The sequence below is a fragment of the Puma concolor genome, chromosome D1 (assembly GCF_028749965.1).
Source record: "Puma concolor isolate L17-30 chromosome D1, mPumCon1.1.hap2, whole genome shotgun sequence".
Lineage (NCBI taxonomy): Eukaryota > Metazoa > Chordata > Mammalia > Carnivora > Felidae > Puma > Puma concolor.
This window is the reverse complement of record NC_141676.1, coordinates 36881342-37169699: the sequence shown is the minus strand read 5'-3', so window position 1 is coordinate 37169699 and position 288358 is coordinate 36881342. Positions and strand designations below refer to the sequence as shown.

The 288358-nt window shown below is 36.1% G+C and overlaps 2 pseudogenes; one reads left to right on the top strand and one right to left on the bottom strand.

Annotated features, from left to right (window-relative positions):
• Positions 1 to 241704: 241704 nt before the first annotated feature.
• Positions 241705 to 242398, bottom strand: LOC112866129 (vimentin pseudogene; annotated as a pseudogene).
• Positions 242399 to 265087: 22689 nt separating this feature from the next.
• Positions 265088 to 268758, top strand: LOC112865615 (uncharacterized; annotated as a pseudogene).
• Positions 268759 to 288358: the final 19600 nt, after the last annotated feature.

Genomic DNA, 288358 nt, shown 5'->3' with positions numbered 1-288358 from the left:
AATTATTTTTAAGTCATAAGATAGAGTTGTTGTTACCCCACTTGATGGCATTTAATTTTCCCAGACTGGCTCCCCATTACTCCCTATTCACAGACTGTAATATGCAATTTACTTGTTTCACTAGCTCGATGGGAAGTTTTATGGTTGTTATCAGGACATAAAATATTAGAGTTCTAAAACAAATTAAAGAATGTTACTACCATAATTATGTATGATTTTTATTTTATTGCTTAAAATATATCTATAAAAATAACATTTTCCCCATCTTAACCTGTAATTTTTAATCCAATAAAATGTATTAATCCTTCCAGAGGCGTTGTAAAAAAGACCAAGATCTCTGGCCGTTGGGTGGCCATATAACTAATTGTGTAAGAGTCCACATCTCTGACGGTTTCAGTCCCAGAATCAGAGTCGATGCTAATCTCTATCTCAAATTCTTTCTAATAATAACCACAATTGTGCAATACAGAGGCGCTATCACTGAGGTTCCTTTCCTCATCTGAGTTTATGGGCCTCTATTAATGAGAAAATAAGTAAAGGGAAGAGTAATTCTGTGTCAGAAGCGGCAAAGTAATTTAAAAGGCAGTGTGACTTTCAAAGGAATGATGCTGTTTGGCAACTTAATCAACTCTTTGTTTATAGGAGTAATGGGACATACATTTACTCTTTTACAAAATATGAGCCAGTGAGGTTTGTGGAGAGTCTGATGACTTTTCTGGGCTCTGACCATACATATAGGCCCAAATTGGTGTTTCTAATTAGATAACAAGTGTTTTTTTTTTTTTTTTTTTTTTTAATGTTTATTTATTTTTGAGAGAGAGAGGCAGAGCACGAGCAGGGGAGGAACAGAGAGAGAGGGAGACACAGAATCTGAAGCAGCCTCCAGGCTCCAAGATGTCAGCAAAGAGCCCGACGCAGGGCTTGAACTCACGAACCATGAGATCATGACCCGAGCTGAAGTTGGACGCTTAACTGACTGAGCCACCCAGGCATCCCTACATAATAAGTATTAAGAAATACTTCAAACAAATATCTTTTGTTGCCTTGGACATTATAGAATCACATTACCAAAAGGACCATGAAGGGTATTTAATATTTTAAGCTCTTATTTTCAATAAGTATCCCCAAAATACTAGATAATATTATCTGTGCTAATAGAGTAAATCAGTCCCACAATAAATACCCAGATATATTAATTCCAGAACATATCCAAAGCAATTCTTCAGTGTGTTTTAAAATTTTTCATTGATAAAATAAATTCCTTGTTGTATAACTATTTCCAATAAATTCTTGATGGCTCCTTAGTACATAGTATGACATCTAAACCTAGACTTTGCCCAGTCCATTCCATACAGCCCTCAGCCTCCTCCTATATACAAGTGCACGCCCTGAAATTCAGTTATTACTTATTCAACAAAATAGACCATACATTTTTTTTGAGGGTGACTTGGTGTGACCCTTCAAATTCTGATAATTTATCATATGGATTTTTCTTTTCAATCTTTTCTTCTACTCCCACAGGACATGCTGTGAACTTCTAGAATGAGAAACAAAATCCATTCCTATCCTCATTGTTTTGAAACTATCCTCATTGTTTTGAAAAAGAGTGTTTTTTTTTTTTTTTTTGCTCTCCCTTGTACCCTTTAGATGGGGTTTTCCTTTTTCATTTATGAAATTCAAGCACTAACTTAAATGTCAATTACTTATGGTTTCTTCATTTATCTCAACCATCTGAATCATTATTCCTTCTGTTGGGCTTCTTTAGTAACTTGTTCGTTCAATATTATAATACAGAAAAAAAATAGAGATAATAGATGACATTATCAGAGTATTGTCCATGTTCCAGGTACAGTTTTAAGCAACTTTAAACTCTCAGCGGTTTCATGAAGCGGGTGGTAGTCAGACAGCAAGATGGCAGCCAAGTGCCAAGTTGTAATCCACTGGAAGGATAGGCCTGTTTGTTGAGGGACAACTATATGCATGAGTCATCTTTCAAGTTGATCTTCTGGGTCCAGATGAGCCTTTTGATGTCACAGCCCTGTTCAACCTCTTGACAGCAACTTCATGAGAGACCCTGAACCAGAATCAGCCAGCAAATCTACTTGAGGATTCCTAAAGGATTTTCTTTTTCTTAAACTTTTACAATACTCTTCTAACTCAACTCTTTGCCCTCAGTCTGTCTTCTCTCATTTTCACCTGCAAGTCCTAAGTCCTTTCTAAGAAGAAAGCTTGACTCCATTATACTCTCATTAAAAACTCCTCCCTGGTCTCTCATCAATCTTTTATTTAGTCCCTCTGTATGTCTCTCCCACAAGCATCCACTGCAGTTCTTTCCACCACATTCTCCATTCAATAGATAAAATAGGCCTTCAAACTTGTCTGTGCCCTACAGGTCTAGGACCTGTAAATATGTTATGTTACCAGACAAATGAGACTTTAGAGATATAAGTAAGGACCTTAAAATATGGAAAGCATTGTTGATTATCTAGATAGGTGAAATCTAATCACACGAGCTCTTAAAAACACAGAACTTTCTTTGGCTGGCGGCAGAGATACAAAAAAAAAAAAAAAAAAAAAAAGAAAAATCGAACAGATTCAAAGTGTGGGACAGACTTGATCTATTATTGCTAGGAGGTGAGGTGGGGAGGGAAAAGGAGGGCAAGTGGAAAGCATGAGAAAGAATGTGAGCATCCTCTGGAAGCAAAGGCTGGTCTTCTGGCTGACAGTCAACAAGGAAACAAGGATCTTAGTCCTATGATAGGCAGAAATTCAATTTGATCAACAACCTGGCTGAGCTCCATGCAGATTTCTCCCCACAATCTCCATGAAGGAAGGTAGCTGACACCTTGATTTCAGAATTCTAATCTGTAGTTCCAAGCAATGGGCCCTGTTGAACCATGCTACATCCAGATTTTGACCTACAGAACTGTGAGACTATAAATTGGTGTTGTTTTGAGTCACAAATTTGTTATAGCAGCAACAGGAAACTAATACATTGTATGCATCAGAAACCTCATTGAGACTTCTAAACTATATCTTCCTATTTTTAGCTTCCTTGCTTTTCTCAGTTCTCTTTCCTCTTCCTGTAAATTTCCCCTGTCTTTTATTTATATGAGAGATTCCTCTTTTTATTTTTTTCTGGATAGATATTCTATAATTTCCCTAATAACAAGATTAGGTGGGTTTTACATTTCCTATTGCCCCAACATGCTTGTGACATCTCTATTACTGTAGAGCAGTGGAGTGGCTAATACTGGAGTGCTAAAGTTAAATGGAATAGAAGATATTCCCCAGGTCTACCACCTACTAGTTGTGTAGCCAAGTGTTAATTATCACAATGGTGCTTCCCCAGTTACACTGAAATTATCTATTACTGAAATCATGTCTAGACTGTAAGCTTCTGATGCAGAGACCATGATTTATTCTTACGTGTATTTCCAGGTTTAGACATAGTGCCTGGTACACAGTAGCCACTTACTTTCTCTTTACCAGACCAAATTTGTATGTCAACCTGTTGTATCACTCATAAAGATATTTATCAGTGATATCGTAAGGCTCACTATGAACTCATCTAAGTTTATATTAGGTATCTACATGTCTTTACTTTACATATAAGGAAGCCAAGGCATAAAGGGGTTTAGTGTCCAAATTAATAGATGAGAGAGCTGTTTTCACACTGAAAGTTCTTACTCCAAAGTCTATACCCACTCTATCACAGCACATTCTCAGCATGGAAATTCTCCCTTGGCTGACAGATTTCCTCATTATCTATAAACATCAGACCTAGATCTGAGACTTGTCATCATTTACATCGTGGGATATAAGTTATGCTCTGAATAGTTCCTTATGCATAATTTGATTGGACATGTAAGAGGCCCAGTGAATGGCCCTTCCTTGATGCTTGAGCAAACCTTACACCCTGAAAACTGTAGTGGACAACTTGAATGGATTAATTACTGTACTGTCTTAAGTCTTCCTTTATAAAATGACTGTCCAGGGAATAAGAAGATTATTCACGAAGAAAAAGAGCTCAGTGAGTTTAAACTGTCCTATCAAGTATCTAGGGAGCTGTTCACAAGTGAACCAGAATGAAGAGAAGTAATTAAAGCAGCTACTGATAAGTATTCAGTCATTTTATTTTATGGAATTTGAATATGTTAGATGAGCAGCGAGGATAGAATTTTTGCCTCTGCCTTGAGTCACATCAGGCAAGTTACAATTGGAATATTCAATTCCAAATGTTTTTGTGGTGAACAGCGCATATTTTTTTTGCCACCATAAAGACTTTTCCTTCTTGCCTGCTGGGTATCTGGAGCTTGTCTGTCCTTCAGAAACCAGTACAGGTCTTTTCTCTCGCCTACAACTCTCCCAGACTATAATGTGATATATTAATTTGAATAAATAAAAGCACAAAACCATATTTTTTAATTTAAAAAATGACAAATTCTGTTTCGACCTAATATACTTGCTCTGATGTCATCATTTATTATCTTTACTGTTTTGCAGTTGAGGTGCTCTGAAAGTGCTCTGGAAAGCTATTTAATAACCATACAAAAGATCCGAATTATAATACATACAGAAAGTTACCTATACATGTGCATGTTTGTACCTTTGTATACACATGCATCTATATGTGCAGTCTACACAATCCAGAAAAAACTATATTTTTTAAAAAAAATAAAAAGAATGTTAACTTTCATTGAATACTTATTGAGTGTCCCCTTAAGGAGTTTAAGCACATCCTTTAATTTCAGTTGTAATTAGTGCCCCAATTTTAGAGACAAAATATATTAAGAAAGTTTAAATCCACTAAATGTAATCCATACATGTTATGAGGAAATAGAGCTAATTTTCACACCCAATCCATCTGTCTACAAAAGCCTCCCATGGATGATCTTCTAAGCTCTTTTCCATTTTCCTCTTAAAATTTTTTTTAATGTTTTATTATTTATTTTTGAGAGAGACAGAGAGAGAGAGAGAACAAGTGGGGGAAAGACAGAAAAAGACACAAAATCTGTAGCAAGCGCCAGCCTCTGAGCTGTCAGCACAGACCCCAACATGGGTCTCAAACTCACGAACCTTGAGATCATGACCCCAGCCAAAGTTGGACGCTTAAACGACTGAGCCACCCAGGCACCCCTTCCCTTTTCCCTTGTTAATGAACATGGCAACTTGGAAGATGAAAAACCTTCATGAGGGAATAAACCTGGGTCTCTAAAATATTCACAATTTCAACTCTGTGCATAAAAAAATAAAATTCTCTTGTATTAAGCTATGATGATTCAGAGGTTTATCTGTTCCAGAGCTAGTGTTATGGTAAATAAAACAAGGGCTTTGTATTGTGCTCTAATTGCATTAAATTTGTCACCTGATCCAGCATGCAGCATTTTGGAAATGAACCCCTATTTTAACATGCTCTGCTTCTTTAAATTGTCTTCTCTAGAGGTGGAAAACCTGCTCAATCTACCCAAAGCATATTATTTAATAGCAATTCCTCAGAGTACTTACTGGGTTAAGAAAGATTCTGGGGCTGCATCTTCACTACAGACAGACTGTTTCTGGCTTAAGGTACTTATTACCTAAATTGAGTGCATAGGACACACTTACACAGAAATCAATCCCCTTGGCTTCCTGGAGCGACTGACAGGGTAGGGTCTTTGGTATTGGTTCTGTTGGATCCCACAGACCTTTGGTACCGCTCATGCTGGTAGCCATCAAGGCTGGCCCCTGACATGAGTCCGGTGGTATAAATGATACCCGGCGTGTGGGCTCCAAGGGTATAAATAGTGGCAGAGAAGATGTTAAAACCAAATAGGAAATTTTATTTCCTCTGTGACATGTAAGAAGCTTGGACATCATCGCTCCCATCCTCACAATGAGAAAAAAAGCAGAACTGCAAAACAGGTTTTCTATATCCATCAAAAGAAGTTAAATAACTTTCCAAGCCTTATCTAGTAGTGAATGGAGGACCTGTAATGTATAACCTGTAGTTTCTGATCCAGGGTTTTTCCTTAAAAGGCAATGTTGTGCATACAGGCTAAGACAAAACACAAGGTGCGATGTGATCCCTGTGTTATTGGCATAGATAAGATGTCTGCAAAGGAGAAAAGAAAGCAGTTCCTTTTTTTTTTTTCTAACGTTTATTTATTTTTGAGACAGAGAGAGACAGAGCATGAACAGGGGAGGAGCAGAGAGAGAGGGAGACACAGAATCTGAAACAGGCTCCAGGCTCTGAGCTGTCAGCACAGAGCCCGACGTGGGGCTCGAACTCACGGACCGTGAGATCATGACCTGAACCGAAGTCGGACGCTTAACCGACCAAGCCACCCAGGCGCCCCAGGAAAGCAGTTACTTTTATTTTTTATTTATTTTTTTTTTTTCAACGTTTATTTATTTTTGGGACAGAGAGAGACAGAGCATGAACGGGGGAGGGGCAGAGAGAGAGGGAGACACAGAATCGGAAACAGGCTCCAGGCTCTGAGCCATCAGCCCAGAGCCCGACGCGGGGCTCGAACTCACGGACCGCGAGATCGTGACCTGGCTGAAGTCGGAGGCTCAACCGACTGCGCCACCCAGGCGCCCCGAAAGCAGTTACTTTTAACAGTTAACATTTTTCAGTATGATCCACCATACTAAATGTATGTTAGAGCTTTAGAGACTCGTTTTTCATGCTGCACTTCCTTTCTCTTCCAGGGAAATTTTGATTACATCTTTAAAAATATTTTTAATGTTTATTTTTCAGAGAGAGAATGAAAGAGAGAGAGAGAGAGTGAGCATGAGCAGGGAAGGGGCAGAGAGAGAGGGAGACACAGAATCTGAAGCAGGCTCCAGGCTCTGAGCTGTCAGCACAGAGCCCAGCGCGGGGCTCTAACTCATGAGCCATGAGATCATGACCTGAGCCAAAGTCGGACACTTAAATGACTGATCCACCCAGGCTCCCCAAATCTTGATTACATCTTGCTGCACATGTCACAAAGTTACTGCTATGTGATGTTGTGGAATTTAAAAATGATGCCTTTGTAACTTTTCCTTTAATTCTGAGGAATTAAGAGCAGACAAATGTAATCAGTTATGGAAGATGTTAATCAAATGATTTATTTTGGTATTTATTTTATTAACTAATTTATGTACATTTACATTAAAACATTTTTTTAAATGTTTATTTATTTTTGAAAGTGAAAAAGAGACAGAGTGCGAGTGGGGGAGGGATGGAGAGAGAGGGAGACACAGAATCTGAAGCAGGCTCCAGGCTCTGAGCCGTCAGCACAGAGCCTGATGTGGGACTTGAACCCATAAACCATGAGATCATGACCTGAGCCAAAGTCGGACACTTATCCCACTGAGCCACCCAGGGGCCTCAATGATGTACATTTTTAATGCACTGGTTTCAACTTTTTTAACTTTGCATTTTCCATTTACGAAAATTTCTCAGAACTCTGCTATCCATTCTCCAATTTGTATTATTTGAACAATGGCTATCACTCTGTTTCCCAGGTGACCAGCTGTATCATTTTAACAATGGAATCCTACTTGTGTCTCCTAGATATAATGGTAATCTAATATTAAACATCTTCACTCAAAACTAATGCTACCCTACTTTCCCTTACTGTTCCCTTGAGAATCTCTGATGTCACTACCCCATGTTCGTCCTTTCATCAGCTGTGTGCTCCCCTCCTGCCCTACTAGCTTCTCAGCCTCCCTTCAGCTCTGCACTTGCTCCCTAGGGGCTGAGTCTTTTTTAGAATCCAGCAATATTTCACTATCTTGCTGATATAAAAAGAGCATATGCCACCACAATTTTATTTGTCTTCTGATAGACTGCCTTCAAAACTATTATTTGATTTTTTTTTAATATTTATTTTTGAGAGAGAGAGAGAGAGAGCACAAGCAGGGGAGGGCAGAGAGAAAGGGGGACACAGAATCCTAAGCAGGCTCCAGGCTCTGAACTGTCAGTACATAGCCTGACATGGGGCTGAAACCCAGAACTGAGAGATCATGACCTGAACCGAAGTCGGTGCTTACACAACTGATCCACCCAGGCACCCTAAAGATTTATTTTAAAGTAAACTATTATGATCATCAAAGAAAACAACTTTGTGTATGCAAGTTTATAAATTAGTTAGCCATATATACTCTAAACTAAAGTGCTTTCTTTTATCATTGAAGATAGAAGTATAGCAAATTGAATGATAATAATTAGGAAGTGAGGAGTTTTTAGTAGTACATTTATTACCTTTGATTTAAAAAAAAAATTTGAGCGAGAGAGCTGGAACACAAGCAGGGGAGGGGAAAAGAGAGAGGGAGACACAAAATCCAAAGAAGTCTCCAGGCTCTGAGCTGTCAGCACAGAGCGTGATGTGGGGCTTGAACCCACTGACTGTGGGATCATGACCTGAGCTGAAGTGGGATGCTTAACTGACTGAGCCACCCAGGCGCCACCAAAACTTATTTGATTTAGAGGGTAGAGAAAAAAAAAATACAAGCAGAACAAGAGAGCACAGGAATTCAAACACCATTCCCTCTATTATTCTTTCTCTAAACGAAATAGCAATAGTCTTGTTTACATCTGGTCATCCTAAAGAGACACAAATGGGGCCGCCTAGGTGGCTCAGTCAGTTGAGTACTCCAACACTAGATTTCGGCTCAAGTCATGATCTCACAGTTTGTGAGTCCAAGCCCCACGTCGGGCTCCACACTGACAGTGGAGAGCCTGTTTAGGATTCTCTTTCCCTCTTTCTCTGCCCCTCCCCCACTCACTTTCTTTCTTGGCGTCACTCAAAATAAATAACTAACTTTAAGAAAAGAAAAATAGATACAAATGAACCTCAATATCCACTTGTTTTCAAGAGGCAGCACAGAAAAAAAAAATAGCAAAGGAAACTCAACCTCCTCATTTCCCTTGCTGGACAAACCTCAGGTTTGCATTCACCATCTTATGCAAATAAGCCCAGGAAATGCTGGTTCATGGGAGCCAAGGAGAATAACCTTTGTAAAACATGCCAAGAGTGTCCTCTTAACCAGTTTCATGGCTACATAGAGATCAAGAACAGAGAAGAAACTATATGCCCGTGCTAGAAGAAACTATATAGTATATATACTATATAGGGTGACAAAGGGTAACTTGTGAAAGGCTGGTGGCATGGTGGGAACTTCTGCCATGGGTGAAAGAGTGAATGAGTCGGTTGGAGGAAAGGCTTCAGCAGAGGTCAGGGCAGAGTGAGAACCCATCTATGGGGGAAATGTCTCTTGAAGAAGGGGTGGAGGGAATGCTGTCAGAGGAAAAAACAAAAACAAAACACAAAGCACAAACAACCTTGCCAGGAAAATGCAGCTACAAGAATTATCGTGGCCATGGCTGATAGAACAGTAATCATAGAACTTGGGTGTCAGAACCTGAGAAAACAGAATAAACACACAAATTCCCAGCTATTCATCACACGGCACCTTACAGATTTGCACCTGGTAAGACATTAACTACATGTACTAATAGGTATTTACTTACTGGTTTATTTATTTAGCATAGATGTGCCGAGCACAGCTCTAAAGACAACTAGGTTGTACTGACACTGATGCAGTCAAGAATCAGAATATTTCCATGACTATAATTCTTTCTCACGTTGATCTTCTAAGCTGTTCTGACTTCCTTCCTGCCTCCACTTCCTACTTAGCCCATGGTCACCGCTAATCCATTCCTCATTTCTGTAATGCATCATTTTAACAAATGTTGTATGGATGGAACCATACAGTATGTAACTTTTGGGATTGGCTTTTTGTTTTGTTTTGTTTTCACTCAGCATAATTCTGTGTAGATTTATTCAGACCGTCACTTGTGTCAATAGTTCGTCCCTTTTTATTTCAGAGGAGTATTGCATGCCCCACATTTTGTTCCCTGTTTAGTCATTGAAAGACATTCAGGTCGTTTATAGTTTTAGGCTGTTGTTAATACAGCAACTATGTGTACATTCATTTAATAGGTTTTTGTGTTAACATGAGTTTTTATTTCTCTGTGATAAATGCCCAGCAGTGCAATTATTGGGTTGGATGGTAGGTGCGTGTTGAGTTTTTAAAGAAAGTGTCAGACTGTTTCTAGAGTGACTGTACAATTTTACGTTCTCACTAGCAATCCAGTTACTACTCGCCCTCATCAGGATTAAATGTCACTATTTTTATTTTCAGTATTCTGATACATGTGTAGAGATATCGCATTTTGTGCTTTTCATTTGCATTTACCTAATGTCTAGTGATTTTGAGCATCTTTTTCATGTGCTTATTTGCAACTGTTGATATATCACATCATTACTTTTGTCCATTTTCTTTTCTTTCTTAAATCTATTTAGATTTGAGTTTTTAAATATTCTAGTTTCATTGTTTCAGATGTATGGGTTGCAAATATTTTCCCCAGTCTAGAGTTGTCTTTTCATCTTCTTAACAATACTCTTCATAGTTAGCATTTTTTAATGTGATGAATTTCAATTTATGAATTTTTCCTTTTATGTAGGATGCTTTTGGTGCCAAGTCTAAGAAATTTCTTCTCAACCCTGAAGCTGTTTTCTTAGGTTTTTACTTCCGACGAGTGATAAAAAATGTGTTAATTATTGTATAAGGTTTAAGGCTTAGGTTAAGGTGTTTTCTTTATTTTTCTTTAGTTTGTTTGCCTGTGAATGGCCAAATGCTCTAGAACCCTTCCATTTACTAGAAAGACTGTCTTTCTTCTATTGCATCCTTTTGAATCTCTGGAATAGATCTCACTTGGTTATCATGTATAATCTCTTTATATGTCACTGAATTCTATTTGCTAATATTTTTAAGTAGTTTTGTGTCTATAGCCATGGGTGACATTGGTGTGTAATTTCTTTCTTTGTACTATTTTCATCTGGTTTTGTTATTGGGGTAATACCAGCTTCATAAAGTGCACTAGTGATTATTGCCATCTCTTCTAATTTCTGGAAGAGATGGTGTAGAATGTATGCTAATTTTTCTTTAAATGTTTGGAAGAATTCTCCAATGGAACCATCTGTGTTTAGAGATTTGTCTTTGGGGAGAGATTTTACTTACAAATTCAGTTTCCTTATTAGTTACAGGGCTATTAAATGGTCTGTTTCATACTGTGTGAGGGTGGTGCCTTGTATTTCTCAAGGAATGGTTCATTTTATCTAAGTTATTAAATGTAGCATGTAGAACTGTTTGTTGTAAACATTATTCTTTGATGTCTGCAGGCTCTCCAGTGATGTCTTCTTTTCATTCCTTACTGGTTACTTGTGTCTTCTCGCTCTCTCTCTCTCTCTCTCTCTCTCTTTTTTTTTTTTTTTTTTGGTCAGTATTGGCAGACGTCTGTCAATTTCATTAATCATTTACCTCTTTGTTTCACTAATTTTCTCTACTGATTTTCAATTTTCAATTTGATGGATTTCTACTCCTACCTTATTATTTCCTTCCCATGTTTGCTTTTGGTTTGTCTTGCTCTTCTTAACATAAGTTCTTGAAGTGGAATTACAGAGTATTGACTAGAGACTTTTCCTCTTTTTTACACTATGCATTTAGTGCTATAAACTTCCCTCTCAAAAGAACTTTAGCTATGTCCCAAAATTTTGCTGTTGTTTTTTCTAATTCTCTTTAATTTGGTGTATTTGTTGATTTCTCTTGAGAATACCTCCTTGCCCTATGGTTTATTTAGAAGTATTTGGAAATTTTCCTGTTGTCTTTCTAATATTGATATCCAGTCTGAATTCATTCAGCTTGGAGAACACACCATATATGATTTCAATTTTCAAAAGAAATTTTAAAAAATACTGACATTTGTTTTATGGCCCAGGACATCATCTATCTATCCTGACATATGATCTGCGTACACTAGAGAAGAATGTGCATTCTGCCATTGTCAGGTGTAGGTTCTATAAGTGTCAATTATACCCTGCTGGTTGACAATGTTTTCAGTCCTTTATATCTTTAATGGTTTTCTGTCTAGTTGTTCTATTGAATATTTTTGAAGTCTCCAACTATAAGTGTATATTTATACATTTCTCCTTTCATTTCAATCAGTTTTTATTTCACATATTTTGTAGCTCTATAGTTGATGTTTACACATTTAATATTGTTATACCTTACTGGTAGATTAAACCTTTCATCATTCTATGTCTCTCTTTTCCTTTGGTACTTTTTCTGGATTCTAGTTTATCTGCAATTGATATAGCCTTGTTGTCTTATTTTGATTAACGGTTGCATGATATAGTTTTTCATCTTTTTACTTTCAACCTGCATATATCATTATATTTCAAATGAATTTTTTATAGAAATAAATAGTTGGTTTGTGTTTTCAATCAATTCTGCCTATCTCTTTCTTTTTATTAGTATATTTAGGCCATTTACATTTATGTGGTTATTGATATGATAGGGCTTAGGTCTTTAATTATTTTACTGTTTTGCTTTCTATTTATTCCAGTTTACCATTGCGGCTAAATTTAACAGCTTAAAACAACATATATATATATATATATATATATATATATATATATACATAATATTATAATTATGCAGCTCAGAATTCCAGTGATAGCTCAGCTGGTTACTTTGCTTTGGTTCTGACCAGGACAAATCTAGCTGTTGCCTTGCCTGGGCTATTAACTGGAGGCTCTGAGAAAGAACCCAGTTCCAAGCTCATTCATATTGTTAACAACACTCATTTCCTTGAACTGTAGGCCTAAGTGAAGTTGCTGTTTTCTTGCTGCCTATCTTCCAGAAGACTTTCCCAGCTCTGCAAGCTGCTTGTATCCTTGTCATGTTGTCCTCTCTGTGTTAAGATTAGTAAGGGCATGACCAATGAGTTCTTCTCACACTTCTAATCTCTCTGATTTGTCTTCTCTTATGTCTCTTCATTCTCAGTAGGAAACAATTCTGTTTTTAAAGGCTCATGGGATTCCATGAACCTCATCAGGATAATCCAAGATAATCTCTCTATTTTGAGGTGCATAAACTTAACCGTATCTGCAAAGTTCCTGTTTGCCATATAATATTATGTGCTCACAGTTTCCAGAGCTTAAAGCATAGATGTCTTTGGGCAGCCATTCTGTTTACTGTAGGGATGTTAAAAATTTTTCTCTAAGGGAGATGCTTGACATTTAAAATGCCATTTACTGTGGAAAGATCATGGACTAACAACAGCTTGAAAAGAAGTTGGATGCCTGGCTCATGTCCAGGCTCTGAACAGTTTTATAACTTGGAAACAAATACAGTGTTTGGTAGAGTATCATATACAGCTGCATCAGCCCAGACCCATCAGTAGTGTAGAGTAAAAAGCTGGAAGCCGCAATTGATTCCTAGCATCTCATTAGTTTTAGAAATTTACAGCCTCTGTTACTCTTCTTTGCTGAATGCAACCTTCTAATGAGTGTGCAACCTCCTCTTGGATTAGAAAACTAAAGTTCTCTAACTCAAAATCCAGACATTAAGTTTAAATAGTTTGTTGTAGTGTGTGTGTGTGTGTGTGTGTCTGTCTGTCTAGTTTATATTGTATAGTATATTTCTTTCCCTTTCTAGAAGATTTTCTTTAACATACCTGAGATTTCTCTGTATTTATTCTATGCTTTTGAGGGAGGAAATCATGATACATCAGTCTTACCCATAACCTTCTTTGGGAAACACTAATAATAATGGTAATAATAGTAATAATAATAGTAACTAATATAAACCAAAAAAATAACATTGGCTACAAAATATGCAAATCCGTATTCTTCATTTGCCCCTACCTATTTCACCCTTCCTCTATTAGCTTTTCCTTCTTATCCCCTAGCTTAAATAATGCCACTGCTATATATCCACTTGTCCTCACTAAATCCCTAAATAACTCATTTTCCTTCACCCTTACTCATACCTCTTATAACCTTCTCTGTCTTGAATTCATAGCCTCGTTACTCATTTATTTATTTTTTTAATAATTTTTTTAACATTTATTTATTTTCAAGAGACAGAGAGAGACAGAGTGCGAGTGGGGGAAGGCCAGACTCAGAGAAGGAAACACAGGATGTGAAGCAGGCTCCAGGCTCTGAGCTGTCAGCACAGAGCTGGACGAAGCTCGAACCCATGAACTGTGAGATCATGACTTGAGCTGAAGTCGGATGCTTAACAGACTGAGCCATCCAGGAGCCCCTTTTTTTAAAAAATATTTTTTTTGATTGCTCATTTAATAAATTTTGAGTACCACCTACATTCTAGGACCTGAGTTGGGAGCTGGGAATCCAAGAGAGAAAAATACAACAGGTAAGGCCTCCATCCTCCAGTCCTAGGGACACTACCTCAGTTTGGGCCCTCATCATCTTCCCTGGTACTAAAATGCTTATCTGATGTCTGTTTCTCCACTCTCTTTTATAGCACTCTATCCTCTGGTGTCAGAGTGATAGTGATCTATGTACAAATATATGTAAAAAATATGTAAATATGTGACTTAATTTTAATTTTTTTATTTGCATGGAAAAGAGGTTCAATTCAAACTACAAATTTTGGATTTATTTCTGGATTTAGGTGTGGCTGAATTCAGTCATTACTCAGTTTCTCTCTTTTAGACTCTGTTCAATGATCCCTATAGCAAATTCTCACTGAACAAACTTGAGTCACTTTTACTCATCCTTAATCAATCTCTGTTACCATGAGGGTGGAAACTTCTGACTGACAGGCATAGTTCACATGCCCACTCCTAGAGCAAAAACCCAGAGATATCTCTACCTGACTCATGTTGACTCTAAATGGAGAAGGGCTCGATCTCTAAAGGACAAGTGTAGTACAATTATTAGAAGAATAAAAGGGCAGAATGGGAGGGAATGGACAAAGTCTAAGAAACAAATCAACACATGTCTACTAAATCTACTTAAAAATTAGTATGAGTCATCATTACTCAGATCTTTGGGTTGGTATACAAGCTTTTTTCCAACATGGCCCCAGTCTACTTTATCATCTCTTTACCTGTCATGTTCCTGTTGAGCAACTTTTTACTCGGTACCAAATTACCATCATTCTCTAAATATTCTATCAATCTTCCCCCCTCTACATCTCTGTTATGGTTATTCTCTGAAATGCCCCCTCACCTTTCCTTCCTAGAGCACTCCACGGAAAATGTTTCCCTCATTCTACAAGAATTCTAATTCATATTTCAACACACTTTCTTGTCTCTCCCTCTCAAGCAGAATTAATTTGTCACTTTTATTTTTTTTCTGATTGTGTTTCACCTTGTATTGCATTTTGGCCTGAATTATTTCTGGTGAATTCCCGTCTACATTCCATTCTGCTTCTTCAACTATCAGTTGCCAACTATCCATATAAATTTAACTCTGCCATATTCATCCCTACATTTCTAACCCTTGCATAATGTGAACATATTCGATTTTAGTAAATTTGTGTTGAATTACAGAGTAAAATAAGATCTATAAGTTTGACTTTAATTTAAAAAGCCAAAATAATAAGTCTTATCTTTAGATACTTTCTTTTTTAAAAAAAAAAAATATATATATATAATATTTATTTATTTTTATGAGAGAGAGAGAGAGAGAGAGACAAAGTGGGAGCAGGGGAGGAGCAGAGAGAGAGGGGGACACAGGATCCGAAGCAGGCTCCAGGCTCTGAACTGTCAGCACAGAGCCTGACGCAAGGCTCGAACTCATGAACTGCAACCTTGTGACCTGAGCCAAAGTTGGACGCTTAACCAATTAAGCCACCCAGGTAACCCTCGTTAGATATTTTCTGAATGTAAGACTTGACTGAGTATTTTGTGGGGAAAAAGTGCCCAAGATACGGCTTGTTACAGACTCTTGCTAACAATAAATTTCATTTATGGTTCCCTAGGTTTGTATCTATTATTTCCTAGTGATTAAATACAATATATTTTACTGTTACCGTGACAAGGTTGTCAAGGGTGATGACAAGGGCCTTTATTTAAATGGCTTCACAACAAATGGAAATAGATTCCCCTAAAGGCCTTTAAGACTGGAGTGAAAACATAGAGTACTATTTGGCCAGGTAGGCAGTTATGATTCATCTGCTCACTGATCCAAAAACAACTTTTAAAAAAGGGGCGCAGGAAAACAAGTATTCCAAGTTTCCTTCTATAAACTCTGTTTATGTAGTAGGAGCATCAGTGCTAAATTTGTCCCTGCTAGAGATGAGGAGTGGAAGATTTATGAAGTCATACAAGTTGGGAGTGTTAGCATGGACAGTGGACAGCGAGAAGAAGAGCTTCTAAATAGCAACAAACTGACCGATGGTTGTCATGTATCTTTGTATATCATTTACAGTCAGTGTTTGATGTTCAGTGTTCTGTGTTCTGTGCTCTGTTGCTAATCCTGAGTTGAGGAACTCAGAGACATAGAGCAGTCACCAAATACCACACCGTAAGAGCGAAGCTGTCATATGGAGCCTCTGACTCCCAGGCAGGCATGCACACTAACCCATAATTTATACCCCGTCTACTTCCTAAAAGGATTCGGAGCTGCTTTCAATAAAATGCACTTAAACAACATGATTCAAATATCATGATGTGGGAAAGGATTTTGCCTATCCACTGTTGGTTGGCCTAATTTATCCTAACATGCTTTTCTTTGAGGTCTTTCAGGCTGCTGCTGAAAGGTACAGAACTCATCCTTCAATGAGCAGGACCTATACTTACTCTTGGGAAATGTATGCTTTCTTCTGTCTCTTCCTGCTTCAGCTTTTATTCACAGTAGTCTAAAAGAAAAATAAATGAGAACGGTCTATAATTTTATGTCAGTGTGTTCCATTTGTTACTATTTTTAGGGTAATCTCCTCCCATGATCTGTGACTACTATGAACATTTATTAGAGCTCCTTTCATCAGTGCCCTAGGCTTTCCCATCAGTCCCATGTCTTCCCTCCTTAGTGAATTTCATCCCTCCTTACAATTTCTACTCAAATTCTGTGTTTGTTTCTCTCTACATATTACCTGAAAGTGAAATGCTTTCTTTATCTCAGCCTGTTATTTAGAGGTCCATAAGTTTTAGAGTAAATAGACATGTCTTTGTATTGAATGAGTCTTCCCCAATATTAATATTTGGGGCCTTCCCAAGCAAGAAGATGCCCTTTTAAAAAAATGGTCAAAGGGAGTGGATCTAGTGATAAGCCATTTTGTTAGTAGCCTAAGAAAGAATATATTTAGCATATACTTGAAGACACAATGGATTTGCCTGATTTAATATTGGTAAATTTCATTTATGGCAGGAAGCATGATCATGGGCTCAGGTACCAGAGTTCTCAATAAAATTCCCAGCTTCATTATTTACTCATTATAACTTGAGCAAACTATTTGGTATTTTTCAGCTTTATTGTTCTTCAGTGTAAAAAGTAGATAAGAATCCATCTCCCAGATTTTTAAAGACATCAAGAAATGTAATTTCACATCTTCAAAAACATGAAAGTGACCAAGAAAGGGAAATTATTGTCTTTCAGTCACTTTCCCCCTTTTTTTGCAGCCCTCAGTTTTTGGTATTGTTCTTCTCCACAGAGTTCATAGATCCACCGTAAATGCATATTTCTAATGTTAACATTCGTCCTTGCCTCAAGCTAAGATTCGCTTTGCATATGCTCCATCATTGGGGTGAAATGGAGAGGCCTCATAAGAATGTATCTCTAGGCAAACCAGTATTTGCTGCATGAAGAAACATTTAAGCACAGGCATGATTTTAGAAGTGGCGTAAATAAGTACATTACAGATAGCCAGGCACTTTTGAATTAACATTAGGATAGGTGCAGTCCATTCATTTGTTCACGAGTCTCTGGTGGACTGAATCTAATACCAAGTAGCTATAGGTGCTGGGCATACAGTTCTGGCGAGGGTCAAGACTGCCCTCATAGAGCTTTTGTTGAAGCTCTAGCCTGGATTTAGAATCCAGGAGCTGGTCAGAATAGGTCTAGAGGATGTCTATCCAAGTCTATAATGGGTGTAAAGCTTTAATGCCTGTTAAAATCTAAAAGGCACTGTGCTCACACTAGAGGAGATGAAGCATAAGCTTCAAAACACCATCCTTGGGAAGCATACTTATCATGTGTTCACAGGGTATCATATTTTTGAAAATTTGCAAAGAAAAATCAGCAAAATCCATTCATATCACTGCCTCTCACCACTCCAACTTCTCTTATAATCCCCTCCTGTCAAGTGGCCTCGGAACAGCAATGGCAGTTTTGGAATCCAGCTGAGGAACAATCGCATGAATGATATTTAGTTTCCATTTCGTAAAGTATGATTCTGGGGCTGCAGTCATATCTGTTCATGTATGTGTTTTATGAGTCATCTTTTCGTGCAGAAATGGCTTCTGGGATTTTCCCCACCCTTTGCCTGGGACTTAACCTGGCAAATTGATGTGAAGGTGTGGGGCCCAAGGTCGTGCTGTAGAGCGAACGTATTCCATGGTGCTTAGTCCTGGGAATAAGGGAATAATATGTCAAGGATGAGGTTTGAAACACAGATAGCCAAGACTTATTTTCTGGAAATCTTATAGCTCCTATACAAACTGAGCTTGAGAGAAACATTTCTCTCAAATTTTTCTATAAATTTGAAAATGCTCCTGAAGGTATACTTGATATTACCAAATTCAAGTTGTGAAGCAGCAAAAGCGTTTATCAAATCAGTCATATTTCAAATAACTGTGTGACAGAAAAGATGGCCACTTGTCAAGAGGGTTGGAGGTGGAAACGGGTAGGAAGGGGTTAAGGAGTGAAGCGGGTGTGAGCAATAAAAGCAGCACATTAGGAAGAGGTGCTCCCACATTCTACAGGGGGTGGGGGACTGTCATTTGAAGTGAAAGGTTTCCATGACCACTGCTGTGCTAATTGGCATTAGCATTGTATATTGCTGGCATTTTAAGTTAAATTTACTGCCCTCGTTCACACTCCTACTGGTGTTATTAAAAGGCTCTCCTACCTCATGATTTGGAGCTGTTAGGTCCAAGAAATAGGTTTAGATGTTTTGGTAGGTCATTTTTTACCTTTTCCTCTTCTTTTTCTTAAAATCTCTATCACTTCTGCCTCTTATATGAGTTTTTCAGAGTCTTTTTGAGAAAGAATACCCCAACATGGGGGAGAGCGTTCATTTTCCAAAGGGTTTATAATGTTCAATTGAATATAAGTCACCTTGTCATTATATGGCTGTCATGGGGACTCCTACATGGTAGGAGAAATTTTATTGTCTACCTATTACCTCCAGACTCAAATAATTTATATAATTAAATTATATTTCCATGTTTATGTATTAATGCATTGCCCCAGAAATGGTTGTTTGGATGTCTAACCAAATTATTAGATACATTTGAGATGGTACATGGTACAACATAAAATATGCTATGTGGATATATACTATTTGTAGAGTACAAGTACTACTATAAAATACATTAAAATATATGTGCATGTGTGTGTATGAGTGTGTGCTTAGAGAACAGTGTGGCACATCATTTTAAAAAAGTGAATAAGTTGAATTGAGAAAGAGACAGTCAACTTCCCCCCCCTCCCCAACAGAAGGATGACAAGTAACTATTAATTTTCTAGTTGATTGCTTTTTTCCCCTGTGAGTGTAAACGAGAGTAAACATCTGACAAAATTTCATCACAAATACAAAAAATCTTAGATTCCTATCAGCAAAAATATTTTTAAGAAGACACATTTAGAAAGAATCTGAAATTGGAGTGGAAACATGCAGTGTCAAGGACAAAAGAGGTAGAATAAATTTTGGCTTCCTAGAGGGAGAGGCTGTCATTGTCCTTCGGACAGAAAACTGAGGCCAAACAAGTGACTGAGGGATTGAGGACTGGAGTGTGTTTTCTAGCGTGAGCAGGTGAAACACAGCCCAGAAAGATCAATGTCTGGTGATAATAGGAAGAGATTTTTCAGTAGTAGTTTGCCAGATGCAAGAACAGAAGATGGTTTTGAATGTGATTTAAATCCCTGTTATGCTAAGAAATCAGTTAATCAGGTTTACTGTAGGTAATGTGCCATTGATTTAAAAGTCTGACCTAGAAAGATGAGTGGAAGTTGTAAGCTGAACCAATGGGGGCTCATGTTTGAATCAATTATTGTGCTCCTTGGTGAATAGTTTTGTTGTCTTTAAATATATGAAATATATAAATATAAATATAATCAATTTGTCTTAATATAATATATAATCTTTGAAATATCACTGATTTCCTTAAACACTAATTCCTTCAAAGGAGGAATTTATTCTAAATTTCTTTCTCCTTTCTCCCTCCCTTCCCCTTTCTCTGTCTCTCTCTGTTTATGAAAAAATCACCACCACAAGATGAAGAATAACTGCCTTTTCTACCACCATCTGATGGGAGAACAAGGCCATTTATCTTCAGCACTGCCCACCAGAAACTCTTTGGCATGAAGAAAACAGTTCAGGTAAACCTAATCTCCATGCTAAAGGAACGGTGGACCCACTTTGTAATTATGCCATTGCACTCAATAGAAAACTATGTTTTTATCTCTGTGAAAAGTATAATGGCATATGCTCTTCGATTCCACTAGAAAGTGGAAAAAAAAAAACAGAATCAGTCTCTCAGATGTCTCACTTATTAACCCATATGTTTTTCTATAACCCAAATATTCAGAAAGACATTTTCCAGTTTTAACTTGGAATCTTCAGCAACCTAAGGGTGAAATCTTTTATGTGGGAATCCCTATATCTCAAAGATTTTCATTGGTGCCCTGTGTCTGCTAGATCAAATGCAAAGCACTCATGAAAGAGTCCAGATGTGAAAACTGCTCACAAGTTCAGAATTCCAAAAATACAGAATGCTTAAGATCAGGACAGAGAGAAACTAATTTAAGGGGATTGTATCCTGAGTGTTCATTGAGAGTTATTTACCTGGATATCTCCAATTCCTCCACCACAGAAAGACTTGGCTCACCTAATTTTTTTTAATACTATTATCTTCAAGGCATTTCCCTTTATATAATGGAGAACTGAACAAGGTTTCTCATATATCTGGAAATTTGGGAGGGATGTGTTTTTCCTCCCATTTCTTAACTTCTGATAGAATTGTTTTGACACTTGCTTTGTGTTTGGATTCTTAAACATCTGTCTCTTTTTCATTCCAAGTTCGCGAGCTAGGCAGAAGCTTCTATCAAAAGTTTTTGAGTCAACAGAAGAGATATGTATTATATATCAGAGCCAAAATATATTTCGTTTTAGCAGTTCTTATTTTTTAAGAGTCTCTTAGCCCTTTTTTTTTTTGCCCCTATCAAGACACTACATTCAGTCCTGTAACTTGACTCCAGGCCTGCTTTCCTTGACTGTTGACCCTTTTCTAACTTAAATCCACACCTACTTCTACCTAAGCATGTGAACTATTTCTCTTTGCTACTTAAGTTTGTCTCAAGGTCGTTGTTTTGAAATATCATCTAAGAAAACTTTCATTAGCTACCTGCTTCTAACTGAATCCCTGAAAGTTAGGATCGTGCCAGAAATTTAAAATTCAGTCGAATACACTATCCACATATTTTAAAATACGTTTTAATCAATTGGAAAGAAGCATAGCTTTCTTACAAATGCTATTTAATTATAAAAAGAGATGTTTGACATTCCACACAAATCCTAAATCTATCTCCTGACATCCCTCTACAAATCTGTGATTGCATAGAAGGCATCCAACTTAATATTAACATCTGAGAACTTGCCGTTAAGTGAGATCCATAGTTATCATAAAGAAGAAAAAAAGTATGAAAATCTTAGAGAGACAGAAGAAGGTAGTAGAAAATTTTTACTATTTTTACTTATCTTCATTAAAGGCAAATTAATTACAGTGGTAATTAAATGGATTGTAATGATGGCAGGTGCTGTGCAATTAAACCATAAAGTCAAACAATTTGGAAGTAACGTATGGCATAGCTAAGCAGAGAAGCATAAAATAAAGCCTCCAAAATTTCTGCTCTAGTACAATCCTGAGTTAACAAGCTTTCTTATAAGGTAAATGAATCTGGGACACACCATAGGGAGTTTATCTATATGATTTATCATGTTCTGGCTGATCATAAAAATGTCAGTCTCCTTTTAGGGTAATGCCATTGAAATATTTTCCCCATTTCTGTGTGTGTGTGTGTGTGCATATATATATGCATATATATGCATATATATATGCATATATATATATACATATATATATATTTTTTAACGTTTACTCATTTTTTGAGAGACAGAAAGACACAGACCATGAGTGGGGCGGGGGGAGGGGTGCACAGAGAGAGGGAGACACAGAATCTGAAGCAGGTCCAGCCTCTAAGCTGTCAGCACAGAGCCTGACATGGGACTTGAACTCACGACCTGTGAGATCATGACCTCAGCTGAAGTTGGCCACTTAACCAACTGAGCCACCCAGGCACCCCTTCTTCATTTCTGTGTATATTTTTTAATGGTATTTCTATTATTAAGTTTTATTGAACTTTCTCTGGTGTATATTTTTTAATGGTATTCCTATTATTAAGTTTTATTGAACTTTCTCTGGTTGAGGTTTCTTACCAACACTATTTGCAAGAATAAAAGCAACGAACATGTACAAACAACACTAGCTTTGGAGGTGCCAAGAGAGAAGGCACAAAGACAAAGAGATTAAACTCACTTCCTTAAGCAAGTCAAGATTTGAATTTGCTTTAGTATCAAGAAAATAGAGATCCTGCCATGCTGCCCACAGTGCACTTTATATAATAAGTGCTCATTGAGGGGCGCCTGGGTGGCGCAGTCGGTTAAGCGTCCGACTTCAGCCAGGTCACGCTCTCGCGGTCCGGGAGTTCGAGCCCCGCGTCGGGCTCTGGGCTGATGGCTCGGAGCCTGGAGCCTGTTTCCGATTCTGTGTCTCCCTCTCTCTCTGCCCCTCCCCTGTTCATGCTCTGTCTCTCTCTGTCCCAAAAATAAATAAACGTTCAAAAAAAAAATTAAAAAAAAAAAAAAAAAAAAAAAAAATAAGTGCTCATTGAGTACCAAATCTGTGTCAGGTATGATTCTAGGTTCTGGGGATATAACGGCAAAAATGACAGAGAAAAATATTCTCTCTCACGGAAAACCCATTTTAGTGGGATAAAACCCAAGGACATAAAATAAACAAAGGAAGACATAATAATGGGAAGCACTATGAAGAAAAATAAAGCAGAGCAAATGGATGGATAAAGGAATTCTCTCTGAGAAAGTAACATGTGACTAGAGTCTTCTATGAAGAGAGAGGGAAATATACTTAGAGGCAGAGAAGAGCTTTGGAAATTGTTAATACACAAATATATGTATGTGCATATATGTGAATACATACATAATACATAGAGTATACAATATATGCACATATATGTGTGTGTTTACAAATACTACCTTCTTACTATTTAGCTTGAAAAAAAGTGATAAGTGTCAGTTTTGATATACTGACAGTTCTTGTTATAATAGCTCAAAATATAGTCCCAAAGGTCAGATTGGGGGATTTGTTAGAGTAGTTTCATTTTCTGGCTTCCAGAACATTTCAGAGACTCTATAAAAACTTAGAACTACTATCTCTGAAAAAAAAATTTTAGTTTTTTAAAAATGGTTTTTATTGATTTTGAGAGAGGGAGAGTGAGAGCATGAGTGGTGGAGGGGCAGAGAGAGGGAGAGAGAGAATCCCAAGCAGGTTCCTTGCTATCAGCACAGAGCCTGATGGCATTCAATCTCACAAACCGTGAGATCATGACCTGAGCTGAAATCACGAGTTGGAGGCTCATCTGACAGAACCACCCAGGTGCTCCCCACCCCCCACACCTTTTTTTTCAAGTTTTTAAAAATGTTTTATCTCTCAACGTTCTGTTTCAATCATGCCACAATAAACCAATTACTCTGAAAGGCTGGAAATTGTCTTTTTCCCTCACACCGGTTTGGCAGGATAGCTAATATGGGACAGGCTGAGGCAGTGCATCCGGAAAGGGGCAAGTGTTTGTTTATACTAGAGATTTCTGCCCTGGGTGTAAGTATGAGTGCATGCTTCCCAGTCATTTATTCATCATCCATATTCTATGAAATCCGCTTAATACCTATGCTGCTTCTCACGAAATTAAAAACAAACAAACAATGGACTATTCTTCTGATAGATCCCAAAATATATCCTCAGTAAATATTTGATGAATGAGCAACCAAAGGTCAGTTTTCATAGTAGTTATCCTGTTGAGTATGTATGGGAGTTTAAAAATTATGAGAATCTTGGGGAGACAGAAGCTTGTAAAAAATTAGAAGAGATACCTATTTTTGACTTATCTTCATTAAAGGCAAATTAATTGCCATGGCAATTAAATGGACTGTAGTGATGGCAGGTGCTGTGCAATTAAACCATAAAGTCAAATGATTTGGAAGGAGGGCGTGGCATGTGTTAAGCAGAGAGGCATAATTCAAAGCCTCCAAAATGTCTGCTTTAGTACAATCCTGAGTTAATAAGCTTCTGTATTTTTAAAGTTTATGTTTTATTTTGAGATAGAGGGTGCGAGCTGGGGAGGGGCAATGGGAGAGGGAGGCAGAGAATCCCAAGCATGTTCCGCACTGGCAGCGCAGAATCTGATGCAGGGTTCGAACTCATGAACCATGAGATCGTGACCTAAGGTGAAAGCAAGAGCCAGATGTTTAAGGACTGACCACCCAGGTGCCCCTATAAGCTTACTTATAAGATGAATGAATCAGGGACACATCCATAGGTACTTTATGTATATCACTCATATTCTGACTGGCCATAAATATATTAATCTCCTTTCTAAGGTAACAACTTTGGAATCTTTTTTCCATTTCTGTGTATACTTAAAATTTTTTTCAGTGTTTATTTTTGAGAGAGAGAGAGGCAGAGAACGAGCAGGGGAAGGGGCAGAGAGAGAGGGAGACACAGAATCCGAAGCAGGGTCTAGGCTCTCAGCTGTCAGCACAGAGCCTGACGCGGGGCCTGAACTCACAGACTGCGAGATCATGACCTGAGCTTGAAGTCGGCCACCTAACCAACTGAGCCACCCAGGCGCCCCATCCCTGTGTATATTTTGAACAGTATTTCTAAATATTAAGTTCTATTGAACTGTTTCCGGTTGAAGTTTCTTACCAAAACAATTTGCGAGAGTAAAAGCAACGAACAAGTACAAACAAGTTATTTTCAAAAACTTCATGGCAGCGTTAGATAGAAGAATCCACGCCTTTGATTTGTCAGACAGCTCCAAGCAAGGAAACCACTCAAGTGTAGCCTCTGCAGACACACACTCCGGATGTGACAGCTCATTGCCTTCACCGCTCTGTTCATCTGAGTCAAGCATCCATCCAGTGGTTAGCACACTTCCGTCCCCCTTCCGGAACAAGCGCGGGGCACTTCAGATCTTTGAGTCACAAACCCACGGCAGCGGTGGAACACGCAAGCTGGCTCAGATGCAAAGTGCAACGTCAGCCCTTATTCACTGAAAATCCTTTTCAGATTCTGTGGCATTTGATACATGCTTTTTTTTTTTTTTTCCATTTCTCTTCTCACAAAAGAGGAAATTAATATAAAGATGATGTTTTCAACTCTCTTGTTTGTGCTTCAGTTGCTGAACTTATTTTTATTTTGGCATTTGGATTATCATTTTAAAATGAACCTGGGTGGGGGGGCGCCTGGGTGGCTCAGTTGGTTAAGCATCTGACTCTTGGTTTCGGCTCAGGTCATGATCTCAAGGTTGGTGAGTTTGAACCCCACGTCAGGCTCTGTGCTGACAGCTCAGAGTCTGGAGCCTGCTTTGGTTTCTGTGTCTCCTTCTCTCTCTGCCCCTCCCCCACTCATGCTCTGTCTCTCTCTGTCTCTCAAAAATGAATAAATGTTAAAAAAAATTTAAAAAGTAAAAAAATAATAAAATGAACCATTGGGAGATGAATCATCCCTTTAATAAATTTAATATATGGAGAGGTTTATGTTAACATAGCAAATAAAGCCATTCTGCTTTTTTATCCTGCTTTACTGTAGGGAGTCTTCCTTTGCTGTTTACTTATTTGTTCCTATAATACATATTAAGTATGCATTAGATTAATAGGAAGATGCTCTCATCTGTCACCAACTTGTCCTGGATATAGGGGCTTCAGCTCCAAATGACCACTGCCCAATCTGTCCATGGGTTTCTATTCTCCTCTCTACTGCTTTGTCCCAAGTATGGTTACAGACCTTTGTTTTAATTACCCTCAATAACAGCTGAGACCAAATGGTAAATTGTGATGAGAATGTACCACAAATTTAGGAATGATCCAAGAGAGGGACAACCCAAGAGTAATAGGAGTGACATAATTTCACCCAAACCCAGTCCTATTACAACAGGATTCCTGTTGAATTCCCAACTGTTTCATCATGGAAATTGCCAGCTTATCCCTGCCCTTTCATGGCATTTTTTGAACGTTTATTTTTATTTATTTTGAGAGAGAGATACAGAGCAAGCTGGGGAGGGGCAGAAAGAGAAGGAGACAGAATCCCAAGCAGGCTCTGCACTGTCAGCGCAGAGCCCAACGTGGGGCTTGAACTCACAAACCCCGAGCCAAAACCAAGAGTCAACACTTAACCCACTGAACCACCCAGGTGCCCTATGGCATTTTTTACTAGGTGCTATCAATCTTTCAACTGTGGAAAATATGAAAGATAAATAGTATATTAATATGGTTTAACTTACATTTTAAAATGTTTAGATTAAGAATTTCAGTATGCTACGAATGTTTATTTTATGTGGCATATTTCTTCTTAATCTTTGTTTCATTTATACTCTTTTTAACTCTTTTGTGAATTACTGCTAAATTTTATTTTTAATTTATATTCTACCAAAATTCCATAACCCGTTTTTAAATCCAGTAACAGGATACTTATCACAAACTTGAGTTTCCTACATGTTTCTCTACCGTGCCAACATTCAGACTCCTTCTACCCAGTTACCACATAGTTTGTCGCACAAACTATTATATGTCTGAATTAATTCTTCCTCTTAAAGTAATAAAGCTTAAACTAGGCACTCAAATACCCAGCTAGGAAACATTATTTCCAACCTGGCTAGAATAATCATGTGACTAATTTATTTATTTATTTTTTTAGGTATAAAAACATTAAATAAAAAGATGCAATTGTAAGCATATAATTCAGTCCATTTCCACAAATGCATAGATTTGTATAATTTTAACCACTAATAAAATGGAATATTTTCATCACTCCAAAGAGTTACCCTATGCCCTTTGCAAGGTAATGCATCCCCATATCAGAGCAAACTAAATTCTATCACCATATGTGAATTTCCTTTTTCTAAATTCATATAAATATGCATTCTATATTGTGTCTGCTTTTTTCCATACAGCTTTAGGTTTTTGAGATTGCTACGTATTTCAGTAGTTTGTTCTTTTTTTTTTTCTTTTTTTTTTTTTTTTAATTTTTTTTTTTCAACGTTTATTTATTTTTGGGACAGAGAGAGACAGAGCATGAATGGGGGAGGGGCAGAGAGAGAGGGAGACACAGAATCGGAAACAGGCTCCAGGCTCCGAGCCACCAGCCCAGAGCCCGACGCGGGGCTCGAACTCACGGACCGCGAGATCGTGACCTGGCTGAAGTCGGACGCTCAACCGACTGCGCCACCCAGGCGCCCCAATAGTTTGTTCTTTTATACTGCTGAGAAGTATTCTAGTGTATGACTATTCCCATGTTTTTCCAATCTTGTTGATGGATACCTGGATTATTTGTAGCTTGGCGCCAAAATGAATAATATTTAATGATAATTTTTGCACAGTGTTTAATGTGGATCTATGTTTTCCTCTTGAATAAATGTTGGGTGGTGCATTGCTGAGTTGTAAGGTAGATGCAGCTTTTTAAGAAATTATAAAATAGTTTTCCAAATTGTTTGTAGCATTTTACCTACCAAACAGCAATAAGATTATCAGGGTTCTGATAATATTTTGTCACAGGTCAGCAATGTCTTTCTATAAAGGGCTAGCAAGTAAATGTCCTTGCTTTGTGGGCCATATAGTCTCTGTTGCAATTACTCAGTTCTGCTATTGTAGCATGAAAGCATCCACAGAAAATACATAAATAACTGGGCTTGGTTGTGTTCTGATAGAAATTTATTTAAAAAGGCAGCAGATTTGGCCCATGGGTTATATTTTTCCACTCTTGTTCTGCATCATCCCTGACATTTGATGTCACTAATATTTTTCATTTTAGATATGCAGGCAGATGTGATTTTTAAAACTTTACACTTCTTTGATGGCTACTGATGTTGAGCATGAAATCTTATGCTTACTGGACATTGATACATCTTCCTTTCTGAAATGTCAACTTCAAATTTGTTTCTCATTTTTATTCTGTTTTTTTTTTAAATCTTTTTATTATTAGGGAGAAGACAAGTCCTTTCTTAGATGTATGTTTGTGAATATTTTCTCCGACTATGGCTTGATTGTTTATTTTCTTAATGGTAGGTCTCTCTGGGCAGATGTTTTCCTTTTCAAAAGTTTAAATTACAATTTATGTTAAAAAATTCTTAGTGTTTTTCTTTTTCTCTTGACAAAATCTCAGCTTACTTATGATTGTGACGTTATTCTCAGATGATTTCTTTTCTAGAACTTGTATAGCTTTAGATTTAGCATGCAGGTCTGTAATCCAATAAAAGAAGTGCTGAAAGAAGGCATCTCTTACAGAGAAAGGGGAAATCTCTTGCGCTGTTGCTAGGAATGCAAACTGGTACAGTCACTCTGGAAAACAGTATGAAAATCCCTCAAAAAGTTAAAAATAGAACTACCTTACCATCCAGCCATTGCACTACTAGGTAGTTACCCAAAAGACACAAAGATACAGATTTGAAGGGGTACATGTACCCTGTTTTTACAGCAACAATGTCAACTATATATATATAATGGAATATTACTTAGTCATTAGAAAGAATAAATCTCACCATCTGTAATGAAGTGGATGGAGCTAAAGTGTTTTATGCTAAGCAAAATAAGTCAGAGAAAGACTAATACTATATGATTTTACTCATTGGAAACAAAACAAATGAACATATGGGAGGGGGGAAAAGAGAGAGGGAAACCAACCACAAGAGACACTTAGAGAAAAAACTGTGGGTTGATATAGGAAGGTGGGTGAGGAATGGGCTAGATGGGTGATGAGTATTAAGGGAGGCACTTGTTATCATGAGCACCGGGAGTTGTGTGTACATGATGAATCACTGAATTCTACTCCTGAAACCGATACTGCACTGTAATTTTAACTAACTAGAATTTAAATAAAAATTTGAAAAAAAACATTTAAAAAATTTAAAAAAGAACACATCCTTGCCCTTTCTCTGAACTTAGAGGGAAACACTGTCCCTCATTATCATGTATGATATTAGCTATTTTTTTAAAGGATGCCATTTACCAGAGGAAATTCCATACTGTTTCTATTGTTGATAGTTTTAGAAACAATGTGGAATTTTGTCAAATGTTTTTTCTGAATCCACGTAATCACAGCTAGTAAATGAAAATGCCAGAATAGAACTGAGGCATTCTGGAGGCAGGGCCCATGACCTTAATGACTGTGAGATATAGATATAGATATAGATATAGATATAGATATAGATATAGATATAGATGATATAGATATAGATATAGATATACATTTGAAAAAACAATAGTTGAGGGTTTATAATATAGAGTTATATGTTTCTCAGCTTGAAAGTGCCAAAATAGGACACAAGCAAGACTCTTGACCTAGTATATTTAATAATTTTATTCAAACCAGAATATTTGAACACAGAAGGAACTGAGAATTTGGCCTCCATCCCTGAAGTCATCCAAACAGAAGCTGAGAAAGCATAACAACAAAATGCCAGAACTTCTCAAGGAACTAGAAAAATAGAAGATATGATAATATCTTCCCTTTTCTGAGTTTAAATGAATAAATATAGTAGACATATAAAAGTACCATCTATGTATGATTTACTAGAATAGAATTGCTAGTCTGATCCAGTTCTTCAATCTGTCCATGCAGCTGTGAGTGATCCAAGAATTTTCCTGTAACTTTTTTCTTTAGCGTCTTCACATCATGTCAGGAGACTCAGTCAATAAGTAGCAGAGACTGACTTCAATGAGTAACATTCAATCTGGCAATGAGATGAACGGGACCAGTTAGCTAAGTTGACTTTGAAATGAACAATGACACTTATGCTAATATCATGATGTCCTGCTTCTCATGAAAGACAGAACTATTCTCTGTAGTTCTTAAAGGAGATGACAGGAAATATACATCATCTGTTTCATAGAAAGGAATACACATTATGAATTTCAGATAATTGTACCTGTGGACACCCTGAGTATATAAGTTAACTATACCTGACATTTTCATGTATGTCCTAAGCTGACATTGCCTCCATTCTAAATTGTGGGGCAACATTCATTATAAGTAGCATTCAAATGGTTAACATTCTCATCATCAGAAAATAGACTAAGGTATATAAGAGGATCTCGTCACTACAACATCACCCTTGATATTCTAGTCATTTATGAATGACAAAGAGTATGCTAGAGGCAGTTAACATCTTTGAAGAAAAATCAATTTCAGACACATGAATTCTTTTCTTTTCTTTTTTTCTCCAGACACATGTATTATTTTCTGATGGGAAAGACTCACTTTATCATTGGTAATACTCTTAAATATCCAGGTTAAGTATAATAAACAAAACACAGTGGGTGGTATGATGGATCCAGAGAAAATATGATTGCAACATTAAGTTTTTAAAAAAGCAATGTACATTTAAGTCTAAACTTTCATGTCAAAATGATAGCTTTTATCTACTGATAGATCCATTTTAGAATAAGTATTTATTAGGTTTTGAAAAACAAAATCCTGGATCTGTTGCATTTAGGTACCATGCAATAGGCATTTTGATCAGTAGCACACAGAACAATAATCAATTTAGTAATAATTAAGATAATTTGAAAAGGCTACGTTATAGTTCCCTTAATATGCAAAAATTAGCCAAATTATATGAATATATATGAATATTTGAATAAATTATTCTATTCAAAACAGAGTTATAAGTAATCATAAGTAAGGGTTAAACAATTAGGAATTTAAAATTTCAAAAAGAGGGTCACCTGGGTGGCTCAGTCCATTAAGCATACCCCTCTTGATTTCAGCTCAGGTCATGATCTCATGGTTCATGAGTTCAAGCCCCACGTGGGGCTCTGTTCTGACAGTGTGGAGCCTGCTTGGGATTCTATCTCCCTCGCTCTCCCCTGCTCCTCATGCTTGCTCTCTCACTCTCTCTCAAAGTAAATAAAGAAACAAAATAAAATGAAATAAAATTTCAAAGAGAAAAATGTGATCTCCAAATAATAAGCCAGGCTCCAAACTGGATTTTAAGACTTTATCTTATAAGAAGATAAAGATCCTATAACATTTGTAAGCAAATGTTAACAGTATGCATTAAGAATTGAGGTTTAGGGGAATCTGGGTGGCTCAATCGTTTAAGCACCCAACTTTTGATTTTGGCCCAGGTCATGATCTCAGGGTTGTGAGATCAAGCCCTGTGTTGGGCTCCTTGCTGAATGTGTAACCTGCTTAAGATTCTCTCTCCCTCTCTCTGCTTGCTTGCATGTATGCTATGCATGTATGCCCCATGGGTGGCTCAGTTGGTTAAGCATCCGACTTCGGCTCAGGTCATGATCTCGCAGTCCGTGAGTTCGAGCCCCGTGTCAGGCTCTGGGCCGATGGCTCAGAGCCTGGAGCCGGCTTCCGCTTCTGTGTCTCCCTCTCTCTCTGCCCCTCCCCCGTTCATGTTCTGTCTCTCTCTGTCCCAAAAATAAAATAAAACGTTAAAAAAATTAAAAAAAATAAAATAAATAAAGAAGGAGAGAGAAAGATTTAAAATATTGTCCTTATTTTTAAAAAATCAAGAAATATTTTGTCTGCAAAATAATTATGACCATATTGCCTAGAGTGATAATTTTATGTAACATCATCTATAAATAGTTTTTGGTGACAGTAAATAAAATAAATCGTAAAAAGAATAAAATAAGAGTAAATGATGAACACCTTTAAATGTTTGATCAGTCTCATCTCATCCTCGCTGGATATTATGGAAATAATAATCTGATATTGTTTTCAATATATGAGTACCTATGCTCAGGTTCTAATATGATCTTAGGGTCATTAGAGCATAATATCAAAAGTGTATTCATTTTAACTGCTGTAATGCTTCATATGTTATCATAATACAGTCCTAAGTTATACATGACACCAAACAATAGTCCAAAATATGATAAATCCATTTTCTTATTAACAACTTAATGACATTATGTACTCCTTTGGCCCATATTTGCAAATCACCGTCTCTGAAGAGACATCTCACTTGTAATCTAACACTTCCTCATTGATTTATCCAACAGATACCTGCTTTTTTTAGTGCTATCTACTCTTAGGGATTTTAAAATTGTAGTACAACCTACTCAGTACCTGTGGAGTAACTCACCGAACATGATAGCGTAATTATTGCCATGCCAATCTTTCCTACATGTGGATTAAGAGTAGGGTAATTGATGGGGCGCCTGGGTGGCGCAGTCGGTTAAGCATCCGACTTCAGCCAGGTCACGATCTCGCGGTCCGTGAGTTCGAGCCCCGCATCGGGCTCTGGGCTGATGGCTCAGAGCCTGGAGCCTGTTTCCGATTCTGTGTCTCCCTCTCTCTCTGCCCCTCCCCCGCTCATGCTCTGTCTCTCTCTGTCCCAAAAATAAATAAACGTTGAAAAAAAAAAAAAAAATTTAAAAAAATAAAAAAAAAAAAAAAAAAAAAAGAGTAGGGTAATTGAACATCAATGTTTCTGAATACAACATTTGGAGACTTCATAAGAGCAACGTTGCTGTTTTGTGTCAAATTGCCAACTGACACTTGTCCCGTGCCAGCATTGTGCTGTGCGTGAAAAATAAACAGATCTCAAAGAACATTCAGTCTCCTGGGGAAAAATAAACATCATTAATATTTGCATAAAGCAATGCGCTAAGAATTATAGCATCAATGTTAAAACTTTTTGCTCAAACACCAAAAAGGCATAAGGACCACTGAAAAGATGTCATTTAGGCCACCTTTTTGGAATCCATAGTGTTTCTCTAGAGAAAGGAGAGTTTGAAGGTAACTTGGTTTCACTGAATAGAGTCTCTCCAAGTGGAAGTGTAGCAGATATAAAGGTACAGACGTGAGAGTGCATTTTTGCCTGGTTTGTTCATATGCATACAATGTTTACCACACAAGGAAAACCAGAATGCTGCAATCAGCAGTCACTTTTACCCATAGTGTAGATAGATAGAAGTCTATCGGATTTGTCATTTGCTTTCACACATTCAAAACTACACTATTTACTTAGCAGATGCTCTGCACAGTTGCCTTGACAACTACTCTTTTATAACCATTGAGCCATGAAGGCAAAAGTTCCTAAGCGAAGTGAAAAATTGCTATTCTTTTCAAATTGTTGCTCTGTTCAACTAATTAATCATAGTAAGTGTGACATTGCTGTGCAGTTTTAGCCAGTTTCAGACCAATAATTAACATGCATTTTATTTGTATAATTGGCACCAACTATCTTAACAAAGGTCAAGAGCATCACTGAGGCTTCTAATATTAGAGATATATGATGAACAACATTTCCAGTATTATGTCAGCTTCCTGTATTGCCTGCCCTAAAAAAAAAAAAAAGACACTATCTTGACCTTTCTGAACATTGATCTTTACGTTGATCATGAACAAAATGTAACACGGCTGGAAAAACAATATAAAAACACTTTAACCAAAATGGATAGGTGTTTAAATCAGGCAATTCCAAATTTCTAATGAAGTAAAGATGACAACTAATGCTGAACAAGCAAGACAAAACAAAACAAAACACCAAAACAAAAAACAACAAGCACTAAACTTCATCCAACTGTAAAAATGTCTTTTCTGTTCAGACAGGGGAACAGGTGATTAGTTCACACTTTTCCACTTCATCTTCATATTTCTTACTAATGTAGTAGTCAAACGTTCTCTTCCTTTAAGTGAGTTATTTACATGAGTGAATTTACATGAGTGAATGTAGAAACACAGAACTCTGAGATTGCCACCAGCAAGAGAGCTGAGTGACGGCAAAAGTGGCAAAAGCCTTGCCAGCCACCATCTGTGGAATGGGCTACAAATGCTTGGAATCCCAGTACTAATGCTACCCTTGTCTTCAGTTCAGAATATTAAATGCATTCGATGGTTTGCAACAATCCCGTATTTCAGATTTTCATTGGAAGATGTGTGTTCTAATCTTTGCTTTACAATTTAGCAATGATAGGGGCGCCTGGCATGATCTCATTGTTCTTGAGTTTGAGCCCCACGTCGGGCTCTGTGCTGACAACTCAGAGCATGGAGCCTGCTTCGGATTCTGTGTCTCCTTCTCTCTCTTTGTCTGCCCCTCCCCTGCTCATGCTCTGTCTGTCTTTCTCTCTCAAAAATAAACATTAATTTTTTTTTAATTTAGCAATGATACAAATTTTATCCCAAGTTTCCAATGTCTCATTTCCCCCTGTTAAAATTGCATTAGTAACAACTGGTTCCCTACTGAAACTGGTTTATTATGGAAATTCAGGAATACAATAGGCCTTAAAATTGTTTGGTTATATTTCACATGAAAAAAATATACATCACAGTTTTTATTTTATGTATGAGAGTTTTATTTTTTTTCTAGAAAGAGTTCTTCTGGTGTTCTGAGGGATTCCAGCTGAAAAACATGCAGGCAAGTGGAGAGAAATTGAAATATTTGTTACTAAAGTTGGACTTGATTACAACATGTGCATTCTGCACCATCTCTACCGAATGAATTGCAATCACTCTGCTACTGACATACAGCGCTCCCAAGGGAACCGCAGCTTTCCTGGGAGTGACAGACATCATAGAGTGACCTCATCTCATTGACAAGTGGAGAGTGGGTTCAGCCTAAAGAAAGGACAGATCTCAATGGGAGACTCAAAGGAAAGGTAGAGCACATGTATGACAATAATGTTCTAAATGTTGCCCATCAAGAAGAGTAAATAAGCAGAGACTAGTTTCTGCCCCACTATTTACAAGATGGTAGAAATCTCTATTTCATGAATCAAGGCAGAAATGCAAGGAGACAGGAGGAATTTTACCTCCTATATACCTTACATTGTGTCACTTCTAATATTTTTAGTTTTGAGCCCCACGCTTACGGTTATCTAGGGCTATTGCTGGCCCCACAGGGAAAGACAAGCAGGGTCCTAAGGGAGTCCTGCTCTGGTATTTAGGAAACAGTCTGCGAATATTAACTGCTTGTATAGCTCCTTTTGCAAACTTCTGAGAAGTACACATCCAAAAGGTTCTGAACTTTTTTTCTGAACTTAATTAGAATAGTGAAACAACCCCAAAGCCAAGTTGCATTTTTCATTCCCATAAACCACGAAAGTATATTTTAACCTTGCTTTACGCCACATCCAGGACTAAAAAGGAAAACAAAAGTGAAGCTGACATTTAAATTTCTTCACTTACCCAATTGTATATTAAATATTGTACTGTTGAATACATAATATGGAAATCTATTATATATCAGGAACTCTTATTGGTGCTGTGTATATATCAGTAAGTAAAACAGATACAAAATGTTTTTCCTTGTGTAGTTGTATTTTAATGAGAATGGGCAGGCGATGATGTAATACATAAGATAGTATATTATATGGTTATGACTAGTGTGGGTGGCAAGAAGAGTAAAAGAAAAAAAAGAAAGAAAAGAAAAGAAAAAGGTGAGGGATTCTAGAATACCAGGGGGTAGTTACCTTTTTAAGTTTAGTGATTACAATAGAATTGTTGAAAACGTGACATTGGAAAAAATTGACAGGAGATGAAGAAATAGCCAGCATTCCAGGTTAAAGAAAAAAAAGAGTTTTTAATATGATTTGATCTTCTATTGTTGAGAAATATATTTAGAAGCTTGTAAAAAATTAAGTGAGAAGGTATGTATTCAAAGGCAAACAGGTGTGGGGTACCTGGGTGGTACCAGAGCGTCCGATTTTGGCTAAGGTCATGATCTGCGGTCTGTGAGTTCCAGCCCCGGGTTGGGCTCTGTGCTGACAGCTCAGAGCCTGGAGCCTGCTTTGGATTCTGTGTCTCCTCCTCTCTCTGCCTCTCCCCTGCTCGTGCTCTCTCGCTCTCTCTCTCTCTCTCTGTCAAAAATAAATAACAAAAAAAATTTTTTTCAAAGGCAAACAGGTGAAATGTCTAAAATCAGAATGTTTTTAAAAATCAACATTCTGATGAATAATGTTATTTTAGTGACCATAGTTTATAAACTGATTTTGGCAATAGAATCCTCTCTTTATGTGAATTTCATATGGTGTGGTGCCCTAGGATATAAAGCAGCTAAAAGCAGGACTTCTCCATTAAAGCCAGATGAGAAGGCCTATCATAGGTCACAGGTCACACAAAGAACATGGTCTGATTTCTCAAAGAAAGAACCACATAAAATACATAAAGTGGATTTATATATGCAATTCTGAAAATGTTTTTTTAATAGCAAAGTGAAAAAATTAACCAGAACAATTTGTAGTGTGAGACTTTCTTTCTTTCTTTCTTTCTTTCTTTCTTTCTTTCTTTCTTTCTTTCTTTCTTTCTTTTTCTTTCTTTCTTTCTTTCTTTTTAATGTTTTATTTATTTCTGAGACAGAGAGAGACAGAGCATGAACGGGGCAAGGTCAGAGAGAGAGACACAGAATCCAAAACAGGCTCCAGGCTCTGAGCTGTCAGCACAGAGCCCGACGCGGGGCTCTAACTCACGGACCATGAGATCGTGACCTGAGCCGGAGTCGGACACTTAACCGACTGAGCCACCCAGGCACCCCGAGACCTTCTTCAAAAATGTGTGGTGTGTTATGTGTGTGTGCATAGGAGAAAAAACAACAGGAAGAATAACCATTAATAGTGGTTACTTCCTGGAAATGAGCTACAGAATTCAAATAAAATATCTATATTGTTTCAGTGGCTTACATTGACTTTGCATTAAATATAAATTCTTTAAAAAATGGAACCACTGTTCAATATTGTCACATGTAAGTAAAAAATATATGTTTATCAAATTCGTCTCAATTTAAGTCAAACTCAAAGAGTAAAAACAACATGATCAGTAGGTACCACTGTGGAATTCTATGCAAATCCCAGGCATTATTTTTATCTACTAAAGTACCCCTGTCTACACAGTACTATCCATCACTCAAACTCAGTATTGAGACTGTTGGAGCAGATGGTAGTTCCTGAGAGCAATCAGAATCCATGACTCACGGGAGGAAGTACCTCTCCAAGGATTAGAGGGACAGTTTCAATTTGTATCACATATGCCATCCAACATCTGTCAGATCACAATACTCTTTGCCAATTTAGGACAAAGTTACTAACCACAACCTTGTCCCTGAGTAAAACAGTTGTATTAAATAAATATAAGGCAGGGCTGACTTATTGGAAACATTTTTCAACTGTATTTTGAATGACAATTTCACCTTAACATTACCAATTCATACATTGTTCATGAAATAGGAGTTAAAGACACAAATATTCTCCCTCTCCAAATGGAAGTACACAAGTATGGAAAAAAGACTTTTCATTTCACATCTTTATACAATAGAATATTAGAAAAAAACAGAAAAGGCAAGAGAACTAATATATGGGACTTTCGATGGCATAATATTTTAATAACACTGTGGGCACTGTGATAGTTAATTTTACATGTCAACCTGACAGGGCCATAGGATATGCAGATATTTGGTTAGACATTGTTCCAAGTGTGTCTTTGAGAGTATTTCCAGATGAGGTTAACATTTGATTTGGTAGACTGAGTCAAGCAGATTACCTTCCTCAGTATGGGTTGGTGTCATCCAATTTGAGGCAGGCTTGAATAGAACAAAAGTCTGAACAAATTAGGGAGAATTTTCTGTGCCTTACCATATTACAGCTGGCACATCAGTCTTCTGCCTTCAGACTTCTACCCAGACTGGAACCACACCATCAGCTTTCCTGGGGCTCCAACTTGTTGACTGCAGATCCTGGGACTTAGCCTCTATATTAAGTTTAAGTTTAGAATTTGCATGAGAAAACTCTTCATTTTATCCATCTACATAGATTGACAGATGATAGGTAGATAGGTAGCTAGCTAGCTAGATTAGATTGATTGATAGAGATAGATGCCCTGTTGATTGGGCTCTTCTGAATAACCCTGACTAATACAGACACTTTTTAAAATTAAAAAACAAAAAAGGTTTAAAATGTTCTCCTCATTCTCCACTTGGTAGGCCACTGATCTACACTGGTTGAGCTCTCTCTCTCCTGCCTCCTTACTGAGTGTTCCATAGTTCTGGGCTCTGCCTAAGAACCACTTTAGCACTTTAATTAGGACAAGAAATGGATCCTTCTTTACAATTTGAAATTCCCTTGTAGACTTTGCAGGAAAAAAGAAATATATGTCAGGATATACCACAAATCCCAGCATCCATAGAAGAGCCACATTTATTAAGGTAAATTCTCTTAGCATTGTTCTATTTGTTGTGGTTCTTGTTCCCCATCTTCTCTTCTATGTCTCATGATGATCTGCTCTTGATTCAGTTTTGTTTTTAATTCCTTTAGGATGTCAACAACAACTCTTGATTAAATTTAGATGTAAGAAGATTAAAAATATAAGCTAAAGGAAAAAATACTGAGTTTGGAACATCCAAGTAGATGATACGCAAGATAAGAGAGCCTCTAGAAAATGAGTTATCATAAAAATAATTTTTCATCTCTTCCTGTATGTGAAGCTGGTCCTGAAAAATAAAACTAATAATTCAATAAGACTTTTATGTAACTATGAAAATCTCTAATCATGCTGTTTCATATACAAACAAAATAAGTAAAAGATAGATGAGATACTATGGGTCATTTGGAACAGTGTTTCTCAACCTTTTATTTATTATAATCTCTTCTAAGTTATTTTATACATATTATTTTGAAACTGTCCACCAATGAAATTTTAACACCACAGACACATAGTATATCTGTTTATATAGTATAGGTACATCTGTGCTGTATACACAAAATGAGCAAAGGGGCACCTAGGTGGCTCAGTCAGTTAAGCATTGGACTGTGTCTCAGGTTCATGATATCCCTGCTCATGAGTTCAAGTCCCATGTGGGAGCTCTGTGCTGACAGCTTGGGCCTGGAGCCTGCTTCCGATTCTGTGTCTCCCTCTCTCTCTGCTCCTCCCTGGCTCATTTTCTCTCTCTCTCTCTCTCTCTCTTTCTCAAGAATAAATGAACATAAAAAAATACATTTAAAAAAGAGCAAGATTTTTGGCTCCCCCAAAATAATATTCACTCTCTTGGGGACAACATTACCCTGATTGAGAATGCATAATCTAGAACAAAGATGGAAACTGAGGCTCTACATGGCAAAATAACGTTTGTCTTTGCTAATCTAGTTATATGCTATGTCACCAAATCTGAAAATACATAATTCTGTGAACAATGGAACATAATTTTGGCTGAACAAACAGAGATACATGGAAGTGAAATAAAAATTAGTGCTAATGCGAGTTCATACTTTAAAATTGCATTTGAAAATATAACTGTGCTTCATTGTAATTATTGATATGCTAATGTAAAAAGTGTCATTTGCTATTCTTGTTATCATCACTGTAATTGTATGTGGCTCATAAAAGGGGCCTCCTTTATAAAGAGTATAAATTATAATAGACTTTATATTTATTAGACATTTTAGGAGAACAGATTAAACTTAACTTTCATTAGAAACTCAAAATTGGATTTTAAAATATTATAGCTCTATGTGTTGTGGCTAAATTAACGGATAGGTTAAAAATATTTTACCCAAAATGAAATGTCCTAACTACATTGTCACCCAAATAGGTGTGTTTTCAGTAAGAATTAAATACATAAATTTATGGAGAGTAAGAGGAAAATTGCCCCTCAACAAAATTAAGAACATTTGTCTTTAACATTTCATTTTCGTCTTTAATATTTACTACTTATTTTCATGATTAATAAGTATGTACATGCCCCATGGAATCACTTGGAAAACATAAAAATACAAATTACAAAATCTGTTTTTTTCTCAGTGTTTCCTCTCTTTTTGGTGGCAACAACCAAAAATCTGAGAGTCATCTCTAACCCCTCCCTCACCCTTATTCCCATTATATAATGTTCTGCTGAAGGAACCTGGAGCCATTCATTCACTGGTTCAATCTCTCCTTTCACACCCTACATTAAGCCAATCAAAGTTCTGCATTAGACTGGCCATCCTGATCCCAGTCATGCCCTTTTCCAACTATTCACCTCACAACAATTATTGAGCCAAATTCAGTGTTTTTAAAGACAAAAAAGAAAGCTGAGTCATGTCACTATATATATAAAATTGAGTCGATAAAATGATACACTGTTTTCATTCATATCACTTTTTAATATTAAGGGTAATGGTTATAAATTTGTGTGTATTGGGAGGTTACTCAAAGTTTCTGTTTCATATCCTTTCATATTTGTGTAGCTTGGTTTTAATGTACTTCAAGTGATTTGCCTAAACTGTGGAAATTTATAATTTTACTTTATGTAATATTTACTTACTATAAATATTATGTAATATTTATTTACTATAAGCATTTTCTAATGCTATCTTGATCTTAACTATCTTTGACTCTTGGTTTGCACAAATTCTTAATATTTATGTAGGAAACATATCTCTTTCATAGTGCTTTTAGCTTTATACCTTAATGCTTTATACTTTAACTTTAAATGTACATCAATATTTTTATGGTTTATTTTTTATGTTTTTTTCCAAATTGCAGTATGCTTTGTGTCGGTTATATTTACAGTAAAGTGTTAGGTCTATTCAAAAGTGGCTTACTTATTTCTAATTTTAACTAATGTTCTTCTTTAAAAAAAATTTTTTTTCAACGTTTATTTATTTTTGGGACAGAGAGAGACAGAGCATGAACGGGGGAGGGGCAGAGAGAGGGAGACACAGAATCAGAAACAGGCTCCAGGCTCTGAGCCATCAGCCCAGAGCCCGACGCGGGTCTCGAACTCACGGACCGCGAGATCGTGACCTGGTTGAAGTCGGACACTCAACCGACTGCGCCACCCAGGCGCCCCACTAATGTTCTTCTTTAAATTAGATTATTTTATGATTGATATGCATGAAAACCCATGAGATCATCATGTTGTTTAACTTATTAGTTACATTTAATGTTATAATTTTATCAAGACTGCAATATACATTAGGAAATAATTTCCCTTATTAAGTAGACAATGATGGATTACAATATCATGAAGTACTTAAGTACAAGTGTATATAAAGTTGAACAGGAAGCACAGGAGATACAGCTCTTCTGCTGCTTTGTTCGGTTGGCCTTAGGCTTGCAGATCATAATGGCAACAAAGGTAGAAAGTTGACAGGATGTTTAAAGTAGAAAGAATGGTTATCTGGAGATGGAGAAGAATAGGAAAAGTTTTTAACATTGAGTGAAATGTTAAGATATCAAATGCATATTTGCTGAGTGATATTTCAACTTATTACTCATTTAAGGCTTTTATAAAGAAATACAAATTATTGCAAATATAATAATTTTGTTATTCCTATTCAGATTTTTTGCCCACATAGAAATAATTGTTTTTATAATTCAATATTTCTTAAAGTGAGGCATCTTAAAACATAATTGCACTATTATTACAGCTGCAATCATGATATTGGCACATCCACATTGCCAATGTGCATTGCCTTGGTGACTTAATGCACATTTGTTATATTATCTTACAAGACAGGCTGTGGTCTCTGCGGTCTTTTCTAAAACATGGACCCATTGGCACATACACCCTTGAGGTATAAGATGGAGGCTTCTGTTATATTCATCAGGTATTCCCTGACCATGGGCTCTACATCTCCCTAGCTGAGGGTGCTTCTAAGAGCCAAGGGAAATCCTTCAAGGAAATAGAGTACTTTAGAATCTTTATTAGCTCAAACTTATCAAGGGCAATAAATTGCTGTGCTGTGCTGTGCTAGTAAAGGGGAATGGAATGAGGCACCTTATCATATACCATACCCTCATTAAGTATATAAAATCAATGCTGATGACCAAAGCCCTCAAATATAGAGTTAGTAGGAGATCTTCAGTTACATTTGTATAGTGAAAAGCAAACCCAACAAGAGAAACAATATGAAAAGTAAAATTATTTCCATCTTATCTCTTCTATTGACCTTTTATCTATAATGCTGTGTGTGTGTGTGTGTGTGTGTGTGTGTGTATCTGCTTCTGGATTTATACTATGTGTTCTAAACTTTCTAGAATCACTTTGAACATATATTATGCCAGTTTACATTAAAATGTAAGAAATGGACAACAGCACAATGTATTTACAAACTGACCTTACACATTGTATTTAGCACTGGCCCTTTGTGTTCGTTATTGTTAGTTATTGTGGTCATATATTGTAATTCCACATATATTTTTTAACCCCATAATACATTACTACTTTTGAAACTACAGTTAATTACTTGTAAGGAATGTAGGAAAATAAAGAAAGTGACCTTTTCCAATTACCAATATATTTAGCATTCCTGTTGCTCTTTATTTCTTCCTGTAGGTCTAAGCTTACATCTGGTACTATTTTCCTTGGACTTAAAAAGCTTCTCTTATCCGTTCTTGTAGTACACGTTTGCTGGATGTCAAAGTTTGCCTAGCTGAAAATATCTTTATTTTACAAGCACAGGATTATAGATTAAAAAAAAAAAACCAATATGGGGCGCCTGGGTGGCGCAGTCGGTTAAGCGTCCGACTTCAGCCAGGTCACGATCTCGCGGTCCGCGAGTTCGAGCCCCGCATCGGGCTCTGGGCTGATGGCTCAGAGCCTGGAGCCTGTTTCCGATTCTGTGTCTCCCTCTCTCTCTGCCCCTCCCCCGTTCATGTTCTGTCTCTCTCTGTCCCAAAAATAAATTAAAAAAAAAAAAAACAAACAAACCAATAGAATAGATGGGCTGGGTTAATATAAATACACTAAATTAATTCAAAAGATGTCAAGAAAAGAAGAAAAATGGATCAAAGAGCACACTGAATAAATAGAAAATAAGTAGCAGATGGAAGATACACACACACAATTTTATCAGTAGTTTTTAAAATATAAATTAAAAGAGACTGTATGAATTATTTAAAAAATAAGGGCCAAATAGTATCTGCATACAAAAATTGAATAAACGGACAGTTTAATCACTTCTACTTCTTTTATTTAAGAGAAATGAATGTGTGTGTGTGTGTGTAACCATAAAAAAGACATTTATTGGAATGTTCATAGCAACTTTATTTATAATAGTCCCAAACTGAAAAGAACCCAAATATCCAGCAATAGTTAAATGAATAATCAGTTGGTATATATTTATTTGATGCAATAATCCTCAAAAATAAAAATGAATAAAGTGCACAACAGCAGGTTTCATCTTAAAAATATTATGGTGACTCAAAGAAGCCAGGTATAAAATAATACATATTTACATGAAGTTTCTAGAACAGGAAAAACTAATCTATGGTGATAGAAACCAAAAGGGTACTTGTCTATTTTAAGGTGAGAATTAAATGGAAAGGGGTATGAGGGAAATTTTTAGGATAATGGGAATGTTTTGCTGTTGTTTTTATTTCATGGTGATTACAGTTCTGTGAGTTACAAACTCAGTTAAAATCGATGCATTTTAGCGTATGTCAGTATACTGTAATAAAAATGAAAAGCAAATATCCATAGAAAATAGGGCAAATCATTTCTGAAAAGGGGTGATAATAAATTGGTAATAAATATAAAATAGAGAAAGTATCAGTTTTAATTAAAAAGCCCAAAAAGTATGTTTGATACATACATGGTAAACCCTATGATTGGACCTGATCACAAAAAGAAATAATCTCATAAAGACAATGATCAATGTTACCATGTTATAAATGGACCTCTCTTTTCATGGAAAAATTAAATATTTGGCTGCAACCTAATTTATCATTATATTACCATGATTTTAGGCTCAATCTAAATCGGAACCATTCCATATAGTGGAAATAGGAAGTAGGAGGGGCTTTAGAGCCAGAGACTTCACTTCAAAAACTAGTCATATCACTAAATAACAGGTGGTCCTTGAAATAATACTACTGACACAGTATGGCAATATTGTAAAGAAATAAAGTTATTATATGTAAAGTGTCTGGCACATGGCAGGGTCATATTCACTGTTTTCCCTAATCTTGATTTAATAATGGGCAAGGTATTACATTAACATGAGCCCATCATTGAAAAGATAAGCTTTCATTGATTAAGTATACTTGCCCCTCCCTGGAAAAAATAAGTTAATGAATATAAGTTCTGGTTTATAAAACACTAGGTAATATAAAACTTTATTTTTAAATGTATATTTAGCAAAAGATCTTGGGTATAACCTAATGTGAATTTTGAGTGACTTTTTTTCTGTTCTCAGGTATTATGCAGTATTGATTGCTTTTACTAGACAGTGTGTATCTATTGAAGTGAAAACATTAAAATGACACAAACTTTTCAGCAACTGCTTTCTGAGTGATTATTGAAAGCGTTTGGCATATAAAATGTAGTTAAAAATATAGGATTCAGAGATTATGGTATTAGTAATTGTTTAAATAACTTGTTCCTTTGAATTCTTTAAAAGGACAAAATACTTTTTTCCTGTTCGTTTGGAATACATTTTTTTCTTTTTTTCTTTTCTTCTTTCTTTCTTTCTTTCTTTCTTTTTTTTTTTTTTTTTCCCTTGGATTTGGGCAAGTCACTTAGTAGTTTCAGCCTCCTGAATAATTAAATCAAAATTACCTGAAATCAGACTAACTGGATTAAAATTCTGATTGATATTTAACTTTTTACTTAACCAATTTGCATCTCATTTTTATCATCTTCAGAATGGGTATAATTATAGAATCTACCTCATAGTTATATGAAGTTTAAAGGCAACACTATAGTTACTATGCTTAGAATAATGCCTGTCATAGAATAACAATCAATAGTTGTTAGACATCAGTTCCTCATCTACCAAAGTCTCTGAAATAGATCTCTAACATTCTTCCAACTAAAACTTCTTACCTTTGTAATTCTGCTTATTTTCCACCTACAATAGTTCTTGTATACTGTGTTTTAAGATAGTTTTCCTATGAGCCAGTATATTGTTTAAATATGTATGTTTGCCTTTTATTGCATATTTCAGTGTGAAACTTGATTTACTAACATAGACTGCATTGATTTTCGTTCTTTCTTTGCATAATCTACAGCCACAACATTTTTTTTAAGATGGTAAAGTATTCATTTGTTTTTGGAACATTGTGAGTCAAGGTGGGTTCTATTTTAATTTCAAACTTTGAATCAAGATTTCCTAGTTTGTCCTTTCATAGAGAAAATTTTACTTCAAAATCAGTTAAGAGGGAAAGAAAGAGGAAAAAAACTAGAGATGTGCTTTTTCTTTTTCCCTTCCTTCCTTCCTTCCTTCCTCCCTCCCTCTCTCTCTCTCTCTCTTTCTTTCTTTCTTTCTTCTTTCTTTCTTTAATTTGTATTATAGTCTTTCTCTTTCACCTTTATTTATGCTAAGAGAATAAAGGGGGGAATGTCAGAGAGCATAAGCCCTCGCTGAAGGCTTGCTCAGCACTATGTAATCATGGAACTCCCTGACCATCATGCCTGAACAAAACTGACCAAGCAAATTCAATCAGATTTGGCAGGTTGCAAGTAGACGAATAAATGATAGAATTATCCTCACATGACTATTTTTCTATTTTCAGTTATATGTAAATGTAATATGATGAAGTACTTGTCTATTTGATGTCAGTTGTTGGAGCCTCTGCCCATAGTTTTTCCCTCCCTATCTTGCTTATCAATCTTCATTCTCTGTGTACCCTTCATGACTAAAATGTACTTATTGAACACTATTAATATATTTTATGAAAGTATGTTATTCCCTATCTAAAGGATCCTCTCTAAAGGATACCATTTTATCCAATGTACTTTAATGGCATTATCTTAAGCAGTTTAAAAATAATATAGAATGTGCATGGTTAAATTTGACCAGTAAAATAATTTTTATCATATAATTTTATGTGTGATGATTTTTATGTCTAAGTGATATTTCCACTACTGTAGAAACAGAGATAGAATCATTATTAAATGAGGTGACTAGAAAGGTGGAAAAGGTTTTTTGTTTTTGTTTTCTGTTTTTAACAAAGTAAATATTGTCAACCAAAGGTCTTTTTATCATATATGGGTACATAATGGAAGTCTTTTTGTTCCCTTTCATGATGCACACAGGCTCAAGTAAATAAGGTTCTTATATAAGCAACCTAAACTTTAGAAGTCTTAATGTGTTTATTTCTTTTACATATGTTCTCACTAATATCCTGACATTTAGAAATGAATCAATCTTGGTTTACAGAAAAAAGCAAACATAAAAAGTCATTTTATATCATATTGTGCATTTGATAATTTTTCGCCACAAGTTATATTGCACTTAAACTAAGGTTTCTTGTTAGAATTAAGCAAAGAAAATTTAGTTAATTCCTCATACTTATTTTGGAAAACAACCATCACCAAAATGTTGAAGTAGCTTTTTTCTGAATTCATTATATAGCTGAACTTATAAAACTTGTTGACCCAAATTAAAAATATTCTTTAAGCTTTAATTATTAAGTATTTTAAAAAATATTTTATATTTAACTAATCTCCACACCCACCATGAGGCTCAAACTTATTACCCTAAGATCAAGAGACACATGCTCTACAGGCTGAGAGAGCCAGGCACCCCCAATTTTTTTTATGTTGATTTTGGCTATTGTATCATCCTTGCTTTTTGGTGTGTGCATGTGTGTGTGTGTGTGCGTGTGTGTGTGTGTGTGTGTGTGTGTGTGTTGTATTAAGAGTAGGAACAATCAGATTCAAAGTCTTTTTTTTTTTTTAATTTAAGTTAAAAAAGTTTTCTTTACATTTATTTGTTTTTGAGACACGGAGAGAGACAGAGCACAAGCAGGGGAGGGGCAGAGAGAGGGAGACAGAATCTGAAGCAGGCTCCATGCTCTGAGCTGTCAACACAGATCCCTATGTGGGGCTCCAACTCACTGTGAGATCATGACCTGAGCTGAAGTCGGGTGCTCAACCGACCGAGCCAGCCAGGGTCTCCCCCCCTCTTTTTTTTGATGGAGAGATAGAGAGCAAGTGGGGGAGGCACAGAGAGAGAGGGAGATAGAAACCCGGGCAGGAGCTGGAGCTCACGAACCTTGAGATCATGACCTAAGCCAAAATCAAGGGTTGGACGCTTAAACAACTGAACCACCCAGGTGCTCTTAGACTCAAGTTTTTATCATAGATTCCCCATTGACTGGTATAGGAGTAAAGTCAAAGTTGTTCCACAATTTAAAGAATTACATCAATTCCTTATCTGTTAAACACAATATTTCAAATGATAACCAATATTCTCCTTATCCTTTTCTTCTGGAGACATTTTTTTTTTTTTCATTTGTAGTATGTGTCCTCTATGATACTGAGTATGGAGGAAAAGTCCAGAATTTATAATATTTTGCTGAAAGTCCAAAGTTGCTGAGGACATACAGGAAAATAAATAGGGACCTGAAAAGATAAACATATGCTCTTATAGATTACAGCGTCAGGGTGACCCCTCTATAAAAGTGTATGGATATTAGAGTCTTGGAGTAGGTTGAAATTAAAGGCTTCCCAGATTCTTTGGCTCAGGCCACTTTCCTCCATCTTTAAAGTTCTCAATGTTGGAACCCTCTGGCCATTATTCCATAGTCACATCTTTCTCTGAATGTCTGCTGCCAAGAAATCTCTGCTTTCAAGGTTTCAGAGGATTCGATTTTTTTATTTAAATTTTTGTTAGTTAACACATAGTGCAATATGGGTTTCAGAAGTAGAGTTCAGTGATTCATCATTTACATACAACACCCAGTGCTCATCACAGCAAGTGCCCCCCTTAATGCCCATCCCCCATCTAGCCCATCGCCCACCCACTTCTCTTCGTCAACCCTCAGTTCGTTCTCTTGTGGTTTGTTTCCTTCTCTCCTCTTCCCACCCCCTCCCATATATGCTCATCTGTTTTGTTTCTTAAATTCCACATATGAGTGAAATTATATTGATCCTACTTGGATAATCTACAATATCTCCATTTTAAAGGTGTTCTTAACCCTAATCACGTCTCCAAACTGTCTTTTTTCCATGTAGGGTAATATATCCACAGGTTTGGGGGACTAGGGGATAGCAATCACTAGAGAATTATTATTCTGCCTACCCCAATTTTAAGTACTTTCACTAAAACAAAACAGAACAACAACAAAACAGTGCACAAAATAAAGAAATACCACTAGCACTTGCTATGGACTGAATTGTGCCCCCCCCCCAATTCTGATTCAAACACAGATTCTCAGTGTGACTGTATTTGGAGATAGGGTCTGTAGGAAGTAAATAAAGTTAAATGAGGTCATGAAGTTGGCACCCTAATCCAATAGGGCTGGTGCCCTGCTAGAAGTGCAAGAGACATCAGAGGTCTTTCTCTGCCATGTGAGGACACAGAGGGAAGGCAGTCATTTACAAGCGAGGAAAAGAGCTCTCACTAGAAAGGAAATTGTCTAGTACCTGTATCTTGGACTTCCCAGCCTCCAGGACTGTAAGAAATACATTTTTCTTGTTCCACTAAGCAGTCTGTGGTATTTTGTCACAGCAGCTCAAGCAGACTGATACAGTGTTCTATTCATTTCAAATTAGTAATAATATCTATAAAGTATCCCCATCATGCTGTAATCATAATTTCAGCAACATCTTTATACATGTGTTGTGTTTAGTTTTCAACATTATAAGCGACACTATGTTTGATTTTTAACATTTACACTGGTCATATTCTATATCTAAACACACGCTATTTAACACTGCTGGTAATGAGTTCAAAGTGAACTGATACCACTCCATATTTTCTCTACCAAAAGAAGCTTCTAGTTTACCATTCTTCCCCTGACATTTTAAGAAAGGAGGATCAAATTTCTATCACCTTCCGTGCAATTGGCAAGTCTTCACAATATGTTAATTAAAAAATAAAGAAAGTAACCAAGAGGAAAATGTATTTGAACACAAAGAAATAGCTCTAAGTTTAATAAAAGCAGAGGTCATGTAACTTTTAATTTGCCAACAAATTCCCAACAATAGTACTCTAACTGAACACCTGTTGAATGACTGAGTAGAAATAGATTCTATCCACAAAAACACATCACAAACCCAAGTTAAAAGCCTGCAGTATTGTTGAATCTCTATATTGTACATCTGAAACTAAGATAACACTGCATGTTAACTATACTGGAATTAAAAAAAAAACACCAAAACTATGGCAAATGACAATAACTATCACTGGGAAAAACCAAAGATGCACCAAGATAGAGCTAATAATTTCGTGTGGATTTAGCAATTTAATTTTTATCTTTAAATAGGGGGTATTATAATTGACTCCACCAAATAAATAAGAATCTAAAGCTCAAAAATTTTAACTATTTTGTTCAATGTCAAGTACAGCAAGTAAGGTAAAGGTCCAGAACACAATACTGGCAGATGTCTATGTTTACATACATTATACTATTGTGTCCCCATAATAAATAGCTTAACAGATAACAGTCTTTGAACATAGAACAAGTTTGTCCTAGAGAAGCATTCTGAAATAGAATTTCATTTTCTTCTATGTATGTTGAATGTAACATGAATAGATTTTATGCATTTCACCGTTAAGTAATTTTGGTTAGGTCTGTCTTCTTCCACTTGCCCCTGGGACTCCAGGTTGCAGATGCTGCCTGGACATCAAGAGTCGTGTTTGAAATGTACTGCTTTTGTTCTTTCATCTCTGCTATTGATAGATTGTGTTTGCACTCATAATTCAGTCTCTTCCGGGGCCACGAGAAAATGAAGCACCAGATTAAAAAAAAAACAAAAAAGGTTAAGTATGATGATGCAGAACAGAGAATTTTCAGATCATGGAATCCTAAGAGAGCCGATTCACAGGCCCTGCCATTTACCGTGAACATTTCCAGATTTCTTAAGGCCCTGACTTTAGTAGTGTTCACATAAATATTCTAATGCAACACGCACATTACACCACCAAACAAGGGGTTTTGGACAACTAAATTTGAGACATGTTAGTTTACAGGAAGTTCAGTTTTTATTTCTGGACTTGGGAAAGCTTGTAACATGGAAACGTTTAATCTACAATGTCAAAGGATATAGCCTGATGCCTTTTCACAAATCTATTTAATCCCTGATCTTTTAATACCTGATCAGTATTCTATGTAACACACTTTGGGAAACACTGGCTGACTAATTTCAGAACTCCTTAAGACACTTTCACAACTACATTGAGGATTAGATAATGGACTCTTAATAGACCTAAAAGTAGAGTCAAAACTAAGCTAGCTTTACATAATTTCAAGGCAATTTAAGATTCTGATGCCATTTAAAAAAAATGAATTACTTGGGTCTCCTGCGTGACTCAGTTGGTTAAGCATCCAACTTCCGCTCAGGTCATGATCTCACAGTTCGTGTGTTCAAGCCCCACGTGGGGCTCTGCGCTGACAAGTCAGAGCCTGAAGCCTGCTTCTGATTCTCTGCCTCCCTCTCTCTCTGCCCTTGCCCTGCTTGCGCTCTGTCTCTGTCTCTGTCTCAAAAACAAATAAAACATTAAAAAAAATTAAAACGTTACTTTCAGAAAATGCTGCAATTCCAATGATTTTGATGGCAGAAAGTATGACATTGGGTGAATAGGTAAGGACATCAACCTCCATGAACACAAGGATATTCAGAAAAATTAGACTCTATATGCTAACAGGTTTTAGAAATAATTAACTGATTTATAGTGTTTATATATTCCAGTTTTTGGTTTTCGGTTGTGTTTTTGTTTTTGGCAAATCTAAGGGTGGTATTGACAAGACTCCAGGCTAAAAGAATACTTTCTACCTGCATATAAAATGATACAGTTAGTGAAAAGAAAATATTATGATATAATATAAACACACTGTTTTCTATTTCTTAAACAAACAAACAGACAAACATAATGGAATGCCTTAAAGTCAAACAAACAAAAATAATGGAATACCTTAAAGTCAACACTGTCTTAGATTGAAAACTACAGTAATTTAATTTTTAGATGAAGGAACTGGGGCTTAGTAAAGGCTAACCTCCTTGTCTGGAAACTTGGATTCTAAAAAAGACCTAGAGTCGTTAAATAACTACAAAGATCCATAAAAATGTGTTTCTTGCCTCATACTTTGTTATACTGAAACTACCTTGGAATGAGGATTTAAATATATATCAAAACAAGTAATTTAAGAAGACTAAAGCAGGCTCCTGGGAATGTGTCCTACAACGCAGTTACTGTGCAGCAAGGAGGACAAAGGAGAGTGCTGACTCAGCAGCGGCCATCTTCTCTGACATTTGGCATTCAACCCAGTTGAGGAGAAGTTTGTGGAGCCAGTTGTAAATCTTCTATTCCTCTTGTGAATTCCTTAGATCCACCTTCTTACAGGAAGTACATGATCAATGGACTTATACTGACCGTGTTTCAAATATAATTTTTTATATTTAAAAGTATTGGGTATGGGGTGGCTCAGTCGCCTGAGCATCAGACTTCAGCTTGGGTCATGATCTTGTAGTTCATGAGTTTTAGCCCCGCATGGGGCTCTGTGTTGACAGTGCAGTGCCTGGAGCCCACTTGGAGTTCTGTCTTCTTCTCTCTCTGCTCCTCCCCTGCTCACACACTCTCTCTCAAAACTAAACTTTAAATTTTTTAAGTATTTAGGGGTGCCTGGGTTGCTTAATGGGTTAAGCATCTGATTTCAGCTGAGGTCATGATCTCATGGTTTGTAAGTTCAAGCCCTGCATCAGGCTCTGCAACAGACAGCGTGGAGCTTGCCTGGGATTTTTTTTCTCTCTCTCTCTCTCTGCCCCTCCCCACTTGCTTTCTCTCTCTCTCTCAAAATAAATAAATAAACTTTAAAAAAAGTATTTAAAACAAACGATTAAATGATTATGTTATAAATATGTCATTATGGTTCACTCACCCATGCCTTCACATAGGTTGGACCCTGGGCCAGGAATCTTTCCCTGCTATACTCACCATTGTTGTCCAAGTCTCAGTTCCAATGAATATTTCCTCTTCTACAAAGTTTTCTCGTCCCAAGTTAGTTTCTCCCTCCACCCAGCAAACTGTGTCCTATATTACAATGCCTCTCTCATGTCATTATATTTGTATCTGCCTCTTTTACTAACTTGTAAGCTCTTTTATGAAATCCTGGGCATAGCATTGTATTTAACACATAGCAGCTATAAAGTAAATCATTCTTTCATATTATCTGAGGTGATTTAATCTGGAGTTTTACTCTGAAATGTTCATCCTTGGTCAGGAACCCTGCGGCAAAACATTTTATAAAATATTAAGTGTATTTTTAAAAAGAAATTATTTTTGGAGTAATAAAGAAGAGAAATAAATGTTTCGCGCTTCACGCGATTTAAACATGCAGAGACTTAAGCAGGAAGACAAGCACTTGGTTTATTCTCTTGAAAAAACTGCCATTGAAATTGAAGAGGTTTTTATGTTTTTATAAATATTCACACTGGTAATGCAATCTAGTCACCTTGACTTACTTATTGTAGTAGAGGTTCCTGACGGTCTATGTTATTTTTATTTTTACTGTAAATTTATTTTAAATGTATTAGAGAAGAGAAAATAATAAAAATGTACTCAACTTTTTTCCCTCTAATACAAATATCTATTGGAGAGATTGATAGGAATTCCCTCAAGGCAAAAATAATGAAGTCATTATTTGACTTAATCTCATTTGTACTAAGATGTCTGTGGGATTGGGCTTGATGTTCTATTTTGCTCTTTGGAGGAAAAAGAACACTTCTAGTGGAACTTGGAAATAAGATTCTGAATATAAGGGGAATAAAACTGATCTGTGAGAGTTTAATCAACATACAGTGAGATAGGGAAAAAGTTTACTAAACCCAGTAAAATTGCTATCTGAGTTAAAAAGAAATGAAATATCAGTAGAAGGAAGTAGGCAATTTAGAAATCAAGGTTTATAATATCTACCCATTCCTGACCTTCCTCTAATTTTTTGCTACTAGGGAATACTCTCATTACTATTTTGAATGTTCACATGCCCAGGTACAAAGAAATTGTGTGTGTGTGTGTGTGCTCGCGTGTGTGTAGGGTACTGGGGTTGAGGGAACCCTAGCCAGGAATATACCCTAAACTATCATAAATTCACTAAGAAAAAAATACTTGTCACTTGGCTTTCTTTTGCTAAAAAACATTCTCTCCATTTCAGGTCCCAAATCATGGATTTTCCCACTTTGAATATACCTTTGGTTTTTATTCTGTCTGCCACTATATCACTATATATGTTGTTCTTTCTCTTTGAACATGTAAGTCAGAACGTTAATAGCCACAGAGATGATATTCATTTCACCTTTCTAGAATCCAAGACACAGAGTTGACTTTATGTTTGGCTGGAATTCAGCTATTAATCATCTCCTCAAAATGTGAACACTATGACTTAGCTCTGAAATGAAAACTTTTGGTGAGTACCTCAAATGTTACCAAATGTCACTTCATAAAACAATTTTATTTTGACAATGTCATGCCAGCAAAGGTTAGTAGTGGGTCATAAAGATTCTTAGAACCAGCTATTGTCTGAAGCTTTCACCAAATAAAATGTCTTGCCTCAATGGTTGTAAAGTGATGGCTTGGCTACCTATACAATCCAATCCCACACTGTCCTCGGAAGCCCTTTCTTTTGGTGAGCAGAAGACTTCAGATTGAACTTGCATATTTTTAATATGTCATTCATTAAATGGTTTTGACTGTACTCCCAAACTGGCTTTGCTCCTTTGAAAAAATTAAATTTTTCTGTTTTGATCTTAAAAAATTGTGGTTTGAAATGGTTGTGATATCCCAATGACATTCTGATTTCTAGCCCAGTGCATAGCAGTCTTTAATCCTGAGTACTACCCATACATCTTGTAAGGGCATCTATTTCTTCCTTCCTATCTTAGCATCAGATCAAATGAGATGACGGTCTTCTTCTGGAATAGAAGTTTAAAGTCCTCATGAATGAAAGATTTTGCTGATCAGGCTTGGAATCTATATCACCATTTCTCCTTTTACTGTAATTTTTAACTTGAATTTTTACTCATTAATTCTTCCTCTTTGAATAGATCCTATGTACTTCATGGCAACACCAGCTTACTTCAGGAATTTTACATTGCAAAAATCAGCTTATTGAGAAATGTTATTGGCTTCGTGATCCAGTTAACCGAGCAATTCATAATTGAAGGAGGAAAAATAAAGAAATGATATATAATATGTGGATATATATATGTGTGTGTGTGTGTGTGTGTGTGTGTGTGTATACAGACACACACACACACACACACACACATATATACATCTTTAAAAATAGGGCTATTTTTAATTTCATTTATAAATCCAGCAAAAAATTTGTAAGCTTTTCTATTTGTATTTCAATGAGCATATCTCAAAGATTAGCAGTTGTCAAAGTGTGGTTCCTATGCTAGCTGCGTTGCAATGACCTCATCCCAAAACTTACTAGAAAAAAAATATTTTTTATTAGAAAAACACGCCAGACCTACAAAATCAGAAGTCTGGGATTTGGTCCAAGCAATCTGTGTTCTTAATCAGCACTCTAGGTGACTCTGATATGCACTATAATTTGAGAAGCACGAAGTTGATATGATTTCTCATTTTGAAGACCTTTCTCATCTTTATCTGGTAAGTGCAACACCGTATTATACACAGCCTTCCCTGCATAAAATGTCATTTCTTTAAAGATTTTTTTTTTTCAACGTTTATTTATTTTTGGGACAGAGAGAGACAGAGCATGAACGGGGGAGGGGCAGAGAGAGAGGGAGACACAGAATCGGAAACAGGCTCCAGGCTCTGAGCCATCAGCCCAGAGCCTGACGCGGGGCTCGAACTCACGGACCGCGAGATCGTGACCTGGCTGAAGCCGGACGCTTAACTGACTGCGCCACCGAGGCGCCCCGAAAATGTCATTTCTTTAAAAACACTCTGCCAATAAAGGTCTTTCTATCCAACAAACACAATAGAATCATCTATATTTTCTTTCTTAGAGATATTCACTTATTTATAAATGTTTGCTTAGAGCTCTTCAAGTTGTATATTTATAGAGTTAGTTGAACTATGTAAAATAAAATACTAATAAGACAGAGAGGGATTATTAAGCTTTACAAGTATTTTGAAAACTTGATTTACTGGCAATAAGTACTTACCAATTACTGTTTTATTCTGTTATTGCCACAATAATGTTTGATAAGAAATTTTCCCAAAAATCCACATTTAAAACAGTATTAATTTATTTTTGTTGGTGAATCTGTGGTCATCTGGGGGTGGACTTAGCTGGGTTCTTTGGGTCTTGTCTACAAGTTGCATGTAAATGCGCTTCATGCATGTTTCATCCTTTCTAAACTAGCAAAATACTAAGAGTGTGTTCTCACAGCAATGGTAAAAGTGCATGTGAGATTCAGGGGCAGAAACACAGGATGCCTTAGTCAGAATTATATTTGGCACACTGCCACTTCCATCTACATTTCACTGGCAAAACCCAGTCATATGGACACACTCCGTATCAGCGGGGAAGGAAACTATATTCTACTTCTAGATGGAGAAACTGCAAAATCATCTGGCAAAGGCTACACACACACACAGAGTGGAGTGAAGTATGGAGAACAATAATGTAACTTACTTAAGTACCCACTGCATCCTAGTCACTTTTCCTAGCACTGAGAAGGCAGAATGAGATAAAATAAATTCATCTCTTCTTTTAAAGCTTATATTCTAGTGGAGGATATAGATATTAAATAAGTAGGTAATACAGCAGAGAGAAAGAAATACTTGGAAAAAAATAAAGCAGATAAGGAAATAGAAAGTAATGGGAAGGAGGGGGATTGTTTCTTTAAATAGGATGATAAGGGCAGGTGTCTGAGGAAGGGACTTTTGTGTGGAAATCTAAATAAAAAGGAAGGGGTAAGACATTAGAATGGACAGAGCCTTCCCAACAGAGAAATGTATGAGGACCCTGGAATGTATGGTGCTTGACATGTTTGAGGAACAGTAAGGAGGCCACTGTGGAGCCTTGATGGAATGTAGGGAAAAAATGGGAACAAAGAAGTAGACAGAGGGACACCTGGGTGACTCAGTTGGTTAAGCGTCCAACTTCTGCTCAGGTCATGATCTCACAGTTCGTGGGTTCGAACCCCGTGTCAGGCTCTGTGCTGACACCTCAGAGCCTGTTACCTGCTTCAGATTCTGTGTCTCCCTCTCTCTCTGTCCCATCCCTGCTCATGCTCTGTCTCTCCCTGTCTCAAAAATAAACAAAACATTAAAAAAAAAGTAGACAGAATCTGATCACACTGACTTTGTAAGCTGTGGTATAGAAATTGAATTTTAATCCACAGATGATGACAAGCCTCTGGAAGATTCAGAGCAGAGATGTCATGATATTTAAACTTTAAGAGAATGATTTTGGATGCTTTGTGGAGAATAGATGGGGAAAGACACATAAAAATATTTGGAATTTTGTTCTTACATTTTCAAGGTTTACAAGAGACATTACATTTTTAATATGCATCATTTGAAGATATATCTTCTCTTGGAATCACAGAAATTCTATTTGAGTAGACATTATTCATTGTGATCCCGGAAATAACTAAGAATCAACAGATTAGTTAGGCTGCCCAAACTTGGAACAGTTTAATTGTTGCTATGACAATAATTTCATTGTGGAATAAGCTTATAGATTTGTCTTATAGAGTTTCTTCTAGGTACTAAATTATGTTGTCACAAAATTCATATGTTGAATCCCTAACCCATAATGTGATGTTACTTGGAGATGGGACCTTAGGAGATAATTAGGTTTAGAGGAAGTCATGAAGATGAGGCCCTTATGCTGGCCCTTATAAGAAGAGAAAATGACATTAGAGTTCTCTCTTCAATGTGTGAGGCCACAGTAGAAGGATGCTGTCTGCAATTCAGGAAGCAAGCCCTCACCGGGAATGGAGTTGGCCAACATCTCGAAACTTAATGAAAGATTTATGGAGAACCATATATGTCAGATATTCAGTGATAATGAATGGGAAATTTTGCAGAGATCAGAGTCGAAAGAGACTTACAAGACGTGATTAATTAAAGGAGCAGCGATAAATCTTCAACAGGCTTTATGCAAACACTTCAGAAGGAGCACTCAACTCAAAATGATCAAGTACTACTTAGAGAGTTGAAAAGCCTCAGGAACATAACCAGCAAAAGCAGAGTGTGAAGCAAAGGCTTTGGCTGTAAGAATGGACTGAGAACAGTATCTGCTGGAGACTGATAATTCCCTTGAACAAAGATCTGTTCTATCAGAAGATAGAGCCATGAAAGAACTTAGAGTTAATTAGTTACTGTCCTTCTCTGAAAGTAGGAAACTCTTTCAATGTATTTGAGGAATAGCCATTGCAATTTTGCTTGAGCACTTTCCAACATGAGAAGGTCACTTCTCCATTGAGGAGTCATTTCTACTTTTGGAAAAACTTCATGATCGAAGAGTTCTTCCTTATATTTACAATGCTGCTGTATGTCTTCTCGGATGTTCCTTTTTTTTTTTTTTCTATTCTCTCGATACTCAGCTTGAGGTAGAAGGGTTTAGATCATCAAAGTCATTCTCCTTCATGTGGTTATGGTTACTACTCCTTCATGTGGTCAGGGACTTGTCACTCCTCCACCTATTCCATCGGTTAGTCATATAACCCTACCTAACTGAAAAAGAGTGTGTGAAAGGTGGTCTACCTGTGTACCACGGTGCAGGGAAGAATGAATTTATTTTGTTAAGGTTCATATATACATCTCAATTAGAATATGGAGCCATTGAAGCTTATCGCCAAGCTAGGGAGTGACAGAGCAAAGTAAAGTTAGACATGGCATACATGCTCTGTGTAATGAAGAAAAGAAACTGTAATGATGCACTGAGAGGACTTTTGGTCTATATTTAACTCAATGCAGGAAAATGAGTCCATTGCCAATAAAGCTCTTGCTTTTTCATCTAGAACCAAGAGCACATGCTGACCATCATATCACTTACATAAAAGACAAAACTACATATATTTTATTAAATCACTTCAAGCACCCAAGTTTGAAGCCCTGTATTAATATAAGAGCAGGCTTTGTTTTATGTTCCTAGTCTCACTTTGGAATGAACCATGAAATAATTAGATTTCCCACCTTTCCAATAAAATGTTATCAAATTTCAGTTAGATTACTATTCATTAAGTAATTATTGGGTCCCTAATATGTCTAGGCATTGTGGTAGAAATTCGGTTGATGGTGTCAGCATTCCTCATAAAAATGTGCAAAGTGAAGGACAAAAAAAATATATAGTTGACTCTCAAAGTATGTGTAAGATACCGGTTTTAAAAGTCTGTCACAAAGTTCTCTGTTCTTTCACTCAGCTGAGAAACCTGCGCAAAACAGCCTTGACATAGACAGATTAATTTGGAGAGCAGCTGGGCAGAACAGAACTCCTTCTGGGAAGCACAAGGCTCCAGGCTGATTTTGAGCTAGGCGGTAATGTTGTAAGTGGTGACAGATATTTCATATCATGAAAATGTCACCAAAGAGGAAAATTCCCATGCATGTCTGTGAGCAGAACGGGCAGTTGGCCTGATAGTACCCTGTTTTATTTGATCTGCGAAGGAACATTAATGAATGCTCTTAACACTAAAAGACTACAGCCAAAATCAGTCATGATGTGCAATCCAAAACGATGTAAAGGCATGAAGAAGATACTAACATTGGTTTCGAGAAGTTAAAGTGGATTTGAATATACGGTAAGAGTTGGATAATCAGTTAAGTAATGAGTTAAAATGATAAAATATGGTGGAAATAGATTGTGGCTATATGTGGGGCTGAAGCCAAATGATGTAAACAAGGAAGTAGCAAACAAGTACCAAAAGGTTGATCAGTTGAGACACTATATTTCTTATAGCCAGCTACTTTTTATATTGACCTTCTTTTTGTATATCTATGTTCCATTTTCATAAACCCATCATTGTCTATCTAAAAGTAAAGTTCTCTGGGCCCAGTATCTGCATTGCTTTTATCATCAACCCTTTAGAAAAATGCTGTTAAGGGGTGTCTGGGTGGCTCAGTTGGTTAAGCATCTGACTTCGGCTCAGGTCATGATCTCATGGTTTGTGGATTTGAGCCCCACATTGGGCTATGTGCTGACAGCTGGGAGCCTGGAGCCTGCTTCAGATTCTGTGTCTCCTTCTCTCTGCCCACCCCCCACTCATGTGCATGTTCTCTCTCTCTCTCTCTCTCTCTCTCTCTCTCTCAAAAATAAATAAATATTAAAAAAAGAAAAATGCTTTCGATTTTGAAAATTTATAACTTTCTACTCTTAACTATTTTGCATATAACTTACCAATGAAAAATGAAAAATCTAATTGTAAATTCTGAAGAAAAAGTCCAAGTTATTAGACAGAAAATTGTGTTACCCGCCCCTTTTTTTGAGTATAATAAAATGCTTCAATTTTATACGGATATTTTTCAACAATAATATTCTTTTACTTTTAAAACATGAAGATAATGTCCCTGTCTAAAAATGAATTGCCTATAATTCAGACCACTGGAAAACTTTATTGACATGGCAGGTCACATCAATGTGACTGTACAATAATTTTTTAAGACCTCAGAAATGTCTACAGTAGTGCCGTAGACAAAAACCTTCTTAAAGAGATTTAGAGTGTGCTTCATAGTTTCTGTCCATCAAACACCAGAACTTCTCATAAAGTCACAGGAGTCTGTCACTCAACCTTCTCAGCAGAAGCCAAAAGAGAAGAAGAGCCCATCTTGAAAAGATGTATGGATTTGGCTTTTTCCATATGGAGTGGACCTTGATACTATCTATAGACAATCCACAAACTTTAAAAGAATGATATATTCAGAAACACTGACAGCTTGGACTGAAAAGGAAAAGAAACAGTAAAAATAGAAAAGAGGCCTTTAGACTCCCAAACTGCTTCTGGCAGGAATCAAACTGAGACATCTACTCAGATACAAGAATGTATTAGCTTTCATAAAAATGGAAGGATGATTTAGAGTGGACTTAAGGACCCAGAAGGCAGTGCCAAGAGCCATCAAGCATATTTCCTGGTACTTGAGACCTTAATCAAGAAACGTCCAACATTTGCCAAAGCTGATTTCAGAATTGCTATGGACCAATAATTCCTTGATGTCTCCTATTGTCTCTCCCTTTTAACAGTAATGTCTATAGTAATTATTTTATGCCTGTCCTATGACTGTGCATTAAGTGTGTCTGTGGAAGATAACTTATTTTAGCTTCACAGGTTGAAGGGATATATACTCAAGTAGTCACACTTAATGAACTATATCCAAGGAGTCTCATCTGCACCTTGTTTTAAGTCTCACTTAATGACAAGTTTTGGGACATTGCAAGGGAGTGTGTATTGAATGTGAAAGAACCATGTATCATTGTGGACCAGAGGACAGATTGTGCTAACCATGCTCCAAGATGGTTCCAAATGATATCTGCCTTTGGTATTCACATCCTTGTGTAGTCCCCTCCCATACTGTACTAAAGTCCTGTGTAGCCAATAGCATATGGCAGAAGTGATGGTATATAACTTCTAATATTAAGTTATAAAAGGGACTGAAACTTCTCTCCTGGTCTCTTTCCCTTTCTCTCTCTCTCTCTCTCTCTCTCTCTCTCTCTCTCTCATCACTGCCTCTGGGAAAAGAAAGCTGGCATGTTTGGAACAGTTCTATGATGATGTTTGTTCACAAGGCAGTTTACTAAACATCTCACCAATAGCTATTAAGAACCTGAGTCCTGCCAAGAACCACATAAGTAAGCTTGGAAGAAGCCCAGGTCAATATGAATGTAGCCCTGGCCTACAGACACTGAACTAAAACTGTACAATTAAGCTGCTCCTGGACGCCTGACCTTCAGAAACTGGGTGATATAATAAATGTTTGATGTATCGATTTGCTAGTCTTTGAGGTATTTTTTTCTCTCTCTTTTTTAAAGTTTATTTTGAGACAAAGAGAGCAAGGGAGGGGCAGAAAGAGAAGGAGAGAGAAAACCCTAAGCAGGCTTCATGCTGTCAGCACAGAGCTCAAACTGGGGCTCGATATCATGAACTGTGAGATCCTGACCTGAGCTGAAATCAAGAGGAGGATGCTTAACTGACTGACCCAGCCAGGAGATATTTTGAGGTAATTTTTTATGGAAATTTTTAAAATAATACCTTTATCAAAATGAAAACTTCCAGTATCCAAAATCTATAAACAACTTATTGTTCTACACCCAAAAAAACAAATAATCCAGTGAAGAAATGGGCAGAAGACACGAATAGACACTTTTCCAAAGAAGACATCCAGATGGCTAACAGACACATGAAAAGATGTTCAACTTGACTCATCATCAGGGAAATACAAATCAAAACCACAATGAAATACCACCTCACACCTGTCAGAATGGCTAAAATTGACAGTTCAGGAAACAGATGTTGGCAAGGATGCAGAAAGGGGAACCCTCTTGCACTGTTGGTAAGAATGCAAACTGGTGCAGCCACTCTGGAAAACAGGATGGAGGTTCCTCAAAAAGTTAAAAGTAGAACTATCCTACAACCCAGCAATTACAGTATTGGCTATTTATCAAAAGGATACAAAAATGCTGATAATGCTGATAGCAGCATTATCAATAGCCAAACTATGGAAAGAGCCCAATGTCCATCAACTGATGAATAGATAAAGAAGACGTGGTATATAGATACAATGGAATATTACTTAGCAATCAAAATGAATGAAATCCTGCCATTTACAACAACATGGATGGAACTAGAGTGTATTATGCTAAGTGAAATATGTCAGAGAAAAACAAATATCATATGAGTTCACTCATAAGTGGAATTAAAGAAACTAAACAGATTAGCATAGGGAAATGGAAGGAAAAATAAAATAAGGTACAAACAGAATGGAAGGCAAGCCATGAGGGCTCAAATATAGGGGACAAACTGAGAATTGCTGGAGGGGAGGTGGGTGGGAGGATGGGCTAAACGGGTGATGGGCATTAAGGAGGGCACTTGTTGGGATGAGCACTGGATGTAAGTGATGAATCACTAAATTCTACTTCTGAGACAAATATTACACTATATGTTAACAAACTTGAATTTAATTTAAAAAAAAAGAAAATCCTCCCCCAAAATTAAAAAAATAAAATGAAAATGCCCCTTCTTTTAGAAGGTGACTCTTCCATTGCAATTATCACATTAAATTATGATAATTTATTTACACATCACTAGAATGTGAGGAAAACTACATTTAAGTATGTTTCTCCAGTAGCCAGACTAGCAACATATAAATACTAAATATTTTCAGAAAAGAGGGAGGGAAGTAAGAGCTTCTATTTTTCTTACATTTTCATTAATTTTCCAGACATAAATTATACTCAAAAGGCACACACACACACACACACACACACACACACACACAAATTAAAACTAATTAAGACCCAAGTACCCCAAATCAAAATACTTATTTTTTTTCTGTTATACATATATCTTTGAAAATGGAAATCTAATGGAGTAATGAGGAAGTGGTTAGGCAGGTCTGTGTTGAAAAGTTAAAGACCATATGGGCTATGCAACAGAGTGCTAAGTAAAACAATATTCTCAATCCCAAATCACTTTCCTGCCTGTTTTTATTTTCTTAGTTTTTTTACAACACCATGAAAGAAAAGTATTATCTCATGCAATTGCTAAATATCTTCACTGGATATAAATTGTTCTTTCTTTTTGGTAGGGTTTTTCTTCTCCCATTTCAAAAAGGATTAAAAAGATAGCATAAGCAGGGAATAAATAACACTTTCATTATATGGAACAGTTATATAATTTCAAAGTGATATCTGAGGTAGATGCAAACACATAGGAACCCTCTTAATGGGCCAATGGGAAAGACTCCAACTAAGTCCCTGACAGAGTAGCTCAGTTCAGCAAGCTGGGCTATCCAAAGTCAACCCCCTTTTTGGGTTAACACCCAAAATATATAAAGAACTCCTACAATTCAAGATCAAAAAACTAACAATCTGATTCAAAAATGGGCAGAGGATATGAATAGACATTTTTTTCAAAGAAGACATACAGATGATCAACAGGCACATGAAAAGATGCTCAACATCACTAATCATCAGGGAAATGCAAATCAAAACCACAATGAGATACCACATCATGCCAGTCAGAATGGTATCAAAAAGATAGGAAATAACAAGTATTGGCAAGGCTACAGAGAAAAGGGAACACTCTAAACTGTTGGTGGGAATGCAAATTGGTGGAACTGCTATGGAAAACAATATGGAGTTTTCTCAAAAAAAATTAAAAATAGAAATACCATATGATCCATCCATTCCACTTCTAGGTCTACCTGAAGAAAATGAAAACACTTATTTGGAAAACATATGCACCCCTATGTTTATGGCAGCATTCTTTACAATAGCCAAGATATGGAAGCAGCTTGAGTCCATAGAAAATGAATGGATAAAGATTTATATACATACATGTTTATATATACAAGAATATTACTCAGCCATAAAAAGGAACAAAAACCTTGCTACTTACAACAACATAGCTGGACCTAGAAGGATCATGCTAAGTGAAGTAAGTCAGAGAAAGACAAATACTGTATGATTCCACTTATAGGTGGAATCCTAACCTTCCCCGCCCCGCCCACACACACACACACACACACACACACACATACACACACACAATGAACAAAACAAACAGATACAGAGAACAAATTGATGGTTGTCAAGGGGGATGAGATATGGGTAAAATAGGTGAAGGGAATCAAGAGTTACACTCTTTCAGTTATAAAATAAATAAGACATGGGCATGTAATATACAACATAGGAAGTGTAGTCAATAATATTGCAATAAATTTCTATGATGATGGGTAACTGGAAATATGGTGGTGACCATTTTGTAATGTACATGCATATTGAATAACTGTGTTATACCATGAAATTAATACAATATTGTATGTCAATTATGCTTGAATAAAATAACAAAACCATAAAAAAACCCAGACAAATAAAAAAAAAATAAAATCAATCCCCTTTTCAATTAAGAGTGTTTTGACCATTTTTCTACATGCACTGGGAAGGAGCTCATCTGGTAATGGTGGGAGAGGAGTTATGGGGCTTAATATTACCAGCTAATTAGGAGTGCCTGAATGGCTCAGTCAGTTAAGCCTCTGACTTCCACTCAGGTCATGATCTCAGGGTTTGTGGGTTCAAGCCCCGTGTCAGGCCCTGTGTTGACTGCTGACATCTCAGAGCCTGGATCCTGCCTCAGATTCTGTGTCTCCCTCTCTCTCTGTCCCTCCCCTGCTCATGATGTGTCTCTCTCTGTCTGTCAAAAATAAATAAATGTTAAAAAAAAATTGAAAAAAAATTATACCAGGTAATTAGTAACCCTTTTATGGTCTCACCCATACAAAATGTTCCCAGCCAAATTAGACCATTCATGTTCATGAAACAAGCCCCGTATTTTAATAGTTCTCTTATTTTTCTCCCTACTTGGAATCTTTCTCCTTGGTTATAACTGACACTTTTCTGATTTTTATTGGAATTTAAATAATATATTAAAATGTCACTAAAATTTGCTTGAAGTATTTTTGAGAACTTTGCAAACAATAGAAATTCATTAAGCAGCAAAGTCATTTGATATAGCAAAGCAATAGACTAAGATATCTGTATGATCATTTTTATTAAAACTCTAAATTCTATGGAAAAACAACCTTCAAAGACTGTTGTCATTAATACAGGAAACTTTAGAATCCCTAAGGCAAGTTACAATTCAGAACTCAGGAAGAATCAAAAAGCTCTAAATTAGTTCACATCTGTTTTTATAAAATGAATTGAGTGTTTCTTTATTAGTTGATGTGCTACACATTTTGGGTACATAGGATATGGTCTTTATTTTAGAGATAATTATAGTTAAGAGGAAGCGAGGAGAACACAGAAATGAAGTTTCCTCTATACTATAGACACAGGATGGCTGGGGATCTGATGGGCATGCACATGGGACATGAGGAGCACCTCCTTGGGGCACCTGAGTGGCTCAGTTGGTTAAACATCTGAATTTGGCTCAGGTCAATCATCTCATGGTCTGTGGGTTCCAGCCCTGCGTGGGGCTAGGCTCTGTGCTGACAGCTCAGAGCCTGGGACTTGCTTCCGATTCTGTGTCTCTCTCTCTCTCTGCCCTTCCCCCACTCATTCTCTCTCTCTCTCTCTCTCTCTCTCTCTCCTCTCTCTCTCTCTCTCAAAAATAAATAAACATTAAAAAAAAGGAAGGGGATTTAAAAATATGTGTGTGTGTGTGTGTGTGTGTGTGTGTGTATATATATATATATATATATATATATATATATATATTAGATAGATAGAGCACGCACTTCCTCTAACTAGGATTCCACAGAAGATCAGTGGTAGCAGGCAAGGGTAGGGTGGATTTTTAAAAACAGACAACAACATGTAGAAATGTGCTATATGAAAGTGTAAGTCACCACAGTCAGTTTGGTATTACTATAGCATCATTTAAGGTAGGACCAGACATAAAATTGTGGGGCCCAGTGCTAAACAAAACTGTGAGACTGTTCTTCAAAAATGATCAATAATGACAAGCTTGCTTCAACAGAACATTAAACCAAGTTCTGGGCCCTTTTGAGCAAAAAGCCTGTGCAATTGCTCAGGTCATATGCCCATGAAACTGGGCCTGCCCAAGGGCCATACATGGTGGTTAAAAAGTTGGTCTCCAGAGTAAAGCAGACCTGGATTCGCATCCCAGCTCTGTTCTTTGTATTGAAAACTAAAATCACAAAAGTGCTGTTAAAGAAGTGGCAACTGGGGGGCATCGGGGTGGCTCCGTCAGTTATGCATCGTACTCTTGATCTCAGCTCAGGTCTTGATCTTAGGGTCATGAGTTCAAGCCCGGTGTTGGGCTCCATTTAAAAAAAAAAAAAGAAAGAAAGAAAGTGGCAGTTGGGAGCTTCACATTTAGATTCTGTTTTTTTTATGAGATCTGAAAGAATTAAAACCTCCAGTGGAGATCCCTGAAGTGAGGCTCTTTCCTCAATAGGAATCCTGATATGAAGTTGTGTCCTAAGGAAAGAGTCAAGAGTCTTAGCACAGACCAAAAAAAAAAAAAAAAAAAAAGGAGAGTGTTTATCATATAAGAGACTCAGGTAAAGGTAGTTGTTTACCAGAAACCAGAAGGGTCAGCTGAAAGTTCTAGGAGGAACAGCATTTGAAAGGCGAAAGAGGATAGAGAGATAGAAGATGATAGATGATAAACAGATACTAGAGATAGATAGATAAGATAGACAGATAGATGATAGATGATAGATAGATAGATAGACCATAGATAGATAGAGAGATGTTAGATAGATAGATGATAGATATCAAGAAAAAATTGTAGCAGATAAATGAAAATTAGTAATAACATTGAAATATCGGACTATAACCCTCTACATGTACATTTACTTTGATCGTACAATGATAAATATATTTGAAATATTCTGTAAGCATCACTTTGCAACTCCATTTTGCTGTGTGCCTACAGATCTGTTATAGGACAAACACAAAATTGGTCTTATTATGTTATATGACTATTTTTTAATCTAATGTATATGATATGGATTATTTGCCACCATAATTAAACCAGATTAATGTCCTCACAGTTATTTGACATGGACATACAACTTTGTCTTTTAAAAATATCACATTCCCCTTGAATCTATAGATTGAGAAAAAGGAGTGGGAGACAAACTGAATTGGAACAGTTAGATTGAAAGAAGGAAATAGGTAAATGTGGTGTCTGAGGGTATAAATAATATTTCAAAGCATAGTTATGGTAAGCAACAATTACTGTTTGTTGATTATTCTCTCTTTAAAACTAGTTAGGATAAGAAAGTAAAATATCATTACCCTGTATAATCTTTCAAAGCCTGGTCATAGCAAAATTATTTACTTATTAATTTTTGCTTATCTTTGCCAATATAAATAAAATAGCTGTAATAGGTTATTTTAAAGCCTATTGCTCAATGATATCCAGGAAAATGTCTGGAGAAAGACAGAAAGACAGACAGGAAGACAGAAAGAAAAGAAAGAGGAAAGGAAGGAAGGAAGGAAGGAAGAAAAAGAAAAGAAAGAAAAGGAAAGAAAGAGGAATAAAGCAAGAGAGAGGGAGAAAGCAAGCAGGGAAGAAAGGAAGGGAGGGAAGGAAGGAGAGAGACAGACAGAGAGGCACAATTAATTTACTGTAGTGAGGGAAAACAATACATTTCAGAGGAATTGTAGGAGTAGCTGGGTTTTACTGGTGTGAATTGGGGCTTGATAATTCTCAAGAGGGACTAGGGCAGCAGAGGCCAGCTATGGATTGAATAGTCTCAAGAAGCAGGTCTGGTTCAGTAATTATTGGTCAGGAAGAAGAAAGAATGTTAGGAAACAGTGGTCACTCTGAAAGAGTTGTCATTTTGGTTCTATCCTCCTAGAGGCATTGTTTTCCTATGACCCTGGACCTATTCATATGAAAACGTTGTTGATATCCTCTTAGAAACATCACAGTCTGATTACCAGCATAGCTGATTCTCACTCTCATTTATACCATCAGGGGGAAAAAAAAAAAAGAAACCAGATTGAGGCACAGAAAGAATGAAGAATTTCAAATGGTCACTTAACTCATTCAAACCTCTTTAACACCAGTAATCAGGTTTCATAACTCCCAAGATATCAATCTTTCTAATACCAACATAAGAAGAGTTTTGAAAGATCAGTCTATTTTTTGTGTTGGTGTTGGCTGTGATTAACAAATGGATGAATTTCCGGGAGGGGGTTTTTGATTTCATTTTATGGGATTATTTTTGTATATCATCCTTCTTGTTAAATCCTAATGAAACATATTCTTCACAATTGGATTTGTGCATATGTTAACAGTAGTAGGTTCATTCTGCATCAAAATAAACAATTTGCAGATCCCCCCTTAATGACACGTACAAAATGATTATATTAAGTAATTACCTAGAGTGTGAGAGATCTCTTGTGTTCCACTGCATGCCAAAGCCACCCAGCTGAGTATTTCAGCTGGGAAAGCTCCAGCTCATTGGAAGACTGCTCAACCTGAAACTCAAAGAACTTCATGGTAATGCACTTATTTTTCATTGTTAACACATTTCTTTTTCTCTGAAAAGCCAAGTACAGAGGCAGAGGGTCTATGCATACAAATCCTCAAACGAAAATGAAGGTTAGAATACTACACTAGCCAGAACCATTCATTTTGGTTTAGAGATTAGATACCACCTTCTGAGGTTAAGCAAACTGCTTTGAGTCATGATCCTATTACTTGATGTTAATCGGTGCTTAATCTCAAAACTTGCTTGTGTGAAAGTCTCATATCTTGCCCCCTGGCATGCATCTGTTTTCTTTAACCTTCTTTTTGTTATGTTCATCCCCTCAGTTTTCTCCTAGACATACATATGGTTTCTTTTTTAAAAATATTTTCTTCTTATACAGCTTCATTGACATATAACTGATCAAGAAAAACTGTATTTATTTAAGGTATGAAACTTGAAGTTTTGATATACATATACATTGTGAAATAATCAGCACAATCAAGCTCATTAACCTACCCAACATTTAACTTAGTTAGCATAACTAGAATCTTTTCCACCAGTCTTTTCTCCAGAATGCTCTAACTTTCTTAATCCTGCTGCCAGTATCAGTTTCAAACAGTGGGCTACACAGTATTTTATTCTTATTAAATACAGTAATGAAAAAGTTGAATTGTAACATCAAAATATCAGTTCTACCATGCACCTTGGGTTATTTATTGTCTAAGCTTGTTTCCTTATTGTCTTAATGTACTTAGTACGGTAACTGGGATCTTATGAGTTAATTATATTAACTATTACAATTATTAGTGTTAATGAACAAATATCTGAGCAATGAAGCAAACAGGTGATTGAGGGTGTTTTGAAAGTGAAGTACTCTCATGAAAAAAATCTCCCTGGGAACCTAACTTTTCGTACCAGAAAAGTGAATAAATTTACCCCCTTCTAAGGCATTTTATAATGACTAATGGAGAAATGTCTTGCTTAATTTTCAATCATACCCTCTTACCTTCTGTCCAGATGCCTTCAATGCATCCCATCCTTTCTGCTGCAATAGCCACATCCCATTTGACCACCATAAATTCTTTTCACTTTTCTAAATTCAAAATAAATGCCAAGTCTCCCATGCAGCTGTCAGAGGTCTCTACTGAATTGCTCAAGGTGAACCCCAAGCATCATATGTGAGCGTCCCTCCGTTTAACTCTCTCCATGAGTCCATCAGCAAGTCCTATAGATCCTTCACCACCAAAATATATCATCAACCATCTCAGATCCACCCAACCCTCTCCATCTCCAGTATCACTGAGGTCCAAGTCCCAACTGTCTTTCTCCTCTTTGACATTAACAGCCTTTATCTGGGGACTGCTTTCTGACACATACCTCTAGTCCATTCTTTATACAACAACCAGTCTGATTTTTTAAATATCAAACCATCTCAGGTTTTTCTCTACCGTACCATCCTTCCATTTCATAGATTGACATCCCAACTTAGAATGGCTGGGAAGGTCTTGAAAAAATGGCTTTGCATGCCATCTCTCTGCCCTCAGCTATATTTGCTACAGTCGAATTATGCTCAGTCTCTTTCTGTTCTGTAACAGGTAGATAAGGGTTTTTGAACTTCTTTTCCCTCCGTCTAGAATTCTCTTCCCCCAGGTGTGCACATCATTAAGCTTTGCTATGATACACCTCCAGAGAGATATCTTCACCAACTACTCTTTTGATTTTATTTTTTTAAGATTTAGTTTTCATTTCAGTTTGTTAACATACAGTGTTGTATTAGCTTCCAGTATTCAATATAGAGATTCAACACATCCATACATCACCCAGTGCTCATCACAAGTGCACTCCTTAATCCCCCTCACCTATTTCACCCATCCCCTCACCAACCTGCCCCCTGTAAACCATCACTTTGTTTTCTACAGTTGAGTCTTTTTCTTGTCTAACTATCCCCTTTTTATAACTTTATTTACTTATTCTGAGAGAGAGAGAAAGTGCGTGTGTGAGTGGGGGAAGGGGAAGAGAAAGAGGAGACAGAATTTCAAGCAAGCTCTGCGTGGTGTCAGTGCAAAGCCTGATGTGGGGCTCAAACTCACAAACTGTGAGATGATGACCTGAGCCGAAATTAAGAGTCGGATGCTTAACAAATTGAGCACCCAGGTGTCCCATCTAACCATCCTTTTTAAAGGACGCTGGGGCCCCTGGGTGACTCAGTCAGTTAAGCACCCGACTCTTGATTTTGGCTCAGGTCATCATCTCACAGCTTATGGGTTTGAGCCCCACATCAGCCTCCCTGATGATGGTGTGGAGCCTGCTTGGGATTCTGTCTCTCTCTCACTCTCTATCTCTCTCTCCCAAAATAAAAAAATAAAAACAACCATTAAAAAAAATTTTTTTTAAGTAAGCTGCTGACTCCCTGCCATTTTACACAGTCACTTTCTATCACACCCCTTTGTTCCCTATCTCTATAAGAATTATTATAACTTGAAATTATGTTTGTTAATAAATTTATGTACAGAAGAATGCAGCTTCATATGAGTATTTTGGCCTGTTGATGTATTTCTAAAATGTAAAACACTTCCCTGGTACATAGAAGGCAATTGAACAATAGTATTTGAATAAATAACTCCTCTCCAACCAAACATTATATTTTTTTATTATAATTTGTTACAGCATTTTATTTTCATCTATTTTATGAAGCAGGTTACATTTGTGGTAAGTGTAATAGTTTGTGCATATGGCCTGTTGGCTTAACTAAAATCAAAGTCTCTTGAGACATTGAATGTCTTCTGAATTTTTGTCTCTTCTTTGGGCAGCAGAAGGTAGAGTGAAAAAAAAAAGAGCATTACTTCAAACTTAATCTCAGTTCACATTATCCCTCTCATACTTAGTTGCAATTTGGAGAACTTTCTCTGAAAATTTGTGCAGCTATAATAGTCCTTGCAAGTATAAAAATTAGATTCATATTATATCAAGTATCTGGCAAACTGATATGCAAATGATATATGTATGCCTTATTAGTTTTCTATAATGTTTAATATTGTTTCTGGGACACAGAAATTACTAAAAAATTAATTTGTCAATAATGAAACAACAGCTCTGAAAGGAAAATATTACCCTCATTTTATAAATCAGAAAACTGACAATTTAAGTTATGAAACAATTTCCCCAGGGGACTTAGCTACTGGTTAGAAGATCAAAGATTAGAACCCAGATTGGGTTGTGCTTCTACTAGAGAATTTGGACTTCCATTTGTGTTTATTTATTCACTTATTTAGAAAAATTGTGAGCATTTTTAGATTGTGATTAATATTAAGAAAGGTAATTACAAATTCTAAAAGATTAAGTTATATAATTAATTTTCTTTCATATGTGTCTTTAGGCTCAATATAAAGAGAATTGACATAAGTATCAAATATACATTTAAAAAATTATCTTCAGATTTTTTCTTACCTTTTATCATATTCTCAATTATGTAAATATTTTAATTACAAACTGTAGAAAATGGTAATTAAGTGAATTCACCAGTGTTCAGTATATTAGCTCTTGATATCAGTTAGTGTCTTGGGATAACATGATTTGATCTTATTATTTTTGTTTTTTATTTAGGTGTTTTGTTGTTGCTGTTGTTTGTTTGTTTTTCATTTTCTGTTGTTTAAAGGAAAGGGATTAGAAGTCATTACAATACAGGTTCCTAGAATAAGATACTTCCTTTCCTGGAATGCAACCTGCATTATGTATCTTCTAAGGGGAAGAACTATTGAATTTACTTCCAAATGAAATAACTTCCAATATCTCAGTCAAACAACTATGTAAATGTCTCTCTTTTTCTATAAATCACTAATTAATCTTAGAGGACTATGGAATTGGTGTGTAATCTAACAAACTGACTCTGTGAATGATGTCTGTATTCAATGAATAAATTCCACTTTGCTGCATTCTTGATCCATTTATTGGCCCATAAATTCACTGAGTGCTATGTCCAGGGACTAACTGTGTTTATTTAGCAGGGATATTTTTCTTTATGGTCAATATTCTGTACATTTTACTTATCCAGATGACCTCAGCATCTGGGAACTCCTGCATAATTCAGTGTATAAATACGATGGGGGAAAATCATAAATAGTTTAACACTATGGACTGTGTGTATTTTCAATAGCAACATTGCTCAGCTTTTGACCATGTGGATAGTATTTGATTGTCAATGAATTTTTGCACAGGTAGTTTTTTTTTTTTTAATTTGTTAAATTGATTTTGTTTGTTAACACGGTTTGCTAGAAAGTACAAAGATGAGGTAGGAAGCTCTCTCTGGAGCTAGCTATTCATTTTCACACTTACTACTCACCCTATAGAGTAGCTCTAAACTCATTTGCAATCTGTTTTTGTTTTTTTGTTTTTTTTTACCCTTTGACTAATGATGGTGATAGTTAGTGTACCATGCCAGGTGACCACATAATTTATCTTCCCAACCAAGCCAGTTTAGATCAGAGGCAATGCTAGTAATAATAATGCTAAAACAACAAGTGCTATCCAGAATCATTGTCATCTGCAATGGGGGTTGTATGACACTATAAGCATAAAAAAAGGACATGGATTTCAGATTCAGATCTGCATTTGAATGTTACTTCTGACCCTTGTTGGCTGTGTGAATTCATATGAGTTACTTTAATTCTTGAGTCTTAGTTTCCTTGCCCAAAAAAATAAAATAATAATTCAATTGATTTTATAATTTGTGATAATTACATTCAACCTGTATCAAGAAAAGAAGGGATTCAATAAATAGTTAATTTGTTGTTATTCTCAGGGTTTACATAGCATATGACATATGAATGATGATCAACCAAGGTTGTTGAATGAGTGAATTAGTAAATGAACAAATTAATCAAATTAATAAATGCAATAACAAATGGATAAACAGATTAAGTGTATAATGAAATCACAGATGAGATTTAATCGTGATCCCCTAGGTGGGTCAGTAAACTGACAACCTGTATGTCTTTGGGGAATGTCTCTCAGGCACAGAAAAATAATGAAATAAGGAAAACAATCCGAAATTTAATACTATTAAGCAGAACAATAATTTAAATACTTTCTTGCATACATTTAAATCCCCAGGATGATTGTAATCATAATTTCTATGCATTTGTGTCAATCATATAAAAGAGATTAAGACATTTTCTACTTTTGTTACCAAGTATTTTTTGGTTTTTACCTTGGTCTGTTTTAATGAGTGTTGCATTTAATTATGATAGACTGTTATGCCATATTAAATAAGCATAAAACACAAAATGCAACAAGGATTTATTTTCTGTGTGTGTGATGGCCTTTATAGCTCCAGATGACTGTATAGGGCAACTGTCCTCATTAAAGCAGCTAAGCAGCCAAGGGTCTTAGAACTTTTGGCTTCATCATCGCCATGCAAGGGTTCCTCTCTGATGTCTGTTCAGTGAACCATTGTTTTCTGTTGCCTCCTTTTTTCCTGCTATTTCTTCCTATTATTTTTCATAATAGACTGGAGCAACTCTGGATACAGATACTTCTCTCCTCTGGGCTTGGTTTTCTTATTGTTTTCTTGATCATTTGTTTTCTGACTTTGCTGGACTATTTTAGTGAAGTCTGTTCCTGACATACTGTGCAGTCTTCAAGGTTGCTCCTCAGAGGGTGTGGCCTTGTGTGTGCACACAGTCATCCTGGGACAGTGGTGTTAGTAGGGCTCCCTTTGATTCCCTTTCCCTGATCTTCCCTGATCTCTTGGTTAAGCTGTCTACCTCTGTTAGATTTCTACTCAGCTGTTAGCCTCCACTTACTGCCAACTAATTGCTCTATTGTTTTCGGCCGTGCCCTCCAGGCACAAATTCTTCTACATTCTGATTCCATTAAATCTGGGCTGCTTTGCTGGCATGGTTTTTGAGAATTATTTTTTAGATAATCTTTTTGTTTGTTATTGTTTCTTCAAACTCTAGGTGGGTTCTTAGCTGTCTATTTCCTTGGTACTGCTGATCAATTACTTAGTTGGGTTTAACTTCTCAAGAAACTACCAACTTCCTCTTAATTGCTTACTGCCAACATTGCCATTGTTTCTGAGAATAGCATTAGACTTCACTTTCCCATATTCTGTTGCAAATAAAAACCATTCCCTGGGGACAGCTTTGCCACTCTGTCCTTAAGATAGGCCTCTTTTCCCTGGCAAAATCTCTACCACTGCTTGGAGCTGGGGGCAGAGACAGTGGCCATCTTCTTGTGGATTCACACTGTTGCTTTACAAAAGAGGGAGCTGGACAGGAAAAGCAGTGTCTGGTTTTCTCTGCCTACTTCTTATGATGGGGAGCCTGCACCCTATAAGCAAGCTGGAGAAAGGGCAAATGGGGCCCAAATATTCTCAGTGGACTAAGGTAGAGCCTCCACTCTACCAGTGGGAGCAGAATGGAGGGAAGGGCCCCCAAACTCTTGTTCTTACTTGCCTGGAATTTAGTCTCTAAAACAAGGGGAAGGGGAGGAAGAGCAATGATGGCAGTATGTCCTTCCCAGGAAGATACTGTAGCTCTTGACCAATAGCTGGGAGGAGAAGGGGTTCCATCTTCTTGTCAACTTCTGCTCACAGTGGAACTTATACAGTGAGCCAGGGAAGAGGGAACATGTTGGGGCTCAAATAGCATAACAGCTTCTTGTTAACTAGATTCAGTATTTTTCTTGACAAATGTGTCTTTATTCACTGTATGCCCTTAGGGCAATTTTCAGAGACTTAAATGTTGCATTTTTGTTGTCATTGTTGTTTTAATTTTCACCATTTATGGGTGTTTTGCTGAGATGAGGGTTGATGAAGCTCCTTGAATTGCCCATTCCTACTTATACATATCTCTACTAGAGATTCTTTTTTTCCCCTTTAGAATAAGTTGTATTTTATTTTAATTTTTGTAATTTTATTTTTTATTTTTTAAAATTTACATCCAAATTAGTTAGTATATAGTGCAACAATGATTTCAGGAGTAGATTCGTTAATGCCCCTTACCCATTTAGCCCATCCCCCCTCCCACAACCCCTCCAGTAACCCTCAGTTTGTTCTCCATATTTATGAGTCTCTTCTGTTTTTTCCCCCTCCCTGTTTGTATATTATTTTTGTTTCCCTTCCCTTATGTTCATCTGTTTTGTCTCTTAAAATCCTCATATGAGTGAAGTCATGTGATTTTTGTCTTTCTGTGACTAATTTCACTTAGCATAATACCCTCCAGTTCCATCCACATAGCTGAAATGGCAAGATTTCATTCTTTTTGATTGCCAAGTAATACTCCACTGTATATATATATACCACTTCTTCTTTATCCATTCATCCATCGATGGACATTTGGGATCTTTCCATACTTTGGCTATTGTCGATAGTGCTGCTATAAACATGGGGTGCATGTGTCCCTTTGAAACAGCACACCTGTATCCCATGGATAAATGCCTAGTAGTGCAATTGCTGGGTCATAGGGTAGTTCTATTTTTAGTTTTTTGAGGAGCCTCCACACTGTTTTCCAGAGTGGCTGCACCAGCTTGCATTCCCACTAACAATGCAAAAGTGATCCTCTTTCTCTGCATCCTTGCCAACATCTGTCATTGCCTGAGTTGTTCATGTTAGCCATTCTGACAGGTGTGAGGTGGTATCTCATTGTGGTTTTGATTTGTATTTCCCTGATGTTGAGTGATGTTGAGCATTTCTCATGTGTTGGTTGGCCATCTGGATGCCTTTTTTTGAGAAGTGTCTATTCATGTCTTTTGCCCATTTCTTCACTGGGTTATTTGTTTTTTGGGTGTTGAGTTTGATAAGTTCCTTATAGATTTTGGATTCTAACCCTTTATCTGATATGTCATTTGCAAATGTCTTCTCCCATTCTGTCGGTTGCCTTTTAGTTTTGCTGATTGTTTCCTTCATTGTGCAGAAGCTTTTTATTTTGATATGGTCCCTGTAGTTCATTTTTGCTCTTGTTTCCCTTGCCTTCAGAGACGTGTTGAGTAAGAAGTTGCTGTGGCCAAGATCAAAGAGGTTTTTGCCTGTTTTCTCCTCGAGGATTTTGATGGCTTCCTGTCTTGCATTGAGGTTTTTCATCCATTTTGAGTTTATTTTTGTGTATGGTGTAAGAAAGTGGTCCAGGTTCATTCTTCTGCATGTCGCTGTCCAATTTTCCCAGCACCACTTGCTAAAGAGACTGTCTTTATTCCATTGGATATTCTTTCCTGCTTTGTCAAAGATTAGTTGGTCATACGTTTGTGGGTCCATTTCTGGGTTCTCTATTCTGTTCCACTGATCTGAGTGTCTGTTCTTGTGTGATCTCACTCACAGTTGCACAAAAAACCATAAAATACCTAGGAATAAATCTAACCAAAGAGGTGAAAAATCTATACAATGAAAACTATAGAAAGCTTATGAAAGAAATTGAAGAAGACACAAAAAAATGGAAAAAAATTCCATGCTCCTGGATAGGAAGAACAAATATTGTTAAAATGTCAATACTACCCAAAGCATTCTACATATTCAATGCAATCCCTATCAAAATAACACCAGCATTCTTCACAGAGCTAGAACAAATAATCCTAAAATTTGTATGGAACCACAAAAGACCCCAAATAGTCTCTACTAGAGATTCTCAATTCTCAGTACACATCTCAAAGGTGAGCTTTGTAAGAATATCAATGCTTGTCCCAAATCTGCAGAAATTCTGATTTAATTTAACTGAATGGCATTAACAGGAAGCAAATACACTCATAACTGCATTTATTTATAGTATATCTTAAAATCAGTGTCTCAAATAGTAATTAGCACTCTTTAATATTTTCTTTGTTTGCCCGTGACTGGAAATACAGGATACTATTTTTTCTTTCCTCTTTAAAGTTGGATACATTCATGTGACCAGATACTGTAAACGACAAGTAGTGACATGTATCATTTTAGGGGAACAAATGCTTAAGCAGTGATGTTCAATTTTCTATTCTCATTTTATGCAGTTATTTTTTTTCCTGCTCTGACAAGCCTTGAAACCACATCTCGAGTTTCAGGTGACACAAGATCAATGCAGCCGGTAATCCTGAATCCCTGGCAGAGGTCAGTTGTCTTGAAGAGCTATCAGAGCCTGCAGCAGAGAAATAAAACCGTGGTGTTGATATCCTTATTTCTTAGGCAACACCTAGCTTAATCTGACTGAATCAATCATTATTATCAATGGTCCCCCAAATAATTTATAGACTGACTGCTATCTCGGTAAAGATGTCAACAGCATTTTGGGGGAACTTGACACATTGCTATTAACATTTAAATGGATGAGAAAAGAATTTTTTAAATAAGATGAAAAAGTGCTACTGAAAATTATTGATGTCTTTGACTACATGAAAGTTAAGAACATTTTTTTTCAAAATACATCTTAAAGCAACTACAAATCCCAGCTATAAACAAGAAGCATTTGCTACATCCATCATTTACAAAGAATTATTGCTACAAATATATGAAGTAAAAACTTTATATGGAAAGTACAAATATATGAGGTAAACTTTATACAGAAAGTACAGGGGCACCTGGGTGGCGCAGTCGGTTAAGCGTCCGACTTCAGTCAGGTCATGATCTTGCGGTCTGTGAGTTCGAGCCCCGCGTCAGGCTCTGGGCTGATGGCTCAGAGCCTGGAGCCTGTTTCTGATTCTGTGTCTCCCTCTCTCTCTGCCCCTCCCCCGTTCATGCTCTGTCTCTCTCTGTCCCAAAAATAAATAAACGTTGAAAAAAAAATTTAAAAAAAATAAAAAAAAGAAAGTACAAAAAGTAAGCAGATACAAAATTAGCATTCTTTAAAGAAACACAAAATGAGATATTTAATCTCACTCTAAGGGAAATACAAATTGCGATCATAGTAAGATTCAACTTTTAAATTGCTCATGAAATTAATTAAACAATATAAAAAATGAGCATTGGATACTCTGTAATTCAACTCTTTTTTTTTTTAATTTTTTTTAACGTTTATTTATTTTTGAGACAGAGAGAGACAGAGCATGAACGGGGGAGGGTCAGAGAGAGGGAGACACAGAACCTGAAACAGGCTCCAGGCTCTGAGCTGTCAGCACAGAGCCTGACTCAGGGCTCCAACTCTCGGACGGCGAGATCATGACCTGAGCCGAAGTCAGATGCTTAACCGACTGAGCCACCCAGGCGCCCCATGTAATTCAACTCTTTAACACATTTTTGCTGGTAGTTTAAGTTCAGCAAATAATTTGGCATTATCTTTTAAAGTTGAATGTGCATATATTCTAAGATGTACCCATTCAACTCCTAAGAAATGTGTACACAGACATTTTCAAGAATATACATAGCAGCGCTAATTTATTTATTTTTATTTTTGAGATAGAGTGTGCCTGCACACAAGTTGGGGACTGACAGAGGGAGAGGATCTCAAGTAGGCTCCATGCTCAGTGCAGAGACCAACCTGGGAAGCCTGACACCGGGAGCCCAATACAGGATTTGATCCAAGGACCATGAGGTCATGAAATCAAGAGTGGTAAGCTTCACTGAATGAGTCACCCAGGTGCCCCTAGCAGCACTAATTTAATAGTAAAAACTTCCTGGACACAATCTGCATGTTAGCAAGAGAAGAAACAAACGAACTGTGTTATATTTACATAATGATTATTATATCGCAATACAAATGAATGAGCTACTGCCACACATAACAACATGGTGAGACTTTAGAGCATAATACTGAATAAAGAAAGCCAAGAACCTAGACATGATATTTGATATGATTACCTAGTTAAGTTCAAAATAAGCAAAATAAAATAATTAATGCTTAGGGTTGTGTGTGTATATTTGTGTGTGTTTGTGTGTGTGTATGAAACAAAAATAAACCCAGCAGAATGATACTCACAAAATCCAAAATGATTGTTCTCTCTGAGGATTGGAGGAATTGGGATAAAGGAGGCATTACACATATAGCTATAGATGATAAATAGTGTTCTAGTCCTTAGGTTGAGTGGTGAGTTCAGGAATAAAATAATAAAAATAAGCCAAGATTGGAAAGATGATATTATCATGTCTTGAACCAAGGGTTACTTTTAATTTATTCCTCTGCACCTAAGATCCAATTAAAAATTCTCCTGGCAATTTGAGTGGATAGCCAAGGTTGAGAATCACTGAACTAAATCAATCCTTGTTATTCATCATATGATCTGACAATTAGTAGAATGAGAACCTCCTGGGGGCTGGTTAGAAATACTGAATCCCAAGCACATGTCAGACCTACTGAATTAGAATCTGCATTACCAATATCCTTAGGTAATCCTTATGCATGGGAAATTATAGGAAGTACTACACTGTGTTATCTCTAATGTGGCTATCAATATCCATTTTTTAAATATACTCCAAAATAATTCCAAGCAAAAAGTGAAAAGGTAAAGACATTGTAAAAGTTTGAGTTATTCTCTGAAAGCATGAACTTTTGAAACAAATTAAAATTCATGTTATTTTAAACTTATTCATATACAATAACTACTTGCAATAAAAATTCAAAAATTAAAAGATCAAATTTGATTTTCTCATACCAACTCAAATAATAAATAAAGGAATTATTGAGCAGTGATGTCTCTGAGTAGAAAGACTATGTACCCTGAAACACAGAAATTGTGTCATGAAGTCATTTATATGCTTAATGGAGAATATGTAAAAACTATTGTGTAGATACTTTATATCAGTGAAACTCAAGGGTATGATGGATTTTAGCCTTACTTGTAGTTTAGGGTCTTTGCTTTAAATCCTATATCTCTTTTATTGTTTTTATGAACAAAGTGCAAGAACCTGTTGGTTTTCCATCCCCATGTGTATGTTATAAAGAAAACACAATGGAAAGCCATTGTCTAGTAGGAATTTAAGGAATAAACAACTTCAATTAACTTCCTTAACTCACTTCCACTTTTCAAGAACTTCAGGCAATTGCTTTGTAGACACTAAAGTCAGGTAAAAAGATTATTTTTAAAATATAGTCAGGAAGTTTCTATTTTCTCTTTAGTTGGACTGGGGTGAATACTCTAGGGAAGGTCTGCGTAAGGATGTTTTCATCATAACCACTACACTAAAAATAATACTATTGAGAAAGATAACCTTTTATTTTTTTTTTACTATTTTCTTAAGTTAATTTTACTTATATTGAGATAAAGAGAGCATGGGAGGCGCAGAAAGAGGGAGAGAGAGAGGATCCCAAGCTGGCTCTGCACTGTCAGCTCAGAGTCTGATGTGGAGCTTGAACTCACCAACCATGAGATCATGACTTGAGCTGAAACCAAGAGTCAGATGTTGAACCAGCTGAGCCATCCAGGCTCCCTGAGAAAGATAAACTTAAAAAAAATTTTTTTAATGTTTTATTTATTTTCAAGAGAGAACGAGAGAGAGAGAGAGAGAGAGAAAGAGAGAATGAGTGGGGAAGGGACAGAGAGAGGGAGACACAGAATCTGATGCAGGCTCTAGGCTCTAAGCTGTCAGCACAGAGCCCGACTTGGGCTGGACTCCTGAACCACTGAGATCATGACCTGAGCTGAAGTCAGATGCTTAACTGAGTGACAACCTGGCGCCCGAGAAAGATAAACTTTTAAAGGGCACATTGGGGGCATATGATATTTTTATATGATGGAGAAAACATAAATCACTTATAAACATTTCCAGAGAATTCAGATAAGATTGGGAAGACGGTGGTTTGAAATGCCATCTCTGACTCCTTCCCTCCCCTTCTCAGTCCCACTCAGGAAAGCCACCATCTGGAAGACAAGGTGGTGAAATAAACTGTGTACTCGAGACTGAGTGTTCTCATGGTCAACGTGAGGGGCCAAAGTCAAGCCAAGGGGCAGCAGTATAGGGGACTGATCCTGCTTCTCCTTGTCTCAGATAAAAACTGCAAATCCTTGAGGAGACCTCAGAAGGCAGTCTTTTAGAGTACAATTTTACCTGCTTACCCCCAGAGTGTCTCCAGGGTGATTGGGCTTACTTCTAACCCCTTGCCCATCCCACTGAGGGGTCAAAGAGCTGCTGTCAGAGGTTACTGCTGACTGTACGCTTGGAAACCTACAAAGAAGCTCTTTTCCAGTCCTAAGCAGAAGGATGATGGGTGTAACTTTCTGATCCCTTTCTGATAATTCATTCATAAGTCACAAAAGTAGAAACTGTTGTGTCATCCAGTGCCTGCTGCTTTACCATAGCACAAGAAACCTTAACGGCCTGATCTGTTCTGAGCTTGAGGGAATACTAAATCGCTTAAAATCAGGGATTGGCAAAAACCAGAGAAAACGATGAACAACAGCAAACAATTCCTGTAAAAGACTCCACCCCTGATGATGAAAGACTGGTATGTACATGGAGATGACGGAGCCTCCTTAACAGAGGACTGATTAAATAGTTGAAAGAGAACGTTGGCGAGAAAGGAAATCTCCTATTGAGATGGTACTCGAACACACACACGCAGGTATACATACACAAAGTTCCTGGGACAGTAAAATAAATGCAATTTTTAATTGTAAAAATTCACAAACCAGATTCTATTTCCAGCCACAATGTTATAACAAACCACATTAAACTAGAAAAGCAGCTATTCTCCATATTTCTTAAACCTTCTTTGATACTCTGCACTTGTTTTCCTCTTTAGGGCATTCTGGTATAAATCCTTAGGACGTTCTAGATCTCTCATTTGCTCTTCATCTCATCCACTCTAATCAGCATATATATGCAGAGTGTTTTCACTCTTTGAATTTCAAAATTAAAATTTTCCTTTTGGGAATTTTTACTTTTTGTCTCATTGCTCGTGATTCCATGGATGTGGTGTATTGCTTACTTCTCTGAGATGATTAAATAATACATATAAATTAATACCTATAAAGGGCTTGCAAGGATCTAACACAGAAAAAAAAAGACTCTAAATGTTAGCCACCACTACCATTTCGACTACTGCTGCTATTACTGTCATGGTAGTAAATTCCAACACTGCTTGTGCCATTAAATTTTTCTTTAGGTACCGGTTTTACCTTTTGCAGAGACTTTTTTCTTACTTATTCACGTGTTGAGATTCCTCAGTTGTTTGAACTCTTGGTTGTGTGCTCTGAGGGAGAGAACCAAATGTCAGGAATTCTGGCTCATTTTCAGACTAAGAAAGGGGAAGTGCACATTAGCTAGTGGTTCTCTTCAGTGCTATCTTTGAGGTGTGGAATCTTCCCGTTCCTCCTAAATGAGCAAAATATGACACAGCACTACCTCTCTAGAAGGGGACCCCTCATTCTCTGTTCCTGCCTAGAAAGAGACTCTGGAAATTCGCGTTCTTGCTTAATTCTTTCCTAGTTCCTCTGATTCTATTCAGTGCTTCCATTCTTGGAACTTATATAACTCTCTCAACCATCCTGTTTTCCGTTTTAATCATAATCATTGGTATTTGGAAAAGGGGTCTTTGGGAGGTAACTAGTGTTAGATAAGGTCATGAGGTAGTGCTCTCATGTTGCCATTAGTGACCTTATAAGAAGTGGAAGAAAGACCTCTCTCTCTCCATTAAGCAAGAACATAGTAGAAGTCCACCATCTACAAGCCTTGGGGAACTTCTTACCTGAACCCAACCCTGCTGCCCCCTTGGTCTCACACTTCCAGCTTCCAGAACTGTGAGAAAATAAAACTCTGTTGTTTAAGCCACCACTTTATGATATGCTGTTTTGGATGCCTGAACTGACCAAGACTCTTGTCATTGCTATATTCTATTTATTGTTTTCAAAATATTTCTATTTTTTTCTATTATATTTTAGGAATTTGGAAAAAGATGGGAATCGAGCAGCCTCTTTTAAGGAAGTTGGTTCTGATAGATCTACAGTGGAGTTTCCTATAAATTTTAAAGTGAAATAGTTAATTGGGCCAAGGAAGAATAGAGAAGCATTCCAACACATTTCATACCCCAAGGCTAATTTAGCTTAGTATCAACATAATTTATTTAATCAATAAACTGAATAAAATATATAATTATATGAACATAAACAGAAAAAAATTGATGAAATCTGCCAGTTATTCTTCATGAAAATTTAAATAAAGTGGAAATGGGGGAACCTGAGTGGCTCAGTTGGTTAAGCATCCAACTCTTGATTTTGGCTCAAGTCATGATCTCATGGTTTGTGAATTTGAGCCCCATTTCAGACTTTGCTCTGGCAATGTGGAACCTGCTAGGGATTCTCTATCACTCTCTCTGCTCCTCTCCACTCGTGTTGTCTCTTTCTCTTTCAAAATAAATGGATAAAAACTTAAAAAATTAAATAAAAGGGAAATAGTAGCTTTGGCAGTCAACTTTCATAATATATATATTGTAGATATATATTTCTCCTTCTTTGTTTTTTTATCACTACTCTGCTCAAAAGTCTTCAATGACTTCTGATTAATTTTTTTTGCTTATATTTGATACACAATATTACATTAGTTTCAAGTATATATAATAGTGATTCTACTTCTTGATTTATTTTTTCAACTTTGCTTTATGTATCTTCTGCATTTAATCATTCAGGAGGAGGAAGCAGCCCTAATCATGAATGCACTGTTCTTATGTTGGAGGGAAAAATGAATCTTGGCAAAATCTTGCAATGGCCTGATGTTCTACTTGGACATCCTAGATAATGGTTTCTGCTTATGGTCTATTTACCAGAGCAAGCCACATGATCAAGACTGCTGTCCATGGAGCAGAGATATAAATCCTTCCACAAGGAGGCACCGCAATTCAAACTACAATAGACAAGAAAGTACAGTCCTTTCAAGTAAGGGCAGTCTCTTATCTGGGAGCAGTAATTTTTTTTTAAAATTTTTTCTAATGTTTATTTATTCTTGAGACAGAGACAGAGCGCGAACAGGGGAGGGGCAGAGACAGAGAGAGATACACAGAATCTAAAACAGGCTCCAGGCTCTGAGCTGTCAGCACAGAGCCCGACGCGGGGCTCAAACCCAGGAACTGTGAGATCATGACCTGAGCCGAAGTCGGAGGCTCAACCGACTGAGCCACCCAGGCGCCCCTGGGAGCAGTAATTCAGTCAATCACAGAGGCGACCACTTTAAACATGAATAAGTTTCATAAGCTAACCTTCTCAGTATACTTCATATTTAATGGTAAAATGCTAATGTTATTTTTATTAATAGCATGAATAAAACAAGAATACCTGTAATCAGCATCATCTTTGTTTCAGTCAACTAACATTTTAAGAGGAGAATATAAAATAGCTGCTTTAGAGAGCCAAAAAGAAGACAGTGCTTTGTTGTTACTTGGTAATAATATTATTCAATATTTAGAAAACCTGAGAATCTCTATTATTCAAAAGATGAGAGGGAGGGAGAGAGAGAGAGAGAGAGAAAATGTACAAGCAAGGAATTATTTTTAAAAAATCCAGGGGCACCTGAGGTAGCTCTGTCAGTTAAGCGTCTGACTCTTGACTTCAGCTCAAGTCATAATCTCACGGTTTGTGAATTCAAACCCCACATTGGGCTCCATGCTGATGGTGCAGAGCCTGCTTGGGATTCTCTCTCTGCCTCTCTCTCTCAAAGTAAATAAATAAACTTAAAACAAAAATCCAGATTAGTTTGTAATGGAAAACAGAAAAATCTCCCTTATACAATAGGGAGAAAATCTATACAATAACTAAGAATAAAAATAACAAGTCCATTAAAAATATTTCAAATTTCAAATAACTTAATGAAACAACTGAAGATAGGATAAAGTGCAAAACTCATAGATGAAAGGATCTACTGCCAAAAACAAAACAAAACAAAACAAAATAAAACAAAACATTAATACTTCCAAAAATAAAATACAAATTTAATGGCACTCAAATCAGTATCCCCATTGTTTTATTCTAGAGAAATATACTTTAAATTTTATATAGCTGTGGTGGCACACACTACTGTTCCTTTTATCTCATTTGTTACTCTTTTTCTCTTCATAGGTTTCTACTAATTATTCGAATCCTAATGTTTCTTGGAAATGTACTGTGGGACCTCTTTGTTATTCTTGTTATACTCTTTCCCTGAGTGATATCATTCATTCTTACCATGTTAATTACCACTTAATGCCAATAATTCTCAAATTTTGTTTGTAATATGATCCTGTTCTTTTAGTTTTAGACAAGCATATCTAGTCAATTGACTGACATGACCACTCATAGATTTCACAAAACTTTAAACTTCACCTAGTTAAAACTTCACTTCTAATTGCTTTACATAACTTGCCCATTCCATTGCTTTCTCAGAGCACTTTTACTTGTAATAGTCCCCAAACTGGAAACAACCCAGTCTAGCAACAGGTGAATGAATAAACAAAGTATGGTATACTCATACATTAAAGGACTATTCAACAATAAAGAAAGAATAAACCATTGATTTGCATGATAACAAGAATGAATCTCAAAATAATTGTATTGAATAAAAGAAGCCAGACAGAAAATTTAGGTATGTAGTATATGACTTCATTTAGATAGAATTGGTCATAATGCAAACCAATTTCTCATGACAGGTGCACATAAATGACTGCCTGGGGATATAGGTGGAAGAGAGAAATTACAAAGGTGCATGAGAAAACTTTGGGAGGTGATAGATATGGTTGCAAGATTTTTCATATGGTAACATTTACCAAATTATTTAAGTGTGTGCAGTTTGGCTCATATCAAGTTTACCATAGTAAGAAGTAAGATGTTACTAAAAATCTGTACCTCCTACTACCTAAGGTCTTTCATTTTGAATTTCTATCATAGACCATATGTTTTGTATACCTTTTATCAGTACTGTTCCAACTGCCTTGAACCCTCTTTTCTTTGCTTTTTATATGGCTGGCTGCTTCTCAGTTTTCAAGTACTGTTCCTTTGTGACAATCCTACTCAAAGTAAGGCCCTCTTTCCTTATGATCCCTTCCCTTTATATTCGCATATAATTTTCTCTTGTGTTTGTCTATACTACATTGCTAATATTGCTTGCTTCCAGAAGAAATTCAGCCCTGTTAATATCTTGGGTTTAGCTCAGTGAGACCCATTCAAACCTCTGACCTAGAGAACTAAATAATAAATTTGTATTGTTTAGGCTCCTAAGTTTATAGTAAGTAATGTAATATAATCAGTCTCTGAAGTTTGGCTCTAAAATCAATTAGAACAAGAACCAGGTCAGTCTTGTTAATCACCAAAGCCCCATCATCCTGTAAGACTTATGTACATGGTAAGAGCCCAAGAAATATTTGTTGATTGAATAAACTACACAAATATCAACAATCTAGAAGTTTGTTATATCAGATTACTGTACTAAGCACTTTACTTCTATCTGTAGGTTGTTAGTGCTATTACTATGCATGTGCATAATGCAGTGTCATAGATTATATGCAGATGAATGAGCTTTGTCCAAGGCAGAAAATTTATTTTAAAAAAAGAAAAGATGCTAAACATCCTACTTGATGAGCATGACCGATAGACATACAATAAAATATTACACAAAGCAAGATTCACTAAGAAATCGAGACCAGAAACTGCTGTGTGAAAGAAAGTAAAAATAAGAAGTGATTCTGATTTGAGATGTCAGAAAAACTTTTATGGGCTTTGATATAAGCATCAAAGTATTAGAAAGATATCAACAATAAAAAATGTTGGAAAAGTTCTACACAAAGAAAATCAATATTGCTATCAATCTTTGTCAAGCTGAAAAGTTTAGAAGGTAATCATGATAGGTATAATGTATCATATTTATTCTAAATGTAAGAAAAAATTACCGTTGGATTATTTGTTCAGCAACTTCACTTTATTAACTGGATGTTCATTTGGTGACTGTATTTAACTTTAGAAATCTGAAATAAGAAAAAATCTTTTAGGGGCGCCTGCGTGGCTCAGTTGTTTAAGCGTCTGACTCTTGGTTTCAGCTCAGGTCATGATCTCACGGTTCGTGAGTTCGAGCCCGTGTCAGGCTCTGTGCTGACAGCATGGGGCTTGCTTGGGATTCTCTTTCTCCTGATTCTGCACTTCCCGTGATCACTCTGTCTCTTTCTCTCTCTCAAAATAAATAAATAAACTTAAAGAAATTATTTTAGATTTTATTTCTTGAAACATATTCCCTATAATCTTCTCTTCGATATTCTACCACTCTCTTGCTATCTCTACTGTGCTCTCCTTTACCTTTTCAATTTTAAAAACAGTATCACTTTCAAGATAAAAAACAAAAATCAGCGAACTCTCTCACAACCTCACATTATGCAGCAGAAGTAGAATACAATATTGAAAGACTGAAGCAGGCTCAGACAAAAAGGGTGGTGAGTTAAAGACATGTTCTAAAGTATGAAGATAGAATTGGTATCTGGTAAACAAAATTGTTTAAATTATTGATTTCAGGGCACATGTATTAAAAATTCCTCCTGGGCTCTACAATTTACAGAACTTAATGATATGCAGAAAAAGGATGTGTTGTAGAAACACGAATCTCCACTTCCAAAGAGAGTAAACAAACCTTCAGGTCAGTCTTTCCATCCAACACTGACAAAGGTACATGGAGGCCATTTTATTTTGTACAGAATATAGTATAGATTTCTGAAGGCACCTCATTCTTTGAAACAGAGTGTAGCTAAAAGAGAAAATGTAAAATCTATGTGGATTACAATACCTGGCAAATTTCAATCTGTAAAGTTCACCTGTAGAAAGAAAACAGTAACATGCTGGTGAATGTTTAACAACCAGCTCTTTTTTTAAAAATATTTAATGTTTATTTATTTTTGAGAGACAAGAAAGGGGAGGAAAGCAGAGAGGGAGACACAGAATCTGAAGCAGGTTTCAGGTTCTGAGCTGTCAGCACAAAGCCCGATGTGGGGCTTGAACCCATGAACCGTGAGATCATGACCTGAGCCAAAGTCAGCCATTTAACGAACTGAGCCACCCGGGTGCTCCAACAGCCAGCTCTTTATATGTAGTTCTGACATGGTTGATGTATGTGTTTAAGTAACAAGTCAGATGGAAGCAAAACAACTCAGAAATAATTAAGATGTATGTCAGAAGTTCACCCATTTGTCAATGACACGAGTGACTTCTTTGCTGAATTGGATAAACAGTGTTCAAATTTTGAAAAAATATTTTCTCAATTTTTGTGCTACTCACAATGTGATGCTAACAGATGCAGCATAATTTTTAGTTTAATCTGTTATTAACATTTCATTTCTTAAGTTGAGACAATGAGAAAAATAATCAACCAAGACCTGCTTTGTAGTTTCTTCTGATTTCCGTGACATAAATACTCCTTCTCTGGACAATTTCAAGTGAGCAATCTGACATCACTGAATACAGACTCGGTAAGAGGTATAGAGAAGCACATTATAGACGTCTACTGTGTAGACTCACCAGATGTACATCACTTCAAAGAGCATTAAAATATAGTAAAATACTTAGAAGGAAACACATTTTGAGTAGTTATTACCTTCTTTTAATACAATTTAATAAAATTTAAGTCTTTTTTTTTAATGTTTATTCTTGAGAGACACAGAGAGAACGCGAGTAGGGGAAGGGCAGAGAGAAGGAGACCCATAATCCCAAGCAGGCTCCAGACTCTGAGCTGTCAGTACAGAGCCCGATGCAGGGCTTGAACTTGTGTACCCTGAGATCACGACCTAAGCCGAAGTCAGAAGCTCAGCCGACTGAGCTACTCAGGTGCCCCATAAAATTTAAGTCTTAATGATGATTGCATTTAAGTACTAATGCACAAAACTCCTAAAAATGTTAACAATAAGCTCTCACTACCTGATATGAACCAACTCAGCACTGAAAAACTATTCAAACTCTTCTTTCTAAATTACCCTTCCATGGAAAGTGTATTTGGACTCATTCTGGTACAGCATACAAGGGTGAAACTAGTCCTTGCTTCCCCTCTATCTCTTCTCAAGGAATTGTACCATCAAACACCTAGATGATTACATCAAAGAATTTTACCTATAGATAACAAAAACCTCATTGCAGTGAATTGGACAAATGGAGGTTTAGTTGGTCTCACATAATTGCAAATCAGAAAGTAGGTAGCCAGCATTGATGCAATGGCTCAACACTAATATTAAGAACCCAGGATCTTTAGGACTTACCATCCTAAGTGTATGGGCTGTATCATCATTGTCCCAACTTACTTGTTACACCACCAGAGAAGTCTTCATTCCCACAGATGCATGCAGGTAAGAAACATGGAGTTTCCAACTCTTTGTAAATCTCTGCCTTTCTTTAAAAAACCAAAGATTTTCCCAAATCCCACCTAGACAACTACTCTTCTGTTTGATCTGACCTCCCTCATTTGGCGACACTTTTTTTTCCCCATACATGGTGCCACTAAATGCAGGCAACTGATTAATCCCTGGATTAGTGTGGTAACCTCTCACTGCCTCCAGGACTGTCCTCATCAAACCATTCTCCTTACTCTATGAAAAGTGGATTTCCCAAAATGCAATGTTGATTATGTAACTCTGTTGCTTGTAACCCTTAACTATTGTTCTGTGTTATAAAGTCTGTGTTCTTTAACATAACAAATAAGACCCTTTATATTCTTAATGTTCTGGACACTGATTCCCCTTCCAGATTTACAACTCATTGATCCTCCATCAAAGGATTTGGGTTGGGGGAGGGAGTGGAGGGAAGGATAGATTGAGGATATCCTCTTTGTCACCATCTAGACTTGAAACAAACAAACAAACAAACAAAACCAAGTGGGATTTGAGCTGACAGTACAAGAATTTCCAGAAAGCAGTTTAAAACTCCTGGCCAGACTACTCTTGGGGAGTCTGATCTAGTGCAAGCCTTCTCAAGGCAAGTCCATCCTGCCCCAGAGTCTCCTCTCATCTAAATACCCAGTCAGGAATGTTGCAATCTGGGATCACGTCTGGAAAGTTTTGGTCCTTTAGCTAACAAAAAAATCAAGTCAAAATCAGTTAAATTTTTGTTAGCATCCTATAGGCAAAACATCCAGATGATTGTCTGAATTGATTAAATGGTTTGTAATTTTGTAATTGCAGTAACTGTCCAGAATGGGCAATAAGATCAAAGTAGCTATTAACATGGCAGCAAAAAAGGGATGTAGAAAAAAAATTGTAAGCAGTTCAGTTTCAAAATCATACTATATATTTGATGGGAAAGAGGCTAGTATTCACTGAGAACATCTTACATATTCAGTACCTTGATATGTTATGTATGAACCCTATCTTCTTCCTATAAATACCCTTTGAGGTAAGAATTATTATCTTCATCTTTACGAATGAGGAGATAGAAATTATAGGAAAATAGGAAACTTGACATAATCACACAAGTATTAAAAAGCTGATCTGGACTTATAGTTCAGGTATTTTATTCTCTATAAGCTCATCTTTTTCCACTACAAGTTTCCCAAAAGGGGGAAGTAATTTTCATATTATCTAGAAGTAATAATATTCAAAGAAAAAGAACCAAACATAATTTGAATTCAGTACCTCATGTAAGGTCTCACATTGAAAATATAATCAATAAATAGATATACCGATGTCATGTATCTGAACACTGATATTTTAGATGAAAAATTATGGTTTTTCTTTACAAAAAATAAAACTGCCCTACTGACATATGTGATTAGGTATATAATTCAGAGTTACACAAGCTTTTAAAGTTTTGTAATCCCTCATTATTATGGAGAGATTTTAAAGAATACTGATAGATAATCATTTCATTGATTTGCAGATGGAAGTTTACTTATTATGAAATGTTATTATTCTTTGGGGACAAACAAATATGCAGTGTTGATTTCTGTCTGAGCATCATTCTTAGAACACGGACATTTCAAAAGTATGAGATCAAGAAAAATTAAAGACTTGCAGATTTAACTAAAACTCATACAAAGCTATGAAAGGACTATTTACTATATGAAGAGGAAGATTTTTTCCTAAGTTCCAATTAAAGTTGATCTGCCAAGGTCAATAAACACCATGTGTTAAGTATTATGGAAGATTCAGAAAATTTACCATCTTCAAAACTATTTTAGTTTCTGAAACTGTGCTATCTCCATTTTGAAAGACTAAGCTCTTGCTATTGCAACAAACAGAAAACTATTAATTAGAAACCCTTTCAAATTCTCAAATGCATTTGTTGAGCACAGATGCTGCATTTGTGTACTGAGCTAGGAGCTGTTTACGTGCCCACTGCCTCAGACAATAATGTATTCTTATTAGGCAGATTGTTTTACTTGCGTTGAGAAGGAATTGCTAAATAAAAACATACTTACATTTTATAATTTCAACTCATAATTACTTATTGTTTCTAACACTGCAGGTAAAACAGCTTAAAGTTATTATGTCTTGCATTTGCTATGCCCATCTCCCCCGCCCCACTTTCTGAATGGACTGAAAACTGTAGACTGATCACACAGAAACTAGTAAATTATCACAAAGAAAATTAACAGCATAAATTGAATACAGATTAATGGCTTTGCTAATTCATTTGTCTTACGCAGTCATTAGCTGCTATTTTCTTTAACCCTCTGTCCATAGTCACTATTTTTATTAAAAACTTTGGGAGGCGATAGGCATATTTACTCCTAACTTGTTTTATTTGCAACATTTAAGTTTATGTATCGAAACACTATGAGATTTCAACATAAAAAGTAATAACAACTACAGTATTTACTTCCACTTTATAAGCTTATATTTCCAAGACTCTCCTTAACACTACAAAAATTTAGAACATTTTAATGCTATTCACTCTTTTTCCCTATAGAGAATGAAGTTAATTAAATGCAAAATAAGCTACGATGTTTTTGTGCTGATGCCTTCAAAAATAAGAAAATATTAACATGGATTAAGACAGGGATTGAGTCAAAGAATTTGGGAAATGTTAAGTTAGACAAAGATAAATGGGGATTTCCCCCAAAGGATTTCTCATACCCATAATGTGACGTTGTGCAATGTTCAACTCTAAGATATTTACCAGGTAATGCTTCACAGAATTATTGAATTGTAGAATTTTATTAACTTCTTCAAGACTAGTTATTTCAAGAGAAGCAGTATATAAAAAGCAATTTATGAAGCTTTTTTAGAGCAGGCAGGTGGGAGAGAGAGAAAGAGTTCAGAGGTCAAGCAAAGTATAAGGTGTATATATTATATATATTTTTACAATTATTTTAAATAAACTCCAAGCCCAACATGGGGCTCAGACTCACAACCCCAAGATCAAGAGTTACATGCTCTATTGATTAAGCCAGCCAGGTGCCCCTAAGGTGATAACATTTTTGATATGTATACATAGAAGGCAAATTACTCTTATTATTGCTATTGTGATTGTATGCACCTAGTATATTCTAATCATTCATTCAGCCCGAATGGAGGCATATAGACCAGGAGTGGAACAAGGACCACTCCAGTGTTGTTATCCATGTTTATACCAAATGTTATTTTCTCCCTGTTCCATTCATTTTATTCTCTTCATAACCTATATTTACTGAAATTATCTTGTCCGTACTTACTTGCTTATATTCTTACTCTCTCCATTAAAAGAACAGAAGATCTGACTTCTCCACAGTGCATCATTTGTTACACACTTTTGGGTAAGTAATACAGTAATCAACTTTGTTATTGGATAGCTGGAGTCTTTCTTCCTGATTGTGTATTTTGTGCATTTGTTCATTCAATTATTTATCTAGTGATGTATTTATTTATGGTGTGAAAGTAGTCAGCAAATTCTCTTCTCCATCTCCCCTTTGGTTTTGCTGTACAAGGATACTATTTAGTATTATAGAAACAAGTTCCAGTGGGAACTGCAGGCTAGAAATACTGGGCCAGAATTTGCTAATTTCCGTTGCATTCATTACAAATGATGTGATGTCATTTGATTTTAAATTTAGATACTTGCACTCCTTTTATTAAAATCAAAATGAAAACATAAGGATTATCTTTTCTCTATATGTGCATATTTCCAAGTCTCTTTCATCCAGTTTTCACAGACAAGCTGAAGGAGGAATGAACCACTGAAGTGTCTATAGAGGGAACAAAGGGGTGCAGGGGGATATGCTTGAGATACGAGTACCACTTGGCCAGGATAATGGGTTATTTCTGCAATAACCTTTAGGAATGTGAGCACTAGGTCCTTGAGAGCCTAGACTGCAAGAATTATGAGTTTGAATTTTACCCAGTTATTAGTGACTCTGAGGGCGAATGTTGTTTGCTCTCCAAACAGTAGAGAAATAATTAAATGACACGTCTAGCCTCCACTGAACATCCTTTTTGTTTTTTCCTCTCTCTCACTTCTGAAAGTTGCGCTTTTCTGAGCAACATGATTTGAAAAATACTCTGAGGACAAATTGAAGCATCAGGTGTATAGAGGAGGATTAAAATAATAACCTAACAGTTAACCCTCAGGTTTGAGTTCAAATCCTATCAGAAGGCATTTACTGCTGATCAGAAGCAAATCAGGTCATTCCCCACCCCCACCCCCCACCCCCAAGTAAGATGACAAATTCCTAGGCTTTTCCAGAGGACCAAGTGATGTAATTTATAGAAATTAACACAGAAACTGATATGTGATATGCACCCAGCGAACATTAGCTGCCAAATTTTTTAATAAATTATTTGATAGTTCATCTCTCCTAAAGCCCATAGGGATTTATTACCAGGCAGGAAACATTCTCATGAAACTGTAGTCTTCTGGCTTCATAATACTACGAAATGTGTCTTGACTGTAATGTCTCACACCACAATGATACTAGTAGCCTCTGGCTCTGCACGCGAGACGCTACACACGTAGGCACTCGTGCACCAGCAAGTGAGGTTGATTTTATTTAGAAATCCCATTTTTGACCACAGTGGTTTAAAGAAATACAAGTTCTTTGCTATCGATTTTCTTAAATATCTTGCGTATTTTCATGTCTTCTTAAGTCTGGAAATAAAGTCTGCTTTAGAAAAGTAGATTCAATAACCACCGCTTGAATGCAAGAGGTGATATTCCTGAATGGACAGTAAATATTTGGAGCTTAATATTGAGTAATTATATATGAATTTAATGCAATTGGAGATGCAAGTAATGGGGGAGTTGCTTTTAATGTCAACATTTTTTTAACGTTTATTTATTTTTGAGAGACAGACAGAGCACGAGTTGGGGAGAAGCAGAGAGAGACAGAGGGAGACACAGAACTCAAAGAAGGTGCCAGGCTCTGAGCTGTCAGCACAGAGCCCAATGCAGGACTCAACCCCACAAACCATGAGATTATGACCTGAACCAAAGTCAGAACCTTAACTGACTGAACCACCCAGGCACCCCAATGTGGAAATATTTTTAAGCATTCAAGAAGGCCACATAGTTCTAATAAAGAAACTTCCTGTTATCATACTATCATTATTTGGCACAATATCTCAAAAGATATTAGAACTTAGGTTTGAGTTTGTCAATAGGCTCTTTAAGTTATTTATTTTCTTTTTTAATGTAAGTACTATATGCTACCCACTTTGCTTCTTATTCAGTTACTAATAAAATACAAATTTCCTGGGGCCAATAAAAAGAAACTACTTACATGTGTTTCAAATGTAAATGCTTTGGATGTACAGACATGTTATATAAAGTGAGTCAAAATATTTTTTGACATTTTGCTCAAAATTTTAATCAACTTATTATTTCATGCATAAAATATAGCTCTATAATAATCTTTTGAACCTACATTGCTTGTGTTTTTATTTTTTAAAAGTTTATTTATTTATTTTGAGAGAGAGAGCTTGAGCAGGAGGAGGGAGAGAGAGAGAGAGAGAGAGAGGTGACAGAGAGTCCCTATCCCATGCTGGCTACACGCTGATAGGGACGTGGGGCTCAATCTCACAAACCATGAGCTCATGACCTGAGCCGAAATCAAGAGTCAGACACTTAACCAACTGAGCCACCCAGGTGCCCCTGTTTTTGTTTTTTAATCATTTTTGTTCTTGTCTGAAACAGATTATACCCGTATAGTAATATTAGTAGCATTAGTAACACATGCACAGATCAATGTTAATTTTATCATTGCTTCAAGAATTTTACATTTAAGTTATTTATGAATTCATTGTGATTTGTAGGACGATAATTACAAGAACAGACTGTTTATTAGTTGGCTGTCCATCTGTCCTACCTATAATTCCAATCTGGAAAAAGATATAATGAGTTCAAGGAATTGCAGCTGTCATATGACATATACCTTTGTTTTTATTTAATACATTTGTCATTAATATGATTAGTAGTAGTGATTTTGCCCAAGGGATAGATTTACTGGTCAGGAAGCAGGGAGACCTTGCACATGCTTTCTTGTGCAGATGCCCCAAATCTTGAGACCTAACACCTTTTTGCAAAATGCAAGGAGTGCTCACAAAGAGGGAGATAGAGCTTAAAAACAAAGACACATTTAAAAACCAAACCGGCTTCCAAAATAGAAAGCATTTAAAATGACAGGATGAATCCTTTACGATACTTTTAAAAATATCCAACTTCTATTTGGAAAGTGGCTAATAAAGCCTCTTTCAAAATTACAGAAGTTTAGTAACTTTTTTTTTTCCAGTTTAAGTCAGAATGTGGCTCTTACAGTTATGCAACTGTCAGACTTTGTGGAATAATAACAAATTGACATTACTGTCACTGACTTAAGCCACTGATAAATACAGACTGGGTAGAGAGTCATTAAATAGTGGCGTCCCAGAGAACAAACCGATGCACACAACAGGTCACTTCAGTTTCCATGAATGCAGAATAGGAAGCTAAAAGCAATGAAACCTACTGCATCTGGCCTTCCATGACTCACTGCATGTCCTTGTGTCGCCAGCTAGACCTCAAGACCCGAACTTTACTGCTCACCTGCTTGTACTCACTGACCTCTGACTTACATTTAGTTAGGCAAATGAAACCCCAAACCACCCCTTAGGTGTTGGCGACTGCCTCAACAAGACCTCCTGTTAGCTCAGACCACCAGGACCTTTTGAGCTAAACCCTCCCGCTCAACTTGTGTCTGCATCTATGGAGTCACCCCTGGGATGACTGGCAACTACCTTTACCTCATTTGAATACTCAAATCTCCACCCTAGGAGGAGTCTTGGCCTTATGTGGGGAATATAGGATGTGTACAGGCATGTTTCCTTAAGGCGCGTGCGTGACTTTATTTCCGCCTCTACATATGAAGACAAGGCTTCCCTAACTAAATACTCATCCTAACCCTAAACAAAAGGTTCCCACTCACTCTCTCTTGAGGATTCACAGCTTTGAATGCTGTGACCCCCCCCGCCCCCTTTTTTAACTGCAAATAAAATTTACTTTGTGCAACAACTCCTCCTGGTGCCTCTGTGATTCACCAAGGAGTCAACTCACATTGCTTCCGTCACAGTTGGACAAACTATTTAAGTTTCAGTGTGTCAACTTTCTTTTCTACAAAATGAGATTAGCTCCAAAATGCCTGCCAGTAGCCAACTTCTTTGATTCTGCAGTACTATTCAAAGATATTGTCTCTTTTTCCCTCTTTCATTTCTCCTCTTCTCTCCCTCCCTTTCTTTCTCTTTTTTCCCCATGAGGTTCTCTTTTTCCCTTCTTCGTCTCTCTCTCTCTCTCTGTGTATATGGAAAGAACTAAATATACATATTTCATTATAATATATATGTGTAATTTTAAACAGATTGTTCAATTATGGAAAAGTTTCAAGCTATCATAAATTTAAAAGTGTTTTTTACTATTAAATGCAAAAGATAAATGGGCAAGAAATAGACTTTCCTTTGGTTTTATGAATTATCTTATTTCATTAAGTTAATAGAACAGGTGATTAATGATCCAAAATAAAAAGAGCCTGGAATTCTTTCACTCTTAGCTAAGTAATTCAGTTGGATACAAAAATAGAATTGATTAGGATAGATACACATATGCACCTTCTAAGATATAAATGCATTTGCAGTTGGTTTTATAAATGGCCTATTTAAAATCAGAGGTCACTAAAAATGCTGAAAGTACATTCTTTTTCTTCTTTCATTTGTTCCTTTGGTCCTTCCTTCCTTTCTTTTAATTTGATTTAACCTGACTGATGGAATTTGCTTGATCCCATTTAATATGACAAAAGAGGATGGCCAGGAGAAGCACTATTAGGATTTGCTCTTCAGTAGAAATAAATCCTAGAGATCTGCTGCCATCTATTATTCTCAGTCTTTATGCAAGGATATTTGCATTACAATTAGCTTCTTATTTATTGTGCTCATATCTGCAACAGCTGATTATGGCCTTTAATTTATTTACCACAGTTAGTAGCTAGAGAAATGATTATGACTTCAGTTAGATTAGTCACAACAAGAAAGGAGAGCTAGAAATATACACGTATAATATACATATGCTTGTGTCTGCCTATCTGTGTGTGTTTAATACACACACGTACATTCATTTAAATGCCTAATCTTACGTTGCCTAAAGTATGTCTACCCCAGCTTACTTTTAACTTGAGAGTCTAAGTCACTTGGTCACTGTTAAATGGACTGAATCCTATGTCCCCTCTTAACCACCCTGCAAGAACTTGTATTGAAATTGCATCTTTTGTCCTCACTTGAGAGCACTAAATATGACTTTTCACATTTACCGGGTCATAGATCTTCAATAATTGTTTGCTGGATGAATAATAAGAAAGGAACATTTACAATGTGATATAATAAAACTAAATTCTTAAAGGATTTTGAATAAGGTAGCTATTAAACTTTGAAAATTATTATAGCATTTGGATTATTCTTTTTTATTTTACAATGTTTGAAAAACTTTGATAAATTATGTAAGAAAATAGCAAACAACAAACTTCAAAATCTTTTTTTTCCAGGGAACATTTGGAAAAACTGTTTAATAAGGACCAAATCAAGAGTAATTCCTCCCTTTCCTCAATCAGATTTTGAACAGACCAAAATTCCAAAAACTAGCTGTATTTTGATTGATTCACTTGCCAATACTCACAATATTTTGCCCCTCTTCTCCAGACAGATACAGACATTTGAATTCTCACTGTTGATATATTTGGGAAATAAGAAGGAATTACTCTTGGTTTGGTAGCTGTTGACTGGACAATTTGTGTTCATTCAAAGGAGTGTGGATGGAGGACAGAGGCTACAATAAAATGCATGAAGGATGAGGAGAAAGAATTATGATGGCCAAAGTCATGTCAGAGTCACAATGAAAAACTTTTAGTATTTTGGAATTTCATACAGTTCCCCCTTTGGTCCATAGAGAGACTGAGTTCCATGGTTTAACCACATTTTGGTTTGCTTAGTTCTCAAGATCCATACCACTTAGGTCATTCAAAAAAAATTTTTTAATGATTATTTATTTTTGAGAGAGAGACACACACAGAGTATGAGTGAGGGGGAGGGGCAGAGAGAGAGGAGATATACAATCTGAAGCAGGCTCCAGGCTCTGAGCTGTCAGCACAGAGCCCAGTGCAGGGCTGGAACCCACGAACCATGAAATCATGATCTGAGCTGAAGTCAGATGGTCAACTGACTGAGCCATCTAGGCACCCCATCACTTAGGTCATTCAAATCTTAGATCTGTTGTTGCTCACTGTATGCTGGGCACTCAACTCATTAAACACAAATAAATGTAGGTCTCTCTAATGAACTTGTAAATAATAGATTATGGTAATATTAATTACAAGAGTATTTTAAGTATTAACATTTATTGGGGGTATTCTCTAAGCATAATATAGATAATTTACATACTGTACTAGTACATTATATATATATGTATATATACATATATATAATTAAGAGATTTATTATAAGACATTGGCTCACATAATTATGGAGGCTGAAAGTTCCAGGATCTGTCCTCTGCCAGTTGAAGATCCCAGGAAAGCTAATGAGCCTGTAGAGTAGTTTGGCAGTTTAAGAGCCAGAAGGCCACTGGTATGGATTCTAGTTTGGGTCTGAAAGTTTGAGAATCAGGAACACTGAGGACAAGAGAAGACCATTGTCCCAGCTGAAGCCAGGCAGTTAATTCAACTTTCCTCCTCCTTTTTGTTGTTCAGGCCCATTTAGATTGGATGAGCCATATACCTTACTCAACTGACCAGTTCAAATGTTAATCTGTCCTGGAAACACCCCCATAGGCACATTTAACCCCCAGAAATAACATTTTACCAGCTATCTAGACGACCCATGGCTCAATCAAGTTGACACATAAAATTAACCATCACACATTCATGACCCCAAATTTAAAGATAACCCAAGAGATGGATATTATTATATTCCATTTATATACTAAGAAACAGATCTCAAAGAAGACAAGTAATTTATATGCAACTGTGAAGTTAGCTTATGCCAGAGGCAAATTTGAAACCAGACAAAGCCGGCACTCATTCTTCTCTAATTTCTTAAGGGAAGGAAGTAAAACTGAGGTCTTTTGGTTACTGAACAACCCCTTATCCAGCTCCTTGATTAGCTGTCACAAATGTCTAGGATAGCTGTCTCTTTCTGGTTCTCACATACGCTCATTTATGCTCACTGTTTTTAAGTTAAAACAAAATTTCACATGATTAATAAAGCATTAATACTTGTAAGGGCCCAGGGCAGGGTGCCCCAACATGGGCCACTTTGGCAAAGAGATTATTTTGAGTTAAAAGTAATAAAAACCCAGCCAATGCAGGAAAATCTTTCTGTCTCCTGTTCAATTGCCTAAATTTACATTGGAAAGGAGAGTCTGTACCAGGAAGAGAGCTATTAACAGAGACTCCCCTTTTCCCAAGAAACTTATCTGCATAACAGGGCAATCTTGTTTTTCCAAACATTTTTCACCTTTTTCTAGTGGTCGTTCTCCTTTCTGGGTCTGCAGGCCCCGCCTCTCTCCTTAGCTCATATAAGCTTCATGTTCCCTCATTGTCTTTGGAATCCCATGTCTGTGTATTTGTCTATGTATATGTGTATATGCCTATTAAATTTGATTTTCTCCTGTTAATCTGTCTCATGCCAATTTGATTCTAAGCCCAGCTAGAAGGACCGTAGGGCAGAAGAATGTCTTCCTGATACCCTATCCCTCCTTTTGATCTTCCACTAATAGTACCATTAAGCATGCTTTCCCAGGTAACCATTTTTTTTTTTTAATTTTTTTTTTCAACGTTTATTTATTTTTGGGACAGAGAGAGACAGAGCATGAACAGGGGAGGGGCAGAGAGAGAGGGAGACACAGAATCGGAAACAGGCTCCAGACTCTGAGCCATCAGCCCAGAGCCCGACGCGGGGCTCGAACTCACGGACCGCGAGATCGTGACCTGGCTGAAGTCGGACGCTTAACCGACTGCGCCACCCAGGCGCCCCCCCAGGTAACCATTTTTAACTCTTCTGTTTCTTTTAGTAGTTAACTGAGTATCTCTAAATAACATGTTTATACAATGATTTTTCAAGTTATTGTTTTTAAGCATTGTTTATTTTCTTCTTATTTAATGTTAAAACTTTTCTTGTATTATTTCATGAATTATTTCATTACTTTTATTGCCTCTGCTTTCACTTTCTGGAACTTATCTGTTCACTATTAGACTTCCGTGTTCCATACATATTTTTGTATTTATCATCTCTTCCCCATATTTTCTGACCCTTTAAAGATTTAAAAATATTTATTTTCTAAGGTGCGTGTGTGTGTGTGTGAGAGAGAGAGAGAGAGAGAGAGAGAGAGAGACCTGTACCCCTTTGTTCACTGCACCATTATTTACAACTGCCAAGTCATGGAAACAATGTACATGTCCACCAGCAGTTGAATGGGTAAACGAATATTTCAGAATATTACTCAGCCATAAAAAAGGAGATTCTGACATTTGCAACAACATGGATAAACTGTAACAGCATTATGCTAAGTGAAGTAATTCAGATTGAGAAAGACAAATATTGTATGCTATCACTTATATTTGAAATCTAAAAATGTGAACTCAGTAACAGAGAGCACATTGGTGGTTGCCAGGAATGGGATAATGAGGGTGCCTGGGGTTGCATAAATGTGGTTAGTGGGCACAAAGTCCAGTTTTAATGGGAATATGTTCTGGGGATGAAATATATAGTATGGGGACTATAGTTAAGAATACCTTATTGTACATTCGATTGGTAAGAGAGTAGATTTTATACGTTCTCATTACAAAATAAATTATATGAGAGTATGGATGTGCTGCTAACCTTATTGTAGTAATTATTTCACAAAATATGCATATATCAAATCATTACATTGTACGTATTAAAATTGGGCAAGGTTACATATCAATCATATGTCAATAAAGCTGGAAAAAAATAGAAAAATAGCATTGGAAATCTGGACCTAACTGAGACTAAGTCCTTGAGTTATCCCTGTGTCTATAATAGCATCTGGAATATGGACAAGGGCCATTTTTATTGGGTAGCCAAGAAAATATTAGTCTATTTCTAACAGATTAATTTTGTGATAACCTTAGTGTAACCTATAATGTAACTGCTATTTAATGGAATTTTGGATTAAATACTATTATTAATTTGATTGGTTTTAACAAAACCTATAAAAATACTACTGTTAATCAAGGATTTTAGGACATTGAATTAAAACTTCCAAAAGATTATTATCTGCTATTCCACCAAGATGCTCTAAAGTATTCTGTCTTTATAAATATTTTTAAAGAAATGCATAACACAATTCATATAAAAATACACAATAATCAGAAATACAAACTCATTCAATTATATCTGAAGTGTGTCATCTGAAGGCAGCTTGAGTCCCTCAGGATGACATTCTTACTTTTATCACACACAATCATTTAGTTTTCTATTTATGTTTAGTGAAGAATAACACATAAATGTAACAATCTGACTTTGTTAAGACGTTCTTTGCTTCAGACTCCTGGATTTTCGAAGCAAAGGCTTTTTTTCTTACTTTATTCATGAAGTGACACACTCTTAAATATAACCTATTTTTCCAAGGGGTAAACTCCCACAAATATATCTGTGCTAGTAAAATTTAAAAAGTGTTAAATTGGTGGCAGCAACAATTTTCTGAGAGTCTGATTTTCTCTCAGAAAAGTTAAATCCAGGGGTTTCTGGGTGGCTCAGTCGGTTGAGCATCCGACTTAGGCTCAGGTCATGATCTCGTGGTTTGTGAGTTTGAGCCCCATGTCAGGCTCTGTGCTGACAGCTCAGAGCCTGGAGCCTGCTTCCGATTCTGTGATTCTGCATCTTCCTCTCTCTCTACCCCTCCCTTACTCACTCTCTCTCTCTTTCTCAAAAATAAACATTAGAAAGAAAGAAAAGCTAAGTCCAGAGAAATGTATGTGCGTTTGTTCCTGCTTGTATTAGAAGGTAAATAGGTTTTCATGGTGGTCCAGTTTAACAGAAAACTGAAGCTACTTCATTTTACATTTTTCCTTACTTTTCCTTGAATTATAAAGGAAAACGACATAAACGATAGGAGCAGGATGTGACCCCATGAAATACACAGCTGTTCAAAGACAGCAAATCTGGTATCTAAAGTTAATGCTTTTCTCATTAAAATTTTAATTTGGGGAGATGAGTTTAAAACCATTTAATATACCATGGTAGTGCTAGAAAACATTTAATACAACTGAATGATCTTAAATATAAGGACCTAGTAATGAAGTAATTTTACTCATCATTCAGTACTTTGGCACCTCACCGTGTTCACCATTCGCCTTGCCTTGTTAACTGTTTTTGGATATTCATGAGCTATCGCAATACAGCTTATCATGTTCCTGAAACCTATTTTTCAAATTACCAAGGTTAATCAGAGTTGTGTAATTTTCACAGTATCTTTGAAACCTTGTAATATCACCCTTCATGAGAATAAAGTATTTATTAACTGCCTTTCCTTTTAATGAGAACCAACCAAAGGGATCTAAAGGAACCTGAACATCATGTACCATGATATCCAGTTTACAGATATTGGCAATAGTGCAAAAAGTAATAAATCTTTCTCCAGGTGGGAAGTTATAGTGACAAGTTAACTGTAAAGGGACTCAAAGGGTTAAGATAATCCCAACTGTACCATGAGGTTTTCTGGTATCTCTATGGACGTGACTCTAAGTTGCCATGAGCATGTGCAAAAGGAAATGAATGGATCAGTTACATGAATTAAAAAAAATACATCCTTCTCTAAATTCTTATGTATGATCCCAGAAATAGGGCACTGGGGTGTCTCTAAATTCCCAATCTTACAAGCCTTAGTCATGTCTTTACAATGAGTGCAATTTCACTACTTCCTTTTCCATTTTGCATATTTGAGACCAAATTCTTTGCAGTGCTCATGTGTACAATTTTAATGGTCTAGAAAAGAGGATGATGTCTGAGCTATCAATTTTTCCTTCCATTAAATTTAGGCTCACTGAAATAACGTTAAATTAGAGAAAATGGTTTTAATATGGCAGGTTATCAAATCATCTGTTACAAACGTGGCCTGATTTTACAGGGACTTATTTGCATGATAAATCTCTGATTCATTGTTAATATAACAATGCACTAGCAATTATGTATTGGGTTGGCTGGCCTAGTTAAATATTGTTCAATTCACTCATTTCTCACGTCTGTCACATCTGAAATTTTAGTTAGTTCATTTTTAACAGAATTCGAACTACTACAATTCGTGTTCTAAATATACTTTTAGTGGGCACTAAAATTGGGTACTTTAGAGGGCACTTTAGTGCTCTCAGGAGAAACTGAGGCATGTGATGTCAACTTGTTTGTCTCCTTGGAGTTCAGTTATTTTAAAATTAAGTAGCTAAAGAAAATTTCAATGGAATCTGGGTAACCTGCCAATTTGTTGGTATCTCCCCTGTGTGCATTAAACTTAATCAGTTAATCCTGTGAAAAAATTTAGTTCACAGTTTGGATGATTTTGCACTGTGTTAATTATTTTCCTTCAATAAAGGCCACAAAACTTCTCAACTTTAGTGACATTCAGTGTATGATACAAATAAGATAAATTACCTATTTGCCTGAGATAAAACTTTCCTTTACTAGGATTTATTTGAATTCTCACAAAATGAAGACAATGGCTTAATCATGTTAATGACCAAACCAGTTCAGTTCCTTGACAAAAGCATGGGTTTGATATCCTGGAATAATTTTATCCACTCACAGAATATTTAAGAGTCTCATTTTGCATAGTTTTAATTATACACAATGTCATTCAGAATGAAAGATATCTGAAGTGTAGCCACATGAGAATGTATACAAAGGGAGTCTCACACAAACATTTTGGAAAGAATAAAAACCTTTGAAATCATTTTCCTTCAGTGATTTAGAACTCTCAGTAGGTTCTAATGGACCAATAAGCCAACACAGGTGCTTTTTTTAATGTATATATATTAATTTTGAGAGAGAGAGAGAGAGAGAGAGAGAGAACACTCTAGTAGGGGAGGGGCAGAGAGAGAGAGAGAGAGAGAGAGAGAGAGAGAGAGAGAGAGAGAATATCCCAAGCAGGCTCCACACTCAGCAAGAAGTCCAGTTCAGGGAGGGCTTCATCTTGTGAACTGCAAGATCATGACCTGAGCTGAAATCAAGAGTTGGACACTTAGCCAACTGAGCCACTCAGGTGCCCCACTTTTTTTCAACGTTTTTCTTTTTTTTTATTTATTTCTGGGACAGAGAGAGACAGAGCATGAACGGGGGAGGGGCAGAGAGAGAGGGAGACACAGAATCGGAAACAGGCTCCAGGCTCCGAGCCATCAGCCCAGAGCCTGACGCGGGGCTCGAACTCCCGGACCGCGAGATCGTGACCTGGCTGAAGTCGGACGCTTAACCGACTGCGCCACCCAGGCGCCCCGTTGTGCCCCACTTTTTAAAAAAATGTTTATTTATTTACTTTGAGGTAGGCTTTTCATACATATTTGTAGCTAATGTGGCCACCGTAGCATCTCAATTTCCCTTAGTATTTTTGTTTTTCTTGATTCTCAAATGTGCATGCAACAGATTCTGGGCTCAGAGCAAAAAGACTACATTAAGTCTGATGCTTTGTTACTATTGGGAGGACAATCTTTGTTGCTACCAATCCTTTTCCCTTCCTCTAGCACACTTTTATGTCCTGCTGCCGTCTCAGGACCTAATATGATGCTGAAAACAGAAATCTGTAAAGTAATTTGGGAAGCAGCAAAAGCTATCTTGCATCTTTGCAGTTTATTTTTGTAGTATTTTATGTTTAAAATGTCTTTCATTTACATTTTAATTTCTTCATTTCAATTAAGTAAGTCTTCTGAGTAGGCACAAAGAATCCTTTCTGCCTTTATTTGTACACTTAAAATTTTATAGACCCTTCATTTTATTATCACTGAAATGAGGTAATTTTCATCATCGTTTAACAAAACCACTTTCTTGCCTTTGTAGAGCCCAAACATGTGAAAATAATCTAATTTTGAAAAGTCTATAAATACACTTAAATGATTTTAATTGTATAAATATGTAGAATAAGCACTAAATATATTTCCTTAAGGCTGACCAAGTTTTATTCAAAACTTTACCAAAGCAGCCCATTTTTTAAAAGGTGCTTCATTCAACTTTTTTTTTTTTAGTTTATTTACTTATTTTTAGAGACAGAGAGGCAGAGAGAGGAGAGACACAGAGAGAGAGAATCCCAAGCAGTCTCTGCCCTGTCAGTACAGAGACCAATGAGGGGCTCAATCTCATGAACCATGAAATCATGACCTGAGCCGAAATCAAGAGTCAGATGTGTAACCAACTGAGCGACTGAGCCACCCCCTTTCCAACATTTCTTAACTTTTTCTGTACCCACAGCCTTCTTAAGAGTTCCCCTAAAAAAGGCACATGATCTCTTCAAAGGCTAATATATCAAACACGGCACTATTTTAAACCTGTACAGCTCATGATCCTGTAAGACAAAAAGACTTAGAGCATTGGGTATATTTTCTGTCTCTGACACTATTTTCTAAAACATTGCCTATTAGATTCTCCCTATTAATTTGGTCTGCTGCAAAGCATGAAATTGAAGAGATTTAGGGAGAGAAGTCACCATTTCAGAATTCCCTTGTTAGGGGATTAGGCTTCTGGTTCCCTATTGAGGCTAAGTTTTTCCTCCTTTTTGAATTAGCTTATCTAGTAATTCCTCCATCCAAGAAGGAAAATGGATATGCCAAAAAGGATCCTGGGTGATGTCAGGGGCTTCCTGAAGACAGGCATCAGTTTACCAAGGAAGCAAATTCCTATACAATTTCCAAGTATTAGCCATCAGACTTTTGGGTCACAAACCTAATACTAATCATTGGACATCACTCAGTGATCTATTTTCAGCCAAAATATCCCTATGGGTTGTCAAATAGTGTTGTAACATTTTGGTGCTCCTGATCCTTGAGATCTTCAATTTGGCTCAATTTATAAAACTATCAGCAAGCCAACATCTAAATTACCTAATATCTTCATAAATAGGGTAGTCCCTGGGAATAGCAAGGAAGAAACCAGTAGAACATTTAATCTAGTAATTTTATCTGCACTCAAAGTCCCTCCCTACTAAGATAGTCAATGTGATGTCACAAAGGACAAAGGAATGTTCCTCAATTAAGATGTGTGACAGTTATGAGCTGGGCTGGAACATGGTTATTATCTGAGGATAATAGAGCTCTTTGCCACCTAAGTATTGACTTCAAAGGAGAGGTTCAGGGTAAGGAAATCAAGAGCTCAATTCTGTCTCAGAGTTACTGTCCCTCAGAAAACATATTCAAATATATTGTATAAATATAATATCAATTCATATTTGGTTTCATAAACAGGCATAAAATGTGGTGAACCTTTTGATGGCATAAATGTGAAAGATTCCTGTTTTGTAAGATAATTTACTTTTTACTTTTTGATTTATTCAAGCTAGTTCTGAATTCATTCTAAAACATGGTTCATCTTTCCTGTGATGATTCATTCAAAGCAAATACAAGAACCATCACTGACGTTACATCTCTGATATTAAAGACAGAAAAAAGGACATCTGGGTGGCTTAGTCAGTTAAGCATCTGCCTTAGGCTCTAGTCATGATCTCACAGTTCCTTAGTTTGAGCCCCACAGTAGGTTCTCTGCAGTCAGTGCAGAGCCCACTTCGGAAGTCTCCCTTTTTCTCTGCCCTTCCCCCAATCTCCCGCACACTCTTTCTCTCAAAGATAAATAAACATTTAAAAACCAAACAAACAAAAACCCCCAGAAACAAACAAACACACAAAAATCCCTCTCTTTTCATTGTTTGGTTCTATTTAAGCAAGATGCAGAAAGTTGATACTCCAAAGAGAATTAAGTAAACTACATTATGATTTTCTGTAGTACTTAAAAAAATAGCATTAATTCAAAGGCTGTAAGATATTCAGTATTCTCCATAAATTACAAAAGCATAGAAACTAATGCTTTCAATAAATCTTTATGTGTACAGTCAACAGAAATTATATAGTTTATAGCAGAATTCCAACTTGTCTTATCTTTATGCAAATACCACTTATCCAGAATACCAAACCCTTTTACATTAAGCAAAATTGAATATTGGAATTATTTTTGGGGCACCTGGATGGCCCAGTTGGTTGAGCATCCAACTTCGGCTCAGGTCATAATCTCACTGTTCGTGGGTTCAAGCCCCATGTTGGGCTCTGTGCTGACAGCTCAGAGCCTGGATCCTGCTTCAAATTCTCTCTCTCTCTCTCTCTCTCTCTCTTTCTCTCTCTCTGCCTCTCCCCCGCTTGTGCTCTGTCTCTCAAAAATAAATAAATGGTAAAAATTTTTTTTAATATATTGGAATTATTTTTGTGCAGTGAGAGAAATAATTTCTGAGATTGTTTTGCCAGGAATAAGAAACATATAAAATGCATCCAATGTGATAAGTATATATTTTAGTACATATTACCAAATTCTCAAGTTTCATATTTAATCATTATCATGAAACTAATTTAACCATGTAAAAATAAGTCAGATTTAGAGTATAGCATATATTTGAAAAGATAGTTAACTTCTGTGAAGCTCAGGTTTGTTTTCTGCTCTTTTTTCTGATATTAAAACTCACTAAATATTAATTTCTTTTTTCTAAGATTCTCAGCAAGAAAGTAAAGTAAAAAATTAAGGAAGTTTGTTCACAGGCACCTGCTATTTCTTATGTATAAATGATGGACAACATAATTACATAATTAAATTAACATATTTCCAAGAATTATGTGGGAAATTTTGTTGATAAGAAAATGACAATTTAGTGGAGATTTTAAAAATAGATTTGTCGGGGCACCTGGGAGGCTCAGTCAGTTAAGTGTTCAACTTTGGCTCAGGTCCTGATCTTGGGGTTTGCGAGTTCGAGCCCTGCATTGTGCTCTCTGCCGTCAGCAAGGAGCCTACTTCAATCCTCTGTTCCCCTTTCTTTCTGCCTCTCTCCTGCTTGTGCTGTCTCCCTCAAAAGTAAATAAACATTTTAAAAATGGATTTATCTATTTGTATGAAGAGGAAATAACTTTTGTAGACACTAGGAACTTATTGTGAGGTGGATTTCTACTGGAATGGCCATAGGGAGCCAAATATAACCAAAAGTAAAGAGATAAAGATTGTTTTGCATGATGGCGTTCTTAATAGTGTGAGTTACCCACATTATAAATTAAGAAGATATTCTCAAAAAATGTATTTCAAGGGTCAAAGTTAATTCAAAATGATTGATACAATGACATTAAAATATACTGTATTAAGAACAATCTTTAGGAAAAAAATATCTATTTTCTTCTGTTTTCCAAAGGAAAAAAATACTGTTTAATCTTGATTTATAAAAAAAATTGACAAGGCATAGTTACATCCATTGTCCCAGTGATTTTCACCAGTTTTGTTAGTATCTGGAGAATTTGTGACAGACTATGCCATAAACTGGATTGTGTCTTTCCAAATTCAAATGTGGAAGCCCTAATCTGTAATGTGATGGCATTTGGAGATGGGGCCTTTGGGAGGTAATTAGGTTTAAATAAGATGAGGGCAGAGGCTTCATGATGGAATTAGTACCCTTATAAGAAAAGACAGAAGAAAGCTAGTCCCCTCTCTCCTGCCATGTGAGAACACAGAAGGAAAGTGGTTGCCTGTATACAAGCTAGGTAGAGAACTCTCAACAGAATCTGACCATGCTGGTATCCCAGTCCCAGACTTGCAGCTTCCAGAACTGTGAGGAAACAAATTTCTGTTGTTTAAGCCACCCAGTTGATGGTATTTCATTATAGCAGCCCAAACTGACTACAATAGACCACCTGTGAAGAAAAAAATAAGTGTCATCCCATTGAGTTTCATGGAAAACAAAAGCATTTTTACTAAAGGATTTCTCTTTCTGAATAGAAAGAATATTTCCAATAATGTACCCTGCAGTGGGGCAGATTCTCCCAGGATAATCAGCACTGATTTGTTGTAATCTACCAGCTAAACTATCCTGTAGAAAGTCATAGCATACCTTGTAGACTAGGGTCGGATATTGTGGCGGTGTCCAAAAAAGTCTGTAAAAGCTAGAAAATGCCAGCTGACTTCCTGTTGGGGTTTTCCAATTCATAATGATAATAACAATGATAATTTTTTACAGATGACTTTGCTCTAAAATACTTCACTTGATTCTGGGCTGGGCAAGGCAAGTATTTTTACCATTTTGAAGATGAGGAAACTAAGCACCCAGTGATTTCAGAGGCGACATTTATCATAACATGGTGTTGAATATTGTGTTCCCTCTGAAGGCCAGTATATTTATAGTTGGCTTATTCAGTTCCACAATCTTTGCCTAGTCATGATTTGTTATCACACTGTTTTATTATAGAGGACTTATGTTTTAATATCAGTAGAACTACTGACCCACTGTAGTATGCATTTTCAATGTGTTTGTGGGTAATATTGAATATTTATTTTTCATATCAATATTTATATGAGCCTAATATCACTAAAAACATTTTTTTTGAGAGGAAAGGTCACGTTAAGTTAATAAACTGACTTAGCAGCAATTGATATATTTATTATGTTGAATCTACCTGAGAACAAAGGATGCTTTTCCACTTGTTCATGTCTAATTTATTCTTTTACAAGTATTATTTTACTTCTTTTACAAGTGCTTTAAGCTTTTCTTCATAATAAATTTCATGTTAGTTTTAAGTTTATCTCTACCTATTCTATCTTCTTTGTGGCTATTGTATATGGAATTGTCTCTACTATTATACTATATAAATTGTTGTTTGGGCTTATGAAGGTAAATGATTTCCGTATGCTAATATCCTGCAACCTTATAAATTATTTTGTTTGATTTACTTTTTTCATTACAAAGCTGTAATGATTTCCAGACATACTACAATAATATCTGGAAAGATTGCTTTGCTTCTTTTTCTCAATTATATCTTTGATGACTTTTGTTTCATTGCATTTACTCTTCCATCTATCATGTTAAATTATATAAGGGAGATAATAACAAATCATCTGCCTCCTATATGGTTCAGTAAAAATGTCCGTATTGTCTCTCATTGAGCAGGATAGCTACATGTAGCTCAAAGGTGTACTTATCAATCTTCGCATTAAAACAATGCTGGCTAATTCTATTTTCTTGTCTGTTTTCATCAGAGATAAGTGCTGAAATTATACCTAAGTCTTTTTAGCACAGGTGGAGATAGTTATATAATTTTTACCCCCAGATTTACTAACAAAGTGATTTATACTATAGGTTTCTATTATGAAATCTCGTAATCCTTGAGAGAAATTTGACTTGACATTGGTGTATTATTATTTTTAATGTGATTTTGGATTGTGATTGCTAAAATTTTATTTAACTTTTGCTCGTTGATATTTATAAGTAATGTTTCTTATAATTTTTTGTAGTACATTTATCAGGTTTAGGTATCAGTGATATAGTTGCTTCCCCAAATAAGAAATTTTCCTTCTTTTCCTATGCTATGGAATAATTCTTCTAATCTTAGACAATCTGATATTTAAAGATTTGGTAAAATTTGCTTTTAAATCATTGGGCAAAAAGATTTGGGGGTTGCTCTTTGATAACACTGTCTATTTCTTCTGTAGATATCAATTATCAATTTGCTTAGACTTTCTACCTATAATGGTTTAACTTTGATATTGGGTTTAAAAATGATATTTTGCTAGAAAATTCTTATTTCTTCTAGATTTTTATGAAGGGTTATAAAATAGCTTCTTAAATCTTAAAATTCTTCTCTGTCAATGGTTATTCCTCTCCTAATTTCTTATTTTGCATGTTTTTACTTTCTCTCTATTTTCTTGATTTAGTTAGGTAGTAGTAGCTTCATTTTGTTGTATTTTTACAGAAAAGGGTTTTATTTATGAGCTAGGGATACTTTCTTTGCATTTTCTACTTAATTGTCAATTTTTTAAATTATTCCCTTTCTTGTCTCTTTTGAATGCACTCAAATTATTGAATAATAAAATAGAACCTGCTATACACTTAATTAAAATCATATAACTATTTATATGGATCCACTTGTTCTTGTAAAATCTTTTGTTTTTTTCTTTCCTATTTGAAAGTAACTGACACACTTGGTTTCTTTAGCTTTAAATATATCAATGTGTAGTTCTTATTAACAAGATACTTTCTTACATTTCTGTAGAGCAGTTATCAAAATCAAGAAATTTAGCACTGATACAATACTCTTATATAATATATAATTCAAAGATCATATTCAGATTTCCTCACTAATACAAGTAATGTTTTTTTGTTTTTGTTTTCCTCCAAGACAGAATCTTATCCAATACCATACATTGTGTTTAACTGCCCTATATTTTTGATCTCCATTTATCTGGAAAGATCTTCAGCTTTTCTTTGTCTTTCTTTACATTGATTTGAAAAGTCCAGACTAGTTATTTTGCAGAATGTTCCTCTATTTGGATTTGTCTTATGTTTCCTCTTAATTAGATTTACATGATGCATTTTGTAGATAATGCCACAGAAATAATTTATTGATAATGTTTGGTCACTGGGTCATAATGGTATCTGCCAGAATTCTTCACTGCAAATTACCATTTTTCCCTTTGTTACTGAAAAGTAATCTTTGAGGGAAAATTTTATAGTTTGCAAATGTATCAATACTTTTTAAATTTATTTTTACATTTATTTATTTTTAAGAGGCAGAGAAAGACAGAGCACAAGTGGGGGAGGCACAGAGAGAGAGGGAGACACAGAATCCGAAGCAGGCTCCAGGCTCTGAGCTGTCAGCACAGAGCCCGGAGTGGGGCTTGAACTCCCGGACCATGAGATTATGACCTGAGCTGAAGCTGGATGCTTAACCGACTGAGCCACCCAGGAGCCCTGCAAATGTTTCAATACTCTTATAATTATTTTTGATGCTTAAATTGACCTATATTTGGTCATTATGAACCCCTTCAAGCTCAAACCTTTATTAATTTGATATATCCTCATTGTTTCTTGAGTACTTCCTGACTTTATTTATACAAGAAGCAATTTCAGGCTCAAATATGTTTTTTCACCCCTATGTTGAAATATGCCTTTACTAGAAGAAATCCTAGTACTTTTTTGGTTTTCAGGGTTTTCTTTTTCTTTTTTTCTTTTTAATTTAGAGAGAAAGCATACACACAAGTGGGAGGCAGTGGGAGAGAGAGAGAATATACTAAGCAGACTTCACTCACAGCACGGAGCCCGATGGGTGGCTTGATCCCACAACCGTGAGATCGGGACCTGAGCTGAAATCAAGAGTGGGACTCTTGATTACCTACTTGATTACTCTTGATTAACCTACTGAGCCAACCAGGCACCCTGGAGTCCTAGCTCTTTTTAGTGAAGAATAGGGTTTAGAAACAGAGATCTAAGTAATAAGTGTGCTTAATGCTACTGGGCTATCATTGTTTCCAGTCTTTCTCATTGGACAGATTGAGGAAACAACACACACACACACACACACACACACACACACACACATATATATATATATACACATTCCATGTACATATGTATATATTCACATCTATTTACATGTATATACAGACATATCTTTTCTACCAATATCTATTTATCTATGTATTATGTCTATACATATCTAGATATTACATATTCTGAGTTTATACTTACGTCTACATTATGAATCAACACTACAGGGTGCATTCTAATCTTCCTCCTGATATTTGTGACTCTCTTCTTCAACAATGAGAAAACTGTCTCTCATCCTCGATATGATCTCTCATTTGCAGAAGACATTTCCAGTGTTATTTTTTTCTGTAAATGTAAGTTTCTATCAGTTGACATAACTTTCCAGAACATAGAATTTCCTTTAGGATATCCTTGTAATGACATTCTGATGGAGAGTTATTTTTTATGCTCCAATTTCTTCTCTTCTTCCAGGACTCCCATATCTTTGATCATTGCCAGATATTATTTCACAGAAGGCTGACATAAATCCCAGATTGTAGTACTATTTTCGTAAAAAGTGTGGAGAAGTTTTGCAGTTTTTATTATGTCATCTTTTGTTAACATAAACTCTCATGATCATCAATATTTCAGTTTTCAGGGAAATCAAGTGCTAAAGCATGAATCTATTTGTCATAAGTATCTGCAAATGACCCACATAATGACTTCATAGTTATCAAGACTATTATTATTTTATTTAGTTAACTTCCTTGAGGGAAGGAAATAATTTTACTATCACTCTGTATCCCCCACTGTGCCTAGCTCAGAGAGAACAGCTACTCAAAAATCTTCTGCTGATTGCTTATATGTCTCCATACTGATCTCCATTTAATTCCCCATCTCACCAGGGCCTACTTCAATCTCATATTAGACAAGGTCCAGAGAGTAGAGAAACAATATAGTGTAATATGTGTGTTTACACTGATAGCTTTCTGTTTAAAATATGTATCTTGCAGGCAACATTGTAATAGCCAAAAAATCGAATGGAGGAATTGGGTACTAATTCTACCTCTATAACAAATCATCTTTCTTATTCCCCCATTGCCTTCCAGCCCCTATTGGCAGCTCTACAATTTTGCATTCCTAAAATAACAAGTTGGTTAAAATTTTATATTCACTATTGATTACATTTTTAATAAGACATATCTGAATGTCTGTTGTGTTTACTGCACATGACTACAAGCTAAGCCCTGCAAATTTATAGGGAACTTAGATCATCCCATAAGCACATTGAAATGGCTGTGGAACACAGGTTATTAAAGACTGAAAAATATATTATGAAAAATACTGGCTTTTTCTGTAACGAGTAATTTCCTTAAAATTGAGACTGTGGAAATATGTATGCTAAATATATTTTACTCGTTTGTACATTTAGAGCGATTTGGAGAAAATGGAGCTCACAGATGGAGGAGAAATGTTTGAAAACCTGGGTTGAAAATATTTTGAATCTGACAATAGTCTAGAAAGAAGTAGAAGAACTAAAATAAGATAGCAAAATGAGTTACGTATGGTATGGTCATTCTACTTGGTTGATCATTATTGATTCTCTTCTCCCAAAAAAGACGATTTGGATCTCAACTGCCACATCTTAAAGTGAGGAGTATGGGCAAGATAATATCAAAGTTCTTTTTCAATCTAACATTTTAGATTATACTGTAATGCTTGACTCTAAAAAATGTGGCCTACAGGAATAGATGGTTGAAATCAAATCCCAACTAATCCAGAGTTTCATTTGGCATTTCATCATCTGGTGGTATAAAGCCTAAGTGCTTTCTGCATTAAAAACGAATCTAATTATTATGCACAGAAACCATACACAAAGGGCTGTATTATTTGCATTCCATCTTAATATGTAGCACAAATGTTCTCTCTGCAAATGTACTAGATTTAACACTGATTCTACTCTGAGTCTCCTTCATGTGTTTACTATGGCTTTTTGTATTCAGCTGCTTCCTGAATGTTTAATGGGAAGATAGTGGCAATTGAGTAGAAGGTTTGGAAACACAAATTATTTTTGAAGTCTATGTTACCATTGCATATGGGTACTTCCAATTGATAAAATATTTATGTCCCCAGGAATCAAAAATCAGGATTCAATCTGACACATGCCAAATACTTACTTGCTAGAGATATAGGATTGTTTACCTGCACATGCAGAATGCAAAAAATGACACTTAGGCAAAAATTCATAGCTAAAATTGAGCACACACCAAAGGTCATGTATCGTGTTAGGTAATTTTCATGTATAACAGCCCTGAAAAATTTGCACTGCTCTTATTTACAGATTGGAAAACTGAGAGCTAGTTGAGTTAAAAAAAATAATCTGAAACTCATATCTAGGAAGTAAGTGATGGATCTGAGCTTTACATGCAGATCTGTCTGAATTCAAAACCCATACTATTTTAACATCTAGTTAAAATTGGAACATTTCTATTGTTAACAATGGAGGCTTTACTGGGGGGACGTACCATCCAAACCTTTCTAATTCATAGTAGAATGAATTACTCATGCACACACAGCACTATAGGTAAGGTTAATTTTGATCTGTTACTGAATTCAAGTCATTAATTTTCAATGACTGGAAAATGTTCTTCCTTCAATAGCTCTATTTATTTAGTTATTGATCTTGATCTTATATCACTATATAAACATTTTAGAGTTTATATAACATTATTATATAAATTGTCTGGTTTGAGCCACATAACAATCCTGTGACATAGACAATTATTTGAACTAGTCTCAGAGAACAGAATCTAGTGCTTCTAGGTTTTCTGGAAACTAATATGATGTCTTTTCAATTGTATCACACTTATTGTTTCATATAACTATATATATATAGTTATATATATAGTTATATAGTTATATATATAGTTATATATATATAGTTATATATTTAACATATAACATCCAGTTCCATCCACATTGTTGCATATGGCAAGATTTCATTCATTTTCATTGCTGAGTAGTATTCCATTGGGCATATATATATATATATATATATATACCACATCTCCTTTATCCATTCATCAGTTGATGGACATTGGCTCTTTCTATAACTTGGTTTTTGTTGATAGTGCCACTACAAACATTGGGGTGCATGTGCCTGTTTGAATCAGCATTTTCATATCCTTTGGATAAATACCTAGTAGTGCAATTGCTGGGTTGTAGGATAGTTCTATTTTTAACTTTTTGAAGAACCTCCATTCTGTTTTCCAGAGTGGCTGCACCAGTTTGCATTCCCACCAACAGTGCAAGAGGGTTCCCCTCTCTCTGCATCTTCACCAACATCTATTTTTCCTGAGCTGTCAATTTTAGCCACCCTGACAGGTGTGAGGTAGTATCTCACTGTGGTTTTGATTTGTATTTCCCTGATGATGAGTGATGTTGAGCATCTTTTCATGTGCCTATTGGCCATCTGGATGTCTTTTTCAGAGAAGTGTCTATTCACATCTTCTGCTCATTTCTTCACTGGATTATTTGTTTTTTGGGCGTTGAGTTTGATTAAGTTCTTTATAGATTTTGGATACTAACCCTTTATCTGATATGCCATTTGCAAATATCTTCTCCCATTCCATCAATTGTCTTTTAGATTTGTTGATTGTTTCCTTTGCTGTGCAGAAGCATTTTATCTTTATCAGATCCCAATAGTTCATTCTTGCTTTTGTTTCCCTTGCCTCTAGAGGCATGTCTAGCAAGAAGTTTTTGTGCAGAGATCAAAGAGGTTGCTGCCTGTTTTCTCCTGTAGGGTTTTGATGGCTTCCTTTACATTTAGGTCTTTCATCCATTTTGAGTTTATTTTTGTGTATGGTGTAAGAAAGTGGTCCAAGTTCATCCTTCTGCATGTTGCTGTCCAGTTTTCCCAACACCATTTGCTGAAGAGACTGTCTTTTTTCCATTGGATATTCTTTTCTGCTTTGTCAAAGATTAGTTAGACATACATTTGTGGGTCTATTTCTGGGTTCTCTATTCTGTTCCATTGTTCTTGGTGTCTGTTTTTGTGCCAATACCAGACTGTCTTGATGATTGCAGCTTTGTAATAGAGCTTTAAGTTCACGATTGTGATGCTGCCAGCATTGGTTTTGTTTTTCAACATTACTTTGGCTATCTGGGGTCTTCTCTGGTTTCATACAAATTTTTGAATTGTTTGTTCTAGCTCTGTGAAAAACGATCTGGGACAATGAGAATAAAAGGGAACTTAGTTTCTTTTAGAATCCTCTAGGATAAGTATATTTGAGAATGCAAGAAAACAGAGACAGTCATTGAAGACAGTATTGTGGTATGTGACAGAGGCTCAGCAGACAAGCTCCACAGTCTCCTGGCTGGACAGTACTAAGGACTAACACCTGCCAGTAATAAAGTCACATTGGACTACATGGGAAAAACTATCTGTGGATTCGCAGAAAGATAGGGATTCTCAGGAGACTGAAGCCCATCACTTATTCAGGAAGGAGCTGTGAGTAATGGTACTGATGGCATAACATTACCCACGTTATCTACCATTTAATTCAATTGGCAAGTGATGTATTACTACTATAGCAGCAAATTCCCCTGAATTAATGGTATTAATCAGTGATATTAATGAATGGAGAACAGAGAATTCCAAAAGACCTGACTTAGAATGTTGGTTCTGTGTGGAACCCTGGTTAATCTCTCAGATTCCTTTTTTTTTTAAACTCTGATTCTTAATCATCTAATCGTTAAATTTAAGATAATGCCTTTAATGTAATAATGACATTAAGATAATTAAATAAAATAGCAAATATTTCACATCTACTTTTTCAGAGCATACAACAGTAGTTAGTACTCAATATGTCTTGTTTCCTTTCTGTTTTCTTAACTTATTTCTCTAATACTTGGTTTCCCCGATGGAACACTTTATGGCATTTTCATTTAGGGTGTTTATATTTAAACTGCCATTTTTAGTATGTAATAGAGCAAAATGTCTTTATGCTCACAATTCTAAAAATGAGAAAAAGGTAAAACAATATTTGATAAATGAATGAAAATTCATATAGCTGACTTTTAATTTTTCATAAAGTGTTTGCCAGCACAAATGCAAATGAAAATATAATTATTGTTAAGTAATTGTTTTGACATTTTTACAAATTAACAGCCAGCTGTTAAAAAATAGCATTCGTTTAGACAGGGTTGTGATAAGGATTATATGTTGAAGTATTAATGTTTATAATAGACTGAAACAAATAGGGCACAAGTATTAATGTTTATAATAGACTGAAACAAATAGGGCACGACCACTTTGGGACATTTACATAAAATATACGTAGGAATAGCCTATTCTTCCAAGGGTCATATATTTGTCAGCCTTAGATTTTTAGAATGAAACTGAAAATGAAAGGAGAAAAACAAAATAATTAGATAGTATTATATCCATAACAAAATGTTTATAGCACAGAATATTGTGTCCTCTGTTATATCTTCTTATTAAAAGTATTTTTCTCTGCTTCTAAAAAATTACATTCTTATGAAAATTATGTAATATAAGGAAAGATTAAATAAAGGCAATAACAATCATTCACAATCCCATAATATTGAAGTATATTTTCTTCTTTTTTCTACATATGTTTTTATAATTGCCAATTAAAACAATTACAAACTTAGAATAACAAGTTTGAAAAATTGTCATTGTTTAGTGGTTAGTAATATAATTTCTGGTATTCATTAACCACTCACTAGTGTTCCAAGCAACGATATACAAATTCGTATTTTTATGTAATTTACATTACACATACACCAGAAATAATCTATTGATATAATTACTAATACAGAGGTATTATTCATGATGAATGTAGGGTTTTAAGATACTTTCTTGTTGAAAGTCACACAAATAATAATCTGGATTTCAGAATCAAATCCAAATCTTTCTAAATCTAAAAACCTATTTTCTTTTCAATATGCAATGAGACTCAAGATATTACTACACATCCAAAAATCACATTGAAAAGTAAAAAAAAAAAAAAATGATGAGGGGGTCAACAAAGGAAATAGTCCAGAAAAGCAAATCCAGAAATGGCCCAGATGTTCAAATTATCATACAGAATCTTTAAAATAATTGTGATAAAACTTCCAAGGTATCTAGGGGAAGAAACTGACACTGTGCATGAGGAGATGAATATTTTCAGTAAAGACATGGAGAAATGTAACAAATGAAAATTTTAGAGATGAAACTTAGTACCAGAAATGAAGATTTCATGATATAAACAACAGAGTGGATACAGCCAAAGAAAGGATCAATGAATTTAAAAACAGGCTAATTGAAACTATCCTGAGACACAAACAGTAATAATAATACTAAAGTAAAATAAAACATCATGTGCAAGACTTGTATGGGTAATATCAATGAGCATACTTGGCAATCTAGGAGAGAAGAGATGATGGAGCAAATGAAATACTTAAAAATTGATGGCAATGATATAAAGAAAGATATTAACCAACATATTCATTAAGCTCATTGACCACTAAGTACTGTATAAAACAAACACAAATCAGATAGGCATTTTATTTTTTCAACAACTGAAAATCAACAAGAAGTTTGGAACATTGTTGTATGTTTCTTCTGAAACCCCTAATGTTCAAATAATACATATTTTTCTTCATATGGAGTATTTCATATATAAAATTTATTGTGTAAGTATTGCTTATTTTGTGTTAAAAAAATGTATGCACCTAGTAAGACCCAAGTTGCTAGAACCCTACCTATTTTCAGTTTGCAGAACAATGAGATTTTAGAAATCTTCCATTAATTCTTGAAGAGTGTGTAAGTTGTTCAGAAGAAGAGCTTTTCCAAGAATTTATGAGCTAATGAAATTTAAAATATTAAGATTACTATTTTGTAGATTTGTTTATAGTCACTGGCTTTAAATAGATGATTTCCTCAACTGACCTAAAAAAAATTAATCAGAAAATGCAAGTACCATGAGAATGTATTCTGATAAAGTTCTAAGATTAAAAAACAAACAAACCAAAAACCAAAAAACACAACAATCATACTAGAAAAATAAAGTGGAGAAATGTACACAATACTATATTTCTATGTACTTGAGGCGAAGTTTCATCTTTAATTTCAAATATCTTAAGTATAATTTTATTCATAATTCATTTGCTGCTATAGTATGAGAAAATTTAACATGACACTTCTTTTTAAAGGAAACAAAGTGTGATCTGCAAAAGAATTTCACTCTTGAATTACATTATTTGAAAACTAAAATTAATTGTTATTTTGTGTTGACAAGTAAAAAGTTCCTGGTAATGTAATAAAAAAGTGATACATATTTTTCTGCCAATTGTTACTTGATATTTCTACAAAGTTTATTGTTGATGGTGACTATCAATAAAATGAAGACATTATTTATAAGCACCTTGATCAGAAATTGTAGTTCACCATTTAAGTATAAAATAAGGGATAACAATATGTTCATGAATATAAACTCGTCTTTTCAGAAAATAATACAATATTTATTTTCCTTCTACTTATATAAAAAAAAAAGGGTGATGACTTACTTCACCAGGATTCATATAGACACATCCACAGCCCCACTACTTAAAAAAACTTTTTTTTATGTTTATTTATCTTTGAGAGAGAGAGAGAGAGACAGAGTGAATGGAGGAGGGGCAGAGGGGGAGGGAGACACAGGATCTGAAGCAGGCTCCAGGCTCCATGCTGTCAGTACAGAGCCCTATGGAGGGCTTGAACCCACGAACTGTGAGATCATGACCTGAGCCAAAGTTGGACGCTTAACTGACTGAGCCATCCAGGCGCCCCCAAAGCTCCACTACTTTAACTCAAATTTCCAATAAATACATTTTTTCTCTATGGACAATGATGTAGAAATCACTGAGAAATGTTGACTTATAATATATTCTTCCTATAACCTGAAAAAAAATTGCAGATCTGAGATTTTTATGGTTGACAAAGTCCTGAAGAGCTAAAAACTTGGATGAATAACTAAACTTTAGACAATTACATTGTTAGGAAACCATGCCAAAATGTTATCTCTGTACCTTAGCATGAAATTATACTCTAGGTCAGTTGGAAAAATAAAGCAAATAAAATAACAAAAATGTTAAGAGAAAAATGTTGTTTTCTCTTTTCTATCCTTTTTTTTTTTTTTTTGGTAGTTTTAAGTTTTTATTTTAATTCCAGTTAGTTAACATACAATGTAATGTTGGTTTCAGGGGTAGAATCTAGTGATTCATCACTTACATACATACAATACCCTCTGCTCATCACAGCAAATGCCCTCCTTAATAGCCATTAACCACTTAAATGACTCCCTGCCACCCCACCCACTTCCCCTTCAGCAACCCTTAGTGTGTTCTCTATGGTTAAGAGTCTGTTTTATACTTTGCCTCTTTTTTTCCCATATGTTCATCTGTGTCATTTTTTTAAAAAATTTGTTAAAGTTTTGTTTATTTTGAGAGAGAAAGAGAAAGAGCACATGAGCAATAGAGGGGCAGACAGAGGGAGAAAGAATCCCAAGCAGGCTCCGCACTGGCAGTGCAGAGCCTGACTGAGGTGGGGCTCAGACTCAAACCATGAGATCATGATGTGAGCTGAAACCAGGAGTTGTACGCTTAACCATCTGAGCCATCCAGGCACCCCCATCTGTTTTGTTTCCTAAATTCCACACATGAGTGAAATCATATGTTATTTGTCTTTCTCTAACTGAGTGATTTTGCTTAGCATATACACTTTCTTGGGCAAGTGAGTCTGAGAATCAGTGCAGCCAGCCCCTTTCCCAGAAGACCAGCACAATCCACGTCCTTCCTCCCCACCACTGCATGCACCGTCTACTGACCATAGAGTTCTGCAAAGCTTCAGCGTTAGTGGAAATAGCATCAGGTCCCTTTTAACACAGACCAGAGCACACCTAGTTGAAACTGGCCACACTCTGGCCAAGCTACAAACATTCCCTACTGCAGGCACAGAGAAACTCTGTGAAGGTCTGACCTGAGAGAAAGAGCAGGCAAACCACAGCAGCAGAGTGCATACACAGCATACGCCAGAGATAAAACTTCCTGACGTACTAAGCCCTGGGCAGTATTTGACCTTTTGTTCATAAAGCCACCGGTGTTTTTTCTCAACCAACTCAGTTTTCTTGGTTGTGGAGAACGAGAGCCGTGAATGGACCATATAGATTTAACTGTGGCTGATATTCTAGATTTCAAGCTTTGGATAAAAATAATCTTCACTGAAGTTCATTAAGGACAAGTACTGGCACATTTCACCCAAATGAAGAGTTTAGCCTAAAGACACTCCCTTGAATATGATGACTCTGTAATTTAATATTCAAATCGAGACACTTCTGAGGGTGAAAGATGACCCTGTTAATAAAGATGTCATAATGATTAGCACATGTAAACCTGGTCCAAGCAAACTAGGACATACTGCTTCCCTGAGTTTAATCCTAATGCTAATAACAGATAGATTCACTTTTTGCTTACTGTTGTGTAAACGGCAAGGGAGGCCATTTATGTCCATATTATGCTGTATTCCAAATGTCACTAATCACATAATACTCACTGTGAATACTCCTCCCTACATTTGCGGATCTCCTTCTTTTCTATACCTCAGGACTTTATATAAGTATTTGTTTTTTAATAGCAACTCTGAGGTACATGTATTATTATACTTATTTTACAGCTGAGAAAAAAGAGATAAAGACCTTGAAGGCCCCTATTCATAATCTCACAGCTAGTAAGCGATGGAGCTGGTTTGAGCACAAGAAATTCATCCCTCGATCCCATGCTTTTTGTCACTGAACTACAGTTTTCCCTATTAGCAATTTTTCTCCAGTCTGACTTCCTCAGCACGCCTCTGAGGGTATAAACACTTGGGGATTCAATATGCTTCCTACGAATTTATTTCATTTAAGTCATTTCCATTGTATTAGTCAAAAGCATGCATGTGAATTACACAGAAGTGAATTGAGAACATACACAAAGAAAAGTTTGAGGGGACACTGCTGTACTTGTATTTTGAATTTTCAAACACATTACATATTCTTAGAATTGCATTCATGTGTTTATTATTCAAGCGTTGTAAATTCCCATTCACTTAAAGACTCAAAACTTTCTTTCCTTGGCACAATATCTTAGTTTATAGCAGTTTGTCCTAGTAGTCAATATCTAATGATCGAAGCATGCTCCTCCAAAAAATTTCCTTTAAATGGGAAATTAAGTCAATCTCAGCTTTGACATTCTATCAAACACGGAGTAAAGTAGTGTTTAGTTTTCCTGAACCCATAATTTTAAAAATTAATGTTGAAATACTTATATATGCTGTATTCAAACCAAAACCTAAACATGCAAATCACCCAAGGAAATGAGAATAGCAAGTGGGAAAGGAAGTCAATAATGCACTAAATGTTAAATATTCATCATGAGTATGGCTCCTTTCTCCTCCTTACTCTACAGTAGATGGGAAATGCAAAATGGATGCTAACACTGTTTATATTAAAGTGTTGGGGCGCTTGGGTGGTGTAATGCCCGAAGTTCCGAAACCTCCCACAAAAGTCCACCAGAGTCGTGAGTCAAAGCCAAGCGGCAAGGGTCGTTTATTGCAGGTTCGAACCTGGTCCTCTGCGCACTCGTCGCCGGTGACGCAAGAGGCCTTGATCAGGGTTGGTACAGCGTTTTTATAGACAGAGACAAATAGCACAGGGGAGGTTTCAAATTATGAGGGGCCTGATTAGTTGATTTTAAAGTAAGGACATTTGTTGTTCTCTGATTGGGCGTCCTTTGTCTGTCCTTTGGCGGGAAGGCTTTGTCTGTTACTTGTGGCGGGAAGAAAAAAGGGGAAAGGGGGAAGAGGGTAGGGTAGGTGGGGAATGTGCTTAAGCAAGCAGGTTTACAGAAGCGAGAAATGCCGGTTAGTTTATGTACAATTACTCATTCCATTACCTATCAGACTACATTTAGGAAGGTTTACAACCCATTCTACTACACAGCGGGTTACATTCAGGAAAGGCCTCACAATGCTTGTAGCAAACAGCAAGCAAAACAGACTTCTCAGCAATTGTATTTCTTATCAAAGATCCATAATAAGCAGAAAAGAGAACCTAGCTTTAAACTAAGGCAGGGCTGTCATTTGGATTGTTCCTTTCAGTGGCTCAGTTGGTTTAGCATCCAACTTCAGCTCAGGTCATGATTTTATGGTTCATGAGTTCGAGCCCCGCATCAGGCTCTGTGCTGAAGGCTCAGAGCCTGGAGCCTGCTTTGGATTCTGTGTCTCCCTCTCTCTCTGCCCCTTCCCCACTTGTGCTCTGTCTCTCTTTGTCTCTCTCTCCCAAAACTAAATAACCATTTAAAAAAAAGTGCTAACTAGGTGTGTCAATCTTAGCAAACAGTGTTAATTTCTCAAGCAATGTAACATTTGGACTTGACAAATAAAAGAAAATTATCCATCTATCTCTGTATACACTTTTCTTCAGATAAGGAACATTAATAATTTAGATAATATAGAGATAGATGATAGACAAATAGATACAAACTTATAGATTTTCTCTCTGTATCTATACAAATCAGTGTTTCCACTTGTCCATTACTACATCCTGTGAAATATCTAAGAGACTCATTTTTACCTTGTCCGTCTTGACTTGGCACCCCAGGATACAATACACCAGGAATCAAGCTCTGCTCTATACAAGCAAAACAATAAAGTTAAAAAATATATTGTTGGCAGGGACAGGCAGGCACTTCAGCAGAGAATTAAAGAGTAACAGTATTCTTGTCTTATAATGAGTGATTTTAGACTTGTTAGAAAAAGTTAAGCATATGGGCAAAAAATGTAGGAGTAGCCACTAAAGGACTAGTGGTAAAATATATAGTTCCCAAAGAAGAGTGGGTAAAAAAAAATTTAGAAAAACTTTATGAATCCATTAGGAAAAAAATTCCAAATAACCAAACATTAATAATAATAATAAAAACTATAACAATAACACAACATACAGATTACTTATTCATTTTTTTAAAATAAGCATTTCCACATAGTCAACATGTTATAATGACAATTTGTAAAGTAAATAAAGCACAGGTAAGACATTGGTCATCCTTGCCTTGTCACTACTGGGTTGTATGGCCTTAAGCAATTCATTTCAACATGTCTTTTTTTTTTTTTTTTTTAATAATGTTTACTATTTATTTTTGAGACAGAGAGAGTGCAAGCAGGGGAGGTTCAGAGAGAGAGAGAGAGAGGGACCGAGGATCTGAAGTAGAACATTCTAGAAAAAGCAAAGTAATACATAAAAAGATAAAGAAGTTAATGTGTAAGACCTAACCTTTTACAATCTTGTTTCTTTTTTAAAAAAATGTTTATTTTTGAGAGAGAAAGATAGACGACAAGTGGTAGAGCGGGGGCGGGGAGGAGGGAGACAGAATCCCAAGCAGGCTGGTAGGTGATATGGTCAATACCAGCAGTCCTAAGTCTGAAGGTGTGGTAAACTGTAAAACAAAGATGTGTATCTATCTCACATTAGAGATTCTGATACACTCATATTTTTTAAAAAAAATATATATTATTTAATGTCTTCTCAATGTATATTTTTAACGTGAATATGTGTGTATATTTGCATATGTTCACAATATGCCATTCAGAAGGATTCTGACTTCATCAGTGTAGCTACAATTCATAACAATGTCTTATTGAACTGGTTCTTCCCATGTCTTTCTATAGTTTTTGAATAATATATTGAAGCAAAGGAGGTGCATGCTTACCAGCTACCTAGTATTACTTTTCCCTTTAGAAATAAAAAAAAAATTACTTTCATCATTGCAAATCTAAGCTACTTCCTTGGAGACTAAACCTCATCCATAGTGGTTTTAAGTACAACGTAATAATGTATTACATATCAAAAGGGTACAAATAGTGCTTTAAATTCTTATTACTCAGAGAGTTCTTAGCACAGGTACCCCTGGAGCCTACCAAAGTAAAATTACGCTCTCCGTATTTACTTTGACCGTTTATCCAGGGTTGGAAATAGAGATTGGTATAACCCAGGTAAGTAATGCCATACCCTTCTAATCTGCCTGTTTATGTCAACAAATTCCCTGTTTAGATCTCCTCTGCTAAGTGGAATCTTCAGGAAGATTCTATGGCAATGTCATTTATTTTTATTCCCAGTTGATGTGCTAATTCCTTCTGGCAACTTTCCCTTCTAATGTGAATATAGAGCAACTTCGTTATAAGCAGAGACTCTGGCTTTGTAACTTGACTTTTAAATACCTATGAACAAAACTGATTCAGATGAAAATTTATCTGAGGATGAAAATAAATGACAGCCCAACCAAATATGAACTCTAATCTGTGCATAATTCTCCTTACAAATACTCTGGAGAAAACCCTTTAAGCATAATGCTCAGCAACTGTTTCCGGCTGTTTTTCTACTATTTGTCATGCCCTGTCTGTTTATTCATCAGCATCTCCATTCCAGGAAAACACAAGCTAATAAACAGAATTGCTCCAAAAGCATCTTCATTGCCCTTGAGTGCAAACCACATTTAACAAACTGCTTCATATTTCTGAGCCTCATGCTTTGAGATGACATTATGGGGCTATGGAATTTTCAGTGGCAAAGAAAAGTGCCCTCACACATCCACCCCCAGGAAAGTACCTCTCTTTACAGAGTCAGACATTTGGCTACTAACCAGGTACTGACATTTACTACCTCCCCACCCCAAATTTTTCTACTCCAACTTTTTCTGTGTCATGGGATCCTGGTCAGGACAGATCCTGTAAAAACAGCCATTATATTGTCTCATCGAAAACCGGAATACTAATATTTCTCAAGATATATTTTGCAGCGATTTCTTTTTCACAAATAAGATCTTAACTACTAGCTTGCTACAATGAAAGTAATTATAACTATGCTGTTATTTAAATTTAGGAGTTCCATTAAATTATTATGCTGGGGCTTAAACAAAAAGTTCAATTACAATAACCTAGGAATAAAAGAATTGAATGTTATTTTCTCATATTTTATATATTGTTTAGATATTAATATCTTAATGAAACCTGATATTTAACATATAATGAAGGACTGTATTGGTGTATGTTTCTTTTTTTTTTTTTTTGTCTGTTTTTCAGAAAATCACCTGGAGCCTAAGAATAAAACATAGACCCAGTTTTTCTCTTTGATAACCCTTTTAATACCTTAAGTTACATTCTCAACAGCCATTTCTTCTGAGCCCTGAAGCCACATGACTTAAAAGTAGGTTTTCCCTCATTCTCCTCAAGCAAGGTGTTCAAGGTAAAAGGCCTAGAAACTCATCAATCATATATAAGGTTGCCCAGCAACCACCACTATCCACTATTATTGAGATGCTTCAATGTTTCAAGAACTACTATCCCATAGATCAATTATTAAGAAGACAATGAAGACAAAGATGTATAATATTGAGTTCCTCATGGGTAAAATGTTATCCAGGTACTAAAAATCAAATTTAGTACAAAATCCCCCCCCCCCTTTCTCCATCATTATTGTTATTATCATTGGTATTATTATTAATAGTAGTATTTTATCTTTGAGGACATGTATATTCACAAAGGCGTTGAGACAGAAATTCATCATTGATCTACCCCACAAGTAGTCTTGTGCTAAACAAGAGCCAGTGGTCTCCTTATAGCATCTAAGTACCATTTAGCAAAATAAAAGATACACATTTTGATTCACCCTTTCATTACTTCAGAAGCCTTGAGAAAAAGACTTCTCACCCCATTTAAGCAAGGTATAGTTTATTTGTATATCTCCAGAAGGAATATATTCAACTTTTCCATTATTTGGTCAATTGTTTCTTTGTTTTCTTAGGGTTTTAGCTTTTTATTAAAATCACTTCCCAAGAGGTGAGCAGGTAGAACAAAAGTGTATGTAATAAAAAAACACTCACAGTTCATGTTCAATGTTCCTGATGGAGCCAAATACCATGTGTAACCTGAGCAGTTAAGACTAGATGCTGGCACAGTTTAGGTTACCAAAAAAGCAATCTCTCAGTTAAATTTTACTATATTTGCCTAACTTCTTAATTAATAATTATGCAGAGAATGCTGTTTCTAATAAGAATGTTTTAGAAAATTATATTTCATACCTAAAACTTCTTCTACAAAGATATCGTTATTTCAATAAGATAAAGATGTTAATATTATGCCTGTCCTTTTTTTCATGAAGGTAGAAAAATGAAGGTTTATTGTGTTCACCACTGGAATTCAAAAACAGAAACATTTTATTGTGTATTATTTCTACCACAATAATGGTAGAATGGAATGGAATAATGTAAGTTGGTAATCATAAAGATGGTATCCATATAATAATAGCTACTATTCATTGAGAACTTATAATTCCTGCAATGCGTCCTATTATCTCCATTTTATAAATGAGAAAATGGAGGCATGGTGATTTAAAAGCTCACCAAAATCCCACAACTTGATGGGTGTGGCAGTTTTGTGATCTTTAAACTTGACTCGACTGTACTACGTCTCCAAGAATTTACTCAGCTATTTTTTCTGATTAGGATGGGCCAGAAGAGACATTCTTCTGTGAAAACTAGAGGGCGTAAGTAAATCAGAGCCAGTTTTTTAGCTCATACACATTGTCCCTTATCAATCAAGTATGCAACAACTCTGTTCTTCACTAGATCCTTCTCAGCTTCTTGATTCCTAGGCCAGGTTTGTGTTCAGCTCCATGATGGAGGGCCTCAGTTTCTCCTATAGACTTCCATACCATCAACATCAGGGAGAGCAAGAATGAGTTTGTATCCTAACAATCCTATGTTAAACAACTAATAAGTGAAAGAGCCAGGTTTTGATCCCAAGTCCTTTTCCTCCAGCGTCAGCAGTCATTATCTGTATGCTTGTTGAATAGCCATTCTCCTTAGTTGGGCACAGCACAACTTCAAATTAAAAACTACGTCTCCTAGGTTTCTTTGCATTCGTGTGATATCCCATCACTGAGTTCTGGACAAAACCTCACTTAAGAGGTAATTGGCAAATGACTTTTTCCCTTTATGATTTTATCTTTCAGTTGTTCAGCCACCTGAAACATGACAATGATCATCTTGGAACACAAGGATCAAGGCCACCCTTGGCAATGGAAGAGGAATAAGCAGGAGGGGAAACTGGTATCCAGAGGATTTCATGAAGTAAAGCGCCAAAGGAGCCCTGAACCACACACCTTTAGATTTTTATAAAGAGAGAAATAAGTTTCTATCTTGCTAAAACCACTCTTATTTTGGATCTTTGTTACATGCAGTTAATCCTAATCCTTGGGTAAACTGTTCTCAAAACTTTGTTTCTACCATTGGTAAAATGGGATAACGATGCCACCTATACATAGAGTTCGGGTTTTAGGATTAAAAGGGTGCCTGGGTGAGGGGCGCCTGGGTGGCGCAGTCGGTTAAGCGTCCGACTTCAGCCAGGTCACGATCTCGCGGTCCGTGAGTTCGAGCCCTGCGTCAGGCTCTGGGCTGATGGCTCGGAGCCTGGAGCCTGTTTCCGATTCTGTGTCTCCCTCTCTCTCTGCCCCTCCCCCGTTCATGCTCTGTCTCTCTCTATCCCAAAAATAAATAAACGTTGAAAAAAAAAAAATTAAAAAAAAAAAAGGGTGCCTGGGTGGCTCAGTGGGTTGTGCGTCTGACTTGGCTCAGGTCATGATCTCGTGGTTGGTGAGTTTGAGCCCTGCATCTGGCTTGCTGCTGTCAGTCCAGAGACAGCTTTGGATCCTCTGTCTCCCTGTCTCTGTCCCTCCCTGACTCGCGTTCTCTCAAAAATAAATAAACCATTAAAAAAAAAAATAAAATGTAAAATACATGTAAAGCACTCAACACATGGCCTGGCACTCAGCACACTGCTGGAATGTGTGCTGCCCCAAAATAAGAAAGTAACCTGGAATTCCCATCCCACAGAGAATCCAGGGCATGACAGAAATGAAAAATCCCTTCATCTTGCTTATAAGAAAACTGTTCCAAAAGTTTTAAGTAATAACTCAAGTAAAGTAAGAGTCAAAATTAAAACTTCATTTCAAAACCTAAACCCTCGATCACTATGCTATATTGCTTTTCAAATAGAAAATTATACAGTTCAGACAAAGGTGGTGGGAGTCTGGACCAAGAATGCCAGGATGGACAGTAAGGAAGAATTATGTGAAAAGTCATAGAATGATTGAAAAAATGAAAGGTATATATTTATTAGAAATAAAATATGCCATTTTGCATAAAGTTTGCATTTTAAAATCACAGTTTTCTTTCTAAAACTAATGCAGCCATTTACCTTGCAAAAATAAATTATTTTCAGTTAAAACAAAGATTCAATATTATATGGAAACAAACAAAAAAAGCTAAGAGTTTTCCAGAAATGTGAAATAAACTTTAATTGAGAAAATATCTTAGAGCAGAAAATGGTTTCACATCCCACCCTTTGCCATAGGAAGTAAGAGTAAAAATTTGTATAATTAAAAAAAAATTACTATGGAATTTATTAAAAAGAAAAAAATGTTTTTTTTCTTTTTGTTATTCACTTTTATTTTTTTTCCATTGTTAGAAAATCGTTAGATCTCGTGATTTAGACGTTAGATAAACGTCTAAACGTTAGATAAATCGTGAGATAAATCTATCTAAACGTTAGATAAACGTTAGATAAATCGTTTACAATCTCTGAAATGTTCTTTCATATCTTGCAAGATCTTTAAGTGGGAAAATGTAAAAATAAAACGTTCTTGTGCTGTCACTAAGCACTCGAGGGATTTTTAAAATAAATGTGCCCATTGGGAATGGCCCGTGATAATGACTGACACTTTGTTTATTGTAAAATAATAACTAAATAAGTAATATAATATACGGGGACATAGGGTAATTGCTTTCCAAGGATCAAAGACCAAGATAGTTTAATGTTTCCTGAATAAAAATTTGAAAGAATAACACCTTTTGTTCTTGTTGCTTAGTAGAACATATATTTACTCTGATGGAGTTCTTTTACATCTTGATTCATGCTCTTTATCTTCTACAAGAGCTCTGTGACCAGCACGCTGCTAGAGAATAGCTTCAGATCTCTCTGCTCTGCCGTGTTGTACAGATTTATTAAAATCTAGCTTTTCTCAATTTCCCTCTTGAATTCAGTGAGTCTCTAAGAACCTGGACACTTAAGTCTAAACTACTTGGTAATGCTTCAATATGAGAACTTTGATCCACTTAGAATTGCTCTAATGAAAACGAAAAATTCTATAGAAATATTGGTACTTGCTGATCCTTCCCCTCCTTGTTGATACCTTGGGAGGAATATATGTGATGAAATAAACTGGTTCTATGCAAAAATTGCTAAGGCGTATCAAGTTAGTAATTTCTTAGAAGTTCAGTGAATGTTTCTGTTGGAAAAATACATAAATACTGCCAGATGCCACTGCTTTAACAGCACTTTTTTGGAACTAAAGATAATCTCCTGGGCTCCATTACTGCTATGTCATATTGACTCAGCAAAAAAAAAAAAAAAAAAAAAAAAAAAAAGAAAAAATAATCCTATCTTTGTTTTGTTACATTTTAATAGTTAAGAGCCTGTATATTGAGACAACACATTGAATATTCATAACATATACAGAGACAAAGGTTCTGAAGATAGGATAATAGTTGGAGAACAAAAACAGGAAATTTATATAATTCAGAAAAATCTAAAAATGCATATTCTGAAAACTGATGTATTATTTCCATAGCATATGAAACTAACTGAAATAAAGATACTGTTGCATCATCGCCCCCGTATACTTCCGCACCACAGAAAATTTGGTAATTGGAGGAAAAAGAGTTATTTGATTAATGAGAAAGTATAAATGATAACACTTCAGGCCTTAAACAGGCAGTATGGTTCTTCTGACAGTGCGTGAGGACTAGACTCTGAGAGAAGGCTGAGGAGGGTTTGGGGCTGGAGTCTGGAGTAGACACACAGCACCTTAGCAGGTTACTTACAACAGCTGAGGACCATGACAAACTTCTGGGAAAGAGGATGGGCTTACTCAAGATGAAACCCTATGCTTGCCTGAGGAGGAACATTCATCACTGTAAATGAGGTAGCGAAAGCCAAAGAGAGCACAGTATCTTCAGAAGGGTTTGGGATCTCCTATCATCTTGAAAACTAAGAGAACTTGAAAGAAGTCAAGCTCCAGAAGTATCAAGGGCATCTGTTCACTGGCCCCAGTAGACAAATGCTAAGATCCCTGGAATGAGTGATAAGCTGGGCCACATGAACATTGCATATTGTATTTCAAATTGACCTAAGAAGTAGAGTGAGGGAGAAGAGACCAAAGTTTCAGTCCTACCAAATCCATCTCATTAACAAACAAGACAGCAGAAAATTGTCACAGCTAATGGGAGAGAAACTGAAATCTACAAGCTCTCAAATACTTCACAGAATGAAGTGCTAAGCAAAGACTGGAAATAATCCATGATAAACAAAAAATAGTGGAATACCAGTAGAAAACATTCTAGCAGAAATGTATAATGCAAGAACAACTTCAAATGCAAAACTAAGATGAGGCATTAAACCAGAAAGTCTTCCCTTAACCCATTTTCCTGTGAATTGGAGTTGAAAGTCAGTATCAAAATAAATAGTGTATTTACTGTGAGCCATGATATATTGACGTATATAATAAATACTGAGTATTAAGCATTATGAAATGTGGATTGAACCATCACAGCAAATCCTTCATCTTCATCAGAAGGTTCCGAGGGAAATAAGCTGCTAAATATAGCTTTATTGTGTATTTACATCCCAGTTCATTCTGAAAAGGAAAGTGGTATTTTAATGTTGAGTAGTTGTTTTTATGTAGAGAAACCACACTGGATAAACCCTACTAAACATCTGCAGCAAACAACACAGTGCGAAAAGATATATAAAGTTCTCACTTACAAATGCTTATTATAATGAATTTTGATAATATTTGAGTGCGGTACATACATATATGCAGTTAACATTGAGTTAGCCTAAACCTGCTTAACACTTCAGACCTAATTGTAGAATTCTTTTCAACGTTTATTTATTTTTGGGACAGAGAGAGACAGAGCATGAACGGGGGAGGGGCAGAGAGAGAGGGAGACACAGAATCGGAAACAGGCTCCAGGCTCTGAGCCATCAGCCCAGAGCCCGACGCGGGGCTCGAACTCACGGACCGCGAGATCGTGACCTGGCTGAAGTCGGACGCTTAACCGACTGCGCCACCCAGGCGCCCCCTAATTGTAGAATTCTTAATATTACTTTGCAGTTTCTCCCCTAGAGGAAGTGGTGACTATGTTAGGTGGAGAACCGGAGGTACGTGATTCTGTATTCTCTGATTATCCGTGTCTCCGGGACTCTCCATTGTTTTTGTCCCAACCCAATTTTGACAGATTGACAACCCTCTGTATCAAGTTGTTTACTAACAATGACATTGAAAATTATATCTTTGTCAGCATTTGTTCAATTTTCAATTGCAGCCTAATCACCAACTCAAATGGAAGACTGTTTCATTTCCTCAGTATGCCTAGGAAAAAAGCCTAATGGTAGTTATTTGTAAATGGCATCTTGCATTTTTTTTTAATGTCTGCTCATCTTTCTCTGAAATATGCCATCTGTTCTGTGCCTTTGTCACTATCCAGATGCCTGGTGTCTTTCCAAAGCAGCCTTTGAGGTGCTGTTGTGGGTAGAAGTACCTATAGTTTGTACTTGGCTCATGTCAAGGGCAAGAAGGACATACAGATTGTATGTAAGCTGGAAATGATCCCTAAACAGGTGACACCTTGAAACATCAGCAAGTTCATTTTTATATGCCACTTGTGGCTTTCAAGTAGTTTTAAATACTTCAAGCTCATTACTATTTGGGTACACAAGAATTAGAGTACACTCATGCTGACAGGGTGAGGAAGCATATGCAACATAGCACTGTGATAATGTTTGGTGTGTGAGCCCCTCGGGACTCAATAAAGACCAGCGAAAAGCAATTGGTAGGTGGGTCCAGAACTTCTGGTGACAGGATTCTAAGCTTGTATAACAGTTTACAAGCAGCCATAAACGTTGGATAAACATTTGTCTAGATTCTATTTATCCTGATATATCTTATCCTTATGTGTTTCCATTACACAACCGGAAAGGATTATGCACAGTTAAATTTTCATGTCTTAACCCCATGATTACACAGAACCAACTCTGAGCCAGTTTCCACACTTATGACTCCACTGAACCATTCTGCCAAGGTTATCAGTGTCCTACATGAGAAATGCAACTGATATTTCATTATTGTTTGTTGCTTCTTAGCAGTATTTGATATTATAGAATATCCCTTCTGCTTAAAATACTTTCTTACTTAGTTTCCTTGTCCTAACTCTCTCCCCTATTTTCTAGAACTCTACTTTCTGGTCTCTTTATCTCTTTTGCAAGTTGACCCTTTCCACTTTCTATATACTCAAGCTCAAGCTCCTTCAGTAAGATTCTTCTCTTCTCATTATACACGTTCTCCCTCGGCAATCTTATCTTTATTCGTGGCTTAAATTACCACCTATATGTAGATCACTCATGAATGGAAATATTCACCTAAGAGCTAACTTTTGAGCTCCAGATACATTCATTTGACTCTATTTGATATCTCCATGTGAGTGTTTCAGAAGCACTGTGAAAGAACACACATTAAGTGGAACTTCCACATTGTATGCCTGTTTCTTTATAATATTTTCTCCTTCGTAATCACAACACACAGCCAGATATTTGACTTACCTTTGACACCACTTTTACATAAGCCAGTACTGAGTATTACTGATTTTATCTCCTGAGTATTTAACAAGTTTGTCCATTCTCTCTAACGTCATATTTTTATAAACTGCATTACAGTCCATGGTTAGGATATACCAAATTTTTCTAGTCATTCCCCTCTTGGGGGGTTTCAGTTTGTTTTCATGTTTTCCCTGAAAGTGACCTTTCAGAATGTGAACCTGACCATGTCTACCTACATTCTGCCTACAACTCCCAACATTCTTTAATGGCAGCAAGTTCCTTTTTCCTCTTGCCCTTACATATTGATTACCACCCTTTATTTCACTGTATGCACACCATCCACTGTCCTTTCATTCCCTGAGCTACACTGTCTCCCTCTCCCCTAGGACTTGGTAGTGCACTTTGTTCCCAATGGTTGGAATCAATGCATCCCTCTTTCTCTCAATCTTTCTCTCCCACCTCCCATCTCTCTCTCTCTCTCTCTCTCTCTCTCTCTCTCTCTCTCACACACACACACACACACACACACACACACATTTTGCTTTGTTCACTCATTTTATTCCTTCAGACTTTTAGATGAGTTTTTGCTTCCTTAAATAGGCCATTTTCCAAGTTGAATACTCCTAGAGTCTATGTATCTGTATGTGGTACTGAGCATTGGAATTTTATATTTATTTCTGTAATTATTTGTTTTTTTTTTAAATTCTACTTTTTTGGGGGGCTGAAGGGAGAGAGAGACAGAGAGAGAGAGAAACAGAGAGAGAGAGGGAGAGAGGGAGAGAGGGAGAGAGGGAGAGAGGGAGAGAGAGCATCTTAAGCAGGCTCCGCGCTCAGCACAAAGTCTGACACAGGGCTCGAATCTATGATCTTGGCATCACAATCTGAGCTGAAATCAAGAATCAGACACTTAACTTACTGAGCCACCCAGGAGCCCCTGTAATTATTTTCTAATTGTAATCCCCTTGAGTGTAATTTTTTTGTCATGTCATTGAACCTCCAAGCACCGGACAGAAAATGCTATATATAGCAGCACTCATTATATATTTGGCTATATATATCAACATATATTTGATAAATGAATGTAGATGAATGGCATAAGTGCATTCAATAAAACAGGGATCTCTCTCTATATAAATATATACATATGATATGATTATAGTCTATTGGAAGTATAAATTAATATTCAGAAGAGAAGAATAAAAAAGAGACCAGAACAAGGATAAGCTGGCCCTATAATTTTACATAGTTATCAAAGCAGATGTGATTTTTATTTTAAAGTTTTATTTTAATGGCAAAGCAAAAAGAAAAACACCAGAGAAAACATGTACAGTTTTAGGGAAACTGCTTTCCCAGAACTTAGTTCCAAAAAATTTTTTTTATTTAGACTTCCAATAGTATTCCAATATTCCAATAGATGAAATATTTTTCTCCTTATCCATTTTATTTTTTGGGGTGGGGGATTTAGTATGTCCCTTCTGTATAACAAGAACAAGAACAATTACGAGAAAAACTTATATGGCACCTGATCTGTCCTTGTGCAAGTGTTCTGCATTATTATCTTATTTAACCACTGCAGCATATCTGGGAAGGAAGTACAGTTACTCCCCACTGTAATCGGGATGCCTCTGCATCTGAAATCCATGGGAGTGCAGACTCTATAACTAGTAAGTGTTGGAGGTAATATCTCTTAACTTGTCAATTAATACACAATTAATAAATAATCTTTAATACTGGTGAAGAAAACAATAATATATATAAAGTAAATTCGTAGGAAATCCAATATGGCACACTCTTTAGTTCCCATTTCCTCTCTGCCCAAACATTTTTTTAAGCTAAATTATATAACAAGCAGATGACAGATTACTGTAGATTTCCCTTCTACTTCTTTAGTTGTCTACACTCTTTGAGGCCATCATAAAAATAATGAGATGGGAAAACGGATGTAATATGAAAGAAGACAAAAATAATGTAGCCTAAATTTTTCACATTTTAGTGAAATGGATGCATACATATTATACTCAAAAAGTAATTTGCTTGAGAATCTTAAGTTACATCGAGTACAATACAAAAAATTATTTATTCAACGTATAATCTGTTTCACTTACACCCTGAAATGATTAAAGATTATTTGCCTAAATGACTGCTATTCTCCTACTGTAAAATCTATGAACATAGAGAAAGAGCAGTAAAGATACGTGAAAGATATCCAGTGCAATGAACAAGCAACTAATTATATTAGTCATATATTTGTATGTGCTAAGGACTTTTTTTTTTTTTGTGCTAAGGACTTTTAAATGATTTATTTTATTTGATCCTTTCAACAAGTTATGAAGTATTTTTGTATTATTATTACCACTTTAAAGTAGTAAGAATTAGATTTTAGGTCACAAAGCTGATACCTATATAACACATACAGTTATGAGGCTCAAATTTAAACTCTGTAGGCTAACAATCATAAGACTGTGTTATGAACATTACAAAAGAGATGGAAAATCAGCACAAACTAGAGAATAGAAGGTTAAAAAAGAGAACTTCCTCAATGACTTTGATGCAGCCTCATCTCTTTTAACAAATCACAGCATGTCTCAGGGTGTCTGGGTAGCTCAGTGGGTTAAGCATCTGACTCTTGATTTCAGCACAGGTCATGATCTCATGGTTTGTGAGATCAAGCCTCACATCAGGCTCTATGCTGACAGCCCATCCCTCCCCCACCCCGCTACCCCATATTAAAATAAATAAACATTAAAAACAGATTTGTCTTGGTTAAAAAAAAGTCACATCATATCTCATAGTCTGATTATAAATCTCATCTTCCTGCAGCTATTACCACAAATTTTTCCCTGCTTTTTAAGCACTTCTCCACTGTTCCAATATCACATATTGTTCTTTTATTTTTAACATTACAACGTTGTTACCCTTTTGTTTAACAGAATCAACTATGTGCAGGAATATCAGTGGACTCCTGCTAAATAAAGTATTTAAATTAGAAATAGAGACAGATCTCCAAGTAAAGGTTACATTACCATATTAAGAAATAGCTCAAGCAAATGTTATTAGTAGAGTAAATAAAAGTAAGAAAAAGTTAGAGATGTGGACTACTGCCCAGAAGAGTAAAAGAAAAAGGAGAAATTACCTAAAATTGCCGAAAAAGTAAAATTTCAATAACTGATCCTTGTATTGCATTTTGTAGTTTCCTGGTTACTTTTATGACATTATCGCCTTTAATGTAGCTTGTTTGTTTGCATTTTACAGGTGAAGGAAATTCAATCAGGGGTTAAATTGTCCCTGATAAAGAGGAAAATTACATATGATTTCAGGCCTTCAAAACCAAATGCCTTGGTACCTTTAATATGGTTCAATTCAATAAACATGATTTAGTGCACACCTTTTCAAAACATTGTATGTGGCACTGTAGTAGATAGAAGTAGTCATAGTAGGGTAATATACAGCCTCAGGAGCTCACAATCAAATGAATAATTACATGTAAATAAATTACTTGATTCAAAGACCATAATAAAGGTTGTAAAATATAGAGAAATAAGAGAAGCATATAAAAATTTGGAGTACATCGGGGAAGGCCTCTTGGAGAGTGTAAATATGAATGGGCGTGAGAAAAAGATCTCATCAGCTTACATGGAGGCAAAAAAATATTCTATACAGAAGTAGCTATGTGAGCAAAGAGCCATAGGCAAGAAAGGGAAACCAGATTTCATAAGACAACCTAAAAGGCAATAAGACAAAAAAACCCCTGAGGCATGAGAATATAATCAGAGTTGAGACTGGAAAGGTAGAAAGGGACAAAATGTGAAGGATTTAAATGGCAGGCTAAGGATTTTGAACTTGACATTTTGCCCAGAGCCAACCCTTGGCTTACTTTTCTAAAACTCAGCAGAGACAACACAAATAAGGGAGAACCAGGATGGAAATATTTCGACTCACTCTGTAATTGTGCAGCTATTGTCAAATGTTTGATGAGTTTCAGAACACACTTTTTCACAGCTTTGAAATGTGACGACAAAGGAGCTAGACAAGCATATTTTTATTTTATTTTATTTTATTTTATTTTATTTTATTTTATTTCTTTCTTTCTTTATTTATTTTTAATTTTTTTTAACGTTTATTTATTTTTGAGACAGAGAGAGACAGAGCATGAATGGGGGAGGGTCAGAGAGAGGGAGACACAGAATCTGAAACAGGCTCCAGGCTCTGAGCTGTCAGCACAGAGCCCGATGTGGGGCTCGAACCCACGAACTATGAGATCATGACCTGAGCCGAAGCCGGAAGCTTAACCGACTGAGCCACCTAGGCGCCCCATGAACAAGCATATTTTTAATATATGAAAGCTAAATTTCTCTAACGAAGCTTGTTTTAGAAAAGTGTGATGATCAGGTAAAGAAGGTAAAATACTTTCCATTGAATGACAATGCATAATAGAATTCTGAAAGTCATCTTTTTCTGGTTAAAAAGAATCTACTCTACAAAATTAATTGCTGCTGCCAATTATCTACTAAATGCTGGTAGTGAAGCTAATCATTATGAATAACCCAGAGCTTACAAATCTACAAAATGAAGATATAGTGCATTACTCACTCCCATTTGTCACACCCCATAATAGCCTGTACAAAAGCAGCTGTGAACATAATACAAAACAAAACAACACAACAACAACAACAACAAAACAAAACAGAAAATGTGAAGGGAAAACAATGCCTAAATACTTTTACCTCATTTCATACTTCTTTGTGATTGAAGAAACTAGTTTATAAGTAGACTGAAATTGGAAAAGAAAACCTGGGGCTTTTGAAATACACTTTGAGTAATCTACTCTAAATTTAACAAACACATATAGCCCTTCCTAAATATTTGAAATGGTTCTAAGAACTTATTGTAGCTTGCCCCTTCAAGGCCAGCAGAAGTTATCTTTCCAGTTGGCCAAGATCACAGGATGACTAACTCATCATCTTTGCCATATTCTATTGGCTAGAAGGAGGTCACAGGCTCTGCTCACACTCAATGGGAGGAGATAATCCAAAAGCATGATTCATTGCAGGTAATTTTAGAATCCTGCCTACCCCATGAAATAAGTGTTGGACCAAGATTGTTTCACCTACTTTTGTTTTTAGAAACTTCCAGAGGTGAAAAGTAAATGGTTTTTAGTTCCCACTTTTGACATTCTTAAAAAGCATTATCACATGTTCCTCCCTTTGTATAAATTAATGTATGTCCCTTTAATCCTTTTTAAAAACCACTGGTGTATTTTGAATACTCTTCAGATTGTTCATGTTGCCAATAAACAATACAGAGGAAAAAGTATTAAGGGATAGAAAAATGAGAATCACCTTGTCATCTTTCTTTCTTTCTTTCTTTCTTTCTTCCTTCCTTCCTTCCTTCCTTCCTTCCTTCCTTCCTTCCTTCCTTCCTTCCCTCTTCGTTTCTTCTTTCTTTCTTTCTTTCTTTCTTTCTTTCTTTCTTTCTTTCTCTTTGAGCTGACAGAATTTATTTATTTATTTATTTGTTTGTTTGTTTGTTTGTTTGTTTTATTTAAATTCAAGTTGGTTAACATATAGTTTAGTCTTGGCTTCAGCAGTAGAACCCAGTGATTCATCTCTTACATATGGCACCCAATGCTCATCCCAAAAAGTACCCTGCTTAACACCGCTCACCCATTTACCCCATTTCCCCACCTACCTCCTCTCCAGCAACCCTCAGTTTGTTCTCTGTATTTAAGAGTTATGGTTTACCTCCATAGCTGTTCTTATCTTATTTTCCCTTCCCTTTCCCTATGATCATCTCTAGAGCTTCTCAAATTCCACATATGAGTGAAATCATATATGTGTCTTTCTCTGCCTGACTTATTTCACTTAGCATAATATCTTCTAGTTCTAATCCATGTATCTAATCATATATATTGTCCTGAGATATAGTTGTTATGTTACCTCAACATATAATTCTAAATTAATCTGGTTGTATAGCCAATATACAATGAGTCAAAACTTAAAATCCCAAACATTGCAATTTCTAATTAATGTTTTGAAGCTTGCTTTCCCTAAATAGTACTTTAAAGTAGGAAAATAGAACACACTAGAAAGCCAGTATAGTGTATGCCCTACCTGTGTTGACTATCTCTATATTATTCTACCAGGAAGATAGCTATTTTCTTCTCTCATAGAAAAATATTTCCTTTGAGAAGTTTACAGTCCCTCAACTTTGACAAAACTAGCCAGGAAAAAGCATGTCAACAGATGAGAAATTGGCTAAAGCAAAAAGGGATAAACTCAAGGATGGGTCAGGAGTGGTAGCCTCAGAGCACCACCAAATGACAACAATACCAGGAAGAAGATATCATTGGACAAGGAAGTGCAAAACCTAGGAAAGAATAAATACCTATTCCATATCTTTTTCTCTCAAGCCTGGCATCCACCCCAATTTGTTTGTTTTAAGGCTGAGACCTCCTGAAATATCTCACATATTGTGTTTTTGTGTAAAAATCTAGCAAGACATTCTAGGCTCCATATATCCTACCTCTGACTTACCTTTCTAGCCAAAACATTCAGCTTATTACCAACACTCCCTGTTCTGGTTCAGTATATCGTGTACTATTCCCCAATATGACTCCGTCTTCTCATCTGTAAAATGGTGTCTACCTTATGAGGCACCTACCTTGTTTTGATTTTTTTTCTGGGGGTAATAAGAAGTAAGTGAGTTTATAGTAGCATACCTGCCTCAGCAACTAGGTTTGGAATTAAACTTATTTTTTTCACCCAGAAAAATAACTCTTACTTCTACTGAAAATGCGTTAAACCTTGAAAAAAATAGGAGAAAGACCTGTATTTTAGGTAGAGAAAAGAGATCCTGATGAAAGCCTGACAGGCTAGCTGGAAGAAGCCCAGCAAGCAACCAAAATACAAATGGAGAATATTTGCTAAGTGATGGGTTTGTGCTTGTGATTGGCTTGCTGTAGAATAACTTTATTAAGTATAATAGTATGCTAATTGCTATAACTAAGAAATGTTACATTGAGGGGAGGCTGGGTGGCTCAGTCAGTTAAGCATCTGACTTTTGGTTTCAGTTCAGGTCATCATCTCATTGTTCATGGGTTTAAGCCTGAGTCAGGCTCTGTGCTGACAGCACGAAGCCTGCTTGGGATTCTCTCTCTCCCTCTCTCTCTGCCCTTCTCCTGCTCGCTCTCTCTCTCTCTATCTCAAAATAAATAAATAAACTTAAAAAAAAAAAAAGAAAGGTTACATTGAATTATGAAAAATATATATTGTAGGGAATTAGGAGAATTAGGGATATATTTGCCTAGAGAGTCATAAAAAATTCCAGAGAGAATAAGAGCACTTAATATCTCGGAAGGAGTAATGCAGTCCAATCAATGCCCCATTTTTCAGGTGAGAAACTCAACACTAAGAAAGTTGAAAATTACTTGAGATCACATAGCTAAAAATAAAATTTAATTCCTCAAATTATGGTTTGTATTAAGCATGTCTCACTGCTTATACACTAACTTGTTTTTAATATTTGTTTGTTTAGTGCTTAAAACTTTTACCTAATAGTTTCTTTCGCACTCTGTCAGAGTCAATATCCAATCTAGCCTCTACAAAACTTCTGGTATCTGCACTGCAAATAAATTTAATACAAGACAAATTTATCAAGATAAAAATCATTTGAAAAGGATTTATTTTAATTTCCACTATGCATTTAATTTTTGCAAGTAAAGAAAGTACCTATTTTGAATAAAATGTCAACTTTTTCATGACAAAGTTATTTTGGATTTAACCCAAAGTAAGAGGTAGAGTAGGTTAATACAGGCTTTTTCATTAAAATTTTTCTGCTTTGTCATCCCAGTGATGCTCCATGTCTAGATTTTTCTTTTCCCTTGGAGAGAAGAATTGTCCCTTAATATACCATACTTAATAAATTCCAGTTTTAGACTTATGGTACCATCAGATTGAAATTCTGTTCCCTAAAGGGTGATAGGAATCAATAAGAAGGAGAATGCACCAAACTTACCAACATCTGCACAAATTTTTTTTGGATGATTAAACCCCTACTGAAGAAAGTAGAATTTAAATTGTCTGTTATTTTAACTTGGATGGAAAACTCAACATGGCTCAGTGAACCATTTCCCCCTTCTTTAATTTATCCAAAATTAAAATTATATTTGCCTTTCAAAACCACGTATCATTAGTATTTTCCATGAAAAAAAAATAAAAAGAACTAGGTGTTAGTTGTGACATATTATGTACTAGACACTTTTCCATAAATTCTTATTTAATCATATTAACAACCTGTATGAAAAAAAAACTGGGCTCAAAACTCTTGAGCTTCTAACACAAGTTAAGTAGTGGAGCTGGAATTCAAACACAGGGTTTGTGCCACATTTGAAATTAAGGATTTTAATGATTTGTTCTCAATTCTTCTAACACTAATGTGGAAAATATCATAGTTAATAATTTGCTTACAATAGTATTCAGAAACGATGATGACTATGCCTTATTATATCAAGTTCCACAAACACTACATAGTGTGTTGTGCATAGGGGCAAATATCCAAGTGTATGTGTGTGTGTAATTGAGAGTTTTAATGAGTCCTTGAGGAATGGGTTTATTGCAAAGGGTATTAAAAACCCGTATCCTTGATGTCACAGGAGAAAGATGAGATAAGCAGTTGACAATCACCACAGTGCTTATCCCTTTTAATTTCATCTGGGACGATCTGAACGTTTCCCTCACTGTGACTAAACTCTAGAAAGGCTTCTTCTTGATTCTAGGCCCCTGACTCCATTTTCGTAGAGCATTTAATTTAGAAAATCTGTCGTTCATTCATTCTTGAGATTTAAATTTGCTGAAGAGCCTCTTGCCAGTTGCACAATCCAGGTATGGCTTTCTCAAGGACCTGAGGACCATCTCTTTGAAAAGTAATCATCACGGAAGATTCTGCCACTATCTCCTAGTCTCCGTGAGAAATAAGGAGCCTAACTTCAGTGCGTGCCTTGCTCCACACTTGTAAACTACTCCTGTCAAAGACACTGGAGGTTTACCTTTCCTTTCTGTGAAGCCAATTAGAAAACACAGATGGCCTGTGCTCTCTCCCAGCGCTCTGCTTTCCTCCTAATACTCATTTCAGTGAGCGGATTGACTTCAGACAGTTCCGGGCTTTTTCCTCTCTGGAATAAAGCCCTCCTGGCCTGGTGCAGTTGTTGCTTAGACAGGTTCTTCCCTGTATCACAGGAAAAACAGGAAACTTCGTTTCCCAGAATCTCTTGTTGATAGAGTTCTGATTAGATGTCACCAGTAAAACAAAGTCACATAAGATTTGCAGTGCAATGAAAGCACAAGCCATGAGTCTTTTCCGCCTGTAGCAAGCAGATGTACGGGCTTTGCATCTGTCTGTGAATGTCCTCCATGCATCTGTCTGTGAATTACCTATTTTAATGCAGAAGTGTACTATGACCACTATTGGCAATGTCTTGACCTGGGCAGTAGCAACTTTCTGATTCTCTGTGGGCTATCAGTGAAAATAGCCATAGCTTTTCCTGACAATTCTGCAATCTTTATAATGATTTTGTAAGTACCTAATTCCCTGTGTTAAATCTCCTCTTTCTTGAGAAAAGTAGAGTGGTTTCTATTTTCCTAACTAAACCTTGACTATACCAGAAACAAGACGAATAATTGACTGATTTTTTTTCCTGATTAGATCCCACTTAAAGCATCTCACCACTATGCTAGTAAAAAGAGAGAAAAGATTTGAGTTTAGAAAAAGAAATACATAGCAAGATTCTCTGTTATTCTGCAGGGATTGAGAGTAAGGCAAATTCCCCTCATGTATCTGGAGACAGCCACAATATCTCTCCACACTTGACAGGACTACATAAATCATGCCCCATTCATGATGACTCCATAACAGCACCAAGACCAAAAACTGTACCTTGTGGACCTTCATCGTCAAACACTTTTAGCAAGCCTCAGCCTTTTTTACTAAGTTTTGTCACAGGTATTTTATTTTAGCCAATATTATTTCTCTGCAGTCTGCATTATAAAACTATCCTGTTCTGTTTCCTTATTCAATAATTTTTTTTCTCTTTACATCCCCAAATTCCATCTTCTCTAATGGTATTACCCAGCTAAAATGATCAAATACATGTTGGAAAGGGCAAATAAAAAGCCATAAACTTCCTGCTGAAAAATGCAAGAGGTGCATGTTACCTGTTCACAATCCAAATTATAAAAGTCCTCATCACATGATTTTGCAAATTACCTGAATTTATTCTAAGACTAATCAATCGGTGTAGAGAGAGCCTTTTTTTTTCCTTCCAAATGTTGAAATTGGTCAGATTTAATGTATAGGAAGTAACCTATACCATCCTTTAAAATATATAATTTCTCCTTTTTTAATATGAAAAGATGTTATGGTTCTAAGAGAAAATACCCGTATTTTAAGCATTACTTTAAAGATGCTCACATACTTGAAACATATATTAATTGTCATTATTATTAAGGGACTGACTTAACTACATTACTATTAGAAAAAGTTCCCATGACTCATTTTAACCCCCCCCCCCAAAAAAAAAACTTTTATAGTATATTTTGCTTTCTCGTTAATGAAAATCTAACTCAGGAGGTAATTTTGTATTTTTTAAGCAATTTATTTAAATTCTGATTTAATATTGTGAGGCCTTGTTCTCTTTTTCTTCACCTTCCTGAAAACAACACCACAAAAGAGGTCTGAAATTAGAAAGACTAGACATCTACTCAGCTCTACATATTTCAAGAAGTCACTTTGCTACAAATGGATCTGATGAAGAGCTCTCCTGTAAAGCTAAATCAGCTGTGTGACAGTTAATGGCAGTAACATGGGTGGACAGAGGAAGGCAATGAATGCCTTTGTGAACCTAGAATGGTAGAAATATTGGAGTCATAGAGATGATCATCTAAAATTACTTGGACATCACATAAATTATTATGAGAAAATGACAATTAAAAAATATTATAGGAGCACCTGGGTGGCTCAGTTGGTTAAGCCTCCGACTTCAGCTCAGGTCATGATCTCATGGTCTATGGGTTTGAGCTCTGCGTTGGGCTCCGTGCTGACAGCTCAGAGCCTGGAACCTGCTTCGGATTCTGTGTCTCCCTCTCTCTCTGCCTCTCGCCTGATCGTGCTCTGTCTCTCTCTCACTCTTTCAAAAATAAATAAACATTAAAAATTTTTTAAAAATATTATATCCCTTAAATCTTAGTATATATTTCATTCCAATCATAGCAACATGTAACTTAATAAATGCATAACCTAACTGAAAATCCATTTTTATACCAAGGTACTAGAGTCCATTCACTTGTATAACTTAACACAGAAAAATAACCTAAGGTATAATAAAATTGGTGAATATGCCTGATTTAAAACATATTTGTTAACTAAATAAATTACGTGTTTAACAACTTCTTTGTTTATAGGATTAGATAGAACAGCAACAGTAACAACAAAACTTGTTTAAACTTGTTAAAACTGTTGGTGAAAATGTCCACCAACAGTTAGAGCTACATTTTTGATTGGCAACTTTATCCAAAATGTAAGAACTGAACCAAAATTTCTTTTATTTTTTACATGTCTATCATATAGATGCAGATTAACGTTTTAAATTACAGGGGTCTGTATACTTCCTGGAAATTCACATCATGATTAATTTCAGAATTACAATAAAATCATGTGAAGGAATGTACATTTGTTTAAAATATAAAAATTCATTTTCTATTTAAAAGAGAGAAAAAGTTGAAGATCTTTTTTTTCTCTAAAAAAACTAGTGCTGAGATTAAGTAACATTTTAGAGAATGAGGAGGTCCTTGCTTCTTTCTCTTTTATACCTGACAATCTTCCAAAGAAAAAAAGTCTTGCCTAACCATAATATGACACATATACCAACAGTCAGATAAAGATGATTTTGAATTAAAATAGCATATTGAGAGGATTTAAAGAAATGAACTTGTGAAAAATGCAATTTTGAAATTTAAAAATATATAATTTTTGCTTTCTATGTATATGTGTATCTGTATACACCGTTAAATTAATTAAACAAGCTATTAGACTAAGGTGGTTTTAATGCCGTGGCAGTCTATGTAAGCAGACAAAAATCTAAGCCTCAAGATTACGAAATCAAAATGCTAAGGACAACCGGTCATAAATAGTCAACTAGGCTTTAGGCTACAGTCCATCAAATGCTTCCATACTTTCTGTTAGGATGTCTTTCCCTTTGCTCATGTCAGCAAAATGTTCCCTTCCGCTCCCAGTTTGCAACTGCCTAATTCCATTGGAGTTTGGCTCAAATAAACTCTTAAAAATTTTAATATGGCTCAGTTTAATCTTTTTTTTTTTTTAATTTTTTTTTTTCAACGTTTAATTATTTTTGGGACAGAGAGAGACAGAGCATGAACGGGGGAGGGGCAGAGAGAGAGGGAGACACAGAATCGGAAACAGGCTCCAGGCTCCGAGCCATCAGCCCAGAGCCTGACACGGGGCTCGAACTCACGGACCGCGAGATCGTGACCTGGCTGAAGTCGGACGCTTAACCGACTGCGCCACCCAGGCGCCCCAGTTTAATCTTTAAACTGGTAAATTTGCATGGAGTGATGAAGAGTAATGACTTTTAGTCATACCGCCTTGTAAATCCTCACTTTTATGTTTCCCTCCATTGATTTAAATGTATGATTTTAGGAAAGTAATTTAATATCCTCTGCCTCAATTTCTCTATCATGCAAAAGGAGGAAAAGAAAGCACACTTAGAGTTCAGTCGTTAAAATTAATAAGATAGGAGAGGTACCTCAGTTAGTTGAGCCTCCGACTCTTGATTTCAGCTTGGGTGGTGATCCCAGGGTTGTGGGATGCAGGGCCACCTCATGCTCCACACTGAGCATGGAGCCTGCTTAAGATCCTCTCTCTCTCTCTGTCTGTCTCTCTCTTCCTCTGTCCCTGTCACATACTTGTTCTCTCTCTTTCTCTCTAAAATAAAATAAAAAAAATTAATAAGATAAAATATTAAGAGGTCTTTGCCAGAATTTGATCAATTATAGTATGTTTGACATCCTTTAGTGCCCAATCATTCTTATTTTCCGATATCATACAATTAACTATCTTGAGCTACACGATCAAATATTTTGATATAACAATAATAATGTTTGACAAATAGTTTTCTTCTACAAGATCATATACGTGGTGGCAAATGGCTTTCTAAGCCTCCAAAGTATTGAATATATTTGAAAGTAGAGCTAAATTAATGATCCACAAACCTTATGGTATATTATAATTTATCCGGTGAGTATTTAAAAATACAGGTAACTTGGTCCAATCCAGATCTGATAAATCTAAACATTTAGAGAGTAGTCATTGAGAAATATCAATTGTTAAAAAGATCATCAGAGAGTTGTAGTGAACATCATCTTTAAGAAGGAATTCAAACCGTTGAACTCATTTATTTTAAGGATACCAAACTAAACCCCGCAAAAATACACTAGCTTTACTCTAGTTAACAATTTATAATGAATAAAGCAAAACTCAGCACCATGCTTGGTTATGGAATCTGGCATTATTAATATTAACACAAAAAATATAGTATTTTTATTTCAACTTTACCTATGTTATGCTAGTTAGAGGATTTAGAGTCCAGTACTTTGGGAAAGCAAGTTCTTTATTTAAGTTCAAGTTGCAGCTGCATTTTCTTTCATGCCTCCTATAAAAACTATGGACAAACCATAATAGGTCAGGCACTATTCTCTCTAACTCTCTGACAGTCTAGAATCATTTCTCTATAAACCCAGACCTATATGCCCCAAATCTCCAGGGAACAGTGCTCTTCTTGGGCAATCAAACCACTCAAAATCCTACTGACTCTATAATTATATTTTCAGTGACAATAAAATATGGGCACACTCAACATGAGCAGTGCACATCTCTGAGCATGCCATGCAACTTGGTCTCTGCCTGGATTATTGCACAGCAGATGGCACCCTGGATACAGTGTAACTGTCAACTCTGGCCCCATACTTTATCTACCTCAATTCAACGTATCTGTGAAAACCATTTCTATATATTTTGCTATTAAGGCTGTTCGTAATGAAAACTCAGAAGCATGCCAAACACACAAAGATGCTAAATGGAGTGGAAAGCATTGGCAATAACTGGGTACAGGTTGTGAGAAGAAAAATTTGACTCTATAGATCCAGTTGAATGCAATGTAACAGATGCCCCTCTGTAAATATAGTAACTTCTCATTCAGCCATCTGTGCTCTAACTTATTTAGTCAAAACTGGCATTTACAAAGGGTTTCACTCCATTTACAAGAGTTTGCATGTGGACTTCTTTTTTGGATTCCAGCTGTTTTTCATTCAACAAGCATGCGACTTGTAAAGAAGGAAGAGCACAGGTCAAATTTACTTGGTTCAAAATCTTGGGCCTACATAAGATGGTATAGAGGCTTTTTGCTTCTCTAATCCTATTTTTGTTCAATTAAATTATCCTTTTTTTTTTTACTTTGAGGTAATGTGGATTCACATATAGTTGCAAGAAATAAGACAAATACTATGTAGACTTTACGTAGTTTTCTTTCATAATAACTAATCTTGCAAAACACCCACAATCCCATTTTAACATCTATACTAAAAACCTCTTATTAATAGATTATAGGATTCAACTCACCTTCCCAATAAGTTAATACAGAGCAGGAATCACATTTTATTCATCTTTGTATAATTATTGACGACATAGTCGCCACTGTGATTCACTTGTTTGGAATAACTGGTGTTTACAACCTAAGGGCCACATCACAAAGTGGAAAGGGGCCAGGTGGTAGTGAGATTTCTGTTTCTTCACGAGGTAAGATCATACATCTCCTCCAAACCAAAGACCAACATACTGTTGGAATCAGCTCAGCCTAACATTTAAATCTCTGGAATAAAACTGGTGTCCATTTGGATTCTTTTTGTTAATGAGAACTTGTTTTAAATTATTCCAAAGTAAGTAACCCATACCTTTGTATTTCTAGTCTTTGTTTTTTTTTGTTTTTGTTTTTGTTTTTGTTTTTGTTTTTAATATATGAAATTTATTGTCAAATTGGTTTCCATACAACACCCAGTGCTCATCCCAAAAGGTGCCCTCCTCAATACCCATCATCTAGTCTTTGTAACATAGACTTATAATAATACTAAGTGTTAGATGTGTGCAATCAATATATAACAATAAAATTATTTTATTTAAATTTGATAAATCTCTAACCTTCAACTTTCAAAAGATCAGATATTTGAATATATAAATATGAATAAATAAATGCAAAAAATATGTATTTATGTGTAAAAGAATCATGACATGGACTAAACCTATTTATTTCCAGTATGTATCATAAAATACTACTCAGGAAATTCAGAACACAACTAACATTCTTTTTGCATATAAACTAGGTTTCTGGACTTCTCTTGCTCTTCCCATTAACGAAGAAAATTTTCATTTCTTTCCCTACTTTGCCACTGTGAGAATGAATAATAAAAGTGAAATGTACAATAGTCATATTTTGCTGGTTAACAACTCGGGGAATTAAAATGCGCTAAATTAAAACCTTGGAGGTTTATTATAATAGGTCTATAAGTCATAAACGTGAGTACTTAAGCCTTGGTATTAGTCAGTGAAATTGAAATGATTGGCTAATAACAGGGAGAACACTTGGATCCCTAGAAGACTTTATGAGCCACTGCTTAGTTCTCTATGGCTAAATTACTGCGAACTTGTTGGCTTAAATCAACACGATATTATTTTCTTATAATTGTACAGTTCAGAAGCAGAAATGAGTCTCATGGACACCCATAGGTCAATGTTCCTTTCTGAAGGCTCTAGGGGAGAATCTGGTTCCTTGCCCTTTCCAGGTTCTAGAGGCTGCCCACCTTCCTTGCTCATGGCTCTCTTCCTCCATCTTTAAAGCCAGGGACTATAGGTTGAGTTCTCATATTATATCACTCTGACCTCCTCTTCTGTAATCAAATCTTCCTCTTTCTCTTTTCTGCTTCCCTCTTCCACTTTTAAGAATGCTTGTGCTTATAATCCAGGATAATTTCTCCATCTCAAAATGCTTATTATCTGCAAAATTTCTTCTGCCATATAAGGTGACATGTTCATAGGTTTTGGGAATTAGGAGGTGGGCTCTTTGGAGTACTATTATTATGACTACCACAGTTCCTGAATTGTATGCTTTTATTCAATGATATCACATTAATTGAATGCCTATTATAATAAGCAGAGAGCTTTGGGCAATTAAATAAATCTCTGCTATAGTATTTGTGCAAAATAACTTTCATTTTATTTAGGGAAAAAGGTTTTACACAAAAAGAATGGGAAATGATCTAAAAATGTCTTCACCTTTAAACCTGGAGATATTCTTGACACTTTTCTTTATCTGTCCCCAACCCCTTACATTCAATAACAAGTCTTATTGATTTTACTTCCTAAATGTCCTCAATCTTGTGTTGTTATGACCCTGACCTTGAAGTCTTTGCACTGCAAGGCTGTTAAAGGCAAGAGTACTGTCTCACTTTCTTATAGATTGAACACAGTGAGTTAAAAGACTGATCATTGATCAAGAAAGAGAGTTACAAATAGTGCCCAGGCTAGGACAGCCAGAATGGAAATTAAAAGAAAGGCATGACTTCTGCCCATAGATTATATCACATTATATGGTGTATTTATCAGAAACTACTGGTTTTGTTTGTTTCTGATAAAAAAATTTTTGTTTCTGGTAAAAATATTTTTTTAAGTAAATGAATTATCTTCTGGAAACAACCGTCAGATATAAACACCACAGTGATTCAAAAACAAATGTGCTTACATCTTAAGACATATGCTGCAAAAAGAAGCTAAGTTCTGGCAATGCTTTAACTTTCATTCTGTCCTGGAATAGTTTGTCCAAGTAAATGTAAGAAAAGAAAATTGATATTTGATGTTTCTCATTTTATGAACTGAGAAGGAGCCTCAACAAACTAAAGTGAAATGGAGAAGTCCAAATGCTAAAGGGTATGATTATCTTAGCAAGATATTACAGGCTGCATGGCAGTGCCTCTTTCCCCCATCCCCCACCCCCACAATCTGTATTCACGTCCTAACCTTCAGTATCTCAGATGTGACTGTATTTGGAGAAAGGGCCTTTAAAGAAATCATTAGGTTAAAATGGGGTCCTTAGAGTGAACCATAGCCTAGTACGACTAGCATCCTTAAAAAAGAAGAGATTTTGACACAGAGGGAAGATCATGTGAAGACACAGGGAGCAGGCAGCCAATTACTATCCAAGGAGAGAAGCTCCAGAGTGAACAGCCCTGTGGACACCTAGATCTCAGACTTCCAGCGCCTAGAATTGTAAGAAAATAGATTTCTATTGTTTAAGTTACTCAGTCTGTAGTATTTTTTTTTAATGTTTACTTTTTATTTTTGAAAGAGAAAGACAGAGTGTGAGCAAGGGAGGGGCAGAGAGAGGGAGACACAGAATCTGAAGCAGGCTCCAGGCTCTGACCTGTCAGCACAGAGCCCAACACCGGGCTCAAACTCACAAACTGTGAGATCCTCACCAGTTCCAAGGTCGGATGCTTAATCAACTGAGCCACCCAGGCGCCCCCATACTATTTTTTTTTATATAGCCCTAGCAAACTAATATAGTAGATAACCTTGAAAACTACTACTGAATAGGGCAGTTACAAAGCCATTGTCACATGGCTAAAAAACTGAGTAAAATAAAAGATGACAAAGCTCAGTGAGCCTGCTTCACTGTATGACACATACAAAGAGCTGTTGATAAGCTAAGCCATCCTCCCTTAATCATCCAGCACCTTTTAAAAGTGGAAAAGATCTTTAATAGATAGTAAATTGTCTTAATGGGAAAAAAAAACCCTCAAAATCCAAGAAAAAAAAAAGATGTAATCCAACAATTGCAATAATAAAAGCTAAACAATCAGGAAAAGGAGTCATGAGCATCAATACATTCTGTTTAAAGGAAAAAAGAAATAACTTCGGTAATATATCATGATTGGAGTAGAGTAAATTAGATAAGTCACAACTGAATGGCATACAAAAATCTTTAACATTACATTGACTATATTACACTACTAAAACCTGACATTAATGCAAAAACTCATTTTTTAAAAAGCTTGGTACTAAAGAAATTTTCATATGAACATTAGTTTCATGGGCAAGAAAAAGTACATATACATGTATCTAAGAAAAGAAAAATAACATACGGACACAAATATTTATCATAGGATTATCCCTAATTATGGAAAATTATGAAATAATCTAAATGTTAAATATGAGAAAATAACTAAATATATTATGATATACCCAGTAGATGAAATATTAGATAGTGGGAAAATGCTAACTATCAAATTATACCTATTTATTTTGGAAGGTAAAGAATTTACTTGTGAAGGATAAGGTAGGGAAAACATAATATTTTTAATGTGTAATCAGTTGTGATTAAAAAACAAACTACTGTTGCTATGTTGTTCTTATAGTAAATAGTTTAATCTCTTTTTTTAAATTAAATTATTTATTTAGAGAGGGGGTGGAGCAGAGAGAGAGACAGAGAGAGAGAGATAGAGAGAATCCCAGCATGGAGCCTGCTGTCAGCATGGAGCCTCAAGCAGGGTTTAATCTCGTGAACCGTAAAATCATAATCTGAGCTGAAATCAAGAGTTGGATGCTTAACCAACAGAGCCACCAAGGTGCCCCGATAGTTTAATTTCTTTGATTGTGATGTATAAAAATTAAAATACACCAATAACAAAAAATAATGAAAATTCATTTTATAAAATGTTTACCTTTACTATTACTGACTCAAATATCAGTTTTCTCCTGAGAAATGTCTAACAAATCTCCACATCCTTGTTGTCAAGTGTCCCTGGCAAACAAAATGCTCATTGGCATTTTGTGGGACGGCGAAGTGGTTAAGAATGTGGACTTTGGATCCAGATTACCTGAATTTGATTTAGTTCTACCAGTTACTACTTTTGTAACTGGTATCTGCCAGTTACTGGCTATGTAACTGTTAATCTCTCTATGCCTTGGATTCTTCTTCTACAAATGGTTATAATAACAACACCTATCTCACAGATTGTAGTTAAAACTAAATAGATGCACTTGAAGTACATAGAACAATTTGGAGTATAGTTTATGCCGGATAACAGAATTAATGAAGGGGTGCCGGGGTGGCTCAGTCGGTTAAACATTGACTCTTGATCTCAGCTCAGGTTTTCATCTTAGAGTCGTGTGTTCAAGCCCCTTATAGGGTTCCATACTGGGCGTGAAGTCTATTAAAAAAAAAAAAAAAAGAATTAGTGAAGGGATGAAAGATCTATTTTCTCCAAACATTTCTACCAAATTACCTATTTCCTGAAAGCTCCTTATTTCTTTCTTCTTTTTTTATGATGATGACATTTTAAAGTTAAAATAATCTTCATTATGTTCTGTGCTCCACAGACTTAAGGGAATGCTTGTAGGGCACTAGGTTATTTTAATGCCAGAGAAGAGAAAGCAAATGTCCAACCTGGTATCCCACAAGTGAAACATCAGAATGAAAAGTTTGGGTGCTAGTAGGTACTGAAGGAAAAGGTTCGAGGCAGAATCCCCCAAATAGAACTGGTAGATGGCCCCACATGGGAGGTTAGAGAAGAAAAAGAAGGGCATAAAACCATAGTGGCCTGGTTTTCCAATTTTGCCTGGAAAAATGCCCTTGGAATTTGCTTGCAAACTGAAAAATAATTTCCTCGGTGCTTCTCTGCTCTCTGAAAAGGCATTGCTAAAATTAAAATAACCTGAACTTAAACTTTTATTTTAAATTTGCCACAGGGGGCGCCTGGGTGGCTCAGTCGGTTGAGCGTCCGACTTCGGCTCAGGTCACGATCTCGTGGTCCGTGAGTTCGAGCCCCGCGTCAGGCTCTGGGCTGATGGCTCAGAGCCTGGAGCCTGCTTCCGATTCTGTGTCTCCCTCTCTCTCTGCCCCTCCCCTGTTCATGCTCTGTCTCTCTCTGTCTCAAAAATAAATAAATGTTAAATTTGCCACAAAATCTTCCATTAATTAACCATTCTTTGCATGTTCTGAAACTGTGTGTTGAAATTGTTGAGTCATGAATACATTCAGAACCACAAAGGTAAATAAAAACCTCCTACTCATCAGAAACTAAAAACATCTGAGTGTGAACCTTAATTTAAGCTCATGACATCTGTTGAATGTCTCTTATTGGTGCAGCAATGAACTCAATCTTCTGAAAGATACAAAGATGCGTGAGACAGAGTTGCTTCTCTGACTCTGATGGTATGTAACTGATGTAATTTGTTCAAAGTTAACAGAATTTTAGATTAATACAAGCACTCCATATCAGAAATTTTTAAGTGTCTTTCAATAAAATAAACTTCTATAGAAGTTCAGAATAGGTTTGACTCATCCATTTCATAATTGTACTGTTGGTACCATGAATAAGTCAGGCCTTGTGCTCAATAATGTGGTTGTAGACTATTAGAGTCTCTGTCGTTAAAGACTTCCAAGACTAGTGAGAAAGATGAATAAAGAAACAAATGAAGAAAGTTGGTGGTGAGGAGTGCTCTGTTATGAGAGCTTATAGGAGAATGAGCTTATAGCCCAGGAAGGGATGTTTGCCAGATTCTCCCTGGAAAGGAAGACTTCAAAGTCCTGAGAGTCAAAAAGGTAGATGATAGAGCAATTCATTGTTGTTGCTATTATTTTAAGCAAAAAGTTTTTATTTTACCTTCAGTTATTCCTTCTCCAGTACTCTTCTTTTCTTTACATAGATCCAAGAGTCTGGCCTGTATCATGCTCTTCCCTGAAGAACTTTTTTATTTTTTTCAATGTTTCAAGTTTTTATGTAAATTCTAGTTAGTTAACACATAGGGTAATAATAGTTTCAGGAGTAGAATTTAGTGATTCATCACTTCCTGAAGAACTTTTTAAAACATTTCTTGCATGTTATGTCTGTTGGCCAAAATAGTCCCTAAATTTGTGTTTGCTTGAGAAACAGTTAATTTCTCCTTCACTTTTGAAGGATCATTTAGTAGAATTCCAGTACACTTCTAACCCCAAATATCATCCAAAAAGGTCCATTTCAAATTCCATCACCTACATTATCTAAATGAGATATGAGTGAAATCTCAAGTATGATCAATCCTGGGGCACAATTCTTTTACATCTGTGGGCCTGTGAACTATAAAGCAAGTTATCTGCTTCCAAAATACAAGAAATTCTGAAGTCAAGGGTGGTTTTGCTTTGTTTGAAGATGGGAGAAACCAGAGGATTTTTGTATTTTGATGAGAATGATCCAATAGAGAGAAAATGGTGAATGAATTTTGAGGGAAAGGCAGTAGCAGATTAACAAAAGAACAAATTCCTTAAAACTGGAGACCAGTGATTTCCTGCAATATAAGGGGGGATTGCCTTTTGTTTGAATATGAAGCATCCCACTGTCACAGGAAATAAACTGAAAAGGATTGGAAAATTGGGTGTCTTAGAACAACAGAAATTTTATTCTCTTACATTCTAGAGGTTAGAAGTAAGCTCAAATTCTCCCAAAGCCCTAGAAGAGAATACTTCATTGTTTTGTCCTTGTTTCTTGTGGTCACTAACAATTCTCAGTATTCTTTGGCTCTTAGTTGTATTGCTCCTATCTCTCTATCTTCATATGGTTGTCTTCCTTATTTAACTGTATTTGTTTCCCTTTTTGTGAGGATACTGGTCATATTAGATAAATGTCCACTGTAATTGAATATGACCTTATCTTAACTTGATTACATCTATAAGCCTGTTGTCAAATAAGATCACCTTCATGGATGCTTAGGGTTAGGATTTCAACCTAGCTTGGGCCACCATTCGATCTATAACAATTGGTGAGTAAGTAAATAAGGGATCTAGCATATCGTTTCCCCTGATGTCCAGCCTAAGAGCCCAACAACAAAAACAAACAAAGCAAACAGATCCAAGACAAAGAATTTTTTCACAAAATCTATATTGGTCTTTTTAAACTGCGTTGTCTACACGCTGAATTTGCACTCAGATAATGAAAACTACCAGTATGGTTATGTTATCAATAATTTATGCTCAACTCCTACACCCTGCCTTCTCTCCATCATCAAAATTAGGCAGCCAAATGGTCCCCACCTACAACTGATACTTCCTGTCTTAGAAGCAAAGGCTGACATATTAACCCTGACTTGTCTGAGTGCAAGTGTTCCTTATCCTAATCCTTCATGGGGTACCAAAAAGGATGAAAGATAAGCATTCAATTATTTTTAGTTATTTAATTTCATTTGATATCATGAGATGTATAAGAATTGAGTCCTATTAGGGAATTCTCCACATTCTGAAATTGTGAATTAAAAGTAGAATATCTACTTTTAAGCAATATTTCACAAATATTTGTGTACACAGACATGCACACACACACACGTAAACATTGGAATTAATATACAATATCTGTGATTATCTTCAATTGAAACAATTTCACTTATTATTATAGAGGTTCTATAATAATGGCATATGAATTCATACTTGGTGTGGGAAGAATATAGATATTAATCAGTCACTTGGCTTTAAGTCTGAAACTATATTGCACTAATTCCCCTGACAAACTGGGTACTATCTCCTTGTCAACAATAATTATTTAATTTACTACTTCCTACTTTATCTTGAATTGATGAAAAATTTACCTTTTTGATTTCTCACTAGAACTAATTTTATTTTAAAAAATTTTTGTTGTTTTTGAGAGACAGAGAGAGAGACAGGGACAGAGCATGAGCATGAGCAGGTGAGAGGCAGAGAGAGAGTGAGACATGGAATCTGAAGCAGGCTCTAGGCTCTGAACTGTCAGCACAGAGCCCAACGCAGGGCTCGAACCCATGAACCATGAGATCATACCTGAGCCAAAGTCAGTCGCTTAACTGACTGAGCCACCCACATACCCCCCCTAGAACTAATTTTCTACCTCTAAATTTCTACCTCAAAATATTTTGAGTTATTCCAAATGCAGAAAAAAGTGTATAAATTATTTAACAAAGAATGAAGAGATTTTGAGTTTTTGTTGTTTGCTAATGATATTTCTAAATACATCTTCTTCTTTTCCCCTCAGGTAACTAGCACCTTGAAGAACATGTTTATCATAGACATGTGTGTTTCCAATATTATTCCATACATATATATGCATAAAAATCAAATTTCATCAAATATGACACCACAAATATAAAATATACCACCATTTCATGTACTGGAAAAAATAAAAACACTCTGAAATTTATTATGATTCATAATTTCAGAATTCAGAGATGTCAATGTGAAAAAAAATATATGTTACCTGTATGAAAATGGAATATATGATGGTTTGTGTATTTAATTTTTTCATACTATCATATGTTTTATCATACCAATCAATTATCATTCTGTTATATCGTTTTTAATTTGCATTTTCTCTCAACTTTACTCTCATGAAATATATTCTTGTTTGCATCTGTAATGAGAAAATAGCTGTTTTGAGTTGCTGCTGAGACATTTTACAATATGACAACCCTGTTTATGCTCAGATCCTGGTCATTTAGATAAGGATCCTGACCTGAAACAGAGGACTGTCTACCCCACCCCTTTTGCCTGTTTCTGGAATTTTTAGGTAACAAATCTTGTGGATTTACTTCCTTTATGAGAGTGTTTTGAAACTGTACTTTCGGGGCGCCTGGGTGGCGCAGTCGGTTAAGCGTCCTACTTCAGCCAGGTCACGATCTCACGGTCCGTGAGTTCGAGCCCCGCGTCAGGCTCTGGGCTGATGGCTCAGAGCCTGGAGCCTGTTTCCGATTCTGTGTCTCCCTCTCTCTCTGCCCCTCCCCCGTTCATGCTCTGTCTCTCTCTGTCCCAAAAATAAATAAAAACGTTGAAAAGAAAAAAAAAATTAAAAAAAAAAAAAAAAAGAAACTGTACCTTCAATCAAAAGGACCCAGGGTTTTCACTTCCCCAAAGTGGGGGTTCTGATGCTAAGGGAACTACCTGAAGACCCTGTGTGGACGACTTGTTCAGCAGGTCAGAATCTGCTTGTTCTTAGTATATCAGCTACAGGTCTTTCAACACAGCAGGAGATCTCATTCATTTCATTATATTCCTTTTATGAAAAAAAAAAATTAACTTTCTTACAAATGAATACTTAAAAGTTTCCTGATTTTTCCTCTATTACAAGCATTGCTACATATTCTCCATGTCCCAGGGTGCCCATAGTCAAAATGTTTTCTGGAATAAAAACCTAAGAAAATTGCAAATCCTGTGCTGAACCTCCAGACCAAATAAGGTCCCATTTTGAGCTACTGAGGATTAGAACTTGAATATATGAATTTCGTGGGGAGGGGACACAATTCAGTCCATAACGGTAGGTAAAACTGGGTTTACCTGTCTTAATTCCCTGCCATCACCCACCCCCCTGCTGCCAGATCCAGAGGGATAGGAGGACACAAGTTGGTTGAGTCTGCAGACATCCACTTTGACAGCTATGGTGGCATTGATACCATAGTTTTGCTACCCCTTCTGGGAAACCTGCCTCTGGGAAAACCCCCAAAGTACAAACTGAGGTCAACAGGCAAGTGAAAAAAAAAAAAAAAAGAAAAATCACATCTTGACTTTCTGCGTATTACACAAATTGTTGGCTAACATACATTACTCACTTGTATCTTTACTGTTTTTTTTTTTTTTTTTTTTTTAGTTTTTTCAATGTTTCTTTATTTTTGAGAGATAGAGAGACAGAGCTTGAATGGGGGAGGGGCAGAGAGAGAGGGAGACACAAAATCTGAAGCAGGCTCCAGACTTCGAGCTGTCAGCACAGAGCCCAATGCAGGGCTCAAACTCACAGACTGTGAGATCATGACCTGAGCAGAAGTCGGACGCTTAATCAACTGAACCACCCAGGCACCCCTCTTCACTGATTTTTTTAAATCAATCTTACCAATCTTGATAGAAGCTTGGATACTTTGTAAAGAAAAATGAAATGAAAACAATATTTTGGGTTTGATTTTTAATTTTCACATATGTTCAGTTTTTTCTAATAACACTTTATTTTATAGTTCCAATTTTATATAATTATAATATTTTTGTTATGTGATCTTATTTATTATTTGCTACTTGTTGAGGTCTACTTTGTGACCGAATATTTTTTCAATTTTTATTAATTATCATAGGTATCTAATGATAATTAGATAATTCACCTTTGGACATGGCTGCCTATTAAACACAATAACAACAACATTGACATTTCTACTTTGGATCGTTTCTTCCAATTATATCTACAAACAATATGGTGTCATAGAAAAAAAAAGGCAAACACTATTAAATGTTAATGATCCTAACTGTAGATTCAATATTTGTCAGTGATTGGGGAAGAAAAAAAGAGACTTTTTAATCTTTGTCTTTGAAATAAGAAATTATTCCATATTCGAATTTATTTTTTATAATTAAAACTTTGGAGGAACAAAGCAAATCTTTTCCACTCACACTATACAAAGAAGAAATCATGGCTCCTATAGGCCAATCTCCTATTCAGAACATTCCACAAAGTTTGCCACATGAATTTTTGTTTTTAATTTTTTTAAGTTTATTTATTTTTGAGAGACAGAGAGAGACAGAGCATGAGCAGGTGAGGGGCAGAGAGAAAGGGAGACACAGAACCCTAAGCAGCCTCCAGTCTCTGAGCTGTCAGCACAGAGCCCGACGTGGGGCTCAAACTCATAGGCCATGAGATCATGACCTGATCTGAAGTCCGTCGCTTAACTGACTGAGCCACCCAGGTGCCCCTGCCCCATGAATTTTTAATCACCAACTGGGGGATATTATTTATTGTTAAGCAAAAATAACCAGATATTACTTATAATATTTACTTAATGTTTACTGAGAGTAAAAAGTCTGTAAAAATTGAGTGCTGAAAATGATTGAATTTGGAAATATTTCTATTGGCAAAATTCAATAGTTCCATGACTACATGGAAAAAATGCCATATTTTTCTTCCTGAAAGATTCTAAATGTCCTGACACACAAAGTAGTTTTGAATAAATTCAAACTTGAAAACAAACTAGGTAAAAATTCCAAGTTAATGTGAAAACTGAATCCAAAGTATCTACATTACACTCTTGCCTACATTTATAATCTTCTGCTGTTTTGATATTTTAAGGAGGAATTACCTCAAATTGATTTGCTTCTTAGAAGTAATGAACTATTACATAAAATATTCTGAAGATTGCTAATTATGTTGATAATTTACCATTTGCACATGGAAAAATTTAATTCCTATAATGGTTTATTTGGGGCCAATTTTTCTCATGGGTAGTTTTTCCTAGTTTTATGTTCTGTGAATCATTATAATGCACAAAATGTAAAAGGAAAAAAATAGATAAAAATAGTGATATTACAGTTTCTGCTAAGTTTTATTTGTATATAAAATCTGGGAAATGGTTGCCAAAGGCTGACTTTCATAAGGTAGGAATTGTTAAGTGAATATTTTCCATTTTCTGCATCTACAATTGATTTTCTTCTCTAACTTAAACACCATAAATAGGTAGGGCATGCAGATTAAGTTATTTCTCACCTCAATCTTGATTATTTCCTATTACAAGAGAATATTGTCTATGAATCTCCAGAGAATCTTGTCCCTGCATGGACCAGTAAGCAACAGCAGCTGGCCAACTTGAAAGGAATAATGAGGGGGGCACCTGGGTGGCTCAGTTGGTCGGGCATCTGACTTCGGCTTAGGTCATGATCTCACGGTTTGTGGGTTGGAGCCCTGCATCGGGCTCCATGCTGTGCAGAGCCTGCTTGAGACTCTCTCCCTCTCTCTCTCTGCCCTTCCCTCCTCCTCTCTCAAAATAAATAAATAAACTTAAAAAAAATTTAAAGAGACTATTGGAAGCGACCATATTTGCTTAGCTCATACTACCATGACCAAGACTTCTTTCCTTTATCAGAAAAGAAACACACATACACACGACCAAAGCAACAAAGCCAAACATGTTTTAGAGGATTTGTTCTAGTTAAAGTTGTTAAATCCATAGGTGAATATCGAATTGGTAAATGTTCATGTAAGTTGTTATTCTGCACAACTGAGCATCTGTTTACAGATACAACTGTGCTGGATAATAGAAAGGTGGATTGCGATGAATGTTAAGTATCATTTGGAGATTTAGATCTTAGAGTTTTCACACAGTAACTATATTTTAAGGTTCCACTGAAACCCATGCCTAACCTCTATGCCCTAAAAACAGTCTTCACTTAAAAATATGAAGAAAAAAAAAAAGAATAGTTACTAATTCCACAATATTAACCCTTCCCTCAGGAATGAGTTTGGATAGGTCTGTATCATTAAATCAAAGATAAGTGGTATAAAACAAAGTGATTTGGCAAAGAACACCAAGGGGAAAGAATTAGGAACTTTGATTTGGAACATAATGCCAACTTAAACCAGTAACACTTCTAAGTATCAATTTCTTTGGGCTTAGGAAGGAGACAGTGTTACTTGAAGTTGCCTTTGGAGTTGTGTTTGAAAATGTGCACTGAGTATCTTTTGTGCAAGGTAGTAGGTTAGATTAGAGGCTGACACCACCCATTCTGGGTATCTTCAGAAACACAAATTTCCAATCTAAATTCACAAACACTCCTGTTATATCCCCTGGTTAACAAGAGCAGTCACTGTCGAGAAGCAAATACCCAAAGACATTTTCAAGGACGATTCCAATATGGTTGGGGAGTTCAACTGCATTGCTTACTTTTTGTACATCTGTGCAAACGTATACAACTTATCTGTTTCCAAATAAGGTCACCTTCACGGGGCTAAGACTTCAGCATATCTTTCTAAGGAATACATTTCAACCCACAACAGGTGGTAATATACTCCTTGCATTTGTTTCTCTCCTGCCATGCTTCATTTATCTTTTTCATTTCACTCTTTGCTGCCCTGAAAATGTACCTCCGAATAAAACTTTATCATATGGGAAAAAATGATGAATTTTACATGTAAACAAAACTATTTATGGCAAAAATCACCATTCACAAATTCAAGACAAAGGATAAATTAGAAGAGATTCATAACCAATATCACAACCAAAAGTCTACAATTTGCAATACATAAATAAATAGTTAACGTGGAGGGAGGAGGAAAGACCAAAACATAAGAAAAGTGGGAACATGGGAAAACTGAAATGGCAATGAAATAATGATGATGTTAAGTGGCAGAATTTTTGCTTTACTCATAATAAGAAAAATGCAAATCTATACTTCTCTGAGAACCTTTTCTTAACTGAAAAAAATTAAAAGTTCAGCAATATTCTGTTAGTGGAGCTGCATTGCAGGTGTGAATGCAAAATGGTTAATGCTCCCTGAACCAGCTCTGCCCCTGGGCAAAAGATTGGCCAAGTGCAGTATAGGAGGGATTCAGATTCCACTTGCCCCTTGGCCAGGAGCTTTTGTTCTGTGTACAATATACACAACTGTCCAAAGTGAGTCTGCTCTCATTACTTACTAGGAGTTAAGCAATCTTTCTTTAATCCTACTTTCACTAGCATTCACTATTATCAACCCACTTACTTGCTTGTCCTTCTAATATAGCTGGATTTCCATAAAAGAGTGCTGGTAATCCATTTCAACCACACTGATTATCTTATTCTTCCCCCAATTCCCACAGTGTTAATGGACTACACTCTAAACCCCATGAGCTGCCCTTTTGATATTACAGAGCCTCATTTTACATTCCTTCCGTTTAATAAAACTAACAATTATCAAGAAAGTTTTTCTGACCCAACCTATGCTATTATCTGTTTTTGATCATAGATTCAGATGATTTACAGATCATCACGTTTACAGTGTGGTCATGACTTTCATGATCAATACTTTTCTTTAAGGTTTCCAGTTACATTTAGCAAAAAATATTAGGCTGTTATAAAATAGATACCAAGGTAGGAAATCATTTTAATTTAATAAAAGTCTATTATCTTTCAAATTACTTTATAGCTTTCTATAAGAATCAGTCATTGTTCCTGTATAACTAAACTCATTTGCTTTTCTTCCTGAGCGCAGAGCTATACGTATGATGCAGGGTCCCTTTCAAAAAGATGTGGCCATGTAACTAAGTATTGGCCAATGGCATGTGAGGGAAGTAATGTGAACTCCTTTTAGGAGTTCAAGCTTCTCAGAATATAAGATCTCCACACCCTTTCCTTTGCAGTGGCCTAATGCAGACTGGCACTGTGGATTTGGACACCAATTAAAAAGATAGCAGAGGGGTGCCTGGGTGGTGCAGTCGGTTAAGCGGCCAACTTTAGCTCAGGTCATGATCTCACTGTCCGTGGGTTCGAGTCCCAGGTTAGGCTCTGTGCTAACAGCTCAGAGCCGGGGGCCTGCTATGGTTCTGTGTCTCCCTCTCTCTCTGTTCCTTCCCTGCTCGCACACTGTCTCTCTTCTTTCTCTCAAAAATAAATAAAGATTAAAAAAAAAAAGATAGCAGAGCCATGATTTAGAAGAATCCTAGATGTTCAAATAAATTAACCTCTCAAAGGAAAAGAGCTACTTACCCACCTATCAGGAAAACCTGTTTTGAAGTTTAAAGAAAGAAACTTTAATTCTTATTAGCGCTATTACAGATTTGGGGGCTGCTGTTATGGAAACCATCATTAGCTGAACTTGCACATGGCCATCATTATGAGATGAAAACAAGAAGACAAGTATCTTGCCAGAAGACAAGCAGAACATCTTAAACACTGACAGGCGCTGGATTATGCACATTTAACGGAGGATTCATTTGTGTACAGCTTTGTATATATTTCATTGATCTAGATTTTGTTCAAAATGCTTTGTCTCAAAGAAAGAACAAGAGTGAGAGGAAGGAAGGGAAGTTAAAGGAAAAGGCAGTGGGTGTTAGGGCATATAAGTTGTCAAATGTAAGTAAAAAAGGGGTTAGGTACAAAAACTGGTGTCACAGAATAAATGAGAACTGGTATTAAGTACACTCAGTTAAAATGCTTAAAATCAGTGTATTTCATTTTCACCTCATCTCCTTTGAGGTGCTTATTATTACAAATACAAACAATGACGTCCTTTTGTTTTACATGCTGGTTTGATGTCACATTTTCTTGATTCCATTTTACTCGGGAGTATGATGTCAGAGTCTGAAATTTATGAGATATTTTAAGTCTCAAAATGGCCAAAATATTAAAGCTGAAAACTTTGTTGTTCAAAATTTCCATGAACCTCCAAAAGGTCAACTGTCTATTGAGCATTTGATGCTCAGATCAACTTTTAGTTATCAGAAATAGACATTCCATCTCAAATGATTCTTTGCCACCTTTACAACCTTTGCCTCTAAAAGTACTGTGACAGGGCTTTTTGATGATTTTCAAAAAAAAAAGTTGGAATTTAGTCTGAAGCCTAGAGATGTATTCTAATTTGAGGCATAATTAGTGTTCTGGACCCATTTCCAACATGGGGAAGGGCAGTTTCCCCCATGCCACCAAGCAATTCTCCAGACACCAGCTGGATGTCCTACAGTTCAACTCAACTGAGATAGCATCTGATTCCACAGCTTAAGTGCTCAGTCCTACAAGACTCCGCAGCCTACATCAGACACTATTTGCATGCTCAGCTTAACACCTGTGCTTCTGCCCAACCAGCCATAGATTGGAGTTCCAACAAACCCCTCTTTGGACTTCCGAGGCCAGTTGCAAGCCCAGGCTGTAACTTGTTTTTTTTTCTTTTTTCCTTTTTCTTTTTTATTGACTGGATATAAATCATAAGCTCCCAGAATCTCCTCCCCATCGGATTCCATTAATTAGCTAGAGCCACTCAGAGAACTCAGGGATGCATTTATTTATGTTTACCAGTTTATTATAAAAGGATATAATAAAGGATACAGATGAACATCCAAATGGGGGACATATAGGGCAGGTGTGGGGAAAGGGTGTGGAGCTTCCACACTCAGTCTGGGTATACCACTCTCCTAGCACCTCCACGTATTTATCAACTCGGAAGCTCTCTAAACCCAGTCCTTTTGGGTATTTATAGTGGCTTCATTACATAGGCATGATTGAGTAAGTCATTAGTCATTGGCAATGGTTTCAACCTCCAGCTTCAATCCCCTCCCTGGAGGAGGGGGTAAGGAGTCAAAGGTGGGACTGAAAGTTCCAACCCTCCAAGGGTGCATGAGTGGCTCAGTTGGTTATTGGGCTGTCAGCACAGAGCCTACTTGGGTTCTCTCTCTCCCTCTCTCTCTCTCTGTCCCTCCCCTACTTGTGTGTGCACGTGTGCTTTCTCTATCGCTTAAAATAAACAAACAGTAAAAAAAGTTCCAACCGTCTAATTGCAAAATTGGTTCTCCTGGCAACCAGTCTGCATCCTTAGGCATGGCCAAAAAAAATCACCCATATATATATATATATATATATATATATATATATATATATATAATCATAATATCACAGGGACAAAGAGACAAGGATTTTAGATAAATAGTTGGCAAATAGAATATTAAACTGATACTACTCTTTAATGGAGAACTTAAAATAGTCTTTCTAGTAATTTTCAGGGCTAAATCATTTAAACACATTAGCAATTAGTACAAATCTGTGTAATCTATTTTGATATTTCAACTTTCCTACAAAACTAATTTTAAATGCTTAAATAACATTTCTATTTCAATCTAACAATTTATGGTGATATTTTAATATAAACTTATCAATAAAATAGGCACAATATTTTCATGATAGCATATCATACTATGAGCTGCATAAAGAAATGAATAATGCTAGAAACTCTAAGGGAAATAGATTTTAATTTTTTACTATTTAAAATCAAGTCACAGGTGTCTCTTATTCTGGCCAGTACTTAATGTTAAAGACAGTTCTTTTTTTTTTTTTTTATGAGAAAAATAAATTTTGGAGACAAAGTATCTGCTCTTCTAGAAAGTACAATGGATTTGTAGTTTGACACACCATTAACCTGTCTGATTCCTTTCCTGTATAGATAAAATTAATGCATTGGATAGTTTTCATGCTGGATGGAAGACTTCTTTGGAGAGAAATAAACTGGTCTCATTCATTTGACTGCTAATGTCTTAGTGCTGCTTGCAGTATTTATAACATGAAAAGTTCAGCACCATGATACCATGCTGAACATCTACCGAAGGGTTTAGATGAATGGATGCCTTCTTCATGGCTAGAGAGCGATAGGTTTTTCCAATCCCTGAGATTCATGTTTAGGAAAGACCAATTTAAGCTTATTCAAAAGGAAAAATATATGTATATTTAAACATTAAAAAAAAAAGTGAGAAAACTTGCCAGCAGTAAATACTGTCAATATTTGTAGTAAAAGTAAAAAAATATATATACTACATGACATTAGAAATCCGAAAATGCTATGGTTTTCAAAATTATGTTACATATTTCTTGAGCTATGTTCTAGTTTTTTATTTAATATTAGTTAACAATTTTGTACACTTATTTCCAGAGTACCAAATATTATGTTATGCATTGTATGAGGCATGATCCTACTCAATCTTTGCAACCACCCTATGAAGTAGACATTATTATTATCTCAAATGTTACAAAGAAGAAAACGTTTTTCTCTTTAAAAATGCTTTCTTTGTGGGGCACTGGGTGGCTCAGTCTGTTAAGCATCCGACTTTGGCTCAGGTCATGGTCTCACAGTTCATGAGTTTGAGCCCGACATTGGGCTCTGCACCGACGGCACAGAGCCTGCTTCAGATCCTCTGGCTCCCTCTCTTGGTCCCTCTCCCACTCACGCTCTTTCTCTCTCTCTCTCAAAAGCAAATAAAACATAATAAATGCTTTCTTTGTGCATATTATGTCATAAGCTATATTAAGCATTGTATAAATATTAATCACCTAATCCTCATAACAATCCTTTGAAGTAGGTACTTTTATTATATCCATTTAAAAAATGGGGAAACTAGGAAACTAATTTTTCCAAGGTCATACAATTACTACCAGTGCAGTAAGAATACAAACTCAGGCACTCTGACCCAGGCTACAACTTACACTAGTGTTCCTCAAGCTTTAATTTTCATATTGCCCCCAGAAGGAGTCTTTTTAGGTCCCGTTTTTCCTAATTTCCCACCATTCTCCCCATTAAATGTTAATAATATATTTTATGTACAGTAGGTCTTTTACACATAAAAGAGTAAAATCTGGTTTAACTCCCTAGAAACTAATTTTTACACCTTTAGGGAAGATATAATCTCTGTTGTGAACCTATGACTTAGAGGCATGTAGAAGACAGTTACACCAAAGTCACTATGTAGCATCACTCTTAGACTCAAATGAGAGAGGCACCTTCCCTGGGTCTGAACTTTAGAGATTCTGCTTTAGTTTTCTTCTGGCCATGCCTTTTCCCATCGAACAAGTAATTCAAGAGATTGCAGAATATGCTATTCCATGCTCCACTTTTGAACTGCACAATAGAGTCAGATAGCCATGATTCCCAGCCCAGATGGGCTGGCCCTTGCTTCTAGAATCTACTTGAGCCTCTTTTCTGGGTCTACATCTGAACAGATGGCTTCAAGTGCCCCTCTGGGCTTAAGTGCAGTTGTTACAAGATCTTTAAATAGAGTTTGGATGTGTAAGCTAGGATATCTATATTTAGTAAAATAGGTCTTTTTTGATGCAGGGCAGAGCAGGCAGAGCAAAGGTTAGTGGTCCACAGGCCAGGAAATGGCAGTCAGATTTCCTTTTATGGCCATTTTCAATGCAGAGCTCTAAGAGGTTTGAGAATTTTAAATTTGAATGTAGTCTTCAAGAAGGCTGTGAAAGAATATTTACTAAAATAGGAGGGTAGACTGTATTTTACTTACAAGTTTGTTATCTTGATTTATGTTTTAAATATTGTGACAAATGTTAGGATAGATAGGTCTCCAATTACCCTTTCACTTTGGAAAAGTGGTGGACTAATCTAACTCCGGCAAATGCACATTGATTATCCTGAAACTGTGTTCTTTCTTTAAATCTGAAAAACGTGTGGATTAAAATGGACAAGGAGTGCCTGGGTGGCTCAGTCAGTTAAGCACCTGACTTCGGTTCAGGTCATGATCTCACAGCTCTGGGTTGGAGCCCCCCATCAGGATCTGCAGTGACCACTAGGAGACTGGAGCCTGCTCTCTCTCTGCCCCTCCCCAGCTGTGTGTGTGTGTGTGCACACTTTGTCTGTCTGTCTGTCTGTCTCTCTCTCAAAAATAAATAAGTAAATAAAATGGATAAGCACTGGATGTAGCTTTCTTGCATTGAAGGAAAGCATTGTCCTCCCCTCAACTGCATTTTATTGATTAATAATTGCACAAGTCTTCATAAAGTATATGTGTACAAAATAAATGATGGAAGGAAAGGGAATTGTATAGGCCAAGGATGAAGTTCAAACAATATCATGTAAGGAAGCATGAGGGAATCATTTAGCAAACTACTCAGTGATGACTTTGAAAATAGTGTCCTAAAATGTAGTCCATCTCACAAACTCCTAGAACTATTGACTGTTACCAGTATTTTTTCCCCAAATTTTTGTTGATGGTAAATCAGTTCAACGATTTCCATTTTCTAACTTGTCTTCAAAGTATTATTTGTGAGATTTGGTACCCTGCCTTTGAATTTCTGCTATTATATTTTAATGGAAGATATCAGAAGTTTTTCTAGATAGTCTGTTGGAAATCCATCTTGTTCAAAAGCTTGCTGTTAAAAATTAGTACATGGTTGATCTGAAAAATGTTTCCAATTTCCAACAAAACACAATTTCAAAAATCAATATTAAATTAATTTTGTGGTTAGAAAGAATTTATGAAGAATTGAAAACAAACATAGCAAGAACAGCCAGAGAGAATAAGAAAAGACATTTATACAAGGGCAAACTTCCTTGGTAAATAAAGATCTTCCAACAAGAAAGGATAATAATTTTATTAAAAGTTAATATACCTTCATTTTGAAAAATACTCTTAAAAGTCCTAGCCACACATGAATAGAAACTTCCTGTAGAGGGAAGTTACATGCCTTGGGAAAAGAATGCAGTTATGTAGAGAATGTTCATAAGTTTCTCATATTCCATTTAAAAAGTCTTCTCCCTGCTCATTTTAGATAGATTTTTTTTATAACAAGATAGTGAATTTATGAAGCTAAAATGGAAATGCTAGTTACATCTAGCTCTCTTAAAATTATTCTCAATTTTACAGGGGAGGTCAAATGGAATATTTCCACCTTTTTCTGCCCTAAAGTCTCCTCTTCAGGATGCCGTTACTACAGGGTTCCATCTATTCCACTATCAAGTTAAAACCTATTGTAATGATATGGATATCTATCTTTACCTCCCCCCCCCCAAATTCCCCTTATCTTTGTGATAAGGAGACATGATGCATATTTTTGTATTGTGTGTGAATTAATACATTTCATAGTTCATCCACTCAAAACAACTGCTTGTATTTTTAACAGTTAATAACCATAAATATTTCTTGATATTTAATACTGAAAACAAAGTTTTAAAAAAGAACATAATTAATAAGTACCTGTCTGATCAACCACAAACATCTATAGGGGAAGGGGGGAGGGGAATGTAACCCATTATTTACATGGTATGTTCACATTGTCATCAGAAAACGGTAGTTTGGACAAATGTAAGATGACATAATTTTTTTTTGTTTTATATTATGAAAATATTGCACAAGGAGAAAAGACAACTAAACATGTGAAATAGCTATAAAATGAATTTTGTTACTCAACTGACATTTAGGAAAACAGATGGTAGTAGAAATGTAGCATACTATTTTAAAAGTTCCAGGTCTCTGAAAACATTCTGATAGGAATTCTATTAAGATTAACCATTTGAAAAGTGAAAAATTCAATTAAGTTCTACATGTCTTTCCTAACTTTGAATCTCCCCTGAATCCACTGATTTGGGACTAATAACATTTACAGCAATGCTAAACTACTGGTAAATAAGTGATACTCAGAGGATAATTGAAGACATTTTTGTTTCATTAACAAAAATATCTGTTTCTTTTAGTGTGTAATTTTATACCTGGGAATGACCTATATATACAAGGATGGCTATAGTTGGAAGCCCAGTTAGCATCCATGGGGAGGAAAGAATAGTTAGTGAATGCTGTGGCTGTTATTTATTTATTTTTCTTTCCTTGTTCTTTGCCAATAACTCATTTCCACAAATATTAGAACACATGATGGGATTTGTTAAGTCTCATTTTTAAATAGCAAAGTAAATAAAAAAGAATAAGTTGAGATGCACTTAAAAATAGTTTACCAAGAACCAAAATATGAACAATTACTTTTCAGAAATAGTGATATATTGACATTAACAGCATCCAACATTACTTATGTTCATTAAGTGCTGGATTCCAAATATAAGGATAAATAGGACACAGTCCTTTCCCTGGGTTTGTGGTTCATATTTTCCTAATGTAATTATTTAGTTACTTAAACAAAATACAGTACATAGGGTATGAGCCCCAAATCCTGAAGCTACTGTTTGATAGGCAAATTTCTAGTTGTGAGTTAAAGAGTGATATCTGACTGATCTGGATCTATTGAGGTACACACACACACACACACACACACACACACACACACACGTATGTGTGTGCAAAATATTGTGATGCTAATCAGCATGACTACATATATTATTGTGAGACACAGTTAATGTTCATATTTCTACTTTCTTCAGTTTACCCTCAGATATCCTCAAGTCTAGGATTTGGGTTCTTCTCCCTAAACTTGAGAACTGGAATAATCCTTAATGCCTCCCATGTAAAATTTACTACTATTAACAAGAGCAAACACAAATGCAAAACCAAGATCCATGGGGTAATATGTTCTGCTTAACGTAAGCAGAGAATGCACTTGAATTGCTAAAGGAGAATCGAAAGCAGACCCAAGAGGTTTTAGAAAACTGTAATCCAAATCTGAAGGACCAAGTAGGAATTAATTAGAGGGAGAGGTTGGTATATGAGAGGCAAAGGGTGTGTGGGCAGTGGTGGGTGGAGTGGCCATTTTGGGCAGAGATAAAAATATGTTCAGAGACATATTTAATTATTTTTAAACACTTTTTGACTTGTTACAAATCGTAATTCTGGTGAAATATTACTTGCAAGGCTGTTAGGGTAGGATGGTCACCCACTATCTAGATAGCCTAGATAATTGACCCACAGCTCCACCTCGAAAAGGCTATTCTGTCCATTACTTGTACAGTTTGCTATAAACTGCAGGCCGTGATGAAATTTCTAAGTGAAGAAATGATAAACATAAAGAAGATGGTTAGTTTGGTAAGTGAGCATATACCCAGGAAATTGAATTCTTAGAGAAAGAAGGAAAGTAAGAGGGTCATTCTGGTAAGAGTCGGGCATTTTTTTTTTAAAGAATTTTCAATTGAGGGATTATCAAGTTCATGAAAGTTAACATTCTTGAAGATTTTTTTTGATGATGAATTATCTTCTCCAACTTGCTAATGTTTTAGGGTCTAATTCTTCTACTACTGCCAGTATAGCGTCTCTTTTCCTCAGTGTCTCATTACTGAAAGACCAGATGATGTGCCACCACAGTTAAATAGAGCATGGTTATTAACAGTAATTTACATAACGTTTTTACACTTGCATTAATCCATGACCAGAAGCTTTTTCATACAAAGTACATATAAGAAGTCAGAAAGCCCAGGAGTTTAGAAGCACTGGCTTTCTAACTGTAGTTTGCTTTGTCCAATTCTAGTGCACCAATATCAACCCTTGTGGACCTATCAAGAAACTACCACTAAAGCTCTTTGTAATGTCTTCTCTGTCTCTCTGGGTTTCCCCATGGCTGGTGTCTGTTACAGGACATAGTATATTTTAGTTTACTCAGGCATGTATAAGACATTGGTTCCTTGTGGTCTCTACTTCAAGAAAAGCACATTTTATTTACCCTTAAATACTTATTTATTTACTTAGAGAGAGAGAGAGAGAGAGAGAGAGAGAGAGAGAGCATGGAAGAGCAGGGGAGGAGTAGGGAGAGAGAGAGGGAGAGAAAGAATCTCAAGCAGGTTCCAGGCTCCGTGTGGAGCCCGATGTGGCGCTCAACTTCATGACCGTGAGATCATGACCTGACCGCAAATCAAGAGTGGGATGCTTAACCCCACTTAACCCCAGTGGGATGCCAGGTTCCCCCAAAAGGCATATTTTAAAATATGTAAGTGGATCTCTTGAAGCCCCCTCATTAATCATGGAAGGCAGCCCATATGGAGATTTAGAGCACAGATACAGCTCTGTGAAGAAACTTCATCAATATCTCTGTCCACTTTCTTGACTCTCTCATATTCTAGAAGTGAACAGGTTTCTCTTCACTCCTTTTGTAAAAGATGTGGGGAATTCTCTTGGTAATCAGAGAAACCTTGAGTTATTAATTCTCACAGGGCATGCTAATCCCAACATGCCAGCCCTCTCTAGAAACCACTAACAAAGTTCTTTGTCATACCTACTCTATCTCACTTTTTTTTGTGTGTGTGTTGACATTTATTTCCTTGGTGGCACAGTCAAAACTAAGCCTAGGCAATTCCCATTCTAAAGATCTTACTATATAACAGTTTATAGTTAAGTAAGAATCATATTTAAATATGCCTTTCAGAATTCTTCTTGAGTATATATTTCTCAGGAACTGTTAGATTATCTTTTTTTTTAAATTGGACAAAATATTTAGAAACTATTTTCTATAAATCAGCACTGGGTTCTAGACCCATTTTCTGTGTACCTGAGAGAATAAAAGAAATGCCAAATGCAATTGTTTCCAGTCAACTGAATAGGAAATTCATAAAGGGGAAATATATTTGAGAATTATAGACTAATACAAAAGCTTAGAAATCTTAGTAATCATCTGTTACAACTTTGCTAAGATATCCCTATAATAATTGCTATTGAACAATTACCCATGCCATTAAGTGTAACTCTAAGTTACACAGCACTGATCTTGACATTGTTAAAAAATGGGAAACCCATAGCCAGAAGAACACTTAATATTGTTACAAAGGAAATATAATCATGTTAATATTTCAGTAGAAAAATTTTTCTTAGCATGCAGCCAACCTGAAAAATAAGACTCTTTTTTACACAAATCCAAAATCTGTGTTTGAAACCCTTGGAAAGAGATAGCTTTGGAATTCAGGGTTTTCTGATTTATAAGGTAAGAAGGGCAAATATACACAACATAACATCCTACAGAGTATTGATATGTTACCCTGTAATCAAGCATAAATAATATTAATGCATTAAAGATAAGTAAAATCACAATAAATTGAATGAAAATTGTAAACAGTCTCATGTAATTTTGTTTCAGGACTGGCCATGAAATGAGTTTCAAAATCTTTGATTTGCATACTTGCAGATTAGAAATTGTGAATGTGTACTATCGTGGGAAAGAATATGGCAACAATTGACCGGCTACTAGAGCTTGTCATTCTGTCTCAAAGCCCCCAAATAAGGGGCCAAAATAATAATAAGGGCCAAATAAAATAAGGGCCAAAATAATAATCCTATCACATCAGCACTATTAGCATTCCCAGTTTACAAAAGAAGAAACCAAGGCAGAGAGTTTTTTTAAGAATTTGCTCAATTTCACACATTTAAATGACGTCAAAATGTGCTGAACAAAGAGTCTAATAGATGCATGTAAGAAAATATCCAGGAAAAAGTGTGCAACACCTTGTGACCCTCTCAAGGAGTTATTTGGATACAGATGCATATATTTCACAAAAATACCTTCTGCCATTATTATAGTAGGTAAAAAACTTCCTTGGTGTGTTATATATACATACATATGTATGTATATACATATAACTGAAAACTGTTTTCCTATAGGAATGTCTCCTCTAGGAGAGAAAATTAATATAAATATATCAGAAATAATTCTGAGTTACACAATTTCCTTTTCTTCTGCCATTCCCACTGCCTACAGCATCCTCCAAACACATGCAGATTTTCAAACTCTTGAAATCCAATGCTTCCGTTTGAGCATTGATTGTTTTACCATCCAGTCTTCAAGAAAACATGGCTTCTTCACTTATATCCTCCATTCCTTGAATCATTAGTGTTTTTCATCTACATCATTATATATATTCACTTCAATATTTTTATATTAAGAAAAGTTTCTCTGTCACTTTCGACCCATCTTTTCTTCATATCAGCTATACACCTAGAAAGAGTTTTCTATACTTATGCTCTCCACCTCCTCTTCTAGTTCTCTCTCTTAAACTTCTTCCAAACAGCTTTTGATCTATTACTCTGCACAAACCATTCTAATCAAAGGTGTTCGGGAACCACAGTGTGAAAATAAAATTCCAACATAAAGGATTCTATTGTCTGGCAACAGAATACATTTATCTGCCAGCTGTGGATTTCAAGAGCCTGCTTATTTAAAACAAATATTTCTTAAGGAAAGATTATTTATAGGAAACTTATTGAAAGATAATAAAGAACACTCATAGTAACACGTGTAGTGGTAATATACCAGAAGCATATCTAGTTAGAAGAGAAATTTAATTAATTCACATACAAAGCAAACAGAAACAAGATGTTGCATACCTGCTTCAGGACTCCAGTTCTCTATTTTTCTTTCCTATAAAAATTAACATTGTATTAAATGTTTATTAAGCATTTAAACATTAAAATATTTTTATTAAAAACCAACAAACACTGGGTTATTAATATTCATGCACAGAGATATTTTAAAACTTCTTTCTGTACATATTGACGGTGATCAATATTCCCACAGGAGTTTTTGTAAACTCACTGGCATCTCAAATGTAACAGAGGTTTAAAGGCCTTACTTTTGTAAATTGATTAAATTGTTTTGGAAAACAATATGGCAATCCAGAGGTGGAACAGCATAGGTAATACTCTTCAATCCTTATAATTCCATTCCTAAGAATTCAACATGTATAACGAAACAACAAAAACAAGAAATGACCAAGATTTCCTTGAAAGATTATCTGCAGTAATATGAAGCTTAAAGGATACGTAGGTAGACAGATAGATAACAAAACAAATGTCCAGTAAAAGGGAGTTGTTGGTATGTGGGTACTATATGTATGTGGTATATGATTTAGTGATATCCCTTAGGATACAGAAGAAATGTTCACAACCTGGTTTAAAAAGCAGAAAAAAAAATGTGTGACAAAAGTATAATAGGTTAGAAAATTATAAACATTTTTCTTCTTCACAATATTCTTTAATGTTGCTTTATTTTATTCTTTATAATGAAGAGCATGCCATTAATAATTGATCAGCTTTGGCACTTCAGTTTAAAGAATTTATAAATGATTCATAAATTGTACATACACAGGGCTACTTCTATCTTGGGTAATTTACATTATGGTAATATTTTAACTTTCCAGAGAGTACAATCAATACTCTTTAATTTGGGGCTTGATCATAAGATTTACATTGAACACTGAAAGAAAACAACAACAAAAACTGATGTAACAATGTGCTATTTCTGACGCTGGTCTTTAAGAGATCTTGTACATTTCCCCTTATGCCTCTGCCATTGCCTTGAAGAGCATGAGATGATGGCACATTGATGCCAAGGGAATGAGAGGCATGTGAGGCAGAATCTCCTAGCCTACTCATCTATCTGAAACTTGAAACAGAGTCTCCCACCTGAAAGCATCCAAGGTCATCCAATCCTCATGCAAACCTGATCCTGAGATTAATAGAGCCCTGCAAACATATACATATATAAATTACAGTTATTATTAAGGCACTGAGTGTTGGAGGCGTTTGTTACCTAGTATTAACATAAAGGTAGTTAACTGCTACACATGGTGATACCACACATGGTGATATTGCTTGCCACAGAAGGAAAATACAAATCACAAAGAAAAACGTGTAAATGGAGAGCTGGAATACAAAATGGGAAAGCAAAATAAATCTTATATTTGATGCACGGGGGCCTTAGATACAACACCTCCAAAAGTATGGGTGAGACAAAATATGTGCACACTATAATTGTCCTCCCAGCTATGTTTTAGGCTTTTGTGAACTCTCCTTCCAAAGAAACTTTGGGTATAACAGAATGGGGAAAAGGAGGATCTAGGTCTACAAACCAATGCATAGTCATAAAATATTGATGAAAATGGAATTATCTCTATCTCCCCATTGAAACTATTATGAAGGCTACTGTAGCTTTAACGTCATTTGGCAAGAACTAACTAACACTGTGTTTAGTCACCAACATGGAAACTATAAACCATGTGTAGGAGATACAGTATCTCACTTAAATGTGGTTAAAAAAATAGATTTGTTGGAAACCAAAATTCTGGGTCCCCAGGAAGTTTGTTGTACAATTTCTACATTTCAATCTTGCAGCATGTAATTCGTTCATTGTTTTTACAAGTTTTTAAGGAAACATTTCTTGTTTTTCACTCTTGCCAAAAGGAAGGATTCCGTTACATTTTTAGGACATCTGAGCAATTCCTAAAGAAAAACTCCTATAGACACTGATATGTGAAAAATACATGTGTAGAGCTTGTAGAACATTTTCACAAGTCGTCAGTGAACACAATATTTTTGTCTTGGATCACCTGGGTGGCTCAGTCAGTTAAGCACCTGACTTCAGCTCAGGTCATGATCTCACTGTTCATGGGTTCGAGCCCCACGACCTGCTCTGTGCTGACAGCTCAGATCCTGGAACCTGCTTCGGATTCTGTGTCTCCCTCTCTCTCTGTCCCTCCTTTCCCCTCCCCTCTAAAAAATAAATAAATAATTTCTAAAAAATTAAACAAATATTTTTGCCTTTTCTTTTTTCAATAATTTATAATATTTCTCATTTTGTATCTTGCCTAAAAATTCTCTTTGGCCAATTTTACATTTTTCATAATAAGTTCTGATGAAGAAATCCAAAAAATACAAGAATTACTCATTTTGTAAAACTGTTTATGTATGTCTAAACAAATAATGTTCTATATTATCTCACAAAGAGAATAATTTCTTATTTAGTAATAATGCATCTTTCTTTTTCTCTCCTTTAGTAGAAAGTCTTAGTAAAAATACTGGCATTTATCCTTTCTATTGTTAATGGATGCTTAGTCTATAAATAGCTTTAGCATGTTTTATACTTGTTCTAAGTATCATAAAGTGAAATTACATTTGCAATTTTTTTATTCTACTTCTATTAGTTTTGAGGATCTTACTGAGTTTGCTACTGTGCTAAAATATTACAAATGCAATTTTTATAGTAGTTAATAAAATAGGAATTGTATTGACATCCATTATTTTTTGATGTCAAGAAATTGTTTTTTATGAAGCTATTATCTACATTATGGTTTTTTCTCATTGTAATAGAAATATACTTTCATAATAGAAAGCAATAAAGAAATAAAATCACCCATAATTCTACTCATACATAGCTACTCTTAATATTTTGAAGTATTACAAATGTGCATATAATCATCATGTTTGTAATTTCGTATACAAAATCAGGAGATCGGTACTCTTTAACATTCATGATATGTCTGGTTTGGATGTTTGTTCTATCTCTCCAAATTGGTGGGTTTTTTTGTTTTTTTTGTGTTTTTTTTTTTTGCCTTTTGGTATGCCTTGTGATTTTTTCTTGCTTGCCAGACATGATGTATTGGGTAAAAGGAACTGCTGTAAATAGGCCCTTAGTAATGCAGTGGTGAGGTGTGTGGGCAGGGGAAGCCCTCTATAGTCCTATGACTAGGTCTCCATCTTCACTTGATCTTAGCCAAAAGGTCGAGAAGAGATAGGTCTCCATCTTTAGTGAGCCTGTGCCTCTAACCTGTGAACTTCACAAGTGTTTGAGTTTTGTTTTGTTTTGCTTTGTTTTCCTCCCCTCTTAGGGAAGGTGGCTAGAGTAGGCTGGGGTTGGGTGTTTCTATTCCCCTAGGTTAGTTAGACTCTGATAATACCTCAGTGGTTTAGTCCCTAGTCAACTGGTTTCCCCTGAAGGCAGGACTTGTTAAGAACAGAGTGTGGGCATATTTCAAAATGGCTCCTTTCCCCCTCCTTCCTGAAGCACAAGGGGATTTTTGTCTTGTGTGTTTACTGTGAACCTGGATGAGCTCCTAGAGGTAAATCTCATAAAATTGTGAGGTTTCTCCCCATGGCTGGGTTCCCTGGAGTCTCTTACTCTGAGCTGTCCACACTGAGCCCCAGTGAATGCATCAATTACAGGGCAAGTTTTCCTAGGTGGGCACTGGTCCCCATGGCAGAATCATGAGTTTCTGTTTTAATAAGCCAGTATTCTTATGTCTGTCTCTCCGATCTGGGGAACAGCGGTGTGTCGTGTATGCTCCCCTCTCTTACAGATCCAAGAGGAGCTCTCCATTTCTGTCAATTCGGCTTTTTACTTGTCACGGTGGACTGGCCACTTCCGAGCTCCTTACATGTGGACCAGGAAGGCAGAAATTGGCATTCTTTATAAACTTTGAGTTTATAAAGCATTTTCCTGACTTAAATACTTAAATACTTAAAGTATTTGAAGCCACTAAAACTAGTTTCAAAATTACATCTCTATTAATCTGTGGTAATTTTATCTCCAGTGCACGCAACTGAGACAATGAAAAAAACCGAAAAAACAAACAAAAAAACACCTGGGTACCTGGGTGGCTCAGTCGGTTAAGCGGCTGACTTGAGCCCAGGTCATGACCCCACAATTCATGAGTTCAAGCCCCATATCCGGCTTGTTGCTGTCAGCGCAGGGCTCACTTTGGATCCTCTCTCTCTCTCTCTCTCTCTCTCTCTCTGCTCTTCCCCCCCCTGCTCAAAAACAAATAAGCAATAAAACAAAAGAAACAAACAAAAAACCCCACCTAAGAATGTACAAACAGTCATGTATATACTGGAGTCCACATATACAGGCAGAGGAGAGAGAATCAAATATTGGTTATTATTTAAAGAAACAGTAGTAGATGTTCTTGAAACATTAACTCAAAAATCATTAAATATAGAATGAAAGGAAATTAAAGATAATCTACTAACAATTTACTTTATAAAAGCAGAAGTTGAAGTGGCCATAAGTTGTGAACTTTTTATCCAGGTTTAATAATAAATTTAGTGGCAGATTTGAAAAGAAACCCAACTCTTGTTACTGATCACTCATTTTCTTTTTTTTTTTAAATTTTTTAACATTTATTTATGTATTGAGGGACAGAGAGAGACAGAGCATTAGCAGAGGAGGGGCAGAGAGAGAGGCAGACAAAGAATCTTTAGCAGGCTTCAGACTCTGAGCTTTCAGCACAGAGCCTGATATGGGGCTCGAACCCACAAACTGTGAGATCATGACCTGCGCCAAAGGTGGAGGCTTAACTGACTGAATCACCCACAGGCCCCTCACTCATTTCCTTTGACCTGCTGTCTTTTTCTGTCTGTCAGGCAATGATGTTAGGACCTCTAGAGTCAGACATTGTCCCTACAAAGGCTGCAATATACAGCCATATTTGTGCCTAAAATTTTAATAAAAATACTGTACAGCTAATATAACTTCTTTGATGGCAGAAAATCCTATACTGCAACCAAGTAGGGATTTCTGCATTTGTGATTGATAAACTGTAGCATGTGTGTGCCTGCATGTGTGTGCATGAGACCACATATGCCTGAACACCCACACTGTCTTTTATTTTGTCATCTACATCTACTCTTTATTCTTTTCCACATTGGTCTTTATCCTGGGAGGCTGACCCGTATTAAGTACATCAATGAGCTCCCATGCCTCTAGTTTCCATTTGGTTTGTACAATGGGTAGTTCCAGTAGGAGCTCAAAAAGAAAGGAGAGTAAGATTATAGTATGTGTTTGCCCTGACTTCTTAGTTCATGTGGACTCTATCCTTTGAGGAAAGATTTTTGCTTCTATCAAATTCACTTCTATACTACTCAGTAAATCAATATCTGTGTGTTTGTGTATAGTTGCTGAGCTCAAATGTGGTAATGCAAAGTGGTACTGGAGAGAAAAAATTTAAAAAAAAAATCAAGCTTTAAAGAATAACAACATAATACTCAATGAAATCAGTAACATACATTGTAAAACACAAGTTGTAGACATCTTTTATCTGCTATTATATGAAATTAAAATTTTTTCTCATGATAGAAACCAAAATATCTTCTTGCAATGAGACCTAGCCTTTATAAGTCAGAAAGACATTTTCATACTGTAACACCTAATACCTAGACAACTGAAGTAGCATTTTAGTGTTTACCCTTGTTCTCAACAATTTATTTTACTCAGCAAATGATCTTCTAAAACCACTGTGATCATATCTTCTTTCCTATAAGTTTTTTATTAATTCATTTTTGCCTAGTGAATGTATTCAGATCTCTTTTTCCTTGAATGCAAATCTATCCTTAATCTGACCCTTAAATATTTTCCAACTTTATTTTACAAGATTTCACTTGAGATACTTATTCTAACCAAGCTGATTGACTGATTTCTCATCACCCCACTAATACATATCCCCTGATTTTGCTCATGATTCTTCTGAAATTCTTTCTTCTCCCTCTTTTCAATAATGTCCTGTTATGTAAATCTCATTTGGTTATTTAACAATACACAGGTATTTTCTTTCCTTTTCAAGTTCCTAGGGGGAAGAGTCACGCCCAATCCTACTTGAGGCCCCAAAGTTGACCAGAAAGGAGCTTTACTCTGTAATTTGATTTTATAGTAAATAAATAGTTTAGAAATTATCCTCATCTCTAACATGTAGTAAAAATGTCCTAGAACAGTTTGATAGTTTTCTGGGTGTGACCTAAAGCCATTAAGCATAAATGTATGTAATAAATATTTGTTCAGTGCCTATCATGTACTAGACACAATGTGCTACGTGAAGCTAACAAGGTTGGTAGGATGGGTCAACTACTAAGAATAGGGGACTCCACGTTGGGAGTGGGTGGGTAACACCTTTGAAAATATTATACAGAGTTTTCTCATTTTGCACCTCACAGAAGAAAAACCTGTGGATATTAGCATAATGTTGTCATCGTACGTTTTCCAGATAGAAAGAGGATATATATTGTCACTCAAGAAATGTCCCCTTATTTTCTTGTCAGAGTCCATTTGTAAAACGATAGTTACTTTATATCTATATTGAATACATTCCTTTTATATGGTAAGTCCTGGATAAAATAGTGCATTCTCTTATTTTTTTCGCTGAGGCATTTTTAAAAGGCAACTTAGTGGCTATGAGATAATTCATTTGCAAAATAAATAGATAGATAGAGAGAAATCATGAAAACTATAGGAAGGGAAATGACTATAGGATTAGACAAAAATAGTGATAAATTAAATGTCTTCAGGTGTTAGGTATCAGGGAAAAGGGAGATGGCTATAAAGAATAGGATATGTGAGATGGTATAATGTCTGGACATTTCTTTATTAACTCATAAACGCTGCAGTGGGAGGGAGGAGTAGGAAAAAAAAATGAAAAATTTTACTCCATGAAAATTTCCCGGTTGTTAGTAAGAAAGAGATTAATGAAGTTCCTCACGTCAATGGGTTTACTACAGAGGGGAAACAAATGATTAACAAGGGAACTACAAGGAAGTCATCTGCTGGGAGCACAGGGTTGCCTTGCTCAAATCTTACAGGGTTCTGGTTTTTGAAAAAGTAGGAATCCCTCCACTTAGTTTCCATGAAAGTCCAGGACTTTTACAATGTTATTCATAGGCCCAAAGACAATAAGCGATTTCTAAAACCTCTGTATTTAAAAGTAGTCAGAGATTTATATCCCATGCTTGATAATTAAATCTTTTATAATCCTGTATTGTTGTCTTCACTTTAGGCGCTAATGATTCTGCTCCCTATTCCAGTGTACAGAGGTTTTCTCCACACCAACAAGCAATTCTCAAACATCTGCTGGGTGTCCTATAATACAACTCAATTTTGACACTGTCTACCCAGAGAGAGTTTTAGATCTCACAGGTTAAAGGTTCAGTCCCACAAGACCTTCAGATGCCAGTTGAAATTCCACATTGTCACCTTTCTAACCAACCAGCTATAGATGGAATGTTCCAACCCATCTTTTCCTTGGGCTGGATTAATTTGCTAAGAGGTGCTCACAGAACTCAGAGAACCCCTTTACTTACTAGGTTACTGGTTTATTATGAAAAGCTATAACTCAAGAACAGCCAGAGAAAGAGATGCATAGGGCAAAATATGGGAAAAGGCATGGAGCTTCCATGCTCTCTCCCAGGGCACCACTCTTCCTCCAAATAGCCACAAACCCATCGCTCTCTTGAACCCTGTTCTTTTACGTTTATATGGATGGAGGCTTCATTGTGTAGGCATGATTGATCAAGTCATTGGCCGTTGGTGATTGAATACAATTTTCAGCCCTTCTCCCGTCACCAGAGGTTAGGGGTGGGACTGAAAGTTCCAAATCTTTAATCACGTGTTTGGTTCTCTTGGCAACCAGCTTCCCCAATCTTGGAAGATTTCCAAAAGTCACCTCATTAACATAACAAAAACACCTTTATTGCTGTCATCACAGGACATGCCAGTAGTTTTAGGGGCTCCCATGCCAGAAATGGGGATGAAAACCAAATATATATTTCATATTATAAATCACAGTATTACAGTGTCTTACATGTATACTTATCTCTAGAGATCTAGCTTCTTGAGATTCATAGCTTTCTTAGTTGAATCATATAAGGATGACAAAATCTATATAAAGAATAAAGTTTCGTTGTAATGAGCACTGGGTGTTGTATGGAACTGCTGAATCACTAAATTGTACGTCTGAAACTAACATTAGACTATATGTTAACTAAATGGAATTTAAATAAAAACTTTAAAAAATTTTAATAAGAACTTGAAAAAAAAAAAGGAATAATGTGTCTTCCAATGGGTTCCTGGATGAAATCCAGAAGTACAGCCTATGCTTCTCTACTACAAGATGTTATAATGGCCCAGTTCATCCAAGATAGTGGTTTTAAAGCCAAGGACCTAGGATCCCTGTGGTAAGCAGTGGGATGTGATAGTGAAGACATAGCTTGAGAATTGGTACAACCACTATGGAAAACATTTTTTTTTTAAATATCTCTTCTCCTTGAATTGTGAGGAGAAAATTTACAGTTTTCATTGCAACATTATGAAAATTGTATCTGGACTAACAGTGGAATACCCTAAAAGGTAGTTGTTCAGGAGCAAACTGCATGGGCCATGAGAATTTCCAGAAGTCAACTTTATACAGAAGACCTATGAAATATTCTTATATGGGGTGTGTGAATGGTTTGGTCATTACACATCTGACTTCAGCTCAGGTCATGATCTCATGGTTTGTGAGTTTGAGTCCCACACTGGGTGAGCTCAAGCCCCACTTGGGGTGAGTCCTGCTTCTCTCTCTTTCTCTCTCTCCACCTCTCTTTTACTCTCTCTATCCCTGCCCCTCATGGGATTCTCTCCACCCCACCCCCACCCCTCGCTCACTTGTGCTATCTCTCTCTCTAAAAGGAAGAAAGAAAGAAAGAAAGAAAGAAAGAAAGAAAGAAAGAAAGAAAGAAAGATTCTTAAATAAAGGGACATTCGTGGGCTTTGAAACCAAACAGACTTAGATTCAAATTAGAATTCTGACCTATGATCAATATATTGTTCTAGAACCATTTCAGAGGAATTGATAGAAGTTCAACTTCTTGCTACCTTAAGTATTAGGGAATTGATTGAAAAGATACTGAGATTCCTTGCAAAGTTAAAGGAAGAGGTGACAGAATGTGGCCAGACCATGGGACCATAGGAACCAACATACAGAACTCAACACCAACAGAACACTCTTTTATTTATACCTTCAATTCTCTTCCATTTCCTCCAGCCTCTATCCCCTCCTAAGGCACAGACAGGGCTACATTCACCTCTAAGCTGCACCCTTAAATAAGTCTCCTTAATTTTCACACCAGCCCCAGCAGGAAGTCCAGAATGGTATAAGTTTGGCCCTAATTCCCTTTTCAATCCAATTACCCAATCACTGTAAACACGAGGCTTCTTTTTTCAAAGCAAGCAGATCTGTCACAGAAAGAAACAATTTGTAAGGATTGTGCCAAGTAAAATCAATAGCTAATACAGGGTCTTATTTTATTTTACCTGAAAAATGTGACATTCTTATCCAACACATAGGTTTATAATAAGGATAAATTACATCATGTTATGGAAAGCACTGGGGGTACTCTGGGGGTTGAATAACCATTACCCTTACACCTCTTACCTCTTCTCACTGTCCTGGATAGCTGTTGGCTAAGACACGGGGTCATTGGAAGAGAAAGAGAAGGGGAGAAATTTTGCTATTGTACTTCTTCTTTACCTTAGTTTTCTGCCCCATGTTCCAAACATTTTACAAATCACCTATGAAAGTGGAAATAGACCAAGATGATGATACTCCTGTCAGGAGTTTCACTTCATGCCTTCTTGTCTGTGTTTTTATTGTATTTTATATTTTGCCCAATTATAAGATTATAGTTTCATCACAATGCATTATGTTTATTTGTTTGCATATCTTTATCCCCTAGTAACTGATAGGAAGCATGTTTTATTCATGCATTAATCCCCATCAGAGATACACATGGTAAGTACTCAAAAATGAATAAATGAATGAGTTCCAGGGACTTGGGATTTATCCTGTGGTTATGCACTAAATTGCATTGCTTTTAGCAGATGCATAGTAATCACCATGATTTTTAAAGTGATGTGTCGTTTATTAAGATATATTTACTATATGACACACAGTACTAATTTCTTTTCATATATTGTTTCATTTAATTCTCATTACCCTATAAGGCATATAGTATTACTTCTACCCAACCTTTTCCTACTCCTGCCCTACCCTTAAATTTTTCACGTACAAAAACTTGGAATTCAAAAGGCCAAGTGATTTTCCCTCAGTACCAAAATTAGAAAAAATCAGAGTCAACAGTCTGGGATATTTTTTAATATAACATTTGTCTGAATGTCACACACTTCACATATGGAAATGTATAAATAGAAAGCACTGTATGCTGCTGGGGGCTTTGTTGGGGAAGATCATCTGTAGTTCATTGATCTGAGAACATTCCTCCCTGGGAGGGATTTGCTGGATCTGAGGCTAGAAGGTGATTATTGTGTATTGCTGTATTTCTCACTTGTTTTCCTGTCTTATTTTGTTTTTTAATTTTTTTTTTTACTGAAATATACCACTTTTTGAAAGCACTTTTCACCTAATTCTTTAGCATTGTCCTAAAAAGTACTTTCAAACTTATGTAGGGTAGCCCATCTTGGAATATTCATCTCAGAGAACTTGCAATTCAACACAATTATTATGGCTGAAGAAGTAGGTAAAGTCAGCCTTAAGAGAAGAATTGCTACCAATCACAGGGAAATCTGAATTTATGAGCCTCTCTCACCCATAGCAAGTGATGTTCTCATTCTTTCTCAGATATAATAACATCCTGGTAACAGCCTTCCACAAACTAAGCTCAGGTGAGAAACAGATAAACCTGGATTCCACTTTTTTCTATTGGTAATATGAAACACTGTTTAATGATGACAATGTCTGAACACTAACCCAGGATATCACTTTGAGGTAGGAAGATGCATAGGTAAGAAATATTTTTTTCATCAGAGCTTTTACTCAGTAATCCTAGAATGAGAATGGTTTGGGAAGAATATATCCCTCAACATCAGAGAGCACCAGTGAGCTCTAGATTGACACTCTGGACCACAGAATGGATTTTGTTTGTTTGTGCTGTTTTGGTTTTATTTGATTTGTTTTACTTTTCCAAGCAGTGGATTCTATCTTGGGTAGTATTAGATTCAATGACAAAGTTTCTTCTTTGCATTCTATTTTTCTAAAATGGCAACATCATATCTGTTCATCTTCCCTTCTCAGTTCAGAAAATACTAAGCTGATGCCATATTTTAACACTTTTACCAGATCCCACAGTAAAAATGTGTTTTGCATTTACATGTATCCCTACTATGGATAAACATAACTCCAATGGAACAGACTTTCACTTAATAACCCTTACCATGACTCTGCATGATATAGTTAGATATTTTCTATCTTATCCTACTGTCTTCTTTTCGAATGTTACAAAACAAGTAATGACCCCTAAATTGATTTCATGACCTGATAAAGGGTCTTGATCCTGCCAAAGCAAACTTCAAAAAGCAAAGCAAAGCTAGAGGTGTCACAATTCTGGACTTCAAGTTCTATTACAAAGCTGTAATGACCAAAACAATATGGTACTGGCATAAAAATAGACATATACATTAATAGAACAGAATAGAAAATCCAGAAATGAACCCACAACTGTATGATCAATTAGTCTTTGAAAAACGGGAGAGAATATACAATAGGAAAAAGACAGTCTCTTCAATAAACGTTGTTGGAAAAACCGGACAACATGAAAAGGAATGAATCTGGACAACTTTCTTAAACTATACACAAAGACAAATTCAAAATGGATTAAAGACCTAAATGTGAGACACAAAATCATTAAAATCCTAAAGGAGAACACAGGCATTAACCTCTTTGATACTGGCCATAGCAACTTCTTACTAGATCTGTCTCCTGAGACAAGGGAAACAAAAGCTAAAATAAACTATTAAGACTTCATTAAAATAAAAACCTTCTGCACAATGAAGGAAACAATTTACAAAGCTAACCTGTGGGATAGGAGACAAAATTTGCAAATGACATATACGATAAAAGATTAGTATCCAAAATATATAAAGAATTGATATCATTCAACACCCAAATGCCAAGCAATCCAATTAAAAAATGGGCAGAAGACATGGATAGATATCTTTTGAAAGAAGGCGTGCAAAAGGCTACAGACACATGAAAAGATGCTCAACATCACTGATAATCAAGGAAATGAAAATAAAAACTACAATGAATTATCACTTCACACCTGTCAGAAAGGTTAAAATCAACAACACAAGAAACAACAGGTGTTGGTGAGGATGTGGAGAAAGGGGAATCCTCCTGCACTGTTGGTGGGAATGCATACTGGTGCAGCCACTGTAGAAAACAGTATGAAGTTTCCTCAAAAAGTTAAAAATAGAACTACCCTACAATTCAGCAATTGCACTACTGAGTATTTACCCAAAGAATACTAAAGTACTAATTTAAAGGGATACATGTGCCCAGTGTTTATAGCAGCATGATCTATAATAGCCAAACTATGGAAACAGCCCAAGTGTCCATCAACTGATGAATGGATAAAGATGTGGTATTTACATACAGTGGAATATTACCCAGCCATAAAAAGCATGAAATCTTGCCATTTACAATGACATAGATGGAGCTAGGAAATATTATGCCAAGTGAAATGAGTCAGAGAAAGATAATTACCATCCGATTTCACTCATATGTGGAATTTAAGAAACAAAATAAGTAAGCATAGGGAGCAAAAGAGAGAGGGAGGCAAACCAAGTATAGAAGTGCTGAGTCAGTAAATTCTGCACCTGAAACTAATATTACACTATATATGTATATATATTACACTGTATGTTAGCTGGAATTTAAATAAAAACTTAAAAAATAAGTTGAGAATTAGGAGTTTCATGGATCTGATTCAGTCTCCCATTTACTATATAACAATGCTACTTAAGAGATCCATCCACAGCCATATCAGCTGTTAAATAGTAATTAGAATAATGTCAATGCAACTGCCCAGTAGAATTATTTTGACAATTAGATGCAGAGACATTTGAATATCATAACAACATGCTTCATAATTTACTTTTCCACCAATGTCTGAAAAATAATTATGGCCTAATAACCAAAGTCATTCATTGTATATAATTAATTAATTTCTCCTTTATGTATCTTGAATGGTGCTAATTATCTACCATTCTTCTTTGAGGATTGAGAAAATAATTATTCGAACCATTTCCTTCCTCTGTGTTCATATGGGAAACCTCAGTCAAGCCTGTAACACTTATATCCAGGTTCACAAAGAATGCATATCTTTTAATCGATGCATCTTTTCCCAGAGACAGGCAGAAATCCAAGTATCTACTCTTGTCCACAGATTCCTGGTCTGTCCCTGTTTGCCACTAGTGTCATGCAGGTGCCCATCCCAGGGTACAGTACATCATGGAGGTACCAGGGAGAATATCTTACCTGTCATGCTAATTCACCCAAAACTAACCTCAGCTCTCAATGTTACAGCTATGTAGATTCACTCCCTTGACCAATTCAAAGGGCACCAGCCTGGCAGGAGAATGATTAGTTCACAACAGATCATGGAACCCATGACTTTATGGTCCCGGAGCACTACTCTTCAGAAAAACTAGATGTATACCTGCGTTTTGAGAAATAGAGCATATGTCTGAAATTAGTAGTATTGTGTCTATTTCCTCACCATGTCAAATAATGGAAATGAATTAAAATATTCAGTTTTCACTCTCTACGAGTTTACTATCAAATAGGTGAGAGAAATATGTACTGTATTACTTTCATGCAAAGATACATTTTTTTAAAATTTTAGCCTATCTATAATCTCAGTGAGTCTCACAATATTTTAGTATTTATTTTTCCCTCAAAAAGTATTGTCATTAAGTCAATGAAGTGTTTTATCATCAGTGGCCTCTCAGAATCGAGTTAAGAAAAGATATTACTATAACATAATACAATACAAAAATCAGTTTGCACTGCCTAGATCTGGTTTAGTTTATGGATCTAATGAGAGAGACTTTGAATAGTGGAAGTTGTGGGAGCTGGGATATAGATATTTCTCCCCACTCTGTCCCACACACATACTATCAGCAAACAAAATTTACAATTGTGGGATACAAAGGAAGTCATTTTTGTGTTAGGCCATATTTTTTTTTTTTCATCAATCTGAAGACATTGGTAAAAAAGAACACTACAAACACACTTCAGAACAATGTCATAAAGATTTCATACTCCCCTTACAGTGTTGATGTGGTCGGGTGCAAGTCGGTGTAACTCCAGTTGTCTGTGTTAATTAAACACAAAGCTTATCTCCATGCTCCTCAATTAGCATCCCCATTTCCTATATAAGTAAGAATTTGACTGATGTATTGAAATCCCAAACTGAAACTTGGAAATATAAGGCCAAGCCGGGGGGGAAAATGATGAAAAAAAGAAAAATTTCACTTGGCTTGTACAAAAGCTTAATGCTATCTAGAAAATTGATATTGTCACTCTTGTAGAAAGATTAGCATCTAGACTTACCAACATTCGTAGAATTTCCAGATCCATAGTCAAACTAGAGTCTACTATTGTGGCTTACAAATATTTACTTCCAAGTAACACATTTTTAGATATAACTGTAAATCTTTGAAAATGTTGCTTCAAATTATCTGTCTAGGTGTGTGTGTGTGTGTGTGTGTGTGTGTGTGTGTGCATGCATGTGCGTGTATATCCACATTTAGATTGCCATGGAGTGATGAGGAGTTAAAACATCAAGCAACTTTGAGGTACTCTTACGACTACATTAAAAGGAAAATGCTAGCTTGAAGAAAAGTGATGTCTTTTGTTTTATTTTTATGTGGTTCTATGACCAAGTTCTTTCAAATTTTGAGGAGAATTCATTTTAATGTGGATGATCCTCTTTTTTTAAATAGTGGCTCTCTGCTGGGAACTACCCTGAGGTCCTAGAGGCCACTGCAGTTTTCTGCCATTAGTCCTTTCTATATAGATAGTTCACAACATAACCATTTGCCTCTTCAAGGCCAGTAGGCGAGTCTTTCCAGTCTGCTAAGTGGAGTCATATAATATAATGAAATTATGGAAGTGACAGTCTCTCACCTTTGCCATATTCTACTTATTAGAAGTAAGTCACAGACACTGACCACATTCAAGGAGTGGGGAATCCACAGGGGCATGACTCATCATGGAGATGCGTGTTTGACTCATCAGGTTTCAATACAGACAGGGTACTGTCTGTCTCAGAAGTGACAACCAATACATTTGCTCCTGTTTCCTTTGATCATATTTGGGCCATAAACATAAGGCAAGAGTGATTGTGGCAACAGCAGAGCTGGGTCGTACACACAAGGGAGATGAATCACTGCAGTATATTTGTCTGCACATTCCTGGATCATGGCAGGTGAAGGGTGATTAATGCATGTGGAAACAGATGATTCAAAGGCAGATGTAAAGCTTGCTTTGTATGGGTCACTTAGCACTGAGAAGCCTGTGTGTACCTGGTCTATGGTAATAAATGCTAAAAATTAGAAAGAGGAATTTAGCTGGAAACGATCTAATTGCACCCCAGGAAGTGCTGATGATTTGCTGGGATATCTGCTAAAATGAAAAGATTTTACGATAGACATCTAAAACAGAATTTATCACAGTACTGAAATTCCTCAATGTTGCCGATAGCACTTTGCAATTGCCTGTGTGAACAGAATAGGTTAGGTCAAAATAATCTCCATGAAGTAGAAACTTCTTTGTGATATTTGTTTCACTCTCTTGTCATAACATCTGCTACAGAAAACGATCTCAAATCTGAGTCACCATTTTTATTTCATCTTTAACAGGTGCGTTTGAAAAATCTCAGCATATGATCACACAAAGTTACCATCAGTTGATTTTTAAGGTAAATCATTATGGCAATAGTAGTAGTGGACAAGAAAATATATTGAATGCTTATTCGTCAGACTGGGTGAAGTAGCTATTAATGCAATACTCAAGATTAATCTTAAAAATTTGACTTCCTGTGTGCTAAATTCGTTGTGTCTCATGTATTATATCTGATGGTTAATGACTAAAGTGATACCCTATGTTATTTTCTCAGGCTATGCAATGAAAAGGAAGTCAAACTGGTCTTCAAATCAACGTTTGTCTGACTAGCTAGTGTTTGCCGTAATACTTATACTTTAAACCAGTGAAAAACAGATGTGCTCTTCTGAGGATGCTGGGAATGTGAGAGAGGAAAAGGGAGAAATATAACAAAGGAGAATTACAAGTCTTGTCTCATCAGAGACAAAAACAAAAAAACAAAAAAGCAACAACAAAAACAAAAACAAAACTGGGCAGAAGGCTGAAAAATGTTTCGTTGGCAGGAGAAATAACAGTTGAGAAATGTTGCACTGAATAGTAGGAAAATCTAAAGTAAGGTAAATTAAATATTGCAACATTTTTGCTTTTCCATCTTAATATTGGCAATATCAATATGGCAAATACTGTATGGAATATTATAGATTTTCTTCAATCAAGTTAAGTTATAAAATATCTGAGTATATTAATTTATTCACTTATTTATTAAACTTTTAACCCATGACAGATAGTATGTTTAAATCTAGCTAAAAGGCTATAAAGACAACTCCTATCCTGAAGTGGCTTACAGTCTAATGAGTAGAACCGGAAAAACTGTTACGGTTATGTAAACAAATGAGAATGCAAATAACTGCAGCTTTTTTTTTTTTCACCATTAGCTTCAATATCACCCTGGAGTCTAGTCACCATCATCTTTTGGTTTGATGAGGAGGAGGTATAGACTCCATTTCAGCATTTTTTAGAATATCTGTCTGCTGTTTACAGATAATCCCTTACCCACAATAGCAATGTTTGCAAAAGTTTTCTGATAAGGAATGCGAAGTCTTTGGAAATGTAGTACATGTGTGTTAGGAGCACCAACAAACAAAAAAACTCATAATTATTTTGAAAAGAGTTTAACCAAGTTTTCTGGTAATTACATGTTTACATAAAACAACTGGATATCCAGATACTAACAGACATGGAACAAAAATTTGGATAGGTCCTTGCTCAGTGGGTAAAAAATATGTATCATTAATTCATTATTCACAGGAATAGTGAAAAAAAATATGTCCTTATTGATTGATACCTGGGTTCCAACATCTGTGATGTTAAAATGTGACCATGAGAAATCTACTTATATTTAAGTCCTAATTATTTGTTTTAAAATTAATCATATCAAAGGGCACGCGGGTGACTCAGTTAAGCATCTGACTTCTGGCTCAGGTCATGATCTCTAGGTTCCTAAGCTCGAGCCCAGCGTCAGGGTCTCTGCTGTCAGCATGGAGCGTGCTTCATATTCTCTTTGTCCCTCCTCCACACATGCTCTTTGTCTCTCAACAACAAACATTTTTTAAAAAGCTATAAAAATAACCATAACAAATAATGTTAAGGGCTACTGTAAAAATTAAAGGTGACAAACTATTCACTAAAGGGTTACTTTCAATATTTACATATCATTAAAAGCTTAAGAGAACACAAGAAAACAGCTGTCACCTCAAAGTACAAGAGATACAATTTTATTTCTGTATCTCCTTATTTTCTTTGCATTGGCTCATGAATTGCTAGCAAATATGAAAAGAAATGTGCTTCCAGACCCCTCTCCCACTTGCCGCCCCCACCTCCATCTTGGTAATATAAGACATTAGCTTTTGTTTTTGAAGTTATTGTTGAAAAATAACTTGACATTCTTTCAATAATTTTTAGTCCCTGCTAAGCAGGCATTTGTGGTTATCCAGAACACCAAGTACATTCTTTCTGTGGAGAATTAACAAATAGTCTTTTAGGATATTTCATTGAAAATCTAGGCCTAACAAGGTGAAAAAGGCAAAAACAAACAAAACACAAAATTCATCATGTTCCTGACCTTTGCTCTTGTCATTATTCCATTTCCCCAAGGAACTTAAAAGGAAACACATCCTCATCGATAAGAGATGTGATTAGAGAACGTTGTGTCCTCTGACTCTGGTCAGTGATAGATGGGTTTTTTATTCTCTGGTTTCTTCTAGAAAGCAAGTCTCACATTTTGATAAATATTTCTGAGAACACAGTATAAAAATAAAGAGAACAAGTTGCTAAAAATCTGACTTGGGACTCTTTCTGCATATAAAATTAAGGAATACAGGTGATAGATGGTCTCTCTCCTGTCAAATCTCTTCATTTTAGAGATGTGGTACCTGAAATTCAAGAAACCTAAGTAATCATCCCAATATCAAACAGCTAGAAGAAAAAGGAGCCTAAACCCATATATCTTATTTCTAGCCTAGAGTTCTTTTACTTATCTATTGACTGTAAATTCCACAGTTTACTATTTACAAAAATTGTAAGGATAAGAAATTGGAAGGAATAGAAAAAGTACAAACATAAAACTGAAGTGTGTGCTTTCCTGAGTAATGTTATATATATTTTTTTCTTTCTCAGATGGCCCTTTTTATTATGTAAATAGAAAGTGTCCTTTATATTTAGATGGGAACGTGGAATGTGTTGTTAAATATATTATAATGTTCACATATGTTTTTCAATATATTTATATTTTTATTATGGAATATTTGAGGCATACAAATGAGTATTTTAGCAAGTATCTGTAATACTGAAATAAACACTCAAGATGCCACCCCCAAATTTAAGAAGGAAGATAATACCATTATTCTGTTTCCCTTTCTGCCCTTCCTGGCCCCAATACCTTCCTCAGTCTCCCTTTACTCAAGAGATGATCATTATCCTGAAGTTTTTTTTTTTTAATTTTTTTAAATGTTTATTTATTTTTGACAGAGAGAGAAAGAGAGAGAGAGAGACAGAGAGAGAGAGACAGAGAGAGACAGAGCATGAGCAGGGGAGGGGCAGAGAGAGAGAGGGAGACACAGAATCCGAAGCAGGCTTCAGGCTCTGAGCTGTCAGCACAGAGCCCGACGTGGGGCTCGAACTCACAGAATGCAAGATCATGACCTGAGCTGAAGTCGGATGCTCAACCAACTGAGCCACACAGGCGCCCCTGAAGTTTTTTTTTAATCCTTTTCTTTTCTTCATAGACTTATACAGCATTTATTCTTGCTTGCTTTTTTTAAATCTACATAGTTATTTCATGTTGTATATTTTGCTCCTGTATTACATTCCTTTTCACTCAATAATTTGCTTCTAAAATTCACCCACAGAGATGTTCTATGATATTTAAAATGTAAAATAGAAATAGAAATTTCCAGACCATATTTGCTAGACAAAAAAGTATTTTACGAATAATATTTGTTGAGACATGCCAAATTAAAAAAAAAAACTGAAATAATAAATTTATTTGTAAAGTGTTACATCTTCAGATTTGGTAAAATTGAAATTCTCTCATCAAACACTTGAAAGTGAATGCAATACATTTATTTGAACATAATGTTTAAGTTAGTTTGAGATAAAAATCATGTTTCGTTGTGTGAGTGTACTTAAATTTCAAGAAATATAACATTCCTTTTTTCTTCTTAATTGGGGTGGAAACGCATACATGAAACTTACTCTATTAACAAATGTTTAAGTGTACAGTATAGTATTGTTAACAATATGCTTATTGTTGTACAGCAGGTCTCTAGAACTTTTTCACCCCGCACGACAGCAATTCTGCTTCTCCTCTCCCTCTGCCCCGCCCCCTGGCAACCAGCACTCAGCTTTCTGCTTCTTTGAGTTTGACTACTTTAGAAAACTCACATGAGTGGAATCATGCAATATTTGTTCTGTGAAGGGCTTAATATTATATACTCACAATTCATCCAGATTACAGCATATGCCAGAATTTCCTTCTTTTCTAAAGCTAAATAATATTCCCTTGAATATATATATATATGTATATATATATATATTATATATATATGTATATATATGTATATATATATACATATATATATATACATATATATAATGCATTTTCTTTATACCTTCATTTATTGATGGACACTTGAGTTGTTTCCGCCCCTCGCTCCTTTTAATTCTTTTGGATATATAGCCAGAAGTGGCATTGCTGGATCATGTGAAATTTCTATTTTTAAATTTTTTAGTCTCTTCCACCCTGTTTTCTAGTTGCTGTGTATGTCCTGATTTCTCCATATCCTCACTTACTCTTGCTATAAAAATTTTTTTAAAAAATTAACAGTTGCCTGTGAGGATAGGCCTGTCATCATCGAAATTAGCATTTCTGGTTAGTATAAATAAATCTTTACAATTTGTACCTTAAATAAGTACATGAGAATAAAGCCACAGTCTTATACACATAGCAATCTTATTGAGCCACAATGCATGTGTAAGCACACACATGGCCTTGTGCATTTGTATGTGGAGGTATATTGGATTTATCTTAGCAATTAATAGTTGAGTTGTTGCATTAATCTTTATCAAGTTAGTAGTTATTTATTTTTTTAAACATTTTTTTTTCAACGTTTATTTATTTTTGGGACAGAGAGAGACAGAGCATGAACGGGGGAGGGGCAGAGAGAGAGGGAGGCACAGAATCAGAAACAGGCTCCAGGCTCTGAGCCATCAGCCCAGAGCCCGACGCGGGTCTCGAAGTCACGGACCTCGAGATCGTGACCTGGCTGAAGTCGGACGCTTAACCGACTGCGCCACCCAGGCGCCCCTTCAAGTTAGTAGTTATTTAAACTTACCAATTGTAAATGATGTATTCTCATTATCTGATCTTTCGGTCTCTCCCAGATTTATACTTTCCTCCACACAATGAAAATAAAGTTTTTCTGCATATCAATCATGATAACTCAGAAAAAACAACCAATTTTTTGAATCCACAAGGAATTTAACAGTCATTTTCTTGGAGGAAAAAATACCTTATATTATGCAGAAAATTTCCATAAGCCTGTATACCTGTTATTCAAATTAGACTACCAGATTTCAATTTCAAAACAGCTTTAAAGACTACTGTCTAGGAATGAACTCAGGGAGACTAGACAATATGACAGGTAATTGCTTGTTTTCACTTACTATGTGGTATGAAGGGGATTGGTACCTATAATGTCTGAGACTAATAAGAAGAGTATCAGCTCTGTCCTCAAATGGGTGAAGTCTCTGGATATAGTTAAAAGGCATCTTTGAGTGTTACAAGTAGCAACACTGCATTCAAATGCATTATACTAAATGGAAAAATGTCAAAGCCTGTATATAATAATTTTGGAGGTTGATACTTACCTTATCTGAATTAAACGTTCTTGCAAATGACATGCATAAGGTGTAGCAAGCATAAGTACATTGCATGGATTCAACCTTTGTAGGCAAGCAGATTAAGCACCCTGCCTTTGTACACTAAAGAGATATAAATCCCATTACTGATTCTTATTAGAATTTAGACCATTTATGTACCTTTCTGAACTTTTTTCCCTAAGTCCTAAAAGGAAAATATTAATAGTGACTCCATTGGGTTATCATGAGTATTCAATAACATAATATATACAAATTCCATAGCACAGATCCTGGTACATAGTGGACACTCCAAAAAATTATGGTTATTATTTTAATCTGTCAGATAAAAATAAGTAAGAGTTAAGCCTTTTATAACACAGTTATTTTGGGAAATAATCTACACCATAATCTTCTTTTTGTTGTTATCTGGAAAATCACTTCAATTTTATATTTTGATCATCAGGGCCATGAGAAATTATGAGAGATTTGAAAAGTGATAGGAACAGTTCCTTCTCTCAAGAAACTCACAATCTGAGTTAGACTTTTACATAAATACTCCGAAACAAAAATCCATAATGGAGGTGTGATAGTTGGAGAGATTAATTCTGGCAGGCTGATCTAGTATAATTTTATCTTAACAACACAGAGCCAGCCAGCGGAAAGATTTCTGTGATTGATCAACTCCTGCACTAAAAGTCTGTTTTACTTACAGGAAAAATCAATATAAAAGGATTGCTATGTTCCACTAAGTATCTATAAATTCTTCAATGCATCTTATTTAAGGAGCATCATGCGTGCCACATTTGACTGAATTTGCTATTCAAAAGTATAAAAAGAAATAAGCTTAAGGAACAGATGACAGATTCATGCTCCAATGAAACTGGGCAAAAATCTGAGTCTCATGAATCTAACAAATTATTAAGAAAAATTGTACTTTGAGGACTTTGCATGTCGGAGTTGAAGCAGTTAGGGTGGGGTGATGAGGCAATTTATGCTTGGTGCTGACTAGAATGAATCACAGTTATGTGGCTTTCACCGAAGCTGAGATGCTTTTTATTTTTTCCAAACCTATCAACAAGCTACTCTTCAGAAGCAAAAGATTATGAGTTTTGGTTTTTAGAATGGTAATAATTAACTTCTAAGAAAGGACTAAATAACAATTTTAAAACTGTATGACACCAAAACACTTGAAGGTTAAAATTCTAAAGCATATAAAAATGCTGATTTTAAGGGGTACATGCACCCCAATGTTTGTAGCAGTGCTATCAACAATAGCCAAATTATGGAAAGAGCCCAAGTGCCCATCGACTGACGAATGGATAAAGAACATGTGGCATATATAGACAATGGAATACCACTTGGTGATGAAAAAGAGTCAAATCTTGCCATTTGCAACAACGTGGATAGAACTGGAGGGTATTATACCAAGCAAAATAAGTCAGTCAGAGAAAGACACATATCATATGATTTCACTCATATGTGGAATTTGAGAAACTTAACAGATCATCATAGGGAAGGGAAGGAAAAATAAAATAAAAACAGAGAGGGAGGCAAATCATAGGAGACCCTTAAATACAGAGAACAAACTGAGGGTTGATAGAGCTGGGGGGTGGAGAGTAGGTTAAATGAGTGATGGGCATTAAGGAGCACACTTATTTGGGAGAAGTGCTGGGTGTCATATAGAAGTGATGAATCAGTGAAGCCAAGACTACTGCTACATATTTTAATATGAAATGCTTACCCAAGATTTTCGATTATTGAGTTATTTTAGGTTACTCGCCTCAGTGTCAGTCACCATACAGCATTGGGCAAATATTAATCCAGTCTCTGAGTTTTAATTTACCATTTGTGAAACAGAAATATATAAGTCCAGTTAAGTTCACAATGTTTTATAAAAGTCAGAAAGGACATCCCATATAAGAGCTGGTTACTACCTTCCTTAAAGCTTATCTAGTCAGTGCATTCCTTGACTCACACCTCCTGCAGTTTCCTGGGGAGCCATCAAGGCCTAGCGGTGGGCTGAAATGAATAGTGAGCCAAGTCATTTAGAAAACATATTAAGATATTAAATGTACCAATATTGTCCTTGAGTGTTTATGTCCTTATATGTCAGTAAGAGTTTTCTTTCAGTATTTAATTCAGAAATTTAATGTATCTACTCAGTTTTTAATTAACCATGATTATGTCTGTGAATGGTACTCAGTGTAGATCTCATTTTACTTTTTCATTCCTATTTGGATAGCTATTTTTTCTAGTTTCAATACTGACTAGTTGAGCCTTTCTCTCTGTTAATGCCATCTCTTTCTTAATCTCGGTCTTTATGTGTCCAGCTGAAAAGCTCTTTTCTCTTGGACGATTCACTTGACTTCTCACAGATCCAGTTTTACCCACAAACTCTGGGGTTGAGTTTATATATAATCTTAATAAAATTATAATCTATAATAATCTTCAGATCATTTTTACACAGTGATTCTAACCTCTCTGCTTATTCTTCATTCTCAAAATAGAAATGTATGGAGGAGTGGTGTTATAGGCTGAATTGTGTCCCCCAACAATTCATATGACCTCGGTACTTCAGAAAGTGACTGTATTTGGAGACATGACCTTTAAAAACGTCACTAAATTAAATTAAAAGGAGGCCATTAGGATGGGCCATAATCTGGTATGGCTGGTGTCGTTTTAAGAAGAGGATGTTTGTACAGAAACATGTACAGAGTGAGACCACGTGAAAACATGGGGAGAAGACAGCCACCTACAAGCCCGGAAAAGTTTCAGAAGAAATCAGTCTTGCAGGTACCTTGATCTTGGACCACTGGCCTCCAGAACCCAAAGAAAATTCACTTCTGTTTTTTAAGCCACCCAGCCTGTGGTGTTTTGTTGTGGCAGCCCTGGGAAACTTCAAAAATGTTAAAAATGTTATTTTTCAAATTATCTAGTGGTATAAAAATGTAAAGCAGATATGTTTAATGCAGTGTTGCTAGCATTCATAAAACTACCGCAATATTTGGCCATCTGGTTTATTTCTTGCTCTATATTTATACAGAACAAAATGAAGTTTGAAAACTGGAAACTGAATCCCTCCCTTTGGGATTTTTTGGACTCTCTCCCCCCCCACCCCCCCGATTTATATCCTCCTACCTCTACTGCAGTGGCTGCAGTCTTGAGCTGATATTGAGAGGCACCTTTCTTTGTTTTCAGGTGATTTCCCTGCTGACTGGAGAATTCTTTTATCTGTGGCCTTTGAAAAGACTTCTATCCTTTCCCTTTTACAACGCCACTCCCAGTGATATTTGGTTAGTGTTCAGTTTTATGACCCATCTGAAGTCTTGGGCCCATGCAGTCCCAGGTTGTCCTTGCTGGTAATGGTAAAACAGGGTTGGAAATTCACAAAAAGTAAGAATTTGTAAAGTTTGGAGGATCTCCTGAAATCTCCTTGGCGTTCAGTCTCCAGAAGAGTTGCAGTGTAATACAAACCCTGCCTCTGCCTGTGTGCCTATAAACCAGTTGCTTGTCTTCTCTGAGTCTCAAAGTCCTTATTTGTAAAACAAGAACTTTAAAAATTCTCCATTTGGTGTACAAGATACCATATGTTTTCACTTTATGTGGATCCTGAGAAACTTAACAGAAGACCATGGGGGAGGGGGAGGGGGAAAAAGTTAGAGAGGGAGGGAGGCAAACCATAAGAGACTTAAATATTGAGAATAAACTGAGGGTTGATGGGGGGTGGGAGGGAGGGGAACGTGGGTGATGGGCATTGAGAAGGGCACCTGTTGGGATGAGCACTGGGTGTTGTATGGAAACCAGTTTGACAATAAGTTTCATATTAAAAAAGAATTCTCCATTTGGGAATTATGATGACCTAATTTAAAAACTGAATCAAAAAACTTAACTGCTTGCTTTTTATATTACATATGCTTGGTAATTCTACAAAGAGTAATCCCCACCCATCTTCATTCTTTAATATCATCCATTTTTAATTTATTATTTATTTTCTTCTAAGCTTTTATCAGTAACTGAAATTATATCAATTACATTTTTTAGACCTATATATTATCTCAATTTCCCATGAAATCTCTAAGAGTACAGACTTTATTTTGTTCTTTGCTATATTCTGCGTAATGGGGACAGTGTCATTTATTATGTTCTAGGTAAAGATTTTTAAATAAAATAATAGAAATATTTTTCTTTAATTCTTAGGATATATCTTTGAAGGAAAAAATATGATTATTGTTTGACTGTTTTTTCTCTGATTATTGCTAACATATCTAAAAGACCAGAATCTTTGCTTTTATATTCACAAAACCAAGAATAATGAAGACCAAGAGACACTATAATATCTTACTCTATTTGGTATCCTATAGGCACTAGTACTGTAATTATGAACTAACTCAAGAGTTTTCACATAGGGAAGACCTGAACCATGGAAAAGAAATTATAATGTGCTCTGGTTCTCCAGTGCTTTTTCATATATAATCACACTTTAAAATCATTGGAGTTTAAAGCCAGAAGAACCATGAATTCTTGCTTTCTTACTATCACTAATGATGTTAATCACTCATATATTTACTGAACACTTATCTTTAACTGATAATGGTAAATCAAATAAATACTTTTTGTCACCCTATTAAAATTTATACTCTTAGAGAGAGAAAGTCATTCATTTATCTGATATACATTCATTGAATGCCTATCTATATATTTTTGAGTCATATTTTTCTTCTAGGTGTTTGAGACATGGAGAAAAAAGATACTGTCTCTATATGCAAGGAGCTCACCATCTGAAGAAGTAAACCAGAGACTATTCTACCATTTAATGGAAATAATAATAAGATATACCAAATAATAAATTGGCAAGGCAACGAGAGGTTATGATCAGAAATGACATAGTATAAAAACAGGGAGGGGGACAAAACAGAAGAGAGTCATAAAAAGGAGAACAAACTGAGGGTTACGGGAGGGGTTGTGGGAAGGGGATGGGATAAATGGGTAAGGGGCACTAAGGAATCTACTCCTGAAATCATTGTTGCACTATATGCCAACTAATTTGGATGTAAATTTAAAAGAAAAAAAGAAATGACATAGTAAATTAGGTGATGAATGAGCTGTATCTTTAAAGGCATGCAAATCTGAACAGAACTAAATGGGGAAAGGATATTCTAAAGGAATCACCATGTGTGAAAGTACAGACTGGAAGTGAGCATCATATGTTTTTTATACTGCAGGTAGCTGTGTAGGCCTCTAGAAGAGTGATGGATACTGGATACTGATGGCTAATAAGTCTAGAAAAGTAGAGACCAAAGCGTGGTCTCAGTCATGGTGCCAACTGAATTTTGATTTTATAGCCTAAGCTATTGTAAAGTCTAAGGGCAGGCCACTCCAAGATGAGCCACTTTGACGTGAAGATTATTCTGGACTGAAGGCAAAGGAAGCTCTGCAGGCTTGAGAAAAAATTTTGCCCCTCACTTGATCAATAGAAGAATTTGAATTGCAAATCTTTCCCAGAATGAAGGTTATTAGCAGAAATAACTTTCATCAGAGTAATGTGTCTATGTGGCAGGGCAAATATCTTATCTAATTACCAAACATCTGTTCTTCAATTTATTGCCCTGTGAATTGCATTCCATTCCTCTGATGTCCCAGACTTCTACTCCTTTAATTCAGAATGACATTTATACCTCATTTTGCCTGTTTTTTGGAGTTTCCATGTCTGTGTGTATTCTCCATATGTAAGCTACTAAATCTGATTTTCTCCTGCTAATCTGTCTCATGCCAATTTGATTCTTAGTTCATCTAGAAGGACCCTTGAATGGGACCAGGAGTTGTTACTCTCTGACATCATGGAGACATAGAGAGTATGACATGATCAAATTGGTATTGAAACACACACACACACACACACACACACACACACACACACACACAGCAATGTGGGGGAAAGAATGAAACAATTCATGAGATTGGAGGCAAGATAATGACCCAGACTCCCAAATGAGTACAGATCATTGAAAACCAAAGTAACATCTGAAACTAAAGATACATATTTGTAAAGATCACATTTGGTAAATAAATTATGTAATATATTTCTTATATTTTACCTTTTCCTATTTATTTTTCTTTATCTTCAATCAATTCTCTTTGATTCCATCCACAATCATTTCTGTAACATATTACATGTTTACATTTTATAATTTCTTGTTCAACTTTCAAATGGAAAATTTATAAATGTGGATGCCATAGTTTTGCTAAACAATTGACTCAGAAAATAAGAATACTAAGATGTGTCTCACCAGATTTATGGTGAATATATCTTTAGATACTGTGTTTCCTAAATAATGGTTCTTGTATTTCACTGTCAAAATATAACATTCAGAGGAACATGTCTTATCTCTAACTTTTAAATATGATTTCTGGTGCATAAATTCTATATTTGAAATACCAATAGTAATAAAGAAGCTCTACATAGAAGTAGATCATAACTACAACTATTAAAATATTAAAAGCACCAAATAAACTCAAAATTATACTAATTGACTCTTCTAAAGAGCTTCATTCCTGGAAACATTATTGAATATTTCTGTTAAAATCTAAGAAAATTATAATTACATTGTCAACATAGCAACTTAATTACAAAATAATAATCTGTATCACATTGATACTATATCAATGTTTAATTTGTATGATATAACCTGAATGGGTAATCATTTATCAATGAGTGCATTTATTTTTTTTTATTTTTTAATTTTTTTAATATTTATTTTTGAGAGAGAGAGAGAGAGAGAGAGAATGAGAGAGAATGCAAACAGGGGAGGGACAGAGAAAGATGGAGACACAGAATCTGAAACACTCTCCAGGCTTTGAGCTGACAGGCAGGACTTAAACCCATGAGCCATAAGATTATGACCTGAGCTGAAGTTGGACACCCAACTGACGGAGCCACCCAGGTGCCCCTATGAGTACATTTCTAATTATTTTTATATTATAGTCCCAAGATTATTAGCCTTTATAAAGTACATTTTCATTAGGATGAAAGCAAAAAGCTAACGAGGTAATATTTTCTATGATTACTACATTAGCATTTCAGATTTGAAAAAAAAATTCTAGTGGTATGGTAAAGAGTGAAGAAGATTACTTTATTGATTATTTCTGTGATATTAGGCAAGTTATTAAACTTATCTCTTTCTCAGTACCTTCCTCAGGGAAAAGAGTATAATTTAAATATATTTGGATTCCTTTTTAATTAGGATTTCATATGAATTTCTGAAATTTATTGTAATATTTAAATATTTATTGTATTCAAAATTACATAAGGAGGTTTACAAGAAAAAAAAATGAAACAGTTCCTTTAATAAAAGCTCAGAGTGGAACTTAAATTTCCATGGTTTTCAGTTATTCATGTTTTAAAAAGATGACTCTGGCAGTACTGTTAAAGTTGGGTGAGATTTTGGGAATGCAAGCTGGCGCAGCCACTCTGGAAAACAGTATGGAGGTTCCTCAAAAAACTGAAAATACAACGACCCTACAACCCAGCAATTGCACTACTAGGCATTTATCCATGGGATACAGGTGTGCTGTTTCAAAGGGGCACATGCACCCCAATGTTAATGGTGGCACTATCGACAATAGCCAAAGTATGGAAAGAGCTCAAATGTCCATCGATGGATGAATGGATAAAGAAGATCTGGTATATATATACAATGCAGTATTACTTGGGAATCAAAAAGAATGAAATCTTGCCATTTGCAACTACGTGGATGGAACTGGAGGGTATTATGCTAAGTGAAATTAGTCAGAGAAAGACAAATATCATATGACTTCACTCATATGAGGACTTTAGGGGACAAAACAGATGAACATAAGGCAAGGGAAACAAAAATAATATAAAAACAGGGAGGGGGACAAAACAGAAGAGACTCATAAATATGGAGAACAAACTGAGGGTTACTGGAGGTGTTGTGGGAGGGGGGATGTGATAAATGGGTAAGGGGCATTAAGGAATCTACTCCTGAAATCATTGTTTCACTATATGCTAACTAACTTGGATGTAAATTTTTAAAAATAAAATAATAAAAGAAAATAAAAAGTTGGGTGAGATTTGGGATATCTAGAGGTTGAAAGACTAGAGACAAAAAGGATTTTAAAAAAAACCACAACAGCTAAGAATAATAGTTGAGAATTGCATAAGGAAATCTTTGGCCTAGTTGAAAAACATACCAAATTCTAATCCAACAGCAGTCTGGGTCCCAGATTGAAACTGATGACAAAGTCAAGCTGGATTACTTTGGTGAATTTTAAAAACTGATTATTTTCAAATATTTGGGAGGTGAAGGAAGTAATCATAAAATAAGAGCATTGCTCCCAGTCTAGAAACATGGGTAGAAAGCCGTTACCAGAATTCAGAGTGAGAGCTATATGGATCATGGGACACAGGAATCCTCGTGGAAAAAAAAAATAAAGAGAATAAATATCCCAGTCTCATTTTCTTCTTGTTTCTTTTGAATTCATTCTGATACCTAACTGACTGAATTTTAGTAGAAGTTAGATGGCAAAGAGGCCTGATATTGTCCTTAACGGTCAAAAACCTAGGGCACATAATGTAGTAAGAAAGGTAGATAAAATGTATTAAGGGTTAAATGGAAAACATTCAACAAAAATCACATAAAATAGTTACAGAAAGGGGATATCATCAGGAACACAGCCCTCTGGTAAGTATGGAATCATGTGCAATTGTACACATTATATTGCAGTTTTAAGATCATAGCCATCAATAAATCAGGCTACCATTGAATTCCAAACGCCAAATGTTTAGGAAGTATACAGTGAAGGCTTCATGAATGAATTAATGGAACAATGAGGGATTCAACTTACTTTTATCTTCTTACCATGCCCCATCTCTCATTTATGTCTACACTGTTATCTTGTGTACTTGGTGTGTATATATATATATATATATGTATATATACACCAAGTACATATATATATATATATATATATATATATATATGTTTATATATATATTAAATGTTGAACACATTATATATTAATGTTGAACATATATGTTATACGTGTGTGTATATATAGTGTTTGTGTGTGTGCATTTCTTTTAGTTCTGACTTGTGGCTTTACGTGAACATTGTCTGACCCTTCTGTCTCCCTCTCTCTGACTGCTTTATGTTAAAAAAAAAAAGTCCCTATCGAATTCTGGTGCTGTAATCTCTGTTTTCATCTCAGTACTCACCTGAAAAGCATCATTTAGATAGAGTTAGACTCACATTAGAGCAGTGGGAGATAATGATCAAGAAATAGAATGATTTTAAGCTATTTAACAGGTAGAATCAATAAGATTTGACAACTAATGGAATTAGGGTATAAGGGAGACATAGAGCCATAGTGAATGCCATGTAAAAGGGGGCACAAATTGAAACTGCAAAATATAACTCTTTGACATAAAGATTATCTGGAAGTGATTATTTTTTAAGAAATAGTAAGCATAGGAAAAGTTCTAAAAACTGCGAAGTTACCCTTTTATAAAGGACATTTACATCTCTAAGGGAAATCTCCATTTGTGTTTTGCTCTCTCCTCTCTTCTTTCCCTCTGTATCAAGAAAAGGAGGGGAAAGTGGGTGATGGGCATTGAGGAGGGCACCTGTTGGGATGAGCACTGGGTGTTGTATGGAAACCAATTTGACAATAAATTTCATATTAAAAAATAAATAAAACAAAAAAAAAAGAAGAGAAGGATGACTCTAAATCTTTAGAACCTTATCAATGGAAAGACAATAACTTAAGTCTGCATAACAACCTTACTCTTATGCACTGCGCCTTCCCTGGGAACTTCGCATAATTTCTGCCCCCATCACCACCACCCCCACCCCCCGCAAGAAAAACCTTCTTTTGTCTTTAGCTGGAGATGGTATTTAGGATGATGGCTTAGGCCACTTTAGAGATTTACTCAGTTTTCTTGGGTCTCTCCCATTTATACAGGGGGCATACATATCATTAAGCTTCTGTTTTTCTCCTGTTTATCTTTTATCAGAGGTGTCTCAGCCAAGAAGCTAGAAGGGTAGAGGGAAAATTATTTTTCCTCCCCTAAACATGGATTGTGACTTAATTAAACATTTCTATTGGTTGTTTGGAGCCCTATCTTAAACAAGCAAACAAACAACAGCAGCAGCAATAACAACACCAATAGCAAAAAACAGTTTGAATGTGTTTTTAACAAAACTACTTAGTAGTTTCAAAAATGCCTCCTAAGTAGTCTGCATGAGAATTGCCATCAGAGCCCCACGGAGAAAATTGCATGACTGTAAAGAGTGTGCTGTGCACAGTCATGTTATTTAAGGGTACCCCACGAATTCTGGAGCTCCTGATGGTTAGCTCCTGCAAAATGAGATTTGTAATCACTGGAGAAAGTGATGCACATGTTGTGATTTAAAGGACTCTACAATGTTCTAAATACAATCTTCCCTATTTGAACATCTTTTGTAACATTTCTCCACTTTGGATTATAGTAGTAATGGTCAATGTCTTATCTACCCCTTTGTCTTGGTCTAGGAGCACCCTGATGTCAAAGGCAATGTATTTATTTATATCTGAATCTCGTTTAGTAATGACCATGGAACCTCACATAATCTGCCATATATTCTTATGTCTATTCTTAAGGCAGCAATGTAAATTCAGTTCTTTTCCATCTTTGAAATGGATTTTAGAAATGGCCTCCTAAGTACTGTTCCTGACCTTCATCTTTTATCATTATAAGTCTCCTTTATGATATTTAATGCCTCATTATTATCCCCAAACCCACCGTTCTAGCCTTATCATCTTTTGTTTTGTCCAACCAAAGCTGGTATAAGCACCAATAACAATGACACTTGTTATTCTCTGAATATCCTTGCATTCTTGCCTTTGACTGTAGTCATGATTTTTCAAAAGCCTAGTCTCACAGTTATCATTTTTTACCCTCAATCTATTAAAATCTTCCTGGTCCTCAAGAACTATATCAAATAAAACTCCTACCTACTTTTAATCACATAGCATGTTGGTAATAATTAGACTACAGCTCAGGGCACCTGGGTGGCTCAGTTTGTTTAGTGTCTGACGTCGGCTCAGGTCACTATCTCACAGTCTGTGAGTTCGAGACCCGCTTTGGGCTCTGTGTTGACAGCTCAGTCTGGAGCCTGTTACGGATTCTGTGTCTCCCTCTCTCTTTGCCCTCTCCCGCTTGTGCTCTGTCTCTGTCTCTCTCTCTCTCAAAAAAAAAAAAAGTTAAAAAAATAAAAAATAATAATTATATTACAGCTTAATACATGGGATATATTGGATGTTCAATAAATACTGGTTGTACTAAATCGAATTGCAGTATACATTTCATTTAGATTTGTTCAATAGATAGGTCTATATTTGCCACTGAATTACATGACTGTGGTCAAGGACCAGGCCTAAATCATATTTGCACATAAGACAATGTTATATATGTAACAGTCTTGAGATAAATTCTTGTTACTAATTGTACTAAATTTAAATATTTATTAAGTGCAAGGAAGGACATGTCCTTCCAAAGACTACCAGAAATACATCTTTAGCTTCATTAAATTGGGTTTTGTGTTTTGTTTAATGAGGGAAAACTCACAGCTTGAGGAATGGTGGGGGTGTCTCACTAAGAGTGTGTCATAAAAGGCATGATTGGAACTTGTGTTTTAAGCTGTTCTGTGGATTGATGCTGGCAGAAAGGAGGAATAATTCTATGATTTGATACCTTTATAATTCTAGTCTAGGTTTAAAGAAGAATGAAGTAAATTTAAAGCTGTAATTTGTAAAGAAACAGCAGTTACTCATATCAGTAATGAAATATGGAGGTTTGTTTGTTGGTTTTCGGTTTAGACAATGTTCCTGTTTTTGTCGGTATTCGTACGTGATCACCTAAGTAATCTTATTTTTTTTCCTACTTTATCATGGGCACAAGTAGTCTTGTCTGATGTGGTATCTTTGACAATCTTATGTGCAGCAGTAGTCCTTGGTCTGGCTTGTTCGCCAGACCAAGTCCCGGCTGTCAGAAGCTACTTTTATTCTCACTAGTGAGTGGGAAAGCCAAATCTAATCTATGCCTCTATGGAGTAGCTGGTAATAAAGGAATGCTGGGCATAGATACGAACATCAGCAACACCACCTGCTGTTGCCAATATCATCATCTCTGGTAGAGATTAGTATTGCATATGTACTATGTGCCTAGCAAAGTACACAGAGGTCTGCAATCATCACCCCCATGTAATGCTCACAGAGACACTATGGACAAGATGCTACTAACCACGTTTACTTTACAGACCAAGAAATTACCCAGGTCAACCACATTGTAATAACTTGCACTTCTTTCCCTCAGTCACCTAATATACTTCCTCTCCTGTCTTCAAACCCCTCAACCACCAGCTGTGTAAAACACTGAAGAGCTGTAATTTCTCTGAAATTTCACAAGTGTCAGAGGTTAAGTCACCTTTAAGATATTTAGGAAATATAGAAGATTTGAAAACAGAACTCACAATACACTGATTCACTTTCTTTTCCCTCTAATACAGAATACGTGCAGTAATGCTGAGCATTTACACTTTCTTAACACGTAACACCTCCTACTGAACGTTATACAATTAAAATAGTGAAATCCACTAATATCAATAATACACACTTTTTTCAGGGAGTAATTTATTCAATACTTTGTCTTTTCTGAGGCTCTCTGAGTCCACTGGTAGACTTCAGGAAAGATGAATTCTTTTAAAAGCAAAAGGCAGAAAACTCCCTGCCATCCATAATACTGAAGTACTTAAATTATCTTAGCCTGTTGGGACTGTGACCCTGAACCCATTTCTACTCTCCAGTCTCCCTCTAGAGTTTTTTTAGTCTCTTTAGAAAAGCGGTATCTGTATCACTAGCATACTGTTTTGAAATCAGCTGTAAAAACAGATTGTAGCATTTTTCAAATACAAATAACACAAAGAGGAAACTGGAGATGAATTATTTAAAATCATTTACAGCTTTTAAAACATAGTTAATTCATACTTGACTAAGTAAAGAAGGCGGGAGGGGAGACGTAGGCAAAATATTCCGGGTAGCAACTACGTTGTGAGTTACCACTTTTATTAATCCTTCTAGCCTTCACAACACCTAATACAATGCTTAACACATAGGAGCACTCAATAAAAACACTTGCAGAGGGGTTATAGCAGTTAGACCAGTAAATTGGATTCTGTTGTTCTGTATCACAATCTCAACTTACTGATCATCATTCAGGGTGACTTTGGGGATATTACTTTAACTCCCTGTGCTTCATTTTCCATACAGTATAATACTACTTGGGTTTTGTCTTGCCTGCTGTGAGGGTGTCAGAATGTTATAAAGACCAAGCTTTATTGTCAATTACATTTGTATTCAATCTTAGTCAAAAGTTTGTTCAATCAGTTCTTTTCTTTTTTTTTTTTTTTTTTAATTTTTTTTTCAACGTTTATTTATTTTTGGGACAGAGAGAGACAGAGCATGAACAGGGGAGGGGCAGAGAGAGAGGGAGACACAGAATCGGAAACAGGCTCCAGGCTCCGAGCCATCAGCCCAGAGCCTGACGCGGGGCTCGAACTCACGGACCGCGAGATCATGACCTGGCTGAAGCCGGACGCTTAACCGACTGCGCCACCCAGGCGCCCCCAATCAGTTCTTTTCAAAGAGACGCAGTCCCCATTTGAAACTTTGGATTTTTCTGTGAATGGCTGAGGTGTCAGTATAACTCCAGGTAGCTGTTTGTGGGCAGATTGATTTCCTTAGACAGCATGGAAATAAAGTACAGTGGATGTAATAGTAAGACATATAATCAAATAAAAATGATACAGACCTGATTTAGATACAGACTTATATGGTAAATGGCTTTTACAGTCCCTTGACAGACTACCATACCATAAAAGGAGATGTGCCTTTGATCATTCAATGAGGCAATGCAGGGAAATATAAAAAATCCCAATATTTATTATCTGAAACTGAAGATCATAAAGATGAAAAATAAACTACAAGACAAGACTTAGTGTGGAATTGAACTTTGAAGACTAATTTAATCGAATGAACCCAAGTTTGCCAAAGAGTGAAATCACACGTTATAAAGAGAGGAGGAAAAATTAAATGGACCAGACAGCTGCCGTCACTTTCACAGAAGCCAGAAAGAATAAAGTAAAACGGAATTTCAAATGTGCTCTGGAAAGTCCTCAGAGGTTGACGGGATATTTTATGTGTACTTTTGTACTATAAATCTATACACATGCTATCTCTTTCGATCCTGATAAAAGTCTGTGCTTGACTCCAACTTTGTGACTTGAGAGAGAATATGGCAATCGACCAGGCTTGAAGCAAGTGTGTACCTGTAAAAATTGGGTGTGTTTAACTCCATTTAAACACAAGAGGATCTACTGGACAGCACGATGATTATAGTTAGTATTGTATATTTGGAATTTTCTAAGAGAGTAGATCTTAGGGTATTCTCACCAAGCACACAATGGTAACTACATGAGTTGATGGGTATGTTAATTAACTCGATTGTTGTAATCATTTCACAATGTATATGTATATAAAAGCATGCTCTACACCTTGAAAAACTCACATTTGAAACTTAAATATATAGAATTTCTGTTTGTCAATCATACCTCAATAAAACTGTGAGAACAAATAAACAAATAAGCAAACACACACAGGATTAAGAAAGACGAGGATTTTTTTTTCTCAAAGGAAAATCAGTTTTTATTTTAGAAGTGATATAATGGAGATTGGATGGGCAAAAGATATTTTAAGTGATTATTTCTATTTATATTGTATTTGTATTTATGCATTTGCATACATGTACTTAGAGTGTATTTATATATTATGATGTATAAATAAATATATGAATATGCATGTATACTTATATGTGTATGTATCTATACACACACACACATACACTACAATAACTCACTTCTTTTCTACTCAACTAAAACTATTTAAGTACCAGGTATTTATTGATAATGCTGTTTGTGTGAGGCAACTTTGGGTGGGATTTTGCCTGAGATTTCAGTTTTGATTTTACAAAATAGTTTGTTCAGAGGCACATTTGGGTGATCTGATTTCATGAGTCAGATAACCTGCAGTATAATTAAGACCCCTGACATTTCTTGGAGTAAAGGCCACAAAGATCTAACACAAATTATTTTATTCTAGGTTTTGCAGATGAATTTCAAAAAGTATTGGAGCAATTTTATAGCTCAATCTATCAGTGGAGACTTGACATAGTGAATATTAATGCCTTCTTTAATGTTGTTCTAATACTGCAGGTTTTCTGAGTGAGTAAATTAAAACAAAACAAAATAAAGCACAGGATAGTGTCTTCAGTAAAACATAAAAATAGGCAATTTTAAAGATGGTGAAAGGGGTGAAATGCCATATCAACGTATTTCACTGCAAAAGTGTTAAATTTGAAGAGCTTAAGGTAAGCTTAATGTCTTGATTGTGTAGCTTTCTTGTTAACAACAGGTACTATAACTCTAATACAAGGCACTCTCAATAGTTGGTGAACATTAATATAATTAAGAACCTTAAAGAAATAAAAGAAGAAGTATAGCAAAACCAGGGCCAAACTTAATTATGCACTCAGACATTCCCCAAATTAAATCATAATCCCGACTGAATTATTTACACTGAAACCCTGATTTATGTAAGTGTCTCCCAGTCCCATTAGACTATGGAGGGTGGGCTGTCAGTGTAATTTTTGGATTTTCCTGAAATCATTTTTTCTGGGTACCGGGGCAGAAAAATTTTCCCTTCTTCCCTTCTAGATTCTTTGGCTGGTCTAATAATTAAATTTACATGAGACAGATTAATAGGAGAAAAAAAACAAACTTAATTTTGTAGATACAGGAGACTTAAAGATAGGAAACTCCCAGAAGTGACCAAAGCGGACCTTTTTAATACTTGTTAGACAAGGAAATAATATACTTGTGAAGAATTGACAAAACAATAGGGCTTGAGATTGGGTAGCAAATTAGTGAAAAAGTATCAAAGTTTGTTTATACAGCCTTCTTAGTCCTGAATTCGCTATCTCTGGCACAGAGAGGGTACCTTCACACGGGAAACTCATTTCCTGCTTTCATGGGGACAAAAAAGAGGGTCATAGTGTCCTTCATGTACTGGCTGTTTCTTCAATAACTTTGATTCATATATATATTCAAATATATATATTTACCATAGAGACCTACTTCTGTTTTATATTTCGTTTTTACTTTTTTATTTTGAAATAATTATATTTTCATGTTGACGGAAAGATACTACAGAAAGGTCCTGTGTGCCCATCACCCAATTTTTCCTAATGGCTTTATCTTATGTAATCATTGTACAATATCACAACTAGGAATTTGACATCGCTCCAATGTGTGTGCAGAGTTCTGTGGTGGGTTTTTAAAAATGGCTTCCAGAAGACATAGTCAATTCCTGATCCCAAGAATCTGAAAATAGTACTTTATATTGCAAAAGGGCTGACTATTAATTTATAATGTAAAAGATGAAGTTAAGGATCTTGAATTATGGCAATCATCCTGGATTATCCAGTTGGGCCCTAAATGATATCACAGAGAAGCTGTGCTTGATTGTTTACAAACATAGAAGAGAAGGCATTGGTGAAAAGAAGCAAGAGAGATGTAATCACAAGCCAAGGAATGTCTCTAGTCACTAGAAACTGGAAGAGGCAATTAAGGAATTCTCTAGAAGCTGTGGAGGGAGAGCAGACTTGCCAATATCTTGATTTTGGCATAGTGGTACTGATTTGGGACTTCTGTCCTCCAGCATTGTAAGAGAATAAATTCCTGTTGTTTAAGGCATCCTGGTTGCTGATGATTTGTTTCTCATTTGAATTATATGGAGAGATTGGATAACTGCAAATGCAATCAAGATACAGAACTATTTCATCATGCAAAGATCTCCCTTATGATGACCCTTATAGTTGCTGCCCTTAAGAATCTTTTTTATAATTTTTTTTTATTTTTTAAAGTTTATTTACTTATTTCCAGAGAGAGAGAGAGAGAGAGAGAGAGCACAAGCAGGGGAGTGTCAGAGAAAAGGAGAGACAAAATCCCAAGCAGACTCCACACCATCAGTGCAGAGCCCTATGCGGGGCTTGAACTCACCAACAGCAAGATCATGACCTGAGCCAAAGTCAGAGGCTTAACTGACCAAGCCATCCAGGTACCCCAAGAATCTTTTTATGATTTTTTATATAATGTTTTATTTGTATCTAATGAGAAGAAAAGAGAAAATTACATCTAAATGTAATTTTAAATGTAAATGTAAATAAGGATGAAAGTATCCATCTTTCCTGGAAATAGAAGTCTCCAGAGTCTGTTAACAAAGTGTGCTGTGGTTTTCCTCCCAAATAACATGGAAATCACATGTGAGTCCATTTGTGTATGCCTAGTTATATCTGTTGTGAATTCTACTGTTACCCAAAGGCAAGTACCCAGCTTGCACAACTACTCATATATTTTAATGGCTATTAAAGTCATTACGTCTGTTCTGTATTTATGTTTTAAGCTTAAATCTCATTAAAAGAAGACAATGGGTTAGGAAAACTGTTTCTCTTCAAAATAAAACTTTGAATAGGAGATGATATGCATGTGTTCCAACAAATAGCAAGTTGAATTTTTTTTTAAAAAGGAAATGAGATTTTTTTTCAAAATAAACATCGTTGAGGGCTGCATTTTTATAGGAAATTTGAAACAAATAAAAAAAAAAATACAAAGAATAATACCCCCAGTACTGCAACCCAACCTCTGTGAGTTAATTACCAATGTATTTTTTATTTGATTATTCCTGTGTGATGAGTCTCACCAGAGGAGAGGAGACCAAATATGGAGTTGGCAAATGCCACTTGGCCTCAGAGTCTGTCTCCCTAAATCCCTCAGAGTCTGTCTCAGATTACTACGCCTTTTTAATCAAAACAATATTTTAAATACTCTCTTTAGAACACTGTTCTTCCAAACACTGTGTACTCAGGTGAGGGACACCTGCCTGGGACTCTAAGCGTCTGACAGTCCTGCCCAGTGAATTCGGTGCCCTCTCCTGCGAAGTACTCAGGTTCCACTACTCGCAGATTGGATTTCTCTTCCCCACCCTGACTGACCGTCCCCATCCCTGACAGCAACAGGAATGAACGATCGGCCTCACTGGGTGTGCAGCCGGGTGACCGGAGCGTGCAGGGCCAACGCTGGGCTTCCCCTCCCTCTCCAGCTGCAGACACAACGCACCCTCGGGCCTGGGGAGCAGCGGCAGGCGCCCAACAATCCTGGGCAGGGCTCTCGTAGGCCCCCAATGACATCACTGGCAAAGCGGATTCCAGGCGCCAGGCTCCTGGTTTCATCCACTAATCTATCCCTGTCGGCCGCTGGAGAGGGCTCAGGGTAGGCTCGGCACCAGGAGTGACAGGACGTGGAGGAGGAGGGAGAGCAAAGGCAGCGAGGGAAGGAGAACCCAGGCAGGCGGCAGCATGCAGTTCAACCCGCGGGTGCACTCCTTTGCTCCTCTTCTGCTAGCGCTGGGCCTCAGCCCAGCTGGTCCAGGTGAGCCCAGGAGCCTGAGTGAACCGAGTGGACAGGAGCGGTGTTGCCGGTGCGAGGCTGGTCCTTCTGAAGTCACTTATGGGAGATAAAGGCACCCAGTTTGGCTCTATGCATCTCCTTCCTCTGCTGGAGAGTTGCTAGGATCAGGATTCTGATCTACTGGGGCAGCAGAGGCCTTTTGGGGGAAGCCTCAGGACTGCTTCCTGTTAGGGACAAAAGCTTTTTCTTACCAAAGACATGTTTCTCTCCAGCTGTAAGAGCAGTGCTACTATCTAGGAGTTACGGAGAGCAAAGAAGTGGAATAGAATCAAGATACAAGGAGGAAATTGTTACCAGAGGAGGTCCCTGTAACAACTTCCTAATGCAGGTGTCTGGTTTTAGGATGTAGAGAACCAGAGAAAGCAGATTGGCTCTAGGATACCTGAAACCTTGTACAAAAAGAGAGAGAGAGAAGCAAGCAAGCAAGCAAGCAAGAAAGAAAGAGGGAAAGAGGAAGGGAGACAAAGAGAGGAAGGAAGAAAGGAAGGAGAAAGAAAAAAACAAGGAAGAAAGGAAGAAAGGGAAAGAAAAATGCACAGTTCTCTGAAATGACCTGTTTTAACTTCTGGAGGAGGCTAAGTGATGAGACAATGCATACTTTTTTTCATTTGTGTGTCCTCAGACCTGAGCTAAACAGCGAATAGGGCCACTTCTAGGTGGAAACACATTCGGAGTGCTGATGTCTTTCACTGACTCCAGATGTGACTATTTAAACTATTATTTATATATAAGAGAATACACAAATTTTAAGTGTATAGCCAGATTGAGTTGGGGCAAATATATGTAGATTAAGATACAGATACAGATATTTACATCACTTCAGAAATTCCCTGAGTGTCCCTTTTTAGCCCAAACCCATTCAAAAGTAAACACTTTCCTTATTTCTACCACCATAGTTTAGTTTTGTGAGTTCTTTAAATTTTTATAAATAGAATCATACAGTGTATACACTTTTGTGCACAGTTTCTCTGACTTAGTAAAATGTCTCAAATTCATCAATATTTTTGAATCAGTAGATGACTCCTTTTTCGTGTTGAGTAATATTCCATTGTATGAAGAAACCATAATATGTTGTTTTTTTTTTTTTCATTTTTATTTTTTTTATTTTTTTTTATTTATATATGAAATTTATTGTCAAATTGGTTTCCATACAACACCCAGTGCTCATCCCAAAACGTGCCCTCCTCAGTACCCATCACCCACCCTCTCCTCCCTCCCACCCCCCTTCAACCCTTAGTTTGTTCTCAGTTCTCAACAGTCTCTTATGCTTTGGCTCTCTCCCACTCTAACCTCTTTTTTTTTTTTGTTCCCCTCCCCCATGGGTTTCTCTTAAGTTTCTCAGGATCCACATAAGAGTGAAACCATATGGTATCTGTCTTTCTCTGTATGGCTTATTTCACTTAGCATCACACTCTCCAGTTCCATCCACGTTGCTACAAAAGGCCATATTTCATTTTTTCTCATTGCCACGTAGTACTCCATTGTGTATATAAACCACAATTTCTTTATCCATTCATCAGTTGATGGACATTTAGGCTCTTTCCATAATTTGGCTATTGTTGAGAGTGCTGCTATGAACATTGGGGTACAAGTGCCCCTATGCATCAGTACTCCTGTGTCCCTTGGATAAATTCCTAGCAGTGCTATTGCTGGGTCATAGGGTAGGTCTATTTTTAATTTTCTGAGGAACCTCCACACTGCTTTCCAGAGCGGCTGCACCAATTTGCATTCCCACCAACAGTGCAAGAGGGTTCCCGTTTCTCCACATCCTCTCCAGCATCTATAGTCTCCTGATTTGTTCATTTTGGCCACTCTGACTGGCGTGAGGTGATACCTGAGTGTGGTTTTGATTTGTATTTCCCTGATAAGGAGCGACACTGAACATCTTTTCATGTGCCTGTTGGCCATCCGGATGTCTTCTTTAGAGAAGTGTCTATTCATGTTTTCTGCCCATTTCTTCACTGGGTTATTTGCTTTTCGGGTGTGGAGTTTGGTGAGCTCTTTATAGATTTTGGATACTAGCCCTTTGTCCGATATGTCATTGACAAATATCTTTTCCCATTCCGTTGGTTGCCTTTTAGTTTTGTTGGTTGTTTCCTTTGCTGTGCAGAAGCTTTTTATCTTCATAAGGTCCCAGTAATTCACTTTTGCTTTTAATTCCCTTGCCTTTGGGGATGTGTCGAGTAAGAGATTGCTACGGCTGAGGTCAGAGAGGTCTTTTCCTGCTTTCTCCTCTAAGGTTTTGATGGTTTCCTGTCTCACATTCAGGTCCTTTATCCATTTGGAGTTTATTTTTGTGAATGGTGTGAGAAAGTGGTCTAGTTTCAACCTTCTGCATGTTGCTGTCCAGTTCTCCCAGCACCATTTGTTAAAGAGACTGTCTTTTTTCCATTGGATGTTCTTTCCTGCTTTGTCAAAGATGAGTTGGCCATACGTTTGTGGGTCTAGTTCTGGGGTTTCTATTCTATTCCATTGGTCTATGTGTCTGTTTTTGTGCCAATACCATGCTGTCTTGATGATGACAGCTTTGTAGTAGAGGCTAAAGTCTGGGATTGTGATGCCTCCTGCATTGGTCTTCTTCTTCAAAATTCCTTTGGCTATTCGGGGCCTTTTGTGGTTCCATATGAATTTTAGGATTGCTTGTTCTAGTTTCGAGAAGAATGCTGGTGCAATTTTGATTGGGATTGCATTGAATGTGTAGATAGCTTTGGGTAGTATTGACATTTTGATAATATTTATTCTTCCAATCCATGAGCAGGGAATGTCTTTCCATTTCTTTAAATCTTCTTCAATTACCTTCATAAGCTTTCTATAGTTTTCAGCATACAGATCCTTTACATCTTTGGTTAGATTTATTCCTAGGTATTTTATGCTTCTTGGTGCAATTGTGAATGGGATCAGTTTCTTTATTTGTCTTTCTGTTGCTTCATTGTTAGTGTATAAGAATGCAACTGATTTCTGTACATTGATTTTGTATCCTGCAACTTTGCTGAATTCATGTATCAGTTCTAGCAGACTTTTGGTGGAGTCTATCGGATTTTCCATGTATAATATCATGTCATCTGCAAAGAGCGAAAGCTTGACTTCATCTTTGCCAATTTTGACGCCTTTGATTTCCTTTTGTTGTCTGATTGCTGATGCTAGAACTTCCAGCACTATGTTAAACAACAGCGGTGAGAGTGGGCATCCCTGTCGTGTTCCTGATCTCAGGGAAAAAGCTCTCAGTTTTTCTCCGTTAAGGATGATGTTAGCTGTGGGCTTTTCATAAATGGCTTTTATGATCTTTAAGTATGTTCCTTCTATCCCGACTTTCTCAAGAGTTTTTATTAAGAAAGGGTGCTGGATTTTATCAAAGGCCTTTTCTGCATCGATTGACAGGATCATATGGTTCTTCTCTTTTTTTTTGTTAATGTGATGTATCACGTTGATTGATTTGCGAATGTTGAACCAGCCCTGCATCCCAGGAATGAATCCCACTTGATCATGGTGAATAATTCTTTTTATATGCCGTTGAATTCGATTTGCTAGTATCTTATTGAGAATTTTTGCATCCATATTCATCAGGGATATTGGCCTGTAGTTCTCTTTTTTTACTGGGTCTCTGTCTGGTTTAGGAATCAAAGTAATACTGGCTTCATAGAATGAGTCTGTAAGTTTTCCTTCCCTTTCTATTTCTTGGAATAGCTTGAGAAGGATAGGTATTATCTCTGCTTTAAACGTCTGGTAGAACTCCCCTGGGAAGCCATCTGGTCCTGGACTCTTATTTGTTGGGAGATTTTTGATAACCGATTCAATTTCTTCGCTGGTGATGGGTCTGTTCAAGCTTTCTATTTCCTCCTGATTGAGTTTTGGAAGAGTGTGGGTGTTCAGGAATTTGTCCATTTCTTCCAGGTTGTCCAATTTGTTGGCATATAATTTTTCATAGTATTCCCTGATAATTGTTTGTATCTCTGAGGGATTGGTTGTAATAATTCCATTTTCATTCATGATTTTATCTATTTGGGTCATCTCCCTTTTCTTTTTGAGAAGCCTGGCTAGAGGTTTGTCAATTTTGTTTATTTTTTCAAAAAACCAACTCTTGGTTTCGTTGATCTGCTCTACAGTTTTTTTAGATTCTATATTGTTTATTTCTGCTCTGATCTTTATTATTTCTCTTCTTCTGCTGGGTTTAGGCTGCCTTTGCTGTTCTGCTTCTATTTCCTTTAGGTGTGCTGTTAGATTTTGTATTTGGGATTTTTCTTCTTTCTTGAGATAGGCCTGGATTGCAATGTATTTTCCTCTCAGGACTGCCTTTGCTGCGTCCCAAAGCGTTTGGATTGTTGTATTTTCATTTCGTTTGTTTCCATATATTTTTTAATTTCTTCTCTAATTGCCTGGTTGACCCACTCATTCGTTAGTAGGGTGTTCTTTAACCTCCATGCTTTTGGAGGTTTTCCAGACTTTTTTCTGTGGTTGATTTCAAGCTTCATAGCATTGTGGTCTGAAAGTATGCATGGTATGATTTCAATTCTTGTAAATTTATGAAGGCCTGTTTTGTGACCCAGTATATGATCTATCTTGGAGAATGTTCCATGTGCACTCGAGAAGAAAGTATATTCTGTTGCTTTCGGATGCAGAGTTCTAAATATATGTGTCAAGTCCATCTGATCCAATGTCTCATTCAGGGCCCTTGTTTCTTTATTGACCGTGCGTCTAGATGATCTATCCATTTCTGTAAGTGGGGTGTTAAAGTCCCCTGCAATTACCACATTCTTATCAATAAGGTTGCTTATGTTTGTGAGTAATTGTTTTATATATTTGGGCGCTCCGGTATTCGGCGCATAGACATTTATAATTGTTAGCTCTTCCTGATGGATAGACCCTGTCACTATTATATAATGTCCTTCTTCATCTCTTGTTACAGCCTTTAATTTAAAGTCTAGTTTGTCTGATATAAGGATGGCTACTCCAGCTTTCTTTTGGCTTCCAGTCGCATGATAAATAGATCTCCATCCCCTCACTCTCAATCTAAAGGTGTCCTCAGGTCTAAAATGAGTCTCTTGTAGACAGCAAATAGATGGGTCTTGTTTTTTTATCCATTCTGATACCCTATGTCTTTTGGTTGGCGCATTTAATCCATTTACATTCAGTGTTATTATAGAAAGATATGGGTTTAGAGTCATTGTGATGTCTGTATGTTTTATGCTTGTAGTGATGTCTCTGGTACTTTGTCTCACAGGGTCCCCCTTAGGATCTCTTGTAGGGCTGGTTTAGTGGTGACAAATTCCTTCAGTTTTTGTTTGTTTGGGAAGACTTTATCTCTCCTTCTATTCTAAATGACAGACTTGCTGGATAAAGGATTCTCGGCTGCATATTTTTTCTGTCTAGCACACTGAAAATCTCGTGCCAATTCTTTCTGGCCTGCCATGTTTCAAAAGAGAGATCAGTCACGAGTCTTATAGGTCTCCCTTTATATGTGAGGGCACGTTTACCCCTTGCTGCTTTCAGAATTTTCTCTTTATCCTTGTATTTTGCCAGTTTCACTATGATATGTCGTGCCGAAGATCGATTCAAGTTACGTCTGAAGGGAGTTCTCTGTGCCTCTTGGATTTCAATGCCTTTTTCCTTCCCCACTTCAGGGAAGTTCTCAGCTATTATTTCTTCAAGTACCCCTTCAGCACCTTTCCCTCTCTCTTCCTCCTCTGGGATACCAATTATGCGTATATTATTTCTTTTTAGTGTATCACTTAGTTCTCTAATTTTCCCCTCATATTCCTGGATTTTTTATCTCTCTTTTTCTCAGCTTCCTCTTTTTCCATAACTTTATCTTCTAGTTCACCTATTCTCTCCTCTGCCTCTTCAATCCGAGCCGTGGTGGTTTCCATTTTGTTATGCATTTCGTTTAAAGCGTTTTTCAGCTCCTCGTGACTGTTCCTTAGTCCCTTGATCTCTGTAGCAAGAGATTCTCTGCTGTCAGCTATACTGTTTTCAAGCCCAGCGATTAATTTTATGACTATTATTCTAAATTCACTTTCTGTTATATTATTTAAATCCTTTTTGATCAGCTCATTAGCTGTTGTTATTTCCTGGAGATTCTTCTGAGGGGAATTCTTCCGCTTGGTCATTTTGGATAGTCCCTGGCGTGGTGAGGACCTGCAGGGCACTTCCCCTGTGCTGTGGTGTATAACTGGAGCTGGTGGGCGGAGCCGCAGTCAGACCTGATGTCTGCCCCGAGCCCACAGCTGGGGCCACAGTCAGACTGGTGTGTGCCTTCTCTTCCCCTCTCCTAGGGGCGGGATTCACTGTGGGGTGGGGTGGTCTGTCTGGGCTACTTGCACATTGCCAGGCTTGTGATGCTGGCGATCTGGCGTCTTAGCTGGGGTGGGTAGGCAAGGTGCACAGGGGCAGGAGGGGCAGGCTTAGCTTGCTTCTCCTTAGGTGATCCACTTCAGGAGGGGCCCTGTGGCAGCAGGAGGGAGTCAGATCCGCTGCCGGAGGTTTGGCTCCGCAGAAGCGCAGAGTTGGGTGTTTGCGCGGAGCGAGCAAGTTCCCTGGCAGGAATTGGTTCTCTTTGGGATTTTGGCTGGGGGATGGGCGGGGAAGATGGCGCTGGCGAGCGCCTTTGTTCCCCACCAAACTGAGCTCTGTCGTCCGGGGGCTCAGCAGCTCTCCTTCCCTTTGTCCTCCAGCCTTCCCGCTTTCTGAGCAGAGCTGTAAACTTATGACCTCCCAGACGCTAAGTCGCGCTTGCTGTGGGAACACAGTCCGTCAGGCCCCTCCGCTTTTTGCAAGCCAGACTCGGGGGCTCTGCTTGGCCGGCGAGCCGCCCCTCCGCCCCGGCTCCCTCCCGCCAGTCTGTGGAGCGCGCACCGCCTCGCCGCCCTTCCTACCCTCTTCCGTGGGCCTCTCGTCTGCGCTTGGCTCCGGCGACTCCGTTCTGCTAATCCTCTGGTGGTTTTCTGGGTTATTTAGGCAGGTGTAGGTGGAATCTAAGTGATCAGCAGGACGCGCGGTGAGCCCAGCGTCCTCCTACGCCGCCATCTTCCCTACAACTCTCCATAATATGTTTTATCCTTCTACTTGCTCATGGGGCATTGTTTTCAGCCTTTGTCTTATGAAATAAAGTTGCTAGGAACATTCTTGTAAATCTGTTTTTGGATATTTGTTTGCAATTCTTTTGGAAATCTCTCCTCCTCTCTCATTTTGATTGTAATTGCTGGGTTATAAAATAGGTATAGTTTAACATTTTTACAAAACACAGGCCACCTGTTTGTGAGAGTGTTTGCACCTTTTTTTTTTTTTTTTTTTTTTTTTTACTGTGACCAGCAAGGTGAGAGCGATCTAGCTTTTCCACATCATGCACTGCTCTTGGAATTTTAAACTCTTTAATTTTAGCAACTCTAATATGCAGTTTGCCTTTTCGTTTTATTTATCGTACTCTTTGTAAAGCAAAGAGGTTTTTTTTTTTCATATTGGTGAAATCCAATAAATCATCTTTTAATAATTAGTGGTTTTTGTTTTCCATATCTAACAAATGTTTACATAATCACAAAGTTGTAAAACCATTTTGCATATATGCTTCTAAAAGCATATCTCTTTTAGCCTTTATCTTTATGTGTATGATCAACTCAAATTAATTATTTGTGCTTGGTATGATATAGGGGTCAGCGGTTTTTTGGTGTGTGTGTTTATTTCATTTTTCCATATGGATATCCAGTAAATAATTTCAACATTATTTGCTAAAAAAAAAAAAAAAAAAAAAAGACACGATTCATTTCCCATTGGATTGCATCAAAGCCTCTGTTGAAAACCAATTCCATGTAACTGTGTGGGTCTATATCTGGCATTATGATTTTGTCATTGACCTATTATTTGTACATCCTTATAACTTCAGATTATATATTTTAACAGACTTTTATAGTAGTTCTTGAAATTAGGTGGTGTAATGTCTAAAATTTATTCCTTCTCAAAATGTTTTTATTTTCCTAACTTTTTTGTATATCTACATATATTTTATTTATTTATTTTAAATTTTTTTTTTCAACGTTTATTTATTTTTGGGACAGAGAGAGACAGAGCATGAACGGGGGAGGGGCAGAGAGAGAGGGAGGCACAGAATCGGAAACAGGCTCCAGGCTCTGAGCCATCAGCCCAGAGCCTGACGCGGGGCTCGAACTCACAGACCGCGAGATCGTGACCTGGCTGAAGTCGGACGCTTAACCGACTGCGCCACCCAGGCGCCCCTATGTACATATATTTTAAAGTCAGCATATTAGTACCTGTAAAATATCTCTTGGAATTGTATTGATATAACATTGCCTCTCCTGAAAAGTTTGAGGAGATTTGACACCTCAACAATTATAAATCCTCCAAGCAATAAGCCTGATATCTTTTTTTAATGTTTATTTATTTTTGAGAGAGAGAGAGAGAGAGAACAAGTAGGGGAGGGACATAGAGGGAGAAAATCCTAAGCAGGCTTCATGCTGTTAGCACAGAGCCGAATGTGGGATTCGAACCCTGAGCTGAGATCAGGAGTTGGACAGTTGACCGACTGAGCCATCCAGGAGCCCCAGCCTGATGTATCTTTCATTTACATATATTTTTGAAAATTTCTCTGTGCAGTGTTTTATAATTTTTAGTGTATCAGATTTGCACATTTTTGGTTAAATTTAATTCAGTGCAATTTATGTATTTTGCTCCAATTGCAAATGGCAATACATTTTGCAATTGTTTGTTGACAATTTTTAGAAATATGATCAAATATTGAATATTTACTTTGCATCCTTCAATCTTGTGACATTTGCATATTATTCCTACAACATTTTGTTGTTGAATCCTTAAAAATGTCGTATATACACAACTGTTTTGTCTGGGAATAAATATGGTTGTGTGTTTTTCTTTTAAATTATTATGTGCTTTTCATTTTCTTGCCTTATTTTACTGACTTGTTTATTTGACTAGGTTCAGTAGCACAATGCTGACTAGGAGTGTGGAGTGTGGACACCTTTGCCTTTCCTCGGTCTCAGGGAGAAATCACTTAATATTTCACCATTAAGTTTTCTGGTAGCTAAAAGGACCCATCACCAGACTCACAAAGTCCCTTCTTTTCCTGTTTTTGCTGAGAGTTCTTATGTATGGATGTTAATTTTTGTCATTTATTGCATCTATTGTAACTACGTATTTCTTATTTATACTTCTATTATATTTGTTGAAATGATCATGCATTCCTGGCATGAACTTAATTTGGTCATAATAGCTTGTCATTTTATATACCACTAGGTTTTATTTCTTCTTTTTGTTTAAAATTTTTAAAAATATTTATTTATTTTTGAGAGAGAGAGAGAGAAAGAGAGAGAGAGTGACGGGGAAGGTGCCAAGAGAGAGGAAGACACAAAATTGGAAGCAGGCTCCAGGCTCTGAGCTGTCAGCACAGAGCTCTACATGAGGCTCGAACTCACAGACCGCAAGATCATGACCTGAGCCAAAGTCAGACACTTAACCAACTGAGCCACCCAGGCGTCCCCCCTAGGTTTTATTTCTAATGTTCAATTGATGAATTTTGTATTATTTTCATGTATAGTATTGCTTTGTAGTTTTCTTTTATTGTAATATCCCTTTCATATTTTGTTATCAGTATTATTATGGTTTCAGAAAATAATTTGGAAAATGATATATTTTTTTTTTATTTTCTGAAAAAATTTTTATAAGATTGGGATAATTTCCTTCTTAAATGTTTGATAATATAGAGCGGTGAGTGAACTAAATAGTGCCTAGTGTTTTCTAGTTGAGAGGTTTGTGTTTGTGTTTGTTGTTGTTGTTGTTGTTTTTGTTTTTTTTTTTTTTTTTTTTTAAATTTTTTTTTTTTTTTTCAACGTTTTATTTATTTTTTTTGGGACAGAGAGAGACAGAGCATGAACGGGGGAGGGGCAGAGAGAGAGGGAGACACAGAATCGGAAACAGGCTCCAGGCTCCGAGCCATCAGCCCAGAGCCTGACGCGGGGCTCGAACTCACGGACCGCGAGATCGTGACCTGGCTGAAGTCGGACGCTTAACCGACTGCGCCACCCAGGCGCCCCTGTTTTTGTTTTTTAAGTAGGCTTCATGCCCAGTGCAGGCCAACGTGGAGCTTGAACTCACAACTATGAGATCAAGACCTGAGCTGAGATCAAGAGTTAGATGCCTAACCGCCTGAGCTACCCACGTGCCCCTAGTATTTCTTTGACAAAAGACAGAAATAATTCAATTTTTCATAGATATAGACTTTCTATTCTTAATTTCATTTTAATAAATTTTGTTCATTAAAGGAGAGTATATAAATTGTTGAATTTAGGGATCATGATGTTGATATTTCCTTTTAAAACTGTAATGTTTATAGATATAATAGACATATCTTCTCATTCATAATTTTAGTAATTTTATTTTCTTGATGCATTCTACTTGGGATTTTTCAACTTCATTGATGTTTTCCCCCAAAAAAGCTTCTATTGGCTATATTATTTTCCCTTCTTGTTTGTTATTTTTTAGTTCATTTAATTTCATTCTCTTATTTTCTTTCTTGCACCTACACTGAATTTTCTAGTTTTCTTAGAGTAGAATCTTTTAAATTGGTTTCAAATGATTTTATTTTCTAAGTATTAAATCTAAGTATAAATTTTCCTCTAAAATTGTTTTAACATTTCCTCATAAATTTGGGGGTATTTTTTTCTTTATCTTAATTCAGGTTGAAATATTGCTTAATTTTTCTTATTCTTTCTTCTTTGATCAATGGTTATTTAGAAGTACAGTAAAAACTTGGTTTGTGAACATAATGAGTTCTGCAAACATGCTTGTGACCCAAAGCACTTGTATATCAAAGTGAATATCAAGAACCATTGGCTCAGTTGTGACCATGTGACATTCGGCCTCATACTGCTTGTATCGCAAGACACTGCTCATTTATCAATTTACAATTTGTTAGAAATGTTTGCCTGTCTTGCGGAACACTCACAGAACAAGTTACTCACAATTCAAGGTTTTACTGTATTCTATTTAATTTCAATCACTTGAGAATTTTTCTGATATCTTTTTGTTACTAATTTCTAGTTCAATTCATTTTTCCTGAGAATATACTGCATGATTTTAATCATGTAAAATGCATTGAGACATATTTTATTGTCCAGCATATGATCTATCATGGTGTATATTCCTTATGTGCCTGAAAAGAATGTATGTGTGTGTGTGTGTGTGTGTGTGTGTGTGTGTGCTTGTTTTTCATTTAGTGTGTGAGGTATTTCAAAAATGTAAAAATAAGTTAATTTCTGTGGTAGTAATATTCAAAGTTTTGATTTTATTTATTTATTTACTTATTATTATTACTTGATAGAGTGAGAGAGAGAGAACAAGAGAGGGGCAGAGAGAGAGAAGGAGGGAGAGAGAATCCCAAGCAGGTTCCATACTGTCAGTGTAGAGCCTGACATGGGGCTCGATCCCACAAACTGTGATATCATGACCCGAGCTCGATGCTTAACCAATTGAGCCACCCAGGAGCCCCCAAAGGATCGATATTCTTATAAACATTCCCAACTATGGATTAAGGATTTAGTACTGTTAATTTTTTTTTTCATGTTCTTTGAAGTACCTTTCTGAGGGACAAATTTTCTTAGGTTTTCCTTCACAGTGATTTGACCATTTTATCATTAAGAAACTTCCCTCCTATCTCTGGTGATATGCTTTCTTTTGAAGCTCACTTTACATGACATTGATATGGCATCCCCAGCTTGCATCTTTTCAAGTCAATAAAACTTTATTTTCAGGTTTTCTTGCCAATAATATTAGGATAGAGCCTGTTCTTCCCTCTGGGATCGTCACTTATTTTATGCAATTATTCTAATCGCCTGTAAGCACTGACTAGAGAAAAGCTACATAATGCACCTTTATCCTGCACTTACTGCTTAGGCTTGGTAGGTAGGGGCACTAAAGTAGGATAGACAAGTTCTTAACCTGCACCTCAGCAGGTGGCCACCTAAAGATCAGGAGACCTGGCATGAGCCCTTTGAAATTGTTTGCAAATTCAAAGATTGTGTGTGTGTACATTTTTCTAGGTAGGAGATCTGAGCTTTCTCCAGAGGATTTCTTACTTTCCTAACTAAGGACATCATTGAAACAGCATTCTGAAATCTGTAAAGATTCTGATTCTGATTTGGATTCTGATTCTGATTCTTAAATCAGATTATGTAACTCGAGCCACTTTGCACCCAGTGCTACTCACTAAAACTTATTTGTGCTAATCCCTCAATGCTGCGTCGTTGAAATTTTGGTTGCTACAGTTTATGCCTCAGCAGTTTTTATGCCCTTAGGTAGCCTTTTTTCTATTAAGAAAGTTTTAAAACACATTTGAGCAAAAGAGATTTTTGATAAGGCCATAATTATCTCATGCTAATAGGTACAAATTAGAAATAAAATGAATTAAAGAAATACAATGATCATTACATAGGGAACAACTTCTGCTAAAAAAGAGCACCCAGGCCCTGCCATACTCCCTCTTATTTCAAGTCCTTTATAATTGTACGTAAGAGTACACAATATGGGTGCATCCTTGAATTGGGAATTCTTACAGAAGGACAGTAGCAAGAGCATCCCTGTTATGGAAGTGGAGTCAGGTGACCTGCATTTGGTATCAGCCCATGCACTACCTTTCATCATGATTATGGGCAGGTCATATTACCTATCTAAGACCCAGTTTCCACATCTCTGGGACCAATGCTATCCATTGGAAATATACTGTCAGCCACACATGTAAGCATATAGGCATTTAAAAACTTTATAGTAGCCATTGAAAAGAGTAAAAAGATAGCAGCAAAATTAATGTTAATTATATATTTTAGTTAACCCAATATCAACATTATTATCATTTAATATGTAATCAATAAACATAGTATTAAAATGTTATATATTTTTCTCAAAATAATAACCAACTTAATATTAATGAAGATTAATTAAACTAATCAATTATTAATTAAAATAATAACTAATTTAATATTCCTATCTACTAAGTCAATCATCTGCGACTTTTACGGCTCAGTTTGGATTGACTGAATTTCTCATTGTGGATTGTGCTTTCCTGCCTCTTTAAATATCTGGTAATTTTTTCATTGGATGACATGGCTTTGTGAAGTTTATGTTATTGGGTTCTGCAGATTTTTAGGTTTCTAAAATTGCCCCTGGGGGCGCCTGGGTGGCGCAGTCGGTTGAGCGTCCGACTTCAGCCAGGTCACGATCTCGCGGTCCGTGAGTTCGAGCCCCGCGTCAGGCTCTGGGCTGATGGCTCGGAGCCTGGAGCCTGTTTCCGATTCTGTGTCTCCCTCTCTCTCTGCCCCTCCCCCGTTCATGCTCTGTCTCTCTCTGTCCCAAAAATAAATAAACGTTGAAAAAAAAAATTAAAAAAAAAAAAAATTGCCCCTGAATCTTGTTCTAGAATGCCTTAAAGTTATTTGGAAACAGATTGGTCCTTCTAGGTCTTACTTTTATGTTTTACTAGATAAGACCAGAAGGATGTTCAGTCTAGGTTTAATTTCCTCCACTGACAAGACAAGTTCTTTCTTAGCACATTGCCATGTGAATTATGAGGTTTTCTACTCTGGCTTATGGGAGCTGGTGTTATTCTTGGTCTTGTGTGAGTGCTAGAAACTGTCCCCTGTAATCCATTTGGTTGGTTCTTTCCTCAACCTAAAATAGTTTCCTTCTGTGCATGTAGTGATCAATATTCAACTAATACTTGAGGAGGCTTCTTTGAAGATTTCCAGTGTCCTCTCTGTGAGAAGTTCTCTCCTCTCTGTATTCTTGTCCTGGGAACCCCAGCAGTCACAGCTTCCCCACATTCCCAAGTTGAAGTGTTTGACTTTGACAGCCTGAGGGGCTCTGCCTCAGTTCCCTGTCTCTACCCCATGCAGTGGAGTGGAGTAGAATGGTGGGCAATCATATGACTTGTGTTTTTCTCTCCTCTCAGAAATTTTGTTGCCTGATGTCCACTGTCTAAAGAACCATTGTGCCATATAGTAAGTCTGGTTATTTAGTTGTTTCACATGGAAGGGTGAATCCAGTGTTTATTAATCCATTTGGGTAGAAGAATAAGTACTCAGACACAGAACTTAGGGGAGTTGATCCCCTGTGTAGCTTTTTGCAGTCTAGTCCCTCAATTTGGAGTAGCTTTAGAGGCCCCAAATGTCATCCTCTCCCTCATCAGTCCAATAAGACTGAATTTTGCTATATGAGTTTGTCCACTGTGCACTGGATGGATGGTGATTTTTGTTATTTGTCCACATTTTCTTTTAAATATTTGGTCCAGATTATGTAATTTTTATAGTCAGTAAATTTAGCCCTATATAAATTATTCTACAAAGAATGTAGAATGTCCATTGAAATTATTTATATTCTGAATGTAGAGGAGCTATAAATATATTGAAAACTTAAAATGCAATGATTGAAGACCTTTGTGATTCTTCTCTTAAGGTCCAGAATTTGTGAGAGGTTTACTTTCTTATTCCAAAAAGGCCACATAGTTTTGAACCATTTCATTTTCCAGGGCCTTGTCTTTTGGCTTTTGAATACCTTGCCATTGACAGAAATCACTTTTCTTGTGGTGCTCATTTAAAACAAAATCTGGGGGCACCTGAGTGGCTCAGTCGGTTGAGCGTCCAACTTTGGCTTAGGTCATGATCTCAAGGCTCATGGGTTGGAGCCCCACGTTGGGCTCTGTGCACACAACTCAGAGCCTGGAGCCTGCTTCAGATTCTGTGTCTCCCTCTCTCTCTCTGCCCCTCCCCTGCTTGTGCTCTCTCCCTCTCTCTCTCTCTCTCTCTCAAATCAAATCAAATAAACATTAAAAATCATCTGTAGAAGATAGAATTTTCGTGAATAGAAACATTATCTATTTGTGCATTGGAGGCAAGCAGGAGAATGAAATTAAAAACAAAATATAATATGAAATTTCAAGATGATGTAGAAATTCTGTCATCTTCTAAGAAATGAGAATTTACAAGTCTTTGGTCCATTCCTAATCTATACTCTAGAGCGGGAGCAGAGTATGCCATCCAAGTGTGCCACATTGACATGTGAGTTGTTTTGAGCATAAGGCAGTTAAGACCCAGCAGACTTAGGAAAGCTTTATGCCTTTCCCCTTAAACTGCCTAAAAGAATTTAGATAGGGGCCAGAACCACAAAGCAATTATCAGAGGTAACTTTAATCCCAATGACTTTTCTGTATGGCATGGCAACCATTTATTTACCAAACTTTTGCTTTTCTCGTCTCTGTGAATTGTCTTCCTCCCTTTGAAGTCCCAGACCTCTGCCCCTTCTCCTAAGCTCTGGATAGTATACAAACCTCAATTACCTGAGTGCCTGGGAGTCTCATACTTCATGGGGCTCCCATATGTATGAAATTAAATTTGCTTTTCTCTTGTTAGTCTTCCTTTTCAATTTTATTATTAGACAAGCCAAATAACCTAAAAAAGAAGGAAAGACTTTCTCACTGTCACTCAACCTAGCATAACTGGGCTTTCCTTTCAGTGTAAGGATAGTTGTATCATTCCCAAGTTTTCTGATTCATCTTTGTTTGCATATGAAATCCAGATGAACTTCACAAAATAAAATATGAATATACATTATTCACTCTCTGCCTTGGTTTCCAATAAAGTTAATGCAATATAGATGGTCTTAAAGAAAGCATGATGTTCCTCAATGTCATTATATCTTGCTCCATTTATAGATATTTAATTATTTTCAATTGGCTCTATAGACAACCATGCAATTTAAATCAGAGCTATTCTTTTGAACTTTTTGGCCCTTTTATCTAACTCTAGAGTGGAATTTAATAATCTACTCTTCTAGAAAAAATTGTCCAAGATTTTGGACTTTAGCTGATGCTTCTCAACATATAACACTTATAAAAATTGTAAAAAAATTATTATAAAAATACAATTTGCAATCCCTCATGATGCAATAATATTCAAGAGAGAAGAAATAATATTCTTAAAGTTGCAGTAGTATGTTTGAACATGCTATAATTTGTCTCAGAAATCTTTGTAGTTCCTGGCTGCCAGAATATTAATGATGGTTAAATTAGGTAAAGAAAAAAAACATAATTAATTTTTACTGTGAGTTTTTACAGGATAAAGAATAAGGTATTTATTTTAAAAATTTATATGTTTATTGGAACGAAAAATTAGAGTAGTTGGGGCACCTGGGTGGTTCAGTCAATTAAGCGTCCGATTTTGGCTCAGGTCATGATCTTGTGGTTTGTGGGTTCGAGCCCCATGTTGGGCTCTGTGCTGACAGCTGGAGTCTGGAGCCTGCTTCAGATCCTATGTGTCCCTCTCTCTCTGTGTCTCCCCTGCTCGTGCTCTGTCTCTGTCTCTCTCTCCCAACATTAAAAAAAAATTTAAAAATTAGAGTAGTCATTCTTTTTTTTTTAACTTTTCTTTTTTTTTTTTTAACGTTTATTTATTTTTGGGACAGAGAGAGACAGAGCATGAACAGGGGAGGGGCAGAGAGAGAGGGAGACACAGAATCAGAAACAGGCTCCAGGCTCTGAGCCATCAGCCCAGAGCCCGACGCGGGGCTCGAACTCACGGACCGCGAGATCGTGACCTGGCTGAAGTCGGACGCTTAACCGACTGTGCCACCCAGGCGCCCCTAGAGTAGTCATTCTTATTAGCTAATTTGGACAAGAAGCTTCTGAAATATAAATTTATATGAAGACTGTGATTGTTGTTCCTTAAGTTATCCTCCACTGACAATTCATTGAGAGAACAGAACAGAATGAAAGAATGGTCTTGAAAAAACAAAACCCAGAGAATCAAAGCATACCTTGTTGGTGTCGTACTGTTTAATTACTTATATAACTGAATTCTTATGGTCTTCCATCCCTGGGAGGAAATTTGAAAATGAATATGGGGCTCCCAATGTTTCATTTTGCAAAAGAAGTTATGATTAAATTGACTTTAACAGAAGGCCACTCTTCTCCCTCTCTTCTTCCTCCTATTCCAGTCCTTCGTTTCCTTCTAGAGTTCCTATACACATAGCGTTATGATGCACAGATTCAGACAAGAACCATTTGCAAACACTGCTGTAGCACTAAGTGGCAAATTCATTTTCCTGACACTAAAATTGCTTAGCTCTTCAGTGGTCACCTATAACAGGCAGTTTTGTAGTTCAAAGAACTTCTTGTAACCTAAGTTCTATGTAAAGCACTATCTGTGCTTAGCCAGTATTGAATTCTTTTCAGATTTGGGGGAATGTGAGATTGAGGATCCTGATTCAAAAGCATATTATATTACATAGTATTTGCTGGTTTTGATTTAGTAGGTCAAAACATCAGCATTGTTTTAAAGTAAAGAAATGTGTTAACTGCAATTAGAAAAATTATAGTCATTGTATAATAATATAATGACCGGGGTTAAAGGTCTTAATTTAAGTATGAAATCTTATGTAATTTTAAGGTTTTGCCCAATCCTACCTTTTCATGAACAATTTTAGTAGCTGAAGCCCTATTGCACTCATTAGTCCATAATTTTTCCCATATTGAACATACATTAGGGCCCCAGTGAGACTTTCTTTGTTGTCCTGCAGGCAAACTCAATATTCAGCTTTCAGCAAAAGCCAAGCATTTTGCTTTTTTTGAAGGGGTAAATCCCATAGAGATGAGAAAGCTATTTAATCTTGACAATTGGCTGTTCCCCTCAGGAGGTGGCAGGTAAATTCAGTAAAAGGCAATTTAATGACATGAATAATGTAACCAAGATAGAAACTCATTTAAGGTGTGCACAAATAACCACGGTCAAAGAAAGTAAACATGTGTTGGTTTAATAGATGCAGCAGAGAATTACTGCACTTTTTAAAAGAACTTCATTCTGAAGAAGTATTAAATTGCTATTTCAAGGCAGCCAGTAATTTACTTAGCAAGGAAAAAAAAAAGTTTAGATATTCAAAGAAAAAGTAATATGAAGTGTGCTTTAGTTCTTGGTGGAAAAGGCCCGGTGGAGTGCTTGAGGATGCTTGTGTTTTATTCTGTGCAACTTTTTTGTTCCTTTATGCTGTGTTCCTACTGTTTGTTTCTTTGGTTTCATAAGTATTAAATGACTTGTTAGGGAAGGAGTGAAATTCTACCAACTTTTGGTAATTTTTGCATCAAGCAAGTGACTTTAGCAGATGAGTGATTGTAGCCCTCTCAGTCGGGGGCACTTTAAGCATCTCTCATGGGCCCTCAGATCCTTAGCAGTCATACCACACATTTATTTGTGTTCTATTTTTTTTTAAGTTTTTTAAATGCTTATTTATTTTTGAGAGAGAGAGACAGAGAGAGAGAGTGCAGGGAAGGGACAGAGAGAGAGAGGAAGGCAGAGGATCTGAAGCAGGCTCCATGCTGACAGCACAGAGCCCGATGTGGGGCTCCAGCTCACCAATTGCAAGATCATGACCTGAGCCGAAGTCAGATGCTTTGCCGATTGAGCCATCTGGGAACCCTTGTTAGTATTCTATTTTAAGGAAATGTTATATGTTGGTGATATCTCAGGCTCCTCTTTTGCCTTTCCTTAATCTAACCTTAATATCAAGCAAATGAATTTGAGGTTGGAGCCAGTTCCAATTTAATGTCTCTGAAATACTCTCAAAGAAATGTGAGCTAGTTTTACATAGTTCTCTTCACAAAATAAGGTTTCCACACACCACTTCAAATGAATCTATACACATTCATTTATTTGTGATCCATTTTATACTATTCTGAAGAGTCAGGTTATGGAAGTTTATTTTTCCTATATTTAGAAGATATTAATATGCCAGTGAGGTTTCTTTTGGGGGTGGGAGGGTTACTTTCCTGGACAAAGAATGTAAAATGTTCCTAGGAATATGCATTTTCCCTTTACCACTAATCTTTCATCTCTGCCAACTAAAGTGCTGGAGATATTGTTTTGTTTGGTATTATTTTAAGAAAAAAAAAATGGAAGCAAATTAGATTTCACATAAAAACTTTGAGTAGCTAATAACCAGTCCAGTGTTTGTTTTGTTTTTGTTCTGTAAAGCTGAAAAGTAACACATTTATATAAAAGGTTTATCATTTTCCTGGAAAAGTTTGACATGGAAGAATATGCAATGGGAGAAACCCATAGAACCACCTTGCTCTCCCTCATGTCTTCAAAACAGGCACATCGTCTTTGGTGTAGCCGCCTTTAAATTGTGTCAAAACATATATCATCTTATATCAGAAAATATAGATTTGGGCATGAATATCAATATGTTTTATGAAATTAATTCTAGAGACTCTGTCAAGCATCTATGTCAAGTTGTTGGGTGTTTTTCCATTTTCCCAAAAGTCAAAAATCGGAAACATGCATCTAATCATATGAATTAAAGATAATATAGCCCGGACAATGTTAAGTGTATTGTAAGCAATCCCAGACATGTGAAGTAAGTAGAAGCTTCCCCCCATTAGGCAGAAAGCCTTTTGAGGGCAGGGTCTAAGTCACGATTCTTAATGCCCCGCATGCCTCATTTGCAAGAGTCTGACACTTGTGCTCAATATATATATGTATATATACATATATATACACACACACACACACACACACACATATATATATATATATGAGAAAACAATCAGAATTTTTTGTATCTCAGGTGACCTCTAAGCACTATTCCTACTTTTATAAAATTCTGTGTCTTTTGGTGTTTATAGAATACATTGGGAGAATGTGATCTGTGTGGTAGAGTCCCATAAGTCTTATGATCATACTTTTGACAAGAAATTCCTTTTCAGTTGTATTTCTAGTTTTAGTCCTACTCATATAATTATGATAATTTTCAAACAAATTATACGAGGTAAAATTATTCCAGATTTCTGACCTCAAGGAGGAGACAAACACATTTTTTTTACAATATCCTGCTTACTCCTACTCGCCTAAGAATTACTTTGTTTTTATCCATCATATTCTCTCTCTCTCTACCTATCTCTCTCTGTCTTTTTCTCTGTGAGTCACACACATACACACACATAATGAAACTTACTTCCTACATTGTTTCTTTCACCCATGTAATAATTTTTAACTGGACACATCCTTCTGTGCTACTGAGGTAGGGAAGCTGAAGGGACTCCATTTTAGAAAGGTTCCATCTCTACTGTTTTTCTATTAGGCCCCATTTACTCATGTTCTATATTTTGCATCTGAATAAGCCAAAAAAAAAAAAAAAGCTATGTTTCCACTCCAAGGGGAAAGCAAGAAGTTAACTATTCTCCAAGTTTTGTTCTAGGGCCTCAAACACCTGATAACATCCAAGAGCCAGATCCCAAACATGTTCCAAGACATTAGCTTCAAGCAAACCTCAGCTGATGTTGGCATCATTACCCCAAAATAACACCTACTATTCACCTGTCACTCACCTTGGATCAGACCCTACCCTGGATTACCGAAAGAACATGTACCCTAGACCCCTTTCTAGTATAAACCCCCAGCCCCAAGCGATGGAGAGACTCACTCTCCTTTTTCCTTTCTGAGACTCTCAGTTACTCCATTTGCTACACTCTATCACTTATACTATTTAATAAACTCTGCTTTCACTTTTTCTGGTTTGTGTTTGATTTCTATCCTGTGTGAAGCCATGGACCCTCTTGACTGGTCTTGTAGGACACCCCCAGGTTCTTGGACTCAGCCTGCCTACTCCATCCAATTATACTTCATCTTTCTTTCAAGGCAAATGATTGTCTCTAAGAAGTATCTCCCTGATCAGCTTTCAGCCAACATCAAGTTATAGAGTGAATCTGCCATACACCTCTTATTTATTCTAATATTAAACTCTTCAGTTTATATATTTCTCATATAATTCTATTTACTCTTGTATATAAACTCTTCACGAGATATAATTCTGGTCTGTACAATATGTCCTAGTGAACCATACCTTATGTTAATCAACCTCTTCAAATATACAACCCTAAGAAATGAGTTCCTTTGGTTTTAAAGAATCATTTAATTTTCAGAATACTATATATATATATATATATATATATATATATATATACATACATACATACATATACATATATATGTATACATATATACATATATATGTATACATATATACTATATATATATACACACATATATACATATATATACATATATATACACATATATATACTATATATGTGTATATATATACATATATATACATATATACATATATATACTATATATATACATATATATACATACATATATATACATATATATACATGTATATATATACATATGTATATATATATTCAGAATACTACATATATGTGTGTGTGTGTATATATATATGTATATATATATATATATATATAAAGAAAAGTATAAAGACAAAAATTAAAGACTCCTATAATCCTAGTACTTTAACAGTTTCCATTTTTTTAATCAGTTCATAAGGAGATCAATATATAATTAAAGTTGAATAACGATTTGTGATTAGATCAGTTCACTTAACAAGTTGCAAATGCCTTGATATAAATCAAACTCTGAATTTAGATTAATTCTAAAAGCTGATTACTTTCTAACTTTGATAGTTCATGTTTAATAAGACATTACAAGGCAGATTTTGATAATGTTACTTAACCTATTAGATTAGCACATTTAGATTATTTACTTCTTTGCAACTAAGGATCAGGGTAATAAGGATTTACAAGTAAATTAACCAACGGAAATAACGTATTATCTTCATAGCTTAAATGAGGTTTAACCTAATTTCTCTGAGTGGGTAATTTTTAGTTGACGTCATTCTAAGTATATGCCTGCATCAAAACTTAGTAATATAATGACTCTGATCTTAATAAAGCATCTCTAATCTTGGATTTTAGAAGCAGTGCAGTGCAGGAGAAAACATTAGCTAGAGATGCAACTATAATTTATAGGTGTGTTTTGTTTAAACAATGTAAGTTGAAGATTTTGAGATGTATTCTGTTTGTGTGAAAACTGCTCAAAATGCTCCATGTTAGGTGAGGCAAATGGAGAAAAACAGGTTGAATTGATTTTTTTTTTTTTTTATTGCTAGTATGACAGGAATGAGACAATTTAATTTACCCTAAACAAAACTGTTGGATACATACTTATATGGAATAAGAGTCTGGCTCTCAAATTAATGATTTGGATTCTGGAAGTGCTTCAGGAGTTAAGCTGGACATTTTCATCATTTTCTGCCAAGTGATAGAGATTTTAATTGCTACATTTCATTTGGGAAAAGAATACAATAAAGAATATTTCAAAATAAAACATAGTTATTAGAGGCCACACACTGTAATTTCAGGCAGGACTTTTGGCCTCCTGCAGTGACCACACAATGTGATGGCTTGAGACTTATGCACCAGGCATGTCCCAACTCGAAGGTCCTCTTCTATAGAAAGATTCTACCCTATCAACTATTGTGACATTGAGTTTAAAGCTTGTCTATTTTTTTCTTTTCATTTCTATTCAGAGGTTGATCCTTTTATATAGACTCTAAGTAACTAAAGAAGAAATGATAATCTATCCTGTTCCTGAGATCTACTGTACACAATAGCAACAATACATTTATTGAGCAGAAAATAGCATAGTTGGCACTTTATTCCATTAACCGCTTCATATTCGTTGGTTTATCATCCAGGGAAGAAGCAAGCCATCAACTGACACCACAGCTTCAAAATGAAATCAATCCACCATATTAGCTATAAAAATAGTACTGAAAAGCAATTTTTGAGGTTAAAAGGCTAAGCAGCAATAGGTTAGGCTTGTGAGAAGGATATGAAGGCTGGCCTCAAATATCATGCAATGGAAATGTATTCTTTGTTAGTTTGCAGAACCAAAAAGGAAGCATTTCACCATTTTGTTGTGTTCTAATGTTAAGATCTCAAAGATCATTCAGTTTTAAACATTTGAACCTCTGTAAACTAGTTTACAAAGCTCATGAGGTAAGCTATCAGTCATGGAGCAGAGACAATTAAGGCAACCTTAAAACATGTGCAGAATCTTCCTGACTTTGTTCAACTGAAAGAATCCATCTCTTAGCTTTCAAGATTTTTATGAAGCTCCCATGAATAATAATCTTTGCTTCAGGGAAAGTGTCCAAAAGTCTTGTTAAATCAAACTCACTCTTGATTTGAAAGAGACAATTATAATGATGTCATCTCCTGAATTATCTTAAATAAATTTAGAATCTGAAGGAACCATAATGATTAGTGAGCTCATACAGATTAAGGACATCTGCAAATATCAGCAAGGACATCCCCTCCCGTTCTTCATCACCCAGGCAATGCTCATTCTGCACAGAGTAATTCAACAAGTATTTTTATTTTTTTGTACTTCATCTTGTCCCTAAAATTATGTATTTTTATATTATAGTTGATGACTTCTGTAGTAGATGAGCAAAGGCATAGATAGAAAAAGTTTTCTGGATGTGGTTCCTAAAATAATCTTTAAAAATTATGGTGGCCCTACAAAGACAAAAACATTCCAGCTCTCATGCAATTAAAATCATTACTATCTTCTTGATAAAATTTAGACTCACTTTCCTTAATGTTGTGCTACGAAGTCTGGCTTTCCAATTTAAAATCCAGAGTTATTTTAATATGGAAAGTTTAGTGAGTATTATATTGGTATTTCCTTTTATTTTGAGTTTCATTTCTTTGATTTTCAAGCATCCAAATACACACACACACACACACACACACACACACACCCCTACACACATGTGCACTGGTCTTTTGCCCTGTTGTTTGACATATATTTCTCCTTATGATTTTTAGTTTATATTTTTATTTTTTTAAATTTTTGTAACTTTTTTTCAGTATTGAGAGACAGGGCGTGAGTCAGGGAGGGGAAGAGAGAGCAGGAAACAGAATCCCAAGCAGGCTCCAGGCTCTCAGCTGTCAGCACAGAGCCTGATGCAAGGCTCGAACTCATGAGCACTGAGATCATGACCTGAGCTGAAGTCGCCCACTCAACCAACTGAGCCACCCAGGTACCCCTATAGTTTTCTTTTTAATCCTCAGGTTTCAATGAATATTTCACATATTTAACACTTAGCACATTGATTTATAATAATTATAATAAAGTCTTTTCATAAATGTATGAAATTGGATTATTTACTGAGAGTTACCTTTTTTTACATGAGGACAATTCATTAGTAAAAATGCCATTTTTCTCTTATTTTCAAGAGTCTATAGATTGAAATACTGAGCATTTTCTTATCTTTTAGCTTTATTCATTTGTCTACATTTTTCTTAATCCCACTGAGTGAAAGGATTCAGTTCTAGTGATGTCTGATTCCAAGTTGATGCGTAATTGCTACTTTCCTACCATTATACAAAGAACTATATTGTTTACATTTCAGCACTCATTCATTTAACTGAAATACCTTAAAAATTACACTTGACTGAAATGAACCATTTTGACACCTGAAAGTTTTCATAATATGTTAAGTCCTATTCTTTCCTTGAGTCTTTTATCTTTATATTTTTTGAGTCTAAGAATTGGTGACCTTAGCAATGCCTCAAGTTAGGTTCTCCTCCAAACCTTTATTAGCTTAATAGATTTCAATTTTATAAAATCCACTCAAGATCCCATTTCCTTTTTACAATATTCTTACTGATTTCTGATAATATTCAGAACGTTATCTGCTTTTCTTCCATGTTATATTTTCTGATACATATATTTAACTTCAAATATAGGAGATTTCTTCTACTAATCAGTAAAGTAAATTATGGCCTTTTGATCCTGATTTCAGACTACTAGAACATTACATAAAGAAACAAGTATAAGAAGACTTGCTCGCACATATACACATGCACGTGGGTACCATTAATGCTTATGGCAAGCAGTGGGCCAACTTAGAAAAAAAATAAGCATAAACGAACAAACAGGAATAGTTTAAATAGTACGGAATTTTAGGCAGTATTAAAAATGATGATTTGGGGGCGCCTGGGTGGCGCAGTCGGTTAAGCGTCCGACTTCGGCCAGGTCACGATCTCGCGGTCCGTGAGTTCGAGCCCCGCGTCGGGCTCTGGGCTGATGGCTCAGAGCCTGGAGCCTGTTTCCGATTCTGTGTCTCCCTCTCTCTCTGCCCCTCCCCCGTTCATGCTCTGTCTCTCTCTGTCCCAAAAAGAAATAAACGTTGAAAAAAAAAATTAAAAAAAAAAATGATTTGTACTGAAATGAGACTCCACAGTTTGAGAAGCTAAGTAAACATAGAAAAACATCTGTTTGACATATTTTATTGAGCTTTAAAATGGTATATTACAAAAATATACATAAAACATGCTCATAAATATAAAAAATCCAGAATTGCATTTATATTATTATATATTTCAATTGTATAAATACAATAAACTTGCATTTATACATAACATAAATAATAAAGTTAAAAATAATTTTCTTTCATTGTATAAAGCTTGGATTATACAGAAAAATTCATATAATAAAATTGAAATTAACCATAATATCTAATGGCACAAGATCTTTTTTGAGTTTTATCAAAAATTTTATTCTAGATTTTTAATTTTTTCAAAGAATTTCAAAATAAAGAAACAAGAAACACTTAATCAAGTAGGTCTTTCTGGAAAAAAGTCTAAGTTAATGTAGCAATTTCACCTTAATTTTTGAGCAACTATGCCAAGAATTCTAATTGCTAGCTTCTGTGTACCACATTTGACATTATGTGTTTACCAATTCTTATTTAAATGCTCTTTGTACATGACCAGCTCAGCACACTGCCCTGTCACCTACACATCTGATGGCTGTTCTTCCTGTTGGCCCACAATTACTTAATTGATTAGGTTGTTTCTTGCGTAGGATTTTCCCATTTTGGATTATCTTGCAGATTTTTCATCTGGTTTTGGATGTGGAAATTTCCATATATTTTTCATTACCTCCTGGGAAATTAGTCACAAATTCCAAAAGTGATTTTTGTTCTTCGTCTATGTTAAACAGCTGTTTCTTTTCAGTTAAATTCTCTTTGTTGGGTGTGCATGCATGTGTGTGTGTGTGTGTGTGTGTGTGTGTGTGTGTGTAAGAAAGAGAGGGAGAGAGAGATTATTGCTTGCCTCCTTATTTTAGTTTAGTTTAGCTTTCCAAAGATTTATTGAAGCAGAAATGAGTTGGTCAGATACTTGTTGGAAAAAAGTAGTTTTAATGGTATTCAAAAATACTTTTCAAAAAGCATTCCAGCACAAGTTTTCTTCATAAAGTAGATTATGTTGTAAACTTTTTTCTCAATCTTTTAGGAGTGTTGATAACTAGAGGCTATTTCTATTCCAAATCTATCTTGCGCTCCTGAAAAATTGCAGAAATGCTCCTGAAAGCTGTTTCTTTAAGATAGGGATTTCCTTTTTATTCTTGCTGGTTATATATTGCTGCACCAGGTGTGTGCAATTTTCACTCAAGGTCATCATGATTCTGGGAAATTTCATTGATAACCTGTACATCTCTAGTTTCAACCATCATAATCAGAAGGGTCCTTTTTGAGAGAGTGTCAACCACAAAGAGTGAATCCAGATCAGTTTCCCTCAGGTTCAAGGAAGAAAAGTTTGGAAGAGGCAGAGCAATCCTGCTCTCCTCACTTTCCAGCAGTTTCTTATAGTTGGCAGTTTCAATGTCAAGAGCCATCTTAACATTCAGTAGGTCCTGGTATTCCTGAAGGTGATGAGCCATTTCTTCCTTCTTGTTCTGAATCTCGCCCTGCAGGTGGCCAATAGTGTCTTGGTAGTTAGCAACTTCAACAGCAAAGTTCTCTTCTGTTTCATGTTATCTGGCATTCAGAGACTTACTAGTTCCTTTGAGTACAACTACTTCACAGGTGAGGGACTGCACCTGTCTCTGGTACTGATTTGACTCCTGCTTCACCTGGCTCAGGGCATCATTACTTAGGTTAGTGGTCCCAGAGGTTAGCAAACTTGGACTTGTACTATTCTGCAGTCGCCTGAAGGTTCTTGGCAGCCATGCTTTCATGCGTACATATATTTCATACATACAGCAGGTGTACATCATGTAGGGCTTGCCTACGTATTTTAAAATTAGTTTCACTTATAATGAAAATTCTGAGATCTCAATTTATTTTCTTTCCAAACACTTTTCTCTCTTTTGTTGATATTCTTTTAGAAGGACATACCTGGAATTTTACATAAATATTCGTTGTCTCAACAAGTTCTAGCTGAACATTATCATGTATTTCAGTCACCTAACCATCATACCTTTGTGTTGCCAGGGCATTTCATGAGGGCTTCTTTTAATATTTGTTTAAACAATAACTTTTTGTTACAGTTTCATTACTGATGTTGCCAGCTGTCTATGGTTATTTTTTCAAGTGTATTGCCTCACTCTTGGTTTGTATATATGTATAACCTTATTTAATAAAAGCCACATTGTAGGAATTAGGATTATTATGAGAATGTGTATGGCACTGAATCTATATAGTTCCCTGAACACATTTATATAATTTATTTGTGCCCTCTTTCCCTATTCTTCTCTACTCACCTCCACCTTTACGGTACCATACATTTTTCCTATTCTTGTTTGTAACATTATTCCTAAGCTTCTTTATTTCTCCAGTACATGATACACAAGGAGGGACACTTTTGAACTAATATGTATTTGTTTATATTTTTTGAATTACACAGGGACATTTTTGAATGAATATGTATTTGTTAGATTTTTTGCCTTTTTTTACTGCAAAAGTCATATCTTTATATTTTCTTAATATCAGGCTAGAGTTGAAGATTTAATAGGTGAATTTACCTTGTTGATTTTTATGATAAATATGCATATTAAAAATATACATACATACATTTTATTGTATATGACACCTTTTTGTAGAAAGGATTTGAAGTAAAGTACAATTTAAATAGATGCACACATATGTATATACGTATATGTATATTTATGGATTTGAAAAATTAGCAGAAAATAAGGATCATAAAAAGGAGGAGAGAGAAACATCCCAGAAGGGCAAAGTAATTGAATATTAAATTCATTTCTGAATATTGTTATAGACAGGAATATTCAATAAGTTAATATTAATCATTTGATATAATCATCAGAATAATAAGAAAAGATATTTTCATGACAACAAGTTGTCAAACAATTATTTTGTAGACTTAATCTTTAGTCAGTGTTGAACAACACGCAGGGTAATGTCATCAGGAAAGAGTTAAAGTACGGAAGTGACTATTTCTCTGCATGACCTTTGGTAATGCAGACCATTGGAAGTAGGTCAACTGAATTTCTAAACTTCTCTTTAAGATATTTCCCATCACAAATTATATAAAGATTGACTCTAGCTCTGATTTGTTTGTAATAACCTCTGTTGAAACAAGTCAATGTGTTGCTGTTTTCAGTGCTACCATTGTGGATACAATAAAACTGTTGGCCTTATAATGATGTAGTTAATACATAAATACTGACAAATTAATACAAGCCTACTTTCTACAATAAAAAAATTTTGGGTTATTTCTGAAAAAGTTCTCTGCATATGTATGTAAAAATCTCTTTATCATATTTTTTTAATTTAATGTTTTACTTATTTTCTTGGAATGCTTTTTGAAAACACTTCCAAATTCTTTTTTGTTTTAAAATTTGTTTTTACATTTATTTATTTTTGAGAGACAGAGTGAGACAGAGGGTGAGCAGAGGAGGGGCAGAGAGAGGAGACACAGAATCTGAAGCAGACTCCGGGGTCTGAGCAAGCATTCAGCACAGAGCCCAATGTGGGGCTTGAACCCACAAACAATGAGATCATGACCTGAGCCGAAGTCGGACACTTAACCGAATGAGCCACCTAGGCGCACCTCCAAATTCTAATAATGGCCCAAGATGGCTTTTTTATTAGAGATATGCTTTCTTAAACTGAGGCTATGTGTATTGAAATTAGAGACATATTTATATTGATAAAGAGAGAGTAAGTAGTAAAAATAAAGAGACCATTTTTTCCCTTAAGGACAGCTTCATTCTTTATTGGGTTAGCATATTTTCTAACATAAGAATCATAAAATAAGCTTTCTTCTTTGTATAGGTAGGGTCTACCTCAGTTTTTAGCTTACAATTTGAAACTTTTATTTTGCTGCCTAGCTTTATTTTTAAATAAGGCAAGCTGTGTTAGATAAAAGAAATACAATGTTGAGCTACCCGTGTGTTTGTTTTCTTCAAGAATAATAATTTTATTTATCACAAATATGCTGGTATAGCATTTTTGTTGTTCATCACTTTATACTTCTATAAAATACAGCGAAAGTTCTTACACATATTCATCCTGCTCTAAAATGATTAAAATTATTTATATGTCATTACAGAAGAATTGATCAAAAATATGAATAGTGAAATCATAAAGGGTGCCTGGGAGGCTCAGCTGGTTGGGTGTCAGACTCTTAAATTTGACTCAGATCATGATCTCAGATCGAGCCCCACATCGGGCTTTGGGCTGATAGTGTGAAGCCGGCATGGGATTCTCTCTTCCTTCTCTATCTTCTTCTCTCTTTCAAAATAAATAAACATTTAAAAAAGGAGAGAAAAATAATAAAGAAAATAATAAAAATATATTAGATATATGAATATATTCTTATTCTTCCTAATAATGCATGAAGTACAAGTAAAAACAAAGTATAATGTTTCTTATACAACAAACTTACAAATTAAAAAAAATTCAGTGCTGACCAATAAGTAGTCACAAGCAAATTCTTCTGTATAGTCAAGGCAGAGTACCAAATGATATAACTTTTGAGAGGACAAGTTGTAATGTATTATTAAATGTTAATGCATATACTGTACTAATTATACTTTTTGCAGTTTATTTTATGTAAGTATTTTCACGAAAGAGAAATTATATAAATATGCTAATATCTGTAACACCTAGAATAATAATAAGTTAACAGTGCTTTACTTTTCAGAAAATTTATTTTATTTTTTTTCATGCTAACAGGTATATAGACCTCACTCAAAAGAGCCAATCAATCAAATTGTGCCAAGATTATAAATATATAGAAAGTTTATCTATCTATTGATCTGCATGAGATGAATTTGTAACTGTAACTTCAATTGTCCTCTTATTTATATTACCATTACACCAGTCACTTTACCCAAGATTCTAACTGGCTTCTGCCAAGTGCATGCCATTCTCACATGAAGTTAATCTGTAGCACTTGCTTATGCTATCTGTATTACATAGGAAATAACTCAAATAAACTTAGCTTTATTGTCACCATCATCTCCATCATCTATATGACTTTCCTTCATCATCACTTTTCATGCACACACACTCAGACACACACACAACACACAACACACACACACACACACACACACACTCACAAGACATTTAAAGCTAAATGGATCTTTTAATATTTTCCAAATAGAATGGAGTATTATGCTTGCAAGGGACACTTAGAATACTTTGATAGATATGCAAGATAAGCATGTAAATATTCTTACCGTAAGAAACTTTTATCTTTGAAATATATATAGTATTTACATTTTGTATTTTTAAGAGTATAGCAAGATAATGTCATAAGCACTGAAATGTATAAATCATCTCTATTTTTATGCTTCAGTTATACATAAACCTCAGGCTAAGAACTCAGGGTGTCTTCTGTAAGACTTTATTGAGTATGGCATCTCATTCAGTGAAGAGCACGGGGATGGAGGCTGGGAAAAGATGAATTTGAAGACTGATTTTTTTCATGATCTTTGTAGCATGGTTATTGTCCCATTCTAAAATGTTAAATGGATTATCATGAAGACAAAACAAACAATACAGAAAAAGTCTGACTAAAAAATGAAACTTGTGTAGCTATCACAAAGCACAAAGTAAAACAATCAGCTGTGAGTTGAGGGCATCCTCTCACAGATTTCAGTCCATATGATGACTTCCTGCAGAAAGGAATATTAAATAAGGAATATCTTAGTTTGAAGTTTGCAGTGTATCTTAGTTAACCTACTACCTCCTGGTGTTCCATGCTTCTAATAATACAGTATGGAGACTTCCTGAAAGAAGATCGAGGTTAAGGAAAAGCTTGCCTCTAGACAGAAGTTTCACTGAGGGAGATTCAAAATTTCTTCAACTTTTTGTATTGTTATCATCTTTCTTTACTTTTGCTCCATCATTTATCCACTAAGGAGTGTGGGCCTATGTCCACTTTGACCTTTCAGCTCGAGCAATTCAAAGGTCAATATATTTGTACCTCTATCTAGTCTTCTATATAAGACAGTGATGCTATACTTTCGTGTAGTGGGTGTGTGTGTTTGTGGGTGGGGTGGAGGTGGAGTTGAGGTTATATAATTTGGCACCAAACAGATCTGTGTGCAACTGTTATTTTTTCATATGCTACCTAATTCCTTTGTGTCAACTGACAAACGTAAGGACAAAGACCAATCTATTAAGGATGGCAGAGCAGAAATAATAGTAGAGCACAAAATATTGAGTAGCTTCACACTCCATGGATCTCCTACCTTTGCATTTTTGATACATGAGAAAAACAGTACTGTATTTGTTTAGCTTTAGACTGATGCATCCCTTAGAATTATAATAGGTTTATTTTGACCCATCAGTGATGTTAGTTTGCCATGTGTGTTTCTTTAGCTGCCTGAGTATCATATAAAATATATTCTGGGGGCGCCAGGGTGGCTCAGTCGGTTAAGCGTCCAACTTCGGCTCAGGTCATGATCTCACGCTTCGTGGGTTTGAGCCCCGTGTCGGGCTCTGTGCTGACAGCTCAGAGCCTGGACCCTGCTTTGAATTCTGAGTCTCCCTCTGTCTCTGCTCCTCCCTCACTCACACTCTGTCTCTCTCTCCCCAAAACGAATAAACATTAAAAAATTTTTAAATATATTCTGTTTGATATGCATTTGTGATGTTGTGAACAAAACAAGTGTGTGTGTGTGTGTGTGTGTGTGTGTGTGTGTCTAATGCTGCAATTCATGAGTATAGCTACCTTCCTGGGACATAGAGGTAGAAGTTAAAGGACTAACTGTAAAGGAAGGCATGAGATAACATTTTTTCTTGTAAAACACTAAACCCATACAGATATTACAGGGCAGTTGAGCAGAGGAAGTGAGACCAGATAATAAATTTCCAAAATTAATGAAAATATTTACCTAAGGACACTCTGAAGAGTACTCTTTATAGAGTGTGATAGATGATTACATAAAACAGTTTCCATACAATATTCTAGTTAATTGGCTTAAAAATGATTAGGTAATAGTCACTTCCAGTCATAAAAAGATTTGGTCCACAGTTCTGATGAATGGCTGGGTCACTTTTAGCAGTTCAGTAGTTATTTATAGATCTGTGCTGAAGATTAATGCACATTACATTTATTTGTCCTGACGATTTAGGGGGTTAATCAGCTAGATTTTCTCAAGTACTGTGGGAAGAAAGATCTGGAATTGGACTCAAGGAAAATGTATAAAGGGTAATACTGTCAAATCTCTGCTCCAAGAAAATTAAAATAAAAATAAATGTAAATCCTTTGTGTACCCACCATGCCAGAAAGAGTAAATAGTAAGCAAAAATCCAAATAGTGGCATTGTTAACAGTTTGATACTTTGTCAAAAAAACTACATTTGTTGGGGCACCTGGGTGGCTTAGCTGGTTGAGCATTCAACTTTGGCTCAGGACATGATCTCCTGGTTCGTGAGTTCAAGCCCCGCGTCGGGCTCTGTGCTGACAGCTTGGAGCCTGAAACCTGCTTCGGATTCTGTGTCTCCCTCTCTTTCTGCCCCTCCCATGCTCACACTCTGTCTATCTGTCTCTTTCTCTCAAAAATGAATAAATATTAAAAAAAAACCCTACATTTGCTTACATTGTTTCATGCTATGGTGAATTTATTTATTTATGTCCCCCACCCCATCTTCTAAGAGAGATGACATATTAATGACGTATTAGATGGATGTAAAATAGTTGTCCAGGAAAACTGATTCATTTCAGAAGGACAAAAAGTTTCATGTGGCTCATTTTATTTAAGTAACATTGTTGTGAAGGGGGAGGTCTTGGATTACTCTGCTTTAAAAAACCTGCTAGAAACCACTCCAGACTATGAACATATCTGATAAAGATGAAATATACTTTTGCTCTATTTTCAGATTGGAGTAACTGTCTAACTGACCATGTCCTCAGGTAGCAGATACACCAGACCTTGAGGGTTACTCTAAATCCAACGGGAAGCATGCATAGTTGGTTCACCACTTCATTTGGGAAGCAGACATGGGCATATAGCCACAGCAGAAATAGCAATTATTTCTGTGAAACTTTTCCTTCTTATACGAAAGCTATATACTATACCTTTGAGTGAGACCAATTATAGGACTTTATCTAAAATTTTTTACTAAAGTAACTATTCGCATTACTGTTAATGGCAATTTTATAGGTATCAGTTGGGAAAGTCACAATAATAAAAAAGAAACAAAATTGCAGTTGCTCAGAAAAGAGAGATCAGGAGAAGAAATCGAAGCACTGGTTTAGAAAATCTTATGAATATTATTCTGAATGATTGAATTTCTAAAATTGTGGTATCTTTTTAATATTCATATTACTTTATGGAACTTCTTTTAAAATTTTTTTTTCAACGTTTATTTCTTTTTGGGACAGAGAGAGACAGAGCATGAACGGGGGAGGGGCAGAGAGAGAGGGAGACACAGAATCGGAAACAGGCTCCAGGCTCTGAGCCATCAGCCCAGAGCCCGACGCGGGGCTCGAACTCACGGACCGTGAGATCGTGACCTGGCTGAAGTCGGAAGCTTAACCGACTGCGCCACCCAGGCGCCCCTATGGAACTTCTTGATTGAAGGTTTATGAATACCTATGAATCAATTTTATTGCTTTGATGTACAACACATCACTCTCATTACACTGACTCACAGATATTTTCTATTAATAATTCCTACAAAAGTCACTCTGGAGTAAATAAAAACAGAAGCTGCCGCATACATTCTGTGTTAAAAATATGAGCCCAAATCATGTTATGGATGTTCCGTGGAGGAATACTTTTGGAGTTCTATTTTATGTTATTTCAAAACATTTTACTAGTTTAATCCATTATTCATATTATTTTAGAATTAGATGAGGAAATTTATCAGATAATTTCATTTTACTAAATAGACAAAATTAAGTAGTAGAAACAACTTCATTAGAGCAATGCATCTAGACTCAAAACAGAATTTTAATTCATTGTTCCCCCAATTCCTACCCATTACTGAGTTCCCTGTATGGAAACTAAACAAATTAAAAACAAATAAGTTGTTTTTAATCTGCTACAAGTCCCTTTATAATTGCCACTAACTTGTTCTTATTTTATTATCTGGAGCCAGACCAGTACTTCTTTACTCCCTGTGTGAAGTTTCTCCAGTATACATTCTTAGCTGATACATTTTTCTTTAGAGATAGCCCCAAATAAATCTCAGGATCCATTAATACTTAAAACAGAGATTTTTTTTTCTCATTCAAAGAGAAAAGTGAGCAATAAATGAGTTTCTTATCACCTCATGTCCCCTTGAGCTTTTGAATACAATTGTACATGGAAAGTCTATTTCTAAAATTGCATGATTACTTTTATTATGACTGGATACTTGAATTGATTCCATAGCTGTATTTGGAACAATTTTTAAAGATTTGAAAAAAAAAATGGGGAGCGCCTGGGTGGCTCAGTTGGTTAAGTGTCCAACTTTGGCTCAGGTAGTGATCTCACGATCTGTGAGTCCGAGCCCCACGTGGGGTTCTGTGCTGACAGCTCGGAGCCTGGAGCCTGCTTCAGATTCTGTGTCTCCCTCTCTCTCTGCTCCTCCCCCACTTGTGCTCTGTCTCTGTCTCTCTCAAAAATAAATAAACATTAAAAAATTTAAAATAAAGATATGGGGACATCTGTGCTCAGTTGCTCCTTTCATGTAGAATTTTAAGACTAACTTGTAAGTTAGATTATCAATATGTGGCTATGCCTGTATTGTTTCTACAATATAAAAACTAGGACAACTCAAAGTTTTTCAGCAGTTGTATTCTATGAGTGATTTATTTGATAACTGATGTCACACCACTACTGACATTAACTGAGTTTAACTCTGTCCCCACTTTTAAGTGGAAAAAAAGATGATATGAACATGAGTCACTAGGGCAATTGTCACAGTACCAGAAAGTGAATTGAGATTTTTAGACCCAAAGTAACATAAAACTTTTGAAATGATAAATCACATCTATAGTTATAGTCTTATAAATAAAAATCATTGTTTTAAAGAATAGTGAAGTTCATGCTAAATCTTGCTTTTATATTTTTACAGCCTTAGAAAGGGAAAAAAATAGAACTGATGATAATGATAAAGCAAAAATTTTGGCATCTCATTTCAATTTGAATGACATGTTATGTTGCTTTCCTATAAGATGAACCCTTAAAAAATAATATTTCTTTTTTGATTCAAATATGCAATTGTGTGCATTTTTAAATCTGTCGGTTTGAGGAGGAAAGGTTAAGGTTGCAAAAGTTTTAATTTTTCACAAAAAGTAATTATTATATTGTCAGGGATGAGAAAATTTTGTTTTATTAGGCGGGACCTCATAAAAGGAAATGTGGTCTATTATTTAGGGGATGGATATTATCTCAATATATAAGATCCTTAATTTTACTAATATTTTAATTTATGGAAACACTAAATTACAAAAATGTGAGCAAAGGTTGACATAAGTGGGTAAAAATTAGTTACCCCAACCTCTTTATATCCAGCCAGATTCTCTTTTATGTGTGATTGACAAAACATATTTTTTTATGTAATATCTTGGAAGTGTATACCTATGTGGATTCCCTTGGGAAGAAATAATTTGGATGTGCAATAAACTCAAAAATGAATAAAAGTTTTTATAATGTGTGAAAAGGGTTAAATAATATTTTTAAATTGTTTATTGCATGTTTTAAAGAAACTATCCAAAGGAAAAATTTCAAAATATATTTTGTGCTTAGGATTAATTGATCTTCTTATATCTGTGGGTTTGTAGTTTTCATTACATTGGAGACATATTTTTTTATTACTTATACAAGTATTTGTCCAGATTTTTTCACTGAAAAGGATATATGTATGTGTATGATTATCCCATGGCTCACTGATGCTCTGTTTATGTTTTATTTTCTAATCTCTCTTTCTTTTGTTTATTTTTTGTCTATGTTTCATTTTAGATAGCTTATATTGTTATGTCTTCAAGCTCACTAATATTTTCTTCTGCAGTAAATCATCTGCTCTTATCCTCAGCTATTGCATGTTTTATTTCAGACAATGTTTATTTTTCTAGCTCCCAAAGTTTGACTTAGGTTATGTTTGGGATTTTCTATTTCCTCCATTCAAAATCTCAGTATTCCTCTACTTTCTTGTACTATGTATAGTTATAATAACTGCTTTCCTGTTTTTGTTTATTAATTCTATCATCTGTGTCATTTTAGGGACTCTCTCTACTTTTTAAAAAATTTTTTTAATATTTATTTCTTTTTGAGAGAGAGACAGAGCACAAGCAGGGGACGGACAGAGAGAGAGGGAGACACAGATCTGAAACAGGCTCCAGGTTCTGAGCTGTCAGCACAGAGCCCACAGTGGGGTTCAAACCCTTGAACTCTTGAACTGAGAGATCATGATCCAAGCTGAAGTCAGATGCTTAACCAACTGAGCCACCCATGTGCTCCATCAGGGACTCTAACTATTAATTCAGTGTTCACCTCTTTATGGATTTTATGCTTCTTTGCATACAGATAATATTTTGATTTGAATACCAAATGCTGTGAATTTTGCTTTTTTGGGTATTGGATGTTTCATATCCCTATAAACATTCTTGATCTTGTTCTGAGGCATAGTTATTTTGAAAACATTTTGTCCCCTATAGGCTTGTTTTTAAAATCTGTTGATGAAACCAGGGAAGCTATAAGTTAGGACTCATTTTACCCCACAACCTAGCTAAAATCCTTCTGAGAACTCTACCTGATGTTCTGTGAATCATGAGTTATTTTCCATTTTGGCTTGTGGCAATAAGAATTATTCCTGACTATGGTTTTGTTTCAGATTAAGTGGTAATATAATCCTTATAGATTGTTTTTTCATTAGTTTGGGTTAGTAATAGTCCTCACTATTATATGTGAATCATTTCTCAGCTAAGAGCTCTAGGAATTGTTTTTGCAGGTTTCTGGAGCCCTCTCTTACATAGATCTCTTTTCTATGGTATTCTGCACACAAGACTGTAGCCACCATGACTTACACAGATACCAGTTCTCCTTCTAGGTAATTGCATTTTTACCATAGAGACTTTTGAGATTTCCTTTCTGTATTTTGGTCACATGTCCCTGACCCCTTTTGGTTTGAATTCACTATGTAAGTTGTGTCTGTTAAGTTTTTTCAACTCAGCTTCTCTTTTGAAACCTGCATAATCCATAGGTAAAAAGTTAGGAAGAGTTTAGATAGTTGGTTATCTACTCCCTCTAAACTCCCTCTAAACTGATGTTGTTTTCTCTTGCTTTTTTACAAAATGTTTATTCATTTTGAGAGAGAGAGAGAGAGAGAGAGCGGGAGTGAGCATGAGTGGGGGAGGGGCAAAGGGAGAGGGAGAGAGAGAATCCCAAGCAGGCTCTGTGCTGTCAGTTTGGAGCCCAATGTGGGGCTCGATCTCACTAATCATGAGATCATGACCTGAGCTGAAATCAAGAGTCAGATGCTTACCAAACTGAGTCACCCAGGTGCTCCAGTGTTTTAACTCTGAATTGTATTAAACAATTATTCCTCTTTATGTTAACATTTAAATTATTTTTCATGCTATTGTGGCAAAAGGTAAAAACTTATTCCAAGTTTTGCATTATTTTAAGCCAGGGGTAGGCAAAGTACCACCCACAGGCCAAATCTGGTCTTCAATCAGTTTTTGTAAATAAAGTTTTATTGGAACACACCCATACTCTTTGATTATATATTATTCATGACTGCTTTCACATTTTAATGGCAACACTGAATAGCTGTGACAGGGCTCATATATCTAGCAAAACCTAAAATATTTACTTCTAGTCCCCTACAGAAAATGTTTGCCAACCCGGTTTTATGCTTTTTTAGTACCTGTCTGTTAGGGGTGCACTTATATATAGTTAGTTTTCATGTATCAAAGCCAAAATTGCATCTGTATTAAAATTCAGCTATATAGCTTATAAACTACTTAATTTTATCCAAGTTACTTTGACCTGTTTAAAACAGCCAAAATCCAAATGGGAATATTTATACATTTAGTACTTATAATTAGGAGTAAATAATAAAATGCATAGAAAGTACTTCATTCTAGTACACATTTACTAAAGACGTTTATTTCTCCTTTTCCTAGAATGAACCTCATCAAGAACAAAATACAAAATATATACATTTTGTATACAAAATAAAAACATATATACATCTGAACCATCATTAGATTAGAAGTCTGTTCTCTTTCATTTTTGTCTACGTGTCAATGTTAACCTGGAAATACTTAAGTTCTTCTAAGAAGCAAGTACTCATACAAAATCTTTAACAAGGATCCAATTTTTAGACTGAAGCTTGTAGGTAAATTAGATAACCTTTATAGCTATGGGATATTATAAAGACTCTTTTTATAAGTCCAGACATGTTTTATAGCAAGAATCACTTTTTTTTCCCCAAAAAATCCATTTGTTTCAAGGTAGTTTTCTCTTTCCTTTTTTCTTCCAGAGGTTTATTTACCATTCCGTACATATTGTGTCAGATACCCAGAGGCATAAGTGAGAATGTCGGTTGTGAGCTGGGCTGCAGTACATTCATGCCCACACCATTTCTGTAGACTCCCCCACTTTTACATTTTAAGTGCGAAAAATCCATTTTCACATTTAACAGGCCATTTCCCTAAGTGGTAACTCTCTGTCTGAGAAAAGATGAGTAAAACTGCCGTAGTCATGAGTGTCCTCTACCTCTCCTGGGACTGAAAAGACCTTGAAAGTGTCTTTGTCTACAGTTCTGAAGAAGAAAGATTTTGGGCAGACCACACATGAAAACTGTTTTTCCTCCTGGTGCAATCTCTCTCTGTGGCATCCAGAGACTGGAAGTCTGATGTTTTCTTTTCTTTGTAAATGTGACACTAACGTGCGGATGGCTGGGTTTTAGCTTCTGTGTCCAGTCCAAAGTGCCAACAGGAAGAACATGAAAGGCTATATTGAGAACTGCAGCTTCAGAAAACTGAAATCATTTGGGTAGGCAAAGCTTGATTTTCTACGAGGCTGCTTTACTTCCTGAATGTTCTAAAAATAAATGTATGAAATGTCAGACATATCCTGTGAAATATAGTAACGGAAATAAAGACAATATTTTAAAATATGTATGTATATTATTCGTGTATTTGGATCAAGGCTAAAAGAAAACAAGAAAATGAAAAGTCTGTTTGTTTGGTCCTGGGCTTGTAACACATTAAATAAATTTCTTGTTTTGAAATGTCTTACTATGTTTCATAATAAAATAAAACTTATTTTAGAAAGTGTGCATGTAAGGTTAAATGGTAAAATGTGAAATTGTTTTGTGAAGGAATATGTTTTATACTGTGTATAAAACTTTAAACTACCAATTTACTTTTTATTAATAGTATTTGTTAGGAAAATGTTTTCCTTTTTAAGTGTTTTTCCTTAGCCTTAATTTAGCCCTTTTTAAGTCCTTTGAAAATACAATTTGATCCCCACCATTTTCACTAAACTATCAAAAAAGTATTGACTTTGTTTCTTTAAAATATTTTATTCATTGACATATGACTTGTTATTGATTTTATGAATGCCTGTTGGGATATCTGAGTTTGTGTACCAAAATGCTCTTAAATTGCAGTGTGGACTGTTCACTGCCATCAAAGATTGTTAGCTTCAGAGTCTAAAAGGATGACAATAGACTCGAGTTACCTTACCTTGCATCTTATCAGAATCAGCAATAATAGCCAAAGTAGAAGATGTACATGTAGTATATACTGAAAACATCTTAGGCATCTTAGTTAATTGAGGATGTGGTTACACATGAGTGTAATGTAGTTGCCAACAAAATTAATATAATCCAACTGGGAATTAATAGAAAAACAATATCTCAGAAAAGAAATATTCTCTATTTACCAGGCTGACCTGACCTAATTGAACTAGTTTAACTGTCACAGATGATTGTGAAATATCAAGAATAAGAGAAATATGCTCTGTTAGCGTAAGATACATTTATTTTAGGTGCTTGCATGAAGTCTAAGACCACTATAACAATGTGGATTTATTGCTATTTCCATTCCCCATTTTTCTGAGGCATACAAGCATATTTATGCAGAATTATAGGAACAAAGTTATTATAAATACTCAAACTGCTTTGTTCTAACGTTTGATTTGTTTGTCTTACAAATCCATATTCCTGACTCTGATCACACCTTAAATCATGTTGGTATTGAAATTATCATAGGATCACTGGAGATTATTTTTTTCTTGGTCCTGGCTTAAAAATCAAGGCATTTTATATATTATATTGATAAAATATATTCAGTAGCAAATCAAAGTCATGTGGAGCTGGGTTAGCTAAATATATTCCTTCTGCAGATAAATATATTAAAAAGAAAATCACTTCTTTATTTCATTTACTTTTTTTCACTTATTTTTTAAAAATTTCTGTTGGGGATGCCTGGGTGGTTCAGTTAGTTAAGTGTTTGACTTTTAATTTCAGCTCAGGTCATGATCTCGCAATTCGTGATTCGAGCCCTGCATTTGGGCTCTGTGCTGACACTGCAGAGCCTGTTTGGGATTCTCTCTCTCCTCCCTCTCTACTCATTCCCACTTGCATCCCCTCTCTCTCTCTTTCTCACTCTCTCTCAAAAAAACATGAATAAACAAAAATAAAAATAAATAAATAAAAATTCCGTTGTATGTTAGGAATATAGCAGTTTAGAAAATCAACTTACGGTGTTGACTTTAAACCATTATGAAGAAAGTACTGTAATGAATTTGGTCAATTCTAAAATTAATTAATTTTACTCTTAAACAATCTTTCAAGAAACCTCTCAAGCACATGTCAAAAACTAGAAGTCTATTATTGGTATTTACTGAAGCTGCTGATATCGTTTAAGCACAATTTCCCTACCAGTCAATAGGCTTCTATCCCTACTGGAGACAAATTCTAAGTTATATCTTTAAGTTCATCTCTGTGCTGCCCATGTACAAAATTCTCAGAACTTTTCCATAAAGTACATGACTTTAGAAGAATTTGAGCCAACAGGTATGTGCTATTCCTTATACTTTTTTGTGTAGCATTTAGCATCATGGCTGTCATGTACAAGGAATTCAAAAAATACAAACAAATCAAAAAGTGAATATATTAAAAGAAATGTATGACAGAATTTCTAGGATAGACATATTTTGTGATATTTAAAAAGAAGCCTAGGATATTCTTGCTGTTTCAATTCTATGCTTATTTTATAATTTAAGCTACAATACATCCCTTGGTGTTTCAGCATGTTTAAGTACAGTTTACATATGTTTGCACATACATCTTCAGAATTCTTCATCTTTTTATTTAGTTCAATGACACTCGCCAACTTATTGAAACGAAACTTACTTGAGTGAGGTATTATATTCTGGTTTGGTTTAAGAACAATAGCGTTTATATCCTCTATTTGCTTCAAATCTAGAACAGACAATTAGAAGCAGGAGAGATCTGCATTTGTTGCCTACAACATTAGGAAGATTCATTTTCTTTACCCATTAACTGTCATATCAAATAAATAGGCTGAGAGTTTCTTTGTGATAAATGCACTCTGTGTAATGCAATGAGACAGTCTCTTAATTTGAGAACCTAGTCTAGTGTCAGTTAAATCTCCTCTGCTGATTTAATTAGCAAGAACTCAATGTTAATTATTTTGCACTTAAACTTTTGGAGTCTCACAGATAAAAAAAAAACATATAATCCTTTTTGGAAATGAAAAAAAAAATAAAATTCCAGTAGTAAAATCAGTTTGTATGGTTTTTAAGGGTGTATAAATGTGTTAAACAGCTAATGAATTATTCAATGCTGTACATGTTTGGAAGATGTACAGATTTTAATGAGCCTCCCTAATTTTACTTTCATACCATCTTACATTTTTATTCCAAGTTGTTATTGAATATAGTGCTCATTAGAAAAAAAAAAAACCTCATCAATTTTCCATATCTTGAAAATGAGGAAAGATAAAATATTTCTCACAAATTCATACTGTAGTTTTTGTTCTAGAATTCTTTCTATTGATTAAAAAAAAAATAACTGATACATTTTACTGCCCTATAAAAGGTAAGAAAAATAGAAATAGAAATCTCGTTTTGATTATGTTTTTGCCCAGAGGCTATATGTCAATTACATAAAGTCTAATTTTCAATGTGTGTCAACATTCTAACCTATTTTGCTAAGCCTCACTTCTGAATTCCTGGCTTAGACAAAGCTCAGTAAGGAGACTGCTAGGCATAAAAAACTTTGCTTCATCCCAATTTTTTCAGAGGGACAGAAAAAATATCTCTTATTCCCTTTACTGGCAAAGTGACATTTGGATGTATTGGCATGGTTCCAAACATTTAATGCTAAGAAGAAATGTGTTGGGTTTTTGTTTTGTTTTGTTTATTTGTTTTTAAATTTTGAGTGGAAAAATTTAAACACAAGCTCAAAATAAAACTGTGTTTGAGCGTGCAAAGAGATGTCATGCCTCAGAGGATAGAGGACATAATCTAACACCAAAGGATCTAGGAAACAATGCACCAAGGACTTAACAATGGATGTCTCCAGATAGAAAGAGTTTAGAGTTTCCTTGCTTTCTTTGTTGTTATTGTGGTTGTGGTTGTGGTTGTTGTTGATGATGATGATGATGATGATGTGTTTTTTTCTGCAGTAAACGTGTTCTGTCTTCTGGAATAAGATAGTTAGATTTTTAAGAAGGCATAGGGACTTCTACAGCTAAAGGCTCAAATAAAAGTAGATGAGTATCTAAGAAATGCTATTTCAGAGCACAAAATTCCACCTATTTCAACCTCAAACCTCCATTGGTGGTTATATTTCTGTGTTGGTTGCTATTTCTAAGTCAACTATTGAATGATCAATTAGTACCAGTTAATGTTATAGTCTATCCTGGGGTAGAACATTGATCTATGGAGAATTAGGTATTGAAAATTAGGAGCAGGGACTCAGAGAAGTCTTCAATAAAGGCATTCGATCAAAGAGGGAAAGGATGGCCTAACATAGGAAGTAAGCAAATGCCAAACTTTGTTCACTTAGTTTGGCTAAATTCAAAAGAATTTTTTGCCCATTTCCAGAGAAAGTCAAGTGTACTTAACATTAATCCATGCTATTATACTCCAATTTATTTTATTTTAATTTTGGAATTGAGCTTCTTACAGTAGCTTGGGATCCTTATCAGGAACAACAGCTCACTTTGCATGGTCAGAGGAGTTACTGCGTAGGAGTTAAGCACACGAGCTCTGGAATATGACCTTGTAAGGGTTGTTTAATTTCCTCGGAATGTCTTTAATTCAAGTGGACTTGGGTTTTATAATTATTAAACTATGGATTGCATAAAAGTGGTAAGAGATTTACTATTAAGACAAAAATAAAATAATATCAGTAACCCTTGTTGGGCATTTCTTCATTTTATTTTCTTCAAAAGCAAAACTATGAAGTAAGAATATTATTTTCTCCATTTATTTTCTTCTTTTTAAAAAGTTTTCTTGAGGTGAAATTGATATAAATATTGCACACATTTATTATTTTTTATTGTTTATTTATTTTTGAGACACAGAGAGAGGGAGACACAGATTCTGAAGCAGGCTCCAGGCTCTGAGCCATCAACACAGAGCCCAATGCAGGGCTCAAACTCATCAACCATGAGATCATGACCTGAGCTGAAGTCAGATGCTTAACCGACTGAGCCACCCAGTTGTCCCCATACACATTTAATGTATATAACCTGATGTTTGGACATATACTTACATCTGATATGCCATCACCACAATCAGGGCACTAAACATATCCATCACCTCCAAAAATTTCCTTGTGTTTTTTTTTTTGTAGTTTTCTTGGGGTTTTTTGTTTGTTTGTTTTGTAGTTGTTGTTTGTGAGGAGATCTAACTCTAAAAATATTGAAGTGTACAATACTATATTGTTAACTATAGATACTATGTTACATGATTTTGTCTCCATTTCACTGGTGAAGAGCTGATGTGTAGAGAGGTGAAGTCACCCATACTCTACCTAGCCATTAAGGAGAGGGACAAGGAATCACATCTCACTATACTATCATCTGCAAACCATGCTGGGAGTGCATCCTACCAAGTTCAAGCAATTATTTTGTTCTTGATTGCTTTAATTCAGGGGATGTAAATTGTGTTTCTCTTAACACATAGAATATCATCATGTGATATTCATCAGGATTCTTGCTAACTTATAAAATGTTGACTTTCTCATAGAACTTAACTATAGCCTATTTGAACGTTTTGAAAATATTTTCTCATGAAAATTTTTCCAAATGAGTCCAAAGTTGGCAGTCCACACAGTTATCAATGTGAATTTTGCTCACTTTTATCCTGAGTTCGTTTTCTGTAAGAAGACAGATTAGAGAGATTACACTACAAATACACCGACGCTATAGTTTGCAAGGAGATATATCTGATCTTTTACTGTAAACTTCTGGCTTCAGCAATTTTAAGAACTAGATATATAGAACCAAAAGTCATTTTCCATTTTAAACAATCTGATTTTTTCAATGTTTTTAATGTTTATTTATTTTTTGTGTGAGAGAGAGAGAGAGACAGAACACGAGCAGGGGAAGGGAAGAGAGAGATGGGGGCACAGAATTCGGAGCAGGCTCCAGGCTCTTAGCTGTCAGCATAGAGTCTGATGTGGGGATTGAATTCACGGACTGTGAGATCATGACCTGAGCCAAAGTCAGATGCTTAGCCAGCTGAGCCACCCAGGCACCCTTCAATCTGATTTTTTAAATTTTATGTAGATATAAAAACTTTTTGAACTAATCTTAAAAAAAGTATTACACTCTTGCCTAATCTATGAGTTCAGTGTTCCAGTTGTGACTCTGTTGCTGAAGTATATACATTTTTAAAAATGTCTTTGTCATTTATCAGTGAATTTATAAGATGGTAATATAAAGACTATTTCTTTAAGTATGAGGAAATATAAAAAGAATATATGAAACCAGTCCAAATCCTTCCCATGGATTTATAGCTGACATGTGGTAGACAGATGAGAGCATTTGAGAAGTCCGACCATATGCAGCTGTTTCTCTGATTTGACCAAGGAAGCAAAAGGCAGTCATGGCTTGGAAGAGAGCACTGAGTGTGCTTTCATGTAATTCCCTGTGGCCAACTCTTGGCTATCTTCTCCCCTCGATTACCAGCCTTTCTTTATACTTGGCAGAATAATATTTAAGCAAACATCCTTAACAGACACTCACTGTGTCTGGACTATTTATTCCCACAGATATAGGGCTATTGACAAATCAATTCAAAATTCAAACAAGCACATAATCAAACAAGCTGTAATTTCTTTTTTTTAATATTTATTTATTTTGGGGAGAGCACAAGCAGGGGAGGGCCAGAGAGAGAGGGACAGAGGATCCAAAGTGGATTCCACAGTACAGGCTGACAGCAGCGAGCCCGATGTAGGACTCAAACTCACAAACGTGAGATCATGACCCAAGACAAGTCAGATGCTCAACTGACTGAGCCACCCAGCAGCCCCAAACAAGCTATAATTTCTTCATTAATTCTTAGGAAGTGGCTTACCCTGTCCCCTTATTCTCTGCTCTGCCTGTGGGCTCAGTTCCTTCTTATAAACTGGTCTAGACCCATATCAGAGGGTTTATGCTCAGAATGATAGTACATCATATTGATGAAGGCTCAGATGCTGGAACTAGATTGCTTTGTTTAAATCCTTAGCTCTGTCTTTTTTTTTTCAATGTAACAGTTTTTTTTTAATGTTTTATTTTATTTTTGAGAAAGAGAAAGAGAGTGCAAGCAGGGGTAAGAAAGAGAGAAGGAGACAGAGGATCTGAAGTAGGCTCTGACAGCAGAGAGCCAGACATGGGGCTTGAAGTCACGAACCATTGAGATCATGATATGAACCAAAGTCGGAGGCTTAACCAACTGAGCCACCCAGGCGCCTCTCAATGTAACAGTTTTAAGTGTATATATTTGAAGTAGTTAACACTTTCCCCCAATATCTCTTACATTTGCAGAACACTTCCATATTGAAAGCAACTTATTGTTATTTGATAAGTCTGAGGGGACTTAGCCCTTTTCATTTCCAATTCTCCTTTGTCCTTATCATTCTCTGCTTATCTTCATGTGCTTTAATAATGAGGGTAACTTCTGTCTCTTATTGCATCTGGTTTTGACTCTAAGACTTTCAGAAATGACTTAACCTTACCATATCAGTGCCTCATCCCTCAGATGAGGAACATGACAGTTATCTATCTCAAATTTTAAATACATACACACAATATTATTATTATTATTACTATTATTATTATCATTATGAATTTATTTAGTTTTGAGAGACAGCAAAAGCACACAAGTAGGAAAAGGCAGAGAGGGAGAGAGGGAGGGGATGCCAAGCAGGTTCCACAGTGTCAGCACAGAGCCTGATGTAGAGCTCGAGCCCACAAATTATGAGATCATGACCTGAGTCGAGATCCAAAGTCAGACACCCAACTGACTGAGCCACCCAGGTGCCACACACACAGTATTATTTTCGTAGAAAATTTAGAATAATAGATTTTACATAGAATGTACTGTGTACTCATGTTGGAAAGATCACGGTTCAGGATTCTTATGACTCATTCTAAATATTATTGAACTTTATTCTTTTGCTAGTGCACTATTAGGAGAATATGAACCTTTATTTCCCTCTTTACTTTTAGTTTCTTTCACTTTACTCTTTTGCCACTTGATCTACCTTAACCTATTTCCACTCCCCCCCATACTCTCATTTCCCACATGGTCTTGCCTTTATCCCTGGCCCCACCACTGACCACCACAGTCCCCTGGCTGAAATTTTGGTATGACGTTCAGTTGTCCTTCAGTACCTGAGATATTTTTAAGTTGCTCTTTATATCCCTAAGCTTTGTGCTGAAATTGACATTCATTTATTATTGTTCATCTGGAAAGAAAAGCACTAGTCTCTATCCATTCTCTAATTATACTTTTGATATATTGTTCTCCATGTAGTGAAGGGTGAATGAATGCCTTAACTTCTCTAGATCAAGCAGAGAACCCTAGGTAACCTAAGTGTTGTTGCAGTAGTAGTTTCTTCACAGTTGTTTAGGTCTCTTAATTAAGGTTATTAAACTACCACCATATTAGGAAATAAATTGTACTCTAATTTTTTGAGCTTCTTGATATATGGGCAGTGGTAACAGAAGAATCTTTAGCACATAGCCTATTGCCTTACCATATTATACACTTGCTAAATATTTACTGAGTTATATTACATTTCATAGGAAAATGATCTTGCAAACTGTAGAATGTAAAAGTTACTGATTTGAAAAAGAGCCTGATGAAACGGTTTAAATATATGAAGTGTTTTGTTTTTTTTTTTTTTTTTTTAATGAAGCTTCGGTTTTATAGGTACAGTTATCATTCTGAAAAACAAAAATGGGAACAGTTGGTCTTTTCCCTTGTGGAATTCATTGTTTAGTTTCATCAGATGTTCTAAAATTCACAACACATATACACACACACACATACACACACACACACCACATACACATATACACGCATCTACACCAATAACACAACATAACACAACCTCAAAACATCCTGATAAGGGCATGAAGCATTTTGCATTTAGAAAGTATGGGAAGAAAATGCCACTATTTAATAATTACTCCCCTTAAGGCTAACCAAGGACAAACACCAATCTTTTATGAATGTTTTACTATACATTTTTCTCCATATATCTTGGGTTCCTCCAGTTACTTCTTTTAAAATAAATGATTCAATTTTCACAAAAATTTTCAAAGAGCTATGAATGCAATAAAACTTTTCCTTTTGGACATATTTGTTTTATTTTTTGGATCAAAGGAACTCCAGATCTTGCTTTTTTTTTGAGAAAACAAAAACAAAGACAAAAGACAATAACATATGTTTTATTGAAATTAGGCCAATTTTTTTTGAAGCATGTTTTTCAGAGCAATAGTCTTAGAGGATATTCTTGGGAAAGGAATTTCTTCATCAAATAAGTTTCACAAACACAACACCCTATGTTTCTATCTTGGAGCTTGAGAGTGGATTTAGACATATTGAAGTATCTGAAAAAATTTTTAATTAAGAAACGTGAATAAGATGTGTTGGCCAAATGATTTTCAAACTTACTGGACCACAGAATTCCCTTAATTTCCTTCCTCCTGTTTGTAGCTTAAGTAACACTGATATTTTGAGAATCATCTTGCATTAGGCTGAATGGGTAGCAATTCTGTGGCTTAAAGGCTGAGAATAGACATTTAATCTTTTCATATTACTCATAGAGAATTCTACAATGACCTTTTAGATTACTGGATGATCTTTGCTTGTATTTCAATGCCTACTAGTTGGCCGCTATATGATACATAAAGAAATTTATTTTATTAGTATTATTATATTGTTATGATTATTATTATGATTATTAGCTATTATTAATATCATCTAATCATGCTTCTGTGTGAAAAGTGCTGCCACTCAAATACCTGTTCCATATAGCGTGAATGCTGAAACATTGTAAAAGAAATGTAAATATGGGTAAATAAATGAAAAACAAGGAAAGCACACAAGAAGACTCTTTTCTTCCTTCACATTGTCTACTCACTTGACTTATATGCCTTGAAAGACTGTAGGAGCACCACAGTGAATGCTGCCTTTAGGTTTCTAACAATCTGTACATCTAGTGAAACTGTGTCTGCCTGGGTTTGTCCTAATGCTACCACACAGAATCCAAGACTGAGGCTTACTTGTGAATCAATAGCCAGTGCCAGATTCAAATTCAGTGTAACTACTATTAGCTTTTTGAGTTGTAATTCAAGCCTCACTGTGTCATTTAAACCAACAGAGATGATTTCTCTAGCTTACGTTTTGGAAAGTATCTTATTTGTTCACTTCATAATGTTGTATTCACCACTCTCTGTCTTATTTAAATAATATATATCCTGCTCCTTTTTAATTGAGAAATAACGAACAAACTTGACCTTTTGTATTCCTAAGTCTCTGCTTGAAAAGAACTTTCTTGGGGGTCATTGAGAAGACCTTTTTGGATAGCGTATTCAATGGACAAATAAGAGAAAAATTGCTAAGGTGACTCCTGGTTTTTTGACTGTTGTATTGACTTCTATCATTCTGGTTTTTTCCCCCTATCACAAAAGCAAGGTAAAATTTTGACATTTGATCCTAGAATAATGTTACTAAATGTAAATGTTAAATAGTTCTAAAGGTTTATGAGGAAATTTCAATGGCTGAAGAAAAAAAAAATAACCAATTTTGGATAGCACAATAAGAAGAAGAAAAAAAGAATTGGTAGCACAAAATATTCAACATATAAGTTCTTTTTTACTTTTCCATAAACAATTCTAAACTCTTTTCATTTTCCCCCACCAGGAACACTTCTGCTGCCAGTTAAACCATAAAAGAAAAGAAAGACCTTTGTTCTAATGGTAACAACAAGAAAAATAGCAAAATATAAATACAAATCATATTTCTCTATGAAGCAGAGAAGACTGGTGGATTGGAAGAAGCTAAATGAACTGAATATTATTGAGAAACACCCCTCAGAGAGGAGGAGAGAGCAGTAGCCACTTCTATCTGTGGGTCATTGCCAGGTTTGGATTCAGAGTACCATACCAGGAATAAGGATGCTGAGATCTGGTTGGAATGGAATGTAGATTGGAAGAACCCCAACTCAGCGAAGCAATAGTACCTCTCTCCCCACCCTACCCTTGAGAAAGAAATGCTGGATAAAGGCCTGGTAAGTAAAGAGAAGTCAATCACTCAGCTTTGGGCATTCTCTAAATAACTGGATTCGAGAACTTTGTGAATTGAAGGCTGTAGTATAGCAAACCTGTCTGAAACTTCAGCCAAGTCTTCCAACTCAAGGGCAGACACGATCAAAAACTAGAAGATCGTAGAAGACATCAGAACAGAGTTGAGAATTAGATCCATACTAATATAACCCATTGGTTTCAACAAACACACTAATGCATTTAAAAAGGAAAAGAAAGTCTCTTTAAGAAATGTTGGAAAAATTTCCTTTTTCCATATGGAAAAAAACGAACTGATTTCTATCATACACCAAACACAGAAATGAATTTGAGATAGATCATACCTTTAATGTAAAAGTTAAAATTATATAACTTCTAAAAGAAAGACAGGTGTTGTAGGAGTCTGCCTCTCACTCATCATTCCTTACAGTTGTTATACCTGCCGTGGGACAGACATTGCACCTGTGTCCTCACCAGCTTTAACCTCTCTGTCTGTGACACGTCCCCACATCTGGGATCTGCACAGACATATAGACTCCACCCTGGGGCTAGCTACTCCACAGGATCCAAAACTGAGCAAAGGTAAGACTTCACCTTTCTTCGGAGACACCATTTAGAAGATTGGAAAATACCCTTGGGGCTAACAGCCAGGAGAGAAGAAGCATTTGCATCATTCCATGATGTCTCTGTGGACTTCACCCAGGAAGAGTGGCCACTGTTGAGCCACGCTCAGAGGCTGCTGTACAGGTATGTGATGCTAGAAAACTACAGCAACCTGGTCTTCCTGGGAATTCCATTTCCCAAGCCAACACTTGTCATTGTGCTAGAGTAGGGAAGAGCCCTGGAGAGAGGAGAGAGAATGTCTCTGTTCAGGAGATTCAAAGCCAGATATTCAACTTTATTCTTACTCTGCTCTGGACTTCTGCAGTCAACAATCATGCCAACATGTGCCACACAATTATTGCCGTCCATTCTGCCCAGGCTTGTTTGCAGGAACTCGCTGCCCAGCATATCGGAAGCAGCAGAAGCAACCACTTTCTTATGAAAGCTTCTGTGATGACAAGTAAGAAGATGAAGACAGAGAAGAGGGTTCCAAATCTTTGAGAGGACAGGAGGGATGCTTATTTCTAGAACTTTCTCCAACCCACCTGATGGACAACTAATAAGCTTGAGGGAAAGCAAAAGAGTGGTGGAAATAAAGCTCAGCTCAGCTGAGAAAGCAAACCGTTTAGAAACAGACAAAGTATTAAAGTGGGTAGATCTGTCCAGATTTGAAATAGTGAGTTGTGGAAATTATGGGCTAGGCTTTAACAATAAATCAGCCCTCTTTTTTCATCAGAGAACCCTCTCAGGAGAAAAGCCCAATTTTTGCAAGGAGTGTGGCCGAAGCTTTAGCTATAAATCAGCTCTCATCACACACAAGAGATCACATACGGGGGAGAAGCCTTATTTCTGCACAGAGTGCAGGCAAGCCTTTAGCCAGAAGTCAAACCTAGTCACACACAAGATGGCACACTCTGGGGAGAAACCTTTCATATGTGAGAAGTGTGGATGAAGCTTTAGCCAAAAGTCAACCCTCATCAGACACCTAAGGACACACTCGGGGGAGAAGCCCTTTGTGTGCCAGGAGTGTGGGTGGAGCTTTAGGGATAAGTCAAACCCTATCACACACCAAAGGATCCACTCATGGGAGAAGCCTTATGTATGCAGGGATTGTGAGAGGCCTTTTAGAGACAAATCAACTCTCAGCAAACATCAGAGGATTCATTCAGGGGAGAATCCTCATTTGTGCAATGAATGTGGTCGGAGCTTTGGTCATAAATCATACCTCATAAAACACAAGAGAACACACTCAGGAGAGAAGCCTTTTTTTTTGTGTGTCAGGAGTGTGGATGAGGCTTTAGTGGTAAGTCAAACCTTACCACACACCAGAGGACCCACTCAGGGGAGAATCCCTATATATGTGCAGAGCGTGGACGAGGCTTTGGTGTTAAGTCAGCTCTCGTGACACTCAGGAGAGAAGCCTTATGTGTGCCAAGAATGTGGGCGAAGCTTTAAACATAAGTCAACTCTCATTGCACATCAGAGGACACACTCAGGAGAGAAGCCTTTTGTGTGTGGGGAATGTGAGAAAGGCTTTAGACAGAAGTCACACCTCATCAGTCATCAGAGGACACACTCTGGGGAAAAGGCTTATGTTTGCACTGAGTGTGGGCAAGGCTTTAGCCAAAAAGCAAATCTAGTCAGGCACAAGATGGCCCACTCAAGGAAGAAGCCCTTTGTGTGCAGGCAATGTGGGAGAGGCTTTAGGCCGAAGTCAGCCCTCGTAAGACATCAAAGGACACATTGTGGGGAGAAGCCTTTTGTATGCAGGGCATGTGACAGAGGCTTTAGTGATGAGGCAACCCTCAGCACACATCAGAGAACACACTAAAGGGAAAAACCTTATTTGCAGTAAATGTAGGGAAGGCTTTCTGTTGAAGTCACTCGTTATTAGACACCAGAGGACACATTTGTTGTAAATAAGCTTCATGTACAAGGAGTGTAAGCAAGACTCTAGTAATAAATCACAAATCATACCTCATCATGCAAGAGGAGACAACTTTAGAGGAAATCTCCTGCATGCAAAGGGTGGGACTTCAGAAGTATTGACTTTCATCAGAGTACAGGAGAAGACCTACTTGTGTAAAGCAATGGTTCTCAGTTAGAAGCAGCATTACCCATTGCGTAGGTGACATATGGTGAAATCTAGAACATTTTTTTATTGCCACAACTGGGAGGCTGCTACTGCCATGTAATGGATAGAGGCCAAGGATGCTGCTAAACATCTTATGATGCACAAGACTGTCTCCCCCCCCCCCACAACAAAAGTATCCTAGCCTGTAAGACTTGGATTCCTGGAAGGCTGGCTTGGACTCCAGGATCCCTGCCATTGGCTTGAAGGAAGATTTCTTACACTCTATTTCAGCTGAGTCTCCTGTCCAGGCATCTTGCCTTCCCTCTGTCCTTCATATCCAGATCTGATGCCTCTCTCTGCCTTCTCTGACTCTTTCCATTATTTTTTCCATATATGGTTTTCCCAATAGCCTCTTGTACATCTAATCCCATCCTCTTTTTCAGAAGATGCCAACTCACACAATTACAAAGTGAAAATAGTAAATTTACAGTGAAGCGACTTGGCCTACATCACCTTAAGAAACAGAATCAGTACTATTGAAACACATTGTCATCATAAGCCTCCTAATAGGATTTACTGAAAAAGATATCATGTCATTTTAAAAATATATTTCTGCCAAAATAGGTGTTACTAAAGTCTTGTCATGAGAAATCATTAGATAAACTTAAGTAATATTTTACAAAACAACTCTCCCCTACTTTCCTGGCCACTATCAGGGCCAGGAAAAACAAAGAAAGGTTGATAAACTGTTCTAGATTAAAGAAGACTATGGAGACATGGTCATACAGTGCTTGATATTAGATTGGACTCTGGACTTTGAAAAATATAGCTACAAATGACTATGGACTAAAGAATATTGTTTAATCAATGTTAAATAAATGATTTAATTTTAATTAAATTAAATTTAATTTCCATACTGCGGTATGGAAATTCCATGTGGTCATGGAAGTCACGTCTTTGCTTTGAAAATACGCAAGTGAGTTTTTGGGGTTAAAAGGATACAATGACTCTAACTTATTTACAAATCATTCAGGAAAAAAATGGTCTGAAAGTGTTCATAGAAAAAAATGCATATATAAAATATAAATACATTTTCCAGGAGTGGGGGGGAGAGAAAGAGAGAGAGAGAGAGAGAGAGAGAGAGAGAGAGAGAGGACACAAGTGGACCAAGTATGAACCATTGGTAAATCCAGTAGATAACAGTGCTTATATTCTTCTTGCAACTTTCCTCTTTTTGATATTTTATCAAAATAAAAACATTAACAAAAAAAAGAAGGAAGGAAAAATAAATAGAAGAAAGTATGCTTCCAGGATGATGGGTTGGTTTGTGGTTGGAATAGTCACAGTTAGAATTACATTTGTGACAGCCCAGAATAACTCAGCTCCTGAAGAAATTAGAAAGATTACCTGCCCCATGTCTTAACTGTCATATAAAGGAAAGGCCTTACATTTTTTGTGAAATACCCAAACATTAGTCTCCAATGTTTTTTTTTTTTAGATACAGTGTTCAGAATATAATTAAAAATTACCAGATATTGAATAAAATAGGAAAAAGGTAACCTGTATTATTTGTTTTTTGGGTGTTGAGTTTGGTAAGTTCTTTGTAGATTTTGGATACTAACCCATCTGATATGTCATTTGCAACTATGTGGATGGAACTGGAGAGTATTATGCTAAGTGAAATTAGTCAGTCAGAGAAAGACAAAAATCATATGACTTCATTCATATGAGGACGTTAAGAGATAAAACAGATGAACATAAGGGAAGGGAAACAAAAATAATATAAAAACAGGGAGGGGGACAAAACAGAAGAGACTCATAGATATGGAGAACAAACTAAGGGTTGCTGGAGGGATTGTTGGAGGGGGGATGGGCTAAATGGGTAAGGGGCATTAAGGAATCTACTCCTGAAATCATTGTTGCACTATATGCTAACTAATTTGTATGTAAATATAAAAAAATAAAAAATTATATTAAAAAAAGGTAACCTTACTCAAAAACAAAAAATAGAAGTAGATCAAAGGGTTACCTAGTTACTGGAAATAGTAGCAAGGGCTTTAAATCAGTCACTACAACTTTAAAGAGTTTAGAAGAAAATTGGTAGGATATTTCAAAAGGAAAATCAAAACTTGAAAAAAAAAGAACCAAACATGAATACTAATATTGAAATATGCAATGTTTGAATTTTTCCATGCCTGCCCAATGCAGTAATTAACTGCCATTTTCCTTCTATTTCTTTCTGATAACTTTCATGAAGATTCAAATGAGTGATTGAAATAAACCCAGAAATAACATTAGAAGGGAGCCATCGCTTTGAAAGTTATTCATTGACTCATTCTTTAGAACTAAGAAAACCAGTCACTAAACCCTGATCTAGTCAACTATATTACGAAGAGACACTAAATTTAAAATTTGTTTTTCATATTTTGGACTCTAAAAATTATACTATTCCTCTCAACTCTGCCACTTGCTTCTAAAGCAGATATGCTTCTGTGATTCTTATTTAGAAATGTTTTTATTGCCAAATTTTCAACAGGATGTTTGCTTTCTCTTAAGGCATCTGCATAAGTAGTCTTCTTTTCAGAAATACATTTTTTAAAACTTATATAGTCTTCTAGATGAGCAAGATCCTCTGTCTCTTTTTCTCTCCCCCTTTCCCTGTCTCCCTTTCTCTTACTCTGTTTCTCGATTGCATTTAGACCAACCCTGTCCCCAATTTAGTAAATATAACTTTTTAGCTTTTGTGATTCAATTTCAAAGGAGCAATAACCATTAAAAGTCACAAATTTTCATGGTTGGATTGTTGTCATTAATCAATATTCCCATTGTAATAACAATGGACTGGCCAGATGTGATACAGTCGGTGTTGGGATTAAAATGGGTGAAATTTCCAGGGACTGATTAGTGTTTATTATGGAAAATGACACTGTCATGAATATAATAATATTATGATGATGTTTTAGGCAACTATAATTTGTGTGCTTTTTCTAGTTTTCTTTGACATCAGAGAATGATATGAATCAATTTCCATTCACTGTGTTAGTATGAAACAATATTTATCAGTTTGGGGTCATTATAATTTAGTTTTCTCCTTTTGGCAGACAGTATGAGCATATGTTATGTGACTTTATTTTTTTTTTTATATCTCAAATAAACCTTTTTGAAACTGAAGGGATTTTACCTGTCATGTTACACACACACACGCACACACACACACACGCACACACACGCACACACACTCCAACCACAAAACCTATGATTTCATATAAGATTGTTAAGACTACTTTCCTTGGAAAGGTTTGGCACAAAGTGAGCAGGCAAAGCATAAGGACTTATTCTTGTAAGTTTTATAGTATAATTTGTGTGATCTTGGATCTTTCTAGGATATCTGCTTAAGCTCAAATATACACTGCTTTATGAGTCTACCATGTGGAATTAAAAACAAAATGTGAAATAAGAGAGCCATAGTTGGTGTTAATCTGCAACTGTGACATGAGAAGTGGTAGTAAGTTTGTCCACAATATCACGTTTTCAACCATTTCTCTCTGGAGCCTCCTCTAGCAAGAGCAGAAGGAATTAGATAGAGCAGTTTCTTTCTAGACATTTGGTCCTCAGAGAAACATTTCTATGGATTCTCCATCTGTTAAATCTGGTTTGGGGGACAACTTCAAAGTGCCAGCTGTGGTATACAATAGTAGGAAGTTCACAGGAAAACACATAGAATGATTAAAGCAAGCTGCCTTTCTGGGTTGGAGTATAATTTGATAGATTTGGATACCGATGGATTCAATCACCTCCTACTTCTCCCACCTTCTTACACAGGTAGCTAAGTCACAATTGCTATTCCTATGCAGTAACCTTGGCAAATAAAAACAAACTGTTGTAATAGTGAAGATCAACATTCAAAATGCAATGGGAAGAGTCATAGGGATCATCTTGGTCCACATTCTGGCTCTACCCTTCAATTTGCTCCTTAAACTTGAAAAACATGGGTACCTTAAAAGCTTAATTTTCTCATCTGCACCATTATTAAGGATAAATGATAATATGCAAACTAGGATTATGGCAAGTAGTCATTTAAAAAATACGCTTTTCCTTCTCCTGAGCCCTATTTGACTGATCTCCTCTATTTAAATTAATAAGAAACCTAGTAGGTCCATGGCAGCTGTAGCTTCAGATCGATTTACAGCCTTGATCAAGTAACTTCTCAGAGTTTCTTCTTACCATCTGCAAAACCAGAATAATCATAGTTGACACCTGCTTACCATGCTGGGAAGATGAATGCAGTAACAACCACAAAGCAGGCTGCACTTTATGGGAAGCCAAATGCCACTTGCAATAAAAATAATAGCAATAATAACATTAAGAAATATTTATTTCCAAGATACTCTCTGAAGAGATTCGGGCATCTGTTGTCCAGGGCATATTGGCCTCTAATGAAAAACAAATACTTGCCAGTGTTCATTAAAGTCCATTTTAGCAAATTGTTACTGTCTTACAATATACCTATTGAGCCCCTTGCAGATTAACAAAGAATGGTTGGGAAAAAGCACTGTACCGTGCAGGCAGGCAAGAGAAAATCACACCAGGGTTTTTCTGTACACAGTTGCTATTCAGCCAGCAGCATTTCCCACTAAGGTTTTATATGCCTGGCCCTGAGCAAATATTAAGCTTTTTAACTGGGAGGTTTTGCCAAGATTTTTGATTACACATTGCCTGATAGCAGTGTGTGCCAAATATATATGGTACCGTATATCTCTTTATGTGTTGCATGTAAACAGATCTATTATTGTCTTGGCTGTTTGTAGTATTTGTGGGACCTTTTCATATTTAATTTGAGGTTTTGAGTTTTCAATATACCTCTAAGAAAAGAACTGTCAACATTAGACTGTTTTTTAATGCCATCGTATATTTAAGAGACAAGCAAAATAATGTGTGCAAAACCATGATGTGTGCTGATTAACGAAGCCGGAATGTTTTATGATATGTCTTTAGTTTTAGAAATTCTTCAGCTATTATTGTCTAGATATGGTTTTCAATATATGGCTTATAAAATTGTATCTGAAAGTCTTCCTCCCAGACAGACTTGATGCCTGAACATGTTCTACTGAATGCTAAATTATTCAATAAGACTTATTTAAGCATGGTCCATATATTCAGGGCTAGTATGCTGAAGAAACATTTTATCTGATTATCATTCTCTGAATTGAAAGAGAAATCGTAACATAAACCACCTTTTAAATGTGTTGGTGGTCGTTTTTTTTTTTTTTTTTTTTGAGGGAAGATGGCGGCGTAGGATGACGCTGGGCTCACCGCACGTCCTGCTGATCACTTAGATTCCACCTACACCTGCCTAAATAACCCAGAAAACCGCCAGAGGATTAGCAGAATGGAGTCGCCGGAGCCAAGCGCAGACGAGAGGCCCACGGAAGAGGGGCCCCTCCTGAAGTGGATCACCTAAGGAGAAGCGAGCTAAACCTGCCCCTCCTGCCCCTGTGCACCTTGCCTACCCACCCCAGCTAAGACGCCAGATCCCCAGCATCACAATCCTGGCAGTGTGCAAGTAGCCCAGACAGGCCACGCCACCCCACAGTGAATCCCGCCCCTAGGAGAGGGGAAGAGAAGGCACACACCAGTCTGACTGTGGCCCCAGCGGTGGGCTGGGGGCAGACATCAGGTCTGACTGCGGCTCCGCCCACCAACTCCAGTTATACACCACAGTACAGGGGAAGTGCCCTGCAGGTCCTCACCATGCCAGGGACTATCCAAAATGACCAAGCAGAAGAATTCCCCTCAGAAGAATCTCCAGGAAATAACAACAGCTAATGAGCTGATCAAAAAGGATTTAAATAATATAACAGAAAGTGAATTTAGAATAATAGTCATAAAATTAATCGCTGGGCTTGAAAACAGTATAGAGGACAGCAGAGAATCTCTTGCTACAGAGATCAAGGGACTAAGGAACAGTCACGAGGAGCTGAAAAACGCTTTAAATGAAATGCATAACAAAATGGAAACCACCACGGCTCGGATTGAAGAGGCAGAGGAGAGAATAGGTGAACTAGAAGATAAAGTTATGGAAAAAGAGGAAGCTGAGAAAATGAGAGATAAAAAAATCCAGGAGTATGAGGGGAAAATTAGAGAACTAAGTGATACACTAAAAAGAAATAATATACGCATAATTGGTATCCCAGAGGAGGAAGAGAGAGGGAAAGGTGCTGAAGGGGTACTTGAAGAAATTATAGCTGAGAACTTCCCTGAACTGGGGAAGGAAAAAGGCATTGAAATCCAAGAGGCACAGAGAACTCCCTTCAGACGTAACTTGAATCGATCTTCTGCACGACATATCATAGTGAAAGTGGCAAAATACAAGGATAAAGAGAAAATTCTGAAAGCAGCAAGGGGTAAACGTGCCCTCACATATAAAGGGAGACCTATAAGACTCGTGACTGATCTCTCTTTTGAAACTTGGCAGGCCAGAAAGAATTGGCACGAGATTTTCAGTGTGCTAGACAGAAAAAAATATGCAGCCGAGAATCCTTTATCCAGCAAGTCTGTCATTTAGAATCGAAGGAGAGATAAAGGTCTTCCCAAACAAACAAAAACTGAAGGAATTTGTCACCACTAAACCAGCCCTACAAGAGATCCTAAGGGGGACCCTGTGAGACAAAGTACCAGAGACATCACTACAAGCATAAAACATACAGACATCACAATGACTCTAAACCCATATCTTTCTATAATAACACTGAATGTAAATGGATTAAATGCGCCAACCAAAAGACATAGGGTATCAGAATGGATAAAAAAACAAGACCTATCTATTTGCTGTCTACAAGAGACTCATTTTAGATCTGAGGACACCTTTAGATTGAGAGTGAGTGGATGGAGAACTATTTATCAAGCTACTGGAAGCCAAAAGAAAGCTGGAGTAGCCATACTTATATCAGACAAACTAGACTTTAAATTAAAGGCTGTAACAAGAGATGAAGAAGGACATTATATAATAGTGACAGGGTCTATCCATCAGTAAGAGCTAACAATCATAAATGTCTATGCGCCGAATACCAGAGCCCACAGATATATAAAACAATTACTCATAAACATAAGCAACCTTATTGAGAAGAATGTGGTAATTGCAGGGGACTTTAACACCCCACTTACAGAAATGGATAGATCATCTAGACACACGGTCAATAAAGAAACAAGGGCCCTGAATGAGACATTGGATCAGATGGACTTGACAGATATATTTAGAACTCTGCATCCCAAAGCAACAGAATATACTTTCTTCTCGAGTGTACATGGAACATTCTCCAAGATAGATCATATACTGGGTCACAAAACAGCCCTTCATAAGTTTACAAGAATTGAAATTATACCATGCATACTTTCAGACCACAATGCTATGAAGCTTGAAATCAACCACAGAAAAAAGTCTGGAAAACCTCCGAAAGCATGGAGGTTAAAGAACACCCTACTAACGAATGAGTGGGTCAACCAGGCAATTAGAGAAGAAATTAAAAAATATATGGAAACAAACGAAAATGAAAACACAACAATCCAAACGCTTTGGGACGCAGCAAAGGCAGTCCTGAGAGGAAAATACATTGCAATCCAGGCCTATCTCAAGAAACAAGAAAAATCCCAAATACAAAATCTAACAGCACACCTAAAGGAAATAGAAGCAGAACAGCAAAGGCAGCCTAAACCCAGCAGAAGAAGAGAAATAATAAAGATCAGAGCAGAAATAAACAATATAGAATCTAAAAAAACTGTAGAGCAGATCAACGAAACCAAGAGTTGGTTTTTTGAAAAAATAAACAAAATTGACAAACCTCTAGCCAGGCTTCTCAAAAAGAAAAGGGAGATGACCCAAATAGATAAAATCATGAATGAAAATGGAATTATTACAACCAATCCCTCAGAGATACAAACAATTATCAGGGAATACTATGAAAAATTATATGCCAACAAATTGGACAACCTGGAAGAAATGGACAAATTCCTGAACACCCACACTCTTCCAAAACTCAATCAGGAGGAAATAGAAAGCTTGAACAGACCCATAACCAGCGAAGAAATTGAATCGGTTATCAAAAATCTCCCAACAAATAAGAGTCCAGGACCAGATGGCTTCCCAGGGGAGTTCTACCAGACGTTTAAAGCAGAGATAATACCTATCCTTCTCAAGCTATTCCAAGAAATAGAAAGGGAAGGAAAACTTCCAGACTCATTCTATGAAGCCAGTATTACTCTGATTCCTAAACCAGACAGAGACCCAGTAAAAAAAGAGAACTATAGGCCAATATCCCTGATGAATATGGATGCAAAAATTCTCAATAAGATACTAGCAAATCGAATTCAACGGCATATAAAAAGAATTATTCACCATGATCAAGTGGGATTCATTCCTGGGATGCAGGGCTGGTTCAACATTCGCAAATCAATCAACGTGATACATCACGTTAACAAAAAAAAAGAGAAGAACCATATGATCCTGTCAATTGATGAAGAAAAGGCCTTTGACAAAATCCAGCACCCTTTCTTAATAAAAACCCTTGAGAAAGTCGGGATAGAAGGAACATACTTAAAGATCATAAAAGCCATTTATGAAAAGCCCACAGCTAACATCATCCTCAACGGGGAAAAACTGAGAGCTTTTTCCCTGAGATCAGGAACACGACAGGGATGCCCACTCTCACCGCTGTTGTTTAACATAGTGCTGGAAGTTCTAGCATCAGCAATCAGACAACAAAAGGAAATCAAAGGCATCAAAGTTGGCAAAGAGGAAGTCAAGCTTTCGCTTTTTGCAGATGACATGATATTATAGGTGGAAAATCCGATAGACCCCACCAAAAGTCTGCTAGAACTGAAACATGAATTCAGCAAAGTTGCAGGATACAAAATCAATGTACAGAAATCAGTTGCATTCTTATACACTAACAATGAAGCAACAGAAAGACAAATAAAGAAACTGATCCCATTCACAATTGCACCAAGAAGCATAAAATACCTAGGAATAAATCTAACCGAAGAGGTAAAGGATCTGTATGCTGAAAACTATAGAAAGCTTATGAAGGTAATTGAAGAAGATTTAAAGAATGGAAAGACATTCCCTGCTCATGGATTGGAAGAATAAATATTGTCAAAATGTCAATACTACCCAAAGCTATCTACACATTCAATGCAATCCCAATCAAAATTGCACCAGCATTCTTCTCGAAACTAGAACAAGCAATCCTAAAATTCATATGGAACCACAAAAGGCCCCGAATAGCCAAAGTAATTTTGAAGAAGAAGACCAAAGCAGGAGGCATCACAATCCCAGACTTTAGCCTCTACTACAAAGCTGTCATCATCAAGACAGCATGGTATTGGCACAAAAACAGACACATAGACCAATGGAATAGAATAGAAACCCCAGAACTAGACCCACAAACGTATGGCCAACTCATCTTTGACAAAGCAGGAAAGAACATCCAATGGAAAAAAGACAGTCTCTTTAACAAATGGTGCTGGGAGAACTGGACAGCAACATGCAGAAGGTTGAAACTAGACCACTTTCTCACACCATTCACAAAAATAAACTCCAAATGGATAAAGGACCTGAATGTGAGACAGGAAACCATCAAAACCTTAGAGGAGAAAGCAGGAAAAGACCTCTCTGACCTCAGCCGTAGCAATCTCTTACTCGACACATCCCCAAAGGCAAGGGAATTAAAAGCAAAAGTGAATTACTGGGACCTTATGAAGATAAAAAGCTTCTGCACAGCAAAGGAAACAACCAACAAAACTAAAAGGCAACCAACGGAATGGGAAAAGATATTTGCAAATGACATATCGGACAAAGGGCTAGTATCCAAAATCTATAAAGAGCTCACCAAACTCCACACCCGAAAAACAACCCAGTGAAGAAATGGGCAGAAAACATGAATAGACACTTCTCTAAAGAAGACATCCGGATGGCCAATAGGCACATGAAAAGATGTTCAGCGTCGCTCCTTATCAGGGAAATACAAATCAAAACCACACTCAGGTATCACCTCACGCCAGTCAGAGTGGCCAAAATGAACAAATCAGGAGACTATAGATGCTGGAGAGGATGTGGAGAAACGGGAACCCTCTTGCACTGTTGGTGGGAATGCAAATTGGTGCAGCCGCTCTGGAAAGCAGTGTGGAGGTTCCTCAGAAAATTAAAAATAGACCTACCCTATGACCCAGCAATAGCACTGCTAGGAATTTATCCAAGGGACACAGGAGTACTGATGCATAGGGGCACTTGTACCCCAATGTTCATAGCAGCACTGTCAACAATAGCCAAATTATGGGAAGAGCCTAAATGTCCATCAACTGATGAATGGATAAAGAAATTGTGGTTTATATACACAATGGAATACTACGTGGCAATGAGAAAAAATGAAATATGGCCTTTTGTAGCAACGTGGATGGAACTGGAGAGTGTGATGCTAAGTGAAATAAGCCATACAGAGAAAGACAGATACCATATGGTTTCACTCTTATGTGGATCCTGAGAAACTTAACAGGAACCCATGGGGGAGGGGAAGGAAAAAAAAAAAGAGGTTAGAGTGGGAGACAGCCAAAGCATAAGAGACTGTTAAAAACTGAGAACAAACTGAGGGTTGATGGGGGGTGGGAGGGAGGAGAGGGTGGGTGATGGGTATTGAGGAGGGCACCTTTTGGGATGAGCACTGGGTGTTGTATGGAAACCAATTTGACAATAAATTTCATATAAAAGAAAAAGAAAAAAAATAAATGTGTTGGTGGTCAAGTCATTACCTATTATGTAAAGAAGGAAAATATTTCTTTTAAAAGTCAGAGCCAAATAATACTAGGAGTAGAGGAAGATAAAATTGGAAAGGGGGGGGGAATAAACAGTCTTTCAGGAGAATTCTTTGTGCTTTTCAGAATAAAATCCATTGAAGATATATATCAATGATGCCCAAAATTCAAATAATGCCTGTTCTTCTGTTTTCTGCTGACTCAAATGGACTTTTAGCATTTTCCCTGTCAGATTTGAATATAACTTTAAAATAGACTGATATACCAGAGTCTGTTTTTCTTGCTTCAGAAAACAAATTAAAAGGATAAGAGAATAAAAGGAATCCTGTTTATAAGGCTGCGTATGTTCAGAACTTTAAAGGCTTGCTCATACTCCATAAAGCTCAGGGGGACAGTGTGATGGTTTCTCAATAGGACTGTCAGCTTCTGCCCATGCTCCCATCCATCCTCCACAGAATCACTGGGCTAATCTTCCTAAAGCATGCTACTTCCATTTTTTTTACAAATAAATCTATTCAAGGCCTTCTAAGATCTTATCCCTAGATGAGTTTATAACTTCTACCCACTATTCCCTTATAAGTCGTTGACTTTGTGCCTAAATGACCTACAGACGATTCATATCTATGCTTTCTGACTTCCATCTTTTTTCTCAATTTCCCATGACAGGGACACAGTTTTGACTTTTTAGTATTCATACATAATGTGTGTTGTTTCTTCCTCAGCTCTTACTCAATTTCTGCCTCTTAGGCCATAACTACTTTTACTCCCTTCAGAACTTTCGTAACAGTGTACCTGGATCTTTAATAGACTGTTTCATCGTATCCTCTAGTGCACGCTAAACCACTTATATAGATACCTCATGTCCTCCACTTGGTCTGTTATCCATATATTTTATAATATCCCTGAGGTCAGAGTTTAATTTTGGTGGGGGCGCCGGGTGGCCCAGATGGTAAAGTGGTAAAGTGTCTGACTCTTCATCTCTGCTCAGGTTATGATCTCACAGTTCATGAGATCAAGCCCCACATGGCGATTGGGCTGTGCACTGACAACGTGGGGCCTACTTGGGACTCTCTCTCTCTCTCTCTCTCTCTCTCTGTCTCTCTCTTTCTCTCTCTGCTCCTCCTCCAGTTGTGTGCACACTTTCTCTCTCAAAATAAATAAATAAATAAATAAATAAATAACCTTTAAAAGAAGATAAATTTAATTTGTGTTTATGTCAGCTCTGTACATCTGCCTCTGAGCATGCATTACATTTAGTGAAAACTACATAACTCATCGAATAAATACAAAAGGGAATCTTTTTATCCTAATTCCATCAGTTCTTCTTTCATTGGGTACAATTTTATATTTTGTTCACATTTTTCTTCACTTGTTGAAAATGACAGTTGCTTCAGAGCACAGAAAGAGAAGATAAATTAAAATGTCCTGAAGAAAGTACAGAAAAGAAGAAAGCTCGAAAAACAAGCTTTAAAACCACCAGGATCCAGGTAGTAGGGGATAGGGACCCGGATGGCAATTCCTTAGCAGGAAAAATCCAGTTAAAATACTCCTGTCAGAAGAAATGGAAAACAAACCATTTTCTACTGAATTGTCATATTCTAAGAAACAAGCATCTAATTGGTCTAATTGGTCATGTGAAGCTTGCGTTTGGGAAGCTATAACTACTGTTTACACTCTGTGTCTGAAAGACTTCTTCCAGTAGTGAAGACATAGTTGCAGGACAATAAATGAGAGGGCTATTAGGGAGGAAAAATAGAGGTTGTCAAAAAGAGGCACACATCTGCTACTGAAGATTCATCATGTGGAGACATTAGGTGAAGTGTGAGAGATAATTGTTATTATTTTTTATAATCTGTAATTAATGAGCGTGTTCTTCAAGGGTTTTATTATACTTCATTGTGATGCATCAGACCAGGGCTTGTGTTTGCTGCACAAAGGGAATATCTTGCATAGTTTTCCACATGACTGCCACAGAATGGCTTTACTTAAAATACCTCCAGATACAATACAGCACTGTTTAATTTTCTTTAAGCAGATTTCAGGGTTGGCATGTCCTAAGAGGTGTCAAACTTTCTGATTCTATGTATAGTGGGCTGGATGGTGTGGTTTTGCATCTCTTTTCTTGTTTTGAAAAATTTTTAATGTTTATTATTTTTGAGAGAGAGACAGAGACAGAGAGCAAACAGGGCAGGGGCAGAGAGAGAGGGAGACACAAAACTGGCAGCAGGCTCCGGGCTCTGAGCTGTCAGCACGGAGCCTGTAATGAGGCTTGACCTCACAGACAGCAAGATCATGACCTAGCTGAAGTTGGCCGCTTAACCCACTGGGCCACCCAGGTGCCCCTGAATGTCTTTAAATACAGGAAGATTTAAGGATGTAAATAGTAACTAATTCAAGAAGAGGATGAGACATCATGTGCCTATAAAGGAAGTTGTTTCTTCTGTTGACAAAAAGTGCACATCTAGTCAAAGCAGCAGACTCTACATGGGCTCTACTGGCTGGTCCTCATGGCAAGAAATCCTATGTTGTATAAAGCAAAGTAACAGTACTTTTCTTGCAATATCCACTTGGATAGGCCTTCCCACTGCCTGTACCTCAGAGAGCAGTTCATACTGTAAGAAATAGTTGTTGACTCATCTGTTGCCTGGCTAATAACATTCACCAAGTGCCTACTCTGTCTTGTAGGGACAGGAGTATTGGGCCAGATTCTGAGAAAAAAATGAGGAAATCCATCATCAGTCTTGTAGGAGATGAGTAAATTGATGATTTCAGTGATTATAATAAGGGATTATGATTCCCAGAGTTTATAGGAGCCTAGAAGAGGGCTCATAAGAAGTAAAGGAGAAACACAGTGTGGCATAAATGACTTCTAGGGAAGATAATGCTTGAGTAACATAATTAAGCGGGCTTTGAAATAATTCAGATGAAGAAGGTATGTATGCATGTGGGTGGGGTTGAGAAGAGGTGAGGATGGATAGAGACTAGAAGTTGAAGGTATGAATCTCTCATTTGTTGATGAATGAAAAATAAATCCCGCCACATTGTTCCTGAAAATAAGCTAAATTAGTTAGAACCAATGAGTACATCTTTTGCAAAGATAACTCTCAGGCAAGTTTTTCTCTTCAGACAAAAGAGCTTTGCAAAGGTAAGAAAGCAATATAGTTGTGTCCATTTAAATGAAACTAGATGGGATATGGGAAGGCTGTATACAGCTGTTGATAACACAGTGGGCATTTTTGCCTCCAGAGAAACAAACCCAAAGATAGATTTGTTGCCAGTACAAAAGGATCAGGAAAAAATAAGAAGTTGGTGTAGGAATCATAGTGAAATCACTGATTCTGTACAAATGGTCAAGTGATTGTTTTCTGTCATATAAGCCAGACTGTGGCCTTTGGAATTTTTCTTCTAAATAATAGGCTGTCTAAGTAGAAATTTTACAGCCATTATTTTTTTAAGTTTTTTTTTTTTTCAGGTTTTACACTTATTTGGGTTAAACTCAGGTTTATCAGCCTCCATTTAAGACAGATTTTTTTTAACCCATCAACAAAGCAATGAGAACATTAAGACAACCATGCCTTTGTCTTTGAGGCAGTTAGGTGGAAAGAAAGGCACTAACGCATAGACCACAAAGGAGTTAGGTTTACTAGAGTTGAACCAGGCAAAACTATTAAAGTTATAGATTCACATTTCACATCACTATCATCACCCCAACTCTGATTTTATCAGTGTATCCATGCCAGCTCTTTACTGCTAGCTGTTCAGCTGATCTCTCTAGTTATTTCCCTCTTAGAAGACAGACCATTTCATATCTGGGACACTTTAATTGTTGGGAAATCCTTCTGTGTTTTGCTTGCAATTATCTATCGAATCTACCTTCAGTATCTTGCATGTTGCCTAATTGTTCTGCCTGCTGACCCAATGCCCACATAGAGCAAACATAATTCATAATTTTTTACTACCTGGGTTAACCAACTCCCAGCCCCTCAAATGTTTCTCATGTGACATCATATGTGTTCTCTTTACCCTCTCTTTTAGAATATGTTACATTCCTTTTATATTCTTCTTAAAATGCAAGATCATTTGTGAATCTCACTAGTCTACGATATGTATCAATAATTTCCTTAAAGTTTTAGAGACCCCATGGAATTTGGGAAGGAATGAAGAGATTAAGGCTTCTTCTTCTTTTTTTTATTTGCATTGTCTTCCTGCAGCTGTAATCTGCAATAACCCAAATGTTTCTCAATCATTTACTCACCAAGTATGGGTTTCCATTTGCGGATGGGGGAGAGGATATTCAAATTCTAATATTCTCATCTCTTTTTTTCTTGAGAATTTCAAGGTTCACATGTTAAGAAATGTTTACCTGGTGTTTGAGAATTGGAATAATGTAACAAAAAAGCCAGTCCTCAGAGAGATCTATGTGTAAATCCCTGTTCTGTCACATTTAGCTATTACCTTCTCTGATTGGACTCCATTTTAATATCTGTCCTGTTGCTCTCAGCTCAGTAAGAAGTTATCAAGAATTTAACATACCAACAACATCACTAAGGCACCTAACAGTCCATTTTCAGGAACGACAGGACATCTTAGAAGAGTGTCTGTGTGGTTTTCTGGTGAAAATTCTATACTTGGCTAAATGGAAGTGGAATGGAATATAAAATGGGAAGCAACTAAAAGGTAATAAAGGGCAGAGAGTAACATATATCTTCTATGAATATCTAGTTTTTTAATGTCTCTGTTTAAGAAATAGTTTGGAAGTGAAAAAACAAAAACAAACAAAAGAAATGGTTAAAAGGTAAGAGTTACTCTTATTTAATGTTTGTCTTCCCTATAGACTCAGATCTCCTTGTGAGGAGAGATCATGTTCATTCATTAGCCAGGGTACCAATGCTTAGCATAATGTTTTGCACAGAATTGACTCACAATAAGCATTTAATGAAAGAATGCTGCTAGGCTTCCTTGTTGGATGGAGACATTTGTTTAGTTTAATCAATAAGGATTGTTCAAAAAGTCACAGAATTCAATGATTCTGCTTATGAAGTATGAGTTGGTTATTATTAGTTTAGAGTCCAGCTAGAGCTTTGTATTTAGAGCTTGTAAGTATCTAGAATTGTATTTTGAAGAACTGCATCTGAAGACTAACTTATGATAAAGACACTGGAATGTAGACTAAACTAAACCTTTTTTGGGTACTATTTTGTTTTAACTCATGGCCCATAATTTAGAAGTACTGCTTATTTGACCTACAATGTCTCCAGTGTTTCTAAATCTTGTTTTAACGGGCTAGAAATGCAATTAAAGGTCTTAGTTTGTTTTAATTTAAATCTTGATAAATTGGAGCATTCATTAATAAGTTAAAATGTTGTTTCTCCATCTTGAAATATAATTAAAATATGAATATTGTATATCCTTCAGATGTACCACATGTTTTGATATATGTATACATTGTTAAAATATTACCACAATCAAGCTAATTAACATACCCATCACCACACGTAATTAGATTTTCTGTTTATGCATGTGTGTGTGTGGTGAGAACATCTGACATCTACTCTCTTAGCAAATTTCATGTATACAGTGCCTTATCCGTTATAGACACCATGATATTAGGTATCCAGAACTTACTCATCTTACAACTGAGAGCTGGTGCAGTTTGACCAACATCTCCCAATTTCATCTAACCTCTGGCCCTGGTAACTACATTCTACTTCCTGTTTCTATGAATTTGACTTTTTCACCTTCTATACATGAGTGAAATCATGTTTAGTGTTATATGTGGTGGATATAGGAGATATGATAAATAAATCACAGTCTTCATGCCAAGGAACTCAAAGTTTATAAAATTAAAAAAAATAGCAACCACAAATAACACTTGGATATAGTTCATGATATGTCAATCACTTTGGGAAGAAATTTACAGAGATATTTCACTTAGCAGTCATAAAATCTTATAATGTAGGGAGTATTATGATCATTTACAGATAAATACACAGATTTATGCTATATAAATAATATATGCAATAACACACAAGTAAATATACACGGTATTATAGGATAGCCTCTGTTATAGATATTCATGGACTCAGGCAAGACTTGTTTTATAATGTGAAACTTTGCCCAGGTCATGAAATATAATTCAGAGTTTCCTAATCTGAGAACTAGAGTGGAAAAGATGGTGTTTCTGGAAAAGAAAATAGACATTTCAAAAATATTGAGGTTTGGTTCTATGATCAGCATCAGTACCATACCATCATTGTTTCATAGCTAACATTTATGAAGCTATTACTCTATTCCATGTGAGGTCCTAAATTTTTAAAGATTAACCCTTTTAAACTTTATAAAAGTCAAAGATGTAGATACAATATTTATCACCATTTTACAGATAAAGAAATGAAGACACCAAAAGAGGATTCTAAGTCACACAGCTAATAGGTGGCAAAGCCAAATCTAATCCAGTTGTCCTCTCGCTAGAGCTAAGCCCACATTCTCAACCATTAAATATACCCACTTTCACAAAGAATGTTTTATATATATTTATATATATATATATATATGTGTGTGTGTGTGTGTGTGTATGTACACACACACACACACACAGAGACAGGGAGACAGAGAGAGAGAAAATAATTAGATATGGTTGTAATGTTAAGGTTCTAATAGGAGATAAAGGGTATAAAAGTCTTAGACCATACTATCTGTGTAATGTCAATGTATTTAGATTTGTGGAAGTATTGAGTCACCAATAATTGTATGAAATGACTTGTTTTCAAATGATCAATCTTTGTAGAGTTGACTCAAGGTAGTGAAGACATTTTGAGGAAGAGAAAAATCATACTTTCAGAAAACTTTGATAGCCTAAGCCAAAGAAGTTGAGAGTTTAAACAAAGGTAATGGCAATGGGAATAGAAAAAGGAAAAGAAATTCAAAACAATAACTTAAAGATATATATGTGATAATCAGTTCTATGTCAAGGAGTTAGGGCAACAAACATTGTGCTGAAAACAAATATTCCAAAGAGGTGAGCATAACCTTCATCAATTAATCAATTTTTCATTGGAAGTGTATTGGAATGTTTAATTCCTTGTGTGTAAACAGCTTATTACAGACATTTTATGGCTCGTATGGAAAACTCATTTTTTAATGTAAAGCTTGTAATATAGCTGAAACATTCTTTTTTTTCTTTTGAGAGAGACAGAAGGAGAGGGAGAGGGAGAGAGCGAGCCAGGGAGGCGCAGAGAGAGAGAATCTTAGGCAGGCTCTGTGCTTAGACTGGGGCTGGATCTCATGACCCTGAGATCCTGACCTGAGTTGAAATCAAGAGTCTGAAACTTAACTTATTGAAATATTCTTTTAAGGATGAAAAATCCATGTAGTGGGTTCTCTTGCTATAATTTTCTTCATTGGGTGTATCTTTCTTTTTCTGTCAGATCCTCTTGTGTTTAATTTACAGATGTGCCATACCGAATGATTCACTATAGTCTCTTTTTCCTGTCCTGGTGTGTTAATAGCAATCACATAATCAGTTTATTTTTCTTTTCTTTATCTTTGTAAATTTAAAGGCACTTGTATTTATCATATAAAAGTATTGTCTATTTTCCTTCCTTAGTTTGTCATAATCCTTTGATCTAGGACAGTCAGACTTCATTTGCATTGATAACCTTGATGCCTTTGAAGTCTACTGACTACCTTTCTTGCACAATGTCTACCTATTTGGGTTAGTCTGCTGTGTTATGCTTAAATTCCAGTAATGCACTTTGGTCTAAATTGCTAGAGGGGTGATGCTATATACAACCTTTTCAATGCATAACATCAGGGGGTACATGATGTTGAAATTGCCTTTTTATGATGTTAACTTCGATCACTTAATTAAAATAAGTAGTAAATATCTGGTCTCTCCCCTGTGAAGTGACAATTTTTCCTTTTATAGTCAACAAGTATATTAGAGAAAAAAATTTAAAACTATATACGTATATTTTTTCTCAGCATATGTCTGCTTACTATTTTGGCATTCATTGATGAACTCTGGTGTTTTCCACATGGTAACTTCCTGTTTTCCTTCCACATATATTAGCTCAAAATCTAATATAAATAGTGCTGTCCTTTTACCTCATTTATTAATTAAATTAGTTATATCAGTACAGACTCATTAATATATCTTTTATTCAATGGGTTTTAATCCATTACTATACTCTTTTATTTTGCTTAAATTGCCCCCCATCTGGCCACTGGATTCTGTGTAATCTCAACATGACCCCATCAATTTTAAAGTCCTGTCTTACTTTCTGGCACAAGATAATTTTGACTCAACCCTGAATTTTCTGCTCAACCCTGGAATCTATTTTTTCAAGGAGTTCTCCATCTTTCACGTAGCAGTGATATTTAGAAACCAAAACCCTGAGTGTGCTCATCACCACTGGAATGTCATTGTTTCTACATCCTCCCAAAGGAGATAGCTAGAAAATACATGTATTACCCACATAGAAATATACACATTTACCCTATTTATAAACATATTTTCACTATTTCTACACCAGTATCTAAACCGACACCAAAAGATTCATTCTAATCTTCTCCCTTTCCTTATTTGTAAATTCTTTCATGGATAGTAAGTTTTACACAATCTATGCTTTTGTTCAAACCTAGAATTCACATAGTTTCAGAATTGTTAACACATATTCCTGTGAAAAACAAATTTACCAACTAGAGTACAGTATTTGTGTATAGTTATTTTGCATTTCTGTCAAAATCTTGTTTCTAGAATTAACTTTAGAATTAAATTCCACACCAACAAGTGAAGTTTTGCTAGACATGCAAATATATGCATCTGTAATACATTTAGGATTATTTATTGCTGTTAGTAATCCAATTTATCTTCCACCTACCCCCTGGTTGATTTTAACTGATTTATTTTGGCGGTTATGTAAAGTAAAAGTATACAGAAATGTATCATCACAGAAACATCACTGAGTCCATATTTTGTAACCTGTTTCTCTTCCTGTGTTCTTTCTATCTTAGTCCATCCTGTGCCCTGTAAAAGTAAGAGACCTCTTTAGTCTCTGGATTTTCCTACGTTTTTCCCTTGGTATCTTTTTCCTTCTTTCTTTCTTTTCTCTTTCTTTCTTTCTTTCTTTCTTTCTTTCTTTCTTTCTTTCTTTCTTTCTTTCTCTTTCTTTCTTTCTTTCTTTCTTTCTTTCTTTCTTTCTTTCTTTCTTTCTTTCTTTCGTCTCTGAAACGTATATCTTATATGCATCTTTGATAATACGTGATAAAAATCACTCATGGGAAGTCATAATCTTTCTCCTTCATTTTTATAGATATACAACACTCCATTGTGTAAATATATCTTGGTTTACTCAATCACTTTCATATGTAGAACATTCAGGCTGTTTCAAATGTTTTGCAGTTACAGACATTTGCATACTATTTGAGGGAGTTATTGAGAGGGTATGACCATG